This window comes from Panthera tigris, chromosome A2, assembly GCF_018350195.1.
Source record: "Panthera tigris isolate Pti1 chromosome A2, P.tigris_Pti1_mat1.1, whole genome shotgun sequence".
NCBI lineage: Eukaryota > Metazoa > Chordata > Mammalia > Carnivora > Felidae > Panthera > Panthera tigris.
In genome coordinates, this window is record NC_056661.1 from 62,572,339 (window position 1) to 62,843,097 (window position 270,759).

General features: G+C 52.1%; 5 protein-coding genes across 9 annotated transcripts; 2 read left to right on the forward strand and 3 right to left on the reverse strand.

Moving 5' to 3' along the window:
• Positions 1 to 40,117: 40,117 nt before the first annotated feature.
• PKD1L1 (polycystin 1 like 1, transient receptor potential channel interacting) lies at positions 40,118 to 155,971 on the reverse strand. Its single transcript, XM_042963126.1, is given in 56 exon segments — positions 40,118 to 40,167; positions 40,170 to 40,263; positions 43,473 to 43,682; positions 45,752 to 45,886; positions 47,382 to 47,522; positions 47,795 to 47,899; positions 48,619 to 48,704; positions 48,707 to 48,852; positions 49,752 to 49,924; positions 50,841 to 50,924; positions 52,654 to 52,777; positions 56,793 to 56,903; positions 62,326 to 62,444; positions 64,192 to 64,344; positions 64,630 to 64,714; positions 65,670 to 65,808; positions 68,458 to 68,593; positions 69,459 to 69,505; positions 69,899 to 69,968; positions 70,056 to 70,175; positions 71,310 to 71,483; positions 72,713 to 72,935; positions 73,708 to 73,814; positions 75,012 to 75,219; positions 77,328 to 77,411; positions 79,021 to 79,213; positions 82,325 to 82,425; positions 83,823 to 83,980; positions 84,092 to 84,202; positions 85,875 to 86,117; positions 86,956 to 87,168; positions 91,970 to 92,026; positions 92,751 to 92,946; positions 95,001 to 95,112; positions 98,019 to 98,139; positions 99,227 to 99,369; positions 101,473 to 101,550; positions 102,667 to 102,843; positions 104,318 to 104,383; positions 104,596 to 104,931; positions 106,157 to 106,317; positions 108,392 to 108,613; positions 110,923 to 111,104; positions 114,651 to 114,857; positions 116,953 to 117,085; positions 117,644 to 117,883; positions 118,623 to 118,791; positions 119,204 to 119,323; positions 121,218 to 121,391; positions 126,701 to 126,999; positions 127,362 to 127,573; positions 128,120 to 128,240; positions 129,994 to 130,082; positions 137,291 to 137,424; positions 148,849 to 148,972; positions 155,404 to 155,971. Coding segments are annotated over 56 exon segments (8,079 nt in total). The 5' UTR covers positions 155,467 to 155,971.
• A 94-nt stretch (positions 155,972 to 156,065) lies between these two features.
• HUS1 (HUS1 checkpoint clamp component) lies at positions 156,066 to 169,165 on the reverse strand. 2 transcript variants are annotated; one of them, XM_042963117.1, is made up of 8 exons: positions 169,041 to 169,165; positions 167,868 to 167,995; positions 167,607 to 167,783; positions 165,376 to 165,483; positions 164,035 to 164,109; positions 159,500 to 159,599; positions 158,254 to 158,373; positions 156,066 to 156,238 (listed from the first exon to the last, which is right to left on the reverse strand). In XM_042963117.1, exons 1-8 carry the CDS (start codon positions 169,090 to 169,092, stop codon positions 156,156 to 156,158), a joined length of 843 nt encoding a protein of 280 aa, XP_042819051.1. In that variant the 5' UTR covers positions 169,093 to 169,165; the 3' UTR covers positions 156,066 to 156,155. The 2 variants fall into 2 exon arrangements, with proteins under 2 accessions (XP_042819051.1, XP_007073539.1); XM_007073477.3 differs by lacking the exon at positions 169,041 to 169,165 and adding an exon at positions 168,142 to 168,344.
• Positions 169,166 to 178,664: 9,499 nt separating this feature from the next.
• Positions 178,665 to 210,036, reverse strand: SUN3 (Sad1 and UNC84 domain containing 3). 2 transcript variants are annotated; one of them, XM_042963144.1, is made up of 11 exons: positions 209,727 to 209,813; positions 207,397 to 207,458; positions 201,807 to 201,862; positions 200,987 to 201,090; positions 195,699 to 195,739; positions 194,028 to 194,193; positions 192,398 to 192,482; positions 187,753 to 187,868; positions 186,601 to 186,768; positions 180,145 to 180,237; positions 178,665 to 178,981 (listed from the first exon to the last, which is right to left on the reverse strand). In XM_042963144.1, the coding sequence occupies exons 2-11, from the start codon at positions 207,444 to 207,446 to the stop codon at positions 178,862 to 178,864; spliced, it is 999 nt and encodes a 332-aa protein (XP_042819078.1). In that variant the 5' UTR covers positions 207,447 to 207,458; positions 209,727 to 209,813; the 3' UTR covers positions 178,665 to 178,861. The 2 variants fall into 2 exon arrangements, with proteins under 2 accessions (XP_042819078.1, XP_007073540.2); XM_007073478.3 differs by lacking the exon at positions 201,807 to 201,862 and having other exon boundaries at positions 209,727 to 210,036.
• A 4,937-nt stretch (positions 210,037 to 214,973) lies between these two features.
• On the forward strand, positions 214,974 to 231,007 carry CA2H7orf57 (chromosome A2 C7orf57 homolog). Of its 2 annotated transcripts, XM_042963171.1 has the most exons (10): positions 214,974 to 215,072; positions 215,731 to 215,898; positions 216,143 to 216,180; positions 220,197 to 220,382; positions 222,057 to 222,168; positions 222,709 to 222,862; positions 224,257 to 224,354; positions 226,047 to 226,264; positions 228,272 to 228,286; positions 230,290 to 231,007. In XM_042963171.1, exons 4-10 carry the CDS (start codon positions 220,238 to 220,240, stop codon positions 230,334 to 230,336), a joined length of 789 nt encoding a protein of 262 aa, XP_042819105.1. In that variant the 5' UTR covers positions 214,974 to 215,072; positions 215,731 to 215,898; positions 216,143 to 216,180; positions 220,197 to 220,237; the 3' UTR covers positions 230,337 to 231,007. The 2 variants fall into 2 exon arrangements, with proteins under 2 accessions (XP_042819105.1, XP_042819094.1); XM_042963160.1 differs by lacking the exon at positions 216,143 to 216,180.
• A 7,503-nt stretch (positions 231,008 to 238,510) lies between these two features.
• On the forward strand, positions 238,511 to 267,545 carry UPP1 (uridine phosphorylase 1). Of its 2 annotated transcripts, XM_042963185.1 has the most exons (9): positions 238,517 to 238,594; positions 244,576 to 244,649; positions 254,836 to 254,900; positions 259,556 to 259,673; positions 262,636 to 262,794; positions 263,777 to 263,891; positions 266,114 to 266,323; positions 266,609 to 266,755; positions 267,269 to 267,539. In XM_042963185.1, exons 3-9 carry the CDS (start codon positions 254,857 to 254,859, stop codon positions 267,424 to 267,426), a joined length of 951 nt encoding a protein of 316 aa, XP_042819119.1. In that variant the 5' UTR covers positions 238,517 to 238,594; positions 244,576 to 244,649; positions 254,836 to 254,856; the 3' UTR covers positions 267,427 to 267,539. The 2 variants fall into 2 exon arrangements, with proteins under 2 accessions (XP_042819128.1, XP_042819119.1); XM_042963194.1 differs by lacking the exon at positions 259,556 to 259,673 and having other exon boundaries at positions 238,511 to 238,594; positions 267,269 to 267,545.
• The last annotated feature ends 3,214 nt before the right edge of the window (positions 267,546 to 270,759 follow it).

Genomic DNA, 270,759 nt, shown 5'->3' on the forward strand with positions numbered 1-270,759 from the left:
AGGTGGCCTTGTCTGTGTCATCCATGGCTGAGGGGGAGGGGAGCTGCAGAAACCGCCAGACCCTCCTAGGGATGAGTCTCTCTTGTCCTCTGTTGGTGCTTTCCTGGGTCGGCCCCTCGCAGGTTTACCGGTGTCCTTCCAGAAACGAGGCTCCTCGGTCCTGCTCTCAGGGGCTCCGCAGTCCGGGGCTGAGATGATGCTTACTGCCACCCCCCTGAGACAAGATAGGCATGACCTGGCAGGACGCAGGGACACCCTGTGTCAGCCCAGAGCGGCTGCGTTGGGGAAAACTGTGTTCCTGATGGTGCGGCGTGGGGCTTGGGTCTCTGAGGTGTGGTGTGGAATGCCTCGGGGTCAGGAGAGAGGAAGGAGGGGCAGGGGGGTGTCAGGAGAGAGGAAGGGGTGGCGGGGGTGGGGTGCGGGGAGAACCAGCGCAGGTGGAACAGCATGGACTTGTTGCACAAGATCAGGTCTGGTGCGAAATGACCCGCCTTCCTCACAAAGCGCCACAAGCATCCGAATCGCACGCGGGGCCTGGGACCCAGGTGCAGCTGCTGCAGTCTGGTGTCGAATGCCAGCAAGGCCCAACGGTTTAAAACGCCTGCAAGTCCCCGCGGCAGCGTGCCCCACCTCGGTCCTGTGAAAGAATGCTATTCAAGGCATCCAGAGATGAAGTCATCAGGATTCTTTCAAGGCCGCTTAGATTTCATGTAACCTGAAACTCTGACACGAGCAAGTTCCTGCCTATGGATAAACCTCCCCAAACCCTCCCTTTCTACCCTTCCTTTGATCTACTGACAGACAAAAGGGACACGGTTGCCTGGGGAAGAAGCCAGGGCCTTCAGGTCCCGGGTCCACCCCACGATTACTCAGAATTCACACAAGAGGGGTTAAGGGGCAGTGCCTGGCTGCAGGGTGGAAATCCGGACAGGAAGAAATGAGTAAATGCCAGAGTCTGGGGGCCAGTCCTGGGGGGCTCTGGGGGGATCCCTGAACGTGACTCCAGACTCTGACATGGTCCAGATGCTCAGGCTCTAGGATCCCACTGGGAAGAAGGAGGGGAGCAAGGCCGGCCTGGGGCAGGGCGGGTGATCCTGCAGGCAGGTGGGAAGCTCACAGCTTCAGAGGTGCCCCCCCTGCCCCCTCCCACCCCCCAGGGCTCCGGGCTGCCCTCGCTCAGGAACAGGACAAGCCCTGGGAGGCCCATGCTGCTGGCACGCTCTTCTGCCCACCTCTGGGGAATGTCCACAAACTCCCTGAGAGAAGGAACCAAAAATGAGGAACTTCAGGACCAAGGTTGCCCTTGAAGGACTCACCTTGAAGGGATTCAGATCCCTTAGAGCTTGACGCTTGGCCTCACTGCGGGGACACATTCGTATCTGAATGGCGAGTGTGACTGTTAATTACATGGGTCATCGTACCAGGTATTTTGTCAAACATTACCCTAAAAGTTGCCGTGAAAGTATTTTTGGAATAGTAGTAATTCACTGCAGCGGACTTTTGAGTGAAGCAGATTACATTCTATAATGTGGGTGGGTCTCATCCAATCAGTTGAAGGACTTAGACAAAAAGACTGGACGTCCCCTGAGCACAAGGGGATTCTGCTTCCAGGCGCCTTCCCACCTAAACTGCACTGCTGACTCTTCCCTGGGTCTGGGCCTCTGGTCTGCTGGACTGCCCTGCAGATTTTAGACTTGCCAGCCTTACTCGAGCCATTTCCTCCCAATGAATGTCTCTACCCCCACGGTCTCTTTCTCTCTTTCTCCATATATACATAAAGAAACATATAAAAATATATGAAGATGTAGATGATAGATTAGATGATACATAGGTAGACAGACAGATAGATAGATAGACATTCTATTGGTTCTGTTTTTCTGGAAAAACCCGGAGCCATTTTTCTTTGTCCAGCAAATCAGTATTAGAAGCCCCCAGGTGTCAAAGGTTCCGTCTGTGGGCGAAAGGGGAGGACTCTCCATTCTCAGTGCATCCGTTTCTATCAGCGTCGCCTAGACAATGACTCTGCTTGTGAGTCCGCCCTCCATCAGCAAAACGCTGTGCCCAGGAAGAGAGCCCGGAACCTCTTGCCGTCAAGGCTCATCCAGAGTTCTGTGATGAACACGCCAACGTTCGGCCTCATGGAAGATTCTGTGACCGAACGGTCTCCATTCCACACTTGCATTAAGCCAGCTGAGAGACGCCTGTACTGATCTGGGCCCTCGGAGAACATTTACCAGGACGGAATGACTCGCGGGCAGTAGGTCAACAGTCGGCTTTGAGAGGTGGTATAACCAAGTGTCGAATACAAAGAAAGAGTCAGGGGCACCTCAGTGGCTCAGTCGGTTAAGCGTCCGACTTTGGCTCAGGTCATGGCCTCACGGTTCGAGGGTTCGAGCCCTGAGTCAATGAAGGGCCTGCCTGGGATTCTCTCTCTCCCTCTCTCTCTGCCCCTCCCCCACTCACGCGGTCTCTCTCTCAAAATAAATAAACACGGGAAAAAAAAAAAGGAAAAAAGTCAAAGCATAGACAGCATCACCCACGGGTCAAGAGGGGGGTGCTCTGTGCCAGACAAAGCCCGGTGTCCGCTGGTGCGTTCCTTCACATATCTCTGCCTCAGTTTCCTCACCTGCAACCAGGCAGCCCTTCCCACTTTGTAGGCTGCGCTGGCCTGATGAGATGGAGAAGGTGAAATGCCGTGCCCCATAGAGCCGGTGACCGACAGATGTTAGCGGCCTTCTGTGCGGCCGGAGGGACCCGAAAATGGTGGGGGCGCGTGGATGATGATGAAGGAGGCTGGTACTTTCCGGCCAGCCGGGCTGGCACTGGAAGTGCTTCTCAGTCCTGTGTTTTGCCGCAGAAGCCCACTGCTCCCCCGTAAAGCCCGCTCGGGGCCCCCAGCTGGGGTTTTCCTCCTTGTGCACAATTCAACACCCAGTCAGGCGCGTCTGCGGCCCCAGCGGTGCCAGTGGTGGGCACTCTGGCCAGATGGCGGAGGGATAAGCCGATTACGCCACAGAGCTCGTCCTGCTTGCAAGGATGTAATGATCCCCATTAGCGCGTGTCAGTCAGTGGACAGCAGGATTTGAATTAGGAATCTTGATTGAAAGCCTGACCACGTTTGAACTCTCCATAACCTGGTAAATTCTGAAAATGTCTCTATTAGGAGGAAATTCAAGCTGTGCTGCTGCTGGATGGTTTCTAGATTAGCGGTAGGAAATCTCATTACAAAAGTGTAAGGAGACATCACAGTTCCTCAATACTCAGAACAGGCAAGCAACATCACCTTGTTTTTGACATTCAGCATTGAAACCAGATTTTTATTGCCTTTGCCATGAACTTGTTTCCCTGTTCTTACTGCAGTGAATGAAACCCATTTCTGCATGTCCTTGACTCTCTATCGCTTGCTGTGAAGTCTGTGACCTGAGAGAAACATGCAGGGGTCAAGATGCTTCGCATCGATGGCTCTCCGCTTTCCTTGTCTCTCTTCCCCTCTATTTGTCTTTATACCATTTCGTCTTTCCTTTTAAGCATACCCTCAGCTGTAAAAAAAAAAAAAAAAAAAAAAATTAAGTTTATTCATTTTGCTCGTGTGTGCCGGTGGGGGAGGGGCAGAGAGAGAAGGAGAGACAGAATCCCAGGCAGGCTCCACACCGTCAACACCGAGACCGCTGTGGAGCTCCGACTCACGAACTGTGAGATCGTGACCTGAGCCAAAATCAAGGGTCAGATGCTTAACCGACTGAGGCACCCAAGCGCCCACAGGCCCTTCTATTTGCAAGTCACACAGTCAGGCTAAAAAATTGTGTGGAACAGCCTGGAAGTAGTAACTCACATTAACGCAGCACTTCATGGGTAATGATTTCAAAGCACTTGACGTATATTCTGTGGTCACTCCAGTTGTTTCTCTTAATCTCGGACTCTCTCTATTGTGTTCCAAACACCTTCCCCCCACACACCGCTCACACACACGCACTCACACACATGTACTTACACACACGGATTCACACACGCTTACATACACACACAGTCATAGACTTATTCACACACACATGCACTTACACACACGTCACTCCTACGCACACATGGCTCTCCTGCATACGTGCACACACACGCACGTACACACGCGTGCATGTGCACACACACTACAGTTACATGCAGACGTGCAATGCACTCCCCCCACACGTGCACTTACAGTCACACTTGTGCACACGTACACACATGCATACACACAGATGCACGCACAGACTTACAGTGACACACACTCACACACGTACTTGCACACACGCGGACGTGCAATTAACACAAGTGGACCTATCAAAATTAAACGCTAAGGGGAGTCAAAGTCAGCAAAGGGAACTGTAAGGCTATAAAACAAAATCAAAGATAGACACATTAGGAATTTTTAGTTCAACATCTTCCCTCCAAATGTCAGTCAAAAAAGAGATCTGACCCCTTTCCTGAACAAGAAAGGCTCTTTAAAGACGGTTTTCAGAGAGGAGTTGCTTATGATCAGAGGATCCAGATGTGCTCACGTATTTCAAAAAATGCTGACACCAGAAATGCCTCCCCAAACGACAGACTCATAACTTTCTGTTTAATGTCATCGGGTGTGTATAATTCTTGCCAGCAGTGGGCGTGCACATCCTCCATCTCACGTCTGGCACGCCTACATCTGGCACTGTCACAGTCCCCACTGCCCCGCTGAGCACGTCTCCTCCGTCCACGGAGAAGCTCCGTTTCCCCCTCTACAGACGAGAACAGGATTATCCCACGTCGTTAAACTATATGACTTCTGCAGGCTCGTTTCCCCCGACTTGATTTCTTTATTGTACAGAAGGGTAATTCAAACACCGTAAACTTGACCATTTTAATGTGTACTGTTGAGTGGTTCTTAGTGTCTTTGTGTGGTCGTGTGACCATCACCACCACCTAATCCCGGAGCACTTCCATCCCCCCCCGCCAGGGGAAACCGTGCACGTTCACAGCGGTCGCACATTTCTTCTTCCCCCAGACCCTGGCAACCACGCATCTACTTTCTGTCTCTGGCGAGTTGCCTGTTCCCGATTTTTCACATTCACGGAGTCACACGACAGACCTGCAAAGTACCTGCCTTCGTTCACTTAGCGTAATGTTTCCAAGGCTCCTCCAGGTAGGAGCACCTCACTCCTCCCTGTGGGCGACACTGGAGTACACGGAGAAGCCACGTTGCCTGTCCCATTTGGTGGTTGATCTGCATTCGGGCTGAGCCCACCTTTTGGCTGTTAGGTAACACTGAGCGTTGTGCACCAGCGTCCGTGGACACGTGTCCTCAGCTCTGCTCTGAGGCTGCCTTGAGTGGAATGGTTGGGTCATGTGGTAGCTCTGTGGATCCCTTTCTGAGGAGCCACGGGACTAGTTTCCACAGCGACTGTATTGCTTTCCATGTCCACCAGCAGCGTTCGAGTCCCTCTATGTTCCCACCAACAGTGCTCCTTCTTCGTTGTCATCATTATGGCCATCACGGTGGGTGCACGCTTATTTCTGCAACCTCATTTTTCCCGATGGATTGTCAAAAGGTCAGAGTCGAGGCCAGTTGCATTCTTTTATTTGCCAGCAGGGAGAGAGGTGCGATGCATCCCCCCGCTTTGCTTTTTTTTTTTTTTTTTTTTGAGAGAAAGAGCATGAGCAGGGGAGAGGCAGAGAGAAAGAGAGAGAGAGAGAATCCCAAGTAGGCTCTGTGCCATCAGCGCAGAGCCCGACATGGGGCTTGAACCCATGAACTGCGAGATCGTGACCTGAGCTGAAATCAAGAGTCAGATGCTCGGCTGACTGAGCCCCGCAGGCGGCCCTGGACGTGTCCCTTTTTAAACCAGAAATCCTGGTACCCCATGTGAGCGGCATGGCTGTCACAACGGCCGCGGCTCTGGGGCGGATTCCTGCCCCCGATGGAGCCTCGGCGAGAAGGGCTCTTCTGCCGCCTGGAAATCACCTCAATCTCGGAACCAAGAGGCATCCAGGGCTGCGTGTGCCAAGAAGAGTGTCAGCCCAACGGGAAGCAGACACCGGGGAACGATGATCAGGCGTCGGCCTAACATACTCTCAAGTCCTCCTCGCCGTCACTCTCACCCCCCCTGCCCTGTGTGCAAGCGCCACCCCGCGTCTCCTCCCCCGCGGTCAACGACGCGCCCTGGCCCCATGTCACCTGCCGCTTCCTCGTGAGCACCAGCCGTTCGCTCAGGCTTGCGTTCTAACACCTCGTGCGGCGATTCCGTTGGGCTTGTTGTGGGGCCGCCGCTCCCCACGGTTTTTGGGGTGTCCCAGCTCCTGCCAGGGTGGCTGCCCAACCTCTGGGAGCCCATCTCCTCGGCCTCGGCGGCAGGCCGGCCTTCGTCTGCTTTGCCAGTGGCCCTGGTGCCTCTGGACTGGCCTTCCCGTGGCAGCTGATGCCCGCAAGTCTCTAGGGGGCTCTTAGAGGCTCTCGGGGGCTCTCGGGGACTGTCGGAGGCTCCCGAGGACTCTCAGGGACTCTCGGGGACTCTCGTGGACTCTCAGAGGCTCTCAGGGGCTCTCGGGGACTCCCATGGGAGGAGCCGTTGGCTTCCACACCGGGCTGGCTCCCGGGGAAACACCAGTAACAGGCTGACCTTCTCCGGTGACTTCAGATCTCCTCCCAGCTAGGTGAGAACACACCCACGTGTTCACGGGCCCGCCTGACCCCTCAGGGACGCTGTACCCCCGTTGCAGGGGGATGCCGGTGTGGGTTAAAACATGCTCCCCCAAAAGATACCTGGTATTTGCAAACAAACCTATGGGAGATAAGTTAGCCTGAACCCTGCACGCTTAGGGTGTGGTTGGCTCCACGTAATATGTGGCAGAAATGTACCCTCGATACTTTGGGACCGTTCTTAGCATTTCTCCCGCACCGCAAGTGCCCCAGCAGGCAGCTTTGCAGATGGGCGCAGACTGATCATGGAAATCAGTTGGTAATGACTGTGAGCTTCATTACTCGAGGAGGCCATTGGGCCGGGGTACTGTGATGTCAAGGCGGAGGTCACCGGACCGAAGGCTGAGCCTGTCAACGGCTCGAGGGCACAAGAGCAAACCAGTGAGGACAACTCCTGGAGTTTGTGCCCTTGCCCCAGTGGGGCCCTTGGCTGCTCTGAGGCCAAAAGCTCATCCACACAGAGCCACCTCTCCAGTATCCTTCAAAGGCTCTAATGGAGGTGAGGGAAATTCTCTTCCTTCTCAAGCCCGCAGGCCTTCTGTGCTTCCTGCCCTCTGCCTGTCCACTGACCCCAGCTGGTGAACTTCCTCCACTGAGAAAGGAAGCTGTCACCTGGCCCCACCACGATGCCCAACCACAAACCCACCCACAGACCCAGAAAATCTCTCCTCCTCCAACGAGGCCCCCGCGGAATCAAGCAGAAAGGTGTTCTTGTACTTGTCCCTGGCTCACCCTCCGCTGACCCCAGGCTGGGCCTCTGCCACTCCCCAGGGTGCCGCTGTGACTTGTGCCCTGTTCCTCTGTTCACTTCCCTGTGCACAAGCCAACTGTGCAAGCCGGGCCAGGCACCCAGAGACCAGATGCATGGGCTCCGTGGAATATTCCTTGCCGGGGAACCACTGGCTATAGGTGTGGCCATATTCGTCTCCTCTGCATGTGACCAAGTGCCATGAGCAGTGGTTACCCTGACTGACCCTTTACCAGCAGAGCCTGGGATCTCCAGGAGTTTCGAGGGAACCGTGATACGTGATACGGACCCTATGTAAGGGCACACTTGGACTTGTAGAAGGTGGACACGGTGAGGAGGAAGTAGTCCTCTGCATGGCAGTGACATACATAAGGAACTCATTAGCCACAGGTCATGTGGGTTGACAGTATAAACAGGCTCAAAAGGATTAGGATACTTTCGTGAGTGACAGATGAACAGTGAGAGATCTGAGCTCATCTTTGTTCCCCCCTGCCCCATTAAAAATACATTTTCACTTGGGGGAACCTGGGTGGCTCCGTCGGTTGAACGTCCAACTCTTGATTTCAGCTCCAGTCATGATCTCACAGTTCATGGGATTGAGCGCCGTGTCGGGCTCCGTGCTGAGGGTGGAACCTGTTTGGGATTCTCCCCGCCCCCCCCTCCTCTGGTCATGGGCGTGCGCCCTCTCTCTCTCTCTAAGATAAAAACAAAACAAAACAAAACATTTTCACCTATAACAAATTAGAAATGTCAACAAGGTAGAGGTAGAAAATTAAATATGTCCAAGTATCAAAATAGGAGTGCCATCGATGTTGTGTTCCGTTCTTGATGTGAAAGCTTGTTTGCATAATTAAAACTCTGCCATGGCAACACCTTTAGAACTTGCTATGTGCTGAGGCCTTCAATCATGAATACTCCAGCAAGATATGTCAAACTCTTTGCAAAACCGTTTTTTAAATGTACGCCAAATAGTTCATGGATATTTAGTTATTCCCAAACAGACTAGGATAAATAGCTTTGTACACAGAATTTTGAGGGCATGTTTAGACTCATTTCTTTTGGTTATATATATTTCTTACATTGTTTTTTTTTTTTTTCTTTTTTCTTTTGGTTAGATTTATGAAAACAGATTACTGGCTAAATGATACAAGCATCAGGTTGAAAGGAATGCGCAACTTTTATGGCTTTTGAAAATAGTTGTGGCCAACTTACACATCTGCCAACATTGTGCGTGGGAACTTTCTTGATTTTACCAGCACCAGGCCTGACATTATTTTAAAGTTTATTTATTTATTTGGAGAGAGAGAAAGAGAGAGGGAGGGAGAGAGAATCCCAAGCAGGCTGCACACTGTCAGCGCAGAGCCCGACATGGGGCTCGAACTCACAAACCACAAGATCATGACTGAACTGAAATCGGACGCTTACCCGATGGAGACACCCAGGCACCCCAGGCTTGACATGATTTTAAACATTTTTGTTAAATTTGATAGGCGGTGAAGATACCTCCTTGTTGTAATTGTTACTCCCTTATCGCCAGGAAGGGTGAAGATGTCCCCCCCCCACCCCCATGTATGCTCCCGAATTCTTTTTCTTCAGTTGTGAATTACCGGTCTGTCGCTCACTTGCCTGGAGGGAGTTGATTCTCATAATGCGTATGAGTTCTTTGTGTAACAAAAGTATCTGGATGCTGGCATTTCCCCGGCCGGCAAGCGTGGGTAATGCTGCTCGCAGTACCGGCCGAGCCGAGGAGGAGACGTCTTGTTTTCGCTGTCTTCTCTTTCCTGGGGCTTGCTCCCCTTTACGAGCGGGGTCGAGTTTATTTTACTTGCCGCTACAATTTATTAGAATAAACGAGTCTGTGTTTTCACTAACTGTCCGCTTCCTCCGACTTCCCCCAAGGAAAACACTGGCAATTGTCATATCTGGTGCTGGAAAGAAGTGTGCACCAGGGTGGCTGTGGCCCAGAGACTCCCCGCAGCCTCGCTAATCAAACCCAAATGAAGTGCGCCAGCGCCCAGACTCGGCCTTCTTCTACAGACAGGATCGGGTTATGGGGACCCAGGACAGCCTCCTCCGGGCAAGTCCAGTGGAGGAGAGGCCTGTCCACCTCCTGTCGTCTTGTCAGAGGGGCTGCTGGGAGGTTTGAGACAAGGTGTGTGCACACGGGATGCTCAAGGGCCTCCATTTTGTCGTCAAAGAGAACGCCTGGGTCCGTGAGGGGGCACCACGGCGGGGTGCAGAAGAGGATGGCAAGGGGGCCTTGCCTAGTACAGTGCAGCCTGGAGGCATGCTGGGCAAGATGCCCAGTGGGGCCCTTGGGGCCTGGCCAGCCAGGCTCCCTCCTAGCAGCCCGAGGACAGGAAGCTTCCTGTGGGCAATCGTTAGCTTGAGTGTATGAACTAGTTTGTTAGGAATTTCAATCTTGTGTTTACAAGAGTGTTTAAAGGAACAGATTTTCTTAGGGGGACGATGAAGTCCTTAGGCATGGCTTTCTCTAATAATCTTTTCATTTTTAATTAGCGGACTTTTATTTTTTAACCTGCTGATGTGATCGATTGCATTACATGATTTTTGAATGTTGACCTAGTCTTGCACAACTGGTCACTTGGGTCAGTGTGTATAATTCTGTTTGTTTTAAGTTTATTTATGTATATTGAGAGAAACAGAGAGAGAACGAGCAGGGGAGGGCAGAGAGAGGGGGAGAGGGAGAATCCCAAGCAGGCTCTGTGCTGTCAGTGCAGAGCCTGACTCGGGGCACAATCCCATGAACCGTGAGATCATGACCTGAGCTGAAGTCAAGAGTCAGACACTCACCTGACTGAGCCACACAGGTGTCCCTGTAATTCTTTTTATACATTGTTGGATTTGATTTGCTAATATTTGTTGAGAATTTTCACATCGATGTTTATGAGAGGTATTGATCTGTAGTTTCCTTTTCTTGTAATGTCTTTGTCTGACTTCATTATTAGGGTGACGCTGGCCACATAGAATGTATTAGGAAGTGTAGTCACTTCTACTTTCTGGAACAGATTGTAGAGAAATGGTATGATTTCTCCCTTAAATGTCTGGTAGAATTCACCAGTCAACCCATCTGAGCTCACTGCTTTCTGTTTGGGAAGGTTATTAATTATTGATCAAATTCTTTAACAAATATGGGCTTACTTGGATTATCTATTTCTTCTTTTATGAGTTTTATAAGATTGCCTCTTTGAAGAAATTGGTCCATCTAGGGGCTCCTGGGTGGCTCAGTAGGTTACATGTTCACCTCTTGATTTCAGTTCAGGTCATGATCTCACAGTTCATGGAATTGAGCCCTGAATCAGGCTCTGTGCTGAGAGCACAGAACCTGCTTAGGATTCTCTCTCTCTGCCCCTCCCCTCCCACTCCCTCTCAAAATAAATATTTTAAAAAATAAAAAAAAAATTGGTCCAAGTTATCAGGCTTATTGGCATGAACTGTTCATAATATTCTTCTAGCTTTTCAACGGTCGTGATCTGTGACTTTTAAAAATTATTCCATCGGTTTTGTTCTCTATTTGCAGGTGCTGCAACTCATTTGTCTATCTAGATAGTAACTATTTTTGCACACCTGATGAGGTGAGGGCACCTCAGTGTGGCCCCGGGAGTCAGGGGCAAGAGCGGGAAAAGACCCCTGGCAGGTTGACCTAAGTTACACCATGGGGGACCTTCGGGCACATAGGGCGTGTTTCCTGGCTGTGTAGGAAAAGTAGACCACCTGAGAGGCATTAATCAGAGATGATGGCCCAGGAGGTATTCTGTGCCCTGGGTAAGGCAAGTCTGGATGAGCATTTTCATTCTTTGGTGTGGGGTCTGCATAACAGCTAGGAGAAATCAGCCAGAGAGGCATCGGGGAGGTCACTTTGGGACAGCGACACAATGGTGGATTTATGTCAACATGCACAGAAGTGCTTTGGATGAAAGTACTTAGGCAAACTCAGTTGAGTCTATACTGAGAATGGTGGGTCATGAATTGTTGAAAGTGTAAGACGCTTTACCCAATACAACTGAAAAATGGGTTTCTTCATTGTATCTGTAGTGTTTCTTTGCTGTGTGTGAATGGTAGTGAATGGCGGCCTTTAGGGAAACGAGGGAACAGAGCCATCTCACAGGAGGCCACGACCCCGGGGGTGCAGGCTCCAGGCAGAGCCCTCTTTCCTGGAGTGGAATTTCCATCCTCTTTGGTCTCTTTGTCCTGCTGTGCAAGATTCAGACTCTGGGGATAGGGTATCCATTTGGTATGTGCTCCTGTCTCATGGGGTCTGCCTGTTTCTACCCAGTGGCAGAGAAATCATATGGGATCTGCAATTACTTCTTGAGGGTATGTTTCAACAAGTATAATCACTGCATTAAAAGAATTGCCCTTTAAAAATTTCCCCAAGGTTAGGGGTGCCTGGGTGGCTCAGTCGGTTAAGCGGCAGACTCTTGGTTTCAGCTCAGGTCATGGTCTCGCAGTTCATGAGATCGAGCCCCGTGTCAGGCTCCATGCTGACAGTACAGAGCCTGCTTGGGATTCTCTCTCTTCCTGTCTCTCTGCCCCTCCCCCCTCACGCCTGCTGTCTCTCAAAAATAGGTAAACTTTAAAAAGTTTTTTTTCTTTTAATCTTCCCAAGGTTTTGTGGTGGGTGGCTGTCATTTTAAAGTTTCCCAGGAAGTAGTTTCCTCTCTCTTTCTCTCTATAATATATGTACACACACACACACACACACACACGCCATTTAAAACAGACGTAATGGCCCTTCACCAGGAAATGCTTCTCCAAAGATATTCTCCTGTATAGTCACGAACCCATTATCATGCCTATGAAATTTAATATTGATTCAAATATTTTCCTTTGTCCACAAAGTGGCTTTTAAAGTTTCCTAAGCAAGACCCAGTCAAGGATCTCACGTTGCATTTAATTGCCACGTCTCCGTATTCTCCTTTAATCTAACAGTTGGCCCTACACCATTGTGTTTTGTGATTTTGTTTGACAATGGTCAAATCTTAAGAGGTCAGCTCATTTGTGGAAAATCAAGTATGTGCACAGAAGTTCTGTGGTTGATAGCATCTTAATGGTGCCTTTTACAGTTTGCTTTCCGCTTGCCTCCCTCCCTGGAGGAGGCTCATCAGGCAGGGGTGGCATCCGGGAGCAGGCGATGTAGATCCTTGTTCGGAGAATGGCGGTCCCGCTGCACTAGTACCTGACGCCCATGGCAGTTACAAGTCTCGCCTGAATGTCTGAGATATGGCAGGACGGGCCCCCAGCCAGGACCTCTGATTCCACGCCTCAGTCTGTGCAACTTGGAGGTAGCCTGTCCTTTGGCACCTCCATTTCCCCACACGGAGATTAAGGGATTACACGATCTCATCTGGGACTTAGATCCCAGCTCTTGGCGTGCTGAAAGCCCAGGCGTCCAGGAGCTCAGCAGGAGCCGGAGCGTGGCTTCTGGTGGAAGGAACGTGTTGGGACCCCGGGCTCCGGTCCTGGCTCCCTCACCTGCCACCCGCAGCCACGGGCAAGGGCACTGAGCCTCTCACAGACTCCCAGCCGCCTCTCGTGGGACACAAGGTAACATCTGCCTGTGGGGCTGAAGAAGGAGAAAACGAGACGGGGATACAGAACGCAGGGATGATGCCTGGTGCGTGGCCAAAATGCTAGGTTAAACCAGATGGAAATGGAGAAGCCATAAAATACAAGACAGGGCTGAGCAGGCTGGAACTGAACAAAAGGCACATCTGAATAGAGTCATGAAATGGTCAACGTCTTCTACTCCATTTCTTACATACTTGCAGAAAATCAAGGTCAATGTCCTGCCTCCTTTTAGGACCTAAGAACATCAGCCAGGTAGGAAAATGATAGCCATTTGTTCCTTCCTAAGGTGATTGCTAACTTCTAGATGCAGGGTGTCTGAAGAACGCAGACAGCACCATTCAGAGCAAATGGAATGAAAACCAGATGTGACCTGGGAGCCTGACGCCATAATTCACCCACACCATGTTCTGCCGGGGGCTTCAGTCTCTGCTCAGAAAACACGTTACACAAAGATATTTGGCACAGTTTGGGGATGGCCGGCTGGAAAGTCAAAACAGAACTAAAACATACTTAAATCTTGTGAACGAATCACTCACGTGCGTGTCTTTCTAGTTTCGGACAAAATAAAATAAACTCAAAAAGAAGCAAAAGTGTTCTTCATGGCTAAGAATTTATGCCTGGATCCAAACCATCCTGGTTTCATAAACCTTAAATCACCATGCTTCGGTCTGATGGGGAGCAGGTGGGGATTTCAGACTTGTGCCTAACGCTTTACCAGATATTCTAGAGACAAGTCCACCGTGTTTCCTCTGGAGAAAGGAGGTGAACGGGATCTCTCCGAAGGTGAAGTCTATGGCAGGTACTAACTGGGTGGAAAACCAGCGGACGCTGTTGTAACGATCCAGCAGGAAGCCCCGTGGCTGAGGCAAGATGGCGGGAAGTGAAGGGAAGCAGGGCAGGTTCTGGGGGGTCCCGTCCAGGGGGCCCCGCTCGCTGATTGAGAGACTGGACAGAGAAGGTGGGCGGCAGGAAGGGGGAAGTCCAGGGCGAATCCGGGTTTCTGGCTTGAGCTGTTGGCTGATGGTTGCGCCCCTCGCCGTAAGGGGGGATTCAGGACTTGGGAACACTTTGGGGAGAATTACCTACCCGTTCAAAACCTTGGTTTTTTTCTCTCCTAAAATGGAGAAAATGTTGTGTGGTCTGCAGTTGATAACGAAAATTGGGAAGCTGTATAATACATCTAAAAGTGCCCAGGATGGAGAGCGTGTTTCTTACGTGTTTTCCCCACTACACGTGCAAGGGCCCCTCCGGCGGGCCGCCCCCAGCCCCTCGTCAGCACCTCTCGTGTGCAGAGGATGGCCGAGCCCCGAGCCGGCTATCAGGTCGCCTACTGAGATAAGACCCCGTGATGCTGGTCCCCGCACAGGTTGCTGTTGGAACGCGGCCTTTTCATGGCACCAGGGGATTATGTTGTTAAATTTTCTCGCAAACGGACCAGTTTCTTTTTCCTTCCGGCTCTTTCTCCCTCTGGCTTCCCCCTTTCCTGCTCCTTCATTCAAGCAACAGCGGGGCCTGTATTGCCGCCGAGAAAGGATGTGATGTTTGGAAGACAAAGACAGTAAACGAGAGCGGTAGTGACAACACCACTGCGTGGCTCCAGTGCTGCTTCTCGAAGCAAACCACTCAGGGAGTTAAGATGTGAGAGACATAAACCCACACGCACGGCGGTCTATTCTTTCCACAACCCACAGGCACAACCCACAATAACTCCTCTGTCCTTCATAATCCTTCCCAAGGTTGTGTGTGTGTGCGTGCATGCATGTGTGCATGCATGTGCGTGTAAGTGTGTGCATGTGTGGTTTTGGGTGTGTGCACGCACACGCGCACATGTGCATGTATACGTGCACACGTGTGCATGTGTGCACACATGCCGTTTTCATACGTGCAAGTGCATGCACACGCGTGTGCACGTGCACATAGGCATGCATGTGCATACGCGTGTGCACACAAGGGCATATGCGTACACGTGTACTTGCACGTGTGCATGTGTGCATGTATGTGTGTGTGTGTACATATGCATTGCATGTGCATACACATGGGTGGGGGGGGCGGGTGTCTCTCCAAGGACCAGACCCTGAGTCCCACTCTCTGGGCTGTGCTCTGGCAGGTGACAAGACCTCAGAAAGGTGGGTGTGCACACGACTGACCCATAGAGGAGGAGCCCCTTCTTTGTCAGATGCCTGGCAGGGGTCCAAGGGGACACCCAGCCCGGCAGCACGTCCAGGGGCGCAGGCGGCAGGGGTCAGTGGCCGGGGAGGCAGGCAGGCACATCCCTCGGTGCCACTGTGCGTGCGGAGCTCCACCAGAGCTGGAGGGCGGCCTGGGCCCCGCATGCCCGTTCACACAGCCACAGCGACACAGCGAACGTGCAAAGGGGGGAGGCGTGACAGACTCAGACCTCATCTGGAGAGGAACGAGAACCCGTTTCAAAACCGTCAGTGGGGCTGGTTGGCGATGGTCTTCTGCAGGAGGTTAAGGCGATTCCAGATTCCAGGCACGCTGCCCTGTGCACGGTTATTCCTTCATCTCTGAGAGTAGACGCGGAGTGCGTCGTGACTGAACTAAGCTTGTCTTTTCCTTCGGGAAAGTGCCGGGGGGGGGTTGTATGTCGGCATCCTCGGCCCTTGGCCCGCCAGGGCTCCGCGTCAACCGTAACGCACCAGGGGCGCGTGCACGGCTTCGCCTCTTTCCTCCAGGGATCCGGGGAAGCTGGCCCCGACATCACCCTTGGCTTATTGGGAACTTCCCCCCAAGCCCACATGCGTCTGTGCCTCTCCATCACGGGTTCATTACTCTGATTCAAATAAAGCAATGATTTGATTTTCCCAGGGAGCTTCATTAGAATGAGGAAAAATTAAATTTAGCAGGGAAAGGAGGAAATGAGTGAATAAAAGATATGACAAGTAATCGAATTTTAGGTCCATGAACTCTCCTGGGTGATTCAATTCTGCCACACGGAACATGAAGCCTCCTCCTCCACGCAGAAACCCGCCAATCCGTATAAATAATCGTGCTCGCGGGCAGATGCTCCCCCCGGGAAGTGTGACCTGTTTACCCCGTGGACACAGTCTGGTCCTCGCAGAGGGGGCCCGGGCCCGCAGACATTCCTGGGAACCCGCGACACACTGGAGGGTGATGCCGTGAGAGCCCCCTTGATCCTCAGCAACCCGGTGAGGAGGGCGATTTGTCCCCAGCTTGCCTGTGACGACGTGACAAAGGCTGCAAGAGTTTTGGAAGAACAACACAGAAATTGCCGGAGCCAGGACTTGAATCCTGTTCTTTGGCTCTAAGTCGCATGTTAGTTCTACCGCACTGGCGGCGGCTTCTAGAAGAGGGCTCACGTGGAGGCGCCAAAGACCTTGTGGGGACCGGTCCACCTAGCAGTGCCTGCCCTCGGCATCCTATTCGGTTCCGGCCAATGTGAGGGGAGGGATACTCTCATGTTTTAGGGAGGGACCCAAAGAGTCAATTTACGTAAGAATAAATTCCCAGTTTAAGAAAAACCCATCAATAAGAGATTAAGAAAGAAAAGATGGGACTCAGCGCTGGGGAGACTGTAAGGAAGGGATACGCAAACACTGTGGATGAGGGGAGTTCGCCGCCCGTCTTTGTACGATGTGATTCGGCAGTGGTTATGAGTTGAATTGTGTCCCCCTGAAACTCGCATATCGAAACCCTTATTTGGAAGCGGTTTTGTGGATGTAATCGATGAAGTCTGGGCGGCCCTCGGCCAATATGACAGGGTCCTGAAACCGAGGGGGACTTTGCACAGAGAGAACACAGGGCAGAGACGCACAGGGCGTGGGCAGCCGTCTACACTCCAGGGAGCACATTCTCCCTCCTTCCCCCCTTTGGGTCTCTGAGGCAGCACAGCCATGTGTACTGACACCCTTAAACACACGATTCCATTTGGTGCGGGAATGTCTTGCCTGTGGTCGTCTCCTCAGACAATGCGAATCAGCACAGGTTTACACACACCAGTGCGGCTAGCGGCTGCTTCCTCTAACCACCACCCGCAAGAGGCCAATCTGAGAGCCCTCTGGACCCCGGCACATTCCTGTGAGTCCTCTGGGAGTTTGGGGGTGGGGTCTCCCTCCTCCTCCGGGCTCCTGAGGGAATCTACTGCCCGGCCGGGGGCAAGCCGTCTGGTTTGGGGGAGTCCCCTGCGTTCTGCCGGGCGCCACAGTCTCTCTGCCGCAGCCTGTGCTCCGAGTTTGGCACAGCCGGCCCCGGGCGCAGGTGCGGGTGGCATCACCGTGGCCTCAGAGCCACGAAGGGTGCGTCGTCTCCCAGTCCTAGCTAACTCGTATGTGGCTCTAACGCCCTCTCCAGGACCACAGTCGCAGGCCCTTGTGCCTCCTGACCCTGAGTGGTCAGGCCCACCGGGCCGACCACGGCTGTGGGCTCGTCCGCTAGCCAGTGGGTCCGGCTGCCCGCCCGCTCCAGGCTCCTGCACAGCGGGGTGTCTCCCTTCTACTTGGGATCTGAATCGCCGGATGTCCCCTGCAGGACAAGAGGCGGGACCCCCCAGTTCTGGCTGGTTGACCCCTGTGCTTCGGTGAAGGTATTTCTGGTCTTAAACGGCATCTCACCGTGGGGCCCATCTGCCGGACCACAGGGAGCCAATGGAGCCGCTCTGTTGACCTTTGGCCCCTGGCCCGCTAAGTGAAACAAGGTGAGTATTTCTGGGGAGGTTGAGGCCCAGAGAGGACCAGAGAATAAATCTGAGCCTGTTTCCATTCTCTTCTCCTGACGGTGATCAGTGGCTTCCCCCATTCAAGCTCAGCCCCCGTGGCCCTTTTATGCGCTGCTGCGGCTTTAAAGAGCGGAAAATGTACTGTGTGTTTTTCCCCCGTTTACCAGCAGAAGGGCGGAGATCGGATTACCAGCACAGAGCGATTCATCTTTTCTCCCAAGGCAGAGCCTGTGTCCACACGGCCTGTGTCCACATGAGTTCATTTTGCGGATTCAGTTGGTCAGGAGCAGGAGGCCCCAGGCAGGGGTCCGGGGGAAGGGAGGTGGGGGCCCGGGCTGGCAGACAGGGACTTTAATGCAGCTTCTGGGTTCTGGGTTTGGCTTTTTACCAGTGGTGTCTCTGATGTCCTCCCTGTCTGGCTGGTCAGTGATGGTTTTCCCAGCCTATTGGGCTGGGGGGCTGGAGGTGTTTCCTGTCATTTGCAGAATAGGTACCATCCGGAAGCATTAATGAAGTCGCTGTGAGAACGGACGTTCGTATTTGGAGGAAAATGTGAGGCCAGGCCGTGGGTCCGAGACAGACCCCTGTTGTCACCACTGGCCTTGTAACTTAGGGAGCATTTCAAACGTGCAGAAAAGTAGAGAGAACAGCATAACCAACACCTACCTGCCCACTTAAAAATTCTACCATTTTGCCATATTTGCGTCAGTTTCCACTAAGAAATAAAACCCACTGATGGGGTGCCTGAGTGGCTCAGTCGGTTAAATGTATGACTCTTGATTTCGGCTCAGGTCGTGATCTCACAGTTCATGGGTTTGAGCCCCGTGTCTGACTCTGTGCTGACAGCATAGAGCCTGCTTAGAATTCACTCTCTCTCTCCCTCTCTCTGTCCTTCCCTTGCTCTCTCTCTCTCAAATAAGTAAATTAAAAAAGTAGTTAAAACACATGGGAGAAGCCCCTCTGTGTTCCATTCCCTATTCTTCAATTGATGCTTCTCATTCCCAGAACATCATTGTACTATTGTTAAAGATGACCACATTTGTACACAGTATGGAGCAAAGGACCCAGTTTTTATGTGAATGCATCTTCCTGTAATAAGCTTTTCTCACCCAACATTACGTTTATGCAAGTTAATGACATTGACAGATGAAGCATAATTCACTTCATTTAACTGATGCCCAGAGTTTCATTTCACAGGCATTGCACACTTTAATCGTGGTGACGGTGGACGTTTGGGTCGCTTCAGTCAAGACCTAGGAAAGGTCTGAGATCTCACCCACTTACTGGCCAGCAAGGTGGGCTGTCCCAGTTTCAGGCTGCTGGAAGAAGACATGAGGTTCTGGGGTCAGAGACAAAAGACTATCATTCACAGCCAAAGCAGCGGCCAGAGTGCCACATGTGTGCGCTGGCTCCCTAACCCTGGTGCCCACAGGGTGACATGGGGGGCCGGGCGGCAGCTGCACACTCAGCAGATCCAGTTCAAGAGAAAGTCCCTGAGCCTGGGGGACCCTGTGGATGCAGAGCAGATGGTACACGGGCTGCCTCTCAGTTCTGGGATGAGACATCGTCCTTCGAGATCCCTTCCTCTCCTTCCTACAAACACAGCTTTGAAACATGGCAGGTCAAGAGCAGTCAAGGCTTCGCGGTCTGGGCACAGCCAGTGAGGCACAGAGGGACCGGGTAGCCCAAGGAGGACCCCGTCTCCCAAAGCTCCCCTGTGTTAACTCTTGCAGGTGTACAAACAGTACCCCTGTTGGTCTCCTCACAAAGACCACAGAAGAAATTGTTTTTAGCAGTGACTGTAGGAATTCGCAGCTCTCCAGGAGCAGATGGGGGTCTTTTTGCTTCTTTGTTCCCTGGCAAGCGCTCATGTCATCTCACGCTTCAATCTGTGCCCAACTGAGTGATACAGAGTGACAATGCAGTTTATTTTAATGGTTCCTTGATTTCCAACGAGTGTGAACATTTGTTCTTTCGTTGTACTGATCGTTCCGTTTCCACTTCTGTTCTTAGTCTTTTCATTTGTGCCTGTCTTTGTGGATTTGCCTTTTTCACCTGGATTTGTAGATGTTCTTTGGACGTGTTACATACTAATTCATTGTCAGTTTTATGTAATAAGACTATCTCTTCTCATCCCATGGTTGTCTTCCTTTTTTTAAAGTTTATTTATTTTTGAGAGCGAGAGTGAGAGACAGAGAGAGAGCATGTGCATGAGTAGGGGAGGGACAGAGAGGGAGAGAGAGAATCCCAAGCAGGCTCCACACTATCAGTGTAGAGCCTGACATGGGGCTCAAACTCATGAACAGTGAGATCATGACCTGAGCCGAAATCCAGAGTTGGACACTCAACTGAGTCACCCAGGTGCACCCCTCATGGCTGTCTTCTTGCTTTGTTTATAGGTTTTAGTTTCAGAAAAAAACAGTTTTAAAAGTTTTAAATGTGAAAAAAGACATTACAAAAAAATACATTCCGCTTATAACAGTATTAAAAAGAATAAAATACTAGGGGAATAAGTTTAACCAAGTAGGTGAAAGATCAGTAGTCTGAAGACTATAAGGCTCTGATGAAAGAAATCGAAGAAGACACAAATAAATGGAAAGATACCCCATGTTCTTGGAGTGGAAAATTAATATTGTTAATATGTCCACACACAAAATGACCTATAGATTTAATGCAATCCCTATCAAAATTCCAATGGCATTTCATGCAGAAATAGAAACAATCCCAAAATTCACATGGAGCCATAGAAACCCCCAAATAGCAAAGCAACCTTGAGGAAGAAGAAGAAGAAGAAGAAGAAGAAGAAGAAGAAGAAGGAGGAGGAGGAGGAGGAGGAGGAGGAGGAGGAGGAGGAGAAAAAAGCTGGAGGCACCACACTTCCTGATTTCAAGCTATATTAAAAAGTTGTAGTGATCAAAACAGCACAGTACTGACCTGAAAACAGACAGGCAGACCCATGGAACAGAAGAGAAGGCCCAGAAAGAAATCCACACATACACAGTCACTTAATCTTTGACGAGGGTGCCAGGAACACATAATGGGGAAGGGACAGTCTTCAATAGACAATGTTGGAAATAACTGGATGTCCACATGCAGAAGAACGAAACTGGATCCCTACCACTCACAAAAATGTAACTTGAAATGGATTAAAGACTTTGGTGTAAGACCTGAAGCCATAAAACTGTTACAAGCAAACATAGGGAAGAGGCCCCTTAACATTGATCCATGCGAAGATTTTTCTGGATTTGACACCAAAAGAAAAAAAATACACAGGTGGGGCTACTTCTAACAAAAACACTTCTGCACAGCAAAGGAACATCGACAAAATGAAAAGGGGATCTACAGAACGGGAGAAAATATTTACAAAACACGTATCTGATAAGGAGTTAATAGCTAATATATACAGAACACATACAACTTAGTAGTAAGAACCAAACAAGAAAATGACTATAAATGGGCAAAGGAACTGAACATTTTTCCAAGGAAGATATCCAGATGGCCAACAGATGCATGAAACGATGCTCAACATCACTCCTCGTCATGGGAATGCAAATCCAAACCACAGCGAGGTATCACCTCACACCCGTCAGAACGGCTAAAATCAACAACACAAGAAACAACAGGTGTTGGCGAGGATGCGGAGAGAGGGGAGCCCTCGTGCACCGCTGGTGGGAATTGCAGACTGGCGCGGCCATTATAGAAAACGGCATGGAGGTTCCCCCAAGAAGTTAAAATAGGACTTCTGTGATCCAGTAACCCCACTTCTGGGTATTTATCCAAAGGAAACAAAGTCACTGTTTCAGAGAGATATCAGCACCCCATATTCACTGCAGTATTATTCACAGTGACCAAGACATGGAAACAACCTAATGTCTGTCAGCAGATGCCTGGATAAAGAAAAAGGGGTATATGCACAGTGGAATATTACTTGGCCACAAAAGGAAGGAAATGCTGCCATTTGCAACAACGTAGATGGACCTAGAAGACATTATGCTGAGTGTGATAAGTCAGCATAAGTATGGGAGCATATGTCTACCAAATCATTAGCTTGTACATCTTAAGTATTTATGATTTTATTTGTAAATTTTATCTAAACGAAGCTGGGGAAAAGTTGTACATAATACAATTTATTTTTAATTTTTTGAACTTTGCTCTTATGTCTTGTTAAAAAAAAAACCCTTTCTGGCTATAAATAAGGTCATAACAATCTTTCCTATTTTTCTTTTTTTTTTTTTAATTTTTTTTAAACGTTTATTTTTGAGACAGAGAGAGACAGAGCATGAATGGGGGAGGGTCAGAGAGAGAGAGGGAGACACAGAATAGGAAACAGGCTCCAGGCTCCGAGCTGTCAGCATAGAGCCCCACGCGGGGCTTGAACTTACGAACCGCGAGATCATGACCTGAGCCGAAGTCGGACGCTTAACCGACCGAGCCACCCAGGCGCCCCCCTATTTTTCTTTTAAAAATATTCTGGGGCGCCTGGGTGGCTCGGTCGGTTAAGCGTCCGACTTCGGCCCAGGTCATGATCTCGCGGTTCACGAGTTCGAACCCCGCGTCGGGCTCTGTGCTGACAGCTCAGAGCCTGGAGCCTGCTTCGGATTCTGTGTCTCCTCTCTCTCTGCCCCTCCCGCACTCGTGCTCTCTCTCCTCAAAACTAAACATTAAAAAATTTTAGAAATATTAAAATTTTCCTTTTTTCATTTGGGTCTCAAACACACAGGGAGCATACTCTTTTTTGTAGGTGACATAGGAATCTGGTTTATTTCCCCACATGTGACACCAATGGTCTCCTCCCTAGGAATCCCCCATGGACGTGTCAAATATCCATTCCATCACACAGATACCACTTTACCCGTTGCTTGCACTCAAAACCTCGCTCAGGGCTCTCCTGACTCTTGTATCTGAAGTCCAATCTGTTAGCAGAGTCTGACAGCTTAACCTTGACACAGACCCCCGCCAGCCCGACGACACTGCCACTCACACTCAACCACCCCCACCTTTTGCCTGGGTTAGTCTGTGGCCTCCCAGTCAGCCCTCCTCCCTCAACTCTTGCTGCCTACAGCTTCTTGTCCCTGCAGGAGCAGAGTGAGGCTTTTAAAAATATGCCTATCATGCCATTCCCTGCTCACACTCAGAATAAAATTTACAATTGTAACGCGTCCACAAGACTCCCCCGTGACCTGGTCGTTGGCGGTCTCCTCACCTACTTTCCTTCCCTGTCTCTCTTGCTCCTCCCCTCCCTGCCCCTTCTCTCTCTGTCATATGTTGCAGATGCACACGCTATCTCTCACGCACCGACTGGGCTCCCACCTCAGGGCCTTTGCACTTGCCATCTCTCTCCCCCAGGTAGGGGACGGCTTGCTCTAACCTCATTCAGTTTCTGATCAAATGTCACCTTGTCCAACAGGGCCTTGCCTATTCACCCTCTCTAAAATAAAACCCTTCCTGGGGCACCTGAGCGGCTCAGGCAGTTGAGCGTCTGATTCTTGATGTCAGCTCAGATCATGATCTCAGGGTTTGTGAGTGTGAGCCCCATGTCAGGCTCTGTGCCAACAGCTGGGATCCTGCTTAGGATTCTCTCCCTCTCTCTCTGCCCCTTTACCGCTTTCACACACCCTCTCTCTCTCAAACTAAACTAAACTATAAAATAAAATAAAAAATAATACAATAAAATTAAAATAAAATAAACAAAACCCTTCCTATCCCTTACTTGATTTTTCTTCATAACATTTTTTACTACCCATCGATGGATGTAGTATATCTTGTTTATTGCACGCCTCACCTACTGCAAGGCAAGCACCCCGAGGGCAGGCATTTTTGTTGGTTTTGTTCACAGACGGAACAGAGCATGGCACGGAATAGAGCCTTAAAACGTATGACGAATGGAGGACTTGAGAGCCTTGCCTTTTCTCCTGCGGAAAAGCAGGGTGTCTGCGACAGACGTAGTCGCGTGGCTTGGCGAGAGGGTGTCTGTAGCGCCTCAGCACAGCCACGGCCGCCTTCACTCCTCCGTGCCTGGTGGCTAGAAAGAGAAAATGAGAAGAGATCTTACACTGAAACAAATTCCAAATCAACCTCAGTTATGCAGCAGTGGGAGAAATAAATCAGTATGATGAGCCGTCAGGATGGAAAAGCAGGTGGGCAGGTACATCCAGGGTAGGATTTCCGTGAACTCTAAGGCTCAGCCCGAGAGGCAGGATGGCACAGTGGTTAAATGCCGACTCCAGAAGCCCAGTGCCCGGGGCTCGTGTACCGCTCTACTCCCTTACAGCTGTGTGACCTAAGCCTTGACACAAAGGGAAGTACAAACAAAACCTACTCTTCAGGGTTGTATGAAGATTCAACTAGTTAATTTTTATTTATTTTCATGTTTGTTTATTTTTGAGAGAGCAAGAGAGAGAGCACAAGTGGTGGGGAAAGGGGCAGAGAGAGATGGAGACACAGAATCCAAAGCAGGCTCCAGGCTCTGAGCTGTCAGCACAGAGCCCAACACGGGGCTCGAATCCACAAACCGCAAGATCATGACCTGAGCCAAAGTCATATGCTTAACTGACCTCGTCACCCAGGCACCCCAACTAGCTAGTATTTACTTAAAACAACTCAGAACAGTGGCTGGCATGTGGCAAGCAATGCATATGTATAAATATGGTTTGTTACTATTCACTATCAACTAGAATTTCAAAGGCAAAAAACGAACTAGACAATATTTGCTATTCTTACTGTTAGGGGTTGAATTGTGTCCCCTCAAACTTCATATGTTGACGTCCCGCTCCCCGTTAGTACCTCAGAATGTAACCAAATTTGGAGATAGAACCTTTAAAGATGTGATTAAGGCCCTAATCCCATCTGACTGGCGTCCTTATAAGAGAAGGTCACGACACAGAGGGAGAGGATGGTGTCTATTTGCCCAGGAGAGAGGCCACAAGACAACCCGTCCTGACACCCTGACCTTGGACTTCCAGCCTCCAGCACCGCAAGGAAATCAGTTTCCACATAGGCCACATGGAATCTGTGGCACTTTGTTATGACTGCCCTAGCAAATGAACATACTACTAAAGATCTCTTATAATCAGACAAAAAAGTAAATATTTTTTCCAATTGAAAAATGGGCCAAGTGGGGCACCTGGGAGACTCAGTTGGTTAAGTGTCCAACTCTTAGTTTCAGCTCAGGTCATGATCTCACGGTTTGTGAGATCAAGCCCTGAATCGGGTTCTGCGCTGACAGTGTGGAACCTGCTTGGGATCCTCTCTCTCTCTCTTTCTCTGCCTCTCCCCTGCTTTTGTGCAAATGCGCTTTCTCTCAAAATAAATAAACATTAAAAAATTATAAAAAAGAAAGGTGGACCAAGTACGCGAACAACAACAAAATGGACTGCACACATAAAAAAATGTGTTTGATTTCACCAATAATCAAAGAAACGTGAGCTTCGACAGTGACCTAGTAGTTAGCGCATCAGACTGATGGACACGGAAAGAAAGAGAACCCCCAAGCCAGGCCGCCGTCCTGGCTGGCAATCTTCCGGAACAATCTTCTAGGAGCACCACACAGCTAGTTATCAAAGCTTCACCTACAAAATGCATTTTTAGTTGGTGTTTTTTTCCCTAAGAATACAATTGGACACATAAGCACTCGCTGGCTCTGCCGATGTCCCGCCTGGCACAGAGGTCACTGCTCTGCCCTGGGCCGCACAGCATGTGCGGTGCCCAGGCCGCACAGACGTTCTGCTGGTTCTGGCTCACAGCCCTCCCCCGACACAGACGTGACTCTGGGCTAGGGTCAGAGAGGCCCCCGCCGCACTGGCTCAGGACCGCTATGTCCACGTAACTCTACTGGAGTGTGCTCTACCCGCGCCTTTGGAGTGTAAATCACAGGTGCAGGACAGGAACACCTGCAGCGCCCCCTAGTGTCTCCTGGTGCCTCTTCATGACCAGGAGTCACCAGGCAGGTGAAGTGACTCGAAGAAAAGTCAGATCGGGGATGGGGGTGGGGCAGTCATGTGTGGGTGGGGTAATGTGTGGGTGGGACGTGTGGGGGTGGGACAATATATGAGGGTGGGGCAATGTCATGGGGATGGGACAATGTGTGGGTGGGGCAGTGTCATGGGGCTTAGGACAATGTAGTGTGGGGGTGGGACAAAGTCATGGGGTGGGACAATGTCATGTGGGGGTGGGGCAATGTCATGGGGGTGGGACAATGTCATGTGGGGGTGGGATGCCATGGGGGTGGGACAGGTCATGGGGGGTGGGATAGCATCATGGGGGTGGGGCAATGTCATGGCGGTGGGACAGTGTCATGTGGGGGTGGGGCAATGTAGGGGGTGGGACAACGTCATGGGGGTAGGGTAATGTCATGTGGGGGTGGGACAACTTCACGGGGTGGGGGGGTGGAGGAGTCATCAAAAAATACTGTGGTTTACAGTTTGGTTTAATGAAGAAAATCTTTCTCTTACAAATAATAAAGCCCTCCCGTCTTTGATGTGCTGAGGTCTCTGATTCATAGATTCATAGATTTCCGGTGCATCTGAATCCAGAGCAGTGACACGGGCACGGAGGTGCTGCCGTAGGCCGTAATCCGGTGCACACATCAGTGACTTGACGCTCCCCTTTCATCGCATCTGCACAGGCTCCTCAGTCCGTGTGCGCTGGCCTCTCCTCCCTGACTGTCTTCCCCAAGTAGGAGGAGTCCTACTGACCTGGGCGGGGCCTCCCCTCTTGGACCTGCCCTACCTGGGAGGCAAGACCATCACTGACCAGGGGAGGAGTTTTGCCCATACAACAAAATGGTGACCACATCGTTTTAAACACGAGATAAGCTAACAAGCTGTTCTAGCAGTAATTAAATCAGGACACTTGTCCCGCAGAGAATCTCACAGCCTTAACTCAGTTAAATAACTTATCTGGTCTAAAGCAGGCCTCAAGTTCACAGTCGACCCTGCCCAGCACCGCAAAGATTTCCATTTATTTCTTAGGTGAGGGCAGCAAATGTGGGTCCAGAAGTAGGAGATATTGGACACCGCTGACAGATGTCCTGCCGTGAAGCAGCCGGCTGCACATCTGGTCAAGTGGGCAGAGTCGAAGTTACGTAGCAGTGCCTGTGGACAGCGAATTCCGTGGTCCTGGGCAGACTTGCTTTCCTTTGTCTGTTTTGGTCTGGGGTATGATGCCGTTCAGATGCCGGGAGCCTTTTGTGGCTAAAATCTGCGGATACGTGTTGCTTTCTCGGGAGCAGGCTGTCAGCCGGCTGGGCTGTGACATCAGCGAGGGGGGTTCCGGCTTCAGGCAGACCTTCTGAATCCCTCTCGGGTCCAGCCGATTCTCTGATCTCTCTTCCACCCACATTTCCTGCCGGTGTTCTCCCTGGAGGTATCTGGTTACTGACACAAACATATTACTCTGATCCCAAATAATCCTGAATTTTTGAGCTTCCAAGAATGACTGACTCTACAGAATCCACCATGGCGCAGCATCCCCCCACCATCTGCGTCGTGGTACAACAGAAAGCGGCGGAAACAGATGGTGTGGGGCCCAAGATGGGGCTGGATCTCATCAGGCAGAAATCAGAGCACTCAGGATGGTCACCCCCTGGAGGGTGTCAGACACCTTCGTGCTCTGGAACTTTTTCCCTGAAAAGATAATTGAGGCACAGGATAAACCATGGGCCGGGCCAGAGGAAGGAGGTGCTGGAAGCAGCTTGGGATGTAATGCGCATTTCTGATGGGGGTCACTCTCTTGTCTGCTAGAAAAAACACGACATTTTCTATTAGTTTTAAAGCATCATTTGCATTTATGTTAGTTTTGCGTGTTTTGATAACCTTATTTTTAAATTAATTTTTTTTTTACTTTTGAGAGAATTGTAGATACATGTGCAATTGTAAAAACGTGTAGAGACCCCACGTACGTTCTACCCGGCTTTCCTCAATGACAGCATCTTGCACAACCACAGGACGATCTCAACCTGGATGTTACATCTGTACAGTCAAGATACTGAACGTTTCACCCCCTGGGTCCCTCCTGCTGCCCTATTCCTGCTGCACTGTGTGCCCCCTACTCGTCCGGATCTGCTGTGGTCCATCCCTATGATGTTGCCATTTAAAGCATGTTTGAACAGAAGCGCAGAATATGTAACCTTTGAGCATGGCTCTTGCACTGGGTATAATTCCCTGGAGACTCACTCAGGTTGCTGCACGCATGGATAACGGTCCTCTTCATTGCTGCATAGTATTCCACAGCAGGCAATGCCCCTGCAGTTTACCTGGTCAGTCAGTGAATAGATACCGGGAGGTTTCCCGTAGTGGTATTTAAAACAAAGCTGCTGGGAACGTGCATGCACAGGGTTTTGGGTGAATGCCAGTCTCCATTTTTCTGTATCATTTTGGTACCATTTCCAGATTGTAAGTTTTCATATATCATTTTATAAGACATTGCTTGTTTCACAGAGGGGCTGTTCCACTTACATGCCCACCAGCGATGGATGAGAGGCCAGGTCTCTGCATCCACGGCCCCATTAAGTGTCACTACTTGGATCTGAGCCTTTCTTATGGGTGCGGAGTGACACCTCACTGTGGTCTCGCTCTGCATCCCGCTGGTGGCCACTGACATTCACATCTTCTGCTGAGTTCCTGAACATTCTCTTCCGTGAGATGTCTGTTCCTGGTTTGGTCCATTTTCTAATGGGGTTATTTGTAATTTACTGTTGTGTTCTGAGAATTCTTTATATATTCAAATACTAGTTCTTTGTTGAACGTGCAGTTTGCAGGCATTCATCCTCTTCACAGGGTCGCTCATGGAACAAAGCTTTTCATTTTGCTCTTACAGATCAGGCTGATTTGCTTCTTTGCTTTTTCTCTTTTCAAAAATGTTACAGTTTCGTATTTTCCATTTAAGACCCATTTCAAGTTAATTTTTGTCTAAGGTGTGAGTGACTTCAAGCACTATTTCTCTTTTTTTCTTGCTTCTGGATGTCCAATCATACCAGCACCACTGCTGAAAAGGCTGTTCTCCCCCCACTGAATTATTTTGCACTTCTGTCAAAAGTTGGTTGGGTCTGTTTGCGTGGCTCTATTTCTAGGTTCTCTGCTTTATTTCCATGGTCTGTGTGTCTGTCCCTCTGCCCCCCACACCATTCTGACTACCCCCTACTGGCATGGCCATCCCTGTCTGCTGACCCAGCATCCAAGAAATCAGCCACCTGCGAGGATTATGAATTTCATCATCCGCAGCTTTCGGGAAGGAAAAGTGCTCACCGTCTGCAGGGCACTGGGCATGCTGAGGTCGCTCCAAGGTCAGCTCACATTCCTGAAATTTGATGATCACTTTTCCTTGCTCCTGGCCTGACAACAGGGCCAGGAAGACAGTCACAAGGAAATGTAGTAAGTTAGGAAGGAGTCCCTGGCCAGCACAGGTCTCTGGAAAATGATTCAGCTCAGCTTACTGCAGAGAAAGCTTTCCTAAGGCCTCTACCTTTCTGAGGCCAAAGCCTGTGTTTTAGTGCTTTTTAGCCAGTTCTGTTACACAGACAATCCACAGTAGCAGGAGCCATCAGGGTGATGGTGGTCAGCCCTACAACAGGGCTCCCGATCCCAGAGATTTCCATAGCTTCCTTCCACATTTATTTTTTTAAGTTTATTTATTTATTTTGAGAGAGAGGGAGAGAGCGCAAATGGGAGAGGGGCAGAGGGAGAGAGAGAATCCCAAGCAGGCTCCGTGCTCAGCGTGGAGCCTGACACGGGACTCGAACCCACAACCCTGGGATCATGACCTAAGCCCAAATCAAGAGTTAGACACTCAATGGACCGAGCCACCCAGGCGCCCTCTACATTTACCTCAATTCTGAGTGTCCAATAAATTCCCACACGGGGGCAGCGAGTGGTGACGTTCTTGGGTCAGGCACGCTCACGGCGCTTGCTGTAATTAAGACGCTTCCTCTTCCATCCGAGAAAGACCCAGGGGATGCCAGCCAGGGAGGCTCTAGACCCTGCTCTTCCTCTCCCCTTGGTCCCACTGCAAACTACCTGCTTCGCCCCTGGATGTCACAATGCGGGAAGAGCTCCTCAGGACACGTCACGAGTGGGAAGACCCCCTGTGAACTTCCACACTAGAATCTACCACGGTGGACGCTCATTTCCAAGCCGATGGGGAACGGGCTGAGTCCTTACTCATGGTGAGGAGCACAGACACCCATGTGGTGTTTTTTTTTCAATGTTTATTTATTTTTGAGAGAGAGAGACTGAGCATGAGCAGGGGAGGGGCAGAGAGAGAGGGAGACACAGAATTCAAAGCAGCTCTGGGCTCTGAGCTGTCAGCACAGAGCCCGACGTGGGGCTCGAACTCATGGACCGTGAGATCATGACCTGAGCTGAAGTTGGACACTCAACCGACTGAGCCACCCAGGCGCCCCAGTACACCCAAGTGGTGTTAAGGAGAGGCCCACTCGTGCTCCTATTTTAAAGAATTCACTTTTGGTTATTGCCTGATTTTCTTCAGAGCCAAAGAACTCAGATGATTCATTTATTCTATGGTTTTTATGATCATCAACATGTCCCAATATGTAAACACCTGTCCTGTGAGGCCTCCCCACAGGAGAATCTATGCCGAGGAAAAGAGGAAGTTTGTGAAGTTTTTGAGGATTTGGTTTTTCTTTCATCACATCAGCGGGATTAAATTTCGCAAAAAGTTGAAATTAACTAAAATGATATAACCCTTGTCTTTGAATATCTACAGTTGCTTAAAGGTCTTCGCCATGGGTCCCCCACCAAAAGGTGGGGTGCCAATTCCAGTGCCCGCAAATGTGACCTCCCTCTGAAGATGATCGCATTAGATGACGTCATGACAGGGGGAGCCTGGGTGGCTCAGTTGGGTAAGCGTCTGACTCTTGATCTCAGCTCAGGTCATGATCTCGCAGTTTGTGGGTTCGAGCTTGGCATTGGGCTCTGTGCTGACAGCATGGGGCCTGCTTGGCATTCTCCCTCCCTCCCTCCCTCCCTCTCTCTCTCTCAAAAGTAAATAAATAAACCTAAAAAGAAAAAGACGAGGTCACGAGGGTGGGGCCTGACCCAAGGTGACTGTGTCCTTATAAAACAGGGAATTTGGACCCAGTGACACCCCCATCTCAGATTCCAGGACTCCCACGCTATTACATGATACATTTGTGTTTCTGGGACTTTGCTGCAGCCACCCTGGCAAACAGGTGCAGTATTTTACTTATTATTTTGGGAAATAACTGTAGTTTGAAAGACTCCAAGCTAACACAGAAACTTCTCGAGAAGAAAGGCGGCTGATGGTGAAGTTTAGTCTTGAGGAATTCAACCTTCTTGGCTCCCACTATGAGATCGTTTGGTTCAAGTAAATAAATGATGTTTTCATAGCAACACAGAAGTCCTGGTTTATATCCAAGTGTCTCCGGTGCTACTCTAGCACACATCTAAATAAAAAAAAAAGGATTAACAATAATATTTCAGCTTTGCTGGAGCTCTGTCTGCCAGGAAGGAATGAATCAACCCCAACAACAACAGTCCATCCTGTGAAGTTATCGTGGGCAGGCTTCATATAATCCTGAAAGCAGAGGAAATTTATCTCTGAAGTCTGTCTGTCTGAATATTTCTGTCTGGTTCTTTCCACTTCTAATATATTACACATTTGTAAATCACTTCTGAAGAGTTCTCCTAAACTTAATTAGCTTTTCTTGTGATGCCAATGGAAGGGAAAAATTCCAAGACAGGCGTGGAGAAGAGTTTAGAAAAAACAAAGCTAATCGCACCCGTAACTGGGACTCCAGCGTTTGGTCATCTTGCCATTGAGTGATTCAACAGAGCCTTTTTGTTTATTTTTTATTGTTTTAAGTACTCTCTCTGCCCAGCATGGGGCTTGAACACAGGACCCCGAAATCCAGAGTCCCACGCTCCACCAAGTGAGCTGGCCAGGTGCCCCAAAAGCTGTTCATTTGGGAATCATCTCGAACGTCACAAAGAGGAATAAGAACAGTTCACTTGAGCACCCCTACACCTTTACTCAGAATCACGTGTTAACATTCTGCCCTATTTATTTTCCCTGTTTCTAGTAGCTTCCTTTTGCCAATAACTGATTACTCCGTATTTGCCGAGCACTGGGCCCTGTAGGAAGCCCTGAGGTGAGACACCGCTCATGTGCAGACGAGCAGGGATGATGGGTCCCATAAGCCAAATCCAGGAGCCATCTCGTCCTCATGTATCGAGTGAATCTTGGGAATTATGGGGAAGTACGTTCTTCCCGGGAAACCTCATTTTATTGCTTTACTTTAAAGATTTTATTATTTTTTAAAGTCACCTCTGCACCCAGGGCGGGGCCCTAACTCAGGACCCCAAGATCAGCAGCCGTGTGCTCCACCGTGCGAGCCAGCCCGGCGCCTCGACGCCTCACTGTAATCCAGTGTCTGCATCATTGATAGCTGCTCGTGGCTTCCGGTGAAGAGACATGTCGTGTGCCAGATCCAGGTAGGACAAAAGTCGCTCAGAACTTTGCCCCGAATTCTGAGACTTGTATTTTCCAGGTTCCAGGAAGACTGCCTTCTCAGTGGACCCCCGCCCCCAGGCCCTGAACTGCGCCCCGCACAGCACTGCCTGCCAGGTGAATGAAAACCCGGCTGAGTGACTGTGTAGCAAGCCCGGGCACAACACGGCACGTGTGGGCACAGCAGGTCCTTCTCTGAGAGGCCCCTGGAGAGCCTCCTTCACAGGACAGGACACAAGATGTCAGGAGGACAGGTCGCCGTTCAACGCCCACCCAGCCCACGGTTAAAACCCAATCCTACCCCGCAGGTGTGTGACTACCCATACATCCTGTGTGTTCAGGCCGAGCAGTATTTCCTTAAACTTTTCATCACGTGTTTTCTTCTCAAGGATTTGAGTTTCGCATGTTCGGATATCTGGGATCGTGAATCAGGAGGACAGTGTTTATAGAACCCAACTGTCATCACAGAAAGTCCTGGATGTGAGGGGGAAGCTCAGGCCATTTCCTGGACAGGTGTCTGTGACACTTGTAGGCCACCCATGTTAAAGAGAGTCAAGCCTTCTACATACCTTTTAGGATGGCCCACAGACTGGCAAAGTTCGGGGAAGACGTGGGAAGGAGGTCCACCCTTTCCATGGCTCCCTGTGTCCTGACCATCCCTGACTCACGCGGCGCACACACAAACCTCTCTGAAAGCAGAGGCCGTGGGGGATCGGGCACCAGCCCCCATCGTACACCCACATCCACAGTCACCAGTACCCGGATGTGGAAAGTGAGCTCAGATTTTCCATAGCTACACCAACTGCCCAATTCCCCTCCTGGCAGGTGGGTGCTAATGAATTACACTTCTTTCCTTCTTTTAAAAAGGACCAAAACTGCTCAGGCAGACTATAACCTGCGGTCAGGACATTCCTGACTTTCTAGATGCTCCTGCCTTGCTCAGCCATATTCATAAAAGTGAATCAAGAGGAAAATACATAGGAAAAACCGTTCTGGCATCTCTAAATTGCATCGAAGTCTCGGTGGCCCGGCCACTCCTGCAAAGCAGCGTGTCCCAGGGGGGTGGGGTGATGAGGCCTGTGCATCAGGAAGCATTTGGGGCAGAGGCGTCCTGCTCCATAAGAAGCACCTGCTAGTGTGCCGCTGTCCTCAGGGCCCGACGGACACGGCTGGTGAGAGGGAGCGCTGCGACACTGTACGGTCGCCCAGCAGGTGAGGAGGACAGCGGCAGAGGCGGGCAGCCCCACGGCAGTTCACGGCACTGAGTCACTGCGAGAAGACAAGGGACAGTGTGATTTGCAGGTGGCTTTGGTAGTTCCAGGCATCCAATCCTTCCAGTTTATAAAGATACGAATCTTAATTATTAATGGCTGAGATGAAAACCAGCTGGTCCGAGGTTAGGAAATTCAAGCGGGTTGTTTCCTCAGATCACATCATACAAAAGAGGGTCTGTCCCGTGCCGTCCGGCCTGCTCGGCTGGTTTCAGTGCCGAGCACATTCCTGGTTCCGTCCCACTCCAGGCCAGCTGGTCACAGCGCAGAAACGTGAGAGCCACAGGCACCCTGCGCCTCTGATGGCGTTCAAGTGCGATTATCTTGAACCTCAGGAAGTCGGTGTGAGTGACCATGAGCTGTGCCCATATGAGGACTCACAACAGGCTGTGCTGTGTGCACGGAAGACTAGCAACCACGTCCTAAGTGCAGCTGTGAGCTATTAAATATATACACAAGGTAAGCGCCTCCAGGGATGGGAGGAGATAAATCCCTTAAAAGTGATCCTAGGAGACTTCAGAACTGACAACCTCCCCTTGTCCTTGCCTCGGTGGGAATGTTTGGGACGTTGTACCATCATACAAAGAACCGGCTCTTGACTCAACATACAGTCTTACTTCTTTGATTATATCAGTTAGGAGTGTGTTTTAAAAATTAGGAATGGGGAAGCCTAGATGGCTCAGTCGCTTAAGCCTCCAACTCTTGGTTTCAGCTCAGGTCATGGTCTCATGGTTCGTGAAATCGAGCCCTACGTCGGGCTCTGTGCTCGCAGCACAGAGCCTGCTGGGGATTCTCTCTCTTCCCTCTCTGCCCCTCCCACACCTGTTTGCATGCTATCTCTCAGTCAAAAACAAATAAGTAAACTTAAAAATTAAAAATTAGGAATGGATGTTGAATTTCATCAACTGCAGTCATGGAGAAAATCAAATGGTAGTGTCTGCCATTTCTTCGTGAAGTCACTAATCTGGTTTCTAATATTTAGACCTTTCTTCTCCTGGTTTAAAACTCCTATATGATCATGGCATTTTCTTTTCATCCGATGCTGGATTCTGTTTGCCAGTGTTTTCTGTTTCCCGTTTGGTCGTTGATGCCACGTTCTTTGTAAACATCTCTTATGTCGCTCTGATTGGCATATACATGTCAGCTCCAGGTGTGAGGCACGGGGATCAGATATTTGCATGTGTTGCAAGATGGTCGCCACGAAGTCTAGTTAATATCTGTCACCACACATTATTGCAGAATGTGTCTTCCTTGCAGAGAGAAGCTTTCAGGTTTACTCTCCGTAGCAACCAGACATAAACACGGTGTTGTAACCGGGGTCGCCTTCGCATCCTCAGGACTCCTTTCTCTTAAAATGGAACTTCGTACCTTTTGACCCCTGCACCCATTTTGCCCCCACCCCCCTGCCTCTGGCAACCACCGATCTGTTCTCTGTGCCCATGAGGTTGGGTTTTTGTTCTTGTTTTGTTTTCAGATTCCACATGTAAGTGAGATCATACAGGATTTGTCTTTCTCTGTCTGACTTACGTCACTCAGCGTCTTGCCCCAAATGTGGCAAATGGCAAGACTGCATTCCGGTTTTAAGTAATCGCCTCGCATGGGATTTGAACTTACACCCCGAGATCAAGAGTCACATGCTCTACTGACAGAGCCAGCCAGGTGCCTGGCAAGATTGCGTTCTTAACCACGATCATGACCTCCAACCACAACAATCTTCTTCTGAGAGAACACTAATTCCCAAAGCCCTGTTTTATGATTTCTAGATACCTGCTTCCAGGGAATCAGGATCAGCATGCACTGGGCATCATGCTGGAACGCAGCCTCACTGCCCTGTCCACTGGGACACCACCAGCTGCAGGAGGGAGGGGCAGGAGTGTGCTCTCTCCACTGTTTTTTCACACCGCGCAGGATGCTAAGCCCACTCAGTGTAGACGTGAGTTGAATATTTACTTGTCCATCTTACAAAACTGATCTCAAATCAGACTTTAATGTGCTTCATGTATTTTGGAAATAAACTTGATTTATCTGCTTTTTGATTTCCTCAATGATAAAGAAGTTAGATGTAACTCAAAGCAACTTTTTAATAGAATTGTTCTATCCAATTCTCTGGCATTCCAGGGTGTGAAGTGCAAAGGACAGTCCTGGCTGAACCCAGCAGCGGTCACACACAACATCTCAATCTCTCGGCCCCTTTCTCCCCCATGACAAACCGTGAGGGGCTCTGTGGACTCCGGCTTTGCCCCAGCTACTCAGACACCCACATATCCTCAAGGGGAGTCAAAGAAGAGCCCCCACCCCTGAAGGCCCACCTCCCCCGCCTGCCGCCCCTAGAGGCCCCCCCCCCCCCCCGCCAGTGGCACACAGAGCCCGCAAACTTCCGGCCCTCCTTCTGTAGGAGACGGGGTTCCACATTTTGGGCAATACGTGCCTGTGGCTCCCGGAAGCCTTGGTTCCATCAGTAGGGTTCACTGTTACAGGGTTTTATTGGTTTAGATTTTTTGGTATCAACATCAGTAAGACTGGCATGTGGTGGTTTTGTCTTTTTAAGTTAGACACTTGTGCCCAGTTTTGGTATCAGTGCATTACTTTGCTCTATAGAAGCACATCTGGAAGCTTTCTCTGTCTCTGTGATCTGGAACAGTTCAGAGAACATCCTGAGCTTAAGTGTTTTTTAAGTCTGGTGAGATTTCTACCATCTGGGCCAAGGTGCCTTTGGAAGAACTGTTTCCCTCACTGCTTAAGGTTTCTGGGTGACTCGAGTTTGGTGCAGGAGTACCGAGGGCCATTCTCGGGCTCCAAGTGTTTCAGAATTCACTTAATTTCCATAAAGTAACTTTCACTTTCTCAGTTTTATTTTGTACATTTAATGTACTTTCTTCCATCGCACTTTGCTGTATGTTAGCTAATAAGGTATCTACTTGTTTTTTTTAAATTTTTTTTTAACGTTTATTCATTTTTGAGACAGAGAGAGACAGAGCATGAACAGGGGAGGGGCAGAGAGAGAGGGAGACACAGAATCTGAAACGGGCTCCAGGCTCTGAGCTGTCAGCACAGAGCCCGACGCGGGGCTCGAACTCACGGACCGTGAGATCATGACCTGAGCCGAAGTTGGACGCTTAACCGACTGAGCCACCCAGGCACCCCTCTACTTAATTGTTAAGTAGAGATTCATCTTGGGTCATTTTTTGCTGCTGATTTAATTAAATTGCATTTTCATTTTTACAGATTTCTTCCTCTTGTGTGGCTTGGTTTGTGCAGGCACGTGCGTGTGTGTGCGTGGATGCGTGTGTGCCTGTGCACGTGCACGTTTCCCTGACGATTTCACTTGAAGACGTACTTTTATTTGCTGCCGCTCAGTAGCATCAGCCCTATTTTCCCCTGAGCACTGATTTAGCAGTACACGTTGTCCTTCGTTCTCTCTAAAGTCTAGAAATAATAACGTTAACCTTACGGTATGAGTGAATACAAATGCATAAAGTTGTATTTCTTCTGAACTCTGGACTGAACCTCCCATTATTTTATGTGACGAAGACAGTGAGTGGCATCTGTCCTTTCTTAATAGATTGTTTTTCTTCCAAGTTCCCCACACAACTTAATTCCTATTCTGTAAAAATTATGCTTTTCCTACCATTTGCCCAATTTTCTACTGACATGCACATTTAAACAGGTTTTTTCTTTTAGGGGTGCCTGGGGTGGCTCAGTCGGTTAAGCATCTGACCTCGGTTCAGGTCTGTGAGTTCGAGCCCCACGTCGGGCTCTGTGCTGACAGCTCGGAGCCCGGAGCCTGCTTCGGATCCTGTGTCTCCCTCTCTCTCTGCCCCTCCCCCGCTTGTGTGCGCGCTCTCTCTCAAAAACAAACAACAAAACATTAAAAAAATAAAAGAATAAAAAATAAAAGTATCTCATTTTGCTGAGTGTTCTCAAATTTGCCACCTGTATCCTTCAGTCTCTCTTGTGAATTCATTTTTCTTTTACTTGGCCTGTGTTTCCGGCCATCTGCTCCTTTTCTTTCCTCAACTCTGTCAATTTCTCCTTTGTGGTTCTTTTTTTTTTAATGCAGAAATTCACTTTTCTATCTTATTTTTAATGTTTATTTTTGAGAGAGAGAGAGAGCAAGCAACCTTCCATCGTGGCTTTGCACTCTTACTCAGAGAAGTAAAACTTTTCGGTGCATTCAGGCCTGTGCATGGAGTACACTTGCCTACGGCCTGACGGGTCCGTGATGATCCTCTCCTGGCCTGGTCTCTGTCTCCTTCGTTACCATCATCTTTAACGGCTGCTCTCTCAGCAGCCTGTCGCACGGTCCCATGGTTGATCTGCGTTTATCATGAGCACACCCTTCTGCGTGAGGGGGTCCACCTCGCTGTGGCCAGGGAGCACACCCACGCCACTGGGCTGTGTGACCGTGCGTCTGGGCTGCACGACCGTGCGTCTGGGCTCCACAGCCTCTCTCTGGACCTCAGGGAGCCCCCCGAGAACACGCCTCACGCTCCTCTGCCTTTTCACTGCGTCCAACCCCTGTGTGTGAATCTGGGTGGCTCTGGGCCCATGGGCCGCCAACAGCCCCTCCACTGGCCACCACATCAACAGACAGCTTCTGAAACAGGAGGCTGTCGTTCAGCCCATGAGGGCTGAGGTTCCCGGGGATTTCTGTAGCTCTTTTCTTCCAGACCAGGGGCCTTTGGCTGACCCCCACGTGTGCTGTTGAGGTTGGAGAATGTGTGCTCTTGGGAGTGGCTAGGTCCTCTCTCCCTTTGGTCTAATTTTCACTGTATTGGCCGTCATTTTGGGGGATTCTTGGTCACGTTCTGGATCACAGATATTTCCTGGGGTCTGGGAGCATGGAATTTCCATTTCTGTTTCTCACTATCTTTGCTGATTCCGGCTGTAATCAGGGGTGAGGGAGTACAGAGGTATTTCTGCTATCATTTTACGCTGGAAGTCCTTTGCTACACTTTTCATTATTAAGTGGTTCTTCAGTTCTGGCCAGAGCACACCTTCCCGCCAGCTTACCCACCCTTAGGGAATATTTATGCAAATGGAATTCATGATTTGGAACAGCAACCAGTTCGTACCTCCCTTAGAACTTAAAAAAAAAACAAAAAACAAAAAACATTTTTGCTATAAAGGAGAGAGATAAAAATAATTCCTCATTTGCTTACCCCAGTGGCTTGTTAGGCAGAAATGCTCCCCAAGGGACCACCTTCTGCCCTGGACTCTGTCTCATCACAGGATTGCTGCTCTGGAAGAGGAAGTCGCAGGCTGTCGGACAAGCCATTAATCTTCAACAGAAGTTCCTCTAGCAGATCTGAGACTTCATCCAGGTAGTAATGCTGAAGCAAAGAAAATCACATTAGTGAGTGCCTTCGAGAACCAGATTTTTTTCTTTTTCTCTCATTTTCTGAAGCGTTTACTGGTATTGACTTTAGATGGCACTGTGCTTTGTTAGAAAGCTCACTGGAGGGGCACCCGGGTGGCTCAGTCGGTTAAGCATCCCACTCTTGGTTTTGGCTCAGGTCATGATCTCACGGTTTGAGTTTGAGCCCTGCATTGGTCTCTGTGCTGACAGCGTGGAGCCTGCTTGGGATTCTCTTTCTCCCCATCTTTCTCTCTCTCTCTCCAAATAGAAGAGATAACTTAAAAAAAAAAAAACATAGAAAGCTCACTGGACCCTGGAGTCAGAGACCTGGGTGCTGGGCCCAAATCCTCACATCTCAGTCCCTGATTCACCGTGTCATGTACAGGCGTGCCTCGGTCCCTGATTTACTGTGTCACATACAGGCAAGTGTTAGGGTTCAGAATGTCTATGTGAGGACTCTTACATGGACTTAAAGGCAATAAGGAATGGTAAACACGTGATATAGAACGAAGCCCTATAAAAACGCACGCTATCACGACTGCATGAACCGCGCTGAGGGATGACTGTCAGTCATGAAACAGCTGGGCACTCGGCGTGCAAACACTGGCTCTGATGTGCCTGCCTCCGTGTCAGGGTGACTAGGCTCAAACACTGTGCCTGAGTCCCCACGTTCTGGTAGAGGTTTGGGTCTGGTGGCAGAAACCAAAATCAAATGACGACTCTACAGGGACAGGGTGGTGTGTGTTTGTTGGTCGAAGCGGGAGTCATAAACTCCCATCTTTCTTTTATTTATTTATTTATTTATGTTTTAAATCTTTATTTATTTTTGAGAGAGTGAGAGAAAGACAGAGTATGAGCAGGGGAGGGGCAGAGAAAGAGGGAGACACAGAATTGGAAGCGGGCTCCAGGCTCTGAGCTGTCAGCACAGAGCCCGACACAGGGCTGGAACCCACAAACTGTGAGATCATGACCCGAGCCGAAGTCGGACGCTCAACTGACTGAGCCACCCAGGTGCCCACAAACTCCACCCTTCTAACCCAACAGGGTCATCCAAACATAATGAGTTTGTGGAAGAGAACGTGCTTGGTAATCCCCTCAAGGCCTTAGAATTTCAACCAAAAATGTCCTGCCTTTGCAAAGATAGTTGGCACAGAACTGCCACCATGGTTAATAACCAAAAGCCAAGTTCTGCGAGGAAGCCTCCTCTGAATGTGCCGCTGTGCCCCCTAACCCAGGCCCCACAGTCACCTGACTTTCGACCGTCTCAGCCTCTTCCCGCTGTGGCCGCTCCAGTCCCAGCAAGGCCAGGCACTGTCCCCACACGCACACAGTCACGTCTTCTAGACGCACAAGGGATTTGCTTTGGAAAGATTTTCTTTTTCGAACAAGAGTCATGAGGGAACCTCTCAGCTGGGGAGGAGGACAAAAAAGATAGACAAATTGCATGTTACCAAATCCACCATGACTTTGTTAACCTGACAGACTACGAAGTGGAGACCGCATCTCAGGATGCTGTCCTGTGAGCTTTTAGTAAGACACCAATTGCTTAGCACAACAGGAAAACACCTCTCGTGCCTTAAGCTCACTCAGAACACGATGGATTCAGGCTCGAGAACACATCTTACCGTAAAGGATGTTTGCGTACCTAACAGCTGAGGACAAACACTGTTAACGTGACGTGCACTTGCACACGTAAAATTGGTTTGGGGTCCTCAGCAGCCCTGCCGGCCATGTGTGTGCCCCACCGTGGGCTTGTGCCTGTGCCCGGGAGACAGGAAGAGGCGCCCTTGTGGTCTCCGCACACCGACCCCAGGGTGTTTCTTTCTTTACTGCAGGCTGAGACTTGTTAGCTCAAAAAGCCCGTGGGCACCAAACTCAAAGTTTTGCACATTTGACTGTTTTAAAAATAGTCCAAACAAGCAAACTTTTGAGCCATGTAGGGCCTGCTTTGCATACCCTGCAGAAAGTCACCGGACAGTTGTTGCCCCTGGTAAGACAGGGTGCTGCCCCTGGTGAGACCCCATGGTGCTCCTGCCCTCCGGAGCTCTGACTCAGACCTCCCTCGCGCCACTGGGTCACAGCGACACACAGAAGACCACCTCCCACCCTCCCTGCATCCACTGCCCTTCTCCCTTTCTTGAGGTGGCCCCGAGACACAGCCTCTGGATGGTCTTGTGCTGTGCGACCTGTCAAGATGTGGCCCGGTACCGCTTGTGCGTGTTGCTGTCTCTCGTGGTCATATCTTTTTCCTTGCTCGGTCCTAAATCCCTCGAACCCCTGGCAACGTGTCAGAGCCCTGCAGGGAGGCCCAGTGCCCGAGGACAGGACACCATCCGTTCAGAGAGCAGGTGTGGGTCCGAGGCTTCCTCCTCTACCAGCCACACGAGCCTGTCTCTGAAGAGACCCCCCGGGCACCACTGTCTTCCTATTCTTCATGATAAAGTCCAAGCGCCTTATCATCTTAGCATGACACTCAGAGCCCTCCTGGCTCCAAGTATCATTCCCCAAATCACGGCTGCTTGACTCTGAACTCCAGCCTTCAGACCCTGCTCCCAGGTGTCTCCGTGAGCTGGTCCCTCTCATCCAACAAAGCCCAACTCCACTATCCCTTCTGCTGTGTGAGGACTTCCTGGTCCCCTCGGGAAAACAAATGGGTCTCTATTTTGCTTGTTCTTTGAGGAAGCTTCTAGGTAGGCTTTAGAACTGCATAGTTGTGCGAGATCCACGTGCTGAAAACTACAAGATGTCAAAGATGTAAATAAACATACAGACATACAGGATTCTTGGCTTGAAAAACTTCCTATCGTGAAGATGTCAATTCTCTCCAAATCTGATTTATACATCCTTAGAAATCTCAAAATCCCAGCATGCCGTTTGGTGGATACCAACGAGCAGATTCTATAATTTATATGGAAAGGCAAAAGAACGAGAACAGCCTGAACTGAAAAAGAACAAATCTGGAGGACTCATCTGTGCCACGTTAAGACTTACATGGAGTTCTAGTAATCAAGACAGTGTGGGATTGGCAAAAGAAGGGGTCAGCGGAATAGGAAAGATGACCCAAAACCAGAATCACGGAAACAGTGAAGTGATTGATGGCAAAGATACACAGGCAGTTCAATGAGCTTTTTAAAGATGGTGCCAGGGCAACTGGATGTCCCAAACTGAAAGAACAGTAACTCTGATCCATCCCTCGAAACTTGTACTAATATTAATTCAGAACGGACCTAAATCTAAAACCTATTAACTACAAAACTTCTAAAAGAAACATAGGAGAGAATACGTGTGACGGTGGTGTTGCCATTTGGTTTTCGATAGGACACCAGTGGAATCTATAAAAGAAGAAACTGATAAATTGGCCTTTACAAATATTAACAACTTTTCTGCAAACCACCACCATTAAAGGAATTAAAAGAACAAGCCACAGAATGGGAAAAATAGTTACAAATCACACATCCAATGAAGGAAATGTATTAACATTTAAAAATTGCTACAATTCTTTGTTTATACTCGTGTCATCCTCTATGGACTGTGGACAAAGTCCTTTTCACCACTGCCTAAACAGAATGGGTATTCTTTAAGTAATTGTGGAACGAGTGCACGAATGAACAAATGAGTAGATGAATGGATGGATAGATGGAGAGGTGGGTGATGATTCGATGGCTGGCTGGCTGGCTACATGGATAGGCAGATGGATAGGTGGGTGGATAGATAGGTGGATAGGTGGGTGGGTGGGTGGGTGGATGGATGGTTGGCTGGCTACGTGGATAGGTGGATGGATGGAGAGGTGGGGGGATGGCTGGATGAGTAGATGGGTTGTGTGGGTGGATGAATAAGTGGATGGATGGATAGGTGGATGGACAGGTGGACATATGAATAGACAGATGGGTTAACGGATAGACGGATGAATAGGTAGATGGATGGATGGATAGGTGGATAGATGGAGGGAGGAATGGAGGGAAAAGGGAGGGAGGAAATGCAGGAGGGAGGGATCTGTGGATGAATGGGTGGATGCGTGCATGGATGGAGGGCGGGATGGGTTAATGGGTGGACGGGCAGAGGGAAGACTAGATGGATGGATGAGCCGTGACCAGGAAGCTAGAAACACTGAAAGAAAAAAAGGACTCAGGTCTGAGTATTGTCAAGGTGGGGGTTTAAGCTGGTGTGTGCGTGCGTGTGTGTGTGTGTGTGTGTGTGTGTGTGTGTGTGACATGACTAGATTGGCAAGTGGCAGATCAGTAGGAAGGTGGGAAACGGATCCCCATTCCAAACTCAGTCCGAGGTTAGAGAACCTGTCCGGTGAAGGCTGGCTAATGGAGTGAAACCTTTGTAAGATGGGAAGTTTGAAATAACAAGGCAAGAGTTAGCAGCTACCACGAGAGGAGGAAAGAGGGTGCAGCTCAGCGCTTGGAGGGCTGGGGGTCTCCCTGGAGAAGGCAGCACGCTGGAACGCTCGGTCTTGCTGGACCTGTTCAGGCTGCAGGAGTGTCCAGCCCCTGCCCCTCGTAGGGCAGACGGGCCTCAGGGAGCCATGGCCACGTGGAGACGTGTACACAGACAAGGAGAGTTTCACGCCTACGGCAGACCCTGACTTCAAAGTCTGGGGCAGGTGCACGTACCGTTCCCAACCACACGGTGCTCGTTACTATAAAGAAAGCCCCGCAGCACCAAGCCGGGGCCCGCGGGTCAGACTTGGAAAGACCGGGGAACGTGTCTCTTTGGCGTCTTCCTGGAAAACGGAACGGCAGGCCTCGGGAGACGTCCGTGAAGGTGCCAGGCGGTGCTGCGCGCAGATGGGAGTGGGCTGCTAGCATCAGGACGCCCGCCAGCTGCAGGGAGAAAACCCGCCACCACTCACCTGCCTTGGCCCTGGTTCAGAGGAGCCCAAGACCCGCCTGGGGGCTTCTGAGGGCTTCCAAACAACAGCACGCTTGGAGAAGCAGCTTTTCGGGAGTCGATCTTGTCATCCCTAGTGCCCGGTTCTGTCTGCTGCACCTTCTCTGGGGCCCTGCCCCTCCCCTCCTCCTCTCTCACCCCTCCTCCTTTGCTCTCCCCTCCCCTCCTCCTCCCTCCCCCCTTCCCCTCCTCTCTCCCTGCTCCTCCTGCACCTCTCCCCTCCCCTCCCCCTCCTCTTCCCTTCCCCTCCCCTCTCCCCGCCTTGTCTCCCCTCCCTTCCTTCCCCTTTCTCTCCCTCCCTCACTTGCCCCTCTCCTCCTTCCCTCCCTCCCTCCCTCCTTTCCCTTCCCCTCCCCACTTCTTCTCCCCTCCCTTCTCCTTCCCTAACCCCTCCCCCTTCGCTCCCCCTCCCTTCCTCCTCATTCCCCCTCCTTTACCCTTCCCTCCTCCCCTCATATCTCTCCTCTCTTCCTCCTCCCTCCCTACCTAGCCCTTCTCCTCCCTCCCCCTCCCCTCTCCTCTCCCTCCCCTCTCCTCCCTCCCTTCCCCTCTTCCCTCCCTGCCCCTCCCCCTCCCCCAGTGCCCACCAGCTCCACCCCCTCCTCTATCTTAAGTGCCCAGGTACCATCTCTCCTCTCTTCCTCCCTGCACCCCACCCTAGCTGTTGGCAGCCATGCTTCATGTCTCCAGCACCTGGCAAGGAATCAGTAAAATAAACCACTTAAGAAGCAAAGGGAGTTACATTTAACTCAGGTCAAGTTTTGTGGTCTGGTTGTTGTGCCACATGGGAGACTTGATCTAGGAACCTCGGGTGGTACCACTGGTCCAGTGTGCACGTGTGTGCACGTGAGTGTGTGCATGTGTGTGCACATGTGTGCAGGTCTACCCTACCTGCACAACAGACCACCAGCCCCTCGTCACGGGTCCACGTGGGCCCCAGCCCAGCCCCCCCCAACCTGCTGGCCCCATTTCCCATGCTCCTAGCCCCGGCCCTGCACCCGAGGCCTCCCTACGAAGACGCTGGCGCTCCCCTCACTGCTGTTTACTCTGAGTGGAATCACAGCAGCCAGTGGTCTGCCACGTGGGCCGAGCAAGTGTGGTTCCCCCGCACACCTGTCCCCGCGCATCCCATAATTTCTGAACAGTTGGGGCTCTGCCACTTAGTTTGGACAATTTACTCATGATATTCTGTGTTCTTCTGAACAAAAAAGCATTTTTTTGAGTTGCGAAGTGGTATAACAACGACCAGTTTAGTAGTCAGAAGAGTTCCACGTACGCGCAGTCTCCAAGCCCAGGGTAAATGGCCAGGCACACACCTGCCATGCGCTCCTGGAGGCGGAGCTTGGGTACGGGCCCACGGTTGTGACAGCAGGCTCTGGAGAGGTGCAGTTGGGCATGAAGCCGGGTCTCGACTCCGGGGTCAGCTGTTCCCGCCTTGGTTTGCTGGGCCTGTCCTGCCGAGCACGAAGCCAGCAGGGTTTGGGGATCTGTGCTTGGTTCCCCATGTGCAAGTAGAGTCTGGCACCCTGACAGTCAGATCACCTATCAGATCACCTGGCCTGGACCCTCCCTCGGGAGCAAGGGGAGTGGAGGCCTCCCCGTGAAGAAGAGCCAGGCTGCAGGCGGCCTGGCTGTGACAGTTCAGGGAGGGAACCACCAGACAGCCCAGCCGCCGTCCCGGCATTTAGCAAACGCTCCGCGGGGGAGAACAGCTGCTTTGGCAGTAGTGATGGTAACAATGCGGCGGGAAGGCGCGGAACAGAGCAAGCGTGGACTCGGTCGGGGCTCCTGTGCTCACGGCCACAACTCACCACGTAGCGACCGGCACCCGTGACGGAAAACCACGGGGTGATGTTGGAAGCCCGGGGCTCTAGGGGTGTCTCAGCTTGAGAGCTCGTCCCTCCCCGTCACCCCACCCAGAGAAGGTGCTAACAGAAGAGGACGCCGGCCGTGCTCACTTATCGTGGAGGGAACCTGACCCTGGCTCTGGGGGAAGCCTCACCCCTGCGACGAAGACGCCAGCGAAAGAACGGCGTGTCAGGAAGGAGCAGGATGCCACCGGTGTCTGGACACCAATGAGGCAGATGCACTTCAGTGTCAGGACGAATGACAGGGTCCCCTGCAGCCACGACACCCTCTGAGACAAAAGGACAGAGCGGGTCAGCACGTCACCCCAACTACCAGCTGTACCTGCCGGCTGTGCGCGAGGGGAACACCCAGCAGGCAGTCGCTGCATGTGATGACGTCCTGGTCCCAGGTGTCGGAGGGACAGCAAGCAAAGTCTGCAGAATGGACTAGGGCCAAGGACAAATCATAATGCGTGTTCGGAAAGACCAGGCCTAAGTTGGGACCCTGCCAGTTCTAGAAACACCAGGGCAGCTTGTCGGGGCTTCAGTTCACTGGGCTGCACAACAGCAGCCACGGAGGAGGCAAAGGCCCTTCCCAAGGCCGACGGTTGGGGGGCAGCCGTGTGCTGAGTGTGGCCAGGCTGGCAAGCTGGGCCGGCTGACTTTAGCCCCGATGGAGAGTCCCGGGGCCCAGACGCCCCCATCTGTGAGGCTGTGATGAGGCGGGCACAGAGACAGCGGGGGCCGGTGCCTCCCTGAACTCAGCAAGGAAAAGGCCAGCATGGCGGCCACCATTACGGGAGGCGGAGCTCGGGAGACCAGCAAGCGAGTGCAGACACGCAGCGAAAGGCAGACAGGAGCCCGCCAACCATCCCAGAGAAGCAGCCACCCTCTTCCCCGGAGCCTCCAGCATTGAGGACGGACACACGATAAACCAAGTCAGCACAACACAGCTGGTCAGCGCCGTGAGGACAGGGCGACATTCAATGGACACGTGGAAGAGGGGTGAGGGCACTGCCTGCTCTGGGCCAGCATCTGTGTGTGCAGCTTGACCTCGGGGCCCCACCGTGCATGGCCCCGTGCCAGCCTAGAGGCTGGTCAGCATCCGGGGCACAGAAGAGCCCATTCTTCTAGGTCATTCTGGGAGGGCCCACCCTGGGGGTGTGAGGTCACTCGGGGCCCTGGCTGCCACCCATTGGGTGGAAAAGGGAGCTCCCAGAAGACCTGCAGGGTCAGGGGGGTGGCTGTGAGGCCGCAGGACAAGGAAGCCGAACATGAGAGCTCCACCTGCCTATGTCCACATCCACGACAGCTGTCCACACCACAGGCTGTGCTGGGCACCCCCCAGCCCCCGAGGACTCCTGCCTGGGCTCACCCACCCGGATGTGCACTTGGCCCTGCTCCTCTGATGGAGCCCAGGCTGGTGGGGGTCAGTCCCTGTGACAGGACCAGGGCCCTCCTGCACCATGGGAGGGGCTGACTCCACCCACCTCCAGGGCACCGTTAGGAGGAGAGGAAACAGACACGATGTGTCTCAGTCTCTCATGTAGAGTCACTGGAGCAGTCCGTGTTCTAGAGTCATGTTCCAGACACACACATGCACCCCTGCAACATGTCCCCTAAGGACTCCAGGCCCTTCCCTGTCCCATTCACCCTTGTCCTAGGCTCAGAGCATTTTCATTCAATATGGAACAAATCCCTTGTCTAGAACCTTCTAGAACATGGATGACCTCCTCCTTTGGGCAGCCTCACAGAGCACGTGAGGCCCTGGATGCCCTTCCATACCTGATTCCATGAAGTCACAAGACTGAGGTCTAGAAACTCGTGGAAAAATCCCTTTTGGAAGTGGTCGGTCACCTCCCCGGTGAGAGTGACCAGGTGGCTGGAGGCTGCGTGGTAGGCGAGGCCGGCTCCAGCCATGGTGAGCTGCGAGGTTGAAGAGGAAGGTGCCTCAGGGGGCTCCCAGGGAGGCCCCCCCAATGGCACCCGCATGGCTAGGGGTGCAAAGTAACAGCAGGAGCAGCGAACGGATGCTGACCCCGTGCTATTTGTCATCAACACGACAGAGGGGGACACGGCAAGACGCTTGGAATTAGCTAGAGCACAACCCGTTTCTTGCTAAAATTATCTTCCTTTTCAGGTAAGGACACTGGTTTTCTCGTACCATTTTTCTCGAGGACGACGACAGGAGAGCCTACCTCCAGCCAGCGCCCTGGGCTGTGCCAGTAGCTGCGGACGCCCGTCTCAGCCACGCCAGAGAGGTGCAGACACAGGCCGATCAGGTTGAGCGCCAGGAAGACCAGCTAACAGAGGGATACACGAGACAAAGATACGATACACTGTGTTTCCAGGTCTGCACTCCCAGCTGGCTCCCCACCAGGCACCTGGGGCTGTTGGTACCCTTCCCGCAGGACCCCCCCCCCCCCGCTGGCCCCTGCCGGGCATCAGTTAGGGACACAGGTGAGCTTGTGGTGGGCCCCATGTGCAGGCAGACCCTGTGGTGTGAACAGCATGCAGCCACCCGGCAGGGTCCTCCGGCCTGTCCTCATACAGCTCCAGAAAACGACTTTCCACAATTTGTGAGATGTGTGTTATTATTGGCTCCTGGGCCAGGCAGAGCCTTTGAAGCTCCCGATGAACAATTTCTTGAAGTTCCTGCTTGCACGCATTCGTCCATTTGGAGCAGCAGCAGGAACAGGACGTGCAGTAAGGTCCGAACGAGACGTGTCCCAGGGCAGGTCAGCCGTGCTGAGCCCCCGTGAACCCTCCCAGGTAACACTTTTAAGCTGAACAAGCCTCTTTCGGGACGCTCCTCCACCCCTCTGTGGAGCACTGATGCCAACGCACATCTCAAAGCAGAGAGAGGGTGCCGACTGTCCCCTGCCGGGCCCTGCGTCACAGGGGGCAGCACCGTGGGTCTGCGTGGACATGGGGAGCAGGGACGCGGTGGGGAGCATGGCGGGCGGGCCTCCCCAAGTGGAGCCCAGGACCCACAAGCAGGCACGGGTGCAGGCGGACCCACCTCAGGAAGCGTGAGGCGGTACCACCGGGACGAGTCGCTGTGGAAGACGGCCACCGACTCCACCAGCGGGGAGAGGGCCAGGCCCCTGCAGGGAGCAGTTCGGCGCGCAGGGACACGCTGGACAAGAGTCGAGTCGGAGGGTTATAGAGAGTGAAGTGCACGGACACGGCTCTGGTGCTGCGGTCTATCCACCTGCTGGCCCTGAGGCCGCTCAGGGCCGCGTGGGCCGCCGCCCTGCAAAGTGGTGCACGTCAGGGCGAGCCGGGGCCGCCACCCCAGACCTTGCACCCCTGGCCTCCGAGGTCACCCGGGATCCTGGGGCTGGACGGACGGGCTTCTGTGTATCTCCCCTCTCCTTGCCCGGGACCCTGAGGCAGGGCCGCTCCACAGAAGGGAGGCCCTGCATCTGGCACGGGCACAGCTCGGGGAAAGGCGGCCACCTCTCACGCCAAGGCCTCTAAAACCTTCATTCCTCTTTTCCTACTGCAGACTCACTCTGGTGCCGGAAAGACGCTGCCTTTGGCCTGTCTGTGTTTGGTGACAATGCAGTAATTTCCCTCCTGTGCTGCTGGTATCACTCACAGGCACCTGTCACCGTGACTGCCTGAGGCAGGGCCCTTGTCGCTGTCAGACAGCCCACCCCTGTGCAGGCCATGGGCTGTTACAGCTGCCGGGGAGGCCGGGCTGGGCCACCAGCTGTGGACGATGGCCAAGACTCAGGTGCCCACCTGCACAACGCAGGACCAAGGGGAGGCTGTCCTCCTTTGTGGAGCCCCATGAGGCCCAGTGTGGCTGCGTGAGGCCCAGTGAGGCCCAGTGCAGCCCTGTGAAGACCAGTGTGGCCCCGTGAGGCCCAGTGAAGCCCGTGAGGCCCTGTGAAGACCAGTGCGGCCCTGTGAGCATCCTGCTCAGCACAAAGCCATTGAGGACAAATGTTCATTATGTTTCCTGAACTCCAGCCTTCTGGCAAATTCTGGGGGGACGTTTGGCTTTTCCTTCTTGTGCTGAGACTGAAGCCCTACATTTGCAAGAGCTGCCCCTGACCAGGGTGGGTCGCGCCCCTGGCATCTGGCCACCGCACAGAGTGATGGACGGGCAAGCGTGGACGGAGCTGACCTCTGGATCACACTGACCTTGTGCTGCCCAGGCTGAGCACCCAGTGCTCCCTCGCCCCGTAGTCCCCGGGGCCACTTGCAGCCACTCCCTGGACGGCTGGATCTGTCACAGAGCTGGTGTCGGTGGCTCCCACTTGGGGGCTACGTGTAGGAGGAGAGTCTTCAGTAAGCACTGAAGGTGGGCTGGGAAGCTGTAGGAGAAATAATCAGAAATAATCAGCTGTAGGAGGGATAATCAGATGCATGTTTCAAAGTCGGCCCTGTGGCCTGGGCTGTATACACCTGGCCACACATGGGCACATGCTACCCTGACACATGGCCCCCACTTCCTCAAAGCCCTGTCACCCATGGGCTCTGGCGGAGCCCGAAGGATCCACTCCGCCACGTGAAGGCCATGCACCCGTCTGGGCTTGGATGTCAGAAGGGCTCTGTTGGCGCGGGGAACTCGGGCGAGGTGCCCACCTTCAAGCACCCCCTCCCACTAGGAGATATGAGAATACCGTTTTCAGTATTTGGGGGCTGTCCTGCTTTTGCCCAGCGTGCTGGGATGGGCAGAGGGCGCGGGAAAGGTTTGGCAAGAGAAGGAAGGGCAGGTGACGCCGACGGTTGTCCCAGACCCTGGCCGCTGACCGTTTCCAATCACAGCCAGACTCCCAGCGAGGCTTCTCATGGCCTGCGGCCTTCCTGCCCAAACGTCTCCCAGACTTTCTGAACTCGGAGTATTTTACAGAGAACAGACTGGTGGGCGCCAGAGGGGAGGTGGGGCAGGGGGACGGCTGAAGCAGGTGATGGGGGTTAAGGGTGCACTTGTGAGGAGCACCGGGTGACGCACAGAGTTGCTGTATCCAGTGCGTATTGTACACCCGAAACCAGTGTGACATGGCGTGTTAACTCCATGTTAAGTCCACGAATCCACACATAAATCCACACGTGCGCACACACAGATAAATCATACATGCACACACACACAAACACATACATACATCAATCCATCAATCCATCCATACATACATAAATGGCAAATCTCAGGAGAAAACACACACGCACACTCTCATGTGCACTCACACGCGCTCATGCAAAGAGGTGACAAGAAGGAGAGCACCCCACCTCGCACTCGCTGTCAGAGGAAGCTCTCAGCTGTTTAATGACCAAAGCGCCCATGAGGTAGCACTTCCCGCCAAGGGCTCCGGGCTGGAGGAAGAATAAAAATGGAGACGCCTGCTACTCCTGACACCATTATCACCCTGTATGGCGGCTAATTGGAATTTAAATAAAATTTTAAAAGTAAATAAAAAACAAACAAACGACAACCACAAAAAACATGGAGACGCCTGGAAAGACGGCAAGCCTGGAATGCGTGGTGCACCACCCTCTGGAAGCCCCAGCGACAGGATTACCCGGCAGGATGGATTTAACAAACATTCTCTGGAAGACACAGCTGCCTCACGGTCTTTGCACCAAATCTAAATGGTCACTTTTTGTCTTTTTTTTTTTAAGTTTTAAAAAAAATTTATTTATCGAGAGAGAGAGAGGAAGAGAGAGAGGGAGAGAGGAAGAGAGAGAGGGAGAGAGGGAGAAGAGAGAGAGAGAACAGCAGGGAAGGGGCGGAGAGAGGGAGGGAGAAAATCCCAAGCAGGCTCTGCACCATCAGCACAGACCCCGATGTGGGACTTGAAGTCACAAATCCTGAGATCATGACCTGAACCGAGATCAAGAGTCAGATACTCAACCGACTGCGCGCCCCCGCCCCCCAGCAGCTCCTGCTTTTTGCCTTTTTCTAAAGTGTCTCTGGCGTCATCCACGTGACAGCACAGAATACAATAAAAGTGGAATCAGAAACGCAGCCGACCCTTGAACAGCACACTTTACACTGCACGGATCCACTGACACGTGGGTTTCTTTAGATGAATACAAGACAGAACCGTCAATGTATTTTCTCTTCCATAGGATTCTCTTAAGGAGATTTTCTCTTCTCCAGCTTACCATTATTATAAGGACACGATACATAATATATCTAACATGCAGAATATGTGTTCATCAACTGTTTCTGCCGTTGGTAAGGCACAAGGTCAACAGTAAGCTGCCAGTAGTTAAGTTTTGAGGGCATCAAACCTTGCACGTGGAATTTCAACTGCGTGGGGGTCAGCACCTCTGACCTTGTGCTGTTCAAGGGTCACCTCTATGGTGTTTGAGAAATGCAGGACAAAATCATTTTATTTTCTTAAAGAAAGGCAGAACGTAGGGTCACTTGGGTGGCTCAGTCAGTTAAGTGTCTGACTTCGGCTCAGGTCATGACCTTGCAGTTCATGGGTTCGAGCCCCACATCGGGCTCGGTGCTGACAACTCAGAGCCTGGAGCCTGCTTTGGGTTCTGTGTCTCCCTCTCTCTCTGCCCATCCCTCACTCATGCTCTGGTCTGTCTCAAAAATAAACGTTAAAAAAAAGGTAGAACATAAAAGATAAACAAGGGACAGGGTTATTATATGAAATGCATATATTCACTGTAAGTTTTTTTTCAGAATTTGGGGAAAGCCTTGCCTCTCTCTGGAAGCTTCCTGGATGCTCCCCCTCTGTCCTGGGATGCCCTGTGTCCTGTGTCACAGCATTTTGCACACTGATCTAGCCTTCTGTCCCCACTGGCCCACAAGCTCTGGTGGAGCCACCATGCCCAGCCTCCGGCCCAGCCTGGCGACTTCAGGCGTCCAGAGGTGCTGGTGCAGCTAAGGCAGGTGCACGGATCTGGAGCAAATTCGTGCTGGACCGAGAAGCAGCAAGATGCACCCACAGCCAGGAGCTGCTGGCCCACAACCTAGAAGTCATTCACGAGCACGCAGTGTTGCAGGTCAGGTGTTTGACGATCTCGCCCACCGTGACATACTTCCCCACAACAACCCCATATTGAAGGGCGGACAGAAGCCCACCTGAGCACGTGGCACACCGGCTGTGTGGGCGCCTGGCCCGTGCAGGCCATCCAGCAGCGTGGTCAGACTCCAGTCCCACCAGGCCCCCACACTTGTCAGGCCGCCGGAGGAGCTCCTGGCATTCCTGAGCACAAGAGCAGAAACCAAAGGATATTTTTCTGTAATGTACGTTTGCAGTACCTGCAGGAATAAAAGTGGGGCTGTCCGCAGCACGGGGTATGGTGTGATTCTGGATCGTGCTCTGCTCCTCGGCGATAGGTGGGAAGACCGCACAGTGATGAAGCCACCTGTCCCTTCGCTCACCTGTTCACTCGACAAACTTCACCGTGTGCCGGGCACAGGTGGGGAGAGAGAAATCATGCCCTGGCCCTCTTGTGGGGAAACAAACAATAAATCAAATAAATAAGCGAAATGGAGGCTGTGTCAGGGGTCCACATTCAGGAGAGGAAGCTAAATCGTAGGAACCCGAAGGCAACGAGGGAGTGAGCCGCATGGACGTCAGAGGGAGAGTGTTCCAGGCGGGGACGGTGAGGCAGAGGCTTGGACAGGCACGGGCTTGTGAGGTCAAGGAAGGGCGTGGGGGGCGGTGTGGCCAGTGCAGAGTGAGCACCAGGAGGGGACCAGAGGAACAGGGGCCCCGGGACCCACGGGTAGAGACACAGCCCCCTCTCCATACCACTGCCTGATGGACGGCCTCCCTGTTTCTTCCCTAAAGACCCAGAATGGCCGCCAAGCCTCCCAAGACAGCCTGAGTGTTCAGTGAATAGGCACAGACCGGGGGCAGGACGACACATAGTAGGGGATCAACAAATGTGGGTCTGGTTTTCTTCCAATTAATTTTTATGACTCTTGTCAGATATCTGTTTCACTTTTCCAGCAAGGAACCGAAGTAAGGGACCGCCGGAATTCCGAGCTGACAACACGGATGGTTTCTGCTTGCTCAGACAACGCAGTGAAGCCACGCGCACGGGCCCGAGCCGCACATGGCTGCACGAGGAGCAGACATGTGGCTCCGAGCTGCAGTCGAATGGAAAACGAAACGTTAAACTTCTTTAGAGAGAGGACGAAATACTTTGCCCTGCCTTGAAAACACGTCTTTACATGTGGCTTCACAGAAAGGACCCTTAGCCATGGCAAGGATGCTGTGCGCCTAACACCCCCACGGCGATGGCAACCGGTCTCACGTCTTACTACATCCGGGCCTCCCTCCACGAGGAGGGGGGACCGGGACACTTCTCGGCGGAGGTCATGTTGTGGGAAAGCGACGAGAAGTTAGGAAGTGACATGAACTCCAGTCATCCAAGGACACAATTTCTTGTTCTCCACGTGTGCGGAGAGCAGGGGGTGAGCCAAACAATCCAAGAGTGTTCTCGCTCTGTATCAGAGCTACTAAATCAATCAGGCCCACAGAGCTGGCTAAACGTCGCAAAAATAAAGTCAGCGGCTATTTTCCGCTTACGGCCCTTGGATGGCGTGACTATTTCATGTACTGGCGCCTTATTGGGTGGTTTGCTTCTGTTTAACTTGGGACTTTCACGGAGACTTGATAGAGTCCAGAAAAACTTCAGATAAAACTTAAATATGATGGAACCCAATCTCATGATCGTTGTTTTTCTATGACAGAAGAAATCAAGCTGCCCAGCTGCCTCGCTGTGCAGATGGGGATACGCAGGCCCAGGGTCAACGGACTTGCCCGAGTCCCCTACTAAGCAAACAAAGCCCGGTCCCTCAAATAGACGTAGTTGGTTCTTCCTGGATGCTGGCAAACGCTGAACCCTGAAAAGCTGTTGAATTTTTAGGATTAGGTACCAGGGGAGGGTAGGGGGAGAGGGTCCCCCTTGAGGCATCCCAGTACAAGCCAGGACACATCAATACCCCTCCCCTGCCCGGTGGCCGGCACATCCAGAGGTAGTGAGATTTTGCGTCCCAGTGGGAGACACAGGTCTACACAAACCAACAGGACCAGCATCTGAGCCACGAATCCAAGCATATCCATTGCTCTACATGTGAGACTTTGCACAAATATTATCTCAGCTGTGATGTTTCTGATTTGGGGACCGAGAGGAACTTCTCGTATGAGAAGTATGTCAAGTAATGCTGACTTACAAAATAGGAGATCAAAAATAAACGATCCAAGCCAGAAATATCTCCGGTTTTCATCTCCTTTTCCAGAGAGAACCACCCAAATGGTCACTTTGCTTTGCACGCAGCGCCTCCTGCTGGCCTAACATGTGCCTGTGTGCAAGTGGGCGGGAAGCTGAGAAGTTGGTCATTAATGGAACTAACTGCGGTTGCTGCAAAGGTGGGGGGCAGTTGCACTGCTAGAACATTCTCTGGTGAGCAGCTGTGTTCCTGTGTTCAGTACAGAGTCCAGACTCATGAACGTGGACGTCCTGCTCCCAATACTAGTGGGCCCTAAACCTGCATTTGGTAGCCATCATCTGGGTGGGCGTCAATCACCACTCTCTCATAGAAGACCAAAGCAAATATGTCCTTAAGTAATAGGTAAATTAAATGGATTTGCCAGCCACCCACATATGTCCCCCTGACATCAACAAAAATAAAGTCCATCAAGTTGAATTAGTCAAAGGCAACAAATTCATAGAAAAAAAATCCAGGAATGTGTTTCAAAATATTCTCCAGAGAGTGGCACCTGGGTGGCTCACTCGGTTAAGCGCCTGACTTTGCTCAGGTCATGATCTCATGGTTCGTGAGCTCGAGTCTCGCATCAGGCTCTGTGCTAGTATCTCAGAGCCTGGAGCCTGCTTTGGATTCTGTGTCTCCCTTTCTCTGCCCCTCACCCACTCACGCTCTGTCTCTTTCTCTCTCAAAAATAAATAAACATTTAAAATTTATTTTTTAATATTCTCCAGAGAAAGAGAAAGTAGATGTTGGAACACGGTATTTTATTTCCGCCTCCTTGACCACAGTAAAGAATCTATATGAGTTTGTGTCATGCACTTCAGAAATCAAAGCCAAACTTCTTTGAAAAGAACTCTCAGACTGAATATTTTTTGGCAGGAGAAAATAAAGTCACTTAATAACAACTTTCAAAAAAAAAAAAAGGAATGGGCACATTAAGTGTCCACATTGATACAGTTCATGTCCCAATTTTGGAACCACCAAAATGCGGAGAAAATTATGGCATAACAAAATGCTGTCCATGGTTGCCTCTGGATGGTAGTGTTTTTTTTTATTATTATTATTGAGCATTTTCTGCTTTCTATGTTTCCATTCTTCTGTGTTTACCCACAATGAATATGTACTATTAACAGCAGGAAGAAACAAATGAGCATGTGAGAAATGGTAGACAACTCGAGGGTCTTACCACTGCTTGAAACTGCAGCCATTGGTTATGAATCACAGCAACCTTTGGCTGAAAAACTCAGATGTTCTCCGCAAAAAAACAAACAAACAAAAAAAACAAAAAAAACCCCACAAAAACAACCTCAATAACCTGATTTAGCATCTTCGCGCCAGACCTTAAGGTACCTCAAAATATCGTTTCGCTATTAATGAAACTGAGATGCTATAAATGTGCCCAAAGTCTGCCAAAAAGAGGCCTCCTGTCAACAGTGGGGACAGCAGTGCCCAAGCCAATCTGACAGTTTTTTCCAGATTTCACATGCGGGATAAGTGGTGAAACACCCTCTCTGGACCTCAATTTTGTAAAAGGAAAGTGTCCCGAGGGAGAGGGTGGATCCCTTTCTTCTCTGACAGATGGCCTGTAATAGCAGACAGACAGACTTTTGTTCAAAATAACAGAGTAGGGGCAGCTGGGTGGCTCAGGGGGTTGGGCGCCCGACTTCAGTTCAGGTCATGACCTTGTGGTTCGTGAGTTCAAGCCCCGTGTCGGGCTCTGTGCTGACAGCTCAGAGCCTGGAGCCTGCTTCAGATTCTGTGTCTCCCTCTCTCTCTGCCCTGCTCCCACTCATATGCACACACACGCTCTCTCTCTCTCTCAAGAATAAACAAACATTACAAAAAATTCCTACTGAAAAAAAAAAGTAACAGAGTAAAGTAACCCTCACCCTGGAACCCCAGGCTCCAGGACCGCCCCCCGTCGGTGATGCTGTCCATGACAAACCAGTCCTTACGCGGTGGCCCTGGGTTCAGAGAAGTCTGAACAAACATCCTACCTTGTAAACTCATTCCGGATAGCTTGATTGAGGGCATATTCATCCTGGGAGACTTTCCCACACAGTACAAACCAATGCAGGAGCAGCATGAGGGTGTACATGCAAACGTCTCTGTAAGAAACACAGTTTAAAATTGGTGTCCACACAGACCCTGTGTGCACAGACCCAGCAAAATATTTTTCGTGGAATGGACCTTTGAAACCCCTGGGTGAATTTTTGTATAAGTTGAAGTATGTACTGAGGTTCTTTTTTTTTTTTTTTTTTCCCACACATTGAAATCCAATTTTCCTAGCACCATTTTTTTTTTTTAAAGTAGGCTTCATGCCCAGCATGGAACCCAGCACGGAGCTTGAACTCACCACTCTGGGATCAAGATGTGAGCTGAGATCAAAAGTTGGACACTTAACTGACTGGGAGCCACCCAGGCACCCCTCCTTGTACCATTTTTTAAAAATTGTCTTACATTTATTTATTGTTGAGAGACAGAGAGAGACAGTGTGTGAGCTGGGAAGGGGCAGAGAGAGAGAGGGAGACACAGAATCAGAAACAAGCTCCAGGCCCCGAGCTGTCACCACAGAGCCTGCTTGGGATTCTCTCTCCCTGTCTCTCTCTCTCTCTGTTTCAAAATAAATAAGTAAACTTTTTTTTAATGTTCATTTTATTTTTGAGAGAGAGAAACAGAACATGAGCAGGGAGGGGCAGAGAGAGGGAGACCCAGAATCCGAAGCAGGCTCCAGGCTCCGAGCTGTCAGCCCAGAGCCTGACGCGGGGCTCGAACCCACAAACTGTGAGATCATGACCTGAGCCAAAGTCGGTCCCTCAACCAACTGTGCCACCCAGGCGCCCCTACTGGTACCATTTTTAAAAAGGCTACCCTTTCTCCAATGAGACGGGCCTTCGTGTCCCATCAAAAAATCAACTGAGTGTATTTGTGTTGGTCTGTCCATCTGTCCCTGATCTTTGGGTCTGTTCTATCACCAATCCCATGGTGTCTTGGTTGCCGAGGCTTTACGGTAAGTCCTAAAGTCAGTCCTCTGGCTTTGTTTGTTCTTTTCCAGAATTGTTCTGGTACCCTAATTCTTGCGCTTTCTATTGAAGTTTCAGAATCAGCGTGTCAAGATCTATTAAAAAGCTTGCGGGACGCTGGTTGGGAGTACACTGAGTTCCTATGGATCACTTGGGAAGAACTCACACCTTCACACAAGGATCCCAGCCAACGGACAGGTCTCTCCGTGTCTTTACATCTTCTTGGATGTCTTTCATTAGTGTTCTGTGGTTTTCAGCATACAAATTCTGCACGTGTTCTTGGATTTGTATCCAAGAGCTTCACTTCTGTTGTACTACTGTATACGCTATTCCTTTGTGCACTTTAAATACCAGCTGTTCCCTGCTGGTGGTTGGGAACAGAACCGACTGCAGGGTGACGTTTCTCCTGCAGCTTTTCTCAATTCACGTAGGGGTTCTAGGAGCCTTTTTCACGGAATATTTGAGAGTTTTCTGTATGGACTAGTCCCGTCCTCTTGCAAGAGGCTGTGTTATTTCTTCTTTTCAAACTGGTAAACTGTGTATTTCCTCTTCCTGCCTATGGCATGGGCTAGGCCTTATAACAGGAGGTTTAATCAGGGAGAGACGAGGGGACATCCTTGCCTTGTTTCTGATTCCTAAAAGCACGCCCTGGGGCACCTGGGAGGCTCAGCCAGTTAAGTGTCCAACTCTTGATCTCAGCTCAGGTCATGGTCTTGCAGTTTGTGAGTTCGAGCCCCATGTCGGGCTCTGTGCTGACAGCGTGGAGCCTGTTTGGGATTCTGTCTCCCTCTCTCTCTGTCCCTCCCCTGCTTGCTCTCTATCTCTCTCTCAAATAAAAATAAACTTAAAAAAATTAATAAAAATTAAACCAAATTTAAAAATAAAAGCACACACTGTCTCACCACTAAGTGTGAGGTTAGGCGTAGGGTTTTCATGGATCCCCTTTATTGTTTTACGGAAGTTCTTTTCTATTCCTAGTTTGCACAGATGTTTTTTCTCCATGAATGAATGTCTAATCTGGTCAAATGGTTTCTTCTGCATCTATTGAGATGATCAGATAGTTTTTCTTCCTTGCTCTGTGGATACAGTGGATTCCATTCACGGTTTCCTGCTTCGGCCTCTCTTGCCTCCTCAGGCAGCACCCCTACTTGGGTGGAGGGAACTGGCGCTGTTGCTGCTCCCCTCTCTCTCTGTCCTGCTTCCCGGGGACCCCAGCACGTGCTCTCTTGTCAGCTGCAAGTTAGCACAAAAACGTGACCAAACTAGGACCAGGCCCTTTGGGGTAGGTTCCCTCCTGGGTGATGTGTTTCCCACCAGGAGACACATAATGTCTGGTTCTTTCTTATTTTCTTCATGGTGGCCTTTGTGGATGATTGATGCTTAGACTCGTTCATTCATTAAAGGCTGAAAAATGGTCCAATCCTATCATTTTGTTTTCATCTGTTAGCTGGAATACCTCTGTAAAGAGAAATATTCCTTCCCTGTTATGTGATTTCCCAGGGGCAGTTTGGGAAGACGGGACCGATACTTTGTTACCGGCTTTTTGAAAGTTGGTTCCCACATATCTGCCAGCGCCAATCAATTACATTTCTGGTGTCACGGCAAATCTATGGATATTTGATGAGCTTTAATTCATTGTTACCAAGATCTCTATCATGATCTCTGATTTCATGTCTAATTACCCATCTCTGACCCACTCAAGCCTCTTCAAACTGGCTTCCGAGTCTAGTTATTAATTGTTTCCTTGCTTACCAAATGTTCCAGGCTTATCTTACACGTTTTCTATCACAGACTTGAAATCATGAAATCCAACGATACCTGTTTCTTTCGGGTGGAAAACGGTATTTGTACACCAGGATCTAGGCTACAGTTGCTCATTGCCCCTGGGTTTTTTCTAGGCCTTTTCTTGGTAGACAGATGTAGAAAAAATTTTTTTCCTTATTAAAAAAAAACTATTATTTCATACTTATACTTTTTCTTAAAGCATTTCTTTGAAAAATTTTTCAATGTTTACTTACTCTTGAGAGACAGACAGAGAGAGAGAGACAGGGCTTGAGTAGGGAAGGGGCAAAGAGAGAGACACACACACAGAATCCGAAGCAGGCTTCAGGCTCTGAGCTGTCAGCACAGAGCCCAATGCGGGGCTCGAACTCACAAACCATGAGATCATGACCTGGGCGAAGTCGGACAGTCAACTGACTAAGTCACGCAGGCGCCCCTTTGTAAAGCATTTTTAATGTTTATTTATTTTTGAGAGAGAGAGAGAGAGAGAGAGAGAGAGACAGAGACAGAGAGAGACAGAGAGAGAGAATGAGTGGGGAAGGCGCAGAGAGAGGGAGACACAGAATCCAAAGCAGGTTCCAGGCTCTGAGCTGTCAGCACAGAGCCCAACGCTGGGCTTGAACCCAAGAACAGCGAGATCATGACTGAAGTTGAAGTCAGACGCTTAACCCACTGAGCCACCCAGGCACCCCAACATATTTACAGTCACTTTTAATTCAAAGTCAGGACTATAACGTTTTAACTTTTTCAGACTCAAATCTGCACCTCCTTTCTCCCACACTGAGAATTAGGAAGTCACAGAATCCCTCATTTGCCACATCCCACATGAACCAGCGCTCAGAATGAAGACAAGAACGCTGCGCTAATGACAAATACCCTTGTGGAACCCGCTGGATGACTTTCTCTCTAGTTTCTCTGTCGTTAGGGAGCAGGCTTGTAAGGTCAAATGTTTTCATCTTGAGGCAAATTTTTGAAAATCCTATTCCTTTTCTGTCCCCTAAGTAGCAATTTCCTAAAGTGGTAGGAAATCCCTCGTTCTACTGAGGACAAGCAGATGCACAGAAACTTGATTCCTAGCGGTTGGCCGAGTGGCGGGTAGCCCACACGTACATTCTTTCCCACCTGCTTCTCTCCTGTAACAGAGAGGTGTCCCCCGTCTGTGCGGACAGTCCTCGTGCTCCAGGTGCCCTGGCCTCCCGCAAGACAGCGGGGTTATTTTTAGGCTCTTTCTACGGCAGAAGGTCCCGCACGGCCTGTCTCGTGCCTGGGTCGTCTCGAGGTTTTGCTGACGCGCTTCCTGGAGCGGGGCCGCTGGGTCGAGGCAAGTGCATCTGTGACGGTGTGGGGCTTCCCAGGTCCCCACGGGGGCGGTTCCATTCCGCACTCACACGGGCACTATGTGACAGCATCTCTTCCCCGTCAGCTCACCCACCAACCACTGCAGATTTCTGCACTTTTAGTCTGCAATTCACTCGCTTATGAGCCCAAGTGCTATCCTCACCTGTTGGCTTCCTGAGCCCAGTTTTGTTCTACAGAGTTGTTGGTCTTTTTTCCATTTATTTAAACCTCTTTGTATGTTAAGATACTCCTCTTAGTTTGTCACTGTCTTTTTACTTTACGTATGACATCTTATGTCGCACCAGGTGTCTCTTCTTTGAGTCTGACGTCCCCAAATTTGTTTCCTCTTCCGTTTCTGGACTTTAGGTCACAGAGACGTTTTCCTCACCCACAGGTCACAGAGAAATTGACACGCACTTTCTTCTGGGACTTGCATGGTTCTGTTTTCACATTTAAATCTTCATCTGCTTGGAATTTGCACGTCTTATGACAAAAGCATCCAGTTATTCATTTGTTTTTACGCTTCTCTCATGACCGTTCAATTATTGCTGGTTAAAAGCTCCCTCGTTTTTCTGAAGATCTGAGATGGTGCCTTTGTCACACACTCGCATCGGGTGGCATTTGCATTTGGGTCAATTTCCGGACCTCCTCATCCATTCCGTGGGGCCGTCTCTTATTCGTGTGCCCAGAGCCACACTCTTCGGGGGCTGCGGTCTTACCGTCACGGCCAGCAGAGTGAGCCCCACGCGCTGGCTCTGCCTTCTGGGGTTTTCCTGGCCGGTTCTCCATGTTCCTTCTTCCAGAGTGACTCGATCATGGGCCAGAACGAGTGATGAAGGAGGAAGAGGAGAAAGAAAAGAAAACCAGAAAGGTCTGCTGGCCGTTGATTGAGCGCGCGTTACAGTTGTAAGCTAATGTTAGACGGCACTCTAGAAGACAGGTGTTGTCTTCCCAGTCGAGAAGAGGAGAAGAGGGCATGTGTTTCTAAGTCATCCTCACGTTACCCAGCTGCACTCGCTTCTCCTCTACCTGATGCCTGTGTGGGTCTCTTGTGTTTTATTTCCCTGATCCGCTAAACAGTCCTCTCAAATATGTGAAGGGCCCTGCGTTTTGCATTTTCGTTTTATAGCCTGTTACCTGACTCAATTCCCTTCTGCCTGTTTTCTTGTTCATTTTTGTAGGATTTTCTAGACTGTTAGTCATGGCACATGCAAACGGAAAAGACTCAGCCTCCTGCAAACCTGCTCTCTCTGGACCCACCGTCCCCTTGGTGCCCCTCCCCTGCGGCTGAGTCCCCACCCGCATGCCACAACCCCTGCTCCCAGGCTACCAGCGCCCCCTCTGCAGGAGGGTGGGAGCAGAGCCACCCCGTCGGGCCACCACCCACCTCAGGGCCACCCGCGTCCGGGTCTCTCTCCTCATCCTCTCCCTGGTGACGCTGAGCTGGGCCGCGGATGGTGGACGTGCCCAGCGCAGGCGGCGTGCTCGCTGTCGGGCAGCCACCATCTGTAGGGATGACAGCGCTGTGAGCTGGGAACCACGGATAAGGGCAGGAGGTCCCGCAGTCCGGACTGTTCATGCGGCCTGGGGCTGGGGGCAGAGTCACATACAGCAGGCGGGCGGGCAGTGGGCCGGTGGGGGGGCAGGTCTCTGCCAGCTCTGGGGACAATGTCACTGCACAGGGGGAGCTGTCTGGCACCGACTGATTACAGGCATGGGTTAGGTGCTCAGGACGCCTAAGAAGTCAGAGACCCCTGTCCCGGGAGGTCACGTGGGTGGGGCCCTGGGGCAGGGATGCTCCCACCCCCTGCAGCCGTCGCACCGTCCTCAGTCCCAAGGAGGACAGGACGCACCGAGGGACACCTTGGGCGGGGGCACTTGGCCGCCAGCCCTGCATCAGGGCTGCACCTGTGACCGGGCTCGAACTGGAGGCCAAAGACACAGAAGGGCCAGCAGACCTGCCTCACAGGGGCGGCGACTGCCCGTGGGACAGAAGGAGAAAGAAAAGAGACCAGGAAGGTGAGAGAAACCAGAGCCATGTGCTGAGGGCCACCAAGTGCAGCAGGCGTGTGGCCGAGCCTTGCGGCCCAGAGCCTCGTCACCACCCAGGTGGCCTCGGTCTAATTACATCACTGCTCCCAGCTTCACTGTGACTGATCTTACAGCAGGTGCAGTGACGCTTCTGCTGCACGAGGTGGTGGGAGAAACACGCTGAGTATGAACAAGTGGTCAGGGCGGGGCACACGCATGGCACGTGCTCTCCATCACCAGGGGGCCGACGGGTTACTCAGGCAATCATGCCATAGGCCAGTTAGCCTCAGGGCTCACTGGTCACCTGAGGAAGGACGGCAGTTGGGAGAGAAAGGTAGGGGTGAGGCCCATCAGTGAGCTGGGGCGTGTCTCTGGTCATTCCACAGGAGGACACGACACCTGCCGGGGACTAGCCCGTACCCTTCCGCACGGGAGACCTTCCTCTGCCTTCGTGTTGTCCACCCCACCCGAGAGAAGGCTGCACACACAAGGGGGGTACTGATGGGAGGAGGGGGAGGAAGCAGCAAGAATTAGATTTGTTGTGAAACGCACATGACTTCGAAGTTCTCCAAAATCATGGCCAAGAATTCTACTTCTTATCTGCTTCAATAGTTTAAAGTAGGCTCATGGGGCGCCTGGGTGGCTCAGCTGGTTGAGCATCTGACTTCCGCCCAGGTCACGATCTCACGGTTCGTGGGTTTGAGCCCCATGTCGGGCTTTGTGCTGACAGTTCAGAGTCTGGAACCTGCTTCTGATTCTGTGTCTCTGGCTCTCTCTGTCCCTCCCCCGCTCACACTCTGTCTCTCTCTTTTGAGAGAGACATGTTTTAATAAACATTAAAAAAAATAGTTTAAAGTAGGCTCAGGCCATGATCTTGAGGTTCGTGCATTTGAGCCTCATGCTGGGCTCTGTGCTGACAGAGCAGAGCCTGGTTGGGATTCTCTCTCTCTCTCTCTCTCTCTCTCTCAAAATAAATAATAAAGTAAAAACTAAAAAAAATAAATACAATAGGCGACTGTTCTTGATGCTCTGATTTCTCCGGGATTGGGGCAGAGGTAAGGAAACAGGTCTTGAGTGCTCACGCATCGCGTACGGGCACGTGAAGCAGCAGAGAAACTACATCACACCCACGGGTCTCCAAAAACGCAGTCGAGTTTGAATCCAAAGAGGAAGTTCAGACCGGCCTGCGGAGGCTGGACCACGGCACCGAGGGCGGCCTCACCTCCTCCATCTGGCTTGCACGGAGGGCCGTGGGGGACCTTACACGTCCTTCCAGCTCAGAGCCCAGGTCCTTGGTGGCCTCGCGCAGAGACTCGGTGAAGAAATGTGGGTCGTCTCTCTTTCTCCAGGCAAAGCCCAAGGCCACGAGGCCGACCTGGAAGGAGAAATTAGACAAGGCACCGTCCTCGTCCCCCGTCCCTGTGACCCACGGAGCTGTCTCAGTCACAGGCTCAGGCGCACCCTAGTGTCACCTGTCTGGGATTCCTCGCCCACCCACTCTCCGGGAGAGGCGGGTCCAGAGCCTCTGTATCCCAAGGCTCCGTGTCCTCGAGTGAAAAATGGGGTTGGAGAGATGTCATCACGTGTCACCTGAATGGAGCCCTGGCTCCACGTCCAGGCCCCTGCTGACAGGAAGGGACCACAGGAGGGCCCCACTCACCAGAAGTGGCTGGGTGACAAAAACACAGCACAGCACGGACAGGGTCAGCAGGTGCAGCCACTGTGCACATTGTGTCGGGTTAAACCTGTCCCCAGGGAGAGAGCAGCCGTCAGTACACAGGACACCAGGCCTGAGGGTTTGCGTCCTCGTGATGGTGCGACTGCGGGCAGCAGCGGTGGGCCTGTGGCGGAGAAGGGGCAGTGGCGGTGGGCGCCCTGTTGTTCTGCCCAAAGAAGGGAGTTCTATCTGTCCGGAGGGGATGTCAACCCCGCAACAGAGAAAGGAAAGCCCAGCACAGGGACAGAGAGCATGGGCGGGGAGGGGTAATAATAATGACAATAAACTTTGCATCTGCAAAGCACTGAGCCTAGAGGACTTCATTTGCTCCTTCTAAAATCTTACAAACTAGGTACTGTGAATGTTCCCATTTCACAGAGGAGCAAACTGAGGCACAGAGAGTTTTTTTTTTTTTTTTAAGTAACTTGTCCATCATCACCAGGTGAGTCAATATATGCATGAAGAAAGGGAAGAGTCAAGGGCAGAGGGGCAAGTATCTTGGTTTTATGGCTGCTCCTCCTGGGCCCACAGGAGCCATGCTGAATGGCCTGCTGAGGAGCAGGGGACCCAGATGGAGAGGCCACCGTACGGACAGAATCAGAATCCCTGAGATACGTGCATCTTCAACAGACAGGGGTCGAGGGTTCCTCGCTGAGCCAGTAGCCTGGCTCAGAGCCCAGCTTCTTGGGAGCTTGGTCGCTGGACCTCTCCTTCCCGAGGAGGGTCTTGAGGCCTCGGGTGACACCCGGGGCTCCATCTGGGTCGGGCTGCTGTCCCAGAGCTGGCTGGCCAGGCCCTGGGGCTCTTGGGGATTTGTGTCCAGATTCTTCGCCCGCAGGGCCGTGAGAGGGAGACCAGAGGACGAAATTAGCAACGGCCACATCTGGGCTCACACTTTGCGTTCCCAGAAATGCAAGGAATCTTTTTATCAGTGAGAGACTTTCCCAAAGGCCCGAGGATATTTGAAAACCACTACTGCTCACCTGTACCCCAGAAATGCCGTCCCCAAGCCACAGGCCACAGACACCATCCAGCAAGTGGCCCACGCTGCGAAGCCCGACCAAGGCGGTGGTGCCCTCGGCCACTGGAGCACAGCAAGTCGTCCAGACCCACTGGTGGGGACTAAGGGGGAGCAGGGAAGAGGCACACGTGTTAACAGACCTCACCCCTGCCATCTGAGTGTGCCTGCTAATTCTATGTCAGTGGGCCTGGGTCATGGGTGTGCAGACATTTGGTTGAACATTATTCTTGGTGTGTACACAAGGGAATTTCCAGAGAGATGAACATTTAAATGGCTGCACTGAGGAGCACCTGGGTGGCTCAGTCAGTTAAGTGTCCGACTTTGGCTCAGGTCATGATTTTGCAGTTCGTGGGTTCGAGCCCCACATCGAGTCCCTGTGCTGACAGCTCAGGGCCTGGAGCCTCCTTTGGATTCTGTGTCTCCCTCCTCTCTGCCGCTCCCCCACTCGTGAGCTATTTCTCTCTCTCTCTCTCAAAACTAAATAAACATTAAAAAATTAAAAACAATAATAAAATAAATGGCTCCACTGAGTAAAGCCAGGTGCCCACCCAGTGTGGGTGGACCTCATCCAATCAGGTGAAGGCCTGAATACAACAAGAGGCCCACCTTCCAGGGTAAGAGAGAGTTCCTTCTGCCTGACGGCCTCTGAGCAGAACATCTGCTTTTTCCTGTCTTCGGATCTGAGCTGAAACATTGGTGCTCCTGGGTCTCCAGCTTGTGGACTGTGGGTCCATGAGAACTGCCAGCTTCCATGAGCACATGAACTAATTCCTGACAGTAAATCCTTTTACATATACACACACCTCTGCACATATGCACCGTGTTATAGGATTTGCATTTCCGTGTAGAGCAACGAGGTCTACAGAGCGGCCGGCTGCATGCAGTAACCACCGTTTCAGTCTGGGTGAAATGGGGACACATTTCTCATATGGTCATTCTCAGGGCAGAGTGCTCTTTATACTCAGGATTTTCTACCAGAATTATGCCACAGTCTGGGCTACAGTCTGCTGCTGTATCTGCCTCACAATTTATAGTTTTCACTATGTGTATTGAGGAAGAGGAGGGGAAGGAGGGGAGAATCAGAACAAGAACAGAGAGGAGGGGGTGGAAGGAGCAGGGAGGAGGAGGAGGAGATCAGGGCCAGAGGAGGAGGAGGAGGAGGATGCAGGAGCAGGGGGAATAGGCGGAGGAGGAGGGGGGAGGACTATGAGAAGAGCAGAGAGGAGGTGGGAAGAGTGGGGGAGGAGGAGGAGGGAGGAGGAGAAGGAAGGAGCAGAGGGAAGAAGGAGGTAAAGGGAGGGTCAGGAGAAGAGCAGAGAGGAGGTGGGAAGAGAGGGGGAGGGTGGGGGAGGGAGGAGGAGGGAGGAGCAGGGGGAGGACTACCTGAGATGAGGAGGGAGAAGAAGAGGGAGAAGGGGGAGGAGCGGGGGGATGGATGGGGGAAAGAGTGGGAGGAGCAGGAGGGAGAGGGAGGAGGAGGGAGGAGCGGGGGGGGGATGGGGAAAGAGTGGGAGGAGCAGGAGGGAGGAGGAGGAGGGAGGAGGGAAGGAGCAGGGGGAGGGATGGGGGAAAGAGTGGGAGGAGCAGGAGGGAGGAGGGGGAGGAGGAGGACCAAGAGAAGAGCAGAAAGGAGGGGGAGGGAGGAGCAGGGGGAGGAGCGGGGAGGAGGGAGGAGAGCAGGGCCAGGCAGAGGAGGAGGAGGGGGGGGGGGCCACCTGGGAGCAGCGCCTCTCGCGGCTCCGTTGTGTAATCTCTCTGGAGCCAAGCACTTCATCAAAGGGTCCCCACCCCCATCTCATGTCTCCAAGAGGAGGCTGCTGGAGCCCCGCTTTCTCGGGTGATTGCTCGATAGGAGGATCCCAACCTGTTCAGAGGCGGAAGGCGGTGCGGCTCTAGGGCCGCCGCCAGCAGCAGAAGCCGAGAAGCACCTGCTGGGGAGGAGGTGCTAGGCAAGGGGGGGACCCTTGGTGCACGTACAACGGGCTGTCCTTCCTTGATGACCTCCTCGAGTCTGGTCTGCCGGGCTGAACCCCCAGGCTCCCGGCCCCGTGTGCGTGACCAGCTGTCGGCCGCAGGTGGCCGTCCTGGGGTGAATGTGACCTCCAATTCCTGCGGGGTGGGCGCCTGCACTGCACGCCGCTGGCCCAGGGTCTCAACCGGTCACAGAACCCAGGTGCTCGACACCCCATCCCCCACGTGCGGGGTGCCGTGCCCACCACCGGTGCCAGCCCTGCCGACACCGTCCACACGGCAGCGTCCGCGGCCGGCACCTGCAGCTGGGACTTGAGGCCTTGGGTGGCCTGGAGCCAGGAAACACCACTCACACGGCCTACCACCCCGACCCCTGCAGCCACGTGCACCTGCCGGCCCAGGTCCCCGGTGGCCCCTTGGGTGGCCCTGACTGGCTGCTTGGCTGCCCCCACCGGGACCCCGTCCCTGCTGGCTCAGCGCTCAGCTCCTGCTTGGTCTGGAGCTGCAGCTACCCACTGCTGTGCAGCAGAAATAGTTGAAAGCATCAAATCTCAGAACACTCAAAAAAAAAAGTTAGGTCTACTCCTGACTTTTTAAAAGTCGTGACCAGACCCACGTAAGTAAACACTGGAAACGGCCAGGACTTTGGAACAAAACTGATGGCTGTTTCGATGGGCCTGGTTCATGTGTGACCAGAGCGTCCAGGGTCATCGGGCCCGACTCCCCAGGGGCCCAGGACAGGAGGGGGCCTGGCATTGCACACCCAGCCCCGACATCACCTTGTGCCCCCTCCTCCCCCTCGGCCCGCTGGCGGGGGTCAGCTCCGCAGGCCTCCAGCTCCGGGGTCAGACCGCCTGCATCGTCACCGCCTGCCGCCCTTCTGCGGGCCCCGGCGTGCCCAGGGAGAGCGTTACGCTGCAAAATACAAAGTCAGGACGAGGTTAACATCTCCGTGCATTCCGTCCTCTGGGGCCATACTGTGTCCTCTGAGCCACGGCTTGTGAGCGCTCTCAGGGGGTGGCCCCGGACCTCCTCAAGCCTCAGGCTGGGCAGGGGTCTGGGGAGGAGGCATGTGGCCCCGGGACCAGATCTTCTGCCTCTACAGAGACCTGTGGGGTGTCACCTGCCCTCCAGGGGGCTGACCTGGACCTGCCAGAGCAGTGGGGCTTTGAGGCTCACAGCAGGAGGGCAGAGAGGCCGCGTGGGGGTGGGGATCGGGCATCTCCAAGCAGGGGAGCAGAGGGGAGAGCGTCCTGGACTCAGGCCTGGGGACAGAGTCTCAGCAAGGAGGCGGAGATTCAAAAGCGTAAGGAGTCTCCTGTGCCCCAAACACTGGCCCAGACAAGAGTCACATGCCTGTAGCACAGTCACACTGGTCCCCAAAGAAGAGCCATGATGTGGCTGAGCTACTTCGAAGCTGCCTTTTAGCCTGCCCTGGGTCACAGGCCGGGTCTGCTTGTCTGGACTTGTCCCGTGTCCCCTCTCGGGGCCCAGGAGCCAACAAGGGCCTCTGCTTCAAGCGACTTGTCCCCTGGACACACCCCAGGCCCAGCTTCCAAACGTCACTGCTTGTACACACGTGGCTTTCCCAACTCTGACAGCCACAGCCCTTCTCGAGTGGCCTCCACGGGGACTCCTAACAGCTGGCCTCTCTCCCCGCAGGACCTGCCCTGCGCACTGGCCCCAGCTGTCCCCATCCCTCCCTGGGCCTGACCAGCCGTGTCCGGGCCACGGCGGAGGGAGACAGCAGAGAGCCAGCCCTGTTGGCTGTTCCGTTTACCTTGTGTATCTTCCGAGCCTCTGGTGTCCTGCCATGGAAGTTAGGGCCTGATTTAAAAAGAGTCACATTTAGGACATTAAACCAGGGATTCAGGATTCTCAGGGAGAGAGCCTCCTTCAGGACATGCCCCTTCCTGTGACCCCAGCAAGATGGGTCCCTGAGACCCAGGACCCAACTGCCAGAGAGGCCCTTGCACGTGGCACCTTGGCGGGGGCTGCACAACCCCTTGTGAGGGCTCTTAGCGCACGAGATGATGCTTGCTGTCCCCACAACAAACACAGTGCAAAGGACGCAGGAGACACAAGGTCTGTGCAGCGCACTCGCCTCTTGAAAAGGCTCAGCCAGGACGGAGGGGGCCCTCCCGGCACCTCCCTGTTCAGACCTCATCCTTGGCCGCTGCCGTGACTTCACCTTTCAGGCTTTTTTAAACGCACACCTACCCTGTGCTGCCCCCATGGGCGCCCTCCTCGGGGGCAGGCAGGGCTTCACTCGGCGAGGCCCGCTGGGCTCCTGCGGGAGAAGGTGGCTGTTCAGGCAGGGGTCCTGCGGCGAGGGAGGACCCGGGACAGCAGGACCAGGCGGACGGGCTGCAGGTACCTGGCCGAGCCTCAAGAGCAGCGACAAGAGCTGAGCCGCGGGAGACGCCAGCAGGGTGCACAGGAGACCCATCTGGAAGGACCCATAGGCTGCGTCGGGGGAGCCCAGAGCCCACGGGAGCTGCGGGAAGACAGCAGGACGCATGTCCCCCAGACCCATTCTGGGTTTAGCTACAAAGGTGTTTGATGCATGTGTACCCCATGTTTAACCAAAGTCCCTCTCCCTGAATCCTGGACCTTTAATAAAAAAACAGAAAAAGCATAAGGAATCTCCTTGCTTTTCTGCCATACGCATCTCTGCAGACTGAACAGATATTTGCCAGTGCCCCTTCTTGCGAGGCACCTCTCGCCGCACCTGACTGGAAGTGCCGGGCACCTCGCCGCACCTGACCAGAAGGCACCCGTGTCCCCAGTGCGTTGATGAGCTAAGATCACACACCGGGTGACCCCAGAGGGGAGGGCAAGTTCAGGTGTGCTGACCTTGGGCCCATTCCCGTCCCAGGGGGACAGGGCTCTTCCCTTTGCACTGATAATACGTACCGCCGTCCTACCAACTCCACACACCTCTTACTCTTTTTTTAAAAAGCTCTGCCGATCCATTATTGCTATCACATGTACTGGGAACACCGTGCTCCCAGGTGGATACTTCGCCGGACAGGACCCCTCGGCACGTTCCCAGCCACTGCAGGGACCACGGACAGCCTCAGGTTGTCAGAAGCAGCAAAGCTGACTCTCTTCCCGTACCCCGAAGTCACCCTGTGAGCTCCCAACAGGAGAGCAGAGTCTCCGATCTAACTGCCCACCCTCAGGTACAAGTAACCTCTCCATCACATGAGGGACGGCCAGGCCAGCGCTGCTAAGGGCACGCTAGCATTCCAAGGGCAAACGTGGCCGTCAGAACTGTTCTGTTGTTTGTGGTCAGAGGATTTTTAAAATTTGAATTAACTGCCAACCTTAAAAGAATCCAGGAGCATTTTCTAGGACGGTCCGAGCTGCTGACCCCGCTGGGAAAGTCCTGCTCTGTGGCAGCAGGAGGCCACGAGATCCATGTGGCAGAGGTAATGCAGCAGGCCACGGCCCCGCAGGCCCCCCCAGCTCTTGGTGTCACCTCGGGGGCACTCGAGGCACATGGTCTCCCTCCCCTGCTTGAAACCTCTCCTAGGACTCTGAGTTTTGCTAATCCCTAAGTCCGGAAGGTGTCACACTGTGGGTCTGGGAATCGGAAGCCACTTTACAGAAAAGCCAGCGCTCTCACCCGCTCTTGCCTCGAGGCGGTGACCAGGGCAGCGAGACACGCATACACGCACAGCAAGGTGAAGGCGACGGTGAGGCGCGGGGTGCGCAGGAAGCTGCTGGGCGAGGGCTGGCTGTACACGGAGGTCCAGACGTGGAAGTCTTCCAGATACTCCGTGAACTTCGAATACAAGAGCTGGAACATACCAGCGCGGACACAGCGGCGGACCTGGGGCATCTGCACCAACCGCGGGAGCTTCCGCTTGGCGAGCAGTGACCTCCTGAGCGGGGATGCCCCTGGCTCACCAGCCAGATGCCGAGCTGTGTGGGCGCTGCAGGCCCCTGCCGACCCTCGTCCACTCGGCGCCCTGGACGTTTGCAACCCTACCTGCGCTGGGACTCGGGGGCTTTGGGACAGGCTGTCCCTCTGCCTCTCCTCTGTCGCCCTCAAGTGTCTTCACACCCTCCTCCCCAGAGCCTCTGTTCACAAACCCCTCCCCCAGTGGAACCCTCCCCCCTCCTGCTCAGTGGAAGTGTCACCCCTCCCCTGGTGATCCTAATCAACTTTCCCAGCATGCTCCCCACAGCACAGTTAATTTTTTCTGGGCTTTGAGCACACTGAGGACCAGGAACGAGCATCCCCCTGGGTGTCCGCAGTAGCCCGGCAGCGTCTGCTACATAGTGGGCAGAACGCCACGTATAGATTTGCACTGGGTTCACAATGTTCAGTTCAACTCAAGGAATGCTTGGTGCTCAATGCTATTCCAGAAAAATTCATGAATTTGCTTTAAAATCATCACTGAAGGGGGTGTGCCTGGGTGGCTCAGTCGGTTGAGTGCCTGACTCTTGGTTTTGGTTCAGGTCATGATTTCAGGGTTCCTGGGATTGAGCCCCACGCTGGGCTCTGAGCTGATAGCACACAGCCTGCTTGGGATTCTCTCTCTCTCCCTCCCTCTGCCCGTCCCTGCTCATTCTCTCTCTAAAACAAAAATCCTGAAGATAACTAGAAAGTGCGAAATGCATAAGCGTTATTACAACTGCATAAAACACACTCACAAATGGGGAAAGATCAGGACAGATGCAGAGCGAGTTTCATAGCTGGTTTGTGAGGTTTTAGGGGATTCTGTCTTTTGTCATGACCCCCTGACCATGCCTGGACCGTTTCCTGGTCATTTTGGTGACCAGGAATCCAGGGCACTCACGTCTCTAATTAGCAGCCCGTTGGTCACCACAGACCACAGGCCACCGTAATTCTGTAAACGTTATTGTGGAAGAAAACCAACAACCCAAGGGCAATTCCTTCAGGCTTGCAGGCTCGCTCAGTGGCCGCGTCATTTACGATGTGGCCACCTTGACTCTAACTTAGTGCTGTTCGGAGAAGCAGGGCCCTCGCTGCGTCTTGCCGGCAGGTCAGTTGGCACCTACCTTCCAGAAGCCGGGTCCCCGGCAAAGGCAGCCCAGTTCCCGCTGCACGCGGCCGTCCCCCCGGCCCGCCGCCAGCCAGCACTCGGCGGGGAAGAGCCAGCGCCGCGCGGGCCCGGAGCCCAGCTCCTGTACCATGAGGTGGCTCACGTACCAGGCGGGACAGGGCCCGCGGCTGTCGTGCCAGAGGCGGATCCTGCAGAGCGGGCCCAGCAGAGCCGGGGCGCTGGGGACACACACGGCAGCGCCTGGTCAGGCCTGGGCGGTGGGGGCCCCGGAGGGCGGCACCGGCCCCCATTCTCCCTTTGGGGGCACATCGGACATGTCAACAAACATGGGTTATACAGACTGACCTATGAAGCCCCTCTGGGATGTAGGGGGTGGACATGGCTCTGGGACGTAGCGGGTGGACAGGGCCCTCAGGCCCCCACAGCCACTAAGAGCGACGCCCCTGGCCGTGCTGGGTGCTGAGCACACACACAGCTTGTCCACGCGGGCCCCTGAACCCAATCCACTCAAACTCCTTAATGCATGCATGTCTGGCGTGGACTAGTCTGGAATTAACCTCTTCTTGATGAACACAGGACACTCGGAGCCCATACGGATCATACATGAAATTCTCCAGGAGAACGAACCTTGCAGTTCTCCTACGCTTTCCGGAAACATCAGGAGCCTGTACTCCTGATAAATTACCCCTCTCCGTCCAACCACAGGGTCTTACATAGCGTTGCTCTCCCAAGCAGGGTGAACCGAATTCACTGAGTGCTGTCAGTACCATAGGAAGGGCTGGGCGTCTGACCCTCACCAGCGGATAAACCCAATACCCCTCCTCCCTCCCTCCTGTGCTTAACCAGACTCTAGTCTACTTCACACAGCCCTGGGAGCAGTGTTACAAATCCGTCTGTGTGCATGTGCTCCTTATTGGGAAGTGATGCTCGGTATTTCTACTTCCGCGGATGCGTGCTAAGGCCACACGGGGTCTGATGGGCTGCGCTCACCTCAGGACAAAGGTGTGTCTGGAGTTCCTTTCAAACAAGGGCTTTTCTGGACAGTAGAGTTCTCTGGGTTCTGAAACTCCATTTTCTCCACATAAAACAATGTAAACCTCCAAAGATAAGAGAGTGAGAGTCTGAGATCATGAACACAGGATACTACCCTGTGTGTGCACCTTCTCCCAGCCCCCAACCTTCCCAGAACCTTCCAGAAGGCCAAAGACAACAACGCGGTCCTGAGGGGCCAAGAAGATGCCCCGCCCCGTCCCTGGATGGTGCCTCCCCAACTTCCCTGGGAGAGACGGCGAAGGAGCACCTGCCACGGCGGCTGATTTCTACATGTTTGATCTAGAAAACCAGATGGCAACTTGGGTTCACTAGGGCACATGTCTGTCTCAGGAGGGAGAGGACAGGACAGTGGGCATGTTGTCCTCCCTCAGCTCAGAGGGGAGACTGGGAGAGGCTGGGGGGCAGTGACGGTGACTGAGGTGGACCAGGGGAGGCCAGATGGCAGTGACAGTGACTGAGATGGACCAGGAGCCCCGCAGGTGCACACTCCGGCCAGGAGGGCTTGCTGCCCCTCACTGGGGTGGCTTCTGTCCTACATAAGCGCCTGATTCTGGGGCCGTGCAACCTGTCACTCTTCCATTTAAGAAAGTTCCTTATGTATTTCCAGTTTTTAAAATCCTTCCCCGTTGCAAAGTACATATTTCCTTCGAGAAGTTTCTAAATATTGTTTTGTTGTTGTTTTAAGTACGCTTCATGCCCTGCGTGGAGCCCAACGTGGGGCTTGAACTCACAACTCTGAGATCAAGACCTGAGCTAGGAACAAGAGTCAGACACTTAACCGACTGAACCACCCAGGTGCCCCCGTATTTTGTTTTAATCTTTAAATTTTGTGGAAGTGCTTTCGGGTATAACGTGAAGTGGACATTTCATATTGCTTTTTTCTACAAGAAAAGCCACTGTCCCCAAACGTCTTGCTGAACTGTCCCCACTCCTCCCACGGGGCCTCCCCCATCACACCCATTCCGTCCTTAGCCTCACATGGGGCTGGATGCCTGCAGTGCTCCCCACAGACGAGGTGGAGCGGGGGGTGGGGTCGACGGGGCGGCCCTGAGGGCAGGGGAGGGGGGCTCGCGCAGACAGGCAGGTAAGGGAGAGCAGGATGGCAGGAGAGGAGCCTCCCCCCCACCCCCCCACCGTCGGATGGAGTCGAAGGGGCAGCTGGGATGGCCAGTGTCCACGCCGTCGCTCACGCCATCCACAGCCTTGCACACGAGAGCGCTAGCCCCGCGATGAGCCCTTACCTTGGCGCTACAGTGGGCTGGAGCCCGGAAGCCTGTGTCTACGACAACCGCGTATAGCTGGTGGTCGGCTGGAGTGTCTTCTTGCAGGAAAATGTACCTCACCTTCTCTCTCTCATGACGGTCCACACGCCTGGTTTTGGTAACCAAAAGTGCATAGAGAACCATAGAAACCACAATCAAAATACTGGGAAGCAGGTTTTCCGGGTGTCTGTAAACAAAAGGAGAGGAATGAACAGTAAATTATGAAGATAAAGCTCCCCAGGCTGGCTCACACTCACTCACACTCACTCACACTCACATTCACACACGGGGCCCCCGCTGGTCTTCACTGATGTGTGTAGATGTCTGTCGGCCCCATAACTGGGAGAAGCAGGCAGACTCTTGCTGGGACGGGGTCAACAGGGGAAGGCAGAGGGAGCGACCTCTGCCGTCCGGTGTTGGGACGGGTCAGAGCCCCTCTGGGGGAAGCCGCTGGCGGCTGGATCAGGAGCCGGGACTCAGACAAAGCATCCTGGGGACCGGCCAGCTTTGGGGTCGGAAGGGTGCTGCCGTGTGGGGCAGTCGCTCATGTCCCGTCTCTGAGAAGCTTTCTTTATGAAATGGGATGAGAACAGGGCGCCTGGGTGGCTCAGTCTGTTAAGGGTCTGACTCTTGATTTTGGCTCAGGTCGTGATCTCCTGGGTGCGTGGGTTCGAGCCCCACATCAGGTTCTGCGCTGACAGCGTGGAGCCTGCTTGGGATTCTCTCTCTCCCTTTGTCTGCCCCTCCCCACTCACGTTGTCTCTGTCTCTCTCAAAATAAATAAAACTTTAAAAATTAAAAAAGAGAGGGAAAAAGGAATGTGATGAGAACAGCCGTCTCGCTGAGCAGTACGTGCGACATCCGTAGTGGGCTTGCACACGTGCATGCAGTGGGTGTTCCCTCCCTCCCTCCCGGCAGACCCTGTCCTGCGTGCTCTGGCTGCCTGCGCCCCTACACCTGTCACTCGCCACCTGCTCCAGGCACCAGTGCTGGCCGGGGGCAGGGGGCACCGAACACTCCAGACCCACGGAGCGGGGTCCCCTTCGAGTCACTCGTGCCAGCACCCTAACCTGGAATGGAGTCTTACGGGCCTCTGACGGGGTTTCGAAGGGTGGGCGTGGGGCCTGGCTTCGTGGGGTTGCTGTCCTCCCAGAACATTCCTGTCCCTGCAGGACTCCAGGGGCTGCCCCTCCCCTGACAGCTCAGCCCCCTGAAGTTCTGTCTGAAACCACAGTTGGACAGCTGTCCTGAGTCCCAGTCACTGGGCTCCTGGTGACCCCAGTGTCCCCAGGATTAATAAAGTACAGCCAGATTCCCCATCACAATGAGATTTGGCACAGAAACCTAACACCCAACGCTCACCAGAAAATTCAGATACTCATTCAGCAAACACCCACTCAGCACCTGCTGTGTGCCAAGCCCGGTCCTCCTCTGTGTGCGTGACACTGAAGAGTCAAAAGAGGGCGCCGCTCCATGGCTCACACTCTCCTTACCCGTAGTTCAGAATCCAACACATGTATTCTTTCTTTTATGTTTATTTATTTATTTATTTTGAGAGAGAGAGAGAGAGAGAGAGAGAGAGAGAGAGAAGGCAAGTGGGGGAGGGACAGAGAGAGAGTGAGAAAGAGAGAGTCCCAAGCAGGCTCTGCACTGTCAGCACAGAGCCCTATGCAGGGCTTGAACCCATGAACTGTGAGATCATGACCTGAGCCAAAATCCAGAGTCAGATGCTTAACTGACTGATCCACCCAGGCGCCCCCAAATACACTGTTTCTATACCAAAAAATGGCTATAGAATAGGGTTGAGTCCAAATCTGTTCTCTAAAATGGGACACTTTTGGAGGGTACCTGGCTGGCTCAGTCACTAGAACATGCGACTCTTGGTCTTAGGGTCGTGAGTTCGAGCCCCATGTTGGGTGGACAGATCACTCAAACAAAAAACCAAACTAACTTCAAAAATAATATTAATAAAACAAAATGGGACACTTTTGAAGAGAAAGAGGGAGCCACGAACACACATAAACCAGGACGGGCAAACCACCGCATCCTCCCTGGCAAGAATGACCAGCCAAGGCTCAGCCTGACGGGAAGCGCGCTGACTTTCCTGTTTATACATCTCGTCAGCGGATGTAAGTACAGAGAAATGTACGTGACGTTCTGGACGATTGTCTGGTAACACGGGTATTCCAAAAGGCGAGTTGACCATAAGGGACGTGGGTTTCAGGCATACCCGGGTGTCCCGCTTGGTCAGCGGGGCAAACAAAACTTTATTCTCATTTGGAAAACGGAGCTCACCTCTGCAGCTTGGAAACACCCTCCACTGAAAAGCCGGCGCTCAGGTTTCTTCTTGCGACAGAGACCGGTGCGAGGCGATCGTAGCTAGGAGGGAGACACGGCTTAGGACGGCACGTGTGTGTCGAGCGCTGTGTCGATCATGTCATGTACGCGGATTAAGGGAGGGCCGGGAAGGGTGATGGGTTACAGCACTTACAACAGACACCTGTTATGCAGACACCTCAGTGTCCACACCGTGCACAGTCCAGCTCAGGCCCGGACACAGCAAGTTCAAGTCCCAGCCCTGCTGTGGGCAGATGAGTGGCCCCTAAGCAGACTCGGGGTATAGGGACCCTGTCACCGTCACTCCTACCAAAAGACTGACTTTGTTTGACTAAAACCCACCTCTCCCTCGTTGTCTCGTGAGCAGACCCCGTGTGGCGTTCATTCTCGTGCCCCTGGCTCGTGGAAAAGTGCCCGCGGACGGCGGGATGTGATGGAGAATGAACAGCTGTGTTAATGCGTTTGTGGTCAGTTTGACATCAGAGGTAAATACTGATCCATTACAGTAGGGCCGGTGATTTACTAGCCTGGGCACCATATAAATTGAACAGCACAACCGAAGAAGAGGAGGGAGACACGCAGACATGGGCGTGAGCTGGGCATCTCGGTCTCCTAACAGACGCCACAAAACACGGCTCCTCGTGACTTGATTTTTCTCTCCCCTTCCCTCCCCTTCCCCCCCCCTTCCCTTCCCTTTCTTTCCCTTCCTCCTTTCCTTCCCTTCTTCCCTTCCTTCCCTTCCTTCCTTCCACCCTTCCTTCCTCCCTCCCTTCCTCCCTCCATTCTCCCTTCCCTCCCACTCTCTCTTTCTCTTCCTCACTCCCTCCTTCCCTCCCTCCTTATTTTGAGAGAGAGAGAGAGAGAGAACATACACATGGGCAGGGGAGGGGAAGAGGGAGAAAGAGAATCCCAAGCAGGCTCCACACTGTCAGCACAGAGCCGGATATGGGGCTTGATCCCACGACCTGTGAGATCACGACCTGAGCTGAAACCAAGAGTCAGACACTCAACTAACTGCGCCACCTGGGCGCCCCGAGACTCGATTCTAAGAAGGAAATGACCATTTCTACTTCTGAACGTGCCCGATCACTGTACCCTCCCCTCTAGTGGAAAGGTCCCGGCAGAGCCTCTCACAGGACTGCCCGTTCTGCCTAGATGATAAAGAATTTCTGATCGAGCAGCGTGACCAATACACCCAAATCTTCCAGAGGGCCGATGTGGTCCGTGTGGGGACTTTCCTGCACAGGAAATCTGCCTTCACAACCATGCGGTGGGGGGCTTCCTGCAGGTGGGGCGCCAGGGCACAGGGGGTGGGGGGGAGCGGCGAGAGCAGACGCCCCACGGCCCGAGTGCAGACGCGCCCCCAAGAATGCGCAGAGGCGGCCGACACCAGGCGCCACCCCCCACCCACCAGCACATTTCTTCAGAGGATGTGGGGGAACAGCTACCATGTGCCGTCACCCTGGGGAGGGGAGGGTACAGAGAACCCAAGAGCCAGATTCTGCAGCATGGAGGGGACCAGACCTGCCGACGGGAGGGATGCACAGTTTTCCCAGGGCCACGGCCAGGGAGGCCCCACGCTGGGCCCCACGCAGAGGAAAATGCAGCCGTGGTGTAAAAGTCGGGTTTGTCCTCACCAGTACGTCCCTACCTGCAGCTCACTTTCCCTGGAGAAGCTCCTGGCTGCGGAGAGGAGTTTGTAGACCTCCATTCCCTCATTTCCCAGAAGATGCATTGGAGCCACTGGAAACGCACAGTATAGTTGACGGCCTTGGCGAAATACTTGTTCCGAGGGCTTCTGTCATAGTCAGCATCCAGTAAGGATAAGTATCCCAAGCTCGTGTCTAAGGAGAGAAAAAAACCCAACTCAATACAACCTGAAGTTTGCAAAAAGGCATAATGAACCCCAAAGGTGGCCGGGGCAGGGGGGCAGTGGGTGGGGGAGGGTAGTGGGCAGTGGGGGTAGTGGGCAGGGGGGGCAGTGGGACAGCAGGTAGGGGGGTAGTGGGCAGGGGGGCAGGGGGACAGCAGGTAGGGGGATAGAGGGCAGGGGGGCAGTGGGGGCAGTGGGACAGCAGGTAGGGGTGTAGTGGGCAGGGGGGCAGGGGGCAGTAGGGGTAGTGGGCAGTGGGGGCAGTGGGACAGCGAGTAGGGGGTAGGGGGCAGGGGGCAGGGGGCAGTGGGGGCAGTGGGACAGCAGGCAGGGGGGTAGGGAGTAGTGGGCAGGGGGGCAGTGGGACAACAGGTAGGGAGATAGTGGGCAGGGGGGCAGGGGGCAGTGGGGGCAATGGGACAGCAGGTAGGGGGGTAGGGGCTGGGGGCAGGAGGCAGTGGGACAGCGGTAGGGGGACAGTGGGCAGGGGGGCAGGGGGACAGCAGGTAGGGAGATAGTGGGCAGGGGGGCAGGGGGCAGTGGGGGCAATGGGACAGCAGGTAGGGGAGTAGTAGGCATGGGGGCAGGGGGCAGTGGGGGCAGTGGGACAGCAGGTAGGGGTGTAGTGGGCAGGGGGCAGTAGGGGTAGTGGGCAGTGGGAGCAGTGGGACAGCGGGTAGGGGGGTAGGGGGCAGGGGGACAGGGGGCAGTGGGGGTAGTGGGACAGCAGGCAGGGGGGTAGGGGCTGGGGGCAGGGGGCAGTGGGGGCAGTGGGACAGAAGGTGGGGGGGTAGGGGGTAGTGGGCAGGGGGGCAGTGGGACAGTGGGTAGGGGGGTAGTGGGCAGTGGGGCAGGGGGCAGGAGTCATACTCTCCAACTCCACACCACCCCACCCCTGCTCTCTTTGGCCCCTCAGCCTCCTGCCAAATACCAGCACGTCCCAAGTCTGCTGTCGTCATGGTAAGAACAGTGCGGTAACCATGAGAAGGCAGCCGGTCACTTTTGGATGACTTTTATGCTTAGAAACAAAAATATTTGGGGTGCCTGTCTGGCTCAGTTAGTAAAGTGTGTCAACTCTTGATCTCAGGGCTGTGAGTTCAAGCCCCACATTGGGTATAGAGATTACTTAAAAATAAAATCTTTAAAAAAATTTAACAGTCCATTTATTTAAAATTTGCCCTTAAGATTTTTAAACACGAATTTTTTTTTTTTTTTTTATTAGAGAAAGAGAGAGAGCTCATATGAGCGAGGTACAGAGGGAGAGAGAGTGTGGAGCCCGATGTGGGGCTTGAACTCTTGAACCGTGAGATTGTGACCTGAGCCGTAGAGGGACACTTAACCGACTGAGCCACCCTGGAGACCTGTCCCTAATAAATGATTTTGAGACAACCAACTACTTGTAAAAACGTGAAATTAGGGTGCCTGGGTGACTCAGTCGGTTCTTCGGCTCAGGTCATGATCTCACAGTTCATGAGATCGAGCCCCGCATCGGGCTCTGTGCTGACAGCTTGGAGTCCAGAGCTTGCTTTGGATTCTGTGTCTCCCTTGCTCTCTGCCCCTCCCCTGCTTGTGCTCTGTTTCTGTCTCTTTCAAAAATAAACATTAAAAATTTTTTCAAAAAAATATGAACATCAACCTGTATCTCACACCACCTACAGTGAGAAGCATCGATCAGAGATCTAAACACAAACGAATTAAGCAATATAGACACCAAAAGAAAACCTAAATGTGAATGATTTCTTTCAGAACCTGGGTATAAGGAACGAATTTCTAACTAGGACTCAAAATCTAAGAGTAACTTAAAACAAGTTGATAAATTTTACTCTTAAAAAAAGTTTGCAATGCAAAAAAAAACCCAATGAAAACAAAGTAAAAAATATAGAAAAATATAGAAAAAATGTGGAAAAAATAAACTTGAGAGAGAAATGGGCATATATGAATAGGTCACCAGAAAAGGAGGTAGTGATCTTTAAACGTGTGAAATAATGCTGAAATGACATATAAATTGCAACCTTTTTTCTTTTTTTCCCTAGGTTTCTGTCGGTTTGAAATTTCTTACAATAAAAAACTATGGAGGGGCGCCTCGGTGGCTCAGTCGGTGAAGCATCTGACTCTTGATTTCGGCTCGGGTCACGATCTCACGATCCGTGGGTTTGAGCCCTGCGTCAGGCTCTGTGCTGACAGCACGGAACCTGCTTGGGATTCTCTCTCTCTCTCTCTCTCTCTCTCTCTCTCTGCCCCTCCCCCACTGGCTCTCTCCCTCTCAAAATAAATAAACTAAACAAACAAACAAACAAAAACTATTAAAAAGAAACATCAAAGGCAAAGTGTTTTAAACTACCAGTGAGAATCTGAAGATGGTTAACCATGTTGTCCATGCTGAAAAGAAACAAGGAGCTCACAGTGCCCGGTTCTCAGAGGAAAAGAGATCCGACAGAAACGTGAAAACAGAGGCAACAGGTGCGCCAGCCGGAAGCCAATGCTTGTGCAAGGTCCACAGCCCACGGAATTGGTTGGGCCCATGTGCTTATGGAGTGTGGACGCCCCGAAGCAGCCAGCCTGTTTCTTGCCTTCCGGGAACAACAGAGACTCAGGAGCCTAAGCAAACAGGGTCGGCCCAGACCAACCCTGCCCTGCCCTGCCCGCTGATGGCCGGGAGAGATCCTGGGGCGGCAGGGAGGCCGTCAAGTCATGGCCTTGATGCTGGGAGGCAGAGCAGCAAACAGGAGAGGCAAACACAAGGTGTCAGGGGAGCAGCCAGCAGAGAGATCCCAGGGGTCGGGGAAGGTCCACCAAAGAGGAGTTTGGAGGGTCCACAGAGGGTAGCGGAGGCCAGGAAGGGAGGCGCTGCAGAAACCGGAAGCCGCGGGAAGGTGCTGTGGAGGGGGAGATGGGCAGGGTCGGTGACCACAGCCCAGGGCACTGCTGCATACTGGGGTCAGGCTGGATGCACACGGGCCGCCTCTGCACGCGGCATGACACTTCCACCAGGAGTAGGAAAGTCCCCGCTGTCTGTGCATGTCTTGCGACAGCTGCTGTCATGACACGGACAACTAAGGTTTGTGAGATCCTGTGCACTGACCTCTCAGAGAAGCGGCAGGGACATACATGTGTACCATTGGCTCATCCCAGACGTAGACCTTTTTCACAAGAAAATCGGAAGGAGTAGGTTTCTCAGAGAACCTAGGAAGGAAAAGCAAAGCAATAGTGTCGAGTTTTGTTTTGCTTTTTTCCTGTTGAGGACCTCTGTCATGCGACGTTGTGCAAGGACAAGGACGTGGGCTGGGACTCCAAGGGGCCACTGTGCATGTCCCCCGGCAGCACCAGCTCTCAGTAAGAACTACACGCCCTCCCTCCCTTCACTGCATTAAAAATAAAAACTTCTGGGGCGCCTGGGTGGCTCAGTCGGTTAAGCGTCTGACTTCGGCTCAGGTCATGATCTCATGGTTCGTGAGTTCAAGCCCCGCGTCGGACAGCTCGGAGCCTGGAGCCTGCTTCAGACTCTGTGTCTCCCTCTCTCTCTGCCCCTCTCGGACTCACACTCTGTCTCTCTCTCAAAAATAAATAAGCGTGTTTTTTTTTTTTTTAAAAAGCAAAGAGCCATGCTTCCCACTCAGTGGGTCAGCTCATGTGACCAGATGAGGGTCAGCCGACATACACTGAGTCCGTGCTGTATGCGGTGTGGATGTTACCCTGTGGAAGACACACCTAGCTGAGGTGCCCACCTAGGCAGGGCAGCAGGACAGACGGAGGAAAGCTTTGTCCGACAGCTGAAGGACGCGGCCCTCAGGGAGGAGAAATGATCCAGCAGATCCCCGGGCCCACCCAGACAGACGTGAGCTCTCAGTGCCGGCGGCATCCGCTGGCTCTGTTCATGCAGGATTCATTCCTAAAAACCTTCCCGGTGGTCATTCACCTGTGTTCCTTTGTGATGTATCCATAGGGCGGGCCTCCCGAGGCCTCACTGACTCAACATTGCTGAGAGACAGGATTCGTTTACCAAGTCTCCTCAGATACATCTCTTTGAACGCATTTTTTCTTCTAATAAAAATAAACAGAAAGTAAGAGGATTCTGACCCAGGTCTACACGGTGAGAGAGAAGTGGATTCCTAATGAGGCCACCGGTATTTGGGCGTTTCTTATGCTAATAAGCTGAGCAGGTAGGAATCCAAAATCAGGAAAAACTCGGCAGGAAGCTTATTCTGTGAGCAGGTGACCATGTCACATATGGCACATAATTCTGTTAGACAATGAGCTCAGGACTGCATTAAAAGTGAATTTCACTCCCTGGGGGCGCCTGGGTGGCTCAATCTGTTGAGCATCAGACTCTAGATCTTGGCTCAGGTCATGATCTCCAGGTTCATGAGTTCGAGCCCCAAGCCAGGCTCTTTGCTGACAGTGCAGAGCCTGCCTGGGATTCTCTCTCTCCCCCTCTCTCTGCCCCTTCCCCACTCTCTCTCTCTCTCTCAAGATAAATAAACTTCATAAAAAAAGAATTAAAAGTAAATTTACTCCGTAGCTTTTTGCAAGGACTTTGTCGCTGGCTGGAAAGAAACCCTGGTGGCCTCCCCACAACACACCTTACCAGCACCATGACCGGGAATGCTCTTGAAACGGGCCTAGAGAATTCTATCCTTATCTGCAGAGACTCCTGGGGGCTTTCGGAACGCCCGGTGAACCGATGAAAATTCACTGTCTCCCGAAGCAACGCAAAGGTCGTCCTGTTTCTCCTCTCACCCTGTCACCACACGGAAAGTGAGGTCAGCAAAATTTGCCTTGGGAAAAGTCAAGGCACATGAGGCCGCGCGGCCTACGTGAAGTCGAGGTGGCTTGGGCAAGACCCCCTCACCAGGCCGTCTTCCTCCCCGAACTCCACAACCACAGGCTCCCTCAGCCGCTGCCTGCTGATGGGCCTTCTGCCGGAGCAGGTGAACAGGGACAGGGCGACAAGCGGGCCAATCTGCAGAGACAGGAGCACCTAGGAGCCGAGCGGCAGTACTGGGAACCCGACAGCAGGGGGCGGGGTGGAGAAACACGGCTCCCTTTACTGGTTAGGAAGGCAGGACTGTGATTACTCTTATTATTAATAATTTCTAAAGTCTCTAAAGTAGTTTCGTCTTTCACTTTAACAGCTCACACCAGAAGAACAGCGGCAGAGCGTAGACAATCAGGAAGGTACAGAAAGGCATACAGAAGAGACACGGATAGCTGGCCTGTGGCACTGTGGCTCAGAGAACCTGTCTGGGGTGCTGTGTCCCGACCCGTCTCTGTGCCCCAGACACACACTGGGCACGCAAAGCATTCTCCTCACTGTTTGCACAGAATCTTCCAAAGTCACTAAAAGCCCCCGACTCATGTAATTTCAACTGGCGATGCATGGATAATAATTCATTTAAATCACCAGTGAGCTGGATCCCTCTGTCGAACATTTAGATACATTTCTATTTAGGTGATCACACATAATGTTGTTTTGAATAAATAAGTAAAACAGCACATCTTGCTTTGAATAGCTCTTTTTCCCCTTCCTCTGTAGGCTCAGTGTAGCAGCAGGTCCAGCACGTGAAGCTGCTCGGAGAACATGCAGCGTGGACGCCTGCTCGCCGTGCCTCCCCAGAAGCGAGTCTCTCTAAAGAACTGTGCTGCTGCGTGTTAAAAAAATCATTTTGATTTCTGTTTCCTGTTTGTTAATTTGAATGATTTTCGGGGCGCCTGGGTGGCTCAGTCGGTTAAGTGACCGACTTCGGCTCAGGTCATGATCTCACAGTTCATGGGTTCAAGCCCCGCGTCGGGCTCTCTGCTGACAGCTCGGAGCCCAGAGCCTGCTTCAGGCTCTGTGTCTCCCTCTCTCTCTCTGCCCCTCCCCAGCTTGCACTCTGTCTCTCTCAAAAATAAATAAATGTGAAAAAAAAAAAAGAATGATTTTCACATGCTGACTAGCCATTTCTATTTCCCTAAGAAAATAACAACAGGTCGATGTTTTCTCAGATGAGCATTTTTCACCAAGATAAGCTGTACGTCATTCAGTCGTCAGACATTTACTGGGTACCTGAGCCAAGTGGGGGGTGTGGAACACACAGAGGACGCCGACTCTGCCCTCCCAGCTCCTGTGACAATGGGGTTCTGTAGGTGGTTTCCGGGCGCAGGAGGTGAAGCAGGGGCTCCCAGAATCGCCAAGAGTTGGCCCCACCTTCCCCGACCTCCCCATTCTCACACCCTGCTCTGACTCTGGTCCCCTCTTCTGCCGAATCCCCCAAGAACCCAGCGGCCACGCTTGCTGGTTCAGCCTCGAGGGGCCAGTGAGGTAAGTGTGGAAGACAAGAGGTACAGGCTAGTGGGCCCAAGGCAGCCCCGTCTCAAGTCTCACGGAGTTACATTCTTCCTCTGATTTGCAGAAACAGGTAAAACGGCCCCTTAGGCAATACTGAGTGGGCCCAGGTCCCAGGATCCCAGGGAGACCTAGTTTTGCTAAAAGCTTCTTCCGAGAAAACTAGAGCCAACCGCACATTGTAAGCGGCCCCGCTCTTGGACCTGAGCGAAACGTGCCACGCTGACCCCTCTCTTCATCATCAAAGCATAACCACTGCACGGCGGAGGTGCTCACTGGAAGGGATGGGTCACCCGCCGTATGGTACCTGGCCGGGAGCTCGTCGCCCCGGATATGGGTTCTTCTTGAAGAGCATGAGCTGGCTAATGTAACACGGGCTTTGCATCCCCGCCGCCGCAGGCCTCTGTCCGGCCAGGCCGCCGGGTAAATGCATGCGCACGGGGCCCAGGCTCTGCATGGCGCCCTGACGGTCGTGATGAAGAAGCGTGCAGAACTCCATCTGCCCAGTGCTGATGCAGAGCTGACGCTCCTTGGCTGCAGAGAGACTGTCCTGGAACAGCAGAGAGTCAAACGCTCACAGCACAAATGAGTACGCGGTCTCGAATCCAGAAGCAGGGGGGAGACAAAGTCATGAAAAGGTAGCTCATCTCAAGGTAGTTTGGACTAGCTGGTGATACGGGGATGTAAACACCAAATACCAGTAGCACACAACCTGTTTTCTTTGGTTTTGGGCCCTGTGCCTGGAACATTTTATTCACTTTGCGACAACCGCTATCCTTCTATTTGTTTTGCAACAACCGCTATCCTTCCGGTTTCTCAGCCCATCCAGAAGGAACCTCAATACTGCGTGGTCTTGCTGTGTAGATGGGAGTGCGTGCCTTGGGGTTTAGTGCAGGGTGGGTGTGAGGTGAGCAGCTCGTGTTTCTAAATGCGTAATTGCTAATCAGTTGCTATGAGGGGAGCATCTGTGTATTTCTGATTTCCCAAGTATCGGTTAAACCAGTAGGTCTGGACAGGAGGGAGGTAGTTATGTATCAGAGGGCTGCTTTTCACATTAACGCACATTAGAAATCATTTGTATTACTTCACTTTGCTCCTCAAGAAGCAGAAAGTGTGCTCAGAAATGCCGTCTCTAAGTCAGGCACCGCTCCAGACACCCCAAAAGGGACTCTACCAAAACACGGAAGGATGGAACGGAAGCAAAGTTTCATCGTGAACGTTACAGCGTTCACACGAAACACTCGAAATTCAAACCAAAAATCTCCAAAGGCGCCCACGACCACCCAGAACAAGCCACACAGAACTTCAGGAACCAGTTATGGTCTCGGTGTCTAGAAGCAGCCACGAGAGGGGATGGCTGTTACCAATGAAGATGAAGTCTGACTTACCAACAAGAGGGCCGAGATGACCTTAATGCCCTCTTCTTGGAGGAAGCCCACGTTCCTCGGGGTCTCCTGGTCGGACACTTCCCAAATGGCAGACACCAGCAGTATGAGCTCCAGCATCGTGCCCTTGGCCACCGCGGGCCTCCCCGAGAGCAGGCTCTGAGCCAGGAGCGCCTGGGTGGACTTCAGGACGAGAGCTGCACTCGTAAAGCTTACCTGCGGGAGAAGCAAAGGCGTAACCAGTCTCCCTGCACCTGTCTCCTCCATCACTCCTGGAAACAGCAAATGCAGCACCACAGCTCCAGATGGTGGGGTTCGAGCCCGGGTTCTGCCTAGTGGAAGACTGGCCAAATTCAGAGGTGCCAATTTCCTCTCTGGTCTTCGGTTTCCTGACCCATGAAACGACCAGAGAAAATAAGGGTCTCTAATAACCGTTATGCAAAGACGCTGCTGGGTCTGAACCCAGCGACCCTCTTATGGTTCCCCAAGCATCAACGTCTTGCCCTGCAGTGTCCTTTCCCTGCGTCTGCTGGCAAAATCCTACTTTACTCTCTTTTTTCCTAAACTCCTAATAGGGACCATTTTCAAACATACACGAAAACAGAATAACCCAGCTGTGATTATTACTCATCGACAAGAGATTTTCTCCCTCTCCTTTGGTTTCTAAGAAGATATTTAAAAACAAATTGCATGGTTTCTACTGTTTCCATGCACGAACACGTCAGTGTGTACGGCTGACATGAGAACTCTTTCTGAAGACGTGCCCACGACACCATTACTGCACCGGACAGGATTAATCATGATTCTTTCCCATGTATCTTTTAAAACCAACGTCAAGTGTCCACCAGGCAAAGTACTCTGCATCACTGCCCGTGTTTCTGGAGCTCCCTGTGCCCCTCCTCCTTACAGGACCTGGCATATTTACCAAAGCGTGTCTGTTTCCGCATTTAGCGCCTGTCATGGGTGCCCCAAAGACAGCACTGAATGTGTCCCTCCTTTGTGCCCTGGCAGCTCCCGGCAATTGCCAAGTAAATGGGTATCGATGAAACGAAAATAAGATTCTACTTTCCGACAGCCATGCTTGTTTAGCCAGAACGTGGCTTGGAAACACTTCCTGACATCAAACTCTTTCACCAGCAATGAGATGAAACTCGCCTGGAAACACCCTGAAACTGCTATTACAGGCACCACACACAAAGTAACTTCTCAGAATTGAAATAATAAGTTCTTATTTCAAGTAAAACAAATGCCTTCAAAGAACACATTATGCCCACTTTTCACACTGGCCATTTTTTTAGTTTATTTTATTTATTTATTTATTTATTTATTTATTTATTTATTTATTATTTTTTAAAAATTTTTTTTAATGTTTTTTATTTATTTTTGAGACAGAGAGAGACAGAGCATGAACCGGGGAGGGGCAGAGAGAGAGGGAGACACAGAATCGGAAGCAGGCTCCAGGCTCTGAGCCATCAGCCCAGAGCCCGACGTGGGGCTCGAGCTCATGGAGTGCGAGATCGTGACCTGAGCCGAAGTCGGACGCTCAACCGACTGAGCCACCCAGGCACCCCTAGTTTATTTTATTTTGAGAGAGAGAGGGAGAGAGAGAAAGAGCTGGGGAGGGACAGACAGAGAGGGAGGGAGAGAATGAGCAGGGGAGGGGCAGAGAGAGAGAGAATCCCAAGCTGGCTCTGCACTGTCACCACAGGGCCCGACGCGGGGCTCAAACTCATGAACTGTGAGATCATGACCTGAGATGCAACCAAGAGTCAGACGCTTAACCGACTGAGCCCCCAGGTGCCCCAACACTGGCTACTTTTTAATCAAAACTATTGGAAATGGTTTCTGCAAATGACAACCCTGCTAAGGTCTGCCCACACTGAGGCCAGGACCGTGACAGACCCCGGGGTGCGCAGACAGGGGAGCGGGACCTATGCAGATGTCTTCGGCTTCCACCAAGTCATCCCCCTGGCCCAGGGGAGTAATTCCATTCCCAGGTGCCCAGAGCCCAGGAGCAGCCCTGTGACGGGTCCTCTCAGGGGGATGTGATGGGGTGCGGGATGGCACTTATGGGCAACATCCTTGATGAGTGGTGCCCCTTCTCTCTGCCTCTCTCCAGCCTGGGAAGCCTCAGGGGCACAGGCTGACAGGACCCAGGGTGCCCGCGTCACCCTGGGAAGCCCACCCGCTGACACCTGTGCATGCGCGCATGACGGGGACAGGCTGCTGACATGCCGGGGATGGTCTGCTACTTGTCCCAAGCCAGTGTGAGATCCTAGCAGGCTAAGTTGCCTGGAGGTCAAAGACAGGCGTGCAGAAAGTGATCACCAGTCAGAAGTGCTAAAGTGCCCTAACGCGGTCACTTACAGACTTGTCCAGAACGAGTGAGCTCTGCCTGCAGGGGCCCTGGAGAGCCCACCGAGAACGCACCACCTGAACCTAGCTTTGGGGGAGAAAACGGTATCTTCCCCGGGAAGAGGGGCAGAAACGTTCCAGGCTGAGGGAGAACATACAGGTTCAGGAGTGCAAGGAATATTTGGTGACAGGAACGTGGCGGGTGGCCATGGAAGGTGCGAGAGGAAGTGCAGAGGACACAGAGCAAGTGAAGCCCAGGTGTGAGATGCGGGAGAACGGACTCTGTCCTCAAGGTGCCAGGAAGCCACCAATGCCTTAAAGGCAGAGAGAGTCACTGACTAAAGTGTCTTCTCTGAGGTCTGCTCTGGGCAGTTGTGGGGATGTGTCCCTGCTGGGGGCCAGCTTTCCTCCCCAGGTCACTGACAGGGAGCAATTCAAGGTGATGCGGACAAGGATTGGGCAGGAGGGAGGGAACAAGGTGACAGTCATCCACGTCCTCACTCAGTCCCTCGTTCCTGCCACACCTGTGTCATGGGCTGGGCTGGTGTCACAGCCCTGGTTATATGGGTGCAGAGGAGTGAAAGGAGCTTATGTTCATGAGGGAATGTTCTGGAGGCAGTGGGCACAGTTGGAGAAGCAGGGAGCACAGTAGGGGAGATAGGGAGCATATCGGCAGAGGTAGGGAGCACAAATCGAGGGGCAGGAGCACAGCTAGAGGGGCAGGGAGCACATTTGGAGGGGCAGGAGCACAACTGGAGGCACAGGGAGCACAGCTGGAGGGGCAGGAGCACACCCGGAGGGGCAGGGAGCACATCTGGAGGGGCAGGGAGCACAACACAAGCAAGGAGAACAGTTGGAAAGGCAGGAGCACAACTGGAGGTGCAGGGAGCACAGCTGGAGGGGCAGGGAGCACGGCTGGAGGGGCAGGGAGAACAGTTGGAGGAGCAGGGAGCAGTCGGAGGGGCAGGGAGCAGTTGGAGGGGCAGGGAGCGTTGGACGGGCAGGAGCACAGCGGGAGAGGCAGAGAGCACAGCTGGGAGCACAGCTGGAGGGGCAGAAGCACAGCTGGAGGGACAGGGAGGATAGCTGGAGGGGCAGAGAGCATAACTGGAGGGGCAGGGAGCAGTTGGAGGGGCAGGAGAACAGCGGGAGAGGCAGGGAGCACAGCTGGGAGCACAACTAGAGGGGCAGGAGCACAGCTGGAGGGGCAGGGAGGATAGCTGGAGGGGCAGGGAGCAGTTGGAGGGGCAGGGAGCAGTTGGAGGGCAGGAGCAAAGTGGGAGAGGCAGGGAGCACAGTGGGAGAGGCAGGGAGCACAGTGGGAGAGGCAGGGACCACAGCTGGAGAGTCAGGAAGCAAAACTGGAGGGGCAAGAGTACAGCTGGAGGGGCAGGAGCACAGCTGGAGGGGCAGGAGCACAGTTGGAGGGGCAGGAAGCAGTTGCAAGGGCAGGAGCACACCTGGAGGCACAGGGAGCACAGCTGGAGGGGCAGAGAGCAGTTGGAGGGGCAGGGAGCACAGCTGGAGGCGTGGGAGCACAGCTGGAGATGCAGGGAGCATAGATGGAGAGGCAGGGAGCACAGCTGGTGGTGAAGGGAGCACAGCTGGAGGTGCAGGGAGCACAGTTGGAGGGGCAGGGAGCACAGCTGGAGGGGCAGGGAGCAGTTGGAGGGGCAAGGAGCAGTTGGAGATGCAGGGAGCACAGACGGAGGGGCAGGGAGCAGAGTCAGGGGTTACATAGAGGAGTTTCTGGGCAGGACAGGGGTGGAGACCATCAGTTCAGCAACATCACTTGCCTTTAATCGAAAAGGCCGTGATGAGATCCTTGTGCACCCGCCAGGCAACGGAGAAGGGAGGCGCCCACAGTGGTCACAGGCAAAGAGGCTATGCCCAGAGGGGTCCCTTGCGGGGCAGACCAGGCAGCACAGGAGTCTGCAGGTACTGGGTCAGGAGCAGGCTCTGTGGTGAGGTGGGGCAGGCAGCCAGATCCCGACAGCTTACCTGTGTGTGAGTCATGGCGGGCTGAGCCCCCCTTCTGCAGGTTCTGCTCTGAAGAGGGGCCACCACCTGTAACCACACAGGGGCCCGCACGATGCCGGGGGCAGCAGTCACACTGCTACAAGGGAGCGATGAGGCGGCCCGGATGGGACTGAGCACAAGTAGGGGGTGAGCCCTCCTGGCTGTGGGGCATCCCTGCCAGGGCAAGGGGGGGCCCTGGAAGACAGGCTGGGCTGCAGCTCTCTCTGAGGGCTGGTGAAGACGACCTCGGTGGGGTCTCCTCTCCCCTCCCAGCAAGCAGGCAGTGAGAACATTGGGGAATGGGGGCAGTGGGGCCAGAGATGCGAGGAGAAAGAAGGCGTGGACTGGAGAACCCAGCACCCAGATCACTAGCAGAGAGCGACCCCCTTAACCAGAAGTATGTGTAGTACGGACGACACCGTCGTAATGCGTCTCTACTTTGGGTCGTCAAACTTCTGTATTAGGGAGACCTTCCTGCCCCGTGCTCTGGGATGCGCCGTGCTATTCAGGTGAATTTGCGAGAGAAGTCCCGTTTCTAATTCAAGGGTCAAACCCTATACTGTATGTTCTTCGAGAACGGACGGAGATCCTCCCAGTTAGGCACAAAAGCAGGAAAATATACTTGGCAAGAAACAGCACTCACCTTGTGAGGGAAGCGCAGGAGGTCCCTGAACAGGAGAACAGAATCAAGCATTTCCTCCTGACCCGGAGAAACAAGCAAGCACAAGAAGGAGGCAAAAGGGAAGGTTACTTATGCAATTTAAAGTCAAACGGTTCACCGTGTGCTCCTTCCTGCAGCCGGAGCGGATTCCGGGGCTCTGAGGCGAGGGACCGCGGAGGGACCCAGGGTCCCCTTGACCTGAGTTTCCCAGGGGGAGCAGGGTGTCTGCCTCCCCCAGCCCACCTGGAGTGTGACCGGAGGGGAAGGAGAGGGAGGGCAGAGCTCAGGGAAACTTGGGACAAGGGGGAGAGAGTCCTGGAGGAAGGAACAGCACCAGTTCAGGAAGGATCAACACTACAATGACACATGTTCTAAGATGCCAGCATTCTCTAGTGGCAATCAGGGACAGCAGGTGCAGACGGGCAGTGACCAAGGGCAGTGACATTTGAACACATGCCCATTTCCTTAGAAGCTGCACATAATCATACACGTAACTCCGGCATGTCACTGACAAGACAGAGTCAGATGGGTCACATCACAGTGACCTGCAGTGGTAACCACCTTGCACGGCCTCTCTTGTGAACCGACAGCATTTGTTTGTGGAAGAATGAGCACACGTGACAGAGGCCACAGCCTCGTGGCCAAGCCACACCCTCCTGGTCCTCTTTCTTGACTGCTTTAGTAAGGCCGCTTGCTGGTGAGTCAGGCCCTGCTACCCGATGCCCACGCACAGGTACCGAGCGTGCCCTGCCCCTGATGGTACCTGATCTGTGGAAGGCAGTCTGCATGCGGAAGAAATCAGCGCATCCTGTATTCGTGACCACTGGCCGCACGGGGGACTTCTGTCCTCCGCAGCCCAGCGACTCAGGATCCTGGCGATCATGGTGATGTAGTTTCTGATTTCTACATAACTGCCCATCAGCTGGAGGGTGGACAGGTGTTTCAGGCTGGAATTATATCTGAAGGAAATTGGGGAGTTATCAGGATTGCTCCGACATGCTGGGAACCTCTTTGGCCTGCCTACCGAGACAGGGGTACTTGTGATAGAAATCTTCTTGGGCAGGTGAGGAGGTCGGGGCAGACAGAGAATGGCTCAGAGGAGAGATGGTCTGTGCAAGAGAAACTAAAGAGACCCAGTGAGGCAGCACATCAGAATTGCACAAAACCCTTGATCTCTGGCAAACAGAATGACAGAGATGCATCATGGCAAACAAGGGGGTACGGTGCGGGGCTGGACGCAGACGGCAGTGTGGCTACAGCAGGCTGAAGGTCTGCACACATCCTCACAGTGGAGCTGGAAGACAGCACCCACAATCACAGCGCTGTGCACACTCTGACCAGACGGTATGTCCTTATGCCGGACTTCGCACCATGGCTAAGAGGGGTCTGTGCCCGGGGCGCAAGAGTAACTTGAGTATGGGAATCAGTCAAGGTAATATACCATGGTAACAGATGGATGGACAAAACCCACTTAATCCTCTCGATGGATCTAGCAAAACACAGACAAAATCCAACACCCTGTCATGAAAAAAAAATACCCCAAATCTAGGAATACAAAGGAACTTCTTGGACCTGAAAAAAACACAACTCCAGGGACCTATAGCTAAGGTCACGCTAAATGTTCGGGAATGTTTCCTCGCCACGGTCGGAAGCAAGACCGGGATTTCCACACTTGCCACTTCTACTCATCACTGAACTGGAAGAGTCTAGCCAATGCAGTTAAGCCAGAAGTAAGAAATTATCCAGATTGGAAAGCAGGAAAACTCTATTTGCAGATAGCATGCTCTTTTATGTGGAAAAACCCAAAGAATGCGTTCAAAAACTGTTAGAACAGACACACGAGTTTAGCAAGGCTGTGGGACACAATTGTATCTCTATACACTAGCAATTAAAATCCAAAATAAGAGAACAAGAAAACAACTTGATTTACAATAGCATGAAAAAGAATGAAATTCTTGTAACTAAATTTGACAAAAACATTCAATACTTATACACCGGAAACTATACAATGTTGTTGAAAGAAATGAAAATCTAAGTAAAGGGAAAACTCTGCTCATACATCAGAAGACTTCATATTCTCAAAACGATGATATTCAAAATGACTCAATGCAATCCCTATAAAAATTCCAGGTGGCTTTTTGCAGAGATTAACAATAACCAGGAGATCCAGGATAACCAAAAAAATGTGGAAAAAGAACAAAGTTAGTTGATTCATGCTTCCCGATTTCAAAATTCACTGCAAAGCTACAGTGGTTAAGACAGTGTGGCAGTGCCATGAAATCAGACATAGAGATGAACAGAGCATTAATTGAGACTCCATAGCATTTACAGTCAATTGATTTTTGACAAAAGGACTAAGACAATTTAATGAGTAAGACTGACCTTTTCAACACACAGCACTAGAAGGACTAGACATCCCTGTGTGCAAAAGTGAACCTGGAGCCTTACCTCACACCACATACACAAGTTAGCTCAAAGAGGATCAGAATGCTCAGGGTAAGAGAGAAAACTAGAAATCTCCTGGAAGAAAAACACTGGAGTAAATCCTACAGATATACCAAAGGCACAAGCGATAAAAGAGAAAAATTAGGATGTTGAACTTCATCAAAATTAAACACTTTTATGTTTTTTTTAAAGGGTTGTTTATATAGTTTAAGGGGGGAGGGGCAGAGAGAGAGAGAGAGAGAGAGAGAGGGAATCCTAAGCAGGCTCCGTGCTGTCAGTGCAGAGCCCGATGCTGGGATCGATCTCACAAACTGTAAGATCATGACCTGAGTTGGAATCAAGAGTCCGATGCTAAACCCACTGAGCCCCCCAGGCACCCCGGGACTGTGTTCTGTATATGGGTGAATGAGTGGCACACAGATGATGTCTCAGTACAATGATTTCTTTTGCTCATCCTGACAAGATGGGACCCCAGGAGCCACCGTTTACTCCAACCGTGACCGACCAGGGGAGACCCGGCCCCGAGGAAACACAGGCACATGCCGGGGTCTCTGTGCCGCTTACTCACATGTCCTCATCCAGGCAGAGACCCCCGTGGAGACGCGGCAGCACAGTCACCGCCACGGCACACGGCTGTACTCGGGAGCCCGAGCCATCTGTGATCTCGGTGGACAGCATGACTGGAAGGGAACGTAACAGAGGAAACCAACACCTCAGGACCCATACTGTCTACTGCCAGCCATCACCAGAACGGTGATGACACCGTGCATCACAACAGAGCGAGGCGTGAACGCTGAGTGTGGCTGCCCCATCCTAGGGGGGAGGTCTGGCATTCCAAGGTAAAATGCCCCACAGCAGTATGGGACACTAAGCACCAGAGAGCTGGGGACATGGGTGCAGTCACAGAAGCGACAGCCACGGGCCACAGGAGCCAGGAGGCGGTTTGCTCACTCTCACGCCCTCGGCACTCACTCGTCTGACCTGCAGGCCCTGGGAGCCGGCAGCTCAAGGCCACCGGCAAACGGGACCGGTCCCACCTGGGAGCACTGGGCCAGGTGGAAGCTGGAGCTGTGGGAAGCCCAGAGGATGAAAGCCACAGTCCGCAATGGAGGATCAGGTGTTGGGGTAACATTTTAAGCCACTCCTAAGTCATGTACAGAGACACGGAAAGTCTGGAGAAAGGCAAAGGAAGTCTGTGTGAAGTCACGGGAGCGTGGTCAGAAATGCCTTTTCTGGGGCGTCAGAAACTCCGTCCTGTGGTGCAGGCCTAGGGTCTGGAGTGTGGATGACACTCAACATGAAAGCCACGGGGCCGGCCACAGGAGTCACGCAAAAGAGCAGAACAGAGGCATGCCATGGGCTTTCATAAAAGCATCTCAACCCAAAACACGGGGCCCAGGATTTGGGACTTAATTTTGAGGGTTGTGGTCCCTGGACCCTTGGCCGCCCCATCACCCCTACAAGCGAATTCTGGGCTCCCCCTGTCCTAGGACTCTGAGCCCGTGGATACAGGGAGGCCCCATGTCAGCTGCAAGAGAGCCAGTTTAACAAGAACTACAGGGACCCCACTGCAGGTGACATGGCCCTCCTGCTGAAGCAGGGGACGCAGGCAAGGCAGCAGGAGCCGGCAGAGTTCAGGTGGACCCCACCCCGACCCCTGCAGCTGTGGAACCTTCAGTTCAGAGATGGAATGGGCTGGGATTAAGGGTCTGCTGCACTGTATTCAGTCTGCCTGCGTTCCCCCTCGTAGGAATCTTCAAGTCAGGTCCTCGAAGGAACAGATCATCCCCGTGTCGACAACTGTAACTCCTGTGGGGTCTTTGGAATGACCTGGGTGATGTCACTCACCCTGACATTGCTCAGTGACTGTGGCCTGAAATATGGGTCTACAAATTCATCCCACATGGGGGCACCTGGGGGGCTCAGTCGGTTGAGCGTCAGACTTCGGCTCAGGTCATGATCTCGCAGTTCATGGGTTTGAGTCCTGTGTCAGGCTGTGTGCTGACAGCTCAGAGCCTGGAGCCTGCTTCGGATCCTGTGTGTCTGTCTCTCTCTGCCTCTCCCCTCTACTGCTCATGCTCTGTCTTTCAAAAATAAATAAACATTAAAAAAGCAAAACAAAAATCCATCCAACACGGAGCTGAGGCCCTGCCCTGATGTCCTAGGTGGGCATGTGCACAGCCCTGTGGTCTGCACACCCCTGCAGACGGGGTCCCAGGGTCCTGTGGGCAGGAGTCTGGAGTGAGGCACTGCCCGGTCTGAATCAAAGCACAGGGCTTCGTGCCCAACACCAGGAAGCAGGGGAGCCTGCCGGGCGAGCATCCGTTTGGAGGAAACTTTCCAGGAGACAGAAGGTGCATGTGGTTTCATTCTAGAAGAAGTGAGGCAGACCCTGAAACCACCTGCAGCCATCACCGTGCTCATCAGGACACATGGCAGACGTGCCCATCCGAGTGGATCGGTGTCCAGCTCAGAAGGCCTTTGCTCAGTGTCACCCACCTACAGCCAGGAGAAGGTGCACGTGTGTCTAACTGGGGGTCAGGGAGGCTTTCCCGAACTAGAAAGCTTTCTGGCTGGGGTTCGGGGAGAGAGGAGGTTTAAGCAAACCAGGTGGATAAACCAGTTGCAGACGTCAGGCTGAAATACTCTCAGGTGGCCAGGTCAAAGAAACTTCTAGATGGGTGACTCTCAAACTTGCCTGCACGTCAGAATCATCCAGAAGGCTAAAAAACACCCTGTCAGCCTGCGAGATTGACGTAACGGGCACAGTCCCGCAGATGGGGCCGCTTTCCTCAGTGGTGGGGTATCTAACACGCGCAGTGGAGGGAGGCCACTGGGGCGGGCTGAGAATGGGGCAGCCTGCCAGCACGGGGGTCGGGGAAGCTGCCAGCACCGTGGAGCTCTTTTTGCTCTGGGAACAACACATACTCAACTCTACATTCCCTTACCCCCGTGTTTTCTTTGCGGCGGGAGCCCCTCGATTGGGTTCTGTCTACAACCAACGCAGGATTCACCAGAGACCGCATGTTTCGCCAGTAAACAAGGGGCAGCTTGGTCTGAAAGGTTTAATCCATACTCACAAGATGTTCCCTGGCACCTTAGCATTTACACTATATCTCAGCTGTAATTTTAAAAGAGATTTATTTATAGTATCGCTAATGTCTCTGCACTAGAAAGTAGGTAATCCACCTCATCTAAAAAGCATGACACTTTTCCAGATGAATAAATAAGAACTTATTTTCTAAATTAAAAAAAAAATTTTAACATTTATATATTTTTGAGACAGAGACAGAGACATAGCACGAGCAGGGGTGAGCAGAGAGAGAGGAAGACACAGAATCCGAAGCAGGCTCCAGGCTCCGAGCTGTCAGCACAGAGCCCGACACGGGGCTCAAACCCATGAAACTTGAGATCATGACCTGAGCCGAAGTTGGGCGCTCAACCGACTGAGCCACCCAGGTGCCCCGAGAACTTATTTTCTAGATGCATAGTTTTAACATTTTGTAGTTTGGGGAAACCAGGGGGAAGGTTTAGGACCGTAAGCAAACACAGCCAGCAACCCACATCCACGGCCTGACTGACTTACCTTTATAGTCATCCAAGGGCTCGCCCGCGGGCAGAGCAAAGTAGTACTGGGTGTCTGTCCCGCGGTACAAAGTGTGTCTGGACCCGTTTCCTATCCGGTAACTGAATTTGTAATGGAAGTCCTAGGATCCATTCCACGGAGAACAAAAAACAGTGTGTAGGTGAACAAACTGAATCACGTCCCCAGGAAGTACATACCCCTGCCTCCTTCACTCCACCCGAGGGCACTGTTTATACACAGGCTGGGGGCAGATACTAACTTTGTGTCCCCCTGAATGCACACATGTGCGTGGGGTGACCTCCCACCTGCGGGGTCCCTCTCCCAGAGCTGAGAGGACCCCACACACTGGCTGTGCCTGTCACTCAGGGTCGTGTGCTCTCTTGGCCTGGGGTCTCCCAAAAGTCACAGAGGCACATGTGGTCTGGGCCTCCTCGGGCTGAAGGGGACACAGCAGACAGGAGATGGGGGGGCTCGGGCAATTTGTTCTTGGTGTCAGAACAGGGCATTTGGACAAACAGAGAGAGAGAGAGAGAGAGAGAGAGAGAGAGAGAGAGAGAGGCAAAGCAAGAAACAGACTCTTAACTACAGAGAACACACTGATGGTCACCAGAGGAGAGTGGGGGAAGGATGAGGGTTAAGGATGCATTTGTGATGAGCATTGAGTGTTGTAGAGAGATGTTGAATCAGGGGCACCTGGGTGGTTCAGTCGGTTAAGCGTCTAACTCTTGATTTCGGCTCAGGTCGTGATCTCACGGTTCATGGGTTGGAGCCCCGCATCGGGCTCTGTGTTGACACTGCAGAGCCTGCTTGGGATTCTCTCTCCCTCTCTCTCTGCCCCTCCTCCGCTTATTCTCTCTCTCTCCCAAAATAAATAAACTTAAAAAAAAATGTTGAATCAATATATGGTACACCTGAAACTAACTTTGCATGTTGACCATACTGGAACTGATATAAAAACTTAACTAAAAAAACAACCCAGGGCATTTGCCTGGGCCCCAAGGGAGGCCAGGATCCGACCCTCCAGGGACACAGGCGGTGGGTTCTGAAGGAAGGGGCAGGGTGGGGGAAGGAACGGGTGGTGTCTCCCTGAGCGGGTGGAGGGCACAGCCACGGCACTCCCGCCCCCAGACCCCAGGGTTAACGTCCCGCAGCATCTCCCCGGAGAGCCACCTCTGCCTCTGGGACACACTTGGGGCAGCCGCGCGTACCGGTCTCCCTGACATGCAGAAGATGCTGAAGACGGTGTGTGCCTCGAGGCCACGATGTGGCTGCACTTGACAGGTCACGGCCCACGGAGCTGGCCTGAGCGTCACATAAAGCTGAGCTCGCCCCAGGAAGCCGTGCTTGGAGGCTGTGGAGGAGAGCGTGACAGAGAACTACAGTTGCACGAATGCCCGGTCCCAGTGGGACACTGTGTGGCTGCCACCGTGTGATCCCCAGACAGCGGCATCGGCGTCGCCTGGGAACTTGCTAGAGATTCGGATTGGGTCAGAGCCCGAGTGGGGGGACCCGGTGGCAGGGGACTGCGACATGCGCGGGAGGGGGGGACCCTGCACGCGGCACCTGTCATGTGACACGTCCACAGGCACTCAAAGTGCAGGCAGCCACACCCAGGCCCGGGGTCGGGAGGCACACGCAGATCATGCAGATGGAAATCAAAGTCTTGAGCACAGACACTAAAGGACTCGGGGCTCCCCCTCACCGCAGCCTCGCCTCCCCCCACCCGGGTCCTCTCGAAGTCTCATCCACAAACAGTTACGTGTGGCTCACTTGAATTTAGCACCAATGCCATTTTTTATGGCTTCTGTCAACTGCATTCATATCTAAATACAGAGTTCAAACTCCCCAGGGAAACACACATAGTCCGATATGCACAACCATGGTTCCCCAAGCATCAAACATTTTATTTCCCATTTGCTACCATGACTGATGATTAATCATTAATCGTTCCATGTTTGTTCCCATGACGCGATTTTGTTTTGTTTTTCCACTTCTGATGTCTTTTTCTTGAGGTACAACATCTAAGAATGAGATGTATAAACCATCATCCTAACAGCAGGTGCCGCACTGGAGATAACCTCGTTTACCATCCTGCTCCAGGGTCACATGGACCGTGGAAGTCAGCTGGGGGCCACGGCCCGGCCTGGTGTGGGCGGGAGCCCAGGGGCCAGCGTGGCTGCCGGGGCGGCACAGCGAGGTGAGCCGGGACGAGCCGGGCCTCTTGCACAGAGGCCGAGTCTCTTCCCCCCAGAAGGAGTGTGACCCACCTGTGAAAATGGCCCTAAGGCTCATCATTTGGACAAATGTCAGCAGCAAAGGGAGGGAGAGCTAGCCAATGGTTGGCTCTGTGGTATTTGGGAAAACACAGGGAAATGCCTCTCTCGTACCAAACACAGGCACCTGGGGTTTAGTCTCTGAACGCCCATGGAAGGGGCGGGACGACCTTTGCAACGATGTCAACAGAAACAGGGGGAACGAGAATGAAGCCCAGGGACCCTGCCGGCCCTACCAAGGGGTCTCACAGGGAAGTCAGCCTCGTGCTGCACGCCCGGGAGAAAGGAAGCCAATGCAGAATACAACACTGGAAACGCACCAGGGTGTCCACAAGCCCAAAAGTGTGGGCACCGACCCAAACCCATCCATATGTGTAAACCATCAGAACCTCTGTGCTTCTTCTATGGAACTAAAGACCTCTAGGTGGCGCCTGGGAGGCTCAGTCGGTTGAGCCTCGGACTCTTGATCTCTGCTCAGGTTGGGATCTCACAGGTCGTGAACTTCCAGCTTGTGAGTTCGAGCCCCACATTGGGCTCTATGCTGACAGTGCTGGGCCTGCTTGGGATCCTCTCTCCCCCTCTCCCTCTGCTCCTCTCCCATTTGCGTGTGCTCTCTCTCTCTCTCAAAATAAATAAATTTCAAAAAAATACCCACAACAACTCTCTAGAAATGGGGCAGAATGTCCAAAAATGACCCCAAAGTCAGATGTCAGATTGAGTCACGGGAAGGCCAGAAGGGACACGGAACAGGACACGGGGTAAACATGTCATGTATTCAACAAACGGTGTCCACAGAACAACAGAAATGCTACCTCGTTGGGTTTTAAATATGTGGAGGAGTTATCGACCAATTTGCAGGGAAAGAACCAGCTAATGCACTTGTCTTGGACAAAATAAAATAAATACATATGTAGTTTTCTGTATGTGTGTGTGTGTGTTTTTAAGGCAAACACCTCAGCCTTTACTGTGACCTAAACACCCACCTGATCCCTTAAGGATCAGAAACACACACAAGGAGGCAACAATGAGCAGTGAGTGACTGTGGGGATGGAGGGAGGGTCAGGACACCCGGGACAAGAGCTCGGGAGACTCTGAAGTGGCTGAAATTTCCAGAAAAAACATGAATGTAATGAAACCCCTCATCATCCCCCCGACCGGGTCCAGCTGACAGCGTAACATACCCACAGAGGCTTGCAGGACGTAGGTTTTCCCAGGGCTCAGTGCGAATGGCTTGATTGTCACAGTCTGTCCCGTGATACCTGCAGAGAAGGGGCACATGGAAGCCATCACGGGAAAGCTCTGAAGACAGGGGAGCGGGCAGACGCCCTGCACCTCCATAGGCAGGGGTACAGCAGGCTCCTCCCTGCAATGCCCCCAGATGCTCGTCACCCGCCCTCTTTACGGAGCTGAAATCTCTCCTCCAGCATCCCCTGCCCGACAGCAGTGACCCTGAATGGGGGTGCTGGGGGTGGGCCCAGGGTCACACTAGGCTCCGAGGGAGAGACGACGCTGGTGAGAGCTCGCTCTGCACCGGTAGCATTAGGTCCAGTCTCCAAGCTGGCTAGTTTGCACATTCAGTCTGTCCACGAGGGGTGATGAAGAAATTTCAAAGCAGGGGAGCCTGGGGGGCTCCGTTGGTTAAGTGTCCGACTCCTGATTTCCACTCAGGTCATTCGTTCTCAGTTTGTGAGATGGAGTCCCATGTCTCTGCTGCCCTCCTCTCTCTCTCTGTCCCTCCCCTGTCCTCTCTGTCTCTCCAAAATAAATAAATAAATAAATAAATATTTAAAAAAGAAGATATTTCAAAGTGATTTTTGTATCTTGCAGGAACCCTGTGAACCATTTCTGAAACCTGGGTGTGACAGCTGTCCCCTGGGGACCGGGTCCCTTCCCTGGGGGGCAGGGGCTGACTCTGAAGGTGGGAGGGTCCCAAAATACAGGCTGGCGGTCTCCACAGGGAACCATGGCGGGGGGCAGGGGAGAGGGGAGGAGGCAGCCGTGTGACAACAGTGGGGTAGACGTGGCCCCAGGCTTCCCCACAAGAGGCCTCAAGCCAGCACCGAGTGGAGCCAGTGCGTCACGGAGCGGGGCCACCATGCCCACTCCGTGGGGTGATCATCCTCCCTGTGGAGGTCGTGGCCTCGGCCTGGCACAGGTTGTTCCATGTGCAGACAGGGCTCCTGGGGCTACAGAGGCCAAGTCTGCCCGTAAATGGGGCCCCGTCTGCCGTCCCCAGAGGGACACATACAAGGAGAAAAGGCTCAATGACCCCAAGTACTTCTGTGTGGAAAGGAAATGTGGCAGAAGAAACAGGCTGGCGAGCAAACCCTTCTGGACCAGCTGCCAATTCCCATTTGTGTAGACATGCGCCGTACCGGAGGCGGTGTAGCTGTGGAAGAGTGTGCGGCCCACCAGGGACTTGGGCCAGTCAACCATGAGAGGGGGCCCGGCAGCAGCTGTCGGGGGCAAGGGGCCCAGCAGGTTGTCCCCGTCACCACGGCCCCTGTCGGCACTGGAACTCGGATCTGATCCTGGGAGGCTGGGGTTGGGCCCTGGGAAGACAAGCCGACACGGTAAGGGACAGGCCATAATGACAGTCTGACGGCCTTCATCAGTACCCATTCTGCTGTGCGTCCTCCTGAATGACGTGGGTTCGTGCTGCAATGGCACTTTCTGTCCCTTCCACCCGCCTCTCGCGTTCAGCAGACCCTCTGCGCACCAGGCCGGGTGCTGGACTGGGGCAGAGCCGCTAACCAGAGCGACAGGGGCCCTGCTTCCTGGAGCTTCCCTGGCAGGTCAGGGCGCAGGAGGACCCTGCCCCCCTGCTCCCCTGCCCCCCTCAGTACTGTAAGGCCCTGAGGCAACGAGACAATGCAGGGCCTGGGAGGGAGGAATGGGAGGGAGGAGTCAGAGGAATGAGAGGGGCCCCTCCGAGAAGGGGCTGTCTTAGAGCTGCCGGGCCATGGTCCGAGAGGGCCCGGGTGGGCAAGGCACAGACAGGGACCGAGTAAACGTTGGAGATGTGGCTGGAGGGGGTGACAAAGGGGAAGGCAGGGAAATGAGGCAGAAAGTGCCAGGGCGCTCTGGTGGGAGGCCCAGCATGTGGCGGGAAGACATTGAGGACTGGTGGGGGGAGGAGGGGCTATGCTGTGGCCCTGAGAGGTCTCCAGCTGTGTCACACAGTGAATGAGGGCAGGCGGCAGGGATGGAGGAAAAGAAAGAGCAAGGGCTTCCGCGTGTCCAGGTGCCTGGGGTGGTGGGACACAGACACATCGTCCCCTGATCGTCCGGCCATCCTGCCCACAGTCACGTTGTCCCCTGACCGTCCGGACGTCCTGCCCACAGACACGTCCTCCAATGACCGTCCGGCCATCCTGCCCACAGACGACCAATCCTCCAGTGACTGTGCATCTCTCCACCTGAGAACATACTCACTGTGTGCCGGTGTGCCAGGCACTGTGATCATCTGGCACACGGGTTTGCACTTGCCAGGGAAGCTTCCCTGAAGAGCTAGACTAGAGCAGGACACACAAGGAGACAGCCGCGAGCACCTTGCGCACCTGCTTCAGGCGCAGTGAGGACTCTGCTGGGCTGTCACAGGAGCGGGGGTGATACAAGGTAAGAAGGTGGGACTGTCCCGGAGGAAGGGAACGGAGGCTGACCGGAAAGGAGGAAGCGCTCCAAGATGACAAGTGGGTAAGGCGCAAAGGGAGGTGTTTTTGGCAGATGACACTCTGGGGACTGAGGTGTGGGACAGGGGCGGTACCCCCCATGGGCCTAGGGCTTTTGGAAGCGCAGGGAGCCCGAAGAGAAGTAGGTGAGCTGGAAATAAGGATTTGGGGGAGACGGTGCCATGCAGAGGAATCTGGGCTTTTTCCTTCGTCTCTGGGAGCTCTTGGTGGTCGTGATGCCATGGGGCGGGGGCAATTCTCGATTTCAGAGGTTAGACCCGAGGGGACACAGGGACCCGAGGCGGGGGCACAGGGACCCAAGGAGCCCCAGAAAGAGGGAGAAGCACGGACTCACAGTCAGCGGGCTGTCTCCCTCTGGACAGCTCTGCTTCTTGGATATTGCCGTAATAGGCTTCAAAATCTACACGAGAGGAGAAAACCGTAACGTGTCATTTAAAGCCGTAAGACTCTCCTGAAATTAATACCCACCCTCCTGACGCAGCACGTGGGCCGCCCCAGTGTGTTTCTAGAGTCCACATCCTGTCCTTGCGGGTGTCACTGTGTCACCACCACAATGGAGGAGACAGTGGAGTCTGGGCCCGGCCCCGAATATGAGGGGACTGTGGCACTTACCAGAGGGGGAAGGGGACAGGCCCTGGGAGGGTGAACTTCCTCCAGGGGAGCTGGGTCCTGGAGAGCCCTGGTCCTGGGGAGTCACTCCCGGGGCTGCAGTGTCACCCGTGGTGGGAACCCAGTGTCGGCTGACCGTGGGCCCTGAGGAGGGTTTCCCCACGGCTGAAAGGCCGGGCTGGCCCCGGGTCTGTGGCAACGGCTCCTGTGAGAACGGCGCTCCCGTGGTGTGGCACTCCGGCCAGCTCGGCTCCGTGGACGGTGGACTGGACTCTGGTGGCCTGGAAACGGCCCCCAGTCCAGCAGAGCCTAGCAGCCCCACCGTCCTACAAAAGGGAACTTGAACAAACACGGGACAGTGTCAGAAATCTGGGGCAGAAAAGCTATGCGGTTCAAGGTTTACGTGCTGTTGTAACAGACCCAATGCAAATCTGAAAAGGACACGTATGAGAAAATTAGCGGAGCCTGGTTTTCACCGGAGGCAGGCAGTCCGGCTCCTGAGAAGCAGACGCATGGAAGCAGGCCACCAATTTGTCCACGTGTCCCCCTCGGGACCCCGCCTGGCACAGGTCGTCCACGCATGTTTGAGACAATGCGGCCACGTGGACTCTCTCCCGACCCTCGCTCACCTGTCAGCGTCTCGGGTCACAGTTCTAACAAGTGCTAGGATAATTTACGAGAAAGGACGAACGCCAAATAAAGAAACATTTCTGAAGACGTAAAAGACGACGTGTCACGGTGGCCAGCTTTTAAGTGCTGCCGTGACACAGCAAGATTCTGTGACAACAAAGACAAGGGATAATCCCCGGCTCTGCTGCAAGATCAACTACCGGGGTCTGTGACCCAGGTTCCTCTAGTGCGTTCCCCACGGGCTTTGCCTCAGAAACGGTCAACTATCTCGGGGTGTGGGAACGGCTCCGCTGTGAAGAAGTGCACATTGCCCGAGTCTCCATGTCCCTCCAGCTGTGAGGGCAGCCGGGCTCCGAGCTCCGTGTAGGGAAGCTGCGTGCGGCCCCACCAAACGGATCCAAAAGAAGTTAAGTGTGGGTCTCTGAGGGCTTGGCACAAGCTTCTGTCATAGGAACAGCCGCGCGCAGCTCAGAAATAAAAGCCCTTCTGTTTGCCATTCACCACCATCTCTCTGATCACGGACACCACTGGTGGGAACCCATGTCCCTCGTGGTTCAAACCCAGCGGCCACGGCACCCGCAGGCCACCTCCCACCCCAGAGTGGGCGTGTTCTCCCGGGATCCCACGTACCCTCACCACCATCCTGGCAGCGCCCGGACCCACCTTCCCCACCCAAGAGAGCCAGGTCTTGGAGAAGCCCCTCTGGGCACAGGGAGCAGAGCTGGGGCGAGACCTGGCCCCAAGGATGGCAGGACCTGGGAGGGACGGGGGCAAGGCATCCCCAAGGGCATAAAGGAGAGGGGCTGGGGGACACGGTCAGCGACAGGCAGGACCAGGGACGCCAGCCCAGACGAGGCAGAGTCTGCACGCCGTTAGAGATCTGTGAATCCCCACGTCCTGCCCCGCTTAACACACGAAGGGGCAGTGATCTCACCTTCCACACTAGTCCCTTCTGTTGCGTTGACCAGGAAGAGGTCCCAGGAGTAGGACAGCCGGGACACTTGGCCACAGACTTCGCACTCAGCCTGAAGACAAAGTTCCTCATTCCAGTTAACAAAGACGTCTCTAAAGTTGACCCAGGAGATGTGGACGAATCTGTGACGTGCAGACCAGGTTGGAGGTTTTAGGGAAAGGACTGGGTGCTTCTGTGGTCTTGTTCAGCCACGTTAAGAGGGTGTCTGTGTCACGGCCAACGGGACTGAGCACCTCCAGGGTGGCTGAGCCCTCACCCAGCTCCACCCACATGGGCCAGATCCCAGGAGGCAAACACACTGAGCTCAGAGAGGGTGTGCAATTCCTCCAGGTCACACAGCTCAGGACAGAGCCAGGACGGCACTCTGGCCACTCTCTCCGCAGGAGGGACGCCCCCTGAGTGTTCTCTTCACCTTGGGGCTCCGCCCCCAGTGGCTGAGGACATTCTGCATTCTCACACGGCCTCGGGTGCTCCAGGGGACACTGCATCCATGCCCTTAGCCTTGCTCCCTGCAGTCTGCTGGGCCCCACACGTGAAACCCCACCCAATCTCTCAGGCCTGCAGCCCCGTGGCCCCCCGAATTCCTTCCCCAGGCTCCTTTGCTGACCAGCACTCGCCAACACATGCCCTGAGGAACGCAGTTCCTTAGGCGGTATGGGTGGTCAGGGTTTGCCGCCGCGGGCCTGATTCGATGGGTTTCTGTCCTGTGGGACTCAGGGGCCTCGGCAGGCCAAGGTAGAGAGACCCCCCCACCAACCTCCTGGAGCATGTGTGCGGTGCAGGTGTTCCCCCCGTGTCAGACCGCGGCCCCCCCCAGCACAGGAGGTCCGGGTGGAGGGAGCACAGCACACAGGGCCACGCAGGCTCCTCGAGGGGCCTCAGGCCGGGCTGTCCCTATGTGTGCACGTACGTGTGTCTGCGTGTAAGTGGTCACGCCTCTCTCCACGCACCACGTGCGCGTGCCTGTTGGGTAGGGACGGGCCAGACGCGGGAGGCCTGTCTGGCCCCAGACCTCGCAGAGACAGGGTCCACAGGGGCCCAGATAATGCCTGACAGGACTGATAGACATCCACCTTCAGAACATGGTGAGTATCTTCAAATAAATTCTTTATCTTATGAGTAACAGAATTATATGGTACATTGTATTTTTTTAAAAAGGGCCTAATTTATTAGTATAATTATTTAAATGATGGCCCAAGGCTTGTAGCCCTGTACTGGCATTCCTTCACTTAAAAAAAATTTTTTTTAAGTAGGCTCCACACCCAGTGTGGGGCTTGAACTCACGACCCGGAGATCAAGAGTCACATGCTCCACTGACTGAGCCAGCAGGGCACCTCCATTCCTTCACCTTTAACACACATCACGACTCAAAACCGATGCAGGCAGTCTGGGTCTGTATGGACCTTGGAGAAGTGTCCACTCTGTCTGCTGAGACTTGTTTCTCATGGCTTCAAACCTGAACCCCTGGGGGGTGGGGGGGGCTCCATCACGGTGGTCTGCCCGACCTTGGTACCACAGCTCACGTCCTCTCCTTTGCATTGGTCCTGCCAGGCACGGCCAATTTGCTTCCTCCTCCAGGAAGCCTTCCAGAACCAGCTACCCACATTTCTAACTACACGTGTTTTCAACATGACGACGGCAACTGCCTAGACCCGTTGCAGGGTCCATGTACGGAAGCGGTCCTGCTCGCCTGAGTCCTTGCGGACGTCCCCCTTGCCCCCAGCCCGCTCCTTGGGACCTAGCTCCCCAGGGGAAGTCTGAAGCAGCAGCAGGGCACGCCAGCCTGCATGGTGCTGGCGCTGAGTGGGGCCCTCACTCAGGTGCTAGTCTGGCCTCTGTGGTCACAGTATTTCTCTGCTCCTTCCACCTGCACCGCCTCCACGCTGCCATCTGGCCCAGCTCGGCGACGCCTGGAAGGCCCTGGGCAGAGGCCCTGAGATGCCTTAGCCCTTTCCAGGCTTGGCCTCAGGCCCCGGACACAGGAGCCCTCCCACTTGGAGCCCCCAGGTGCCAGCATGAGCCCAGCAGGCTCTGCCCTGGGGCCAGAGGACCGCGGATTCCCCCAGCCCTCCCTGGTCAGCCCCTTTCTCCTGTGGGCCCGGCTCCTGCATGCAGTGGCTCCCACACCCATAGGGCAGAGCACGGAAGGGTGCACCCCTTGAATCCGCAGTGCAGGGAGCACAGGACAGGACGCACCTGAGTGCCGAGTCGGGGCGAGGGGACAGGAACACCTGTGCCTCTGAAGAGTTCCGGCCACCGCTGGACACCATCAGTGTCACGAGAAACTGGTCATAGCTGTTGCTCAGAGAGTCCGCAGGAAAGGAAAGGGTGGGAGCCCCGGCATCCAGGCTGTGTGGAGAGGAGGCGGAGAAGCAGGGGTGCCCAGGGGCGCTGGCTGCGGTGCACTTCCAGTGATACCTGCGGGACGCCACCATGGGGCTGAATGCACCTGCTCTGGCCTGTCAGGTGACCACCCTGGGGTCACTCAGTGGGCTTTCCCGGGGCCCCAGGGGAGCAGCTGGGCAGGGAGCTGTGAGGTTGCGCTTATGCTCTGAGGCAGGGAGGGTGGGGGTGTCCAAAGCGGGAGCAGTACTGCCAGGTAACCACCTGGCTTCCTGGGCCAGGACATGAGCACCAGGCACGCTCAGTCCTCTGTACTTGCGACAGTCAGGAAGACAGCCCCACCCCTGCCTGGGGCAGGTCCTGCCCGGGGGTGGGGGGAGGGGCAGGGACACATGGAGACAAGCAGCGCCCCCCAGGGAGGTGCCGGCCCTGCAGCCGCAGGCTCCCCCCCCCCGCCGCAGCACCCCCAAATCTGCACTCCTGCTCATACCTTCAAGGTCACTTCCCTCTCTTGGCTGCAGGTAAGCTGGACCCGGACACCCATCCTAACCCTCCCTGTATCCAGAGCCTGTCCAGCTCAGGCCCTTGTGGGAGCGACCCTCCCCGGGGCTCGGCGGGAACAATCCCCGTTCCCAGGGGGAGACTCAGCCCGTCTCAGCAAACACACACACTGAGCCCTTGCTTCTGGGTGCCACGTGGGGCTGTCGGGAGGGCACAGCGTGACCAAGACCCCGCTGTGTCCTGAGGCCACGGTGCAGGAGGTACACAGCCAGCTGCGTGCTTTGTCCAGAGTGCGTACACATCACCGGCAAGTGAAGGGGCCACCTCTGGCCTCCGCCAAAGCCCATACTTGGACGCAGCAAATGTCTACGCTGGTTATTCACGAACACTCACTGAGGCCCTGCTGGGCGCCAGGCACAGGGGATATGCCAAACCGCAGCCCTGCCCTTCTGGAGGGACTGTTCCAGAGGGAACAGACTGCTGACAGTGACAGCCGGTGAGCGGATATCCGATGTCACGGGGACAAGGCACAGAGTCGGGATGGGACCGTCGTTGCTTCAGATGGGGCCCTCAGAAGCCCCCCGGGTATGTGGTATCTGAGCGCAGACGGAAGGAAGTGGGGTGGGGACAGTCCAGGAGTCAGCTGAGGGAAGATGCGGGAGGCACCCCCACCGCCCCAGTGCTGAGGGCAGGGGGGGAGCATGGAGCAGGAAGAGGACTCGGGGGACAGGTGGCCATAGGCCTGGGGCACGGGGAGTGCTCGGGCAGCGCTGCAGACTTTGGGGCAGGGCTTTGCGAGCTGCGTCCAGCTGCTCCAAGAAGCAGGGCCTGACGGTGGGCAGGGGACAGCCGGGCACCGGTGAGGACGCCCTGTGGGAGGAAGCCGGATGCAGCCCTCACGGCGGACAGGGCCAGTGAGTCTTCCTGACAGACCGGCCACAAAGAGGGAGAAGAGCAGCCGCGGCCACTGAAGGCTTTGGCCTCGGTAACAGGAAGGACCTTCCATCAGCAGACGGGAAGGCCGCAGAGGGCCCGACGGGCGAGGACACAGCCAGCCAGGAGTCCAACGGTGGTCTGGGTGGGGGCTGCACGGACGGTGTCTGTGGAGGGTGCAGCTCGGGGGGAGTGGGGTGCGGACGGTGTCCACATCAGGAAACTGGGTGAGGCCACCAGGGAAGGTGTGTGGACGGTCAAGGGCACCAGGCTTGAGCCGGGGCCTCTAACATTAAGGGATGCGCGAGACTCTGAGATCAAGCTCCCCGAACACCAAAGCAAGAACTTTAGTAATGTAATAACTTATTTGTTAAGGACGGACTGTTTGTGTGAGGTGTGAGCGGGGCCTCGGGAGAGGATTAGATCATGAAGGGGGGGGCCACGAAAAGACTGGCGCGCCTATAACGTGGTCCCCAGGGAGCCCTGGACCCCTTCAACCCTGTGAGGACACAGTGAGGGCGCCAGCTCCGAAAGAGGAAGCAGGTCCCCCCTGGACACGGAGCCAGCTGGCACCCTGGTCCTGGCCTTCCAGCGCCCAGAGGGGACAGAAGGAAACGTGTGGTTTATGGACGACGCAGGCCGGGGTGGTTTGTTACAGCAGCCGGAACGGATTGAGGCAGTATTTCAACTTCCATTTTCTAAAACACCAACTCACAAAGCTGCTCATGTGTTTAGTTCCACACCTTCCCCAAATCCCTTACGTTACGATCCCGAGTGAAACGTCAGTTCAGCTAACAAGAGTGGAGGCACTTAAGTTGTTTGAATGACGAGGCAGGATTTACGGCCACCTCTCCCAACGTTTCTGGGCCTGGGTTTGGAGAAGGCGATGGGTGGGGGGAGGGGAGGGAGGCTGTGCCCAGCCCAGATGGTCACACAGCCCCCGGGCTCACCTGACAACGGCTCCAGGACTGTCTGGGTCATAGGACTGGGATCCCCTGAGGACGATGATGGACGAGGGGGCTCTGGAGATGAACAGGTGCGTGCCCTCGGAGATGACGCTCACGGGGGCCCGGGCTCGCACCTCCACCCCCACACGGTAGCTGCTGTGCACGACGCTGCCTTCCACCTGAACCTGGAACACCGCCGACAAGGGGGCATCACCCGGGGGACTGGGCAGGACGACCTCCGGGGTGGACGCTCCTCTGACTCTGGAAGGAAACTAGGGCATCTAAATGCGCCGCTGGCTCCAACAGCGGCTCCGAGCGCTGCACCGAGAAGGTCTGTTATTTCCAACCCCAGCCAGTCACCTTCGCCAGGCAAACAGCCTACTGTGTGCCCGGTGGAAGCAGAGTGGCTGAAGCCGGTGAGGATGGGGGCATTCGCTCACCGCATCTGGAGGGCACACGGAGCTGGGGACAGAGCAACACCGTCAGTAACATGGCCCTGTCTGCTCACAGTCCAGATGCCAAACCTACTCCACAGACAGGGAGTCTGTCCATCTGTCCATGGTCTTGGACGGCACTGGAGACTTCCTTCAAACTACATTTCTACCCCCATGTGATCGATGCTCTTGAAGCAAATAAATGAACTTTGAGACAAATACTCTTCAACTCAAGAATATGGAACAGTTTATGAGGAAGGCATTTGCAAGGGTTCTTTTAGAAGTTTGATGCAACTTTAAAAACAAATAGAGCCTAACACCCGCTGTTCTTTTCACGGGTCCTGGCTGGGTCCTCCGTGACTTTCTCCAAAAACGTACCCATGATCGCTGCTGGCGGTTCTCCCGAGAGCGGGCCTGAGGGCGATGCACCGTCTCTGATTACACTCCAATCTGCCTGCCCAGCTCCTCCCGCCCAAGAAGCCAACAGGAACGTCCAGAGACGGGGACCCCGTCCCCCAGGGTGGGGGAACCCGTCAGGACAGTGACGGCAGGAGGTCTGGACATCTGAGGGAGTGGCCCCCGAAGGCGAAGTGATGACACGAGCTCGGATCTCAGCAAAAGCATCTTCTCAAGTCGGGTCGCCACGACTCGGACAAAGATACATCCGTAGCCCACTCAACGCCAATGACACAGCTGATGAGTGAGTGTGTCAACCAGCGGAGCCATTGAGCGCCGAGGCGTGGACCGCAACCATGACCCTTCCCACATGGGCAGGCGAGGGCACCTGTGACCCCACTGTCCGGATCTCGGGGAAAAGGGACTCTCAAGTGCTGGATGCATGAAGTTACCAGCATTGGGCCTCATCAAGCATTTCGCTGCCCATCTTTGTGCACCTTATCCAATGGCACACACTAGCTCAGAGCTGCAGGATGGAAAGGGAACCCATGGCCACACGGCCCTGTCCGCTTCTCTTTTTGCCAGGTCACAGAGCACTGACTCGTGACCTTACACAGTATGAACCAGCCTCTGCATGAATGGCTGTTTCTAACCACACTGACAATGGTACTTGTAATCTGCAGGGTTCGGAGCCACACCACAGGGAGATGGGCATCCGTGCCAGGCCTCTCGGGCAGGGGGCCAGACCGCCTGTCTTGGGAATTCTCCTCCACCCCATTCGTGCCCAGCTGGAACACGGGGTGGTTAGGCTGGTCACACAGTCCACACCATGACCGCACTGGGTCTGCTCTGGGCCACGTCTGTCCAGCTGAAATCTGCCCTTCTGGCAGTCACTTCCCCAAGAACCTCAGTGACAAGGAGACCCCCAAGACTGGTCACAGAACAGGAATGCCTGCTTGGTCTTGTCAATGTGATGACGGACAGTAAAGATTTTAAGCCACGTTAAACCAAGAAAAAATATAGACCGTTTCAGGAACAAGTGATTTCGAGAATATAATGGGGGTGCCTTGGGTGGCTCAGTCGGTTGAGTTGACTTTGGCTCAGGTCGTGATCTCATGGTTCAGTTCAGGAGTTCGAGCCCCGTGTCAGGCTCTGTGCTGACAGCTCAGAGCCTGCAGCCTGTTTCAGATTCTGTGTCTCCCTCTCTCTCTCTGCCCCCTCCCCTGCTTGTGCTCTGTCTCTCAAAAATAAACAAACATTAAAAAAATAAAATAATAACTGGGGCACCTGGATGGCTCAGTCAGTTAAGCATCCCACTTTGGCTCAGGTCATGATCTCACGCCTCATGGGATTAATCCCCGTATCAGGCTCTGTGCTGACAGCTCAGAGCCTGGAGCCCGCTTTGGATTTTGTGTCTCCCTCTCTCTCTGCCCTCCCCTACTTGTGCTCTGCCTCTCTCTCTCTCTCTCAAAAATAAACATTTAAAAACAGGGAGTATTACTAATAAAACATTTCTACTATTTAAAAATTAACAGATCCTTATGATGTTTATTATAGACATACCAAACCTTGTCTCGTTTTCAGGCTCCTTCACCTGTTCCATTCCCAAAACAAAAGGGCTGCCTGCTGGGGCTCCTCCCTCCTGCTCCTGTCCTCGCTGCTCAGAAAGTGTCCCAAATGGACACTCTGCTCTCCTGAGGGAAATGGGGAGCAGTCTCACTGTCCTCCATGCACTCGGTCTTAACCTTTGCGTTTTCCATTTCACTTGTGCGAGTAATCACGAGGGTAGGTGAACCCTCGTGGGTTTTACTGGCCGTAAACCCACCTGCAGTCACCTGTTCTGCCTTTCTGCCCACGGCCACTGTGCCATTTCAGCCTCCCCTTGCCTCTGAGTTCATCATTAGAGCACTCCAGAGTGATGGAATGTTCCAGAGAGTATTCAGTAGTGAAGTCCCATCCTTCAGTCTACTCCCAACTCTTCCCTAATTAATACTTCTGAAGTAAAGTGTGGTTCCCACTCCACTGCCTCTGACCCTTCCTGTGGCCTTCGTCTGCAACGGTGCTACTGTGGCCGTCACCCGGCCCTTGGGGAGGGGTCCAGGGCACGGTGGGACGAGCACAGATGTGGCAAGGAAGCAACTGGAAATCCTGATCGCGGTGTAATGCTGCTGAGACACGCAAGCACATGTCACTGCTCCCAGTGTGTGTGCTGGTGTCCCCAGGGACCTGAGGGACCCACGCTGGTCACCACGCATAGGGCAGACCCTCATGTCCCAGATGAAGGAACAAAGCCCCCTCCCTATGGAGCTGGGGCGGCACCGGTGGTCTCCAGTCCAGCCTTTACACCTGCCAGGCAGACCCCAGACCCCTCACCAGGTCTGTTCCCCACTTGCCCTGCCAGCCTGTGCCCCCTCGCGAGCCCTAGTCTCCTTCAGGGTCTTGGCCCCGGCTGCTGCCTCCCACGTCCTGTGCCCCATGAAGCCAACTCTCCTAGAAGAGACCACGACCTACTGTCACCATTTTTCCAGCCAAACGCAGCAAATGTCAGCACCAGCCTGGTCACCAGGGTCCCCTGGTGGCCCTGCTCTCTGACTAACATGCCCTCCCTTCCCAGGCAGCGGGCCCCTTGATGACACAAATACACCTTTAACATCCCGGGACTACCTTGGTGACATGGTCAAAGCAGGTGAACAGGAAGCTTTTGCTAAACAAATAAGGAGATTTTCACGATTACTCTGTCCGCATTTGGACATAAAATGTGTTAAAGGAATCAAGCACTTCTCGAGATCCCAGCCACACCTGTTGTGACAGCCCTCTTTTTCTTGGACAGAGCAGGCTGGGGTAACAGAGGCTGGGGTCCTGTTCGGAGGCTGGTGGAAAGCACGCTGGCCAGTCACCCACCTTGGCAAGAGCGGTGTAGTTCCCAGGCTGTAGGAAGTAGCCGGGGACAGTGAGGGTCTGCCCGTGAGTGCTGACAGCAGGGGGCAGGGGCACCCGTGCCCCCTCAGAGTTCCAGAAGGTCCAGGTGTAGGAGAGGCCTTGGGAGATGTCACAGAGGATCGCAGACTCAAACGTCACACCCAGGTTCACGGGCTGAGATCTCCACACCTGCGGGTTAAAGAGAAAAGAGCTCGAAAGGTCCATTATGCCTGACGCCACAGAGAAGCGTCAAAACTTACTCTCAACATCGGGCACCAGTGACCCTCTTGCATAATCACAGGATGGGCCCCTTATAGCTGGAATACAAAACACTGAAACAAATACACATTCCTCCTGCAGACAAAATCATGAGTCAATATACAAAAACAAGAAAGAATATGTGAATATTTATACTTATATACCCATGAGAGGAAAAATCCTTCTAAGATTAATGGGAAAATATGAAAGGGAAAAGGTGAATAGATCTGATTCCATAGAAATTTAAACTTCTGAACAGTCAAGTATAGTTTCAAAAAGATATCCACATAGAAAAGAAACACACGGGTAAAATACATGAAAGTTAGTATTATTTAAAACTTTTTTATGTTTATTTATTTTTGAGAGAGACACAGTGACAGAGTGTGAGTGGGGGAGGGACAGAGAGAGAGGGAGGTACAGAATCTGAAGCAGGCTCCAGGCTCCGAGCTCCAAGCTGTCAGCACAGAGCCGGGGACGGGGCTCGAACCCACGAACTGCGAGATCAAGGCCTGAGCTGAAGTTGGACACTTAACCACTGAGCCCCCCAGGCGCCCCAGTATTGTTAAAAATCAAGAAATATTAGGGGTGCCTGGTGGCTCAGTGGGTTAAGCGTCTGTTTTCTCATCTTAGCCCAGGTCATGATCTCACAGCTCGTGAGTTCGAGCCCTGCGTCAGGCTCTGAGCTGACAGTGAGGGGCCTGCTTGGGATTTTCTTTCTCCCTCTCTCCCTCTTTGCCCCTCCCCCACGTGTGTACACTCTGTCTCTCTCTAAAACAAATTTAAAAAGAAAGAAACTGGTATTTATTAAAATTGGAATGTGACTTTTGACGTTAAGTGTGTCCAGTGACAGTGGCATTCTCCTGATGCATTTCAGATGATTTCCCGTTTTTCTTTACACTCTTAGAAAATGTGTATGAGACAAAAAAACTATGAAGAAAAAACGGACTCGTCAATGTTGTTTTATTTTAAAAATGAAAAAAACTTGAGTACTCTTTTTTGTGGAAAACAACCCCAGGAGGTGCCTGGCTGGCTCAGTCAGTAGAATGTGCCACTCTTGATCTCAGGGTTGTGAGTTCGAGCCCTCGCTGGGTGTAGAGCTTACTTAGAAAACAAAAAAAGAAGAGAACCCCAGATCACACAGCCAATACACAGTTTGAGCCACATGGCATGGAGTCAACTCGACCATGTTTAACCAGGGAAAAACCCCATTTGGTGGCTCAACCCAAGAGCAGAGTCAGGATTTAAGCGCAGACCCCTCTCCCCTGATTCCAGGGGGACCCATGCTCCTCATGGCCATGTTAAGGGTCCCCCCTGACCTTCTGTCCGTCTCCCCGACCCAGAGAGCCCACTGCCCGTGCAGACTGATGACCTTGTAGGCACATGCTGGCCTCATGGGGGCATGGGTCTCACTTGTAAGGGACCGTCACTGTCCCACAGGGCCCACATGGCCAGGAACCACCCGGGCCTTGCCCGAGGGACTGTGTGCCCCCCGATCCCCACTGCCTCATCTGGGGTAGGAGGTCCCCAACCCAAGACCCCGGTCAGCAGCCCATCAACGGCCTCTGATGCCGGAAAACCACGGGACAAATTCGGGCAAATGCAGCCGAGTCCCAGGCTTTCACTCCATGTGTCACTGGACACTTCTGCCCTGAAAGGGAAAATCCGCTCCACACGAGAGGCCTCAAAGGAAAAAAAGGAATAAAAAGTGGCCCTACTTTTCCTAACCCATAGTAGGCGCTCAGGAAAGGGCTGGCTGACACCGTGTGTACCCAAACGTCCCCTTCTCCTGACAACACTTCTGTGCTTTGCACCAGCAATTTCTGGAAAGCTTCTCAGAGCCGGTGGCTCTGAGCACCAGAGGAAGGGGGGAGAACGAAGGCCCAATCAGCCCAGAAGGAGGACCCCTGGGCCTGGCTCTCAGCGCTCAGAGGCCCTCAGAAGTGCCCCCTTGCGTCCAGCACGGAGGGCCGGTGGCACAGAGCCTCCCTTTACTGCCCCAAGTGCCGTCGTTCCAGTCCAGCCCTACCTGCACCTTCCCCGGCCCCATGTTCTTCACTGGGGGCGGCTGGCAGGGCTCACGCACGATGAAAAGTTGCTTTCTCAGGGAGGCAGTGCTGACGTCGTTGAAGGCGAGGACCTGGACGGTAAACTCCCCTTCCCTGGAAGGGCCACAACGCACAGGAATGAAGAGACTGAGCCCGTCTGTCTGTCCCTCCTCCTCTGGGACACCCTCCATCGGAGTGAGTGTAGGACTCTGAGCCGGGAGGCTCAGACCTGGACCCGGGTGGCCCACGCCTCGTCCACTCCTAACCTTGAACGTGGCTTCCCGTGGGCACGTCCACCTCCCCAGGCAGGCCTAACTGTGCATGGATCTCCAGAATGCCTCACGCCAGGTAAACAGTGGGTGCTCAATAAATACCGAATGAAAGGACACAGCCCAAGCACCTCAGGATGACAGAGAGGCCCTTCGCAGTCTTCTGAGCCCCTTCTACCCGCGTCGGGCCCCCACCACTTGTCCCACTGCCCTCTCCGTGCCTCCTGGGGCTCAGAACATCCGTCTTCCTCCTGCCGTCCCCAGACCGGGAGCTCCCGGGGAGCAGCTGGGTTTACATGTCACTCTTCAGTATCTGCCAATGGCATGCGCTGTGGGGTCGGTTAGGAGACCCTTATGTGCCGGCCGCCGTGTGCAGGGCCCTGCCTGCACCTGAGCCCCTCACCTGCTGTAGCTGTGGCTGGCAGAGCTGCCCCCCAGGCCCACGGCGCCGTCCCCAAAGTCCCATAGGAAAGCGACATCGCTGCCGAAGTTGAGTCTGCACTCAAAGGTCACGCTGGTGTTGAGCAGAGCCGAGGACGGGGACGCAAGCCGATTGGCGACGATTCTCCTCTGCGCCCTGATGCGGTGGGGCTCCGAGGCCACCCTGCCCAGCCTGCTGGAAGCCTGCACCGTCACGCTGTACCTGGGGCGGGGGGGGGGGGGTGGGTGGGGTGGGGACCGAGGAGGGGGCAGGTAGGGCAGGGGGAGACAGGAACAGGTCAGGAACAGAGAACCCCGCCTCACTGCCCGAGAAAGGTGGGGGTGGGCACGGTCCTCCACAGGGCTTTCCCACTTACTGGGGGGCCACCCCTCGGTCATTAGGTCAGTCACCTCCAGAGTCAGGGGGGGAGGGTCAAGCACTGGGACCCCTCCTTGGAGGGGGAATTTACCCAGGTGGGGGAGATGGGATCTGAACCCAGGAAAGTTTGGTTCCAAAGCCCCACACATGCCCCTGGTGCAAGCGGGAAGGAAGGAGCCTCTTCTTTAAATTCACATTTGAGGGGCGCCTGGGGGCCCAGTCAGTTCAGCGTCCAAGCCTCTGACTTCGGCTCAGGTCATGATCTCACAGCTCATGGGATTGAGCCCTGAATTGGGCTCTGTGCTGATAGCTCAGAGCCTGCTTAGAATTCTCTCTCTCTCTCTCTCTCTCTCTCTTTCAGTCTCTGCCCCTCTCCCGCTCACACTCTCTCTCAAAATAAATACACTTAAAGAAATCAAAGTTAAAAAATGAAAAAATAAACAAATGTACATTTGAAGTCCCATTCGCGGATGCACCAGCGGCACTAAGTGTGAATGTAGCTCGAGGTCGTGGCGGGGAGATCTGTACACTGAGCTACGGCCACACTGCCAGCAGCCACCCCTCGTGATGCCCATTTACTGACCACTGGGGGATGCGGAGTCTTTTCCTAATGCTCCTGGAAGTTGTCCTCACGGGTGGGCCTTCTCCGAAATACCACAGGAACTCCAGGGGGACCGTCTCCTTGGTCACAGCCAGAAAGGTGATGTCGGTGTCGGTGGCAAACACGGTTCCGTTAGTGTAGACAGAGACGGCTGTGTACGTGAGGGAGGTACAGATGCTTCGGGCCATCCAGGGACCCCAGCCTCCTCACCTCCCACACAGTCGGGCGGGAAGGCAGGATCCTGAGCCCGCTGACACACAGGCGGCCCCAGGGCAAAGGCCAGCAAAGTCCTAAAGTGATGGGGCGATTCCCTGTGAAATCTCCTGGAAAGCGTCTGGTACAGGGTCAGGGGCTCCCAGAGGATTCTGCACCATAACCCACCCCGTACCTTCAGGCTGAAGCCTCGAGGTGGGTGGTTTCTAGAAAGCCCTACAACAAACTACAGGGCTAGTTCAAGGGCAAAAGAAAATCTCAGCAGAGCTAATCGTGGAAACTGGCATTGCCCGGGGCCCTCGGTGATCCCGACTGACTCTGACAAGTCTCGAATCAGAAAGGGAACATACGCTGCATCTGGAACCGAACAGTCACGGGTTTCCACGCCTGGCCGCCGCCCGCTCGTGTACGAGAAGTGAAGGACACGTTCCACGAGGGCCCAGTTGGAAAACGATGTGTGACGACAGTGCCTACGCGGGAAAACACAAAACAGAAAACGTGGCGACGATCTTAAAAATCCACTCCTCTGTCTCAAGCAACAGATGGTCCCCAGTTTCCATTTTTTACTCTCTCTCTCTGAATCCCAGTGGATTTCAAAATTCTGAAGCCCGAGGTTTGGAATCAGACAAGCCTGCGGAACGTGAACCCTGTCACAAAATGTTTTTCGCGGGAATCCTGTTTTCTCTTCTCCCCCAGGAACTGCCTGGCGTAGCAGTAACTGTTAATTCCTTTGCTGGATGGCCTCGTCTTTAAAGGGCCTCCCCGGTGCGCACCAAGGAGTGTCTTACTTCACAAGGGCTCCTAACAGGGTCAGGTGGGGACAAGCTTTTAACCCCTCGGACACGCAATGCAAAGGGCTGCACACACATGATACGTGCACACGCATGTGTGTGCGTGTACCGGGAGGGCAGGCACCGTACATGGTGTCAGGGTCCAGAGCAGGACCGTCACGTCTGGGCACACTGGTCTGCTGGGACAGGAGGAGAGGAGATGGGTCTTTGTTCTCAGGGACTGGTGTTCTGTGCAGCTCTTTTCTTTACGGAGACAAAATCCTCTTTTATAACAACGGTAATGTGCAGTGGGTATTTTGTTCTTCATCAATGCTCTAGAATATTTTTTTAACATTTATTTATTTTTGAGAGGCAGAGCGTGAGCAGGGTGGGGGCAGAGAGAGAGGAGACACAGAATCTGAAACGGGCTCCAGGCTCTGCACGGACAGCAGCGAGCCCGACATGAGGCTCAAATTCGTGAACCGTGAGGTCATGACCTGAGCCGAAGTTGGATGTTCAACTGACTGAGCCACCCAGGTGCCCCAGTGTTTTAGAATTTCTGAAAAATAAATATCTCATGTCTAAGAGTGACAGCATCTCACTGACCACACCTACAACTCAGTTCTGACCAGGACACAGTCACCAGCCGGGAAGAGGAACCACGACATACGAATCCGCACGAGACTACTCAGGTGGTCCATCTGTGCCGGGTCTCCCGATCCCAACTCCCAGTGCAGACCCCAAGGGCACAGACTAAAAATCCCTCCTCCCTGTGTTTTGTGACATCCTGGACAGAGAGGCACTCACGGGGCTAAGTGTATAGAGAGTGTGCGGTCGGTGTGTAAGACCCCATGAGTATCATCCGGACATGTCCTCGCTGGCCTCTCCTTTTCCCTGCTTCCGGGAAACATAACCCATAATTCCATCCCCTGAGGCTGAGTATCTCCGACGGGTGCCCACACTCGCCCACGACTCTTCTTCCCATGTGTTGCTGATATTTGGCTGGGATCCTCCACTCCCACTCCACCGGCCTCCAAGCCGGGTCCCTTACAACACAGAGCGCCAAGGGAGCCCCCGCCGGCGGCCGTGGGCCCGATGTGAGCGAAGCAGGAGGAGAGCGCCTGGCACCCTGTGAACATTCAGCCGTCTGCAGCACCCGTCGGGCCTCCTCTCTGTGCGCGGACTCACTGCCACGCTGTCAGCCCCAAATGCTCTCCCCGCACCCGTTACCTCGCGGCAGACCCACTCCTCAAGGCCCATCATGGACTGCTTAACCTGCAGGTGCACACGATCCCTCCCGAAACCTCCCAGGCCCTGGCCGTGCCCTTGGGGATGCAGCTCCGTGTCCTGGCTCCTGTTTTTCAGACGCAGACCTCCATGCGTTTACTAGACTGTGAATCCCGAGACAAGAACTCTGGACACGCCCCTCAGAGCACAGTACTGTGCAATCAGTGCTTGCTGAGCGAGGCGCAGTGAGGCAGGAGCGCGTGTCTGGATGGGAATGGCTATGCCCTGCACCGTACAACGCCAGCACAGAGGCTCGCCGCATCCAGAGTGGAGGGCGGGAGGTTCAGACCCCGGGTGCAGCTCTTACCTTTCTGATCCGTGAGGGAGTCCGTGAGGACAAGAAGCCCGTCCTTGTGGATGCTGCTGGAGTTCATGGACACAGACATGGTCGCAGGGCCGATGTCCACATAATAGGGGCCGAGCTCCTTTTCAGTTCCACGGAACTCACTGTGAATAACTGCCTTGAGCACATAGACTCCTTCTGGAAAAAGGAAGAAGAATGACCACTAAATGAACCATTAAAAATATGTGCAACATCAAACCTGCGTGGAAGGGCAGTGACGGTGATGACACTGGGAACCGACACAGCAGAGGCGACTTTCTCTTTCAGGAGGGCCACGTCATGGGCACGGGACATCATGCAGGCGGGCCACGTCGTGGGCATGGGACACTCCACAGGGCCCTGTGTGGGTTTTAGTGCTCCGCTGTGGTGAAAGTCTTAATAATTTTCATTAACAAAGGGCTCTGCATTTGCATTTTGCCCTGGGCCCCGGGAGTTCTGCTGTGGTACACATTCACAAGGATGGAGACAGACCCTGGTCACCCCACCACTAGGCAAAACAATACAGTGGTTGTGAATATCACAAGCACAGACAAGCACACGCAGCACACAACTGCCCTCTAATGAAGTGGGGCAGGGGGGTGGCGCTGAGCTGGCTGGCAGGCGGGAGACCACTGAGCACATAAAACACTCTACAAAAGTTAAGACGGGGAGCCCCTGGGTGGCTCGGTCAGTTGAGTATCCGACTCTTGCTGTCAGCTCAGGTCATGATCTCACCGTTCATGAGTTCGAGCCCCGCATAGGGCTCTGTGCTGACGGCTTGGAGCCTGCTTGGGATTCTCCCTCTCTCTCTCTCTGCCCCTCCCCCACTCCCACTGTCTCTCCAAATAAATAAATATGTATTTGTTTAATCTTTCCGGGGGCACTTGCGTGACTCAGTCAGCAGAGCGTCTGACTTCAAATCAGATCATGATCTTCCCATTTGTGGGTTCGAGCCCCACTTTGGGCTCCCTGCTGTCAGCACAGAGCCTGCTTCAGATCCTCTGTCCCACTCTCTCTCTCTGTCCCTCCCCAACCTGTGCTCTCTTTTTCAAAATTAAACAATAATAAAAAAAATTTATTAAAAAAAGCAGAAATTAATAAACTTAGGGGAGGAATGTAATTAATGAAATTCAAAGACTGGGCCTTTAAATAAACCAATGAAACTGTGCCTGACCCAGTCAAGGACAAGGAGAAAGCATAACCCAGAAATAAGACGCGGCAGAAGGAGACACCCATGAACACTGATGAAACGTAAGGAGCCGTTACCGCCCACTTGGCTCACTTTGTGCAAATACACGCGACAACCGGGGTTCAGTGGATGCTTTCCCAAGAAAATGTAACTTAAAAAAACTAACTGCAACAGAAATAGAAAACTTCAACAGTAAAAATAAACTCTTTCATTTATTTTTTTAAGTTGATTTATATATCCTGAGGGGGAGGGAGGGGCAGAGACGGAGAGACAGAGAGAGAGTCCCAAGCAGGCTCCATGCTGTCAGCGCAGAGCCCAACATGGGGCTGGATCCCATGAATGGTGAGATCATAACCTGAGCTGAAATCAAGAGTTGGATGCTCAACTGACTGAGCCACCCAGGAGCCCAAAAATAAAATCTTAAAAAAAAAAAGAAAGGTTGCGGGGGATCGGGGGGTGCACCTGCTTGTCTCAGTCAGTGGAGCATGCAACCCTTGATCGCAGGATCATGAGTCTGGTCACCATGTTGGGTGTAGAGATTACGTAAAAATAAATTTTAATTAAAAAAAAATTTTTTTTTTACATTTATTTATTTTTGAAAGACAGAGTGAGGCAGAGCGTAAGTGGAGGAGGGGCAGAGAGAGAAGGAGACACAGAATCTGAAACAGGCTCCAGGCTCTGAGCTGTCAGCACAGGGCCTGACACGGGGCTCGAACTCACGAACTGTGAGATCATGACCTGAGCTGAAGTCGGACACTCAACTGACTGAGCCACCCAGGTGCCCCTGTAAAAATAAAATTTAAAAAAAATAGAAGAAGGAGAAAACATCTCAACAGATGAATTCCCACAGATAAAATAGAAGAAGGTGGCATAGAAGAAATGGAGGCAATTAACATCGATATGCGTGTGTATGTATCAGTCTCAGAGAGTTATCAGCAAATTCTCCAAAACAGAATAATGATTTCCAAAGCTATTTAAACCATTTCAAGACCAACAAAATAAAGAAAACCTCCACACAACATCGATACCCCAAATTCAAAACAACCACACAAAACTTAGTGACTACAGACGAGTCCCATGTCATTACCAGAGGAAGAAACATAACTAAAATGTTGGGAAACTGAATTCAGCAGCATGAAGAACAGTACCCCCAAATCCAGTGGGTTTTCCCTCCTAGGAATTCCAGGGCGATTCAGTATTAAGATGCTGGTTAGCAGCACCTGGGAGGCCCAGTCGGTTGAGCGTCTGACTTCGGCTCAGGTCATGATCTCACAGCTTGTGTGTCAGGCTCTGTGCTGACAGCTCGGAGCCATGAACCTGCTTCAGGTTCTGTGTCTCCCTCTCTCTCTCTCTCTCTGCCCCTCCCCTGCTCATGCTCTGTCTCTCTCTCTCTGTCAAAAATAAATAAACGTTAAAAAAAATAAAAAATAGAAAGATGTTGGTTAATATTTACAGCTCTAAAGAGGCAGGAAAGAAATCATAAGATCAGCTCCACAGATTTTGAAAAGGGTTTCACAAGTTGGATGACTCTTGATTTTATTTCATTTTTTTTTAGTAGGCTCTAAGCCCAAAATGAGGCTTGAACTCACGACCCCATGATCAAGAGTCACATCCTCCACCAAATGAGCCAGCCAGGTGCCCCATGGCTCTTGACATTAAAAAAAAGTCCTTGATTGGAACCCTCTTTCACTGTTGGTGGGAACGCAAACTGGTGCAGCCACTGTGGAAAACGGTATGGAGCTTCCTCAAAAAATTATAAATAGAACTACACTATGATGGAGCATTTGCACTACTAGGTGTTTACCCAAAGAATACAAGAATACTAATCCAAAGGGATACACACACTCCTATGTTTCCTGCAGCATTTTCACAACAGCCAAACTACAGAAACAGCCCAAGCGTCCATCGGCAGGTGAATGAACAGATGTGGTACATATATACAATGAGATATTATTCAGCCATAAAACAAAATGAAATCTTGCCATTTGCAATGATGTGGCTGGAACTAGACAGTATTATGCTAAGCCAAATAAGCCAGTCAGAGAAAGGCAAATATGGTTTCACTTATATGTAGAATTCAGGAAACAAAACGAATGAACAAAGGAAAAAAGAGAGAGGCAAATCAAGAAACAGACTCTTAACCACAGAGAACACACTGATGGTCACCAGAAGGGAGGAGGGCGGGGGAAACAGGTTTTGGGGATGAAGGAGGGCACTTGGGCGATGCATGGATGTGCTGAATCACTATATTGTACACCTGAAACTAACATAACACGGATATTCAACTCCTAGCTGGAATTTGAAATTAAAAAAATTTTAAAGTCCTTGATAAAAGAGCAAAGATGAAAATTTCCTTAACATTTGATAAGTTACATCGGTCCCAAGTCTGGCACCCAGTTTAACAAACGACACTAAAAGCATCTCGCGACAAAGATGCCGCCATCCTCTCCCCTCAGGCCCCCTGTTCAGGAAGTCCCAGCCAAGGTGATTAAGTAGGACAGGGAAGGACAGGTGTCAGGCCAGGGGTACGGGGTTGGCATATCACTACTTGTAAATAATGTTTACGTGACTGACAAACACTGAAGAATACGCTTCACGGTTAAGGATTTGTGGCCACTCAGAGCGACAGAACGGTGCAACGTTAATAGCGAATACCAGCAACTTCTCCACACCCGACAACAACCAACCTGAAGATAACACCTGATGGGTGTCCTCTCTATGAGCTAAAACTCAGAGACCATAAAAGAAAAGATAGAGTATACTTGATAGAAATTAAAATTTCTGCATGAAAAGCAAAAACAACGCTAAGCAAAGCCTGAACACAAACGACACACTGAGAAAAAGAACTATTGCAGCTTATATCACCTACAAAGGGCTAATCTTCGGAATTACTGAAAGTGCTCATACGAACACCACGGGGAGCTGAGCCACAAAAAGTGCTATTCTGGGTACAATACGGCAGACGCTGGCCCTTTCTCACGGTCGGACCTAATAACTAGTGAGAGCTGCTCTGGGGACTAGAAACCAGCCAACCCTTGTTGCGAGCAGTTTAGTAGCAACCGTCAAGTTACAGACGCACCCGGGGCGCCTGGGCGGCTCAGTCAGTTGAGCATCTGACTCTGGCTCAGGTCACGGTCTCACCGTTCGTGAGTTCGAGCCTCACATCGGGCTCGCTGCTCTCAGCCTGTCAGCTCAGCCTGCTTTGGATCCTCTGTCCCCCCTCTCTCTGCCCCTCCCCTTGCTTACTCTCTCTCAAAAAATAAGTAAAAAAAAAAAAAATTACAAACGCACTTAGCATTTGAGGCAATTTCTCTTTTCTTTGAAGTGGCAAAATGGCACACACGTGTGATTAGTCACCGCGGTGTTGTCTGTGATATTGAAAGATTAGAAGAACTCTCGATGTGTACGGATAAAAAGCATGGTTAAATAGACTCGGGCACATTAATGTGCACCCTGCACATGGCAGGGCAGGGAAGCCCGTCCTGTGAGGATGCGGGAGGAGCTCCAAGACGTGGCCGGGTGTGTGTGCCAGCGGGGAGCAGGGCTCTGAGTGCCGCGTTCACCTGTGTTCAGGAGGAGAGAGGATCATGTACGGGTACCAGGGGCCTAAGGGATAGAGAGCAGGGGTCCCTGAGGGGGGACACCCATCACCACACATGCCTCTGTAAGGTGGGGGCTTGAACTATGAGGATGTCCCAAGTTCAAAAGATAATTTTAAAAGATAAACAGAAAGCGGGAAGCTGCACACTGCTGGCGAGCGGGAAAAGGTCAGAATTCCCACCCACCCCGCCCCCCACACCAGCGCTGGGGACTCGGTCCTTCTCCGGGCAGCACGGTCCCAGCACCACGGTGTCCGGAGAAAGAGGTTTTTTGTCACTTTGCCTACATGCAAGGTGTTCGACACTTTAGTACAAACGATGAAGTGTGCAGCATCATGCGCGTGTGCACCCACCTGAAGGACAGTGTCAGTTCACACGGTGGCTCAGAGCTTTCCCTGGGGAGGGTCACGTGGCTCCCCAGGTGTGCGAGGAAGACAGACCCCTGTCCCGCCTCCCCTACGTGGGGAAGGGTAGCAGCGGGGCCGGCAGGACGCAGCGAGGGAAAGTGCTCGGGGGCGGGCTCGGTGCAGCCCCCGAGCCTGTGTTACCAGGACACAGAGGGTGCGGGAGCCCCGGGAGGAGCGGGGTCTCCTCTGGCCCAGTGTGGCCGGGGCTACCCGTGGGGTGTCACCAAGTCTGCACCCGCTGCCTGTGCTCTAAACGGACGCCGGACCACCCACCTTTCCCAAACTGGTGGAAGGCGGTGACTGCCGTTCCCTCAGACACGTCGCGGATCCTCACTTGAACCCCACAGCCGTCCCCGAAATCCAGGAGCAGACACAGACTCTCATCGGAAGCCACCTGGACCCGGAACCCCAGACTCAGAAGGGCCTGAGTGTCAGCTTCTGGGAAGCAATGAACGGTGGGATCGACTGCGTCGGCAGGACCTTGCACGGAGATGGCCCCGGGGAGACACTGAGCGAGGAGACAGAGCTGCTTGGGATGAGGCCAGGACACTGAGCCATCGTGGCCGAGGGAGCTGTGGGGGGACAGGAAGGACGGCTTCAGAGAACATGATGGTCGACCGGGAGGGACGGAGACAGGAGGGGAGCAGCCCGCCCAGAAGCAAGCGCTACGGGACCCGAGGGCAGGGCTGACTTTCACTGCTTCCTTAAGTGGCGTCCCAGGGCCAGCAGCACCGCATCACCGACCTGGTGAGAAGTGCTGGTGGGGGGGGGGGGGCGGTGGGAACAACGGTGGCCACCTGCGTGGTCCAGGGCGCTGAGGCTCAAGGCGCTGGCCACAACTACAATCATCACTAGGTGGACAGGAAGACAGTGAGTCGCCGGCTTGCTGGGTGTGGCTCCCGAATTGGTGGCTTCCGCGCCACCCTTCCCCTACCTTCTGGGTAAGGTGGGAGAATGTGAAATCGGGGCGCTGGTTTGAGCGGATGCACGCGCCCCGACCAGGGCCCCCATCGTGACAGCGGCCGACATGACGTCAGTCCCTGGAAGCAGGTCCGGGGCCACATCCTCCGCAGAGCGCTGCCGTCCCGTGGTGCAGGAGGGGATCCCCACCGTCACGCTGCAGGAGCCCACCACGGGGCGGGTGCACTGGGATTTAAGAGGTTAAGGAGTGAGGGGTGATGACGTGGCCTAGTCTGGAGTCAGGACCGGTTTCCAGGTTTCCGCCGTGTCAGAAAGCCGGCGAATAGAGCACCCCGGTGAGGCCGAGGGCTCCCTGACTCGGCTGGGCTGGCGCAGGCCGGCCCCATGCGCCGCACATGTGGAGGGGGACAGGATTCACACTTGCCAGCACCCCGGCCAAGAGAGCGCCCGGGACACCCTCCAGCACGTTCCACCAGGAGCTTGGGGAACCTGTATCACCCCGAGTCCACGCTGCTCCCCGGCTGAGCTACTACCAATTTGCGGGGTCAGAGATGATCAAAGCGGACAGCTGAGCGATGGCGCTCTGGCCGACAGCAAAAACGCGCTGTACATTTTCCTTATTGAGGATCCAGTCAGGTTGTGCTTTCCAACCGCCTGAGCGGGGTCTGAAGGCCCAGAAGTTGAACACATGGCTCGCCCACAGGCCCCAGGGCCGCCTGACCCCACCAACAGGTTTCTGGAGACAGTCGGCCGTGTCGGGCACACACCCACCTTGGGAAGACCACAGAAGGCACTGCTCACTTTCCCAACCACACACATCCGTCGGCGACAGGGGCGTGGGCCACGGCTGCTCCAGGAGCTGGAGATTGTAACGGAAGGTTCCCGGTTGTTTCTGGACACAAAGGGAAAAGGGACAGTGAGGACGGCCACGCTTCCTCGCTCATGGGGCCCATCTGAACACGACTTTCTCCCCGGCTCTCCTGGGGGGCCCCTCTGTGACCCGCACCTGCTGCTTGGTGGTCCGGGTGACACCAGGGTGCCCTGCAGGTAGAGGCCGAACCAGTGTTCCGGGGATGAGTTTCGCTGACGAGGAGCATATTTAAGGCCACGGACTAAAATCTGTCCCCAGATGGGACCCCGCTTCAGATGGCTCACCCGGAAGGCAGGTCACTGTCTACAGGTGCTCTGCCGTCCAGGGGAAGTGGGCTGCCCTAAGGCAGAACAAGGCCTCCGCGGCATTCACTGTGAGGTCACAGTGGCTACTCCCGTGTAGGACGACTGCCCACTGCGTTTGGCCCATTCACAGGTTCCAGGAAAGGGATGCGAGGGCCATGACCCACAGCCAGCAAGGATGAGGCCCTCTTAGAGGGACCCCATCACGTTCCCTGTCACAACCCCATATACCTGGCCCAGTGGGCCGCACAGGGGAACTGTGCCCAGGCCTCTCAGGTACAGGGCACTCAGGGCTGTCTTCCCTCAGGCCCAGGGCACTCAGAGCTGCCTCACCTCAGGTACAGGACACCCAGAGCTGACCCTGCCTCAGGCCCAGGGCACTCAGCACTCTACCCCCCCTTCAAGCCCAGGGCATTCAGATGTGGTCCCCCCTCAGGTACAGGGAACACAGATGCCATCCCCCACTCAGGTACAAAGAACTCAGACTCTGTCCTCCCTCAGGTACAGGGCACTCAGAACTGTGCCCCCCTCAGGTACAGAGGACACAGACGCCATTCCCCCCAAAGGCACAGGGCACTCAGAGCCACCCCCCCTCAAGTATAGGGAACTGAGATGCTATTCCCCCCTCAGGTACAGGGAATTCAGACGCCATCCCCTGCTCAGGCCCAGGGCACTCAGAGCCATCCCCCGTCAGGTACAGGGCTGGGCACCTTCTCTTCGGGCAGGGGAAGGTTGCTTCTGGCTCTTGTGCTCTCAACCCTGGGCAGGAAACAGCGGCTCCCGGCTCACCTGGCCTTCCAGCCAAGGTCCTGGCCCACGTGATATTCCACTGCCTCCTGTCTGGACTTCAGCCCAACCCACGTAACCCACGTTTACTGTCCGTGTGTGAAACCTCTAAGGACCGCACCCGTGCCCTCATGGGAAGGGAGAAATACTCATTGCGGGAATGCCCAGGGAGTTTCAGGTCCTGTGGGCCTCACTGCCACCCTGACGGCTGCCGGGTCCAACCCTGGCCTGGGTCTCCCCCACCTCCCCTATATTCCTTCTCTATGAACCTGACTGCCCTAGGGACCTCGTGCAAGTGGACGCCCACAACATCTGTCCCTCTGTTACTGGCTCATTCCACTTCGCATCACGTGCTCAAGGCCCATCTAATGCTACTGCTTTAAAGTGTGCGTGTTTTGCACCCACTACAGGGTCTAGTGCCCTTGACCCTGGCAAGGCCCGAGGTGTTCCCAGTCTTCACGGTGCCCCCGTGGATGGCTCCCAACGTGCTGGGGAAGGTTGGTCATATTTCTCTCAACCGGCAACAAAAGACCCTCTTTCCTCCATCATGGTTGGTGTTCTGCATGCTGTCCGCGGTCTCCCGCACCCCGGGCGGCACCCCCTACGTCACCCCGGCCCGGGCGGGTTCTCAGAAGGCCCCGTGCGTGTACAGAAGAACAGAGCTTAGCCGGGGCTCCCTGACATACCTGTTGGCACTGTTGCCTGGATCCGAAGCAGCCCCTGTTCTCCCGCTGAACACACTTAATGGCGCTTCACCAGTTGTTTCCAGAATGTTCTGCGAGGGGGAAGATAACAATTATTTGAGAGCTGCTTACAAAAACTCAGTAAATTAGGGAAAGTAACACTATTCCATTCACAGACTAGCGGTTGGCCCCTGCCATGCTGGGCTGTAGAGAACCGGCGGAGAACAAAGCAGGCTAGTCCCCTGTTCCTGCGGAGCCTACGTTCCTGGGGACCTGGGGGGCCAGCTGGCCACGGCTGTGTGGCGGATGCCAGGAGAGCAGGGGGTGACGTGGGAGGCAGGGAGTTTGGATGGGAATTTGCATGTCATTCTGAATGAGATGCAGGTTTGGGCACCAGTGTAGCATAATCTGACCAATGGTGTGGAAGTGTTAGCCTGGCTACCATATTGAAAAAGGCCATGGGAGGCAAGAATCCCAAGGGACATCTTCTGACTTGACTCTAGATCCAGACATTGGATGGACTCTAGAGACACGAGTGGGTAGGGTGTTGCCACTGTCTGCCCCTGTGGAATCCCTACAAGAGGTGGGCACCATAGGACATTTTTGTCAAATTGACCAGCACAGATCTCCCTTGACGTACGAGGGGGTTGCATCCAGATGAAGCCATCGTAAGTTAAAAAGACCATTAAGTGGAAAATGCATTCAACACACCCACCGTCCCGGACATGACGGCTGAGACTGGCCTGCCTTAAACGTGCTCGGAACACCTACACGGGCCTACAGGCAGGTAAAACGCTCTTCTCACAAAGCCTATTTTATAATAAGCTGTGGAATGTCTCATGTAACTGGTTGAATGCGGACCTGAAGGTGAGAAGCCGAGCGGCTGTGTGGGAGCAGAAGGGTGGTCAGGGCCTCAGTTGCTGACCCTTGTGACCACGTGGCTGCCTGGGAGACGCTCAGGTCCTAGAGAGTGTCACCAGCGTGGGAAAATTCCAAGTACAGTTTTTATGGAACATGTATTGTTTCTATACCACGGTAAAGTGGAAAATCCCAAGATGAGCCATCGTAAGTCGCAGACCGTCTATAATGAGACTGGCTGACAGCTTCTAACTGCGCTGGATGATGCGATGGGGAGGAAAGGAGAGGCTCAGAGATTCGAACTCCCAGCTGGAGCTGCTTACAGATCTTTGTCACCTGGAAGGAATCCCGACCCTCCTGCAGCCACAGGACTGAGACTGCCGAAAATCAAGCCAGAGGCTCCTCCCTGGGGTGTGCGGCCACACCAGCGAGAATGCTGGCCAGCACCAGGAAAAGGCACAGCCCTGCCCCCAGCCCCCGGGGGTGTGGCCCTGCCAGCAGGTGGATTTCGGCCCTGGAAAACCGATTAGACAGAACAAGCTTCTGTTGCATTAGGCCACCAGGTTTGTGATTTGTGTCAGTGGCCCCGGGAAGCCCATGCAGGAGCTTGGCTCCGACGTGGCGGCCTTGCTAGGGTGGTGGTCAGGGAGGCGGGGAGGGGGGCTTGGTTAGGGACACCGGTAGGAGCCAGGAGCTAGGATGGGGCAGGAGGGGCTATGGGAGCCAAAGCAGGACCAAGCAGGAGAAAGAAGGAAAGGCAAGGCCAAGGGCTTGGCAAACTCAGGGCCTAGGTGGGCACGACCAGGCACCTGGGGCCAACTGTGCCAAGATGCGTCGCTGGCCTCCACTCTGCCGGGGCCGCGGCCTCCTGTGACAAAACCCACGATTCCTGCGCCAAACGTCAGGGAGGAGCCGGACAGGGGGATGGCCGTCAGACCTTTCCAGGGCTTGCCACCTCACCGGCCCACACTCAGAGCCCCGGCCCTGACAGTGCGCCACTCGGCGTATGTATATAGGGCAGCCACCATCCTCACACTGAGTGCCCAAGCTTCAATTATTCTTGACATCACGTTTAGCACAAGTGGTTTCAGCCAATTAATAACCCAGCTCCTCCCCTCTCAGGAGGCCCTCACCGAACCATCCACGCACACTCTCCACCTGCTCTGAGTACCAGACCTCAGCTCCCCAGAGGAAATCACAGCAAGGTGTCGAGGGCCAAGGCCAAGGCTGACAGACGCCCAGCACCCAGCCTCTCTGCACCCCCACTGCCACCTGCCAGTCCTGCTGACCGGGGGCGGGCCCTGCCCTTTCCTGGGGATGCGACCCCTCGGGCTAAGGCAGCCCCCCTCCCTGAGTCTGGAAGGTGCCATGAGCTGGGAGCAGCCAGAGGGAACAGGACAGGGGCAGGGACGGCCACCAGCTCCTGGGCCTCCATTAGCCTCCTGCCTGCAGGTCCCACAAATTCTACCTTCAGCTGAGCTAGTTTGTAACAACACAAGCTTACTGCCAAGGGTTTCTTTTCCAACTTTCCCTATTTATGCAAAATTTCCAGAATAAACTAGTCTATGGAGGCTGAGAGAGGATTAGTTGTTGCTGGGGGAGGGGTTGGGGAGAGATGTTCACGGGGCATTTCCTTTGGGGGACGATGAAAATGTCCCGGAACAAGAGAGCAGTGACAGTGCACAACCTTGTGAATGTTCTAAGTGCCACTTAACTGCACACCTTAAAATGGTGTTGATGGTAAAAAAATAATAATAATAAGGGGGGAAGGGGGGAAGAGCTTAGGCCTTACGTGAACACAGTGGAAATCACGATCCATTCTGGGGATTATACAGTTCCTGTTAAATCTAAGTTGGACCATAACCTAAATTCAGCCCGTGACGACTTCCTCCCGTTTCCCTTCCTGCCTCCACCTCTGCCCCTCGCTCACCACACGTACACTCCAATCGTTGGTCAGCTACCCGCAGGGCCTCTGAAACATCACACTGCTTCTTGCACATAAAGCCTTTTCCAACTTCTCCCGTGACCTGACCCTATTCAGCATCGCAGCCCCTGAGAAGGCGCCCAGCCCTCCCCGCCAGGCCCCTGGGCCCCAGGGATGCGGCCAAGGCTTCCGTAGCCCAGCAGCCCAGCATTTACATCGTGCTCTGTGCTTTTCTAGGCGGGAGTTCCTGGAGTGCAGGGCCCTGTCGTTTTCATTCTCGGAACCGATGGGCACACAGTAGATGCGGGATATGTGCCTGTTTCCGAGTCAGTACCCAGGCAGAACCTGTGTTTGTTACCTTCTGGGATACAGTAAGGATGCTCACGTTTGCTACAGAGACAGAGCTCAGAATGAGTGGGACCGTAGGGTACCCTGCATCCCACAGGTCCGGGTGGGGAAAGGCCAAGCCCCACAGACGCCACAAGCATCGGTGGCAGTGTTAGGGCCATAAGGGAAGCGAGTGCCGAGGCTTCCCTAGCTCCTGACCTGGGGAGTGCCAGCTTCCCAGCACACCCACAGAGACAGAATTCAGGAGAATCCCACTTTTTCTTTTCCTGTGGGTCTTCCGTAAGCAGCTGACGCTTCTGCAGAAAGAATAATAGAGTGGACGCAGGAAAATGCAGCTCCATTTAATGAAGTTTGGGAAGTGGTATTCTAGAAACTTCATCAAAAACTTAGACAAACTTGCTAAAGGTATGTAATGAGTAACTGGATAAAGGCTGGAATTTGGGGGGGAAGCTTACGGTGAAAATGCAGCGCTTTGTTCTGGGGCAAAGTCACCACAGGGCACCTCTCCAGGGAAGGGTGTCAGGCTGTGAAAGACTTCCCAAGGAGCACCTCAGAAAAGTGAGCGTAGTAGCTGCAAAGGTGTGAAAGAACATTTACAAGGTTCGACCTACATTTGTGCGCATTCTACATTTACAGCACCCATCAAATTATGCCCATGGACCACAAAATAATTCAGCAAGTGCAGCTTTAAACATTGTTTGCCTCTGAACAGCTTGAAATGTCTAGAAACCTTCTCTCTCCAAAGCGTGCGGCCTGAGTAGTAACTTACAGGCTGTGCTCTCCCCCGGACAGGAAGAGTTTTCTGACTAGGAATACAGTGTGGGCAGTGGGGCAGAATCTGTTGGAACAGTTGTGCTAACGGCAAACTCGAGAAAGCCAAGGAATGGCAGGCAGATAACCAGGCTGATGGGGCCGGCCAGCAGGACGGTACCAGCACCTACCAGCACCACACTGGGAGGGCCGGCGGCCACGCTCCTGCTGTGACCCCCCAGGACCCAGCCACACCTGAGTCACAGGGCCTGCGGCTGTGGGACACAGTACTAACCATGCGCAAGCATTACTAAGGGCCCCGAATGTCTTATTCTGCAATAGCGAAAACGTAATTCTGATCAGGGGTACCCACATTTTATTCCAGACAACAAGACGCTCTGAAAACAGAAAGCGCTAAGCCAGCCCTCAGGGTTCTGTCCTGAAGACATGAAGGCTGGAGGGAATATGCCTTCCCCCACTCGGTAAAGACCCCCGGGTCTCCCAGGAGTCAGGTCGCAGTAAGGACCCGGCTCACCCACCCAGTGTGTCCTGTCTCGTCACTCTCAACTCAACATCTATTCACCGAAATCACCCCCCATCTGCCATCTGAACTACAGGAGTGGGTTTTACAACCTTAACATTCACTTGGGGTAAGAAACAGTATTACTCATTTGTGTTTGTTCTAGAATACTACATTTGCTTATTAACATTTCATGTAACATTTAACCTATGAACTATGATCTTTCACGGGTCCCAGACCCAATTCCAAAGTCACCCCCAACACCAAGCAATTCTCAGATACCAGCAAGAATTCAGCTCTCTTCTGATGCCTTCTACCAGAGACGGCGTCAGACCCCACACACGGGTGATGGGCTCAGTCCGCCAGGCCCCCCACCCCTGCAACTTCAGGTGCCAGCCACAGCCCCAGGCTATCACCCGGAGGTTCCAATGGGCCTCCTCCTTCGGTTCGTGGTTCTTTTAATTGGTTAGAGAGGCTCACAGAACTCAGGGAGACCCGTATAGTCCCGTTCACCAGTAAAGGACATGGTGAAAAGTGGAAAAGCTGCAGGAGGTGAGGTGTAGGAGGGGGCATGGGGCTTGACCGCCTCCCCAGGGCCCGTTGCCCCCCATCTCCACGTGCTCACCAACCCGGAAGCTCTCTGGACCCCGTCCCCTTGGGTTTTTATGGAGCCAGAGGTTGGGGGTGGGGTGGGGGGACTGGAGTTTCAACCCTGGAATCACAGGGTTGGTTGCCCCAGCAATCAACCCGCCGCCCCCCCCCCCAGCCCTGGGGAGGGGTCTAAAGTCTCCATTAACGTAACAAAAGACACTCTCCTGCCCTCTATCACTACAAAGTCCAGGGGTTTGGGGACGAAGACCACATACACATGAGAGATCTATTCAGGTCATCCGGATGCCCAGATGTGCATTTCCTACAAGTCACAGTATGGCACACAACTTTTAATGTGGTGTGACCAGCTCCACCAACTGGAAACACTCTCTGTAATGACTTGAAGTGAGCAAGACCTATCCGTTCTCCCCCGGCTCCCCCTGCACCAGAACATTTTACAAACTCAGTCCAGAGTCTCAACTTCGCACAACACCACACCACAGAACCGCCTAATCATCAAACCGTCCAGGACCCCAGTCTGCAGCCCTGCTTGGCCATTGCTCGAGGCTGGGTTGCCCGGGGATCCAGGGAGCAGGGCCATGGGGGCTGGGGGGAGGAGGGGTGGGTGGGCTCAAGATCAAGGAGAGCCTGGAAACGGGCAGGAGGTCCAAGGCCTTGGGGACACCCCCCAGGGCCGGCTGAGCGTGTGGGTCACCAGAGCAGGTGTGGGTGGGGCACCCACACCAGGTCCACGACAAACCCACGGTACCAGGGTCCACTTGTGTCTGGGAACGCACCCCAACGAACTTCTCCCGAACCCTGCTCTCAGATCATTACAAGTTCCCCGTTGCAGACATCCTTCCGGATTAACCTGAAACGATCCCTGTGAACTTTCACAAAGTGGCAGCTGAGCCTGAAAGAGCTCCCAATGGGAACAGAATGGGCTGACAGAGGTTAATTTTCAGATACAAATGCCCTTAGAGGTACTGTGTACAGGACAGGGGACCTCCTGGGGAATACTGGAAACCCCATGACAAGTACGAGGGACCACGTGGGGAGTACTGGGGATCCCGTAGAGAATACTGCGTGCAGACCTCTATGAGGAGTACTGGGGACCCCTGTAAAGAGTACTGGAGACCCCCATGAGGACTACTGGGACCCTCATGAGGAGTACTGGGACTTCCATGGGGAGTACTGGGGAGCCACATGAAGAGTACTCGGGACCCCCAAAGGGAGTACTGGAAACTACATGAGGAGCACTGGGGAACCACATTAATAGAACTGGGGACCCCTATGGGGAGTAATGGGAACCCTCATGGGGAATACGGGGGACACATATGAGAAGTACTGGGGACCCCCCATGAGGAGTACTGAGACCCACATGAGGAGTACTGGGGACCCACACAGGGAGTACTGGGGACCTACATAAGGAGTTCTGGGACACGCATGGGAGTACTGGGAATCCAGTGAGGAGTACTGGTGGGGGCATGCATGCAGAGTACTGGGGACCCCTGTGAGGAGTACTGGGGACCCACATGAGTACTGGGAACCCCATGGGAAGTACTGGGGACCCACATAAGTACTAGAGGCCACGATAGGCAGTACTGGGGGAACCTCTGTGAGGAGTACTGGGGACCCCATGGGGGTTACTAGGAACCCCAAAGAGGAGTTCTGGGGACCCACATGGGGAGTACCAGAAACAGCTGCAGGATAATCTCTGCAAAGGGGCGGGGAGGTTCTGGGAGCTTCTGCAGAAGGGGCTCCTTCCCATCAGGACAAAGGCAGAGCTCTGGGCTGGCAGCAGTCAGAGCTCACTCTTAGCCGGACTGCATCGGGCACAGGTAGCCTCGTTCTCGGGGCCTGCCGCACCCCACGCTGCTCGCTGCGCCCCAGCTTCTCCTAGGACACTCCCCACCTCCTCACGCCACTGAGACCATCTGTCCTGCCCTCTCCACCCAACTGCTGTGGGCCGTTCTGATAGCCAGACACAGACACACCTGCTCAGACGTCCAGGTAGTCTAGTCTTACCAGTAGAGGCCTTCAAAGAGCTCCCCCGGGGCCCCCAAATAGGGTTTCTGCTCCCTGGGAGCCCCCTGGGGTGCAGCCCGTCCCCACTTCTGTCTCAGGAACGCATCCCGGCTTCTCATGACAGGATTCCAGATCCGCAAGTGAACCCCGCTCCCTGGACGTGGCACACGGGGCTGAAACCACATCTGGCCGGCTCCTACCGCACCTGGGAGGCTTTCCAGGGCTGCACCGGACACGCGTGCTGCTCAGGGAGCAAACCCGAGCTCCCCAGACGCCAATACCTTGTCCCACGACACCAGCGACACCAGCGAGGGTGGTTTCTCCAGTCCCGGGTCTCCTTCCACCCGTGTCCGCGAAACCAGAGGACGGCTGGACTCGTCGGTGTTCATAAAAGGCGCGGGATTAGCGCGGACCTCTGGGGAAAAGAACAAATGAGGTGTGGGGACTGCAGTGTTCAATGAAGAGACCCGACCTCACACACCGGTTAATGCCCCCTGCTCTCCAGGTGGGTCAGGAGTCCTGTGCCCGTGGGCTCTGCCTGTGAGGGTGGCTGTGTGTATTCGGTGTTTCTTCCTTTTCATCCTCACCTGGCACAGCGTCTCAGAGGCAAACACAGGCTACGTCAGGCAAGTCCAAGGCCAGAGCTCCTGCTCACGACCCAACCCTGAGGGCCCTCCCTCTCTCCTCCAGGGCTCAGGGCAGAGAGGATGAGGTCAAGGGCTCCCGAATCAGGGAGATGGGCACAAAATGGGAGGAACCACAGTCATGGGACTGGGCAGGGATTTGCTGGGTAAACATGAAGACCAAGAAGATGCCCCCAAATTTACAAGCCAGCATGCTCCCACCTGAGGGCTCTTGGCGTGCCCAGCCCTGCCCAGCTCTCTGCTCCCAGCTCCCTGCTCCCTGATCCCAGCTGTCAGTTCCCCACTCCCAGCCCCGCCCAGCTGCCAGCTCCCAGCCAGGCCTGTGTCCACCCTCCACCTGCCTCCATATGCCAAGAGCAGACAGAACACATGTTAGAAAGAGAGCCAGGGTTCCAAATGGACCCCCTTAGGCCAAGTCACCAAACCAGGGCTTCACCCCTAACGTAACTGCTGTTCCAGCTTCCTCCAGAAATAGTCTTGGGGCTCTTGGCAGGGGGCCTCAGTCAGTTAAGCGTCCCACTCTGGATTTCAGCTCAGGTCATGATCTAACAGTCATGAGTTCGAGCCCCACATCAAGCTCTGCACTGACAGCACGGAGCCTACTTGGGATTCTCTCTCTCTCCCTCTCTCTGTGCCCCTCCCCTGCTCACATGCTCTCTCAAAAATAAAAACGCAGACATTAAAAAAAAAAAAAAAGAGCCAGACGCTTAACTGACTGAGCCACTCAGGCGCCCCCGGTGGCATTTCTTTTTAAGTGCTTAATCTCTGCCATGTGCGCACACTTTTTTCCTCTTGCTGATTCCCTTCTACTGTATTGAATTCCCTGCCCATGAACCTGTAGTATGCAAAACCCGGATGTAGGGCAGGTCCCTGCCCCTGGACGTTCTGACCCAGGCTGCAGTCTGTCTATGATGTGAAGCAGGTAGGAGAGGAGGGTGGCCACGGCTTTCTAAATGGTGCATTTAAATCCTCCTGCAAGGCTGAAGCCCGGCTCTCACAGGGCTACCAAAAATTCCAGTAGCAACTGGTGACCGGGAGGAGAGGCAGGGAGCCGAATAAACATCTGCCTGCTTGATGGAAAAGAGAGTGAGAGGGACATGGCGTCTGCTCCTCTGTCCTGGCCGACAAGGTTCAAGAATCTGGAACGCTCTTTCTCTACCTGCTTGGTGGCATCTCGCCTCTTCTGCCTTTCCCTCCTGCTCCTGCTCCGGCACGACCTGGGGTGCGGATGGTTCCAGTACCATCCTCAGTGCCTCAGCCACTGCCGGCTCCTCCCACCCTCAAGGTCAAGGAGCAAAGAGCACCCTCTTGGACCACCCACTTCAGATTCCCCCACTGGCGTCCCAGTAAAAACTGACAGTTGGGGAAAACCTGACTGACTTTTAAGTGGACACAGGTGAAACACATTTGTGTGAACTAATTTAAGTTTGCCGGTTTAATTAAGATAGACCTGTGTTTAGAGTTATCAGCATTAAATATGAAACCTCGATTCTACCCAGGTTTACTAAAGTCAAATAAGCTCGTGTTATCTCTGTTGCAATTTCTTAGCAAAAAGATGACTTAAGGTGATGGTTAATTTTGTCTGTCTCAAAGTTTTCATGGGTAACTGTTAAGATGGCTTTCGGAGTCTTTGGTAACCTGAAACTTTAAGGTTTTGCATGATAAATGGGACTGAACTCATTGGACACCTGGGTCTTTTCCACATGGGATGGAGCTGCTGAAGCTCTGATAACCGAACATACGTTTGCGCTTTTAACCTCTTATTGCAGAGAAACTACGGTTATTTGGGTGTACTGGACCATAAACTGAAGCGGTTTAACTTTTCTCTCTACCTAAACCCTCTAAAATTCAAACTGTCTCAGGGAGTGTTCTTTCTTTCACGGCAATTACAATTGTTTGCATAAGTTCAGTAAAAATCTGTTTTCCTCGTAACAGGACGCCACTGGAAATACTGGCTATTTTACCAAGACTCTGACTGGAATGTTCTATTTGAGACTGACCTGCATGGACTCAGATATGACCATCCGGCTTTAAGGAGCTAAGGTTGACTTTATGAAACACGGAGCCATAAAGCCCCTGGGAAATGTGGGCCTGATACCTTGCTTACGGAGTTCCCAGCAGCCTCACCAGGTGAGCAAAGAAAGTCACTTCCTGGCAGGTGCAGGAAACGCAGGCTATCTTGGGGACCTCGTGGAGAGGAATTTGCCCAATTCCACAGGAATTGCAGGCCTGTCTGACGGAAGTACTTGGCTTGGCTTCTGGCCTGGAGAATCTACTAAGAGTGCAATCTGGAGAATTCTGTATAAAAGATTCCAGCAAAACAAACTTTAAGACAACCATATGATCAACCACTGTTCTTGCTGAACTTAGGTAAATAATTAGGTCAAGTTTGTTAAAACTGGACTTGTTCTACAGACGAATCGGTCTTGATTTGGCCGTCTCTGGAAATGACGGTTTTTAGGGAGAAAAACCATGTTTCCGTAATGTACCCTTATGGCTGTCAAATTCTAGTTCCGATTGTCTTTAAGTGTTTGTTTGCCTAAACTAGACGACTTGAGGTAAACATCAGAAAAACTGTCGCAATAGCACAGGTATGGACAATCTTCTCGTTATCCTGTGGGGATGGTAACAGGACCCCATGGGCATATCGTTTAAACAACTGGGAAATGGGATGGATTCGCCTAACAGTTGTACGTAAAAAGACATTTCTCACTGTAGACCTATCAGCCGATAAAGACTACAGTGCTTTAATAAATTATTCACTTCAGGCTGGGTTAATTCATAAATCTCTGAACATGCCAACCATATTCTCCCTAAACCTGATCTGACAGTTCCTAGAAACACGCCCCATACAACCCCAAATACCTTGTTTTCTCAAAGGACGCAAAGTCTAATACAATGGGGGATTTAACTCCAAAATAAAAGGGCCCCTACTGGGTCATATTATGCAGTGAAGTTAGAGGGGCACTCTTCATGGGCTCCTGTACCTAAAATAAAACCTGTACCCCCTTCACAGGAAATCAATGAGCAAACTAATATGCCTTCTTTTCAAAAAAAATTTTTTTTTTGACATTTATTCATTTTTGAAAGGCAGAGAGAGAGACAGAGCGCAGACAGGGGAGGGCCAGAAAGAGAGGGAGACACAGAATCCGAAGCAGGCTCCAGGCTCCGAGCTGTCAGCACAGAGCCCGACGCGGGGCTCGAACTCACGGACTGCGAGATCATGACCTGAGCCGAAGTCGGCCGCTTAACCGACTGAGCCTCCCGGTCGCCCCTAATGTGCCTTCTTATTTCTGTGAGCCTGTGGAAGACCTCAAACTTCTCTTAGGATGGTTGTACCTTTCTTCTTTGTTCTCCATTCCCCAATCTACTAACAATTCCTTCTTGCAATGGGCCACTCAAAAGGACCACCACAGACCTGTGAGTTACAAGCCAGAAAGACAAATCCGATTGCTGCTGTGTGCTCCCACTCCCATCTGAGGAGGCTTCAAGCCTGACATCTCAAAATCTCACTGGCAGCACCAGGAGACACTGGGTTTGAAATGCGCTCTAACCATTCACCTCTGTTTTTCTTGTTTCTGTAAAGATACCTCTTACTAATTAGCTGAGTGTTTACTAAACAAAGCAGAGTCTATAGGACGGCCACGCACTGCCTGTTACACTGTGGAGGCTTTAAATGGCTCTCAAGATAACATTACGGTATTAAATACGAAAATAACTCCAATGCATAAAACCGTTCTACAAACCAGAATGGCACGAGATGTGCTGACCGCTGCACGACGTGGAGCTTACATTCTCGTGCAAACAAAATGCTGTGTGTACGCTCCAGATGACCAGAGAAACGTTTCTGGATTTCTGCCTGACTCAGACGCTCCACTTGCTCTGAAACAATCCCTCTTTCCTTCAGTGATTGGTCAAACTCCTGGACTGGAAGATGTTCGTCAGCTACCAAAGGGCTTATTTGGGCTGATCTTTCTAGTTGTTCTAATTACGTTTTGTCGTTTTCTCCTCATCACTGCAATGACTTCGGGCCAGCAGATGATCCTCTCTACTCAAGAAGGTTCACACACGTTGCCCACGTTGGATTCAGCTGCCTCTGCCTTTTGTAACTCCCCTATATGTTTCCCAGCTGACCCATATTCACCCGTATGGCTGGGGACATCTCTACACCCCCGCTCAGCAGGAAGAAGCCACAGAAGACGAGACCTTCCACCTGCAGTGACCCTGAAGATCTCAGGGTCAAAATTGTTCAGGGGGGATATGATGAGGGAGCGTGGGGCGGGCTGAGGGCAGAGCACAGGCTGACAGCCCCCCACCCCCACCCCCACCGTGGATCTGTGTGATGTTCCTCAGACACTCCTGGCCGCCCAAGAACACAGGAAGGGTGTTCAAGTGCTTGCCGTGGTGACGTGGGAAACTGAGGCAAACGAAACATCAAATCCCCTTACTGCCTACAGCTCACTGGCCAGTCCTTGAAACTGGCACAGTGACCTCCCTCGAGGGGCTCAGCTGCCTCCATGATGACACTTTGCGGGGGACAAAAGGGAATCTCAGCTTCACATCACCCCACCTCGAGGACCCTGTAAGTCTCCTTCCTTTATCTCAACTGCCCCAGGACACACGCTGGCATCATGCTGCAGGCTTAGGGCCCCCGATATACACCCGAGGGGTCTCAGGACTGAGGTTTTACTAAACGGTAATAAATGGCGTTTCCCTGGCCACAGTGACCCCCTGAAGGTCCTGGAAATCTTGCTTCCAAAATTCCTAAGAGATTTACTCTATCCCTGCCCCCTCTCAAGCTGAGGGTATGTGATGCGTTACCCGTCACAACCCCAGTGCAGCTCCTCCTGCCCACGGGTCCTGTCCCCATGCTTTAATAAACCACCTTTATGCACCAAAGACGTCTTCAAGAATTCTTTCTTGGCGGTCAGTTCCGGACTACCACCCACCATCATCACCCCAAAACTTCATCATACCCATTGTGGCGCTCGAACTCATGACCCCATTATCAAGGGTGCAGGCTCCACTGACTGAGCCAGCTGGCGCCCCGGAATTTGGTTGTTTCACCCAAGCACTGCACACGGTTGAAAACCACTGAAGCTGATGCCAGGTTCAAGGGCGTGCATGATGCCATCTTCTCTAGCCGTGTAGATATTTTGAAAACATTCCACTGAGCCCTGGCCTTGCACAGAGCCTGGAGGGCACTATGCTCAGCAGCCCCCAGAGCGGGGCCGGGAATGTGTGTGGAAAGGAGGCAGTGCTCTGGGCTGGTTTCCGTCCTGGCTCCTTCACCACCAGCCTCCAGCCCCTATCAGCCACACTCACAGCTGGGGGCAGGACGCCAAACTGTGGGTTCTGGAGCCTGGCCACCAGGGCTGGCCCATCCGCAGCACCGCCAAGCAGTAACACCGGCTTCAACCTTCCCCAACTTTGGGATTCGATATCGAATCCAATTTAAATTTCTGAGTCAACGCCCCTATTTACTGTCAAGAGTCCAGTGGATTCATATCTCAGGCTCATAAAAGCTGAACAAGATTAACCTGCAGCCACATTGCTGAGGCTTCTTCAAAACTACGCACAGACCAATATGCCAACCCAGGGATGACACAGTCCCCTGCCTGAACGTCCACGAGCACGTCTGTGAACGACCACGGAGAATAAAGTGACTTCCGTTTCTCTGAAACCCATCGATTCCTGGAAGTACTGTGGTCAGGTTAGCAGAAGAAAAATCTGACCTCCTAAACGACTGAAAACGTCCCTGAACTGGAAAAATCACACGGAAACATCCTGAAGATACACGGTCATAAAATTACATAAACAGAAATCACCAAAGGAGGAAGGAGTTAGATGACCAAAATCCATTCCCCACCATCGTCACGTAAGAATCAGGAGAATGGGTTTCTCGTTGTTTTCAACACCAACGCCCGAGCCCCAGCCACCAACACACACCATTAAATCCAGCTCATGTGCTAGACTGTGAAGTTCCTCACGTGTAACCGAGTGCATGGCCCAGAGCCGAGAACTCAAACATTCCCTTCCACCTACAGTAACACCGGAAATTAAGTTTCAGGCAACCATTTAAGATTTTTATTTTAAATGTTTATTTACCTATTTTGAGAGAGAGAGAGAGCAGGGGAATGGCAGACAGAGGGAGAGAGAGAATCCCAAGCAGGCTCCACGCACAGCCCGATTTGGGGCTTGAACTCACGAACCGGAAGATCACGATCTGAGCCAAAATCAGGAGTCAGATGCTTACTGAGTCACCCAGGGGTCCCTAAAATTTTTATTTTAAAAGATAATGGACATACTGTCCTGCGCTGTGGCCGTGAAGCATCCCCCAGTAACCTGGACGCCCCCATCACGTGGCTCCAGGTCGGGGGAGCCTCACAGACTCAGTGGTTCTCAAGTGTGCAGCCCCTGGACCAGCCATGGCACCCCCCACCCAGACCTGCCTGAAGCAGAAACCCCATAATCTGGTTTCAGCAAGCCCCACGCCCCGGTGATGCCCTCTTGAGTTTGGGGATCCCAGGAGAGGTGGGTAAGGAAGGCTCTGGGTCCAGTGTCCCGAAGCCCAGACCTGTCACCTGCCGGCAAGCTGGGGGCAAGCCAGCGGCCTCTTACTCTCTACTTCCTCACCCGGAAAACCCAGCTAGGACGGTCCCTCCACAAGGCACAGGCAGGGATGAACTCAGGGCGGTGAACTTGGCTCCCCTTCCCAGGCCCTTACCGACTGGTGCTCCATGGAGGCAGGGGGGATGAGGACCCCCGTGCTCCTCGGCTCTCGCTCTCGGGGGCTGGGCGCCACGGGAGGACCAGCCGCAGGCAGTCTGGACGCACCTGACGGGGTGGGACAAACGGGGGTGGGCACCAAGTATGGCCATCCAGCGCCCGCTCTGCCATCTGCACCTGGATTTCTTGCATAAATTAATGAAGCACACAGTTGGCTTCACGTGGATGGAAAGTTGCTTCTGTGGTTTTTTGACCATTTTCCAAGTTTGGGGCCTGTTTTCACACTGTGAGTCGAAACAGATTTTTCACTTCATTTTACTATTAAAACAGGGTCCCTCCCTCCCTCCCCACCACCTCCAGGTGGTCAGCAGGGGGGAGCAGAGAGCAGAGCAGGTCAGGCCCCTGCCCCCCTCCTGCCACACCTCCCCTAGCCAGCCCACACTCCTCTCTGTGGACCTGACCACTGTGGAAAGGAAGGGCCCAGACTGGCGGTTATGAGACTGTGCACTGTGTGACAGTCACAAAGCATGGTGCCAGCACGTCCCTCCCCTGTAATCCCCACAGAGGACCAGGGAGGGAGAGCGCAGGCACTTTTTTTTTTAGTTTATTTAGTTATTTTGTGAGAGGGAGAGTACAAGAAGAGGAGGGGCAGAGAAAGAAGGGGAGAGAGAGCATCCCAAGCAGGCTCCGCGCTGTCAGTGCAGGGCCCAATGTGGGGCTCAAACTCACGAACCATGAGATCATGATCTGAGCTGAAACCAGGTGTCATAGGCTTAACTGACTGAGCCCCCCAGCACCCCAGTGCAGGTGCTTTTTGCAGTGAGACCAGGGAGACCCTGGAAGACAGGCAACTTGGCTCAACGTGGTGCAAACAGAGCCAACAATTCACGTTGCCCTCCCGTGTTCCCAGAGGGGATGCCCGTAGAGCCCGGGACGCAGCTCAGAGGCCCAGGGTCCTGGGTACAGTGGTGTCCAGGACCAGTATGGGGCACTGGTCGCTCCGCTACATGCTGTGGCTCCTCGGGGCCAGGGGCACCTGTGCCTGGGTCCATGGGGCCGCCGGCCATCCAGGAAGATCCACATGCGGTGAGTCAAATAGCCCTGAACCGAGGTGTGGGGACCGGGGTCCTGACCAGACAGGGGGTGCCATTCGGGGATGTCACCCAAGGGCTGCCCGGGCCCTGTGTCTGCTCCGCAGGCATGAACCCCACTCCCTGGGGCTGGGTCTCGCCTCCCCGTGAAAACACATGCAGACTTCGTGGTCGTCCCTCACTTCTCTGCGCGTCTGTGGAGTTGGGACAGTGTATCCTTTAATTTAAACCAGGCTTCTACAAAGACAAAACCCCACTTTTACAAAACCTCGAAACCTGCCTCTTGATGCAGTGCCAGAGAAGCTGACGCTAGAGGGCAGACAGGGACACTTTATAGAGCAGACAGGGACCTCGGGGACCCGGGTGAGGCTGGGTTCTGACGACGGTGGTCCTCTGGTCCTCGGCTGAGGGCCCCTGCTCAGCTTCTGCGTAATCCCAAGGACACCTTTCCGCCCCTAACCACACCTGTCTTCCTCGGGCCAGGCGAGCGAGAGAATGAAAACAGGAAACGGACCATTTGGCATCGTGCGCACCATATCTCATGGTATCGCAAGACTGGAGGGGTCTCTGCCAAGGGCAGGGGCAGATCAAACAGGAAGCCCCAGGGGGCCTCCTCCCACACCAGGGGCCTGCGGCGAGGCCTGCCCACCACGTGGGGGGCCGCTGCCAAGAGCCCACAGACCACACCTGATGCGGTCCACCCTCTGCAGGGGAGCCTCATGGGGGTGTGCAGGGCAATTGCGCCCGGAGAGGTCAAAATCTTCTCCGCTACAAAACAGGGAGGGGGGTTGAGAGGAAAGTTTAAATACGAGACTCTCCCTGGCCAGGGTGGGCCCTGCTCTGGCCCTTTCCCAGAGGACGTGTGTTCATGAGAGTGCCCCTGGGCGAGACGGCATGGCTCACACGTCTGAGCTGTGCGGACAAGACGGCGTGAGCCAAACAGTTCCCAGCAGCGGGAATGAAGCTCTTCCCTCTCCAGAGCGGGGCGGGGCGGGGCGGGCCGGGCCGGGCCAGGGCGGGCCGGGCCAGGGCGGAGCTGGGGTCCCAGCGCTGGCTCTGGCTGTGACTGGACCACTACCCCCATCTGCCTGGCCTCTCTCCTTTTCCTGAGGGTGAACGGGGCACAGGGCACTGGGGTGACCCAGCCCCCAGGACGTCCCCCTCCGCAGCCACAGCCTCACAGAAGTTGGTATGGGAGACACCTCTGCTGATGGGTGCTAGCCAGTGAAACGTGGACACCCAAAGCCGCGGAGACCCTCATGCGAACAGAGGCACCGGGCAGGAGAGCGGGGGCCCCCTCGCACACAGAGGCACCGGGCAGGAGAGCAAAAGAATCTGCATCTGGCTGGGCCCTTGCGGGGAAATTGCCAGAACAGCTATTTACACACCTTGCCTTGTTCTTTTCTCGTATTTGTTCTTTCGGTTGCCCCAACTACCCGTCTAAGCTCTGGGAATGCTCCTTGCCAAGGTCCTTCAAGAGGATTTCCACCCCACCCCCAGCTCCTCAGTAAAACTGACACATCACAAAATCCCCAGAAGGTTCCAGTGTGTCTGGTTAGGTGCAGAGCCGGGGCCGTGCCCGTAACCGTTCTGCCTGGAAGTGGACCGTGGGTCCTAAGTGCAAGATCTCAGGGCTAGGAGGCATCAGAAGTCACGCACACACGCCACTCTCACTCACTCACTCACACACACACACACACGCACACACATACACCCCCCACATGCACACAACAGACACACGAACATATACACACAGGCACACAGCAAGCACACACAAGCACACACTCACACGCACACTCACACAAACACGCCAGCACACCCCCCACGCTTGCACACGCACTCACACGGACACACACACGTGCAGGCACACAGACATGTTAAGTTGAACTCCGTGGTGTGGTGGGCACAGGGCACAATACAATCCCTTCCCTCTCTGCAAACAGACCAGCCGCTGTCTGCTTTCAGTGACTCCGGAGACCCCAAGGGGCGAGGTCAACCACCCCCTCCTCAATATGTTTCCCGTCCTTCTAAGGACAAAGAGATCACCCCACAGAGGGACACAGGGACACACATGACAAGAGTGACTGCAGCAAGGCCTTGGGAGCTGGCTGGAGGGATTTAGAATCGAAGAAAAACAAGGCGATAAAAACATCAGGGGGAACAAAGTCACAGCCAAAATCAGCCAGTTTGGGGGCAGCACTGATGTGACACAAGACAGAAGTTTTCAGCCAGGACCACGGCCACCTGGTTGGCGGCGGGGTCTCTGTTCACACGGGTTTCTTCGATACAAGGGTTGTGCCTGCCCAGACAGACTCAGCGCTAAGCGGGCACAGGGCTCGTGCAAACTCCACCAAAGGACAGATTCCTTTCACCTTCAAAGGGCCCTGGGGGGTGGACAGTGATGAAAGTGGAAGCATTTTTGGGAGAGGGGCTGGGCGTGAGGAGTGAAGGGACACGAGGGCACATGCAGGTGCGGGCTGCCTGACTCTGCTCTCAGCGGCCGGGCACCCGAGGGGGCCACCTCACTGACCCTGTGTTGGGGGCAGGGGCGTGGACGCCACATGGCCAGCAGGCGGTCGACGGCAGAGTCGATGACCCAGCTGTGCTGGTGCATATGGAGCGTGCGGAGGGAAGATGGAGTACGGTCTGTGGCCCTGGTGACGCCCGGCTTGCCCCGGGCTCTGCCCCGCACTCTGCACAAGGGACGTGAGAAAAGAGCTCCACTCCATCCACGCGGGCAGCAGGTGGTTCTGGGACTCCCGCGGGCATTCCGGGTTTGCAGGAAGAGCGAAGGGCACTTTGCGGGGGTAAAGACAGCCCCCGCAGCCCGAATCCTCCTGCTCCCTTGGGCTTTACCGCAGAGACACCCCGAGACCCCGGTGCTGCCCCACCCCACCTGAGCTAGCCCGGGCCCCCAGTGCAGATACACGTTCTTCAGGCAATGACCGGTCCAGCAGTGACCTTCAGAGCTCACACGCTTTTGTGGTACAAAGACGGAGAAGTGGCAGGTTCGGCACTGGCAGTGCCACAGGCCAGGCACGCAGGCTGAAGTCACGGGAGTCCTCCCCGCCACGGGCTGGGTTCAAGTCGGGCTAATGCTCATTCTGTGCACAGTTCTCTGAGCAACTCCCTTAAAAGTTCCCACTTTCCCAACGCTCAAGTAAGAGTAGAATATTCCTAAGAAATTTCCCGAATGCATGCTTTAAATACAGACTGTGGGGGCACCGGCCTGGCTGTCGGTGGAGTGTGCAACTCTTGATCTCAGGGTTGAGTTTGAGCCCCATGCTGGGTGTAGGTATTACTTAGAAATAAAATGTTTAAAAATAGTAACATAAAATACAGCTTATCAAATTCCCTAAGACCAGGGCTGCTCACCTCTCTGAGTCATCAGAAACGCCTTTAGAGGCCTCCTGGGCCCTCGGGACCCAGGTCCTTCCTGGTGTCCCCGGGTCATGGCCCTGGCCACAGCAGCCAGCCGGCCGGCTTCCTCCTGAGCCCCCTGGAAAACAGGGAAGTAGGGGAGATTATGCTCGTTCCTGGACACACGGCCAACACAGGAGAGCAGAAAACCCGCTGGCAATATGCTCCCCATCAGAAAGGCTTGCTTCCCTAACTCACAAAGCTGCTCTCATCCAGTCACCTGGAGTAGGTGGGGGTCCTTGTGTGTCCGCCTGCCCCCGGCCAGCACCCGAGGGGGAGAGGGCATCTGGCAGCAGATAAGTCTGGGAAAACACTGCAACCACGGATACCACATTTGGGAGGAGAGAAGGACTGACTGGGAGTCCACACAGGACCCTTAGGGCCACCCAGCCGTTCCCCCGACTCCTCTGCAGCCGCCAGGGCTGCCTGAGTCCTCCCACAATAAGCGTCTCTCTTTTTTCACTATCGGTCAGTTCCCTTAATTCTTTATGTTGACATTTTAGTTTAATATAAAGGATTTTACAAAAGGTTGTCTTATTTTGTGTTTTACCTAGAAAACTAGACCGCCCTTCTGTGTGGCCTGGGGTTGTTTATGGGTGTGCACGTCACTGGAGAAGACAGTGGTGTCAGCTGGGGGCACCAGAAGCTCCTTCCCAGGCTGGGGGAGGGGGGTCCTGGGAGAAAGACTGAGGAGGCTGCAGGAGCATGGGAAGCTCCTTGGGGGGGGGGGGGGGGGGGGGGGGGGGTAGGGAGGGAGAGAGGGTCCCTGGAGAAAGACTGAGGAGGCTGCGCATTCGACTTAGGCAAATTCCTCTGAATCCCGTGATTTCTAGAACATTGCTGGGGCCCTGCAGCCCAGCAGGGCAGGTGAGTAAACAGGGCGTGGCGCCCCTGGTGGGCTCAGCACACAGGCCCTGCACATGGCCCTCCCCAGTGCCTCTGGCCCCCTTCGTCCTTTCCCCACGGGGAAATGCGTACCTTCCGGCTTTACTGGTGACAGGCTTTAAAGTGAACTGTGTGCAAATACCCACCGAGTTGGCAAACAGTCCCTCTCCAGAGCCCTGGGGCTAGCACCTTCCTGTCAAATATGAGGACCCCTGTGAGCCAACATCCGCTCCTGCGGGCAGGGGACCGGGCCGGGCGTTTTCTTCCCAGGGGTCGGGGATGGAGCTCCAGGCGTCAGAGCCAACCCAAGATGCTGGACGTGATAAGGAACAGAGAGGACTAAGGTCCCTGCGCTGTCCCCTGGGCCAGCCGCAGCCGCCTGGGCTACTTGAGTTTAATTAAATACGTAAAATTTAGCGTCTCCATCATATCAGCCACGTTTCAAGGTACAGTGTCAGACATGGGATTTGTGGGCGCTCGGAGCCCTGCGGCCGGTGAACAGGGGCCACCACCGTGTCACTTGTGAGGGCGGAAGGACGCCTGGAGGTGAGGGTGGCGCTCTCTGCAGGGCCTTCTCAGCTGTGCTGGGTACAGACACTCCAGAGGGAATCAGTTAGCAGCTTTCTCTAAGAAACGGCCCTGGAAGCCCCTCGGCAGGAGCCACTGAGGCTCTGCCAGGACGTCCGCCACCAGTCCTGGAGGCTTCTCCGCACAACTTCCCTGCACCAGGACCAAACCCCTGGGAGAACCTTCCGGAAGGCAAAGCACCCTATGCAGCCTCCACCCCTCCTTTGTGTTCGCTAAGTTCTGATGAACAAAAGCCACCTACTCAGAACTGTTCGGAGCCACAAATTCTATTTGGGATTTAGTGCTCAGTTTTGGTGCTACCTCTGAGCTAACAGTCGACTTAACTGAGGCCTGCCGGTTCCAGGGAAGGCTCAGGGCAGCTAAGACACACACGGTGGCTTGACGGTGGCACTGCGTGAGGTCCCCACCGCCAGCGCTCAGGCAGCCCCGCACCGCATACCCTGCATACCACACCGAGCGCCCAACACCTCGGGAATGCTGTTCCTCACGGCTGGTGGCCTTTCCCTGCTCTCAGTTCGGATCCGGGCCCTGCTGTTACCGTAGGACTCAGTTTCCCCGCTCTGAACGGAGCTTAGCCGGGCACCCACCTGGCAGGCCAGCACCAACGGCAACGCCCGGCACCCCACCTCTTATGGAGCAAACCGCGCCTTCGTGGGCTCCACTCCTGGAGGCCCGCACGGACGGGCACGCACTGCCCATCTCGGGATGCTCCGACCTCAGGCCTCCGCGGCACCCGCCCCACCCCAACCACGTTCTCGTCTCGACTCAGCACCAAAGTGTGCGTGGGGGGAATTTGGTAATTAAGTTCCAGCCGTGAGGGGAGGGCAAAGATCCTGGTAAAGGGGACCCTACCTTCCTCTGGGCTGCTCCCAGGAATGGGCTGCGGCAAGGACAGCAGGGGCAGGAGCAGGGGCAGGGCTCGGACGAGCGCCCTCCAGCCAGGTCCCATGCAGACCGCTTCCAGGGGGCCTCCGCTCGCAGCCCTAACCTCTGCACGCAGGACAGCCGTCCCCTGTCCTGAGAGGGGCAGTGAGCCTGGCCCTTAACACCCTGACAGCTGACCAATCACGAGCGAGCTGGGGGGTGGGTGGAGCTGGGGGTCTCACCCACTCACTCCCAGCCCCCCCAGATGGGCGGCCCACCCGGTGCTACCGTGCGCAGGGCAGAGGGTGAGTCCTGCGTGAGGCTCCACCGTGAGGCTCCACCGTAGCTCCAGCAAGGCGATGCCCTGAATAGAGTGTGCGACGGGGACGGGGACACAGAGCTGGCACCTCGCGTTGCCAGCAGAGGGCGCTCACGGGACACTTTCCGAGCAGGTTTCCAGGTAGGAAAACCACATTCCCTATGCCTGCGACTAAAACAGCAACTGTCTTACACATTCAGATACTTGTTGAATGAGCACACAGCACCTGTCCCTCTAAAATCTTCCCAATTCCCCCACGGCCTTCAAAAGTAAACTAAACATCCACAGATCACTCTTCACACACCTCAACAAGTTGATCTCGAATGCCTCGGTACCCTGGCCACTTGGCAGGGCGGACATCCTGATAGCCTGACTGTTTTCTAATTGTTCTCTCCTCCCCGCCCCCTCCTGCCGCCGGCCCCCTTCTCCTCCTCCCTCTTCCCTTCTCTGCTTCCTTCTCCTTCCTTCTCCCACTCCTTCCTTCTCTCCCTCCCTCCCCTCTCCTTCCCCCTCCCTCCCTCTCCCCTCCACCCCTCTTTCCCTCTCCGTCTGCAAAGTCGCACAGAACAATTCCACGGACAGGACACAGAAGTCACAGAAGTCACAGAAGTCATTATCCGGCACTAAAGATTTAGGGATCACTTTGATTTTTCTCTTAAAAAATACGTTATGAACGGTAAATTAACACAACCACTTTAGCACGTATCTTGTTCCAAGGCAGCAATTTAAAAAGCGCAACACATGGGATGGGGGAATTTATTAGGGTCCAAAATACATGTTGTTATGTGTGAGCAGGGTACGGTCACTGGTGTCAGCGCCGCCCACTCCTCTGTCCCTTTATCTGGAGTAGCGGCCCCCTCCATCCTCACCAAACACAGCTACCGTGTACAGATAACTGAGACATCAAAAAGCAGAGAGCAAATCAGCATGGGAAACTCGTTTGTGGCCATGCAAGTCTGGGGCGGGAATCCTCAGGCGGGTGGGGCCCCTGCACAGCCGAGCAGTGCCACCACCCACCCACTCCAGGTCATCCCAGACGTGTCCAACAGGAAGGGAGGTCCCCTGTGTCACTAGGAACAGATGAGCCAGCCAGCACCCCGAAATCACACTGAGTGTTACCCTCCGATGTGACAAGACTGCAGGCCCCGGACTCTGGCGGAGCCCCTGCACGGAAGGTGAGCAGCGTGCCCCCAGTAAGAGGAGGAGCAGAGGGGAGGACAGAGCAGGAGGGGAGGCTCAGCCCGAGTGGCCGCGGCCAGCAGGGGAGGACCCCGCCCAGGAAACCAGACTTGGGGATCCCCCCCATGGTGTTCCGCTGGGCTGGTCACCCTCCGCCAGGAGCTGTGGTCACAGTGTGCGGTAACTGCTGACCAGCAGCAGACCCCCCAGGACCAGTCTCGTGTGAGGTTTTCACCCAATGGCTGCACTTCAGCTCTAGAGGCCTTGCCCAGGACTGGGGTCAGCATCTCCCCAAATCTCCCCGGGTCTCCAGGGGAACAGGGGCTCTCCCCATGCAGGTCACGGTCAGTGGGGCTCAGGGAGGCGGCCCCCTACCCCATGCTACCAGGGGTCTCCGCTCATCACAGACCTGAGAAGCCCCACCAGCCTGGACCCCGGCAACTGTCCGCACCCCTCACCACAGAGGCGGCAATCACGCTGCCATGCAGAGCACCTTGTGGACGCGGACGCCGTGCTGTGACCTTCCTGCAACACGACTAGTGAGACTTCAGCTTTCTGCTTAGGAAAGGATGTGTGGAAATGCAGAATCTAAAGTCCGATGTTCCGGAAACTCTAGTTGCCAGGTGATTATGGACTGCATTCAAGTAACAAATATTATTGCTAGTCCTTTAAAACATAATTTTTTTTTGTGACAAAACTCATCATAAGAGTTCTAGAAAATACCCTGGTTTACAAAGATCGAAGTAAAACATTCAGCAATGATCAGGTGTAGGTGCTGGTGTAGGTTTTCCAGCCCTTCTCTCCCCTATAGACACTTGTGTCCTCAGAACCAGAGTCACACAGTACACACGAGTGTCTGGGCTTCTTTCCGTGACAAACGGTGCACCGTAAACACCATGCCAGCCAGGGCGCTCCTTCTGCAACGTTGCTGTTAGAGTAGGAAATACTGTCAAACCACAGATGATTCAACAAATCCCCCATAAACTCGTATTTAGGATATTTCATGTTGTTTCAGTACAAGAATGTTAGAACACCTCTGATTATAATCCGTGTGTCAATTCCTATAAGCACAAGTAGTGGATGAAAGGGCACATGGCTGTTTTGAAGGCTCCTTGAAGGCTCCACACGTAATAAATATCCAACCCAACCCCAGCAGGCACTGTCTGCTGGCTAAGGTATCTCCTTGTCCCCCACAGAGAGCTCCTACCTGCTGGCTCAAGGACACCCCAGGGGCTCAGGATTCCTCCTGGACCCCCCACTGGAATCCACATAAAAGGACACAGCCTTATCTCTTCAAAGTGAAGCCCCACCCATCTGGCCACACCTATGACAACCTGAATGCCATTCAACACCTTCCCCGTCTGGGCACAGCCATGGTTCCAGCCCAGGAAAATGTGGAGGTCATGTTCCAGGGTCGCTGGAGTGGGTCCTGTGCCAGGCCCGGAGGGACCCGCAAGGACGTTAGTCATGAGCTGCCAGGTCGGGTATTCCTGCACACCTCTGAGCCAGCACAGCGGACGGGGGCATGAAGGAGGGGGCCTGAGCACAGAACAGCCATGCAGGGGGTATCTCCAGGGTGCTGGACACGACTGAGACACCTCAGCACTCCCAGGTGCCAGTCCCGAAAGAAGTTAACCTTTCAAATTACGTGCGTGTTTCTAAGCGGACTAAACCGCTATTCCCGACCTACCAGATTTTCACCCTGGTATACTGCCCAATAAAGCGGCACCCTGGGCTCCCCTAAGTCTGCGGTTTCCACCAGCTTCCCTGGCGGTGGAGGGACAGCCATCCTCATTCAAGGCTCTGAGGGGCCGGTCCTGAGGCCGGGCCCTGGGGAACACCAAGCCGCAAGTCCTCCAGAGAATCAGAAACAGACCCCACCGTCCTGACCCCCAGGGAAGGCTGTGTGGCCAGTCCGCACAGACTCGGGCCACCCATAAAACCATCAAAATCCAGCATTACTTAAACTAACACTGTACAAACCAGAGAGAAATTACATGTGGTTTAGGACATTTAAAAACTGCATGTAAACGTGCTATCCTACAGCAGATTTAAGACTATGACACTCTCCCAGACTCAGGAAATGACTGGTAAACACGGATTCTGAAAGGTGGGACTCATCATTCCGGCCGCACGGCAGAGCCTGGAGGAGAGGGCTTCCTATCAGACGCCGGCCTGGGTGCCACTCCCATCCCCGCCACCAGCCGTGTGGCCCCGGGCAGGTCACGAAACCCACTCGGCAAAATCTCAGGTGTCTGAGCAGCTGTGCCCACGTCACCTGACGCTGGACAACAGAATGCCAAACACGGGCTACGCACTGGGGCAGAGAACGGGCCCTGCTATGTCGGACAGATGAAGGATGTGCTACTTTACTGCTAACTTACACTCACAAACAGCATTCTATCTTCGTTATGTGTTAAAAATCGTTTAAATAAGCAAAAGTAAACAATTTTCCAGGTTGGTGACTAATACATTTTCTGTAACCAAAACAAAACAAACAGAAAAAAACAAAACAGAGCCAAACCGCTTTTGTAAACTATTTTCAGGCACTGCCCCATTGAACATCACGATTTCTAAGTTTGACGCTGCAGCTAGAATTAACTTTGCTACAAGCCGAAGAGAGATGTGCTCACTTAGGGCGACATGAACAAACGTTCCGCCCCATCTGAACTCACCTGACGAGCAGCGGAAGAGGCGCTCAAATACCCAGCTGGCACCGAGTACTCAGAAGAGGCCATGAAGGAAACTTTCCACGTTGCAGATTTCCCACTTGTTCCTCTTCCTCGGAGCAACTGCCTTACTTCTCGGCTTTGTCGCGTGAGTTAAGACACTGTTCACGACGTCCCCATCCACAGGGCAGAGGAGAGGCTGCCACGGTGGGACGTGACGGGGCGGGCCCCGGGGGATGAGACGTGGTCTCGGCCCTGAACACAGGCTACTGGAGGTCTCTGTCCCTCCCCTACACACGCGGCTGTGCTTTCCAGAACATCAGAAGGCCGAGCATGGCAGCCCGCGGACCACGAGGGACACAAGATCCGAACGTCAGGGGGAGGCGGAACAGGGAGGATCGTGACCCAGGACGGACAATGGCCCCAGGAACCTGGGAGGACCGGCAGCTAAGGCTCCACACACTGCAGCCAGACAGCCCCCCACAGACCCCGTGACGCTCTGTGCAACCAAGGCCGTGGGAGGGCCGCCCTCGCCCGTCATCCGGCTCCGGGGAGCAGAGCCAGGGTCGTCGGGCAGCTCCTAGAAGCCTCGGCTACCTGAAGCCTGCATAAAGAAACTCTTCCTTTTCTTTGCCGCGTCTTAACAAAACAGACATGAGAACAAGAAGCAACACGAAGTAGTGTGTTTATCCAACTGTGCTCCGCAAGCTCCAGTTCCCACCAGCACGGAACCGAGGGAAGAGGGGGCCAGACGCGGCCTACGAGAAGGCGGGGATGAAGTACTGCAGGGAGACGTCCTCGTGGAGCAAATCAAAATGGACGATCTTGTTGCTCACGATGTCTGGGGAGAGAAGAAGACCTGTCACCACAAGGCCGCAGCCAGCGCTCGCACGCAGGGGCCCCTCTCCTGGAGCCCGGCCTCCCTGCGGCTCCACTCCCCGCGACGTGACCACCCACAGCCAGGGAGACGAGGCCAAGGACTCTGGTGAGAGGCCCTCATTTGCCAAATCAGTGTCCTTCTAAGAAAACGTGTCTGCCACCCACGAGCAAGCTAAGTGAGGTGAGAAGGCCGAGCACGGTGGCCCGCAGACCACGGGGGACAGGCTGCAGCGCAGGCCGGAGCGCAGGAGGGGCCTGGGTCAGGCGCCGCGCTGCGCGATGGCAGGTGCACAAGCCCAGAGGGTGGAGCTCATCACTCTGCTCGATTCCACAGCAGTGAGCACAGGAGTGAGGGCAGCGGCCAGGCCCACAGCCACTGAGGGGGCGGGGGCAGGACTGTGCCCGGGAGCCAAGGGCAGGCCGCACTGCGGGCCTCAGAGGCAAGCAGGGCTGGGGCTGGATGAAGTCTGTCAGGGTGGGCCGGCCGCAAGTGCCAAGCCAAGGAGGGAGCAGTCCCAGGGGATGGAGGCCGGGAAGGGGCACGGCACCAGCAGGAACACCCTCCAGGAGCCGCGGCGGCTGGAGACTGAGGGCAAAGGGCAGCCAGCATGCCCTGGAGGCGGGACGGTGGAGAAGCGGACCTGGGGGACGCCACCACGGAGGCGGAAACTACAGGCACAGACGCAGGGCTGAGGGACTAAGGAAAGGGTAGGAGCAATCCAATTTTGCTTTGTCACAATCTGCTACTTCTGGGGACTCCAAGTCACCTTCCCCAAGGCACAGGCAGTTCAGATGGCTGCCTCACCTAGAACAGACAAGCTCTCTGTCCTGGGCGGGCCATGAGGGCGAGGGCGAGGGCATGCGCAGGGCCAATGCCGCCGCGCTGCATGGGGTCGGGCTGCGGGACCCAGGTACCACCTGGACCGCTAGCCAGGACCACGGTCGCGCCACCCGGCAGCGGTCAGGAGCCTGGCAGCAGGTGGGAGAGCTGTCTGGAGTCTGTGAGGACCCTGCGCTGAGACACAGCCACCGCCCTCAGCATCATGAACGTGCGCCAGGCCAGGCCAAGGGTTCTCAGCATTCGGTGCAGGCGGACACCAGCACCCGCCCTAAGGCCCAGCTGCACCAGCTCCCTCCCTCGCCCCGGCCCTCTGTCCTCCACACACCCCCTCACACCCCCTCACCCCTTCCAGTGCCTTCCTGACGCGCTAACTGCCCACCCATGATCTGCTTCGCTTCCTGTCTCTCTTGGAGGGCTGGCATTCCTTGGCACAGCCACCTAGCATCTTCTATTCCTTGTCCTGGGTGCGGGCGATCTGGTGGCCGTCCCCGGCTCCGCCCACTGGTGCTGCGCATGCAGCCTGACGGTTCTTCCACAAAAGGTGTAGCTCCCTTCCACTTGCTGTGGTCAGAGTGACAAGGAGACAGAAAGAGCCTCGAAAAGTTCAGGGCGAGTAAGCCCTCCCTCACGTGTGGCCAATAAATGGCAAGAGCCGAGAAGCAGGTGTATGGCCGAGGAAGACAGACAGGACCCACCACAGTCACAGGGCCAGCAGGAAAAGTCAGCAGTCGAGGAGAAACGGGAGAAACGGGAGAAACGGGAGAAACGGGAGAAACGGGAGTGGAGGAGGAACCGCTCAGGTTTAGACACAGAGGGGAAATAAAGGCATACGAGGGGACCTTAAGTCTAAGTCCAGTGGGGTCAGGCTGTCGGGCCAGATTAACACAGCAGCCTGGACGACCAGCAGCCGTCCTCCGGAAGCTTCTCCTTAGGCGCAGACCCACGCGTGGTGGCCGGGCGAGGCAGCCGAGCCAGAGTGGCTGCAGGGCCCCGGATCAGAATCTCCAGGTGCTGCTGAATCCGGGAAAACTGCCCTGGGAAACGCCCACGTGACCGAGCTGTTCTGCACTTAGGAGAGCGCACAGATGCGAGACCCACCCCCCCACCCCCTGCAGGCGACCTGAACGTGCACTCACTGCACACGGCCTTTGTCGGGTTCACTTGCTGTCCGGCGAGGAACTGCAGGAGCCTCCGGATATCGATGCGCACCTCGGCCATCTGCTCCGGGTTTCTATCCTGAGACGCGTCTTCAGAGGCTGAAACGACACACACAGCTCGGGGGTCGGGGGAGCCCGGAGGCGGCAAGCTGCCTGTTTAGATCAATGATCCACGTGACTGCTGGCTCTTGGAGCCTGGAGACGCTGCCAGACGCTAAGCGAGCATTTATCAAGTCCTTCTCTTTAAACTACATGGCAGATTTCCAGAGAATCTTCACTTACAGTGACATGAAATCTGACCTGCTGTCCCCACTGCAGTGGAAGAAAACGCATGTGTCAGTCCCCTGACATACACGGAGGAGCGGGACTGTCAGGCGCTAATACAAGACTGCCTGTTCTAAAGTGGAATGAAACGAGAGAAAAGGTCCTTGCAACTCCGGCAAACACCAGAAACCAGACCCTCTGTGCAATTTATCAAACTAAAGAAAGCCAGTGTCACCAAGCTCAGTCCCCCCGCACAACGATTAGCAAAGCCTGCATCACGCGGATTTCCCTTGGCAGGAACGTACGCCCTTCGCCACCAAGTGAAAACCCCTCGCTACGCTATGCCACGACGGGTCATCGACAAGCCAACTTGTGGTGGTAGATCCGGACTGTAAAAGTGGTGGCCCATCCTGTGTTCGGGAGGGAGGCTGCGCAGAGCTGAGCCGGTTTCACACGACTGGCGCACGTCCCCGGGACCCTGCCTCGCGACCGCGGCACCACCCGCCGAGTGTGTCATCCAGGCCTCGAGCCCTGCAGGCACAGACCACCCAGTCAGGGACCCCATTGTCCCCTGCTATTGAACTGGTCCCACGGTCTCTGTCGCCGTGTAGGGAGGAAAAATCTGTCAGGTGAGGAAGGCATCTATCTGTTAATCTGATTTCATAAACACTTGGGACGTACGCAGGAGGGAGGAGACCTTCTCCACCTTGTGATGCCGCCCCAGGTGAGAAGCGGGCAGACGGGCACTGAAGAGCCGCCAGGGCTCCGGGGGACCAAGGGGCAGGCACCGCCCTCAGGCCTGGGAGGCCGACCTTCCCTGCTCTGGCCTCGGCTGTCTATTCTCTCCCCGAGCGTGAAACTCGGGCAGCCAAATTCCACCCGTTTTCCAGGCAGAGATCTCAGCAACTGTGCACCTGAAACAACGTATTAAAGGCAAAACACAACCCGCCAGAAAACTCACCTGATGGAGGGTTCCCGAGATCCTTAAAGTGGGTTGTAACGCACACTAGCTCCGTTTCTATTTTCAAGTTCAATTCTCCATTTAGGTTTGCTTCAATGATCTGCAAATTGAGTATTTTACAGTCTTAAAAAAGCAAAGCAAAACAAAAGGGGTAAAGGGGGAAAGAAGACATCAGCTTCCACGAAACCAGGTGACAAGGCCACCCCATGACGGCACCAAGACCCACCCAGCACCAGCGACACAGGGAGCTCAGAAATGCCCAGAGGGGGCCCCTGAGTGGAGGCCCGGAAGCCGTGGGGGGGGGGGGGGCTGCCAGGGCACATGGGGCAAGGGGCGGGGGAGGCCGCAGGAAGAGCCTGTGCTGAGAAGAAACCCCGGGAGCAAATGTTCAAGGTGAGCGAAACAGGGGTGTGGGGCTTACAGGAGAGAAGGAGAAAGAGGGAGAGGTGATGCGGGGAGGGCTGCTATGGCACGCAGGGGGGCGGCAGCGTGCTGTGACAAGCTGTGGCCACAACAGGACTGAGAACGCGGAGTTCTGGAGCGAGAAATCATCTGGTCCGCTCCCACAGCTACAATGAAAATCCACGCTCTAAGAGAACTCCTGAAAGGTCTGTGGTCAGGGTCCAAATGGAGATCTTGTGGCAGGGGGATAAGGGGGAGAGAGAGAGAGAAACCCCTGGCCAGAGGGCATCTGGAGCCCGCAGGTGCTACAGAGTGGACGCGAAGTGTAAGGGATTAGGTCTGGCTCATCAAGGGGACAGATGAGAAAAAAGAGCCTGAGTCAAGAGTCGGGGGAGCTGGGAGGTGACCAGACCTCATGCAGGCACAGAGTGGGAGCGGATGAGATGAGAGGATCGAGGATCGCAGAGGGAAGGAGACCAGGAAGGCACAGGTGGGCCCAGAGAGTGCAGTAAGAGGAAATGAGATGGACGGACAGACGAAAAACAGGAATTATGGAGCAACAGAGAGACCACACGCCCTGAAGAGAGCCACAGGTAAAACACGAGGAAGTCCACGTCGTCCAAAAGGAGAGCCAGAAGAGGGGCCACCTCCGGGGACGCTGCCCGCGCCTTGAGGGAAACTGGCCCCAAACAGCCCATGGTGGCTTCTGAGGGGATGGAAAAGCCCCCAGTCCCTCCCCAGGCCTCTCCCCCCTCATTAGAGCCCCCCGCTCACAGGGAGACACTGGAGGGGCCGCACTGGACCCCGTGCACCTAGAGACTAACCGGTGCTGCCCCCACTAGTCCTTCCCAAGTGACCAGATAGACTGCCGCTCTACAGGACTGTGAGCCCTTCACCGTCCCTGTGCAGTACAACCTGCATCCCCACCGCCTACGGGCAGAGACCGTAGAACCACGCTCTGCTCTGACAACTACTACACACGGGAAGGGACCAAGGAAATTAGAAGCTGGCCAACTGCCCTGTTTTCAGCTGGCCGCACCCTGGGTCATAGCTACAAATGCAGCATAACCACAAAACCTTGAGAATTCGTGGGAATGTGACCCTCTATTTAAAAACCAGGCGCGGAGGTTGGCAGGGGAGATTTCCAAGTTCAGAAAGGTCTGGAGACGTTGCAGCGTCCAGTCGCTGGTGCCCCTCCGCACCCCCAGCACACAGGGTGCCGGCCACCCCACCCCCACCCCCCTGCCTCCTACCCCCCCATCCCGGCCTCTCCCCTGCCTGTGAGGGGCAGCACACCACCCCAGGACCCACCTCCCACCCTCCCATCCCGGGGCCTCTCTCCGGCCTGTGAGGCTTCTGAGGGTCAGACAACATTCCTTCCAAGCTCCACCCTCCACACCAACCCTGGGGTTTTTTTAACGGGACAGGATCTACCAGTGATGTTCATAGTAAGATCTGTGCCACCGAACAGCTTCCAGTTTCACTGATCTGATCTGATTTCTCTTCCCAAGTCCGCATCTGCCCACTTCTAACGCCCAGCAGGTCTTGGGGAGCCCATGTGGCAGTTTGCAGGTCAACATCTTGTTCACCCACCAGTACAGGACGGCGTGTGAGGCAGTGGAAAGACAAAGGGGCAGCGGGGGACCTAGGATGGTGGAGGTGCCCTGCCTGCACGCTGGAGGCAGCTACGTCTACCTACACTGAGTGAGCAGCTTAGTACCCCTCATTCATATTCCTTGACACCGGTGAACTCCGAGCATTTCTCATTCTAGAAACAAAACCAAAACCTTTCTGAACTTGACTGAGCTAGTATTTCTGAGGGTTTTTTTATTATTACTTAAAATATGTTTTTTAATGTTTATTTATTTTTGAGAGAGAGAGAGACAGAGTACGAGTGGGGAGGGGCAGAGAGGGGAAGACCCAGAATCCGAGGTAGGCTCCAGGCTCTGAGCTGTCAGCACAGAGCCCGATGGGGGGCTTGAACTCACGAGCCACGAGATCATGACCTGAGCTGAAGTCAGATGCTTAACCGACTGAGCCACCCAGGCACCCTGGCATTTTTTTTTTTTTTTTTAAGGTTATAGTTTTAAGTAATCTCTACACCCAACGTGGGGCTGGAACTCATGACCATGAGATCGAGAGTCACATGCTCCATGACAGAGCCAGCCAGGCACCCCTGAGGCTTTTAATATTAAGTAGAAAACAGTCCTCCAACTTCACGGTTGCATAATATCGGAATCATGCCTTCAAACGTTAAGCGTTTCTTGTCAACTTTATTGGTGAACCCAGAAATACACCGTTGTATTTCTAAGCGCACTCCCATAGAATCTGGAAACACTATGGGATTAAAACAACACACAATAATCTGTAAACTCTCGCTGCTCTTGAAAAACAGTGGTTTTATATAGACTTAATTCAGGAAAGCAGCTCACAGTGGTTCCGGATTCACTTCAGCCTTTAACGCTCTCTTCCACTTTCTTCTGAATCCAGAAATCTGAGACATCACATGATTAGCTCTACGTCCCCTGAGCACAGCCAGTGTCTGGTGCACGGCCACCGTTCTGCCACTACCCAGGGAGGGAACTGACAAACGACGGGTCTCTGACACCTGGCCGCTTATGTCTACTCTGGAACTCACCAGAACGCTGCCCTCACCAACATCCTCTGTCTCTTAAGGGTCTAGATGGGATCTTGCTTCTTCCAGTGATCTTCTCAATGGTAATTACCTACCACTCTGCAGCGCTGACTCAATGTACTGAGCACTGAACATAAGGTACCTACCTCTCCATCTGTGGAAAGTCGCAAAGCCCCCGTGAAGGTGCGCGATCCTGCCCACTTCGGGTGACACCCAGGACAGGGCCCATAGGCTGGGTAGAGTGGCCAGGAGGGGGCCCAGATCTGTGTGGCCCCGAGGACTCCCCTTTGCCACCAGGTCACGACACTGTTCCACCTGCTGTCACCATTAAGCTGATGTACATAGCTCTAAGTGGCTCGTAAGCTAACAGGTGACACATAGCAGGACACAGCTCCCACCATGGGCGCAGGCAGAACCATGTCAGACCCCAGCACACACACACCTCCCATCCTGAACCGGAAGCTCAGGTGGGCTGACAAGCCCTCAGGGGCTGGAGTCTGAGGTGGCACCTGCAGGCGGCAGGGACTCCTGGCCCCCGCACATGTCTTCCCTGCTCCTACATGGGTCCCACACGCACCACCCCACGGCTGCATCCCCCACTGAAGGAGGTGGGGACAAGGCTGTGAGTCTCAGCAAGGGCCTCCTAGCGCCTCCAGGACGGGGATGCGAGAGTGCTAGCGCCCTCTCTTCCCTCATTCTCTTGCCACGACCTTCAGATGCAGAATTCTGGTCATCTAGTCATGCTCACTATGCACTTGGCCACTCTGACTTTCCACCGAGTATTCCAGACTGCAGTGGCCGTGCCACAAACTTTTTGTTTTTAAACATTCCAGAGAAGAGAAAAACACCTCCGATGACTCGGTCTGTCTCAGCGACTTTGCTGACTCATTTCCATGGGACCGAAAGAACAAACAACCAGATCCTTGGATTAATTGCCCTGCTTTTCCCTGTGGGCCTCCCTGAGCCTCTCTGCAGGTGCCTGGACTTGCCGCAGAGGCGGCCCCCCAGCCTGACGACTGGCTCGACGTGAAAGCCATCACAGGACACCAGCGTTCTGGGACAGCTCGGACCTGCGCTCACCGAGACACGTGGTACGTGGACAGGACGCTCGGCTGTGCTGATACCAATGATTTGTTAAAGAAACACACATCAAACGAAACGTGACGCTCTGTCCGGGGCACAAGAATCTGCTGAAAGCATCCCTGACGCACTATAAACACGACTATGAGGGGTCAGGGCAAACACAAAGGCTCCCACTACGAAGGGGGCTGAAAAGCACTAGAACAGCTTCTCAGGACATCTGAGACTGCAGGCTCTCCACCACAGGCCGGGTCCTCGAGCCCGCCTCGGCAGGGGGACCTGCGCCCTGGGACGCCACCAGGTGAGCGAGGATGCACCCACACCTCTGCCGGGCGAGGCTTCCTCCCAGGACACTCAGCCCGAGCCTGACACCTCCAAGATGCTGGGAAAGCTCTTCGCTAAACAAGTGACCACTTACAAGGTGATTGCTGATGTTTTTCATTTTTTCCACGATGCTCTTCATGGTCTTCAAGACTGGCAAATAGATGCTAACCTGCAGAATGGAGGAGAAAAACCATTAACGCAACCAAGGACGGACGGTGCTCACCACCTATGTCGGAAACGTGCAGTTGCTTAGAAGCTCTGAAATCCTGTTTCCAAGTTGTGGGAACAGAGCTCCTTTAAAACTAGGAAAAGAGGGGCGCCTGGTGGGCTCAGTCGGTTGAGTGTCTGACTTCGGCTCAGGTCATGATCTTGGGATTCGTGGGTTCGAGCCCCGTGTCGGGCTCTGTGCCGACAGCTCGGAGCCTGGAGCCTGCTTCGGATTCTGTGTCTCCCTCTCTCTCTGACCCTCCCCCGTTTGTGCTCGGTCTCTCTCTGTCTCAAAAATAAATAAACATTAAAAAATTAAAATTAAAAAAAAAAACAAAATTAGGAAAAGAAAACAACCCTACAACCTTACTGACGCCCGCCTGCCTCCAGGACACCTTGGCGCCCTTGTCCCCGTGGCGTCCACCTGGTTCCAACGGGGTGGCCCTCCCGCTGACGTGCACCGGTACGCGCCCAGGCGCCCACGTCCCCATGGTGTCCTCCCGGTTCCCGGGGGGCAGCCCTCCCGCTGAAGTGCACCTGCGCACGCCCAGGGGACGGGACTCAGCACAGCCCGCAGGACCACCTGCCACCTCACAGACACTGCGGGTGGGTCGGGCCCCAGCGCTCAGACCCTCAGACCCGGCCCCTGACGTTGCCTGAGACAGCGCGGTCTTCCTCCCGGTCGGTGTGGATGGCCTCCCAGAGTCCAGTAAATAGCCTACGCGGTATATTTTCACAATTCCTTCTTGCTCTGATTGTGAGCAAAATGTAAGGGACCCTCTGGCACCACGCTCACTGTCAGGGGCTCTGGGACTCCTGGCAGCACGCCCGGAACAGCCCCTCCTCCTCGCTTTTACACGAATCCTGGACACCAGTCCTTATGGGACAAGGAAAACTCGAGTTCTGGGAAACGGACAGAAGTGACCTTGCCCCCAAGGACTACTCTAGGTTAGTCTTATGGAAGCACTACGACTGAGCAGGACATTCTCTGTCCTGAGTGTGAAGCGTGTGGCGTTTCTACCATGAGCAGCACGGTCTAAAGGTATTTTATATAAACAACGGAAGGCAAACATTCCAATTTTTTCCCTGGAGAATCCTTTAAAAATGACTCTCGTTTCCTCCCAGGTACATACAATCTTCAAATGAAACATATGGCAAGACCGTAACTAAAATCAGGGACTTCAAACCACACCATTTAGTTTGCAAGCAGAGGACGGGCATCACTCACGTCGGCGTCTGGGACTGTAGGCTCTCGCAGATCCTTCCACAATTTTCTAGGAATGACCCTAACGGGGATGTCATGTGTCACAATGCGGCTACTGTTCGACACTGATAACTGCCGAGAGAGAACATGTTTTCATAACGTCAATGTAGAAAAACCAGAGTAACTGAAGAATAAGTAGAAGCCGACCCCGCATCTACGTGGAATGTTCTCGACTCTTTCACCCGAGTCCATAAAACAAGTACTTCCGGTGTGGTGCCTGTCCTGCTGAGCCCTGTTGAAGTCGGGAGTGTGAGGAGTAAGGCACGGTCCCCATGTTCCAGGGACACAGATGGGTCAGGAAGCAAGAAAACAAACACGACCTTGTCTGAGCTGCATGTGACACACTGGTCACAGCCTGGAGGAAAATGAAGCAGTGACCAGATGAATGTTTGGGGAAGTTCCCAGACGGAGGGCAAGAAAGGCCTCTCCGAGAGACAACATTTCAGATCGTGCCACAACATGGTGGGAAGATGGGGACAAGGGGAACCCTGTCCCTCACTACATGTGAAGCCGTGAGGCAGAAGCCAACCCGTCTGCTGAAGGAACCGTGACTGTTCTTTGTGAGCTCAGCATGCAGCAGCGTCTACACTGCTGGACAGAACCATGTTTATCCGTGTCCAGGGGCTTCCGTGAAACAACAGATTGACGTATCCTGCCCTTTTATTTATTTATTTTTAATTATTTACAATATTTATTCATTTATTTTGCGAGAGAAGGAGAGAGAGTGTGAGCGGGCAAGGGGCAGAGACAGAGGGAGAGAGAATCCCAAGCAGGCCCCACGCTGTCAGTGCAGAGCCTGAGGTGGGGCTTCAACTCATGAACCGTGAGATCAGGACCTGAGCCAAAATCAAGACTCGGACGCTTAACCTACTGAGCCACCCCGGCACCCCTAGCCTGCGCTTTAAGACAGAAAGCATCACACGTCGCTATCCTGTTTCTCCTTAAACAAGTGAGGAAACACACAAGCTTGTCCTGAGGTGGGGAATACTCTGATTGGCTCTAACATAGTGAACAGGTGAGGAATCCGTTATCAGGAAGAACTTCAAACTGCGCACAGCGCTCGCACCAGAGTGGGGCACAGCACACACAGCACGAGGGGGGGGAGGCTGCCGATGGGAGGAGCGGCACTGGACTGGCACTAATGGGAGAGGGGGTTTCAGAGAGTGAGAAGGGGACATTCCAAGCAGGAGCCCCAGGGTCCCCAAAGCCTGGGAGCTGGACTAGAATGGGACAATCCGAGGAACCACTTAGACAGTGGGAGTAGGCGATGTGGCTCCAAGATGGCATAGGTGGGGCCATGCACACATGGCTTTGAACAACACATTAAGACGTGAGAACGTCGTCCTGTGAGCTGTGAGTCTGGGGGAAGGGGGACACGTCCTGAGGCAGCAGGTGTCAGATTCTTCTGGGAGCAGCACTGAACACACAGCAATTCTGGGAGACCAAGAGATCACCTAAAGGGGTTACAGATGAGGTAGGGAAAACCCTTCAAAGGGGAAAATGTATAAGAACCATGATTTCTAGATGAAGGGACCACACCTCTAAGAGGAACAGAGATGCAGGGACACGCAGACTGGAGCAGAGGCAGAAGTGTTCCCACAAGGGCAGAGGCAGCGTCCCAGCTGAGTATTGTGTGATTGCAGCACTATTTATACACAAGGGAATCTGACTCCAATAGAAAACAAGTATTTGTGGCACATCTTTGCTTTTAATAAAACCAACTAGGGGCACCTGGGTGGCTCAGCCGGTTAAGCATCTGACTCCTGGTTTCAGCTCAGGTCATGAAATTCTTGGGGTTCTTTCACTCTCCCCCCCCCGCCCCACCACTCTCTGACCCTCGCTCAGTCTCTCTCAAAATAAATAAATAGGGGCGCCTGGGTGGCTCAGTCCGTTGGATGTCTGACTTTGGCTCAGGTCATGATCTCACAGTTCATGAGTTCGAGCCCTGTATAGGGGCTCTGTGCTGACAGCTCAAAGCCTGAAGCCTGCTTCGGACTCTGTGTCTCCCTCTCTCTCTGCCCCTCCCCCACTCATGCTCTGTCTTTCTCAAAAATAAATAAACATAAAATAAAAATAATAAACTTAAAAAAAAATAAAAATAAAACCAACTAGTTTTCCACGTGCTATTAGAAAGCCTGGACTTGTAGCCACTTCTAGCCCTGCTGGGAAGTCCTGGAGCACTCCCTCCTACTCACCAGCTCTATGGAGACTGTGAGGCAGGGGAAGTGTTTATTAGTCAGCTTGATCTTCAAGGCTCTGGCATTCTGGGCAGTTTTCAAAGCTCGAGATAAATTTTCCGACGTCAGCTCTAAATAAATCTCGTTGTTTTCAGCGGAGACACCTTCCATCTGAAATTCACTGAAGAAGTTCTCCTAAGGGCAGGAAAAGAGGGGGCCTCTGTCCCTTTGCAGTGGCCTTTGGGTGCGGTCCACAGGCTTCCAGAACCTTCTGCTCACCTGTTCCAGCTCACACCACATGCTCACGCCTCCGTTGGCCACTTTGTCGGAGAGGATGAAGTTCAGCTTATCCGGGCTGATGCGGAGGGTACAGGTTTTGGCGAGCTTGGCGATCATGTTGCTGACGCCTGCAGCAGGGGGTTAAAGCAAGGAATTACCAGGACAACTGAGCTTAGACAACCCCCTGAACATGGTGAAACTGCTGGTGGAAAAATAACCCACTGAAAGGGGTTTTAACACGGTCGGTCACACTGGCCCCCAATAACCCTCATACCAGGAGTGACGGAATGAAGAAGGAAGGCTGCGGGGAGGTTAACTGGAGCCCAGTGAGGCATTCACTGGCTCAGCCTGCAATGGGGCCCCCCAGGCCTGCAGCGCAGGGCCAAGGGCCAGTGCAGCCCGACCAGAAGGGATGTCTGTGCTGGACACACTGTCCATCCGGGACAGCAGCAGGTTTAAGATAAAAAACTCCGGGATGGAAATCAAGTTCTGTAAACAATCCTTGGCACCTGCTCTCATGCCTGCCTGTCCCCACCCCGGTCCGTTCACCCAATCCTTCCCGAAGAGAAGCCCCATCCACTCCCATGGCCCCATCCTGCGGGGGGGGGGGGGGGGGGGAGGGGAGGAGGGGTGTCCCGCCCCTTTGGCTCCAAGCCCCCTAATCCCCATCCCTTAATCCTCCCGCGAGCCCACATCCTCGTCCCCCCCCCTTCCCGCGGGTTCCCATCCCCACGCCCCCCATCCCCGCGCCCCTCGACCCCCATCCCTTTCCCTCCACCTCTGTCCCCCCATCCTCCCGTGGCCCACATCCCTGTCTTCGTACCTCCACCCCTCCCGCGCGGGCCCACGCCCTCCACCCGCGTCACCCTACCTCTGTCCCCCCACCCCCGCGCCACCACCCCTTCCGTGGTCCCCGCCCCCATCCCCGCTCCCCCTCTCCCGTACCCCCTGCCGCGGCCTCCCGCCCACCATCCCCGCTCGCGCACCCCTGTCCCCCCACCCCCGCGCCGCCGCCCCTCCCACGGGCCCACGGCCTCCATTACAGCCCCGCACCACCCCCACCCGGTCGTCCTGCGGCCCGCGCCCCTCCCCATTCGCCCCCCGGCGCGCGCACTGCCTCCTTCCGGCCCGCGCTCTTCTCTACGACCCGCGGCAGGCCCGGCCCCCGCTCACGTGTGAAGTGGTTCAGACAGGCCGTGTCCACGATCTTGGCCCGAAACTTCATGGCGGGACGCGGGCCCGCGCGGGGCGTCCGTCGGCCGCGGACTCGAGTCTCCTCCTAAGCGTCCCGCCGGAAACGCCGCCGCGCGCTCATTGGTTCCGCCGTCCGGCCCGCCCCGGGGGAGGCGGGGATCCCGGGTGACGTGCCCTGGGAGGCGGGGTCTCGCGTCACGCTCGGGGTCGCACCCACGTGGGAGGCGGGGTCTGGGTCAAGTCTGCGGGAGAGGGAGGTCCCGGGTGTCACTCGGGGTCACATCCCCGAGGAGGCGGGGTCCGGGTCAAGTCTACGGGAGAGGCGGGGATCCAGGATCCCCGGGTCAAGTCTACGGGAGAGGCGGGGTCGGGGTCACACCCCCAGGATAGGCAGGGTTTGGGGTCAGGTCTGAGGGAGAGGAGGGTTAGGGGTCACACTCCGGCTCGCACCCTGGGAGAGGCGGGGTCTGGGTCAGGTCTCTGGGAGAGATAGATCCCGGTGTCACTCCAAGTCACATCCCCGGGTTAGGCAGGGTTTGGGGTCAGGGTCTGGGAGAGCTGGGTCTCGGGTCTCACTTCAGGTCACAAACACTGGGGAGGCGGGGTCCGAATCAGGTCTGCGGGGGAGGCGGAGATACAGAGTCATGTCCCGGAGGGAGGCCGGTTCTCGCGTCACTCTCGGGATCACACCCCCGGGGAGGCGGGGTCTGGGTCAGGTCTCCTTGAGAGACAGGTCCTGGGGTCTCTCTCGGGGTCACGCCCCCGGCGGAGGCGGGGTCCCGGATGTCAGATGAGGTCACACCGGGGAGGAGGGATCCGGTCAGGTCCGCCAGAGAGGCGGCTCCCAGTCTCACTCAGGGTTACACCCTAGGGGAAGGCGGGGGAGGGAGGGGTTGGTGGGGAGGGCGGTAAGGCGGAGGTCAACGTCCCGAGGGGGCGGGGTCCAGGGCCATGACTGCAGGTGGGGGCGGTGGGGGGGGGGGGGGAAGGGGTGTACCCGGATCTGGTTCTGGTCACCCCCATGGAGAGGTGGGATCTTTTGTCAGTCCCTGGATGGGTGGTCTAGGGTCAAGCCCCAGGGTGATCTTTTTGTGACTCTGGAGTCCTCAATCCTCAAGAATGAGAAGTGTTTCTGAGGATTCACATTTTGAAAGAATTTTGTGACACCTATTTCCAATTGTTTTAAAACATTAAAAAGATCCTCTCCTGTCTCTGCCCCTCCCCTGCTTGTGCTTTCTCTCTGTCTCTCCCTCAAAAATAAACCTTAAATAATTTAAAACATTAAAAAGAAAACCCTTGGTTTATTTATAAAAAACTTGTTAGGGTGGCCAGTGACCTTTCAACATTAAATAATATTATCACTTAAATTTATACCTCTCTGGAGTAGGGCAGTTTATAACCCCCCTCCTGGCTCAGATGGCAGTGAGGAGGGAAACACAGGCAAGAGAAATGCAGCTTCAATGAAGCCTCACGGCTCACCGCCCACTGCCGGACGTGACACATGCGGAGGGTCACCTTCCTAGACACCTGATGCGTGCGGAAGGTCACCTTCCTGGAGGAATGCACGGCGCCCCCAGTGCCTTAATGTTTTTGTATCGTTAAAGACCGGAAGTAACCTTATCTTCACGGCACCAGCCCCTCGAGGTCCTGGAAGCCTTGCTTCCGATTCCTCAGAGACAGACTTTAAGTCTTAACCTCCTCCCTCCACTAACTTAAAAGTCTGTAATCCGCCTCCCCTCACAACCCCAGCGCAGCTCTCTCTGCCCGTGGGTCCTGCGTCTGTGCTGTAATAAAGTCACCTTTTTGCATCAAAAATGTCTCAAGAATTCTTGCTTAGCCGTTGGCTCACGAATCCCACTTCATAATCTCATCAGTAGCACCGGTTGTGAATCCTTAGAAGTGAGGGTTTTTTTTTTTTTTTTTACCAACAACAACCAAAAAATGGGTTTATTCACAGGAATAGCAGAAAGGAGAAGAATGCTCTTTTGTGGAGAAAAAGGAGGAAATTGGGAGAGTTTGTTTTCAAAGATGGACTATTAGAGAAAAGCAGGGCTTCTGGGCTGTAAGTTTTCTCCAGGAAGATTTGCAAGGGCGGTACATTTCTTGTAGGAGTTGGGATCTAGACCTTTCCCTGTTGGAGCCTGTAACTGATGTCTTGCTGTGGGCTCTTGAGGGGGGCGCTATAATTGACACTCCTTCCTGTAATGGTGCTGAGGGGCCCCTTCCCCCTTCTAGCTCCTGGCTCCACTCCCCAGGCTTGGGCTTTCCCTTCATTCTCATATGGTAAAGACGGGGTATGTCAACACTGACCTTAAGCAATAATCCTGCAAGTTTGTCTCAAGATGAATTTTACCAGATCCTAGTTAAAATTCTTTAAAAAAAATTTTTTTAATGTTTATTTATCCTTAGAGAGAGAGAGAGGGAGAGAGAACAGCATGAGTAAGGGAAGGGCAGAGCAAGGAAGGGACACAAAATTCAAAGCAAGCTCCAGGCTCCGAGCTGTCAGCACAGAGCCCGAACCCACAAGCCGTGAGATCATGACCTGAGCCAAACTTGGATGCTTAACCAACTGAGCCATCCAGGAACCACCCCCCCCCCCGCCCCAGTTAAATTCTTATAATGTACATGATAGAAATGATGGCAGAGAATTAAAAAAAACAAACAAAATAGGAAATATACCTTCAACTGTATCCAGCCTGGTTTTCCAAATACTATATTACCCATGTTAAGAACGTATTATTTTGGGGGGTGCCTGGATGGCTCAGTCAGTTAAGCATCTGACATCAGCTCAGGTCATGATCTCACGGTCCATGAGTTTGAGCCCCGCATCGGGCTCTGTGCTAACAGCTCAGAGCCTGGAGCCTGTTTCAGATTCTGTGTCTCCCTCTCCCCTGCTCTGTCTCTCTCTCTCTCTCTCTCTCAAAAATAAATATTAAAAAAATGTTTCAAAAAAGAATGTATCTTTGTAAACAATGTTTCATGCAATATTGATCTTTATTATTTTTTAAATTTAATTTTAAATTATCTGTACACCCAACACAGGGCTCAAACTCACAACCCCAAGATCAAGAGTCACCCCGTTCCACCAATGGAGCCAGCCAGAAGCCCCTGCTCTTTACTTTAAATGACTTAATTTCATGCCATAAAAAATAAAACAGATTTTTAAAAAATTTTTTTTTCAACGTTTTTTATTTATTTTTGGGACAGAGAGAGACAGAGCATGAACGGGGGAGGGGCAGAGAGAGAGGGAGACACAGAATCGGAAACAGGCTCCAGGCTCCGAGCCATCAGCCCAGAGCCTGACGCGGGGCTCGAACTCACGGACCGCGAGATCGTGACCTGGCTGAAGTCGGACGCTTAACCGACTGCGCCACCCAGGCGCCCCAAAACAGATTTTTTTAAACTCGCCAGGAAGACTTCTGTGATTTTACATTCTGCATAGACAAAGTCCCAAATAATAGAGGGAATTTTGCCCCAGCAATCATAAAATTAAGCTGGAATGATGTTTACTTGAATGGGAAAAGGAATCTTCTGTATGAAGCCTCACAGTTTTCTTAAACTAAATGGATTCAGTAAACCAATAATTCCAGTTCTGATCATTAAATATACAGACACTGCTACCCCAAGTTTTTTCCAAATGAGTGTGGGGTGAGGCGCAAGATCAGCAGTGATCTCTAGAAACCTGTGTGCTCTTGAGTTTTCTAGCACAGAGCACTCTCCCTTTGCTGTCAGTCCAGCCAGTAAACAGCCTTCTGATTTAAAAACCAGCCACACCTCAGCGGTTGGTAAATCAGTCCCAGGAGGATCTAGGGAACAGTGCTGGTGCTGTTTGTTATGTTTGTGTATTGTGCAAGGAAATGCCCTAATTTAGTCCTAAAATGAAAATACAGCTACAGTGTGGCAAATAAAAGCGTTTACTGCCTGTCTGTCCTGGAAGCTGCACATGCCCCATGGGGGGCAGGTGACTGCTCACCTCCAGTCCCTTCGGGGAGGCCCATCTGTGGTCCCCCTGTCACAAGGCAGTGCTGGAAATCCTATGCAAGGGGAAAGAGACTGGCACAGCTCAGAGCTTTTGGATCGGATCTGACAGGCGATATTTCTCTCTTTTTTTCTTTTATGTGAAAAAACTGTAAAATGAGGGTGTGCTTACTGTAGAGGTGGTGTGAGAGCACGCCTTCTGACAACTGTACTGTTTACGGGATGGTTTTGCTTAAATAGCTTTTCAGCGACTTCATCTTTTAGACGTGGAAGGAAAAATACTTCAATAAATTGCATAAATCTTTTCTTAATGTTTATCATTTTTGACAGAGAGAGAGACCGAGCATGAGCAGGGGAGGGGCAGAGAGAGAGAGGGAGACACAGAATGTGAAGCAGGCTCCAGGCTCTAAGCTGTCAGCACAGAGTCTGATGCGGGGCTCGAACCCATGAACCATGAGATCATGATCTGAACCGAAGTCATTCGCTCAACTGACTGAGCCACCCAGGAGCCCCGTACATTTCATAAATATTTTTTAAATTAACATTTGTGGAGCCCACGAGAGCTATGAGGCACAGTGCTCAGGGTTGGGGTTCTGAGGAAGGGGACACCCAGCACCGAGGACAAGGGACATGGGCATCTGTTGGCTACTGTGTCCCACATACAAGGTGCCATTGAAATAGTATCTGTCAGCAGGGTGAGTTAGATGACCATTGCTTCTACATCACCTTCTCCTGATATTATCACTTTGATAACAAACACCCATACGGCAAGCGCTATTACTGCCATCTTATTTTTTTAGATGTTTATTTATTTATTTTTGAGAGAGGGAGAGCAGGGGAGGGGCAGAGGGAGAGGGAGAGGGAGAATCCCAAGAGAATCTGCGCTGTTAGTGCAGAAGCCTGATGTGGGGCTCGAACCCACGAACCGCGAGATCATGACCTGAGCCGAAACCAAGAGTCAGATGCTTAAATGAGTAAACTGGGCACCCCTATGACCCCCATTTCAAAGATGGGGGACTACAGAGAATTGGGGATGTGAGCCGTGGTCACAGCGTAGGCTGTTTGGCTAACGGGCTGGTTACCTTAGGTGCATTGGTTTGGCAGAAACGGCGACAGCTGGGAGCAGGTGGGAGCATCCCGTGGCCCTGAGGCTCGGTTCGCGGACCCTGCGCTCAAGAGAGGGACCAGATAGGACTGCGCTGAAGCTTCCCTTTCCTGTGCCGACATGGTGCCGACATCCCGCCACCAGCACGACCCGTCTGCGTCCTCATGCTCAGGAAGGCACAGACCAGCTCTCCAGCATCTGTCTTCTCTCCTTGTGTCCTCGCAGGGCCGTGGCTTTCAGATGGGCCACGGGCTTCCCTCATGTGCCCAGCCAGCACTGAGCCAGGTCACACTGGGGACCCCTGTCCCAGGTCTCTTGTGCCAGAAGCGTCCCGACTTCCCATTTCTGCATTTTGTCCTTTTAAAAATGTTCTTCCTTCTGTTTCTGTTTCTCATTCTCCCTTTACTTATTTAATATCCACTTTTCCCCCTGGGCCACGGGGAAATGATAAGACAGGACATATGTCCGCCCCGGGGCTCCCGGCACACAGCTCAGAAGACACTTGTCATTTCCTAAGTGACAAGAACACTAGCAGCATCTTACTGCTCTAACATGTGGTCTTTGGCCCCATTTCCCGACTCAGAGCTTGTCAGTCCCTGGGAATTTCCTGGGTGATAAGAGCGCCTTTGATTTAATCAGGGGACTCTTGGTGCACCCCATGTAGGGGCTGCTCACCAGGAGACCAAACCGTGATCCTAAGCTTGGAACTTTCAGTCCCACCCCTATTCCCCAGACTGGGGAGGGGGGCTGGGCATGGAGTTAATGATTGATCACGCCTGAGTGATGAAGCCTCCTGAGAGTCCCAACAGGGGGCGCTTGGGTGGCTCAGTCTGCTAGGTGTCCGACTCTCAATTTTGGCTCAGGTCATGATCTCACGGTTTTTGTGATTTCGAGCCCTGTGTCGGGCTCTGCACTAACAGTGTGGAGCCTGCTTGGGATTCTCTCTCTCTCTCTCTCTCTCTCTCTCTCTCTCTGCCCCTCTGCTGCTCACACTGCCTCTGTCTTTCCCAAAATAAATAAGTAAACTTAAAAAAAAATTAAAAAAAAATCCCAACAGTACAGGGTTCAGAGAGCTTCTGCGTTGGTGGACACATCCATGTGCCGGGAGGGTGGCACACCCCAACTCCACAGGGACAGAAGCCTGCGTATGTGGGACCCTTCCAGACCTCACCTTATGTATCTTTGTCTGGCTGTTCATCCTTGTCCTTTATTATATAATAAACTGGTAAATATACTTATTTCCCCCAGTTCTGTGTTCTGGCAAATAACTGAATCCAAGGCGGGACAGGTGGTCATGAGAACCTCTGATTCATAGCCAAGTTGGACAGATATTGTGGGGAACCTGGGGACCTGCCACTTGGCATCGCAGGTGAAGAGAGTCTGGTGGGACTGAGCCCTTAACCTGTGGTATCTGCACAGGCTCTGGTTAGTGTCTGAACGGAGCTAAACCACAGGACGCCCAGCTGGTGTCACAGACTTGCTTGGTGTTGGGGGAACAAAAGCCCACATCCAGCATCAGAAAGTGGTCAGATCGTCGTGTGAGAGTAGAGGAGAAACATGGCAGAAATGAGTTTTTCCTTTACAACTATTATGTAAGAAAGCAAAAGATCATGTCATAAAAAAGGTTTGATGTCTAAGTAGGTAATGTTTTCCCATGATCTGAAAACAAAATATTATGCAGTGGGACATTTTGCTCCCACCCACGTGGGAATCCTCCTGCTAAACACTGCTGATGAATAACTTTCTAGGTACAAACATGTATATACACGTATTTTTTTTTTTTTTGCACATGACATCTTGTTGAGTCAGAGGGTATATGCATCTGTAATGTCGCTAGATATCGCCACGTTCCCTACGTCATGGTTGTGCCTGTTCACGTTTTCACCAGCAATGTGTGGGAGCCTGTTTTTCCGAAGCCTTTCCGTTAAAGTGTGATTGAACTTTTGAATTGTTCTAATTTCACTGCTGAAACAAGGTTCCGTGTCACTTTTTCCATTTTTCATAAAACAAATACATTTGAATACCTTTTTACGTGTTTCTGTGAGCCCTCAGTTCATACTTTTGGGCTGTATTTCTGTACCTATTGATATTATTGTTGCCTTCTTGAGACTCTTGACATATGGGAAAGTAAGTCCTTCTGATATCAATGGCAAGTCTTTTTTTTTCCTATTTTGTTTAAGGTTTTGTTGGCCATACAGAGGTTTTTTGTTGTTGTTGTTTGGGATGTAGTGGAATTTATGTTTTTTTCTTTTGTGGCTTCTGAAGCTTGAACCATACTTGGAAAGGTCTTCCTCTAGCCAGTGCCATGCAGGAATTACCACAGGGTTTGTTTTATTTTTATGGTTTAATTACACCTGTTAATCTTTTACCGGTTGGAAGTTCCTCATGTTGTCAAGTGAGAGATATGGTTGCAACTTTATTTTTCTAATGAGCGGATAACTGCCCCAAGCCCAGCCTTGTTTTTCTTTTTCCCTCTTGAGAGGTAGAGCGAGAGGGGGAGGAGCAGAGAGAGAGGAGAGGGAGAATCCCAAGCAGGCTCCACACCGTCAGTGCAGAGCCAGACACGGGTCTCGATCCCATGGACCGTGAGATCACGGCCTGAGCCGAAACCAAGAGTCGGACGCTTAACCTACTGAGCCACCCGGCTGCCCCAGCAGTCTTGTTTCTTCCATCCCCTTTTGAGATGCCGCCTGCATCACATACACTGTTCCCACACAGATAGGGATCCATTTCTGACATACTGGAAAGACTTTCTTGTCTGTTCCATGGGTCTGTCAATGTTCTGGTACCACACCATCATTTAGCATCTCTCTCTCTCTCCTAAACGATTCCGGAATGCCAATCCCAGTGTGTGGGGTTTTCTTCTTCCACACCAAGCAATTCTCCCACACCAGGGGAGTGTCCTACAGTTCAACTCAAGTCTGACACCGTCTGCCTGGAGACGGCGTCCGAACCGCAGGCTGAGGGCTGGGTCCCACAAGGCTGCCTCTCCCCGCCCCCCCCCCCCCCACCCCACCGCTCCCGCTTCAGATTCCCGGGTGTCACCTGTGCTCCTGACTCATGCCCCCCTCTTCTTGAGTTCAGTTAACTTGCGGGAGTGGGTCAGAGGAGTGAGAAACACTTTACTTACTGGATCACCGGTCTATTATAAAAGGACAGAACTCAGAAACAGCCAGACAGGAGAGTTGCCCAGGGCGACCACTGGGGAGAGGGCGTGGAGCTTCCATACCTCCCCAGGGCACGACTAACCCCCAAATCTCTGCGCTCGCCAACCCGGAAGCACTTCGAACCCCATCCTTTTGGGTTCTTGCACAAGCTTTAGTATGTGAGCGCACGTGATTTAATCATTGGCCACAAGTGATCGAGTTCCATCTCTAGTCCCTCTCCCTTTACTGGAAGGTTGGGGGCGGGGCCGGTTTCCAAACCACAAATCCTGGTTGGTTCCCCTGGCAACCAGGGTGTTTTATGGTCCTTAGGTGCCTCCCCCGCCCCAGCCCAGGTCACCTCATTGGCCAAATAAGAGACACCCTGATGCTCTCATAAATTGCCAGCGTTTTAGGAGCTCAGAGCCAGAAATGCAGACAAAGGCCAAATGTATCTTTCTTATTATAAATCACAGTATCATAGAGTTATTTCCCTCTGTTGATTCTTTCAGAGGCTTCCTGGCTTCCTAATGTGTTTATATTTCCATTTGAACCTCAGAATCAATTTGGTTCAAAGCACAACTCTTTTGGTTTCTTAGGTATATATGTCTTGTAATTTTTTTTTAACTTTTTAAAATTGAAAATATCCAATACAGGTGCTAAATGTAGGCAGAATAGTGTGAGTGGACCCTCGTAGGCCAGCACTCAACTTCAACTATCGTTTACGGCCAATCTTCTTCATTGACCCCCCGAACGCATATCCTCCTTGTATATAAGTTTAAAACATACCCCAAATATATCATTTCATCTGTAAATATTTGTTTGTTTGTTTATTTAATTTAAATTTTAGAGGAGGGGGAAGGGCAGAGAGAGAGAGAGAATCCCCGGCAGGCTCCACACTGTCAGCGCAGAGCCTAATGTGGGGCCTCGAACTCTCCAACCGCGAGATCATGACCTGACCTGAGCTGAGATCAAGAGATGGACGCTTAACAGACTGAGCCACCCAGGGGCCCTGATGTCGATTTATATAATTTGTATCTACTAACTTCCTGCAGCTTCTTCCTCATTTGTAATGTATTCCTTAATTGACTTCACTTCATTTCAAGGAATTCATCAAGCCGTCTGCAAATAGTCAGGGACAGACTTTTTCTCTCATTTTTGCCTCTAATTTCTTCTGCTTACCTGGTTGCATTGAGCCGGTGCCTGCAGTCACTGTCCGATCACTGTTATATATACATATACTTCATAGCGGTGATGGTGCGTACCCATGGCTCATATGCTTATGCTTGTATGAATAATGGAGACTGTTGACTAATACCAGCTTCTTCCAAATACATACTTATTTTCAGTGCTTCCACATGATGCATCCTCAAAAGCTACACTACCACAAGAAGATTGAATTTATTTTTGTATTTTTTACGAGTAAAACTCATTCACATTTTCTGGGCAGGTATGAACCACTATGAGGTTCCCCTCCCACCCCCATTTTGATGCCTATGGGTGCGATGAATCTAAGGAAGTAAAACGAGTCACATATTCTGGACCTGTGGTCACGGCCGTCTGCCTGGCTTCCTCTAGGGGTACTCTCCTGGGGTGCCGTGGACCCTGAACCTATACAAACACGTGTACTTCGGGTGACCCCAGTTGCTGAGGATTTTAAGTTTCACACATAATAAAGGTTCGGAAACTTCGTGCTGAAAATAAAGAGAAGATACAAATCAATGCCTTATAAAGAAAACCATCTCAAAGAATCCCAAGGTATGCAGATCTAATGGAGAATTTGTGGACGCTTTCTTTCCTTCCTAAACAGTATTTTATGAGACACCAGTCTAATGGATGGGAAAACAAGTTCCTTTAAGTACAGGGCTCATAAGAAGGGTGAGAGAGAAGGAGATAATGTGGTGGTCTGGACATCAAATGCCTCTGCCCGTCCCACGGGGTCCCCGTGTGGGAACGGGAGACACGGCTGAACAATCAAATAGGAAACCCCACTGGGTCATTCGTTTCTGACACATATAGTGTTTTCAACTTAGATTATCTCAGCGTTGGCCGAGAGGTATCGTACGCAGCACACTTATTTTGACACGGTAGACGATGCCGTCTTAAGTCTTCCTGTGGCTAATGAGAAATAATGAAAATATATTTCATATACCTTAATGGCTTTCAGGGGGTTTATATCTTAACAGGTGGCATTTTCTCCCCCTTGAGTTAGGAAGAGAGGTATCACTCACACTTTGTGATAGAAGTATTTATTCTCTCTTCCTGAGTTCCTGTCTCCCTACAACCATCTCTATCCCCTGTACCCAATGGGAGATAACATACTATCAAGGGAGCCCAAGAGGTAAGAGAAGGAGTGAGAAAATAATTATAGTAAAAAAAAGGGGGGGGGAGTAGCAAATAAGGAAGAATCTGGCTTAGAACACGTTCTGGTACTTGCCTGGTGTTTTGCATTAAAATCCACGTAGCATGGGGCGCCTGGGGGGCTCAGTCGGTTAAGTGTCCGACTCTTGGTTTCAGCTCAGGTCATGATCTCACAGTTTGTGAGTTCAAGCCCCACATCGGGCTCTGTGCTGACAGTGCAGAGCCTGCTTGGGACTCTCTCTCTCCCTCCCTCTCTCTCTCTCTGTGCCCCACCCTGCTCACTCTCTCTGTCTGTTTCTCAAAAATACATAAACTTAAAAAAATAATTAAAAAAAATCCATGTAGCACTTGGAGCTACAAATTAAAGTTCAGCTAAGCCTTCCTTAGCTCACACTTTGGTCATAATTATCCTCTCACAGCACTTTGCATCAACCCCACAAACCCATTCTGGGGATGGAGCTCCTCACACCCCATCTTTTCCCGGGGCTCTCATTACCTGGAGCTTGAATGTTTGAATGGTGGTTCCTGTTTTGTTATACACAAACCGACCCAGGAGAACTTCTTCTCCCTCACAGTGTTTCAAGATGCCCTATGAAAGGAAACAACAGACATGGGGGCGTGTCACGAATGGATGCTCAGTTGAATAAACGGAGCCTGTTGTCTGTTCAAGTAGCCACAATTCACGAGACACCTTGGGTGTCTACCAGGGCGCGGTGCTGTGCTAGGTGCCAGTGCTTCCCTTTATTATAAACCCAAAAGGCATTTAACTGGGGGGCTTGTGAGGCAAGAAACGGGTTGACCACAGGGCTGACTGGACATATAGATGATAGGTAGATCAATCGATAAAACGATCGATTGATCAATAGATAGATGATAGTTGGATAGATGACAGATCAACCAACAGGTAGATGATAGATAGATAGATAGATAGATAGATAAGTAGATGATAGATGATAAATAGACGATAAATAAATAGTATCTATCTATAGACAGATTGACCAATACGTAGATGATAGATAAGTAAATGATAGATGGTGGATAAATAGATGATAGATGATAGAGACAGAGAACCAGAGCAATCCCAGGATTAACTCTGGTCTAATAACTGAATTTGCTGTTGGCATACTTTGAATGAAGGAAACACAAAATAAGTTCCCATGCTGACCCAATGTTTTCCAAAATGAGCGAAATTTAACCCAATTGCCAGACTCAGACAACCCAAGTAACTCCAAAAAGTAAGCTTTTGTTGACTGAAAGAAAATAGTGTTATTTGTATGCTATTTCCCTTGGGCTTTTTCGTTCCTTCTCTACCCTTCAAAATGGAAGTTTTTTGAGAGGAGACAGCCTGGTGGAAATTAATTTTGTGAATCTAAACTTTGTCATTAGTTTCCCCAAATCATGGAAACACAATGCACGAAGGGTCCATTAGTTCAACCGTTTTATAATGAAAATTATACGATATGTAACTTTGATATGTAAACTTTATCACAATTTTTTAAACATGTCAGCTCTATACCTAACATGGGATTTGAACCCATGACCTCGGGATCAAGAGTCATACACTCCACTGACTGAGCCAGCCAGGTGCCCCATTATAATTTTATTAAAAGAATTGCCTACACCATGATTAAACAATGCAGCCACAATTATATGTACATACAATTCAAACCTCATTCATAGCTGACCCCAGAACATGGGTTCAACCATGTGGATCCACATACACATGGATTTATTTTGGTAAACATAGTACAGAACTGTATTTTCTCTTCCTTTTGACTTTCTCCTTTTTTAATGTTCATTTATTTTTGAAATTGAAAGAGAGCAAGTGGGGGAGGGACAGAGAGAGGAGGACAGAGGATCTGAAGTGGCTCTGTGCTGACAGCAGTGAGCCTGACATGGGGTTCGAACTCACGAACCTCGAGATCATCACCTGAGCCGAAGTCAGATGCTTAACCGACTGAGCCATCCAAGTGCCCCTTTTTGTGAGTTTCTTCATAACATTTTCTCCTCTCCAGCTTCCTTCCTTGGAGGAATACAGCATATAATGTACGTAACATACAAACTATGTGTTCATCGACTGTTTATGTTACTATAAAACTTCTGGTCACCGTAGGCTGTTAGTAGTTAAGTTTTTGGGTGGTCAAACATCACCACTGCTGGGGGCGGGGGGCCAGCTGTAGTTTATCCTGTTAAGGGAGGTGTGCGAGTTTTATTGCCGCCTTCTTTATCACTGCTTTAATTTCACTGCTTCATAAATTTGCTAAGAGAAGAGAAAAAGGATGAGAAGTGGTTTTTATTGCCTGACGGGCTACCCATAATTCATCTGTAATGAGCAACCGAGTGCGCCTCTCTGAGGTGGGGTTCGACCCGCTCAGATCCAACCTAAGTCAGCTGTAGGTGTCAGCAGACTCTGCGTCAAAGGGGAGCAGCTTCTGTTCTGTCCTGTGACCCCAGAATCATGGCATTTATAGGTGTTCCAATGGTGCACAGAGCAGGCCGGGCGCCCATGTTTTAACTGTGAGACCCCCTCCAGATGGGGTCACCGGGGAGCTGAAGAAAGGCACAAGTTGGGCGCCTGGGTGGCTCAGTCGTTTAAGTGTCTGCCTTTGGCTCAGGTTGTGATCTCATGGTTTGTGGGTTCGAGCCCCGCGTCGGGCTCTGCCTGCTTCAGATCCTCTGTCCCCCCTTCTCTCTGCCCCTTCCCCACTCACACTCTCTTAAAATAAATCAACTTAAAAAAATTTTTTTAAAGGCTTAAAAAAAAGAAAGGCATAAACCAACAGGGAACACCTGGGAACAGACACTAAGACAAGAAGTCTGCAGATAGCCAGCTGGTGACTGGTGGAGTGGCCTGGAGAAAGCACGGATTACCCTGTGTGTAGGGGGACCAGCAGCATGTTGATACTGTCATTGCAAGTATCCAGAAAGGGCAGAGACGGGGTCATGGGGTGGGGGATGGGAGGGGGCTGCAGTGCGGGGGGGGGGGGGGGGGGGGGGAGGGTACCATGCACCTGTTCTCACAGCGTGTGGCTGGCCACGCTGAAATCTCCATGCAACAAGGTTGCGGGATTCCTTGAGGGTCAACCTAACCCTGTATCACACTGGGGGCTCTGGAAGAAACAGCCCAAGCAGACCACCCACCCAAGAAGCTCACACACGAAGTGTGCAGAGCTTTGAGCTAGCTTTTCACCCTTTGTCTCTGAAATGCGACAGAAAAACATCACCAGACACGAGAGAAGAGCCACTTTCAACAAATAGGAAAAGTGGTATTTGGGGATAAAGACAGGGGAGGGAACAGAAGAAAACACCACAGAACTGAAACGAATTCTGTTAATATCTTCCAAAACTGAACATACTGTATCCATGAAGGAAGACATTTAGACATTAAAGATGGGAGTTATTTTTTTTTTTTCAACGTTTTTTATTTATTTTTGGGACAGAGAGAGACAGAGCATGAACGGGGGAGGGGCAGAGAGAGAGGGAGACACAGAATCGGAAACAGGCTCCAGGCTCCGAGCCATCAGCCCAGAGCCCGACGCGGGGCTCGAACTCACAGACCGCGAGATCGTGACCTGGCTGAAGTCGGACGCTTAACCGACTGCGCCACCCAGGCGCCCCAAAGATGGGAGTTATTTACAGAAAAAAGAAAAAGTCTTGGAATAATCATGACAGCAGAAATGAAGAATTCAGCAAATGGGTTAAGATATAAGTTGGCAAAATCTTTCAGAAGGTGGAGCAAAGAAACAAAAGAGAATCAGAGAGAAAAGATTTTTTTTAAATAATAGAAGAGGTGATTATGTTGAATCCCCAGGATGCAGAGATGAAGTTTATGCAGATCAGATAAGAGGGGGCAATGCGGACAAGAAGGACATCTTTAAAAAGTAAAATAAAGAAGAAACTTAGAAACTGTCTGACATGAAGGAACATAATGGCAGGATTTTGACACTCCTGAAAAAGAGATAATGAATGTTTTTGTGATAGGAATATAGAAAAGTAAGCAAATTATTTTTTAAGTTTATTTATTTATTGTGAGAGAGAGAGAGCAGGGGAGGGGCAGAGAGAGAGGGAGAGAGAGTCCCTAACAGGCTCTGCACTATCAGCACAGAGCCCGATGTGGGGCTCGATCCCATGAACCTCGAGATCATGACCTGAGCTGAAACCAAGAGTCAGATGCTTAACCGACTGAGCCAGCCAGGTGCCTCAAGCAAAGTGAATTAAAAAGAGACATTTGTTGTCCTCAGGAACATCAAAACTCTTACACAAAGAAACTCGTATACGATATGGCTCAAATGACACAGTTACAGCGAAAACACTGCATACCGATTGAAAGTAAGAGATACTATCTGGCAGCATCTCGAACATGAAATGTAGGTTTACCATGTGATCTAGTAATTTCACTTCCAGGTACAGTTCCGAGTGAAAAGAAAACCAATGTCCACACAAAGACTCATACACAAACGTTCCCAGCAGCATTAATCATCACAGTCAAAAAAGTGGAAGCAAACCCAACACCCATCATCTGATGAATGGATACGTAAAACGTGGTCTATCCACCCAGAGAAGTAGTTATTATTCAACAATTGAAAAAATAAAGTGCTGACACGTTATGACACAGGTGAACCTTGAAAACATGATCCCAAGTGGGAGGAGCCATTCGCGAAGGACCACATGTTCTATGATTTCATTTATAGGAAATATCCAGAATGAGTGACTCTACAGAGACTAAGTAGGTCAGTGGTGGTGGGGAGTGACAGACAGAAGATGAGAGGTGACAGCTAACGAGTGCACGTTTTCTGTCGGGAGCAACAAAAATGTTCCAGGGGCACCTGGGTGGCTCAGTTGTTGAGCGTCTGACTCTAGATTTTGGCTCAGGTCATGATCTCACAATTCGTGAGATCAAGCCCCACACCAGACTCTGTGCTAATAGTGCTTAGGATTCTCTCTCTCTCTCTCTTTCTCTTTCTGCCCTTCCCCTGACTCGAGCTCTCAAAAGAAATAAACATTTTTTAAACATGTTCTAAAATTGATGATAGGGATGCATCCTCAACTCTGTGAATATACCACAAGCCACTGAAGTGTACCTTTTATGTATTTGAATTGCTCGCGTGTGAATTACATCTCAATACACTTGTTGTTTTTTTTTTTTTTTTTTTTTTTATAAAAAAGTAAGACATAAAACTTTGGGGAGGTTGGGAGAGCCACGGAAGAGGCTACTCTTCATTTTTCATCAAAGGATACCAATGGATTACAAGCAAAACTGAAAGATCAAGAAGTAGAAGTAGGGGCACCTGGCAGGCTCAGTGGGAGGAGAGTGTGACTCTGGATTTTGGGGGTGGTGATTTCAAGCCCCCACATTAGGTATAGAGAGTACCATTTTTTTTTTAAATTTCTGTGTAATACTCCATTGTGTGTGTGTGTGTGTGTATGTATGTATGTATGTGTGTATATATATATATATATATATATATATATACATGCATATCTTTTATTTTATTTTTTATTTTTTAAAATTTACATCCAAATTAGTTAGCATCTAGTGCAACAATGATTCCAGGAGTAGATTCCTTAGTGCCCCTTCCCCATTTAGCCCATCCCCTCTCCCACAACCCCTCCAGTAACCCCCTGTTTGTTCTCCATATTTAAGTCTCTTACGTTTTGTCCCCCTCCCTGTTTTTATGTTATTTTTGTTTCCCTTCCCTCATGTTCATCTGTTTTGTCTCTTAACGTCCTCATATGAGTGAAGTCATATGATTTTTGTCTTTCTCTGACTGACTATTTCACTTAGCATAATACCGTCCTGTTCCATCCACGTAGTTGCAAATGGCAAGATTTCATTCTTTTTGATTGCCGAGTAATACTCCATTGTATATATATACCACATTTTCTTTATCCACTCATCCATCGAGGGACATTTGGACTCTTTCCGTACTTTGGCTATTGTTGATAGTGCTGCTATAAACATGGGGGTGCATGTGTCCCTTCGAAACAGCACACCTATATCCCGTGGATAAATGCCTAGTGGTGCAATTGCTGGGTCGTAGGGTAGTTCTATTTTTAGTTTTTTGAGGAACCTCCATACTGTTTTCCAGAGTGGCTGCACCAGCTTGCATTCCTAAGAGATTATTTTTCAAAAAGGGAATGTAGGGGTGCCTGGGTGGCTCAGTCTATTAAAGTGTCTGATTTCAGCTCAGGTCGTCATCTCGCAGTTCATGAGATCCAGCCCTGCGTCGGGCTCTGTGCTGACAGTGTGGAGCCTGCTTCGGATTCTCTCTCTCTCCCCTCTCCCTCTGCCTCTCCCCCACTTGTGCTTTATCTCTCTCTCAAAATAAATAAATAAACTTAAAAATAAAGAAGTAACAGGGGCGCCTGGGTGGCTCAGTCGGTTAAGCATGCGACTTCAGCTCAGGTCATGGTCTCACTGTTCCTGAGTTCGAGCCCCGAATCGGGCTCTGTGCTGACAGCTCAGAGCCTGCAGCCTGTTTCGGATTCTGTGTCTTTCTCTCTGTCTCTGCCCCTCCCCCGCCCATGCTCTGTCTCTGTCTCTCTCAAAAATAAACATACGTTAAAGAAAAATTTCTTAAAAAGAAGTAACAATAAAAACAGATATGAAGGCAAGTACCCAAAGGAGTGGCTAAAACTGTTGCAGGCAGAAGCTTCCAGAGAGTAGAAACCTGGGGTGAGAGCCCTGGCACAAGAGAGTGCTGAATTATAAGCATATAAGAATGCTCATTTTTAAATTGTGCACAGATAGCTTTGAGAAAAGCAAAAAAAAATTAAGTAATAGAACATATCTGGTCCAACCCTTGCCTTGTCGATGGCAGAGCAGAGGTCCAGGGAACAAGTAACTCTCTCACAGTGATAAAAACGGTTAGCTGCTCATCCCAGCGTCTGATTCCCAGCCACCCCCTCCTATCATAACCCACTCTGAACACCGATTTTGATTGCCTCTCACATAGACGGAAAATTCCTTGGGTGCGCTGGAGATGTTTCCTGAGGGAGACACCTTCTGGGAGATGTGCTCCATGGTAACAGCAGTGGGTGTGATCTTCCTGGCGAGCTGGATCAGGGCGTGACCCTGAGAACCTGGAAAGGCCCAGCACTTTCCAGGATGGACATCTGGCTGAAAGAAAACATGGAGTTAATCTCTTATGTGGCTGTATAAATCCACCGCTGCAATATTGGTCAGCAAACCACTATTGACCACAGATCTCACTTATGCCCATAACATGAAGGCGTTTTATGGGTACATATCACGCAGGAAAACTGCCAAGATACCTATGGGTTCGGTTGTTCTTCCAGAGCACATTATGTGTATGGCAAACAAAGCCCTTTATTGCAGGATTATGTATTATATGATTAGATAATTGATTTACGGTGTTTTCTTTTGTTGCTCTAATTAGACTGTGGGCAGCTAGAAGGCGGCGAGCTGGCATGGGTGGTAAAGATATGATGGTGGTGGAGATGGAGAGGGCAGTGGTTGTAAGAAAGAAAAATGACTTCTACCATTTTCTAGATCTAGAGTCTGGAATGAGATCCATACGATTGCTCCTGAAGGGCTTCCTACCTTGAAAACTGACTTTAGGTTTGTAGGTTATAGTTAAGAAGAGCCCCACCATCTGTTGATGTCTGTCCAGAGTCTTTTGAATTGAACTTGAATGTTAGCGGAAATCTTATTTGGAAATTTCTCCTGTTGTAACTGGACTTTGTAAGAATGCATTGGCCTGAGCAGCATGTAGCACAGTGTGGGAGCTGAGGGGACATGCACCTTGAGCAGGTATTTGTTCAAAGACTGAAGCTTTCAAAGAAAAGGGGGGTGGGGCACAGAATCAACGTAAGGAAAAGACATGGAATGTCTATGTCCTATTTAAGAAGTCAAATCATCTAGTCTACTGATCTTAAAATAAAAACAATTAATAATTAATCATAATTTATTGCTCATACAATAAGAAATAATTTATATAGTTTGATGACTATTGAAATGCAAGAGGATGGGTTCAGATTCTGTGACAAGTTCAGAGTGGCCTCCGTTTCGGTGTTAATATTTTCATGATACATAATAAGAACAAAACCCAAAATAATAGATTCCTCTTAGTCTAGCTTTTACCTGAAGAATAACATCTGGGGGCATTTCATAGGTTAAGAACCCGATCCCATGCCAGTAAAGTTTTGCTTTATTATTTTTGTAACTTTCAGAGGTCCCAGCTTCAATGACAGAGGCCCCTAAAAAGATAAAATAATTAAAAAAAAAAACATTACGCAACCCCAAACACTTCACTTGTATTTTATTTATTTTATTTTTAAGAGATATTTATTTATTTTTAGAAAGAGAGGGGGGCACAGAGGGACAGAGAATCCCAAGCAGGCCCCAAGTCGCCATCACAGAAGCCAACATGAGAATCGATACCATGAATCACAAAACATGAGATTATGACCTGAAGTGAAATTAAGAGTCAGACTTCCAACCAACTGAGCCACCAAGGCACCCCAGTCATTTATATATATATATAAATGTGTATATATATTGTATGTATATATATATATATACACACACATATACAAATATATAACTGTATATATATGTATATAGAAATAACATTTTTTAAATGTTTATTTATTTTTGATAGAGAGAGAGCTAGCAGGAGAGGGGCAGAGACAGAGGGAGACAGAATCCCCATCAGGCACCACACTGTTAGCACAGAGCCCTATGTGGGGCTCGAACCCACAAACCGTGAGATCATAACCTGAGCTGAAACCACGAGTTGGAAGCTTAATCGACTGAGCCACCCCCCACCCCGGTCATTTGTATTTTAATAATGTTGTTAGCAAAGTATTCCCAGGCAGATTACAAGTAAGTTAAGGTTCACACTCAGGAACTGGCTGGGAAAGTATGACTTCTGGCTCTCATTACTGCTGAGATGTTGTCACTTTGAGAAAATCATGTTTGTTCCGTGTAATTTCACAAAACTTCTGAAACTGGTATTAACTGAATTCCAGAGCAGTTGCATCAGAGGTGGAAATATCATGTGCATAGTGTTTATTACTTAAACAGACATATGGACCCCCATATTTTCACAGCTCGTGTGATGAGACTTTATGTCAGCCCAATCTACTTGAAAAAAAGCATAAAACCCGACAATGTTATAAATGTATCCACAAGTTATATTCGTAAGAGCAATTCTGTAGATTCACTGAGCTTTAATTTTAACCGAAGAAATACAAAAGTATACTCATCAAATGTTATCCCTTCAGGTTATTTCATTTTAGAAGCAAAATGTAGTTTAGACACAAGAAATTAAGAAAATGCAAATCGTTTCCTCAAGCTGTATCTGGATATCACAATACAAAGCTAAAAATGCATGTACCTGACTGAGTATCCAATTGCCAGTATTTTTTCTGAGATGGCAGAATCTGAAATAGTTACTGTGCACCTAAGGTTGCCAGATTTAGCAAGTAAAAATACAAGACTCCCAGTTAAATTTGAATTTCAGATAAAAAAAAATAAGCAATTTGGGGCACCTGGGTGGCTCAGTCGGTTAAGCGTCCGACTTCAGCTCAGGTCATGATCTCACAGTCTGTGAGTTCGAGCCCCACATCAGGCTCTGTGCTGACAGCTCAGAGCCTGGAGCCTGTTTCGGATTCTGTGTCTCCCTCTCTCTCTGACCCTCCCCCGTTCATGCTCTGTCTCTCTCTGTCTCAAAAATAAATAAATGTTAAAAAAAAAATTTAAAAAAAAAAGCAATTTTTTAGTATAAGCGTGTCCCATACAATATATGGGAGATACTTATACTTAAAAGTTAGTTGCTGTTTGCCTGAAATTCACATGTAACTGGGCATCCTTTTTTTTTTTTTTTTAATACTAAGCAGGTTTTCTTTTCTTTTAAGATTTTTTAAATTTTATTTATTTTGTGAGAGAGACAGAGAGAGAGAGAGAGAGAGAGAGAGAGAGAGGGAGAATCCCAAGTAGGCTCCAGGATATCAGCACAGAGCCCTACATGGGGTTTGATCCCATGAACCATGAGATCATGGCCTGGCCAAAATCAAGAGTCAGATGCTTAACCTACCAAGCCACACAGGTGCTCCTAAGCAGGTTTTCTTGATCAATTTTTTTTTAAGATCTTATTTTTAAGTAATCTCTACACCGAACAAGGGGCTTGAACTCACAACCCCGAGATCTCACAACCCCGAGATCAAATGTCAAACACTCTACTGACTGAGCCAGCCAGGCGCCCCAGGTATATAGGTTTTTTTTTTTTTTTTAAGAATGTATATGTATTTACTTTTTCATTCATTTATTTTTAAATTTCTAATCAGCTTTCTTGAGATAAAATCCACATACTACATTATTCACCCATTTCAAGAGTACAAGTGGGTGGTTTTTCGAATATTCACAGAGTTGTACAACCATGACCACAATCAATATTAGAACATTTCAATCAGGGGCACCTGGGTGGCTCAGTCGGTTGAGAGCCCAACTCTTAATTTTGGCTCAGGTCAAGATCTCACGGTTCGTGAGATCAAGCCCCATGTCAGGCTTTTTGCTGACAGCACAGAGCCTGCTTGGGATTTTCTTCCTCTCTCTCTGCTCCTCCCCTTCCCCCAAAAAATAAATAAACATTTTATTTTTTTAAATTTTTTTTAATGTTTATTAATTTTTGAGAGAGAGACAGACAGACAGACAGACAGACAGAGACAGAGCATGGGCAGGGGAGGGGTAGAGAGAGAGGGAGACACAGAATCCCAGGCAGGCTCCAGGCTCCGAGCTGTCAGCGCACAGCCGGACGTGGGGCTCAAACCCACGAACCGTGAGATCATGACCTGAGCCGAAGTCGGACACTTAACCCACTGAGCCACCCAGGCACCCCACAAATAAATAAACATTTTTAAAAAGAAATCCTTTCTGAACTTAGTCACAAGGATCTTTCTTTTAGAAGTTTTATAGCTTTAAACTTTACATTAAGGTCAGTCTCCCATTTTGAGTTAATTTTTGTAAGGTGTAAGTGATGAGTCGAGATTTATTTGCTGAAAATGTCTCACTTCTCCAGCACCATTAACTTGCCTTTTCTCCTTTGTCAAAAATCAACTTGCCCTCTATGTGTGGGACTATTTCTGGACTCACTATTCTGTTCCACTGATTTCAGCAAGACCACACTCTGTTAATTACTGTAGCTCTGTAATAAGCCTTAACATCAGAGAATGTCAATCCTCATACTTTGTTCTTCCTTTTCTTTTTTTTTTTATATTTGAGAGAGAGAGAGAGAGCACGAGTGGGGAAGTGCAGAGAGAGAGTCAGAGGATCTGAAGCAGGCTCCAAGCTGACAGCAGAGAGCCCCATGCGGGGCTTGAACTCACAAACCACGAGATCCTGACCCGAGCCAAAGTCAGACGCTTAACTGAATGAACCTCCCAGGCTCCCCTGTTCTTCGTTTTCAAAACTGTTTTGGCTATTCTGGTTCCTCTGTGATTCCACATACATTTTAGAAACAACTTATAGATTTGTATAGACCATTCTGCTGGGATTAAGTCAATAGACCAGTTAGCAAGAATTGCCATCTTAAATGAATTGACCCTTCTAATCCATAAAAGTGTAACTCACCCCCACGTGGGTCACTTCTGGGTTTTTCATTGCCCTCCACAATCTGCCTGCTTTTGTTTACTTTTCATCAGACTTGGGTAGTTGCTTTTTATATTTTGTCCAAAACTTTTAGTCGTATGTATTCAGTTGGTGGAGGAGGTGGGGGAATGGGAAGCTGGCATGGGCTCCCTCCGTCTTGGCTCAAGAAGCTGGTATCTTGTCTCACATTTATTGAGAAACCATAACCATTTTCTGCTTTCCCTTACTCTAGTGGGTTATCCCTGGACTTACACTTGTCATCATGAATTCTTCAAAATGGAAGCCGTAAATACATTCAATAGGGAAGAGGAAAGAAAGCATAAAAATGGTGTATCCAAATGCCAATACTGAAAAAAAAAAAAAAAAGGATTCTGCAGTTCACCTTCCTATGCTTTATCTCAATGCTGATTCTCCCCAAACTTCAGGGAATTCAGGTTCAGCAACTCTCTTCTCTTGCTCTCTTTCAACACACACACACACACACACACACACACACACACACACACACACCCCGTATAATCATTCTAGTCCAAATGCTGTCAACTTGATACAGGATACAGATTTATGGCCCCACTATAAATCTGGCTTTGTCAGTTGGTAAATACCAGTGTGACTGCGTGTGGTTTACACTTTCTCCCTCTTTCTCTCTTTCTACATGGTTCACTGAACACATTGTTTATAGGCTATCACAGGCAGGTAGAGAATATTAAGGTTCATGGTCTAAACTCTAAGCACTTAAGCATTAATTTTATTAATGGCAAGACATTTAGAACACATCCTGTCTTTCACCACGATTATTCAATCACGAATAATGCATTTAGATTAGTCATTAGCCGTCATTGTAGGTTGTAATGATTGTGTCACCTGTTCTATTTTCTGCATCCCCAACCTCACTGTGACACATCAGCTTCCTTCATGGTCCTGGACTCATGCTAATGAAGACGCACACCTTTGCTGCCTCCGAGATGTGCACCCAGAAAACATCAACTACAACCATGTCTATCATCTGCCTCACTGTCTAGATTTGCTCATTTTTCCTCCTTCTCAATTACTGGACAGATAACTATGTTTTCTTAATAAACATATATGGAGAATCGAGACCCTTGGGAAGCATGAACTTTTTCCAGTTTTTACTCACCTGCTGACTTAAGGGCATAGTCAGCCATCTGGACTTGGTCTTCTCTCAACTTTTTAAGGATGGAATTCACCAAGTTTGACATTTCCTGTACAAATATTAAAAAGGGGTTTCTGTTAATCGCAGCCAAGTGTTTGAGTTTTGACAATTCACTTTGTCGATTTGGACCTACGGGCCATCGTCTGCCAAATAACAATAACAGTGAACATCTACTGAGCTGCACACATCCAAGCACTGTGCACAGATTTCTAATGACCTTTATGGCTCTGTGGGATCGCCACTCCCTGGGGCAGCTGACATGCGTCCAGACACCCTCCAAGTCCCAGCAAGGTTGGACCGAAGGCCCCTTTGGAAGCCCCAACAACTGCCTGTCGTACTGTGATCCCCACCACCCCCCATCATTCGGGTCTCATTTAGTAATAAAGACTTGAACATTCTGTAAGTATTCAGGAATCAAGGCAGTTGACAGAGAGCATGTGACTGCTTGTTAGCAGGTATCCATCCTTTGAGTTAATACTGGACTCTTGGTTACGCAAGAAGACCACTGATTTCACCTCAGGTCATGATCTCACAGGTCATGGGATCGAGCCCCATGTCAGCCTCTGCAATCACAGCACAGAGCCTGCTTGGATTTCTCTGCACCACGCCCCCTTTCCCTCCCTGCTCTCTCTCTCTCAAAATAAATAAATAAACTTAAAAAAATATATTGGCTTCTTAATGGCATTCTGATTCTCAAAAAGCAGAAGCCCCACCCTTCAAGCTGTGACTGATGGAAGCCCTGTCCCAGGGCCATGACAAAATAGGGTCTGGAAGACAGCAGGTGTCAGGGTGAGGTTTCTGGGTGCTTCAGAAAGTAGACATCATTCCCTCTCTCCCTGCCTCTCTGCCCATGCTGTCTCTCTCAAAATAAATAGATAAATAAACTTAAAAATATACTTTTAAAAATAGGGCCACCTGGGTAGCTCAGTCAGTTGAGTGTCCGACTCTTGATTTCAGCTCAGGTCATGATCTCACAGTTTGTGAGTTTGAGCCCCATGTCAGGCTCTGTACTGACAGTGTGGAGCCTACTTAGGATTTTCTCTCTCTCTCTCTCTCTCTCTCTCTCTCTCTCTCTCCACCCTTTTTGCTCGTGCTCTTTTCCTTTCTCTCAAAATAAATAAACAAAAAAAATGTATAATATTTTTATTTATGGACCTGAATCAGGCGCACTTGACCTTATCAGTACCCAGCATGGGGCTCAACCCCACCAACCATGAGATCATGACCTGAGCCGAAATTAAGAGTCAAGACACTTAACTGACTGAGCCACCCAGGCGCCCCCAAAATGCTTTGTTCTTTAAGTACATGTGTATAGACATCAGAGGCTGCCACTTCTGAATGATCTTCTGTTTGTTTTACTGGAAAATAAAACAGAATCAGTCATTTATTTTGGCGGGAAGTCAGTCATATTGCCACAGTCTTCTCTGCGATTCAGCAGTGATGAAAAATTGGGTGTGTGCGGCAAGCTTTCCTGAGGTAAGCTGCTGTTAGGGAGAAGGTTAAAGAGGAGGACACAAGCCACATAACAGCCTGCACTCGATCTTTCTGCGCCGAGAAGCCGTGGAGTGTGACCCCCCCCCCAAGCCTCCCTCACCTCGTCGATGGCCCCCATGGGGTTCCGGTCCTCGCCTCCGTCCGTGTCCCCGCTGTAGTTGTGCAGACCATCTCGCGTATCTCTAAGCAAAGCCTTCAGAACATCTATTTGTTCAATCAAAAATAGAATTTCTCGGAAGTTGTTCTCCAGAGTCTGGCTTTCCTTCCTGTGAATGGAGACCCCCAGTGTGAAGGGTGGGAGTGGGGGCTTCCCATCACTAGCCGGGCTTCAGGAGCAGCCGAGGAAGAAGTGATGAGGCTTTATGTTGTAGCGGAGACCAAGTCTCGAGAGAGAGCTCAGGGCCACCCCTTTGTCTAAAGAACCGCCTCTAACTACCGATGAAAGGCAAGGACACTCAGGGGAAGCTTCTGGAAGGCGGCCCAATGCTTAGGACGCACTCTTCCCAGGCAACTGAGGCTCATCCAACCTTGCATGTCCCTCCCTCAGGGCTCTGGCCACCCTGACTGAGGCTGGGTGATTTCATGGTGTGAATCCTCAAGCCTAACCCCCACCTTATTCGAATGGGAAACCCTCTGCATCGCCAGTGGGGCATGGAGCTGTGGTCTTCAACCTGAGCCCTGAGGAGGGCTGGAGGCTGCAGTCTGGGGCAGCTCCCTGTCACTGTCACTGGCGAGGAGGGTGCCAGACTTTACTCTTGAAAATGGGTTCTGCCATTTTGACAGTTTGAAAATGACTGGTGGGCCTGAATAAGAACATGTCAAGCCAGTAGGTATTTCTCTCTCTCTCTCTTTTTTAATGTTTATTTATTTTTGGGAGAGAAAGAGAGAGAGTGTGAGTAGGGGAGGGACAGAGAGAGAGGAGGACAGAGGATCTCAAGCAGGCTCTGCACTGACAGCAGACAGCCGGATGCAGGGCTCGAACTGTGAGCTCATGACCTGAGCTGAAGTCGGACGCTCAACTGAGTGAGCCACCCAGGCGCCCCAACAACAGGTATTCTCTTATGTTGAAAAATGTAAGCACTACTTATCTAGTATTTTCTCCCCAATTTGTAAAACAATACATGTTCACGGTTTAGAAAATATAAAACGCTTCCAGAAATAAACACCGTTATAGTTTGGTGTGTTTCTAACACTTTTTATTCCATGCAAAAAAGTTAGTAACAAAGTAGAGATCCTGTTGACAATTTTGTGTCCTGCTGCACATTAAATACATTAAATATATTTTGGAGTTATTTTGATGACTTCATAATTCTCCACTGTACGGATATTCTCGAACGTATTTAACCATCAGCCTGATTTTCTTATCTAGGCTGGTTTTCCATTTTTTTCATCGTAATCCATCTTGAAAGCACTTCTCAGCGTACAGCTCCCTAAGGAATGACCCACAGGGAGGGCGCCTGGAGTGGCTCAGTCGGTTAAGCCTCCGACTACTGGTTTCAGCTCAGGTCCTGATCTCACAGTCCATGAGTTTGACCCCCATGTCAGGCTCCACGCTGACAGTGCGGAGCCTGCTTGGGATTCTTTCTCTCTCCCTCTCTTGTTCCTCCCCCACTTGTGCTCACTCTCTCTCTCTCTCTCTCAAAATAAATAAACCTAAAAAAAAAGAATGACCCACAGAAGCAGGAATGATTTCATTTTTATAGTTTTACGAAAACATCCCGCTGCTGCAGTTCCGCCAGAAAGCCCTGCGTGGCAGAAAAATCTCACTCACTTTAAAAGCTCCAGGTGCTCCTTTGGCATACGAAGTCTGGCCTGGAAAACAAACAAACAAACAAACCAAATCAGTCCCAGTCCTGCCTGTCTGAATAGTTAGTCTTCTTATTCGTAAAGGGGAGAGAAATCACATTTCCACCCTGATACACATGCATGGCAGGTAGGACGCTGAGTGTCCTCTGAGACACCTGCGTCCTTTCCAGCCTTTCCTTGGAAAAGTCACGTTCAGGGGAGATGATCTGAAAGTGGGGAGCGTGTTGTACTGGAGTCCGAGAGGCTGGCTGTCTCACAGAACGGGCCGGGTGGGGGGGGGGGGGGGGGGGGGGAGGGCAGAAGGAGTGGGGAGGTGAGAAAGAGGGAGGGAGGGGGGCAGAGGGCCATGCTGCGGCCTTAGGCTGTCCTTGTAAACAGTGAGGGGCATCCCCTTTCTACAGGAGGGACCTGATCATCGATCATCGGAAGAAGCGTGGACATTGATCTAGGCTGACAGGTGTCTGAACAGGACCATCTCCTGTTTGCACGGGTGATGCGGCCCTGTGGCTTCCAGGCCCGCCTACAAATGACTGCAAACCCAGCAGCCTCCAACAGTAGACAGGTGCTCTCTTGGTCTTGGAGGCAAGAAGTCAAATCAAGGTGCCGGCAGGGCCGTGCTTCCCTCTGAAGCTGGGCGGGAGGGACCCCCTCTGCCTCCTGGTCCTTCTGGGGTCTGGTGGCTCCCGGCTCCCCGGCGTGGAGCTGCCTCACCCAGTCTCTGCCCGGTGCCCAGGCCTTTCCGCCAGGCGCCTCTTCAGGGACACCTGTCCCTGGGTCAAGGGCCCGGCTGGGAAATTCAGGATCCCTAAGTGTGTCTGAGGAGACTCTTTCCAAATCGAGGTCACGCTCACAGATTCTCAGGCCACGGGACTGGCCTTCGGGGGTCACCTTTCAACCTGCCGATGCGCTGTCTGGGCAACAGTTCCCCATCCTTCTCTGCTGTTACCGCTTCTCTGTCTCAAAGACCTGACCTCCTCCAAGCTGGCTCTGCGGAAAAACAGCGCAGGCACAGAGGGCATCCCATTGGAGGGTCCCCTCTGAGGACCGCGGGGCCAAAAGCAGCACGTTGTGGCACCCGGAAAAGATGACCTCCCCCCTGCCGTTTGTATGTTTTTAACCTGCTGAGCAATTTAATTCCCTGTAGGCTCCCCTCAACATGTTTCCTTTGCCAGGGACGTGGATTTGGGGGCTGATTTTGGGCAGGGAGAGACATTTATTTCTAGTTTTCTGGTTTCTGTCAGTACGGGAAATGTTTTCAACTTTTATCTCTTGTTTTCACCTTTGGCCTTAAAAGTCCATACAGGAGTGCCCAGGTGGCTCAGTCGGTTAAGCGTCTGACTCTTGGTTTTGGCTCAGGTCATGATCTCACGGTTCGTGAGTTCAAGCCCCATGACAGCGTGGAGCCTGCCTGGGATTTTCTGTCTCTGCCTCTCTCCCCCGCGAAAAATAAATAAATTAATTAAAAAAAATATCCATACAGAAAATACTCCCTCATTTATTTGCTGCTAAATGCGTTTGGGGGTTCCTTGAAAACTAAACGTCTCAGGATTAAAAAAATACATATTTTATTTTGGCTTCTCCCCCAAAGGGTTTCAGCTATTTCCTACTATAGGCACACACACAGCGTGACGCATACAATTAATTCCCTCAACTGTTCCAATCCAGTTTCCTGGAGGCATATCCAGTGTTTGAAAAGCACTATCAAGTTATTAAGATTCAAAATAAAAAGGTCACTAAAAAAACTGTGAATCGTTTATCTGTCTTTCAGGAGTTTATCCTAAGTAAGAAATTAAGCACGGTTGGAAAGATTTGGCAATGGGGATGTTTATAATATAGAAAAACTGCAAACAATTCAATTGTCTGGAAATATGTATTATTGAATATGAGATTGTTTTTCACATATTTATTCAGATATAGTCACTGGAAATTAGGCAGACATAAAATGCCATTATAACATGGTATCTAGAGAGAAGGGAAAGTTGTATAAAGTCTATCATTAATTGAATAAAAGCAGATTCTATGGTCCACAGCTTAGGATCTAAAAAGAAGTCACCCGGGGTGCCTGGGTGGCTCAGTCAGTTAAGCGTCTGACTCTTGATCTCGGTTCAAGTCATGATCTCATGGTTGGTGAGTTTGAGCCCCGTATCGGGCTCCACGCTGCCAGCATGGAGCCTGCTTAGGATTCTGTGTCCCCCTCCCCCTCTGCCCCTCCCCTGCTGGTTATCTCTCTCTCTCAAAAATAAAACATAGAAAGAAGTCACCCAGAAATAAGCCCCAGTCAGTGTCATGTGATTTCTAACAGGGCTTTCTCCTGTGTGTAAGACAAGGTAACACTGGTCAACAGTGTGACCGAAGCGAAACCCTGTCCTCATGAAACACACGCTCTAGGTGCTCAGCCGGAGGCACTTTTAGGGGGAAGGCGCTGCTGGGTGTGCTGTCTGCCCCCAAACTGAGACACGGAGGGGAAGAATGTCTTTTGAAAAGAGACCTTCATTTTTTGTGTTGGTATCTAGTGAGCCCCCCGTGTGTCTGGGGACTACGTTAGGCTCTGGACAAGCTTCTTGCTTGTTACCTTCCAGTAGGAGGATCAGAGGGGCAGGAAGAGGCTCTGCAAGTCAACCAATCGTCCACAGCAAAGTGCAGGCTGGGATGTGCAGGGCAAGGTCATGGGCAGTCTAGCTGGCCGCAGAAGGCTCTCTGAGGAGAGGACACTTGGGCTGGTCTGGAAAGTCAGAGAGGAGACCCCCTCTGCAAGACCTGGGCAGAACACCGCAGGCAAAGCCCTGGCAGAAACCGCCAGGGGAATTTGAGTGTATGAGGCCAGGTTCTCCAGAGAAACAGAACCAGTGTCAGGAGAGAGAGGGAAAGACACACAATTGGGGAGCTTGGCAAGTCTAACACCTGCAGGGGAGGCTGGCATCCTGGAGGCCCAGAGAAGGGCTCATATTGTAGCTCAAGTCTGAAGGCTGTTTGGAGACAGAATTTCTTCCTTTTTCTCTTAAGACCTTCAACTGGTTGGGTGCGGCCCACCCACATGATGGAGGATAATTTGCTTTACTTACAGCCTGTCAGCTTAATGTTAATCACATCAAAAAATATCTTCACGGCAACATCTAGACTAGTGTTTGGCCAAACATCCGGGCACATAACCTAGCGAAGTTGACCCACAGAATTAGCCATTGAAATAGGAGTTAATCCCAAATTGGCAGTAACAGCTGAATTCTCTGTTGTCCACGCCAAATTCTCATCTCTGTTCCCTGGTGATAACCTGACTATCTGGCCCCAGTTCCAGTTTTTAATTTTTTAATGTTTACTATTTATTGTTGAGAGACAGAGAGAAACAGAGTGTGAGCAGGGGAGAGGCAGAGAGAGAGAGGGAGACACAGAATCTGAAGCAGGCTCCAGGCTCCAAGCTGTCAGCACGGAGCCCGACGCGGGGCTCGAACTCATGGACCGAGAGATCATGACCTGAGCCGAAGTCAGATGCCCAACTGACTGAGCCACCCAGGAACCCCTGGGATCCTGGTCTTTGATGTGAGGACCACGTGGTAGAGGGGATTCCTCAGGCTGGCCTTCCTTGTGAGGTTTCCTTGTGTTCTTCTTTCATCCGGACCCAGGCACCCAGGATACACAGATCCTCAGTGTTTGCAGAAAGGTAGCTTCTTTGCGACTGGGAGCGATTCCAGGTTTCAACCTATGAACTTCCCAGGGAACAGCCCTCACTGGGTTGGAATGCGGAGGGGACCCAACCAGCACCCTCTCCCCATGTAGGGACCCCACACGACCAGACACACTGGACTCCAGCGGCTGCTGGCTGAGCCGGGAAACGGGGTCTCCAAGGGAAGTGGCCATGAAATCAAGTGCAAGGTCACTGACGGGGTGGAGTCCATCTGTCTGGCCTTCTTTCCGAGGAGCAGTGGCTCACCCGGCTCCTGTCATTCTTCTCAGCTCTGGTCTTTGGAGGCCAGCGCGTGGGGTGGGCGAGACCCGGGCTGGAATGCAGGAGAGGCAGAGGCGGGTGGGCCAGAGAGGGGACACCCGTGTCTGGCCTCAGTCTAAGCCCACTGAGATCAAACTGGCTTCGGGACAAAGGGGAGGCTGGCCCATCCAGAGCATCAGGCAGTGGCTAACACTATTTGCCATTTTCTACGTGCTGGGGCTTCCCCTGAGGAGCTGCCTTAGCTCAGGTGTTGTGACAGAACACCCTGGACACCGGGGGCTGATGAACAACGGAGACCGATTTCTCACAGTCCTGGAGGCTGGACGTCTGAGTTCAAGGCCAGCAGACTGAGCGTCTGGTGAGAACTACTTCCTGGTTCTTAGCGTCTCCTTGCTGTGTCCTCACATGGTGGAGCGATGGTTGGGGAGCAGTCTGGGGTCTCCCCATGACCTCACCCAAAGGCCAAAGGCCCCTCCTCCACATACCTGGGGCTTGGGTTTCAACCGGGAGGGAACACAGTCTGTGGCATTCTGACCCGGCACCCCAAATGAATGTCCTTTGTGGGTGCAAAATACGTCCGTTCTGTCCCAATAGCCTCCAAAGTCTTAGTTCATTCCAGCCTGACTGAAAAGTCTAAAGTTCACAGCCTCGGGCGGTTGGGTGGCTCAGGGGCGCCTGCGTGGCTCAGTCGGTTAAGCGTCCAACTTCGGCTCAGGTCATGATCTCACAGTTCGTGAGTTAGAGCCCTGCGTCGGGCTCTTTGCTGACAGCTCAGAGCCTGGAGCCTGCTTCACATGCTGTGTCTCCCTCTCTTTCTGCCCCTTCCCTGCTCATGCTGTGTCTCTCTGTCTCAAAAACAAAAAACAAAAAACAAAAAAAAACATTAAAAAAAATTTTTTTAAAATAAATAAAAAAGTTCACAGCCTCATCAAAATAGCATCTAAGTCAGATACGGGTGAGATCCTAGAAGCAAATTTCCTTCCAGCTGTGAAACTGTGGAATCAAACGTGTTCTGTGTGAAATCAGCGATGGGACAGGCACAGGATAGACACCTCATTGACAACGGGAAGAAACAGGGCGGACCAGAGTTTGCAAACATCCAGTCTATGGCAAGAGCCCGCGGGGATCAGAGGCTGGGCGAATTTGCAGGGTCTCTCAGCCAGAAAGCCACTTATTAGAACGCTGATCCCTATGTTATTTCCATTAGATATTCACATGCAAAACAAATGTTACCTTTGTTTGCATGTGAATATCTAATCTGGCGTACTAAATTTTAAATGAGTGACATACAAAATGACTTAACAAAAGATCACCTGGTAATTATAAAGTCTGGAACCGCATTCTGCAATTAGAGCATAAAAGTGACTGGATTTCTGAGGAAACTCCGTTTCTTTCAGCCACATGTGATTCCCAAGCCCTGTTAAAGAAAATACCAACTCTGATTAAAGAGTTTGCAAACATTTATGATGTTTTGCACATATTTATAGGAATTTCTCTAAGTGTGAAGGATACATACAATGTTAAAAAGAATATCGGGGGCCCCTGGGTGGCTCAGTTGGTTAAGCGTCCAACTCTTAGTTTTGGCTCAGGTTATGATTTCATAGTTCGTGGGTTCAAGCCCCACATCAGGCTCTGTGCTGACAGTGTGGAGCCTGCTTGGGATTCTCTTTCCCTCTCTCTTTGCCCGCCCCCTGCCCCGTGCTTGTGTGTGTGAGCTCGCGCTCTCTCTCTCTCTCTCCCACGTGCAAAAATAAATAAATAGATAAATAAATAAATCAACATTTAAAAAAATAAAAAGAATATCAGATACTTGGATGACAGTATGGAAAATGGCAATATTGGGTGCTTCACAAAATCAGTTCTCCCTTGAAGTGTTCAGATACTGGCAAAGGCAAACAGGACCAACAATTTTTGGACTCCGAAATCTAATCCCAAACTTAAAGCAACTAGAGGACTGAAGAAAAAAGCAGATTATTTTTGTTAAAGGGCAGTGTGGAACTTCCATTCCCCTGCCTGCCACCCTCCATTCCCCAGCGTGGGGGCAGGGCTGCGGGATGGCAGGGAACATTCTTGGGGGGTGGGGGGGGGACAACTAATACCGATTTGTTCTTAAAACAGACGGTGAGTTCTGACCTGCCTGGCGTTCCTGCTTCCTCGGGTTAGAAGGGGTTTCTGGTAGGCTGTGATGTCTGTTAAAAGATTTAAGGACATAAACTGGCCTTGCCCACCTGGGAAAGGGACGGTGAATGGGACAAGTGACAGACAGACAGACCCAAGAGCGTGGGAGGGAGAAGTGAGAGGAGGCAGTCTCTTGTGGGAATAAGAGCTTGGAAGGGAAAAGGTGCAGCACTGTGCACGTCCAGCATGGGACACATGTTTAGGACAGACTGTAGACACGATCCCACACTTGCACCTCTGGTGGCCCTGCGGGGTCTGTGTGAGCAGGAGGTGACGGCTAAGCCGGCAGTGTGGGGGATCGGTGTACTGAGAGAGCGCCCCAGCTTAGAGCCACAGGATCGAGGCATGGTGGGCACTCCTCGCCCTGTCTCTCAGTGACTCCAGGAACCGTATCACGTCACTCATTGTCCCCTGAGATACCAAACAGCGACCACCACTAAGCCAATGGCCATGACCCTCAACAAGGAATAACAATCCCTGGGGAATGAGGGGACATCTGACTCCTGAGTCACCACATTAAAATTTTGAGGGGTGCCTGGGGAGCTCAGTCGGTTGAGTGTCCAACTCGATTTCAGCTCAGGTCATGATCTCACAGTTTGAGAGTTTGAGCCACATCAGGGTCTGTACTGATGGCGTGGACCCTGCTTGGGATTCTCTCTCTCTCTCCTATCTCTCTCTCTCTCTCTCTCTCTCTCTCTGTCCCTCCCCTGATATTGGGTGTGTACGCACTCTCTCTCTGTCTCTCTCTGTCCTCTCTCTCTCAAAATAAATAAATAGGGGTGCCTGGGTGGCTCAGTCGGTTGAGTGTGCGACTTCGGCTCAGGTCATGATCTCACGGTCTGTGAATTCGAGCCCTGTGTCGGGCTCTGTGCTGACAACTCAGAGCCTGGAGCCTGTTTCAGATTCTGTGTCTCCCTCTCTCTCTGCCCCTCCCCCGCTCATGCTCCGTCTCACACTCTCTCTGTCAAAAATAAATAAACATTAAAAAAAATTTAAAAATAAATAAATAAATAAACTTAATAAAAATAATAAAATACTGAAATGTCCAGTTTCCAACACAAGACTAAAAGGCACATGAAGAAACACTCAAGTCCAGCCAATGGGAAAAAAAATGACCGAAGCCATCCCTAAGAAAGTCCAAATGTTGGACTTTTTGGAGTTACTAAATAAAAACTTCAAATCAACTGTCTTAAATATGCTAAAAAAACTAAAGGAAATCAAGGACAAAGAATGAAAGAAATCCGAAGAAATGATACATGAATGAAATGAGAATAACGATAGAAAAATTATAAAGGGAACCAAATATAAGTTCTGGAGCTAAAAAGCACAATAACTGAAACGAACAATTCACCGGAGGACTTGACAGACTTGAGCAGGTGGAAGAGAGAATCAACGGGCTCAAGGATCAGGATCAGATGATCGGAGTCACAGAGCCTGAGGAGGAGCAGCAGCAGGGAAACAAGAATACAGAAACCAGAGCCTAGGAGCCCCGTAGGACACCCTCATACATATGCATATAGACTTCCAGAGTTCCAGAACAGCCACGAGACACAGGGACAGAAAGAAGACGGGAAGATATAACAGCTGAAAACTCCCCAGTTCGATGAAAGGCATAAATCTACACATTCAAGAAACTCAACAAACTCTAACTAGGATAAACTCAAAGATGCACCGCACCAAGACACGCTATGAGTCAGTCCAAAGTCAAAGGCAGAGAATCTTGAAAGCACACTACTTGCGATGTACAAGGAACCCTCAATAAGACGACCATCACATTTCTCAGCAGAAACCACGGCAACCAGGCAGGGGCATATTTAATGTGCAGAAAGGAAAAAGAAAACCGCCAACTGAGATCTCCTCCATCCAGCAAAACTACCCTTCAAGATGGAGAGAAAGCCTGTGGAGGCTCAGTCATTTAAGCATCTGACCTAGGCTCAGGTCATGATCTCACAATTTATGAGTCCCAGCCCCATGTCAGGCTCTGAGCTGTCAGATCCTGCTTCAGATTCCATGTCTCCCTCTCTCTCTGCCCCTCCCCAACTTGTTCTCTCTCAAAAATAATAAATAACTTTTTAAAAAACATAAACAAACAACAAATTAGAGAGGAAGTTAAGGCGTTCCCAGGTAAATAAAAGCTGCAGGAGTTCTTGCCAGAATATCTGCCCTACAAGAAATGCTGGAGGGAGTCTCTTGGGCCAAAGTGAAAACAGACACGACAGAGGAAATGTCCTATGAAGAAATCAGTGTTTCCGGGAAAGCCAACTACATGAGTAAACATAAAAGCCAGGGTTACGATAGTCTTGCTCTGTAACTCGGTTTTAATTTTGACACAGTTAAAAAGATAAATGGGTACAAAGTGTGTACCCATAACATATGGAGGGAGGGAGATGAAGGAGGGAGGGAGAAAGTTGACAATAACATGAAGGAGGGAGGGAGAAAGTTGAACAAGCAGAGTACTTATATGCTGTTGAAGCCAAGTGGCTATCAATTGAAGCTATATTGCCACGGATTGAGAACATTCGCTGTGATCTCCAGGGTGACCACTAAGAAAATATCTAAAAAAATGTACACAAAACGAAATGAGGATCAAAACAGCACGCTACAGGGGTGCCCAGCTGGCTCAGTCTGTTAAGCGTCCAACTCCTGATCCCACAGCTCAGGTCTTGATCTCAGTGTCATGAGTTCAAACTCCATGTTGGGCTCTGCACTGGGCATGAAGCCTACTTAAAACACACACACACACACACACACACACACACACACACACACACACACACAGAGTCAACTACAAAAAAATCAATTAAACACAGAAGGCAATAATGGATGGAATGAGGAACAGAGAAGGTATAAGACAGAGAAAAAACTGGCAAAATGGTAGAAATCCTTCCTTATCAGTAATTACTTTACAAGTATGTGGGGAATAAGCTTAGGAGTTCCCTGAGCCTGCACTGATGAGTCAACAAGCACCTTTCTTTTGTTAATTAGCTCCGCTCAGGGTGGCATCACGCGCAGCGCATTGGTCTATAGCCCGGTTTACCTGTTTACCTAATTTGGTCCTTCCTTCCTGTGAAAGCAGCTTTCTGCTCTAGTACTAAGTGGGGGGGGGGGGGCACTTCTGCCCTTGGTTACCTTGTATACCTTTGTTCTGTATTGGGGTGTTTGCCCCGCCCTCTTTATACCTATTTACCTAATCTCGTTTACCCAAACTTGGGTGTGAGCACCCTATAGCTTTGTAATTCTTTATGCCTTGTTAACCCATCAGTGCAGGCTCAGGGAATTCCGAAACTTATCCCCCATACATGTAAATGGATTAAACTCTCCAGTCAAAAGTCAGAGACTGGCAAAGTAGATTTGAAAACACGGTCCAACTATATACTGCTTACAAGAGATTCATTCTCCAACCCACACTGAAAACTATAAAACATTGCTAGAAGAAATGAACAAAGATATAAATAAATTGAAAGACAACCCATGTTCATGGGTCAGAACACTTCCTATTGTTAAGGGGTGCCTGGGTGGCTCAGCAGGTTGAGCATCTGACTCTTGGTTTCGGCTCAGGTCATGATCCCACAGTCGTGGCAACAAGTCTTTTGTTGAGCTTTGCGCTGAACATGGAGCCTGCTTGGGATTCTCTCTCTCTCTGTCTGCCCCTCCCCTGCTCAAGTTCTCTCTCTCTCAAAATAAGCGCACATTTTTTTAAAGGGGACAGTATGTAAAAAGCAAAAGGACAATCTAGAGAATGAAGGGAAATATTTGCAAATCACATATCTGAGAAGGGTCTAGTAGCCAGAATATATAAGGAACACTTACAACTCATCATCCAAGGGACAAAGGACCCAATCACAAAATGGGCCAAGGACTTGAGTAGATATCTCTCCAAAGAAGATGTATGGACGACAAAGAAGCACATGAAAAGGCATCATTAGTCATTCAGGAAATATAAACCAAAACCACAAAAGCACTTCACATTCACCAAGATGGCTTTGCTCCAGAAACCGGAGAACAACAAGTGTTGATGAGGATGTGGGGGGAGCAGGACAGTCATGCGCGGCTGGTGGGATTGTGAAATGGTGCACCTGCTGTGGAAGACAGTTAGGCAGCTCCTCCCCAGCAAGTTACCAGAAGGCAAGCACCCCCAAAAAATTGAAACCAGGGATTCAGACAAGTACACGTGCACATATGTTCAGAGCCGCACTGCCCACAACAGCCAAAAGGGGGACACAATCCTGGCCCATTAATAGTCGACTAGACTGCGGTCTATCCACACGGTGGAATATGATTCAGCCACAAAAAGGAATGAAATACTGACATGTCTACAATGTGGATGAACCTGAAAAACATCAGGTTTAATGACAGAAGCCAGACAAGAAGGTCACATGTTGTGTAATTCTGTTTATATTCAGAACACGAAATCCACAGACAGAGAGAAGAGTGGTGTTGCCAGGGCTGGGAGAGGGAAAATGGGGGGGCAAGCGGTTAGTGGGCACGGGCTTCCTTTTGGGGTGGTGAAAATGTCCACAAATTAGGAGTGGTGGCTGCACAGCCCCAAGACTGCCACTGAACTGCTTGCATTATGATAGTTAATTTCACATCCGGAGGATTTCAGCTCCACAAAAATAAAGAGAACCCGACTCCGGTTAAGTCCACCAAAACCACTTACATCCGTGGCGTCTAAGATGGGTCTGCAACATTGGTGGGCAAGGTGCAAGGTTGCAGTGGGGACATACAAAGAAGCAGCTGGCATCCGCTGTGAAGATGCATGGATTTCCATCTCAAAGGATGTCACAAGATTGTGGGGTACAATTTCCCAGATGCGGAAAACCCTGAGTGCAGACATCTCTGCTGCCCGCGCCAAACATTCGTGACACTTCCCTGCGTGTGGTCTGGGGTCGTGCCTGGGGAAATGTCGCCTACATCCCACTGCAGCAAGGTGGGGATGTCCAGCTGAGGGGAATGGCCCCAGGGCAGCAGCGATGGGGACAAGCAGCAAAGCTTCCAGGGAGCGGTTCCCAGAAGAACCAGAATATTCAGGGTTCGGTCTAGATAGAGGTGTGCGGAGCTGGGTGGGGCACAGCAGGTGCGTGGAGATGCAACCAAGAGAAGGAGCTTGGACCTCAGGCAGGCACAGCATCAGGACAGCCCAGCCATCCAGGAAGCCACATGCAGTGATGACAAAATGGCACCCAGCATCCTGCCATGTCATAAGATAGCAATCCCGGCAATAACTGGGTTGGAACCTTGATTTCCCTGTGGTTCAAGTTGTCTTGAAATACCCAAGAAAGTTGTCAAAGAGCAATTTTCCAGCGCACTAGGGATCGTGATGCATGATACCCTCGGTCTGAAAGCTGCAAACCGCACGTTCAGCCATTTTTCACCCCTGGGATGAGGGGGAGTCTTTGTTGCCCGTTTATCTGTAGCATTTACTTACTTCCAGGACTTTCTTTGGCATTTCTTTACAAACATGAGTCATTCCACCGAGGTCACCCTCCCCACACAGAAACATCCCATGACCTGGCTTTCAGGATGATTACTTAGTAAAGCTTACCTATAAGAAGAAGGGTCACCATGGACACTGTGCTTATGACAATCTTCCATGACTGGGTTAACCTAGAAAGGAGAAAAACAAACAGAACTTAATGGTAAAGACCCACTAACCTGTAACTTGAACTCGAAACTAACCACCACAACCAAGTCCACAAATGTGCTTATTCTAGGTCGAGTTTTGCGAACTAATTCAGTTCCTAATCCAATCTCAGGAATTGAGGGATAAAAAAATTTCCAGGATGGTATATCAACATACTTGAACAGATATCCACATCCCTCACTTTCACACACGTTATGGTTACGCTGGTTTTTACATCTTGTGTATGTCTGGACCTTTCCACGTGTGCCTAGATGCTAACACAGAAGAAAGTAGAAAGGATTATCTGTGTTGTCTGGATGTAGAAGGAGAGGAGGAGGGGCAGAGAGAGAGGGAGACACAGAATCCGAAGGAGGCTCCAGGCTCCAAGCTGACTGTCAGCATAGAGCCCAACGTGGGGCTCAAACTCAGGAACCTCGAGATCATGACCTGAGCCGAAGCCGGCTGCTTAACCAACTGAGCCACCCAGGTGCCCTTGCTCTTTCTTTAACTTTATGCATAAATGACAGTAAACCTGTGCTAATTTGGGGAGAGTCTGGTGACCCTTTAAGCGATGTACCGACTCACCCTGTCCGCAATCTGGGCCTGAGCTGTGCCATCAGGAGCAGCTCAGATCCGCTCGAACACCGCAGTAGAGACTAGAACAAGCCAGCCAACTCCCCCCAGGGGAGGGTCTTTGATACCTTATTTCTCTGCAAATACCAGCCCTGCTTATTGGCTATCCAGGGCGGTTAGACGGTGCCCCCCCAACCCAGAAGGTTTTCTCAACTCCTTTCCCTCCTGGAGAGTGTATCTTTTTTGTAAATTTTTTTAAAATGTTTATTTATTTATTTTGACAGATTGAGAGAGAGAGAGAGAGAGAGAGAGAGAGAGAGAGAATCCCAAGCAGGCTCTGCACTGTCAACGCAGAGCCCGACACGAGGCTCAAACCCAGGAACCGTGAGATCACGACCTGAGCCGAGATCCAGAGTCAGATGCTTAATGGACAGAACCACCCAGGCGCCCCCAGGGAAGTGTATTTTGAAACCACCTCCTCTTTCAATATCACTCGTCGGTCATGTGGGGGGTCCACTGCCCAAAGAATCATTCAAAGATGGATTTACAGCCCAGGTGAGCCCGCCTGATGGGCCGAATTGAATGAAAAGGACCACGTTACCACATTCGCCAAAGGTTAATTATGTGTTTCGTTACCATCCTGGCTGTCAGACTCTGCTTTCCAAAGCCCCTTGGCTGCCTTTCCTGGCCTGCGGAGCCCTGCCATCTGCGGGGCGCGGGAGCGAGGGTGCTTTGCTACCTTTCGGTGTAACTGTCATGTGCTGGCTTCTTGTATCGTGACTTTGTGGCCCTGCCTCATTTTCACTGACAGGTTTGTTCCTCTGCAAGGGCTCTGCTGTTACCGCTGGCACGGCCACTTTGTTCCTTTTCATTTCTGTTCCCCCTGCCCCACCCCCGCAGGCAGTGCACAGGGGGCAGGTAAGGGGGCTTGGGTCTTGGCTCACCCAAGTGGGCACAGCTTCCCTGTTGCCTCCTCCTGTGAGGACACAGTTATTGGGCTTAAAATGCTTGCCCCCTAGCCGTGCGGTCACGTCTCACCTAAGGATGGAATAAACGCGCTCTGTGTCTGGGGTCCTAAACCGCGGTGCTAAGCGCCAGAATCCAGAGAATGGACCGGCTAGGCAAAAACAGGAATCATCTCTAAGTTCATAAACTAAAATACTAATCTTGCTGCTCCTATGGCTCATTCTTTTGTTTTTTTTTTTAAAGTGTATTTATTTTGAGAGAGAGAGAGAGAGAGAGCACGCACAGGGGAGGGACAGAAAGAGAGGGAGAGAGAGGATCCTAAGCAGGCTCCACATGGTCAGCGCAGAGCCCGATGCGGGGTTCAAACCCACAAACCGTGAGATCATGACCCGAGATGAAATCAAGAGTCAGATGCTCAACCAAGTGAACCACCCAGGAGCCCCTGGTTCATTCTTCTAAAACGATGGCTTCTCGTTCACACCCTTGTCCCCAGTCGGCTGTACGGAATCAAAGTAACCCCTGCGTAGCGCGGAGCCAGCATCCCACGGGAAGTCCTGTGATCGAGAGAAACCTACAGAGGAGACCTTTGGAAAGGCCTCTCTCTAAAAAGGACACGAGTTTTGCTGGGTTATTTTCCAAGTAAACAGAGCATGCCTGGCACGTGGGATGTGGAACATAAGACCTCGTGGAAATCATTCTGCAAAGGTACATACCCACTGAAGTCAGGGCGTCCGTGCCCCCGGAGCACGTCACTGAGTCCACCGCTGACGCTGGCTTCTTCAGAATGACCTCTAAAAAACCTGGCCCCCCTTCTTGGCTTCGGTCTTCCGCTCATTTCCCCCCACGAGGTGGCAGGGAGCCGGGGGAAGGAAGGACGGCGTTCGCTGGCTCTTTCCTACTTTACGGACAGCATGACGCTCTATGGAGAGGGTTTTGCTCCGTTTCTTGTCTTACATCCCGGGTAAGACGCCTTGGAGGGAGACACCGTGAGTGAGCAAATGTAGAAATGCTGAACACTCTCCTGTTACATCACCTTCTGTGACACATCATAATGGCCTAATGGCCGGGTCAGCTGGTGCACCTGCAGCCACACCCCACCCGCCACTGGGTCCTCCTGAGTGATGCATACGTGCTTTACTGCGATGCCTTCCGAGCAGCCCGTGTCGTGCTAAAGTCCCCCTGCACCCTCCTCTCTGCCGCCACAAATCAGGAATCTGCTGTGTTTGCTTCCAGAGTTTTTCCCAAGTGAAATACCGCAAACACAATGGGAGACCCCAAAACATCACTCCCCAATCGCACGCCTCTCCGTTCCTTCCCACGGGTGACCACCATCTGGACCCTGCTATGCACAATTCCCATTTGGTTCTAAAAATGTTATCACACAAATATGTATCCTTGAATAACATAACGGTGTGTGTATGATTTCAACTTAAATGACCTTTCTCAGCTTTTTTTTTTCCTGATGTTTATTTGTTATTGAGAGAATGAGAGAGCTCAAGCAGGGGAGGGGCAGACAGAGAAGGAGAGAGAGGGGACCCCAAGCAGGCTCTCTGCTGACAGTGCAGAGCCCGATGTAGGGCTCAGACTCAAGAAACATGAAACCACGGCATGATATTCACCCCATTCCTGACCTGGTCACCCCCCCAGGCCCTACCCCCCCCCCCCCAAACAACATCACACTGGGGGTAAGGTTTCAACATATGAACTTGGGTGCAGGGTCAGGATGGGACATGACACACACTTGGTCTTTGCCGTCACGCTAAATGATGCCAATGTCTTCATCACCCTCAGTGATGCCCCTTCCCGACTGGGATCTAAACACCAGGCACATGCCTTGGAAACCTTGCAAGTGAAGCCGGGACACTGATGTATTTCTTAAAATGACTAGGACCCATTCTACTCCCTGGAATGAGGCAAGGAAGCAAAATACTACATTATTATAAAAAAAAAATTTGTCTCTTGGGCACCTGGGTGGCTCCGCTCATGATCTCACGGTTCATGGGTTCGAGCCCTACGTCGGGCTCTGTGCTGACAGTCAGCTCGGAGCCTGGAGTCTGCTTCGGATTCTGTGTCTCCCTCTCTCTCAGCCCCTCTCCCCTGCTTTCACTCTCTCTCTCTCTGTCTCTCAAAAACTAATAAATGCTAAAAAAAGAAATAAAAAAAAATCATCTCATTTTGAGATACAAAAGAAAACCCTACAACTCTTATTCTAAACATTGGTTTCTGATAGACTATATAATAATACAACTTGGGATGCCTGGGTGGCTTAGTCACTTGGGCGTCGAACTTCGGTTCAGGTCATGATCTCACTGTTTGTGAGTTCGAGCCCCGCATTGGCTCTGTGCTGACAGCTCAGAGCCTGGAGCCTGCTTCAGATTCTGTGTCTCCCTCTCTCTAACCCTCCCCCGCTCACAGTGTCTTTCTCTCTCAAGAAATGAATAAAACATTAAAAAAATAATTCAACTTAAAATAATAAACCATGTGTTTATTATTTCTCAAATACAACTTATTGACTTTGCATTTCTTCCAAACAATACAATTACCTTGGCCTTGTTTTTTTTTCTTTTAATGTTTATTTACTTATTTTGAGAGAGAGAGAGAGCAAGGCAGGGAGACAGAGAGACAGAGAGAGAGAGCATTCACACTTGCACACACACAAGCCAGGGAGGGACAGAGAGAGGGGGAGACAGAAGTCCCAAGCAGGCTCTGCACTGAGCTCATAAACCGTGAGTTTGTGACCCGAGCATAAATCAAGAGTCAGATGCTTAACTGACTGAGCCACTCAGGGGCCTGACCTTGGCCTTGTACACAAATTGTATTACAGGGATTTAATTTAAAACAATCTAAACTCTTCTGTCACTTAAGTATATTTTGTGTTCATTCTTTATCAACTTTTCCAAAAATTTTCCTATTATGCCTCAATCTTAAGCAAGGCATCTTAAATCCATTTTAAAATGTGAAATTTCTGTACCAAAAAAAAAAAAAAAAGAAAAGGAAAGGCCATTATCACTTTAACACATAATACAGGGCCCTGTAGAAGGTGCTGATGGGGACACGAACAAATCCTGTCTCCCTCTGTGCCCACAGAGAGGACAGTTGGGTTCTCTAAGGTAGGCTGAAACCCCAAATTGCTATGTAATACCGAAATACTGAAATCTTTGTCAAAAAGAAGAGTTTGTCTTTAAATCACTTTAGATTATTGTTTTTAAAAATACAACCCAGGGCACCTGGGCCATTCAGTCAGTTAAGCCTCTGACTTCGGCTCAGGTCATGATCTCATGGTTTGTGGGTTCGAGCCCTGTGTCAGGCTCTGTGCTGACAGCTGGGAGCCTGGAGCCTGCTTCGGATCCTGTGTCTCCCTCTCCCTCTGCTCCTCCCCTGCTCATGCTCCGTCTCTCTAAAATAAATAAATAAACTTAAAAAAAAAACAAAACCTACAACACACAACCCACAATTTAGAAATCCCTCCTGTAAGGTGAAACCCCAGTATAAAGATCATGCCACCGAGTTGAGGGGGTGGGTGGAGCCTCTGGGGGGAGGGGAGGGGCTGTCTAGGGAATGGAATTTAAACCAGGTCTTTTAGCTGCTGGAGACTGGAATCTATAACAAGGATGGGCAAAAGCAGAAATGGAGATGTGTCCTGGGAGCTGAAATAAATCGGCTTCAGTGAACCACAGGGGGGTAGACCACAACAGACTAGGCAGGCAGGACGCGATCAAGGGCTTTGAGAAATCAGAATTTGTACCCAAATGTTTTTTCTCCTTCTCAAAATATTCATACGCAGGAGCTATCTATAGGAGATATATTGAGAATAAGATACCTATATACATGATACATAATATAGATCTATAATTTCGTATATGTATATTGATATAGTAAGATGCGTGTGACATAGATATCTACATACAGATAGGCATATAAGATATATATGATATACATTTTATCTAAACACCTACCAATAAAACTGCATAAAATGTGCATAAGTTGGGATTGTGTGGGAGGACATTTACAAGGGTAAACACTCAGAGCTGTTAAGTGACAGAAAGCCCGCTTGTGATAAAATGTAGGCAATGAAGGCTTTGAGATACTGTCGGTCTAAGCAGATCCTCCTGGGGCACGTTTTCAGCCGAGTTGCACCCTACCTAGATTCTTGTTTGATCTGTTATCTGCAAACACTGGTTTCCAGCACACTCCAGAAGTGGAGACTTTCTGCTAAGGGAATAATGACTCTTCATTGTTATTCAAATTACGATTTCCATTCACAAGGAATTCCAGTAAGTTCTCCCACTTCTATTAACCCACTGCTAAAACAAAGAGGGGCGCCTGGGTGGCTCAGTTGTTTAAGCGTCCAACTTCAGCTCAGGTCATGATCTCACAGTCCATGAGTTCGAGCCCCACGTCAGGCTCTGTGCTGACAGCTCAGAGCTCAGAGCCTGGAGCCTGCCTCGGATTCTGTGTCTCCCTCTCTCTCTGCCCCTCCCCCACTCATGCTCTGTCTCTCTCTCTCTCTCTCAAAAATAAATAAACATTAAAAAAAAATTTAAACAGACAAAGATACTGGCTAGTCAGGACCCCTGCAGTTACTAGGATCAACTATTATTTACTTACTTATCTATTGGTTATTTTTAAATTTTTTATTTATATATATATATATATATTTTTATTTTTTTGCTCTTTAATGTTTATTTTTGAGAGAGAGACAGAGCACAAGCAGGGGAGGGGCAGAGAGAGAGACACACACACACACACACACACACACACACACACACAGAATCTGCATCGGGCTCCGGGCTCTGAGCTGTCCAGGCTCTGAGACGCTTGAACCCACAAACTGCAAGATCATGACCTCAGCAGAAGTCAGGTGCTTAACACCCTGAGACCCCCGGCACGCCTATTTCTAAAACTTTAAAATTTTTAGTTCCAGGGTAGTTAACAGTGTTGAATTCGTTTCAGGCGTACTACGATCAACTACTCTCAAAAACAACCTTCTCTTGACCCTACAATCCCCTCAGCACACGATGCTGTGACAAGTAAAAGGAAGCCCCTGTCACTCTTGGTCTCTGCGCACAGTGGAGCAAACATTTGACAACGCAACGCCAAGTCTGGATTACCCGCATGACCGGGCGGGCTGCACACCCTGAAAATTCATCACAACATTACCTGAGAGCTGGTGAACCGCACTCAGGGTTCGTTCCGGTCACAAGAATTACCTTGTCGCCACCGAGTCAGTCCCAGCCCGCGCACCTGTGCAGACCCCAAATCCAGGCGGGGCGTTCGCACTGGGGTCACGTGTTCCACAGAAACCTGAACGCTCTGCGGCGGAAACGTGGCCAAGGGCTTTTTAAAGTGTCTTTCAATTTGCAAAACAGGAATTCTCTCAAACACAGAAGGTATGGGGAAGGACTTTTACATGATCATTTCACTACCCATAGGCGGTTAGCAGAAATGGCTCTTTGCCGTTTTCCCAGGCACTTATTCGTCCTCCTATTTTTATTTTTTTAAGTTTATTTTTTTAGTAATCTCTACACCCAACGTGGGGCTCAAGCTCACAACCAGGAGATCAAGAGTCGCATGCTCTTCCCACTGAGCCAGCCAGGCGCCCCTATTCCTCCTGGTTTTACAAATGCATTAAATAAACGGGAGATTGACAAGCAAATCTCGGTCTAGTTTTTTGTGGAAACTCCCTCGGGTGGAGCACCTGGGCGACCAGGTGGCAGGCCTCGCCCTCCAGCAGCGCGGCCCCACCCCCAACAGCAGCCCCCGCCCCCGCCCCTTCCCTGTCCTGGCTCCGCCCCTGCCGGGCCCCGGCGGTTGACAGGGGCCCGCGCTCCGCCCCTGGTCTTGATTGGCCGGCCGCTTCCCCCCTGGCTTCTCCGATTGGCTGCGGGAGCTCCCGCCGCGCCCACCGGTTGGCCACCGGGGCGTTGCCGGGACGACGCATGTTGTTGTGGTTTCGCGCCCGCTGGGAGTGTGGGCTGGGCTGCGCTGGCCCCAGCCGCCCGTGAGCACAGTAGTCTCCGGCGGTGCGCACAGCATTCAGGGAGACCCTCAGCCGGCGGGTGAGCGGGGCGGGAGGCAGGGGGCGGGGCGGGGCGGGGGCCACCTGTCACCCCGTGCCCGGAGAGCACCCGGCCACCTGCATGAGTCCCGCCGCCACGCGATCACACGCTGCCCAGCTGTGTACCCGCATGGACGTGCCCCTGCTGTATACCCGGCGGCTTGGATGTGCTCCTGCTGTATATCAGTGTGGTCGGGCCCCTGCTGTATACCCGTGCGGATGGCCTCCTGCTGTATACCCGTGTCGTCGTGCCCCTGCTGTATACCCGTGTGGATAAACTCCTGCTGTGTACCCGTGTCGTGTGCCCCTGCTGAGTACCGGACACAGACTTCCCTCTGCTGTATACCTGGCATGGATATATATGCTCCTGTGTATACGAGAGTGTGTATGCCCCTGCTGTATACCTGTGTGGATGGCCTCCTGATGCGTACCGGCTGTCACCTGCTGTCCCCTGTTGTGTGCCTGCGTGAACGTGCCCCTGCTGTGTACCCGCGTGCACGTGCCCCTGATGAGGTGCTCCTGCTGTATACCAGCATGCATGTGCCCCTGATGTATACAAGGCATGGACGTGCTCCTGCTGTATACCAGCATGCACATGCCCCTGCTGCATGGGGTCGTGTATGCCCTTCCTTAATGACGAGAGCCTGCATACCTGTCAGGTGGAGGTGGACGGAGAGGGCAGTCCCTCGGAAGTGGCCTCTACAGTCAGCACCAGGGGCGGTTCCCTCCTCACCCGTGGTCACCTGGTCCAGCCTGTCGCCTGTAGGCCCGCATGAGGAACACAAACAAGGAGCTGCAGGGCGCCGCCAGCCGCTATGCTCCCTGCGGTGAGTGTCCAGCTAACAGAGCCCGCGGTTGTGTTCGCTCTGCGGAGGGAGGGCTGGCCCCCAGCCCAGCGTCCTGAGCCTGTGGGCACGTGGGGCTGGGGTGAAACTAACGGGATACCCTCAAAGACAGCTGCTTCTGTGCCCCAGGGTCAAAGCAGCTTAAAGGGAGACATTAAAAGAAAAGGGGGGGGGGAGGGGAAGCAAAAACACAGCTAGTCTTCTTTTTCTTTATTTTCGACAAAAGAAAACCAGGTTTCCCAGTGTTGTCTCAGCTGCTGGGAGGTAAGATCTCTGCAATTTTCCTGTAAATGGTTTGACCGTTGGTAAGCTGCTTCCTCCAGTGTTGATCCAGGGACTTCCTATCTCACCACCCATCTCCCGCTAGTACTTTAATCGTCTCCACATTTACGTGCTGGACGCAGAAAATAAGAATTCGGTGGAGGCTGGTGGGGCAGTGGGGCTTCTCACTCAGCAGGGTTTGAAGCTGGGCGGAACGGAAGGAAAAAGAGGTGCATGCTGTGGTCTGTCTGGGCCTCTTGTTTTGATCCCCCCCTTTTTAAAAATTTTGTTTAATGTTTATTTTTGAGAGAGAGAGAGAGAGAGAGAGAGCGAGCAGGGGAGGGGCAGAGAGAGAGGGAGACACAGGATCCGAAGCAGGCTCCAGGCTCCGAGCTGTCAGCACAGAGCCCGACTCGGGGCTCGAACACAAGCACCTCAAGATCATGACCTGGGCCGAGGTTGGCCCTTAACTGACTGAGCCACCTAGGGCCCCGATTTCTCCCCCTTTTGTGAGGGTTCTCCCCCTTTTGTGAGGGCGGGATGAAAGGCTGGACAAGAGGATTTGATGCTCCGCTGGGAGCCACAGGGTGGGAGCTGGCAGTCACCTGCCTCACTCACATCTGCTCAGAGGTGTTAGGAAGCCTGGCCGTGGCATTTCTAAATGAGCTTGTGAGATCTGACTGCTTTTGGTGACACCGTGGCTGTGCTGGGCACCTGGGTGTGTGTTTCGGGGGGAGGGCTGACAGGTTCCTCTTCGCCTCCGTGGGCTCTCAGCCTATATGTGACTTCTCCAAGCCTTAGTTAGTGGCTTCCCCTGTATGCACAACACCAGTGGACACTGACAAATGGCATTCTCAGCACTTTTATACACTGACCCTTAACCTCAAAATGACTTGATGAGGTGTCATTAACCCTTATTGATAGACCTCACACTAGCCCAGGATGGCACCTCCCACGGGGGCTCCTCTGCCCAGGCTTTAACCCCTGCTCTGCAAGGCGGCCGCAGCCCAAAGGCAGGAATATGGCCGTCTGTGGGGCTAAGTGGGCACGTAATCCTGCCCTGTGTGTGACTAGAAGTCTGACAGCCCCTGGTCTTGAGTGTCAGAGCCCCTGTCTGCCTTCTCCTTATTGATAACATGAGGTGCTCCTGTCCTGCAGGTGGGAAGTCAGGGAGGGGCGCCTGGGTGGCTCAGTCAGTTGAGCTCAGGATCCCCAGGATCGTGGAACCGAGCCGTGTGTTGGGCTCTGTGCTGAGCGCGGAGCCTGCTTAAGATTCGCTCTCTCTCTCTCTCTCTCTCTGCTCCTCTCCTCTGCTTGTGCTGTCTCTAAAAAATAAAAATGAATAAAAAGAGCTGCTTAAAAAAAAAAAAAAAGACCTGCATGATACCCAACCTGGTGGTTAAAAAAGAAAAAAAGAAACAAAGAAATCCAAATGATACTAATTGATCACCTTAATAATGATAGTAATTGCTATACAAGTACTAATAATTTCTAAGTGATGGAAGTTACAAGACAGCTCTCATTGTTTTCACTGTGTGTGTGTGTGTATGTGTGGTGTGTGTGCTCCTTTGCTCAGTTATAAATGCCCTACTGGAGTAGATTCAGTGCCTGCCCGAAGCTTCCAGTAATGAGAACCGGAAGGTACACTGTTTCCTGTGGATTAATTAGTAATCAAAACACAGAGAGGAAAAATAAAGCAAAGAGTGCGTGCCTTCCTTCTAAAAGAGAAATTTTTTGAGCAGAATATGATGAGTGCAGGAAGCTTCTTTGTGCTTCCTCCTAAAGCTCCAATGATCTGTGAGCTTCTGCTCCATTCTTTAGACCTTTCCCAGTGCTTTCTTCCATTCTCAAAAGCATAATGTTGATTCAGCTCATTACTGTCCTTTAGACATTAATTTTTGTTATGTTTAAACATCATTCGTTTTGATGCAGTGAACCCAGCTTTAGTTACAGGTGGAAATCGGATGTGTAAGCTCTTACCTTTAGAAGACAATCATTCGTGAGCTCCTTGTGTGTTACATGAATCAACTTCTTCAACACGGTTTTCCTGTGCTCCTACTGTATTAGAGTTCTCCAGAGCAACAGAACCAATAGGACGTCTGTCTATCTGTCTATCTATCTATCTATCTATCTATCTATCTATCATCTATCTATCTATCATCTATCTTGAAAGAGGAACCAGCTCACATAGAATCTTCAGGGAAGAGCTGTAAAATTCCTCCCTCCCCCTGGAAGACCTTAGTCTTTTTCTCTTAAAGCCTTCCACTGGTTAGATGTGGCCCACCCACATTATGGAGGGCGATCTGCTTTAATCAGTGTCCACTAACGTAAATGTGAATCTCATCTGAAAAATATCTTCACAGAAGCATCTAGAAAACATTTGACCAAAAATCTGGGCACCATGGCCCAGCCTAGGTGACACATACTATTATTCATCACACCTGTTGGGAGCCTGGCACTGTGTTAGACCCTGAAGGTCATGAATCTGTGACAGCGCATTCCAATAAGTGCTCGTAAATGTACGAGTCGCGTGTGTCACATTAATGGCATCTGTTGTATTTTACATTCTTCCTTCACTTTGTTTCCCAAGTTTTCAATCAGCAGGGATATTTTTTCTTACATTTGGACTAATCCGTTTCTGCTGCAGAGTCACCTGAAGCACCCGTAGTCCGGGTGTCCCCAATGTGTTCTCGCTGCGGGATCATAGGTGGACCCTGGTCACTGAAGGTCTCTGGGGTTCCGCCCCCACCTCTCGTGCCTGGCAGGGCCGTCCTGGACGCCCTCAGCTCCTGTGCCCACTTAGGGGCCCCGTGGCTTGTGGGGTTCAGACCAAGGAAGGGAGGAAGGGCAGACAGCGGGCTGCCTTCCTTCTCCTCTGGTTCATCCGTGCAGTGCCGCACCTCCTGTCCCCTTGGTCCTTGCTCACCACGCTCCAACTCTGTGGGACCCACTTAAGATTTCCCGGGAGCTAGGCTCAGCCACCTCATGTGCCCGCGGTCCGAGGAGGTCTTCTCCTCGTGGCTAACACGTGGCTGCCTGGCCGAGGTCCTGGCTTCTGCTTGTCCCCTCGCACTTGTGACTTCTCTCTCGTGGGGCCCCACTGTGGCCTCAACGCAGATGAAGGGAGCAGAGAGGTTTATGTGCTGGGGTTGGGTTCCCACGTCTGAGAGGTGGCCCACCTGGGCTCCGGCCCCAGGGTGTGGGACGTGGGAGGTGGGGGCGGGGGCTCCCCACGGGGCCCGGTCCTGCCTCTTCCTGCTCCTGTCAGGCTGCTGGCCTTGCTCTCTGAGGCTGCTGCTGCTGTGATGGGTTTGTATCTCAGCGTCTTTAGTATACTGAGTTCAACAGATCTTGGCCAGCACTGGCCACATGTCCCGGACACTGGCCTGCAGTGTTTTAAGTGAGTGTGAACTTTGCGGGAATGTGTATTCCCCAGTATATCCAGAAATGCAGTTTACTGCCAGTTCCACAGAGGAGAGAGAGCAGGGGACACACAGGAGGGGATCTGGTACCTTGGAGGACACCCTGTTTCTACCTCTTTGGAGCAGATGTGCAGCCTGTAGCAGAGGAACAGCAGGGCCTCATAGAGGGAGATCTTCCTTTGGGTGGGATCAGCGGCTTAACCCACACAACCTCAGCGCAGGCATTCGAAAGAGAGCATTTTCTCCCCACTGGTCTCCTGTGATGGTGTCTCCTGTGCAAATGTCCTGTGGCGGTGTCTCCTGTGCTGATTCCTGTGGCGGTTTCTCCTTGCAAATGTCCCATGGTGGTATCTCCTGTACTGATGTCCCGTGGAAGTTTCTCCCATAGTGATGTCCCGTGGTGGTTTCTCCTATACAAATGTCCCATGGTGAATTCTCCCATGCTGGTGTCCTGTACAAATGTCCTATGGTGGATTCTCCCATGCTGGTGTCCTGTGGAGGGTGAGATGCTCTCCCTGGCATGGCTATGTTGTGGGCAGTGGGGCACACCAACTTGAACTCTGGGTAACAAGCGGGCTTCCGGCCCCTCTCCTCCAGACTGGTATTACCACCTTCCCGTGAAGCGGTCTGAGAAGCCCATGGATGCCCCCCCGGCTTCCCAGATCCCCGGCCTCAGTGACTTGAGTGAGCCTCCCAACGGGCACCTGCCGGGGCCGCGCAGGTACTGGATCAAGGAAACCGACTCAGAGTATGTGAAGCTCGCGAAGCGAGGCGGCCGGCCCGGTAAGAACCCCACGCGTGCCCAGGGTCCCTGCTGTGTGGACAAGGGGATTGGGTCGCGCTGGTCACCCTTTCCTCCATGTAAATATGTTGCTGAAGAACCTAGAAGTTCTGCCCAAAGCCTTGGGACGCCAGGGGTGGCGGACGCAGCGCGGGGCTTGTGTAACCCGCAGGATGTGCCCACTGTTGACAACAGCATTGACGAGACTGAATGTGCAGAACTGGCTTGTGAGAGGCACCTTTGCAGGGGTTACCTGCCCCATGTCATTGTCACTTGCAGAAGGTGTGTCCCTGCGACTTCGATGGCCTTGTGGGGACAGCCGGCTCTCCAGTGTGCCCAGAGCCCATTCCCACGGCCCATTCCCGTGGCCCATTCCCGGAGCCCATTCCCGTGGCTTGTTCCCGTGGCCCGTTCCCGTGGCCCATTCCCGTGGGCCCCTTCCCGTGGCCCATTCCCGTGGCCCATACCTGTGGCCCATTCCCGAGGCCCATTCCCATGGCTTATCCTCATTGCCTTCGTCCCGGGTTCTAATGTGTTTTCAATAACAAAGACCCTGCACAGGAGTCTGCGGCGATGGTGGGGAACGTCTGCCTCGACCTGTGATTTGTCTGAGAAATACTGCCTGGTCATGCTCAGAGACTGTCGAGCAGGGGCAGGGGTCAGCCCCGAAAGGCTTTAGAAAAGTCCAGAACAATCCATTCCACTCGCTCCATGCAAGGCCGGGACAGGACTGTGATGTCCTTCCACCCCCCTCTCCACTCCCCTGCCACTGGTTTAGGGAAAGTCAGTAGGATCGCCAGCACAATCTGGATGGGTATGCAGGTTAGACAAGACAGTCGCGTGTGCACTGACTTCCTGGTGCGGATCGTGGGCTGGGATCATGTGACAACTGTCCTCTAGAGCCTGCCGCCCCCAGGTCTGCGAGGGGGTCCCTAACTGCCCCCAAACAGCAGGGACAGTGACAATACCAATGTGGGGGGGAGGAAGAGGGAGGGAGAGAGGGAGGCAGCAAAGGTGAAATGAGACACGAGCATCTGGAGGAGGCCAAGAGGAATCCATGCTGTTCCTGCCACTTTCCCCTAATCTGAAATATCTGAAAACCAAAAGCGACATAAAGTGCTAAACATTCCCTACGGATCCTAAGCAATCAGTGACAGCTGGCTCAGGAGCAAGCAGGGTCAGACCCCACCCCCCCCGCCGTCCCCGCCTTCCTGTTGACCCCTTTGGGCCCCCAGCGAGGCAGGGGGTTCGGGAGCAGGGTGGGTCTCAGGCTCTGTCCCTGTCCCGGGACTCCAAGGGGAGGCCCTGATTACCAGCTCCCCTCACCCACGTTCCCTGGGAAGTCTGCGAGGACAGCTGCACAGCCACAGAGAGCAGTCAGACTATGCAGGGGTAGGTGAGGGGGGCAGCCAGCCCACAGTCCCCGTGTCCCCACGGATGTCACCTGGGATGGTGGATGTCGGCACACACGGGTGCCAGTTCAGTAGCTGGGCAGGATTTGGGGGGAGGGGTGCACATCTGGGCACGTGCACGGGCAGGGGGGGACCAGGCACAGTCCTGCCCACCTGAGAGCGCAGAGGTGACTCTGGAAGTCACAGGGCACCCCCCCCCCCCCACACACACACCGCTGTCAATGGTGACCTGTGTGCTCACAGCTGCGTCTTTTTGGCTCTGAGATCTGCTGAAGCACCTGGTGGTGGCCGGGACCAGGAAAGCCTCCCCGGTTGCGTACTCCCTGCCAGACTGGTACATTCACCACAGCAAGCTGCCCACGGCCGAGCAGAGGCAGTGAGTATCCCAAGGCCTCCTGGGCCATCTCTGTAGCGAGAGGTAGCTCACTGTGCATTTCATTCATTCATTTATTTATTTATTTTTAAGGTTTGTGTATGTATTTTGAGAGAAAGAGAGATTAAGCAGGGGCGGGGGGAGAGAAAGAGAGAATCTCAAGCAGACTCCAGGCTCAGAGCTGTCAGCACAGAGTCCGATGTGGGGCTCAAACCCATGGACCATAAGATCATGACCTAAGCCAAAGTCTGACGCTTAACCAACTAAGCCTGCCAGGTGCTGAGGCAGTACACAGTTGGGCAGGGGTGTGGCATAAGTGATCACAGAGTCCCCCAAGCCTGCCTGAAGGAGAGGGGAGGGAGGGGGAGGGAGGGAGATGGACAGGAAGAGGAGGGGGAGGGGAGGAAGAAAGGAGGAGGGAGAGGAGGGAAAGAGGGAGAGGGGAGGGAGGGAGAGGGACAGGAAGAGGAGGGGGGAGGGGAGGAAGAAAGGAGGGGGGCAAGGAAGTGGCACCAGGCTGGGTGCTCCCACCTGTTTCTGCAGGATCCCTGCCATCTCCATGCCGGATTACATGGTGTATGAAGAGTTTAACCCGGATCAGAACAACGGTAACTATGAGTCCAGAAGAGGGCCTTTCGACTTTGACGTGAAAACCGTCTGGCAGAGGGAGGCAGAGGAACGTGAGGAGAAAAAAAAGGTGACTGGGGTCTGACAGCAGCGTCCCCCTGCTTGCGGCTCCCTGAATAAGCCATGTAGCCAATGGCTGTGTGTCTCGTTCATGGATCTGTGTGTTAAATGTTTATTATTTTGAGAGAGGGGAGGGGCAGAGAGAGAGGGAGACACAGAATCCGAAGCAGGCTGTCAGCACAGAGCCCGACACGGGGCCAGAACCCACGAACCGTGAGATCCTGACCTGAACCGAAGTAGGACGTTTAACTGACTGAGCCACCCAGGTGTCCCTGGATTTTTTAAAAAATTATTTATTTATTTATTTTGGCGGGGGGGGGGGCAGTGGGCAGAGAGAGAGGGAGAGAATCCCAAGCAGCCTCCGCACTGTCAGCACAGAGCCCAATGCGGGGCTGGAACTCACAAACGGTGAAATCAAGACCCGAGCTGAAATCAAGAGTGGGACGCTTAACCGACTGAGCCCCCAAGGCGCCCCGATGTGGACTGTTTTCAGGATCTCTGGGTGCCACAGCACAGGTTTAGGGGACCTTTGAAATGCTAAAGGCCGCACAGCCCCCCATCAGGCGGGGTCATCTCTGGAGCCATTGACGGAAGCTGTGTGCGAGGTGCGGGTGACAGCCAGGGGGACGAGCGCCCGTCAGGGACCACCCGGACATCAGCCCTGTATCTTCACTTTGCTTCCGTGCACAGCTTGCCGGAACCGCCCACAGCCCGCAGGCCTTTGGCACGGCTAGAGTAAGACCTTGAACGTGGACGGGCATGAGCCACCGAGTGAACCTAGTAGGTTGTGCTGGATTTGACGAGTGTCCAACCCCAGCCTCTGGTGAGGGCCTGGCTGTTCCCCCGCTCTTCCCCTCTGGGCCTCCGGGCATGGATCTGGGTGGGACGTGGAGTCGACATGTGGCAGACAGGAGACAATATTTCGGCCAAAATGTCACCCGTGGACGGCCAGCATTATGGGGTCTCACACACCTGCAGGATCGTGTCTCGTCTTTCCCAAAGGCCCCCCCTTGTCTTCCTATGAATGTTTGCAATACGTCCCTGGGTTTGTGGGCGTCCTTGTTTCTCTGTTCATTTTTTTGTGTTTTCCCGTAGCATTTTCCCCTATTTCGTTACAATCTAATCTACACCTTTTTGCCGAGCACCGTTCCAGGAGTTTTGACAAATGCACCCATTGTATTACCTCCACCACCATCAGGGCGCAGAGACGGTCCGTGGCTCCCACACTCCCAAGGCCCTTTGCAGCCAGGCCCGGCAACCGCTGTCGAATCACGGAGAGTCTCCACGACGTAACCGTTTTATGGGACTTTTGTCGAGTTGTGTGGCCGGTGACATAATGACCACGCTCATAGGCGGTCCTTCTCCACCGTCTGTGAGTCTCCTTCTCCTGTTTTCCCTCAACAGGTGCGGCTACCAGCCATCAACTCCAAGTACCCGAGCAAAGTGGGGACCCCGCTTGGCCCCAAAGAGCCTGCAGGAAGCAGACTGTCCTTCCCTCCCATGTAAGTGCACAGACAGAGCGAGTGCTGTCTGGGTCGGGTTCAGGTTTGGTCTCTTCGGTGCTCCGTCTGGGGGACAAAGTGACAATGATGGCAACAAGGCACTGGGCTGGTGGCGGCCTAATGATGTTGCCTTCCTGGCAATGCGTGTCGGAGACACGACGTTGATGTCACGCCCCATAGCCCGGCCTCACCCGCTGGGCTCCTCGTTCGCTGGTCCCCCCCTGACATCCGTCGTGGCCCCGTGGAGCACAGCCGTCCCCATCCACGTCTTCGCCGTGTGGGTGCCGAACTTCTCCAACCAGTGGTTCTGTCTCCGTGAGCCTGTGTCCTGCCTGAGACGCCCCTGGGGACCCTGTCCTCAGCAAGGCTCACCTTTTAAATTTGGGGCCATCAGCCTTACATGAGTCTGTTGTCCCACCCTGACTTTATCTGTCACCAAGGCCTGGACCCCGTGTCCGCAGCTGGCGGTGGGTGCTCTGACTGTGCACGGCCGGCAGAACCCCAGTTAGTGCCAGAAGTCACGTCACCAGTTATCCGACTGGTTCCTCCTGCAGCCTCCGGTCCCGTGGGAGATAAACAGCAGGACAGACCTGAGAGCACCACGCTGACACTGGGGGTGGAGAAAATATATACTTAGAGGGTGGGGGACACTGGGAATACCCTTCACCACAGAGCGATTTGCAGGTTAGGAGCCCGAGGCTCAGAGAGAGCAGGTGACCTGTGTCACCTGTCCGACTCCATCCACGTCCAAGGCCCCCGTCACTCTTCAGCGTAGGTGAGACCTGCGAACGTGCAGTCGCTGGCTTAATGGCAGATAGAAGGCAAAGCCGTGCAGAGAGTGGTAGATCATCTTTTGTTTTTGGAGTTTATTTATTTAAGCAATCTCTACACCCAACGTGGGGCTCGAACTCTCGACCCCGAGGCCAGGAGCCATAGTCTCCACTGTGTCAACCAGCCAGGGGCTCGACCGGCAGATGACCATTAACGTCAAGGAAGACCTCATTAAGAAAGCGATCATTTGTGAAAGAAATGGTAGAGTCCGGGCAACCCATCACGACCAGGGGAGGGGGGTGTGAAGTTTTCGTCCCTGTGAAAAGCAGCATCATTAGTTTTCTACTTGGATGTCCTGAAGACAGGTGGTGGAAGGTGGATTCTGCAGGCTCTCGGCACATACAGGGATGATAGCAAGTGCGTTTGCTTTAAAAAAAATTCTTTTTAACATCTGTTCATTTTTGAGAGCAAGGGAGACAGAATACTAGTGGGGGAGGGGCAGAGAGAGAGGGAGACGCAGAATCCCAAGCAGGCTCCAGGCTCCGAGCCGTCAGCGCAGAGCCCGACACGTCAGCTTGAACTCACGAACCGTGAGATCATGACCTGAGCTGAAGTTGGATGATTAACTGCGCTCTGAGCCACCCAAGTGCCCACCAAGTATATTTTCTTATGCTGAACACGGGGAGAGAGACATTGAGACTGAGAAAGGAGAGAGAGAGAGAGAGAGAGAGAGAGAGAGAGAGAAAGAGAGGGAGGGAGGGAGAGAGAGACAGAGGCAGAGAGAGGGACAGAGAATTATCCCTGTTGGGTTTTAAGGGGCGATAACATATCCAAGTTATTAGCAGTATGCTCACTGCGGACTGTTCTGGATTGTCATTAACCTTTGTACTAAAGTTTGGCACTAATTTCTCTCTTTTTGAGGCCCGGGCAAAAAACCAGTTCACCCACCAATTTTTCCAAACTTATCAGCAATGGGTACAAGGATGAGTGGTTGCAGCAACGAGCTGACTCAGACGGGAGGGCCCTGCGGACACCGGGAGCAGCCCCACCGTCCACGTCTGCGCAAGACCCCGGAGGGCTCCAGGGTGGAGGCCCGAACCCAGACCCGGAGCTGCCCGAGGGCTCCGAGGACGCTCAAGGTGAAGTGCACCCCGCAGTCACTGTCTGCTGTGGTTTCTGTTCCTTGGGACGGCCCCTCGGGCTTTTTCTTGTCTCATTTTGGATCTCGAGCTGAGTAATCTAAACACCACGTAAAATCCTACAGAAGCGTGGAGGTCACATACTCAGGAGAATTGTACAGGTTTTGCTTTTCTCCTCTTTATTCACGCGAATCGCATGAGTCATGATCGCTGTGGCTTTGAGAGAGACGGAGAGAGAGAGCGAGGGAGGGGCAGAGAGAGAGGGAGTGAGAGAATCCCAGGCAGGGCTCCCCGTGCGCTGTCAGCGTAGAGCCCGACGGGGGCCTCAAACCCACAAACCTTGAGATCATGACCTGAGCTGAAATCAAGAGTCAGAGACTTAACCCACTGAGCCATCCAGGTGTCCCTTTACATTTTCTTTTAATTTCAAATCTTTCGATACGTCACATACACACAGACAAATAAGATACCAAACGATATCACATTTAGTGTCCTTGGATCTAAGATCCTGGCCCCTATGATGCGTGAACTTCTGTGTAGGCAGCCGGTCCCCTTTGGGGCAGGTTCATAAAAAGCCCTCAGGTCTGTACACAGAACTCATGGTTCATACTTGAAATTATTCTGTTATCCACATTACTTTTTTTTTTTAATTCTTTTTATTTAAAAAAAATTTTTTTAGTGTTTATTTTTGAGCAAGAAAGAGAGACAGAGTATACGTGGGGAAGGGGCAAAGAGAGGGGGAGACACAGAATCCAAAGCAGGCTCCAGGCTCTAAGCTGTCAGTACAAAGCCCAATGTGGGGCTTCAACTCACAGACTGTGAGATCATGACCTGAGCCAAAGTCGGACGCTTAACCGACTGAGCCACCCAGGTATAACCCCCCCCCCCCATTATCCACATTTCTTAAACTTTGTTATTAAATTCTGAATAGTTTGGAAGTGTCCCTGTAATTAGATGTTCCAAATACTATATTAGTTTTGATTTTTACCAGTCATAGCGACGGGTGGAATTAGTCTTAGTTTTGGCTACATCCATCGTAAAGCCCATCGAGTATTGTTTACTTTCTTTGGCTCGGTGATTATTGGCCATTTGCCTGTAGGCAGCTTGTTTTTTTCTCTTGAGGCTTCATTTCTTTGGTTAAGAAGGAAGGAGATGTGTTATGTCTCTGCGAGCATCTGAAGTGCTTTATGTGTATGTTTGTCAGCAAGGTCTCTGCCTGCCTTTGCCGGCCAGTCCCTTACTCTGAGGGTAGCCACTCCCGACAGACCCCACGTGAGGGGATGCTGTCCGTGCACCTGCTTCGTGCCCCCACCACAGGGGCCCGGCCACTTCTATTGATGATGTGTCTTCTCTCCGTCGTAAAATGGATGTGTGACAGGTTCACATTTGATGCCAATAAAAAGTGCACTTTCGAACTTTTCCATGCTGGTTGTGTTCTGTGGCTTAGTGTTTTCAGTGATACAGCCTTTTATGAAGTCTTCTAAGTGATTATTTAAAGTATTAATTCTTGGGGCACCTGGGTGGCTCAGTTAGTTAAGCGTCCGATTTCAGCTCAGGTCATGATCTCACGGTTCGTGAGTTCAAGCCCCATGTGGGCTCTGTGCCGACATCTCAGAGCCTGGAGCCTGCTTCGCATTCTGTGTCTCCCTCTCTCTCTGCCCATGCTCTGTCTGTCTCTCTCTCAAAAATAAATAAACATTAAAAAAATTTAAAGTACTAATGCTTTTAAAATTTATTATTGAGAGGGAGAAAGAGTGCGAGTGGGGGGAGGTGCAGAGAGAGAGAGAGAGAGAGAGAGAGAGAGAGAATCCCAAGCAGGCTCCATACTGTCACCACAGAGCTGGATGTGGGACTTGAAATCACAAACCATGAGATCACGACCTGAGCCAAAATCAAGAGTCAGACGCTTAACCCACTGAGCCACCCAGGTGCCCCCCAAAGTGCTAATTCATTTAGTACCAACTCTCTTTGACTAAATTGAACTCCTGTACTTGTTCTTTGTTACAGATTCTCCTTCTCCAAGTGAGTACTTCTAGAGAAACCGAGTGCGCCCAAATATGAAAAGTGTCCCCCACGCAAAAATATCGATGGACGGAGGTAGTTAGCTCTGAAGCTGAAGCTTCTGGGCAGCCGGGCCGTCCTTCTCCGAACTGGATGTGTTCTTACCGCAAGGGGGCGCCAGCGACACTTAAAAATCAGCGTCCTGGGAACACAGTTTGGGGGCACAAAGAGAAGGAGCAAGTCCGTCAAGATTCTTTTGTTGTCTTATGCGCATTCTCCAAGACGAGAGAGAGAGAGAGAGAGAGAGAGAGAGAGAGAGAGAGAGAGAGAGAGATATTGACGCCCTGGTTTAGTCCAGAGACCCGTTTGGTTACACACGGTGACAGAGGTCTCGATAATGGGACAGGAATGACCTGGCCCTGGGGGGTGGGGGCGCAGGGGGGCTCCCGCATGGGCGGTAGGTTCACAGGTACCCCCCCCCCCCACCAGCGATATAGCAGGATGATTGTCATGGTCTTTCTGCACTGCCTTCAGTAGGTGGAACTTACTTTACTGCCAGTGAAATAGATGATCCAGTCAAGGAATTCTCGCCTGATATTAGCACGAGTTTATAAACTTTTCTATCAGGAAACAAATCATGGCACGTGCTACATCATCCCTGTGCTTAAAGTAGAGAAAGGGGAAACCAACCCCTTCCCTGCCCCCCCCCCCCCCCCGCCCCATCATCATCTGATCTCAGACGAACAGAAAGGCTGGGGAAGCCACACAGCCCTTGTCACCTGTGACTGGGTGCCCCTGCCTCCCTGCCCCTGGGTCACTGAGGCTCCTGTCCCCACCAGAATCTCCCGTGCCCTGGGCCCTTCTCTTCTGGTTCCTGTTTCTTCTCCTGTCGGTCTTGGTTTTTAACTTGATCAACCGCAACAGCCAACCCAGAACTTGCCTTTTCCCTCTGACCGGAAAGCCCTCCACTGAGAGCCTGGCTCTTTCTGGATCTCAGCCAGGCTTCTTACTGATGCTTTTTTTTTTTTTTTCCTTACTGCAATTTTTGCAGCCGTTCTAGGTGTGTCTTTGGTGTGCTGGAAAGCTGGCCCATCGCTGCTGGCCCAGATTTCTAGTTTGAAAGAGCCAGCATTGCTGAAGGCACTTGGTGCAAAGGAAGGAGCCAGGCCGTGTCCTCTGGGGCCGGGGAAGCACAGGGACCCTTCGTCCTGCCCGCTCCTTCCCTTCAAGTTCAGCTCAACACATTTCTGTCAGTGTCCGCAGGGCCTTTTCAGCACACGGGGACACAGACCAGAAGGTGGACGGGGCCCCTGCCCTTGTCCAGCGGTGCACGGGCTGCAGATGGGAGGTTTCTCGTATGACTTGTGCTTGGCTTGTGGGTGGGACCATGCGTTACATTTTTATGTAGATGTCAGGAGTAGTTTTCAAAAGTAGGTACAGAAGCATGTGCTTTCTTTATTTTTTTAAGTTTGTTTTTATTTATTTTGAGAGAGATAGAGAGCAAGTGGGGGAGGTAGAGAGAGAGAGAGGGAGAGAGAATCCCAAGCAGGCTCCACACTGTCAGTACAGAGCCTGACATGAGGCTTGATCCCATGAACCAGGAGATTATGACCAGAGCCCAAACCAAGAGTTGGACACTTAAACCGACTGAGCCACCCAGGAGCCCCAACATGTGCTTTCGTTTAGTTAAAATTAATAGGTTAAATTTCTTAATATACAGGGGCGCCCAGGTGGCTCAGTTGGCAAAGCGTCCGACTTCTGTTCAGGTCATGATCTCGTGGTTCATGAGTTCAAGTCCCACGTCGGGCTCTGTGCCGACAGCTCGGAGCCTGGAGCCAGCTTTGGATTCTGTGTCTCCCTCTCTCTCTACCCCTCCCCCCACCCCAAAATAAATAAACTTAAAAAAAAATTCTCTCAAAAAAAATTTAAAAAATTTTTCCTTAAAAAACTTCTTAATTTACAAAAAATGTGATCTTTATTGCTCTTTTCCCCGTCAACTCATCTCTTCCCTTTTTGCATTGCAGGGGCGACCACATCTCCATTGGCATCCGTACCAGGAGAGCTCAAATAAGCCCCTGCGATCATTTTCTGATGGCTGAAAAAGATGTGACTGCATCACAACTATACTTCTGAGGCTCTTGCTATATTTGACGAGCATAGATTCTTATGAACTAAGTTACCTTCTAGCCAATTGGGTGTCACTGTTGCATAGATGGTACCAATGTTGGGTGTCGCTTCCTGTATTTCTCTGGGATGTGAATCACGGGGCTTGGGGACGCTGCGTCTCACTGGCCTGGGGTGTCCCAGTGTCTTGGAACCAACCCCTTCCCCCCCCACCCTCAACCCATCAGCATCTGACCTCACCTGCTCCTGTGTGAGTCTCCATTGGTGACATTTCTATTGAAGTCAGCCTATTTAGACCCTTAACTAGAAGAAACTCACAGTCTTTTCCATTATTTGGTCCTGTAATACCTATAGAGATGATATTCTCTGTTTCAAAAAAAACTTGAGAATATTGTGACATAGTTTACACTAAGAAAAAATTACTACTATCATTATGCCTTAAAGTTGTAAACACCTGATGTGAAAGCATCATATAATATGCCAGTTTAAAATGTTTGCTAATCTTTTTTGCATAGGCTGAAATTCATATTACACATTTATTATTTTGTATCATTTAAGTAAAACTATGTCTCATTTTAATATTTAACTTAGTAGTTTTAACAATGGTTTTTTAACTAATCAGACTGAATTTTATTATTTTATAAATTTTGCGACTGCTACATGTAAGTAATTAGCATTGCAATGTGGTTTTATAAAGTTTTATTTATTTATTTTGAGAGAGAAAGAGGGAGAGAGAAAGTGTGAGCAGGGGAGGGGCAGAGAGAGAATCCCAAGCAGGCTCTGCTCTGTCAGCACAGAGCCCGATGCGGGGCTCGAACTCACAAACCGTGAGATCATGACCTGAGCGGAAATCAAGAGTCAGATGCTCAACTGACTGAGCCTCCCAGATGCACCTAGAACTGTAGTTCTTCAAACGAGATACTTAGCTGGGCATCTGTGCTGTGTGAGCAAACTGAGGAAACATTTCCATAGGGAAATGTGTGAGCATGAGACAGTGTGGATGGCTGGTCATGTGGAGTAAAAATGGGACAGTCAACCCTGAAACAACCTGGACTTGAACTGTGCGGGTCCACTGACAGGTGGACATTCTACAGGACAGCATTACAGATGTGTTCTCTCTTCCTTATGATTTTCTTCATTTAGTTTTCTCTTCTCTAGCTTACTGTCCTGTAAGAACACAGTATGTGATCCATAGAACGTACAAAACGTGTTCGTCGACTATTGATGTTATGGGTCAGACTTTTGGTTAACAGTAGGCTGTTAGTAGTTAAGCCTTTTGGGAGAAACTTATATGTAGATTTTCAACTGTGTGGGAGGTCAGGCAAATTATGTTCTATAACCACATTGGAATCAATAATAGAAAGGAATAATGGAAATCAATAACAGAAGGAAAACTGGGTATTTCACAATTATGCAGAAATTAACACATTGGGAAGTGACTGACAGGTCAAAGAGGACATCACAGGGAAATTAGAAAATACTTAGAAATGGATGAAATAAAACCACAACATACAAAAACATATGGGATGGGGGCGCCTGGGTGGCTCAGTCGGTTAAGCGTCCGACTTCGGCTCGGGTCATGATCTCGCAGTCCGTGAGTTCGAGCCCCGCATCGGGCTCTGTGCTGACAGCTCAGAGCCTGGAGCCAGTTTCAGATTCTGTGTCTCCCTCTCTCTGACCCTCCCCCGTTCATGCTTTGTCTCTCTCTGTCTCAAAAATAAATAAACGTAAAAAAAAAAAAAAAAGTATGGGATGCCGTGAAGGCAGGGCTCAGAGGGATATTTATAGCTGCAATGCCTGCATTAAATAGTAATAAAGATCTAAAATCAAAGAGACAGAGAAAAGAAAAGAAAGATCTCAAATCAACAACCTGACTTTACTATCTCAGGGAACGAGGAGATGAGCAAACTAAACCCAAAGCTGGCAGAGGGAATGAAACAAAAGAGATTAGGGCAGATATAAAGGAACCAGAGAACAACAAAACAATAGAATCAACAAAACTGAAGCTCATTCTTTGAAAAGTTGCCAGCCCTTTAGTAGACTGGCTAAGACAAAGAGAAGACGCTCATCACTAAAATGAAAAATAAAAGTGAGACATCGTTAACACTATAGAAATAAAAGGACTATAAGAGAATACTAAGGCAATTCTGTGCTCCGACAGAATGAGATAATCAGGATGAAGTGTGCATATTACCAAACTGACTCAAGAAGAAATGAGAATCTGGACAGATCTATAACAAGAGACTGAATCAGTAACAAAAACAAAACAAAACAAAACAACAACAAACCCCCAAAACCAAAACTGTCCAATCAAAGAAAAGCCCAAAGCAGGATGTCTTTACTTATAAATGCTAAAAGTCATTTAGAGAATTAAAACCAATCCTTCTCAATTTCTGTCAAAAATGGAAGAGAAAACACTCCCTAACTCATCCTATGAGGCCAGGAATATCCTGATACTAAAGGCGGATAAAGACATCACAAGAAAGTAATGAACAAATTACTGAAAAATCCTCAAAAAGAAAAAAAAAAAGCCCAAAAAATAAGTTTCAAAGCAAATCTGCCAGCATATTGAAAGAATTCTATGACATGACCAAGTGGGACTGACTCCAGGAATGCAAAGTTGATGCAACATACGAAAATCGATCAATGTAATAAAGTACCTTAATAGAATGAAGGGGAAAAAAACATGATCATCATTATTATGATCATCATAATTCACCCAGAAAAATCATCTGAAAAGAAAATACAATACTCTTTCATGATAAAACCATCCGCAAACTAGGAGCTGAAGGGACTCAGGAGGAGCTGAGTCCTGGCTTTGCCAGGACCCAGCTGGCCTATATATAGGTTTAGGACAATCCCTATCCAACTCCCAGGGTGTATTTTTGCAGATATAGACAAGCTTATTCTAAAAGCTATATGGAAATGCAGAGGCCTTAGAATGGCTGAAACAACCTCTTGAAAAAATGTTTATTTTTGAGGGGGGGCAGAGTGAGAGAGGGGGGACAGAGTATCCGAAGCAGGCTCCAGGCTCTGCGATGACAGCACAGAGCCTGATGAGGGGCTCGAACCCATGAACCATGAGATCATGACCTGAGCCAAAACTGGACACTCAACCGACTGAGCCTCCCAGGCGTCCCATGGCTGAAACAATCTTGAAAAAGAAGAATCAAGTAGGAAAATCACTCTACCCAATATTAACGTCTACTATGTAGTTACAGTAATCCAAATACTGCAGCATTGACAGAAAGGGAGAGACACACAGATGATTGATTAGAAGAGAACAGAAAATCCAGAAGTAGGCCCACACACAAATACGCTGCACTAACTTCTGTCAAAAGAACAAAGGAAATTCAGTGCCATAGGACAGTCTTTTTGACAACAGGTTCTGGAGCCACTGCCCATCCATAGACAAAACCCACAAAAACCCAAAAGCCAGAGTCACCAAATCATGATGTTTAAAAATGGGTCATGAGGGGTGCCTGGGCGGCTCAGTCGGTTAAGCATCTGACTTTGGTTCAGGTCAGCTTGGGATTCTGTGACTCTCTCTCTCTCTCTCTCTCTGTGTCTCTCTCTCCCCCTCCCCCACTTGTGCTCTGTCTCTCTCTCTCTCTTGAAAATAAACATCTTAGGGGCGCCTGGGTGGCTCAGTCGGTTGAGCGTCCGACTTCGGCTCAGGTCATGATCTCATGGTCCACGAGTTCGAGCCCCGCGTTGGGCTCTGTGCTGACAGCTCAGAGCCTGGAGCCCGTTTCAGATTCTGTGTCTCCCTCTCTCTCTGCCCCTCCCCCGTTCATGCTCTGTCTCTCTCTGTCTCAAAAATAAATAAACGTTAAAAAAAAAATTAAAAAAAAAAAAAGAAAGAAAATAAACATCTTAAAAAATTAAAAATAAGTAAATAATAAAAATAGATCATGAACTAAGATGTAGAACATAAAGCAATAAAACTTTAAAGAAAAACACAGGCAAAGTCCTCAGGATCTAGGGCAAGGCAAATCACTTTTAGACTTGACAGCAAAAGAATGAAAAGAGAAAACTGATAAACTGATCTCATCAAAATTAAAAAGAATTCTTCGCTGTGAAAGCTCATATGAAGAGGACAAAATATGAAACAAAATAAAAACAAAAACAAAAAACAAGCTACAGACTGGGAGAAGATATTCGCAATGTTTGCAGATGATCTATCCAACAGAGAACTTGCATCTAGAATGTACAAAGAGCACTGAAATCTCGACAAGAATAACCAAACAACAAACCCTCCAAACAATCCATTAAAAAATGAGGGAAAGACACGAACGAATACTTCCCCAAAGAGGGTATACAGATGTCGTAAGCACATCAAAAGGTGCTCAACACTATTAGCCACCAGGAGAGTGCAAAGTAAAAACCATGAGAGATCAATGTACAATGATCAGAATGGCTAAGGTAAAAAATAATTACAACAGCAAATACTGGTGAGGATGTGGAGAAAGTGGATTTCACATCCATTGCTGGCAAAGTGCAAAATATTACAGCCACCGCAGGAAACAATTTGGCAGTTTCTTGTACAACTAAATGTGTAATTACCATACAACCTAGCAATTGCACTCTTGGTATTTATCCCAGGGAAATGAAAATGTATGTTCATGCGCACACACACACAAAATACCTGTACGTGAAATTTCACAGCAGCTTTATTCTTCGTAGCCTACACTGGAAACAGCCTGGCTGTCTTTCAGGGTGCGATTGGTTAAACAGGATAGTCTGCATCAGGGCACAATGCTCGGTAAAAAACAACTGTTGCCTTTAAACATAAAACTGCCATTTTTTTGTTTGTTTTTTGAGTAGTAAAATGGGTTTATTGAGGAATAGCAGAGAAATGCACTCTGTGACAACCAAGCTTCATGCAGAACCAGAGGTGAATCTGTAAAACGAAGGAGAGGACCACTCTCACAGAGGCAAGCGAATTTGGGAAGGCTGTGATAACAAGAAGTGCATTAGAATAAACTGCGAGCTCAAAATTTAGTGGCTTCTCATTGGCTGAGCTGAGACTTTCACGCATTGGCTGGGCTATGCCTGCTTCTCATTGGCTGGGCTGTTGGGGGGATGGCGGGGGCCGGGGGTGTTCCTTCCTCCCACTGAGACAGTAAAGGTAGTAGCTAAAGTAGTACCCGGATGCAAGGTGCCACTCTTCCTGTTGGGTCTGGAACTGGTAACTAGCGGTAGGGTGTGAGAGCGCCCCCTGCTGTCCATCAGACTCTGTTCTGAATGCAGTTTCCTTTTATTAATTTTCCCAGAACCAACTACTAATACATACACTGTGGACAAATCTTTAGCGAATTCTGAGTAGAAAAAGCCAGTTCAGGGGCACCTGGGTGACTCAGTCTGTTGAGCGTCCAACTTCGGCTCAGGTCACAATCTTGAAGTTCACAGGTTCGAGCCCCATGTCAGGCTCTGGGCTGACAGCTCAGATCCTGAAGCCTGCTTTGGATTCTGTGTCTCCCTCTCTCTCTGCCCTCCCCCACCCATACTCTGTCTGCCTGTCTCTCTCAAAAATAAATAAACATTAAGAAATTTTAAAAAAGGGGCGCCTGGGTGGCTCAGTCAGTTAAGCATCCGACTTCAGCTCAGGTGTGTCTCACGGTTTGTGGGTTCGAGCCCTGCATCGGGCTCTGTGCTGACAGCTCAGAGCCTGGAGCCTGCTTCAGATTCTGTCTCTCTCTCTGCCCCTCCCCACTTACAGTCTGTCTTTCGAAAATGAATAAACGTTAAAAAATTTTTTTTTAATTAAAAAAAATGAGATCTTAGAAATTGAGGGCAGATTAGCAGGTACTAGGGCTTAACGGTTTTGGGGATTGGGGTAGGGGTGGGGATAGGGCACCATGGGGGTTCTTTCGGTAACTGACAGTTCATCATCTCAACTGTGGCGATGTCACACATGTGACAAAGCTGTATAGAAGCACAACACGAATACGAGTGTGAGAAAACGTGCGGCAATGTGAAGGGGGCACTTGTGGGTTGTGTTAATGTCAAACCCTGGGTGGATCCTCACAATGTCCCCACGGGGGCAATGGGGCAAAGGCTACAAGACACCCTTCTGTAATTATTCCTGACAACTTTAACTTACCCTATCGAGCTGCCCTTGCAAAAATGCCACAGATGAGGTGGCTTATACACAACAGAGATCTATCTGGGGCATGTTTCCCATCTGATAGACTGAGACGAGGGGACGGTCACTGTGGGCTGTAAGGTGTGCTGAGCACCAGTTAAGAAATTAACTCCTACGATTCCTGGATGGAATGGGAAGAAGGGTGTGCGGAAAACTGAGTGCGGACAGAGCTGTGTAGCAGCAAGCGGGCGGGCTGACGTTGGGGGCACATGTTTGCCCCTCGTGTTTGGGGTCCAGGTTGGACAGTTCCCGGAGGCCCTGGCTTTTCTGCTCAGAATACCCCCTTAGGAGACAAGTGGCCCTTATACAGGTAAAGACAAAGAGGCCAAGACCATATCAGCTGGTAGCATCCAGCTGGTGTCCGGGGCCACCTACAAATGTTCTGGGGGCCACACTGTGCGACACAGAGGTACCTGCCTCCTCCACGCGGGAGTGGAGATGCTTTTCTTCTCCATTCTTCCCCATCGACAATCAGAACGCTGGCTGTGACCCACAACATTGTTCCACGGCCTGCCGTGGGGCCTGCCGGCTGTCTGAAGAACACCGTTCTCCCTTCTCTGAGGTTTCTACCCTCTGAGCCCTCTAGGATGCTGGAGAGCTGCTGAGATGGGAGGAAGGGTGGCTGGCACTTGCACTTGGGAAGTGGTACCCAACAGCAAAAGCCAGCCTCCGCAAATGGTTCTGCAACATACTCAGCTCCTTGTGGGGGACTTTGAATGGTGTGGAATGACTCCTTGGCCAGTCTGCCAGGAGTGGGTGTCATTCATCCTCAGTGGCCTTTGCGGCATGACTGCTTCAGGGAGAGGCCGCTCAGAGCACTTCTGTGCACAAGTCCAAGGCCCTCGGGGCTGGCCTGTGTGTCCGTGGCATCTTGGCCTGTAGCAGCGCCGCCCGGAGGCGCCCGGGGGTGGCCTCGCGGTGGGCGGGGCTTTCAGGTGTGGTTTAGAGACGGTCACAATCTCATTTCTGGTCTGTCGCAATCACCGGGTGTTCCCTTGACACATATGTCCTGGGTATTTGATTTTCCAGGTCAGGTGCAGCGTGGTCATCCGGCCACGGCTGTGCGCTGCGCCAGAGATCCTCAGGCATCGAGCTCTCGGGCGCTGGATGCCTGTGCAGGCCACCTGCAGGGCAGCTCGGGTCAGCCCGCAGTCTTGGCTGCTGCCAGGCCCTGCAGTCTAGGCTGCCGACCGAATGAGTCATTTCCTTTCTTGCGCCAGCATCTCCTGGCTTTGCCCAGTTACTAGCGAGCTCCCACAACCCAGAGTCTCAGAAGAAAATCCAGATCAGGGACTGGAGAGATTAACGGACCACAGCGGACATGGCCTGGGCACCCCCCCGCCCCCGTTTCCTGACACCACCCCACCCAGGGCTGGTTCCGCGTGTTATTTCTCCCCGGTGGCTTTGGAGCTGGGGGTGGGGCAACCCCTACAGACCTGGGCTCCTCCACGGAGGTCAGGACCACTGGCCTCATCCTGCAGAGTCCACACGGAAGGAAGAATGAAGATTTCCTCTCTACCTGGCAACAGCCGCCAGTCAATGAGAGCCCACCTCCACCATCACCTGCAGCCAATGAGAGCCCACCTCCACCATCACCTGCAGCCAATGAGAGCCCACCTCCACCTCCATCACCTGCAGCCGAGGAGAGGCCACCTGCCTCTCATTTCCCTCCAGTGAACATTCCTTCAAAGCAGCCCCTCCCACCCCGCGTCCTCTGGGAGCGGGCTCTGAGTTCGGGTTTGCTCGGTGGGCATAGTTTGCTTGCCGCATTGGTAATTGGTCTGCCCCGTCTCGCACAAGCCCATTTGCCGCTGGATAACCTCTGCTGTTTGCTCTTCAAGATTGACAAGGGGTTATCTTCACGGCAGAGCGGCTTAATGAGTAACCGGGATGTCTCCGGTGACTCACCAGCTCACCCGCCATAGGAGGAAACAACTTTGGGCGGAGTTGGGGGCAGCCTTCCCGGAACGGGGCGGGGAGGGGGCAGCGGCGGGGCGATGACCCAGGCTCGGCGCTCAAACTTAGATCCGAAACTGACGCTGCGGGTCCCCGTTTCGGTGAGTGGTCCCCGCCGGGGTTCGGGGATCTGCTTTCCGGAGCCAGGCTTCCCTGTCACCTGCCGTGGGCTGGGAAGGATGTGCGGGGAGCGGGGTGCGCGCAACGGGAGTACTCGGAGAGGAGAGGGCGCACGGGGAGGGTGAGCAGAGGTGGGGAGCAGGGGCGGGGAGAGGAGTGTACAGTGAGGGGGTGCGGGGAGGGGGCCCGGGGAGCAGCGCCCGCGCGGGGCGGATGGGCAGGGCGTGCGGGGAACAGAGCACCGGGTCGGGGGGAGAACAGGTTTCGGGGAGCGGAGTACGGGGAGGGTGCACTGCTAACGGGGCGCGCGGGGCGGATGAGCAGAGGTGGAAAGCAGGTGCAGGGAGAGGAGTGTGCGGGGCGGGGGACCGGGGAACAGCGCGCGCGTGGGGCGGATGAGCAGGGCGCGCCGGGAGCAGGGCACGGGGTCCAAGGAGAACAGGTTTCAGGGGGAGCGGAGTATACGGTGAGGGCGCGCAGGGCGGATGAGCAGGGGTGGGGAGCAGGTGCAGGGAGAGGAGGGTGCGGGGCGGGGGACCGGGGAGCAGCGCGCGCGGGGGGCGGATGAGCAGGCGTGCGGGGAGGAGGTACCGTCCCGGAGGATGCTGAGAGCGCTTAGTGGGTGCGTGGGGAGAATGTTCTGGGAGAGGGGATGGGGGTGCACTTGGGAGCAGGGTGCACAGGGAGAGCGCTCAGAGCGTGCGGGGGTGGGGTGGGAGAGGGGTGTGTTTCCTAACCCCGCCACCGCCGCCTTCTTCCCAAGACCCTAGACGCAGCGGGTGTGACCTCTAGGTGGAGGCAGGCGGGGCGGGGACCGGCTTCTCCACAGCTCAAACCAGAGAACACCCAGAATCCCCCCTCCCCCCCCCCAACACTTTTTCTTTAGTGGTTAAGTAAAGTTACCTTTTGGAGAATGATTTTTACAGTTAAAAACCACAATTCCACTGAGTGGGTTTGAAGATCTCATTGGCTCTATTTGGTTACCGATGCTGCAGCGTCCCATCCAGCAAGCGGAAAGGAGCTCCCAGGAATTGCACAAGAGGAAGACTTTTATAGGCAGAAATGGGGGGTGAGGGGGCATAAGGGTGAGGGAAGAGGGAGGGGACTGGACAAGACAAACGGTATTATAAAAGGAAAGGATCCTTCCCCCAAGGTCACCTTGCTTTGGGGGTAGGGCCGGAGTCTCTCACTATGGAGACCAGGTAATTGCAGGTGGGCTGGTTAAAGGTCAGATTCCTGAGAGGCTGATAGGTTAGAACTGTCAAAAGTTCAGAAATAACAGAATAAAGCCAATGATTCACCAGAGTAGCAATTAGTAAAAGTTTTTGGGCACACGCCAAGAGACAGTTTGCAAGCAGGGAGCACTGGAACCAGAGCATAGGATAGGACTCACAGGTCTACGGTCATCACAACGCCAGAGTTCGAGTGGGAAGGTAGTGGCTCTTCTTCGCAGCGCTTGGCTGCAATATTAGAAAGTTCTTAAAGGGTGGGGAATTGGTCCGTGGTTACCTCATACTGACATTGGGAAAGAGTGGGAATCTTGCTCTGCATTTCCAGAGGCTAGGCAGGAAGTGGCGGGGCGGGGGGGGGGGGGGGGGGGGGGGGGGGGGGGAGTCGTCTTGCAAACTCAAACTTCCTATGACTAACCTTTTTCTCTGCTCAGAATTTTTTCTCTGCTTGGAATTTTTAAGGCTGCTCTCCATTTGGTTTTGATTTAACAGATATCTGAGTCTTGGTTTGCCGTCCTGGGGCAAGTGAATCTGTTTTGGGACTGTTCCCCCCCCCCCTCCCTTTTTTTTTCTTTCTTTCTTACTAAACTTTGAGAGTTTCAATGGCCAGAAGCATGCCTGAAACCTATGTTGAACAAGTGTTGCAGCATGAAATACTGACCTCTAGTTGTCCTGCAGATCTAAAGAGAAATTACGGTAAAAAATTAGAGGACGTAGAATTGGTCCCTGCGTGCGGGTCCTTTCACAATTCGTGTCTATGGTAAACTGTCCTGGGACCTAGAAACGCCCACAGCGGGGACCACAGGTCTGTCTCTCTTCTTGGTCAGGGGTTGGCCAGGTGACCCAATTGGCCAGCTGACCCAAGGTCACAGGTGGCAGCCTCCTGGCCACCCATGCCAGAAGTCAACCCCACATCAGGCTGCTCCCCTCCATGAGGGGTGACCCAGAAATTCTGAAATTTGGAGAACAGGAAATATCCTGGAAGGCCCCTGAGGCACTCTTCAGGCTGTGGTGTCCTTCCCGGCCCCCCTTCCCCTCTGCTACTTCCCTGTCCCTTTGCCCTTTTCTACTCTGCCCTGCCCTGCCCAGTGAGGCCTGGCCCCTCTAGCTCATTCCACACTCCTGGTGTCTTCAGGACACCTTTGGTTGCTTTCCTTGGCTGTAAACTCGGCCTTTAAAGGATTAGTGATTTCCCTGAACCGGAATGAAAGTCTAAATCTTAAACCCCTAAAAGGATTTTCACACCCTGCCCCACCCTTTAAGGCTGCTATCCTGCCCTGTCACCTCTTACTGAACCAGGCCTAAGTCCCCTAATGTTCCATCCTTCTGCCCTTTTTCTCCCTTCTTTGGAGGCCAGATTGACCTACTAGTTCTCTCTCTGCATAAGCCTCATGATCCAACAAATCACATTCGCAGTCCCAGGACTTTCTACGATGGTGGGCACCCCAGTAACATTTTAGTTAAAAAAAAAAAAAAAATGAGTTTTTCCCATGGGCTTTTGTCCAAGTGGACTTCTTTTGTTATCTTTACTGATCATAAGATTAATACAAACTCAGTGTTTAAAAAAAAAAAACAAACACAAATAGGGGCACCTGGCTGGCTCAGTCAGCCGACGGAGCAGCTCTTGACCTTGGAGTTTGTGAGTGAGTTCGAGCCCCAGGTTGGGTGTAGAGATTACTTAAATAAAAATAATAATATGAAAAACCTCACAAATATAAAACAAAATGAAACTTTCAGCTTTTCCTACTCCCTGAAGATAAACACTGTTCATTTTCCTCCCTCTCTCTCTCCCATACACACACACACACACACACACATACACACACACACACACACACACTCACACTCACACACATTTGCTCTCTATGTTCATTCAAAAGAGTTTTATAAACATTTATACACACCAAGCTATTTACACAGAGTAACCCACCTATCTGATTTTTAGTTTAATGGTTAAAACTGAAAAAGAACAGAAAAGAAAACCAAACACAACTACAGGGTTTTTTGTGGGTTTTTCTTTTTACGGGTTGGATCTGGAGACGGGTGGGTGGGGAGACCCCAGGCGCTCACAGCAAAGGATCCTGAGAGCCTGAACCAGGTTCCAGTTTCTCTGGGAGGCTGAACCTCGGGGCCAGGAATCCAGGGAAAAGCTCCCCCGGCGTAGAGAAGACCGTGGGGTCCTGGGGAGGTAAGGGGAGTCTTCTCTTCAGGAAGCAGGATGTATCCTGGCCTTGGTGTGAAGTTTGAGTATCCTGGTACGATGCCAGAAGTTACAGTGCCTCAAGTAGCCTCTGGCCTGACCTCACCTGCTGAGTTGTTGGCTGGGCTTTGGAATGGACGTCTGCTGTCTGCTCTCCACAGAAGCTCCATTCCTCAGGACGAAGGGACATGAAGTGTCACAACCATCATCCAGTGCCGATAATGTTGGAAGATTACACTTTTTTTTTAATGCTTATTTATTTTGAGACAGAGAGCATGAGTAGGAGAGGGGCAGAGAGAGAGAGAGAATCCCAAGCAGCCTCCGCACTGTCAGCGCAGAGCCCAATGCAGGGCTCAAACCCACGAACTATGAAATCATGACCTGAGCCGGATGCTTAACCGCCTGAGCTACCCAGGCGCCCAGGGAAGATTAGACTTTTGAAAGACTATTTTTAATCAGTGCTTCCTTCCACAGGGATAGGACGTGGCCATGGTCATTCCCTCCCTACCCTGATGTCCCTCTCGTGTCTGGGACTTCCCTCAGTTGTTGGTTCCGGGGATGTGACTTGGGCCCCGAATTCCCACCTGCCCTGTTTCCCCCCAGCTAGCCTCATCTGTCACTTTTCAAACCTGCTTTTGAAAACAACTCAAGCTTTATTTCCCACATGGGGTGATGCCCACAGCCACCTTGTGTAGAACCAAAGGGTGTCATGGGAAACAGCCAGCCTTAGCCCCATGCCTAGTAAGTGACACTGGGTCCTTCCCTGTCATCTTAGCTCGACACAGGCACCCCTTGAAGCCTCATCCTTCCAGTCAGCCCTTACGATTTCATCTTCTGGATCCAGAACGTACCCTGCCTTTCTGTTCTTAACATGTCTCTGCTCATGTTCTGTGTCCCTCCATCCAACTCTGCTGGAATCATGTGTTGGGGAGGAAAAACTTCTATCCTCTTAGGTAGTGTTTTGGGGGACTGCAAATCAAAATGACAAGACAGACTAGTGGGAGAAAAGATGGATTTTTAGTTATGTATGCACATGGGAGTTAACAGAAAAATGTGGCTCCAAGAGGTGGTTAGAATTTGGGGGTGCCTGGTGGCTCAGTCATTGAAGCGTCTGACTCCTGACCTCAGTTCAGGTCTTGATCTCAGGGTTGTGAGTTTGAGCCCCTCATCGTGCTGGGCATGAAGCCTACTTAAAAAAATTGGGGGGTTTATTTACCATCTTCATAGGGCATAGAGGGGGCAGAAGGACACTTCTGGGAGAACAGAGGACTTCTGGGGAGGTGCAGAAGGGGCACTTAGGGAAACAAAGGACTTTGGAAAGATAAGTGGATAAGTGGATAGATGGGAGATAAGATAGTGAGAGTGTCTTTTTGTGTTTTTGTTTTTGTTTTTGTTTTTCAAAGAAGAGTTGGCATTGCTCCCTAGGACCTAATTCATGACAATTGAGTTCTTCTAGGAGGCTCCACTTTTAGGCAGACAAGGGATTTCAGAAACTCCTATGTCTTCAGGTGGGAATAATTGTTATGTGATAGTGGCTTCCTCTGGACCCTTTCACAAAGACACATCTCCGTCATTGCCCCCTCCAAACCTTTCGGGAGTCCCCGGCCACCTCCAGGTGCTGCTCAAGTTTTTTATGAACTCACCACCTGAGCACTTGGCCTCTGACCTTGCCCCAAGTCAAGTGACCCCTGCCTGCCATGCTTAGCCCTTTCTGGTACCTCACAGATAGTTCGTGCCTTTCTTAACTCTGTGACTAAACACGTGAAGTGACCTGAAAGCACCAGGCGAGCACCTACCTAAATTCACCCTGCTCTGCAGTGGCCACTGAGGAGGGGGGCGGAGCCCTTTCATGGCGAGGGGGGGTACAGTGCAGCCAACAGTGGGCTACATCAGTCACTGGGTTTTGCAAGCTGACTTTTCTCAGCCCCGCGGGAAACAGGAAGTGTCGTGTTCATTCTGAGTTGCCCAGACTGGACAGGTCCCATCGTATACCATCTGTGTGTGTTGCTGGGAATGTGCCATACCTATTCTCGGTGGGAGGGAAAATGTCCAGGGTGCACGACGATTTTAAATCAGCAAAATGATGTAAAAAGTGGTCATCGGAAATCTTCGCTGAGTTGACGAGTGACCTCTCCTTGTGAAACTGCACTGGGGGTGGGGGTGGGTGGGCGGTGCTTGAAAATCAGTGCATCTGACACTTCCCCTGGTGCTCCCTCTTGCGCCCGAGACAGGGTCCTGGGGAGCCCTTCTGTCTGGGTTTTATGTCGTGAGCTGCAGTTGAATGCACGTGGTGGATGCTGGTGGTAGGGGCCCTGACGCAGGGGTGCCTCCTTTTCTAGAATACCCTGAACCCCGCTGGGCTGAGCCTGGCCTCAACGACACTCACGGACTAGCCCTGTTTCCTGATTCCTTTGAAGGTCGGAAAACATAATGTAGCTTTGTGTGTTTTTTTCCAACTTGAAAACTTCCTTCAAAATGCAAACGTAGTGCTGGGTCCCTGAATAGTGATTCCCTCTTTCTTACTCTTCGCCAGGGTTTTCTTTTACACCTGCTCCCCACACTGCCTGTTCACCTGTCCGTTCACCTGCTGCGGCTGGAAGAATCCAGGTGAGTGGGGAGCTGCCCCCAGGGGTGGATTGGCTCCTGGTTTCCACCCTCTGCTCTGCCTGGTCTAGGGAGAAAGATCTTGGGAAGTGAGACACCTCCTTTATCTCCTCCTGGCTTTGACCTTTCTGTGGGCAGGTGGGGGTGATGCGGTTTTGGAGTGCTGGGGATTCAGAGCTGGCGGCCTAGAAAGAATTCTTGAAGACGTCTTTGGTGCAAAAAGGTGGTTTTATTAAAGCACGGGGACAGGACCCGAGGGCGGAGAGAGCTGTGCTGGGCTTGGGAGGAGAGACTGGTTCTATACTGTGGAGTTGGGGGAGGGAAAGGCAAAGGGAGGCCTCCAGAAGGACTTTGATGTGCTAAAGAGGACCCATGGGATCCTGGAGGCCCTGCTACTGTCTGGCTATGGCTGTTTTCCCTCTAGGAAGGCAACGTGACATGGGCAGGCGTTTCTGGAGAAACGTGCTGCTCTGTACTTGCCTCGAGTATCTGTCAATGGGCTGCAGGTTAGGAGGACATTTCATGTTACCTGCCATTTCCTTCTGCCTGTGTTCCCCACATCACTACAGAGGGGAGGGTGATGCTGGGGCTCCAGGAATGAGTTTGTAGGTTTCTGGAGATGAGGCTATGGGTAACATTGCCTTTTTCTTGTAATTTCCTAAGATATTTGTAAACTCTTGGAGACCCACGTCCTGTAGGACTGTGGTCTCTATCGGTTAACTGTTTGTTTTCTTTCCTTTCCTGTGTCCTTCTGCAGCCAGGGTGCCTGAGGAATGTCACACACATCCCACCTGGTGGGGGAGGGTGTGTGTTAGCTTGACTTAATGCTCCCTTATCAGGGGTGACGGGGTTTTGGGGTGATGGTGGGGATTTGGAGCCAAGAAAGAATTATTGAAGATGTCTTTGGTGCAAAAAGGTGATTTTAGGGGCGCCTGGGGGGCTCAGTCGGTTAAGCGGCCGACTTCGGCTCAGGTCAGGATCTCACGGTCCGTGAGTTCGAGCCCTGTGTCGGGCTCTGTGCTGACAGCTCAGAGCCTGGAGCCTATTTCGGATTCTGTGTCTCCCTCTCTCTCTGACCCTCCCCGTTCATGCTCTGTCTCTCTCGGTCTCAAAAATAAATAAATGTTAAAAAAAAATTTTTTTTAAAAAGGTGACTTTATTAAAGCGCACAGACAGGACCCCTGTATAATAGGGAAAGATAGGATAATAGAGAAAGGACCTGAGGTCCCTGGGTGGCAAAAGCATGCATTTTGGAACAATGCTGGGAGCTGGGAGCGGTTAACCACAGCAACCCCCTTGGGGCGTAGAGTTCCACTTAAGAATGTAACAGACATCACCTACTCCCCCTCAGGTTCCTCTCAGGAATCTGACAACGGAAAATACCTAACTAAACCCTAAAACTTGTGTATACGGGCAACAGTAAGACCAGTCTGACCCCTCGCGCAATGGAGTCGAGCCCATCGGGAAGGGACCACCCAGCACCTGGAGTTGTCCAGCCAGTAAGGGTGGGACCTGAGGAGGATCCAGGGGGAAGGGTAGGGGATGCTGACCAGAACCTCCTAAAACAAGGAGCCTTGCATCTAGTCGCGGGCATTCCCTCTGAGCGCCCCCTCTCTGTAAAGAGAGCTTCCCCAGTATTCTTCCTTCCGGATCTGATGTTCTAATAACCTTGTACCTGCTCACTCTGTGTCCACCCCTTCCTTCTTCCAAGTGGGGAGACCACAAATCCTGGTGTTGCATCCACACGACTCCTAAAACAGAATGCTATGGACACCAGTGACAGTCACAACAAAGTTTATTGCAATGAGAGGCAAGGCCGACCGATCAGGACCAACACTTTTGATCAGAGTGCGGCCTTGAACAGCCGTAGTATATGGTTTTTATAGCCGACCACCTCATTTTGTCATCACCTGGGAACAGAACAAAGAAATAGCTCCCAGATGAGGTGGAAACAGTTCCCGGATGGGGTGATGATTTTAGACTTTCTGCCATTAAGTCGCAACCAGTGGATCTCCTTGACCCTGCCTCTGATGCTCTTTTCTTTGAACTTTTGTTTCCTTAATTGGTGAAGCCTAATTTAGGAGAGTACGGAAGCTCATAATTTACAAGAGTAGGAAGCTCGTAATTTACAAGAGTAAAGCAAGGCTGTTATCTCTTAACCTTCAGTGTCAAAACAAAGCTGTTATTTCTCAAGCTATAGTGTCAACACAAAGCTGTTATCTCTCAAGCTATAGGTTAGCCCTACACTACAATTTAACCCTTACACTAGGTGTTGAGGTAAAAAAAAAAAAAAAAAAAAATCCTGTAACCCATTGGCAGCAGGAGCTGCCCTGGGGTCGTGACGGGTAACTCATCACATACCCTCAGGTTGGGAGGGGGCAGGGATAGAGTAAGTCTCTTAGGAATTTTGGAAGCAAGGTTTCCAGGACCTTCAGGGGGTCGCTGTGGCCAGGGAAACGCCATTTATTACCGTTTAGTAAAACCTCAGTCCTGAGACCCCTCGGGTGTATATCGGGGGCCCTAAGCCTGGAGCATGATGCCAGCGTGTGTCTTGGGGCAGTTGAGATAAAGGAAGGAGACTTACAGGGTCCTCGAGGTGGGGTAATGTGAAGCTGAGATTCCCTTCTGTCCCCCACAAAGTGTCATCATGGAGGCAGCTGAGCCCCTCGAGGGAGGTCACTGTGCCGGTTTCAAGGACTGGTCAGTGAGCCGTAGGCAGTAAGGGGATTTGATGTTTTGTTTGCCTCTGTTTCCCACATCACCATGGCAGGCACTTAAACACCTTTCCCTCTTGAGGGTGTTTTTGGGCTCCGGGAAACGGAGTCTCTAGGCTTCTGGAGATCAGCCTCTGGATGAGATTGCCTCTTTCTTGCAGTTTACTAAGTTCTCCATACACCAAAGGAGACCCTTGTCCTGCATGACCGTGATCTCCATCAGTCAACCATCTGCTTTCTTTCCTCTCTCCTGTTCTTGGGCAGCCAGGAGAGTCCAAGGAATATCACATATCCCACCTGGGCGGGTGGGGGGGGGTGGGGTGCTGTTAACTTGTGTTTGGCCCCCAGCCTGCCCCACGCTCTCTCATCAGGGGCACTGTATAATGTATGCTTTGGAGAGTGAAACACGTCTCTGGTCGGAACACCAAGACCCTCCCCTCAACCCTGCACACACAGCCATGCTGCCTGCCAGCAGCCTCAGTTAGCAGGGGGTTTTCCAGCCAGAGGGTCACTGAAGTCTGCGGTTTTCTTGGCACCAAGTTGCTTAAATCTTTTGCTGTGTGCCGTGTGGGAGCACGGAGAGGGGTCAGTCTTGGGGAGGCTCGTGGCCTACAAGGGGGCCTGCCGGCACTAAGGGTGCAAGGGGAAGAGGCCCCGGGGCGGACTCAGGAGGGCGTGAGGTCTGGGGCGGGGACTGGGCAGGGAGATGATCTCTCTGTTTCCGAAGCGAGAAAAGCAAGCGGGTGTGGGAGTGGCGCTTTCTCTGCAAGACCGGACAGGATGCTTTCTCTGCGGCTTGGTTTCCATTTCTGGATTCTGTCTGCCGCCTCCCGGGAAAGCACTTCTAACTCTTCCTCTTTCGATTCTCTGCATGCTGCCCAGCTTCCCACCCGCAGAGGAAAAATTAGCATCTTGGAAAGTGCAGGTTGTTGGGGGGTGCGGGGAGGCGCGTTGCTGGGACCACGTACTGCTCTGGCAGGGAACACTGCCTGACCGACTGACACCGGCCCTGGGGACACAGATGTAAGACCCCAGGCTCCACTTCTCTCAGTGGAGTGAGGGCCCTAAGGGGAGGGGAGCGGGGCCATCTGGGGCCAGTCTCTGCATGGTCCTGCTGATGGTTGCATTTCCTGGAAACCAGACTTCTGCGGAAGCCCAGCCGTCTGTATAAATCTGTTTGATGAATACTGTGCATGCCTGGAATTAGGAGCTAAAATGCTGATCAGCGATTACAATTCTGACGCGTGCGTGGGTTTCCTGCCACTAATTCTCTGATACCAGCAGGGCGTCAGAGAATTCAACTCACTTCTGACACCACCTACCCAGAGATGGCAGTCAGACCCTCCAGGCTGAAGGCCCGGTCCCCCAGCACGGCCCCTCCTCCCTCCAGATGCCAGTCCACGTGTCACCTGGGTTCTGACCCACCAGCTACAGACCAAAGGCTCCCACGACCCCTCCCTGGGTTTGGCGAACTGGCCGGAGCCGCTCACAGGACTCGGGGGACAGATCTCTCACTAGATCACTGGTCTGTTGTAAAAGGATTAAGTCAGGAACAGAGGGAAGGGAGAGCTGCCCAGGGTGCGGTTGGGGAGGGGGTGCTGAGCTCCCTGCCGCCCCAGGGCCCGCTGTCCCCCCATCTCCACGTGCTCACAGACCCTGGCCTGTTGGGATTTTATGGGGGTTTCAATGCATAGACACGACTGATGAAATCATTGGCCATTGGTGATTGATTAAACCTCCAGACCCTTGAGGTGGGAGGTGGGGCTGACCGAGCCAATCTCTAATCGTGTGATTGGTTTCCCTGGCAACCAGCCTCCACCTTCTGGCGCTTTCCAAGCCACCTCATTAACATAACAATAGACCCCTTAGTGCGTTCACTACTCTGGGAAACTGCATAGAGACCACATACAGCCGACCCTTGAATAGCAGGGGTTTGAACTGTGCAGATCCACGTACGTGTGGATTTTTTTGGATAAATACAGACGGTACTGTAATTGTGCTTTCTCTTCTTTATGATGTTTTAAATGACATTTTCCTTTCTCCAACTTTAAGAGTATAGTATATACTACATAAAACATACAAAATGTGTGTTCATCAACCATTTATGTTTTCAGGAAGGCTTCTAGTCAATAGTAGGCTATTAGTAGCAGTTAAGTCTTTGAGGAATCAAAAGGCAGAAGCACCAGGCGGATTTTCCAGTGCACACCCCTTCCCCCCCCACCACGTTGTTCTGAGCTCAACTGTATGTATATATCTGTTTCCCTTAAAACCACCAGTTACCCGCAACAGTTGGGCTTAATTGGATATAAAGTGTAAAACTAGCCAAGAAGCACAGACTTGCTGAAGCACGTGGCCAGTAACATGGTTCCCTGGTCACTGCGTGGTTCAAGAGGGGATCCCCAGGTAGGGGATAATCTTTTCTAATAGGATTTTAGTCACAGAAGAGGTGTGGGTCTGTCTACAAGGCAAGGCTTCATTCCAATAAGAGAGAAAGCATATGATCCACGACTAAAACATATTTATATCCATGAGATGGAGGGATTTGCACAGAACCCATTTGCCAAACCTCAAACGGTCCATTGGGCAGTATGGGTGTTTCCCAGGATTGTATTTTGGCCAGTGGGACAAGCAGAGTTCCTGCCATATTGGTTCATGAACACTATCCTTTCACGGTAGACCAATGGTTTAATGTGCGTACAGTTGTGAGTACTGGGAATTTAAAACTTTCTGGTACGGCCACATTGTTCTTTGGTCCACACCTGAGTTCTCTCTTTTTATCAGACCAACAACTGTCAGATTTCCAATATTGATTCTCCTTTTATGGGGCCAATTTTTGGGCATCTCTGGTCAATTTTTCCAGGCCGTCATTTGGAAAAACGTATCTTTGGACCATGACTGGGGTCCTGCTGTTGGTCTCCTTTAGCACAGCATTTTTGGTGGAAATATAAGCAAAGTGGTTTCCTTTGGCCTCCAGGGGGATGAGGCTAAATGCCTGGAACCGTTAGTAATAACTAGAGCCACCAGCAAAAAGTATGGCATCTAGTAAATGTTGGACATAGGAGCCATTTAAAAAAAATATTTTTTATTTATTTTAGAGAGAGAGAGTGCGGGGAGAGGAGGGGTAGAGGAGGGAGACACAGAATCCAAAGCAGGCTCCAGGCTCTGAGCTGTTCAGCACGGAGCCTGACTTGGTGGTGCTCGAACTCGTGAACCGCGAGATCATGGCCTGAGCTGAAGTCAGTCACTCAACCAACTGAGCCACCCCGGCGCCCATTGGAGCCATTCTGAATCTTATCCTCATGGGAGGTAAGAAAACTGTTGTTTCCCTTCTGAAATCATGAGCTTCCCCAAAAGCACACTGAGTGTCCGCATAAATGTTTGTGGTTCTGCCCTTGGCTAAAACAGAAGCTCAATTTAGGGCACATAAGTCAGCCTGTCGGGCCAAACAGAGGAGCCTGAGGTGAAGGTCCTGTCTCGGTGACTTCAGGGGAGTTGTATAGCACATCCAGTGTGACATTTGATGCTTCGAATAAGGACCATCAGTAAACCATGAAAGGCTGCATTGACTAGAGCAGTTTCCTGTGAATTGTCACGGGAGTCAACAGGTGATCTGTCAATGTGAGGCCACTGTGAGCGATTTTATCCTTGATGGAGAGGAGAGGGGTGAGAGGGTTCAGGATCCTGGAACCAGAAAGAGTCATTGTAAGAGGAACAGTGACCAGGATGATGTCACGGGAGGTGAGGCGACAGGCTGAAAAGTCTTGAGCATCAGGAGAACTTAGGAGGGCTCCTGCATGGGGCACTGGGATGGTTAGAGGAACCCCTGTGACTATTTCTTCAGTGGCCTTAACTGAGAGGGCAGTGGCAGGAATGGCTGTGAGGCCAGGGGGATATCCCTGAGTCACAGGGTCTAATTGTTGGGTACAACACCCCATGGGGTGATGGTGGTCTCCGTGTTTTTGGGTGAGCGGCTCTCAGGGCATCCCCCTCCCTCTCACATGCAGAGAGGAAAAAGGGAGGGGCGCCTGGGGGGCTGTGTCGGTTGAGTGTCTGACTCTTGATTTCAGCCCAGGTCCATGATCTCATGGTTCGTGGGGTCAAGTCCCATGTCGGGCTCTGCACTGAGAATGTGGAGCCTGCTTGGAATTCTCTCTGTCTCTGTCTGTCTGTCTCTCTCAAAATAAATAAACTTAAAGAAAAAAAAGATACTGATTGTCCTTAGCAACTGGAACACTAAAAATGCACCACATAGGTCAGTTACCTATGAAAACGTGAAAACGTTGCTTTCAGTGGGCACGGATGTTGGGAGTGTATGGGGGTTAGGAATAAAAGGGTTTTGAGGGATAACAGTCTTATCGATTGCCTCGAGGTCCCAAACAAACCTCCATCCTTGGCCATCGGGATTTCTCACAGATAAAGTAAGGGTGTTACAGGGACTAGTACCGGAGATAATGAGGCCCTGAGACCTGTAATTCTCTATTATGGGCTTGACACCCTGAAGGGCTTCTTCATTTATAGGCTACTGACTTATTCTAAGGACAGGTTTTGAGGGATCTATTTGAGCCGTATTGACAGGTCCTCTGTGGACTGTGCCAATATCAGTTAAGGATTTTGCCCCTAAAGAGGATGGTAGCTGATCCATTTGTGACAAATTACCAGTGTCCCCAGACTCAGCTGTGGTCCTGTCAGAGACAGAGCAAATCAAAGATGTCAAAGGGTCATTTAAATCCCCTGGTTGGCTATGTTGATGACTACTGTCAAGTTCTAGAATTATCTTCCCCTTTGGGGAAAAAGAAATTCTGGCATGATGCTTTTCTAAGAAGTCTCAACCCAATAAATGAGTAGGGGCAGAAGGCAGAGTCAGTATGTCTCAAAGAGAGTAGGTTCAGAGATGGGAAACTGTTGAGTTGTAAGAGACCCCTCCTCACTAACTGAACTAACTGTTCAGGTGCTCTGGGCGGGTGGCAGTGGGGCTGGGCACTGAGGGTGTAGGTCCTGTGTCAGTAAGGACGGAGTTTCATTCCCAGTCTGGAGAGTGGATTCTCCGAGCTGATTACCAGCGACGGGCCGACAGGACGTTGAAAAGTTTGGCTAGCGGTCTAGAAGCACCTACAACGCCTAAATTTGTTAACAGTCTTTTTTTCCAATATCCTGGTTGCTTGTAATAACAGCAGAAATGAGACTTGGCTAGGGTGCAACCAAGCTGGTTTGCCAGGATAACTAAATTTGGAGGGGACGTAGTTTCCCATTCCGGCCTGGCCCTTTTAACTGGAAGGGAAAGATCCTGGATCTTTGATAAACAGAGATATAACTGGGGCGCCTGGGTGGCTCAGTCGGTTAAGCGTCCGACTTCAGCTCAGGTCACGATCTCGCGGTCCGTGAGTTCGAGCCCCGCGTCGGGCTCTGGGCTGATGGCTCAGAGCCTGGAGCCTGCTTCCCATTCTGTGTCTCCCTCTCTTTCTGCCCCTCCCCCGTTCATGCTCTGTCTCTCTCTGTCTCAAAAATAAATAAACGTTAAAAAAAAAAATTAAAAAAAAAAATTAAAAAAAGGTAAACAGAGATATAACTGTTGATAAGCAGAGAATTAAATCCTGCCTGGGTGGACTCAATAGCTAAAGGGAAGACCAGAATGTCTTTAAAGTCAGTTTGGAGTCCATCGTCATAACCATGAGCAGATTCATCAGGCTTTTGTGTACACGCCTCAACCTTGTTCCCGTCACCAGGCTTAGGACAAGCCATTATAATTGCTCCAGTGAGTGAGTGTTCTAGCATCTTGCCAAAATTCGGGGGTGTGTTGGTCTAACTCCTGCTCGGGATGTTTCCACCAGACTGGCTTCATCCAGTGTTTGGGCTGGCCCCAGCAATCAGCGTGTGGATCTGCTGATACAAATCCGAGAAGCCAGGTTGGAAAGTTTGAATAACTATGTGCAGTTCTTCAGCAAACCTATGGGGGTCCCCGGCCACGTTGGAGAGCTCGTTAACTCTGGCCCCCAGTTCAGCCTCAGTCTGGGGACCATAGGAAACCGGGAGTCCATTTATATCCTCAGAAGGCTTAACTTTGAAGGAGCTGGTTTTAATAGGTTCAGGATGCAGAATGCAGGGGAGCATCAGGAGAAAAGGAAGGTAAAACAGATAAGAAGGAGGGGCTGGAGACAGGGCAGGTGTAGAGAGAGCAGAGGAAAGTAGCCCCGGGGCCTCGCGTCTGTGGACAGAGAGATGGGGGAGGGGAACAAGAGGCCGAGCCCCAAGAACTTAACGCGGCCGCATCTGTGGTTTCTTCTTCCTCCGGCTTTAGGATGGTAGTAAAGACAGGGTTGACTCGTGCCTGCTTCGGATCTTCTCTCCTTCCTTGGCAGGTGCTGGAAATCCCACAGTTCAGACCTCTCCCCCGACCCGCACCCCTCTTCCTGGGCTGTCCCTGACACCTGAGATCCCACAGGGGTGGGCAGCCGGGAGTGGTCTGTGGGGCCAGGCTGGGAAACCAGGGGTGACGCCCGCCCACCTTGGCTTCTGGTGTATTTCTGCTAGCTCCTTGGAAATTAGCAACCCTGCAGGTCACATAGCGCACATGGGGCCTGATGTGAGTGTGCACAGAGTTTCAGCACTGGGCTTCCACAGGCCAGTGAGCCAGAGTGCCCTGGGTTCCTCCAGTGGGGGTGAGTGGGGTCGGCGGGGGGACTCGCTGTTGTTAAGTTAATTACACAAGGAGGCCTTGGACGGAGGTGTCAGATCTGATGCCCAGGTCCCAAGTCAACACCTTGGTGTTGAGCCTGTCAACACCTCGAGGGTGTCAAGTCAAATCCCTGAGGACAAGCTATACTCGATCTGCCTACCAACCATGTCCTGGCTCCCCTTCTGTACCTGCTCCCTTTAATTCTCTCCTGGGGCCTTCCTGACAGCTTCTAGTCTGACGCTGCCTTGTTCCAATAGATTTTTGCCAAATAAGCTCTTAAGAGTCTCTTACATGCCTGAGTCTATTTTTAAATAATATTCTGGGGGCACTTGGGTGGCTCAGTCGGTTGAGCATCTGACTTCGGCTCAGGTCATGATCTCAGAGCTCGTGAGTTCGAGCCCCATGTCGGGCTCTGTGCTGACAGCTCAGAACCTGGAGCCTGCTTGGGATTCTGTCTCTGTCTCTCTCTCTGCCCGCCCCCTCCCCCCGCCCCCCGCTTGCACTCTGTCTCTCAAAATTAAATAGACATTAAAAAAACCTTTTATTCTTATTTTTTTAATGTTTATTTATTATTGAGAGACAGAGACAGAGCATGAGTGGGGGAGGGACAGAGAGAGATGGGGAAACACAGAATCCGAAGCAGGCTCCAGGCTCCAAGCTGTCAGCACAGAGCCCAATGGGGGGCTCAAACCCACAAACCACGAGATCATGACCTGAGCTGAAGTCGGATGTTTAACCCACTGAGCCACCCAGGCGCCCCCTCCAAAACTTTTAAATAACATTCTATGTTATTTTCTCCTAGGCTCCTGCCCCAGCTGAGAGAATGGCTTCCTCGGGACTCCAAACAAAGAAACGTGACAATCACAAGTAAGGCTCCTGCCAACCGCAGGCTGGTTAGATCCTTAGGTTTATGGCGATTACTGTGTGACACATGTTTTTCCGAGAGCCGCCGTACAGTAACACGTTTGATTCTGGTGACAGAGACCGGGGACGAGATGACAAGAGCTCTGGCGTCTGGTGCCAGGGACACGCGGTGTTGGCTACGCGGGCAGCTCTGGGCTCAGAACGGCTCTGGTGGGGCCCCTTCCAAAACACGGCCCCTGCTTGTCTCCCGGCCCTGTCGGGGTTCGGAATCGTAAATACTTTCTTTATGGTTTTCCGTGATTCCAGCTGGTGATCCTTACAGCCCGTCTTCTATGTCTATTTGTGCACTGCTGGCCAAGGGAGAGTTTCTTGCCTTCATCCTGATTCCTGCCTGGGCTTGAATCCAACAGTATTTTGGTTTCCTCTCTCCCCTTGGTGTCCCCCACCTCTGCTGGGGTTACCTGGGGGAGCCCTGGAGCTGGGCTCAAGGTCATGGACAGGACCCAGCCGGAGTGGCCCCTGGCCTGCCCTCCGCTTGCGCTCCCTCACTGGTGTGTCCTTGCCCACCACCGCGAGGCGGCTGTGGTGTTAGGAGCTCGAGGCCAGCTCATGAGTGCCTCTTATGAAAAACATTCACGTTAAAGTGAGCCCGTACGGTGAGGGGTACTGATAGAACCCAGCTTCCACAGCAGTCGTGAGTGTGAAGTAGGTTTTTATGTGCGAGCTATTCGATTTTCAAAATTTATGTTTATTGTTGAGAGAGAGAGCGTGAGCAGGGGAGGAGCAGAGAGAGAGGGAGATACACAGAATCCCAAGCGGGCTCCATGTTGACAGCAGACAGCCTGATGTGGGACCAGATCCCATAAACCGTGAGATCATGACCTGAGCTGAAATCAAGAGTCGGATGCTTAACCGACTGAGCCACCCAGGCTCCCCATGTGTGAACTATTAGTTACATCATTTCTACCGCAAAGCCGAGTGCCTCCCAGGTACTAATGTTTGTATCTGTGTCCAGAACGGGGCCTGATGCGTGGCTGGGGTCAGATCCGGCTGGCTGCTCTGAGCTCTCCCTATCCCCCGCCCCAGACTCCCTTCCTCGCCTCTTCTAGTCCCTGAGCACCTGTCCCGAGGCACCTGGACAGCTTGTAGAATCAGCCAGTTTGCATCCATTTTGCATTTCCTTTCCGGAGCAGGTGTTTCACGAATAGTTGTTAAATGAGTCAAGTGACAAAGCCAGATAAAGTGACTGGAAATTGTATGTAGAGGAGAGAACGAGCTTTCCAAGTAATGTCTTTGATTTGTTTTAACATCTTTTAAAAAGTAAGTTCTGACATGGTCTGGTTCATTATGGTCCTTGTCCAATTTATCTATTTTAAAAGCATTGCAGGGGGTCCCCGGGCGGCTCAGGTTGAGCCCCGGTTGAGCATCCAACTTCGGCTCAGGTCATGATCTCACAGTTCGTGGGTTCGAGCCCCACATCGGGCTCTGTGCTGACAGCTTGGAGCCTGGAGCCTGCTTCGGATTCTGTGTCCCCTCCCTCTCTGCCCCTTCCCTGCTCACGCTCTGTCTCTTTCTTTCTCTCAAAAATAAATTAAAGCATAAAGAATTGAAAAATATATAAAAGCATTGGTGTTCTTCATAGTAATGCTCTGTTTCCTTCTCCTTCTCTTCCTGGAATCAGGGAGGGGGAAAAAAAAAGTTTCCCATTTTGAAATAATGTGGCAAACTTGTCTTAATCACATCCTGTTTTGTCAGTTCTGACGCTTGCCGCTCAGCCCTTCTACTTGGTCCTCCGTGACCATAACATCCCGAAGGCGTGTAGCAACCATCCTGTCATCAGTGACGGTTGTCGTGAGAAGACCTTAGGACGCCATGACCGTGTGAAGGTGTCAGAATTTTCATAGCAGCCGTGGGTACAATGTAAACGGATGAGCGAGGCCGTGTGCCTACAAAACCCCAATCAGACTCTGGCTGGATCTGCCCCGCAGGCCGCAGACACTGTCGTGGCCTGGATGCTGTGCCCTTCTCTGTCTTACCGCAGTTACTACCATACTGTAGCTGTGTTTGCTCCCATCCGTTTTCCTTACTCGATTTTGGGCATGTTAGGGCACAAAGTGCCTTACAGTGGCTTTTCAGGTCCGGCGGAGTGATTGGTGCAGACAGGAACTCATGACTTAGTCATATGGATAGCTTGCTCTCCCAGGAGATCACCCGTGTTGTTGCACCCTAAGCCAAAATCAATACAGTCAAACATTGGTTTGCCAGATGGTTCATTCCAAAATCCAAAAATATCCATGTAAAAATGATTACAATACTGAACATAATACACAATAATAAGGAAAATACAGAATAGAAAAATAAATTAACCTGCACTTATGTTTGAAAGCCTTTGTGGCTTGTGTGAGGGAGACGGGAGAGGACGGTTACTGTGTAGGACGACTTTCACGATCACTAATGGAATCACTGCTGTCTATTGGTCCCCTGGGATCTTTTTCTGCATGGGGGCCCTTGTATATGCTCGCACGGATGTTGACTACAGTGCAGTATCAATAAACTCTCGTCATAGACTGTATTTACTGTAACTGGTAATAAGGCAGCGGAGGAAAGGGTCTCTGTCCGCAGGCAGCCTGAGCTAGAATGAAGCAAAGCGTTCCTAAGCTCACTCTTGTACGGAAAAGCAAAGGACTGTCCACAGGTGCTTTGAAGTGACAGAAAAGACACCAGTGCCAGTTGTGGGCACCTTCCAACGTGCTGAAAAATCACTGATTTCTGCCAAACACCACAGCCTGAGACCGAGCATCCGAGCCTGGGAGACGATCGCCCACAATCCTACAGAGAGAGAGAGAGAAGGACCATTGGCTCAGTTGTCATCATGTGTCATTCGGTGTCACGTACGACTCACGTTGCAAGACATCCATCACTTGCTTATCGAGTTAAAATTCTTAGAAATGTTTGCTTGTTGGGTGCCTGGTGGCTCAGACAGTGACGGGCCAACTTCGGCTTAGGTCACGATCTGGCAGTCTGTGGGTTTGAGCCCCGTGTCGGGCTCTGTGCTGACAGCTCGGAGCCTGGAGCCTGCTTCGCATTATTGGCATTATGGCTATCCAGCGCATCTCTTTGGTAGGGAAATGTGTGTTTTCAGTTAGATTTTGAAACATTGGGCACATGTCCTGAACTCTCACACCCCCAAGGAAACAGCCGCTGAGCTGGGGGCCTGAGTCCCATAAAGCATCTCCCCGGAGGAGTTCTGCAGCATACTTTTTCTGATGGGCTTGGTTTACAGGGTGTGAGAGACTCAAGCCAGCCCGTGCAGTCATGTGGTGGAATTTCCAAGTCACAGGCAGCTGAGAGCCTCTTCTCTTACATCTCTTTCTGGTTTTTTTTTTTTTTTCTTACAGAGTTAAATTGAGGAGGAAACAGATCAGTGGGTTCTGGGCAGAAGGTCAGGCGTGGAAGGAAGAATGAGAAACTTCTGAATGCCCTCACTCAGGGATCCATGTCTGTCTGTGCACCCCTGGTGCCCGACAGGCCAGGCTTTGGTGGGGAGCACCGTGGCCTCTGGGAGTCAGGCAGACACAGATGTCAAAGGAGGCGTGTTTAAGCTTGTCAAGTTGGAGATGTGGTCTAGACCTACACATCTGGTTGTGTAAATAAAGTTTTATTGGAACACAACCACACGCACTTGCATTTGCCTCTGGTCCCTTTCACGTGACAACATCAGGATTGAGTTGTGACAGAGCCCACGTGGCCTGTGAAACCCAAAATATTTACTATCTGGCCTTTTATGAAAAAAGGTTTGCTGACCCCTATTCTAGGCTGGCAGTGTGCTGTCTGATAGAAATAATAATGTGAGAGGCTCCTGGGTGGCTCAGTCGGTTGAGCGGCCGGCTTCACCTCAGGTCATTATCTCACAGTTTGTGAGTTCAAGCCCCACATCAGGCTCTGCGCTGACAGCTCAGAGCTCAGAGCCTGGAGCCGGCTTTGGATTCTGTGTCTCCCTCTCTCTGCCCCTCCCCCACTCACACACTCTCTTTCTCTCTCTCTCACTCTCAAAAAATGAATAAAATGTCAAAAAGAAAGAAAGAAAGAAAGAATAATGTGAGCCACACACACTTTCATGTGGCCACACTGGAAAGAAAACCAAAATGGAAAGATGTCTTCTCTCATCCCTCCCGTTGGACATTGTACAGGAGTGGTACTGGATAATGCAATAAGACAAGAAAAATTAAACCCAAGGTGTACAGATTGGAAAGGTTACCTCTGGAAGGGAGAACAAGAAGCTTTTTTTTTTCTTTTTTCTTTTATTCCCATCCATATTTCCTATGTGAATGTATTATTTTGAAAATAAAGCCAAGTTCAGGTGTCGAATGAACTTGGGTTGGGTAGCAACTGGCTATACTTTCTATAGGGTGATTTAGCACTTTGATCTTTGTATTTTCTTGGCTCTTCTGAGTTCTTTGTGATTCTCCTCCAAACAGGGGCCCAGGGTGTGGGGAGGAGATGTGGGGAAGGAGAAGGGGGCAGAATGGACACAGGCAGGTGGGAACATTTGTGGTGCTAGGGTGTCCCATCTCAACTGACACAGGATGCTTCTGTTCTCACTTTGGCCACTGGGTGCTGGTGCTCTATAAACCTTTCGCCTTTCTATTTTGTGACAGTGGCCACTTTGTACAACCCACCAACCCAAATGTAGCAACAATGCAAGAAGATGTCCTGTACCACTTCCATCTCAGCACCAGCACGCACGATCTCCCTGCTATGTTTGGAGATGTGAAGGTAAAAGGCAGGGCTGTTGATTCTGGGGATTTGTCTTAACATCAGTCTCGTCATAGGTGATACTGGTAGACATGGGCACAGAGGACAAGTTCATCAAGTTATATCTTCAGATTTTTGCTAACCGTTGCTTTTAAAATATGTAAACTAATGAGTTTGATGAAGGAAAACTTGTAAGTTCTGCCATATTGGTGCCTAAATAATCTCTTATAAATTCAGTGTGTAATGGAAACCATATAAAATAAATTTCCTAATGTTCCACTTGGAGAAAAGGAGTTACAAAACATTCTGTAGAGGAACAAGGGAGAATAAGTGAGTAATTACACGTGTCTCCTTGTAATTTAAAGTGCATGTTTGTTCTTTTAATGGCTTACTTGGCTGAATGCAACTTCTAGCCCATTTCCCCCACAGAGTCCTGAGTTCCTCAGTGTTGGTTTATCCTGGCACAGGACTTTTGAAATGTCTGATCCCTGTGGGTAAAGATGGACTAATGTTTAGATTCAAAATCAAAACAATGAATGACTCAAAATTTCCTTGCTTCTCCGCGGGTCTGTCTTAGCAGCCACCGTATTCCTTTCCAGCTGTGAGACGACTCCCCATGTATTCTTTTTTTTATGAGAGGGATTTTCTCTGGTTACTTAGAACTAATAGTATTTTCTTAATTGGGGTATAATTAACATATGGTGTTAAATTAGTTTCAGGTGCACAATATCATGACTCGACAATTCTGTACATCGCTCAGTGCTCACCATGATAATGTGATCATCATCTGTCATCAATGTTATTACCATCCTGTTGAGTATATTCCCTATGCCATACTTTTCATCTCCATGACTCATTTATTTTGTAACCGAAAGTCTGTGCCTCTCAATCCTCCTTACCTCTTCCCCCATCCCCCCTACACTCTCCCCTCTGGCAACCACCAGTTTGTTCTCTGTACTTAAAGTCTGGTTTTTTTGTTGATCTCTTTTTTCTTAATCAGTTAGCTTTGTTTCCTAAATTCCACATGTGAGTGAAATCATATGGTATATATCTTTTTCGGACGGACTTATTTCACTTAGTGTTATACTCTCTAGCTCCATCCATGTTGTTGCAAATGGCAAATCTCATTCTTTTTTATGGCTGAGTAATATCCCATTGTATGTATGTGGACACACACACACACGCATGCGCACACACACACACACATTTATTTATTTGTATCTTCTTTATCCATTCATCTATCCATGTGTTGCTTCGATGTATAGCTATTATACATAAATCTGCCATAAACATAAGGATGTATATAACTTCTTGAATTAGTGTTTTTGTTTTCTTTGGGTAAATACTCCATAGTAGAATTATTGGATCATATGATTTTTCTACTTTTATTTTTTATGTTTCTTAAAGTTTATTTATTTATTTATTTTGAGAGAGAGAGAGAGACAGAGTAAGCGAGTTTGAGCAGGGATGGGTAGAGGGAGAGACAGAATCCCAAGCAGGCTCCATGCTGTCAGCGCAGAGCCCAAAGTGGGGCTCAATTTCATGAACTGTGAGATCATGACCAGAGCTGAAACCAAGAGCCGGAACCTTCACCCACTGAGTCACCCAGGTGCCCCCTATTTTTAACTTTTTCAGGACCCTCCATACTGTTTTCCAGAGTGGCTGTACCAGTTTGCATTCTCATCAACAGTGCGCGAGGGCTCCCCTTTCTCCACATCTTCACCAACACTTGTTGTTTCTTGTGTTGTTGATTTTAGCTACTCTGACAGGTGGGAGGTGGTATCTCATTGTGGTTTTGATTCGCATCTCCCTGATGATGAGTGATGTGGAGCCTCTTTTCATGTGTCTGTTGGCCATGTGGAAGTCTTCTTTGGAAAAATGTCTATTAAGGTCATTTTTTGAAATGGGATTATTTTGTTGTTTTTTTTTTTGTTGTTGTTGCTTTAAAGTTTATTTATTTTGAGAGAGAGAGAAAACACAAGTTGGGGAGGGGCAGAAAGAGAGAGGGAGAGAGAGAATCCCAAGCAGGCTCTGTCTACACTGGCAGCACAGAGCCTGGTGCAGGGCTTGAACTCACAAACTATGGGATCATGACCGAGATCAAGAGCCAGATGCTTAACCAACTGCACTACCCAGGCACCCCTAAAATGGGGTTATTTGGTTTCTTTGCTGTTGAGTTGTATAAATTCCTTATATGTTTTGGAGACTAACTCCTATGGGATGTGGCATTTGCAGATATCAGTGGGTTGCTTTGTCCTTCTGTTGTCGGTTTTCTTTGCTGTGCATTGTGTTCTTAATGTATTTACTTTCCATGCGTTTGAATTTAACCTTTCTAGGCGGTGGGGATTTCTTTTGTCATGTTTAGAAACTAATAACTCTTTCATCATCAAACTCCTTAAAACCAGCTCATTTACTTTTTCTTCTTGTGTAAAACAAAATGAAAAATAAGACTGTATATATAATACTTTGCAGATTTTAAGTTTTACTTCTCTGAGCGCCACCCACGCACCTGATTTCTACCAGTTCCCGACTCCCACTGGGCCCTTGGCTCTTTCTATACTTTGGCCGTTTGGCTCTTGGACGTCTGGGTGGGAGACGTTGGTTAGAAGCCCATCGTACAGATGGGCTGGGGGGCCCCGGTCGCACGGTGAGGCTCCCTCCAGGACATCGGCCGAGCTGTGCACGTGATGGACAGAGGCCGGGCAGGCATGGAACCTCGAATTACCTCCCCAGAGATAACAAGGGTCTGGTTTCCCTGTGTCGTGCAGAACTGTGACCCGGTACTTCTCACACTGAGCGAGTGTGCATCACTCACAAGCCTCTGCATCACTCACAATAGCACACGTAACTGGGCTCCCCGGACACAGGAGCTGTGAGGCCTTTTTTCCCAGCAACGTCTAGGTGATGCTGATGTCTGCATCTAGGTAGCACCCTTTATGGTGCTCTGTGCCTGTGCTGACGGGGCTCTGTTCTCTGGCTGCAGTTCGTGTGTGTCGGGGGAAGCCCCACCCGGATGGAAGCGTTCACCAAATACATGGCCAAGGAGCTGGGCCTTGACCACCCAGGTGCAGAATATCCCAACATCTGTGTGGGGACCGACCGCTACGTCATGTTCAAAGTGGGCCCCGTGCTGTCTGTCAGCGTGAGTACCTGCCCTGACAGTGGGCTCGGGCCTGGGGCTCCGCAAGCCCCCTGTCACCCCCGCCTCCTGCTCTCTGCACACACACAGGCCTGGTCCCCTCGACACCTGTTTACACTGTCAGGCTGGGGGCAGGGTGAGACGTCTCTAGGAGCGTGAACCGTCCAGAGCACTCCAGTGTGTGGAGACAGTGTTCAGTTCCAGATAGTTCGTGGAGGCAGGAGTTATGCAAGGTCACACGTGGCCAACATAGGTGCGAGAGCTCACCCCAGCTTTGGGAGCAGCGCCTGCACGTGTGTGGGCACTGGGGAGGGGCTTCGTGGGAGATGTGCCCCAGGAGGTCCTCTGAAATAGACTAGGAGGTGGCGGGCACCCAGTAGCGGAGGCACGGGCCAGTTACTTTTTGTGGCAGAAGCAGAGAGCGCAGGGAGAGAAGCAGGACAGGTAAAACTGTGACAGTTGTGCGTGGCGTGGGCATCTGTGCAGCGTCTCCGGCCTGTGGGGACGCTCGTTACCTGGCGCCTGAGTAGCAGGCTGTTGCTTCCCCACCAAGCCTCCATTTCCTGGGCTGCTACCTGCTTCGCAGATGTGGGGACCAGCTGTGCGACCCCTTCATGCAAACGTTTGCATTTCCCAAAGTGTCAATAGTTTTTATTAATTAGCTTATTTATTTTGAGAGAGAGAGTACAGGGGAGGGGCAGAGAGAGAGGGGGATCCCAAGCAGGGTCAGTGCTGGCAGCACAGAGCCCAATGTAGGGCTGGAACTCATGAACCATGAGATCATGACCTGAGCTGAAGTCAAGAGTCGGATGCTCACCACACTGAGCCCCCCCAGGCGCCCCAGTAGGTTTTAGGTTTATACTTGGAAGGTCATGTCGTCTCCCTGCCCGCGCCCGATGCACAGAGAGCGCACCGGCCGCCCCCTCGCCCCGCCTCCTGCCCCCCCCCCTCCCCCCACGTAACGCGACGTCCCTCCCGGTTCTAGCACGGCATCGGCATCCCTTCTACCTCAGTCATGCTGCACGAGCTCATCAAGCTTCTGTACCACGCCCGCTGCTCCGACGTCACTGTCATCCGCATCGGCACCTCGGGTGGGATCGGTGAGTGTGCCGAGGGCCTCCGCCCAGGGCCAGTGTCCCCGCTGCAGACCCAGTGTGGGGCGGGCTTGGGTACGAAGAGCCCTCTACCCGGCTTTGTTCAAGGAAGCTCCTGGCAGGAGGCACGAAGAGAAGCTCTCGTTGTTTCCGGTTCGGCTGGGACCACTAGGCCCAAGTAGGTAGCGGAAGGGCCCTAAGCCCAGCGTGTGTAGAGCCTCGTCCTTTTGGGGGCAACCATGGAGTCTCCTTGTCTGCCTGCCTCTCTCCGTGCCTTCTAACCGCTTCTTCTCTGCCTCTCTCCTGTCCCCTGCGCTCCCCAATCCCTGCAAGGATTCAAGCACCTTAGGAGAAAACCAACAGGAAACTCAAAGACAGAGATGGAACCCAAAGTTAAGATAAGTGTCCTTAAGTTGCCTAAAGGGTCCCCAGGCCAACCTGAACGGGTTTTGTTTTGTCCCTGAAAGCCACAAAGAGAACAAAGAGAACAGGATGTTGTAAGAAAGCCAAGGCTGAGTTCAGAGCCAAGGCCCCTGGGCACATTTGCTTTATAGAAGCTGATCATTCTCTGACTCAGACATTCCCGCCATGTGCCCCTGTGCCTGGTGGGCGTCTCCCTGTGGGGAACTGCCTGGGGGGCTTGGAGCCCGGAGGACCCTATACCGGCTGTTACTGGTTCTGCCCTGCACATGTGGGGTTGTGACCTCTCCTGGACTGAGGGCACTTCTGGAATTTAGGTTTTCTGACCAGGGGCGGAGACTACAGTAGACCCCAAATCTTCTGGATGCATTATCCCATTTTCTCATGTATACAGACAGATTGCTGTGTAAATATTGGTGCTTGAAGGATTATAAGTCAATGTTTAAGCTGTTCTCAGGGAAATGTACCGGGGCCTGAGTGGTTTTGGTCTCGGCCCCGGTGCCGTCCGCCAGATGGATACTCACAGCGTGTGCACATCACACCAGCGTCTGCCAAAGACCCTAAAGATCTGAGTTTCTGAGTTCTTGCTCTAGAGGGATTTTTACAGTTGATGATCAGAGAGCGTGGTGGAACACGTGGTGTCGATTTTGAGTCCCCTAAAATAGCCCCATAAAAACAGCCACTAGAGAGCCGACCCAGACCCTAGATGATGCTGGTGACAACGCATGGTGTGACATCTCCACGAATTCCAGCATAAGGGTGGTGGGCGGGTGCCGGGACACCACTCGGGAAGAAGCACAGTCGTGAGAACAGACAGCCCCCCTCCCCCGCGCCCCACATAGCCAGCAGGGACTCTGAGGAAGGGGAGGGGCTCACACACCCCAGCTTGAGGATGACCGGACATCAGGAAGGGCATGAACTCCCCAGGCTCATGAAGGAAGGAGAGCGCTGAGCACCATTCAGTTTCAACCCCAGCATGGGACCAGCTGCAGAGAGGAGGGTCTCGATGACCAGGAGGGACCAAAACAGCATGGGAGAGAAAGTCCAGATAAACATGCAGGGGCGGAGGACATACTTTGTAATGTTTCATGAAAACAGCCACTCTGGGGGCTCTAGAACCATCCACTGGTTTCCTCCTCCTCCATTCCTAATGTTTAGGAAACCCAATTTCCCATTCGGATAAGTATCAGGAAAGGCTCGTGGTCAAATCCCACACGAAGCTATTGTAAGATCAAGGAATGAGAGCCGAGGAATGACCCTACAAATAGGAAAAATACCCCAGGAAGGTGTACCCGGAAAGCATTTGACGTGGAACCTAGTAACACGCGGATGAAAGGAGAGCAGGATCCGTTGGGAATCGGTCGTTGCTGGAGCTGGGTTTGGGACGCACAAGATTTCTTGCCTATGTTTGTAGTTCCTTGAAATATTAAATAATGAGAAAGCACGAAACTGGGACCAGTTCGGCACATTGTGGTCACCTGAGCGGTAGGGTGCCAGTTACAGAGTAGCGGCTGGAAGGCGCGGCACATCAGGCAGGGACAGGGCCTCCTGGCAATTTCTTTTTCTTTGCTCTTTGCTCTCCCATATTCTCTGCCTCTATCATCAGAAAAAGAAAAGAAAAATGCTAATGTCGTACCTCAGTCATCAGAAAAAGAATTCGATGCAGAAAATCGATCCTTAGCGATTTCCTCTTCGAACATTACAGGGCATCCTGGTATTTTCTGGTGCAGATGGGTCATTTTCCTTTCTGCTCTGCGGTGCCCTCCCTGTCTGCCCCGTGTGGCCACGACGCCTGCTTCTCCCTCCAGGTTTGGAGCCTGGCTCTGTGGTCGTCACCCGCCAGGCGGTGGATGCCTCCTTCAAGCCCGTGTTCGAGCAGATGGTCCTGGGGAAGCGGGTGGTTCATAGGACACACCTGGATGAGCGGCTCGCGCAGGAGCTGATGCAGTGCGGTGCAGACCTGCGGGAGTTCCCCACGGTCCTGGGGAACACCATGTGCACCTCTGACTTCTATGAAGGTGATGGGGATGGGCCTGGCCTCCCGGGGGTGGGGGCGGGGGGCTCCTGCACGGCGGAGGGTCTCCGTCACTCCTGGGCTCCTGTCTCTTCAATGTTTCCATGGCGCTCATAGCGCTCTGCTTATGAGTGGGCGGTTTGGGCTCCAGGGCGGGCAGGGCCTGGGGGGATCCAAAGTGTCCCTATGTCCCGGCGGGAAGCACATCGCAGGCACGCAGTAGGCGCTTACTGCGTGCAAGTGGTGAGCACACCCAAGTCAACGCTGGCACGTCTCCATGTGTCTTCAGGGCAAGGGCGTCTGGACGGTGCCCTCTGCTCCTACTCAGAGAAGGACAAGCAGGAGTACTTGGAGGCGGCCCACGCGGCCGGCATCCGCAACATTGAGATGGAGTCTTCGGTCCTGGCTGCCATGTGCGGCGCGTGCGGCCTCCAAGGTGGGTGAGCATTTGGTCACGGGGGTCCTTCCTCCAGGGCTCAGCCTCCAGGCCCCTGTCCGGGCCCTCCTCCTGCCCCCACCACCCACCAGCCCCGAGGCACGTGTGGACGGGTTGGCATCGTCCAGCCCTGTGCTCAGACACCCTTGACCATCACACAGTCCGCTGCAGGGCCCTCAGGAGCCTCCGGGCCTCTAAGTAGGATGAGAAAGACCCACCTCGGCTCAGGTCAGGAAGCTGCCAGCGCAGCTGGGGGTTCCACCCCCGAGTTCCTCGTGTCCCCGGCAGGGTCCAGCTCTGCCTTCCAGAATCCCCGGAAGCCTGGCCTTGGAAGGCAGGATAGGGCTCCTCCCACCCCGAGCCAGTCCTGGGATTTGCTCGAGAGCTTCCTTTGGAAGTGAAGGCTGAGGGGGTTGATCCTGCGGGGACAGCAGAGGGGACGCCTCGGCCGGGGTCAGCAAGGCAAGCTGGAAACCCAGCACTTTGTGTGGATGTGGCGTTTGCTCTCTGCAGTGGCCGTGGTCTGTGTCACTCTGCTGAACCGCCTGGAAGGGGACCAGGTCAACAGTCCTCACGAGGTGCTGGTCGAGTACCAGGAGCGGCCACAGCGCCTGGTGGGTCACTTCATCAAGAAGCGCCTCGCGGCTGCCGGAAACCCCCGGGATCTCTGAAGACGCCAAGTTGCAGTTGCTATAAATAAAATCAGCACCCGGGTGCCAGCCGGGTGCCAGGCTGGTCCTGAGTTTGAGCCCCACGTTGGGGATGCAGATTACTGAAATAAATAATCTTTTAAAAAAATCACCTTCAAAATCTCCTTTTGTACGTCTTTGTGCTCATTTAAAATTTTGGAATTTAGGGAATTGGATTGTATTTCAGAGGCAAAGAATCCTGCATTAACGACACAAGTGGCCTTTTTTAATGTTTGTTTGTTGTGAGAGAAAGAAAAAACATGAGTGGGGGAGGGACAGAGAGAGGGAGAGAGAGAATCCCAAGCAGACTCTATGTTCAGCGCAGAGCTGGAGTGGGGCTCAAACTCCTGAACCGTGAGATCATGACCTGAGCTGAAATCAAGAGTCGGAGTGAGGCAGCCCCCGCCCGGGTCTGGTGTAGGATCAGGCAGTGCGGAAGGTCTGTGTAGATGCTGATTTTCTGAGGCAGGTGCCAGCTGTGCATCGGGGCCAAGGGCTTTCCAGCCCCCCAAGACTCAGAGGGGACGTGAGTCTCCTAAAGCTGTGGTTAAAAATGTCCCCGTATACGGGCGCCTGGGAGGCTCAATCGGTTAAGCATCCAACTTTGGCTCAGGTTATGATCTTACAGTTCATGGGTTCGAGCCCCACGTGAGGCTCTGTGCTGACAGCTGGGAGCCTGGAGCCTGCTTCGGATTCTGTGTGTCTCTCTCTCTGTCTCAAAAATAAACATTTAAAAAAATAAATAAAAAAGAAAGCCACACAGCTGAGGTTGGACCTGAGGCCCTCATGGTCCCAGGCCTTTCCCGTAACCCCACACCACACTGTCTGCGAGAATTCACTCTCAGGGCCGTCGTTTCCAGTGACCTCTGATCCCTGACTGGCCTGCTCGTTCATTCTGTGGGTGTCGGGGTCCTGGTTGGCAGCTGAAGGGCCTGACCTCACACTTGCACTTGGCCGAGCTAGAGAACAAGAACAAATCTCCCACCTGTCAGCCCATCAGCTTCTTCCCCATGACCGCAGTCCGTGGTCCAGCTGAGGAACGTCCATGATCCCCCCGCTTGTACAGAAGGAGAAAGGGGCAAGGTGAAAATATTTAGCACACAAAGCACTGGGAAAACATTGGGTCTCGAATCCGCTCATAATACCATTAGTTAACATAACACACTACTGTTTGCCGCCACGTTCTAAGGCAGGCCCCACAGCCGGGTCTTGGGGCAGCAAGTTTCTATGTTAGGTCAAGCATCTGCTTCCTTGTCTTTGGAGCCAGGACAGTGGACAGACCCTTTCTCCCAAAGTGGCTGTGGTTCCTTGTGATGGTTAATGTCATGTGTTGACCTGGCTAGACCGTGCTGCCCTGTGTGGTGCGACAGCGTGGCTGTCGTGGTGGAGGTGTTTTGTACATGTGGTTGACATCTACAGTCGCTTGAGTCTAAGAGGAGCAGAGTGCCCTGGATAAAATGGGTGGGCCTCATCTAATCAGTGGACGGTCTTAAGAGAAAACACTGAGGGTTCCCGGAGAAGGCATTCTGCCTCAAGTCTGCAGCAGGGAACTCCTGCCTGAGCTTCCAGCCTGGGAGTCTGGCCTACAGATTTCTGGCATGCCAGTCCCCCCAGTTCTGAGAGTCCGTGTGGCCTATGCAGTGGCCAGTAGGGTGACAGCACCACGTGGGCTTGGCCGTGCCTGGGGGGCCTCCTGGCTCTGCTGAGACGCACCCACATGGCCACCTGAGGCCGGAGGGCGAGGCCCAGCCAAAGGCTGGCTGCTTTTCCTGCAGAGAATTACTAGCCTCTAGAAAGTGGATGGGATTCCGAGGGAGCACAGGCCTCCACATTTTTGTCAGTGTTAGCAGAAAAGATCTCAGCACAGCAATTCGGCAGTGAACCTGTGGCCTGTGTGGAAGATGGCTGGCCCGCTGCTCTCTGCCGACCTGGCCACCCAGCCCTCTCTCCCCTGCCTGGCTCAGGCCGCGGCCCAGGATGTCCCGTGTCACCAGGGTGAGCTCCTTCAGTCTAGTGGTGCGACGGGCAGACTGGGCAGTTTATCTGGCAGCTATGCTTTCCAACAAGGCTGGGCCTGGGCCCCGTCCCCACAGCCAGCAGCCTGTCCTGGGACCAGGTGCCTCACAGCCCTGGGGTCTCAGAAGGGCGCCCACCTCTGCCATCGGCGGGCACTGTCACTGCAAGCCCCCGATGAACCCGCACCGCAGCCCTGAGGCGCCTTTGCGCTCCCAGGCCTCTGGGGCGGGGCAGCCGGGATCAAAGGGGAAAAGCCTGGCTTAATCTTCTCTCACCGACTGGAAATCCCACACACTCTTCCAAGGAGGGCCCCACCAGGGGGAAGTCTCCTGTCCCCTCCCTCCTGTCCCTTCTCTTCTCTGTCACAGAGGAGAGAAAGGTGGCCGGTTCATGTTTTCATTTTCCCCTCTGTTTGGGGTGCGGAGAGTCTCAGAAACTACAGTGCACAGCCTGGCGCAGAGCCTGGCATGGTAAACACCGAAGTTTTAGGCCTGGGAGGCACCTGGGTGGCTCAGTACGTTAGACATCCGATTGCAGCTCAGGTCATGATCTCGAGGGTCATGAGTTCGAGCCCCGAGTTCGGTGAGCTGGGGCTCGGGGCTGACAGTACGAGCCTGCTCTCTCTCTCTCTCTCTCTCTCTCTCTCTCTCTCTCTCTCTCTGTCTCTCTCACTGCCTCTCGCTCACTAGTGCTCTCTCTCCCTCAAAAATAATAAACTTACGAGGAAAAACAAAAGAAGTTTTAGGACTGGGCTGGGGAAAGGAGTGCTATTAAATATTAATCAGCCTATCAAACATCAGATACTATCGTCGGATTTTCAATGACACGGTAGCTCTCTTGTCTCTGCCCACTGAGAAGCAGGTGTTCCGTTTTCCATCTCGCAGAGGAGGGAAACTGAGGCCCGGGATGGGGGTCGCCCAGGGTCACCAGGCTGTGCGGGGACACACGGCTGGTGTATTGAATTCTGTGTGGGGACGGTGGCCTGCTGGACGGGGGTCGGGGAGGGGGGTACAAGCCACCCACCAAGGGTGCCGTTTCCACACTGAGGAGGTAAAGTCACAGGTCCTGCCACTTAGGGTCCCAGAAATGGGGTGGGGGCTCACGTCCCCTGTCCCAGGACATGGCCCCTGGGGAGCACAGGGCACCAGCACCTGGTACTTGCCAAGGGGGTGGGACAGAGGATATAGGTGGTTGTTTGGAAAGTGCCTGGGGGGAGGGGGGAGGGGAATAAATAGAACAGAAGGTGGGAACGTGACCGTCCAGGCCTGAGGGGAAGTTGTCCTGCTGTCAGATGCCTGG

Excerpts from the sequence above, each read along its gene's own strand:
- HUS1 (XM_007073477.3), bottom strand. The coding sequence starts at position 168,202 with ATGCCTCACTGGGCTCCAGTTAACCTCCCCGCAGCCTTCCTTCTTCAT. Across the intron at positions 167,784-167,867 it reads TGTGGTGTGAGCTGGAACAG|GAGAACTTCTTCAGTGAATT; the intron begins GTGAGCAGAAGG and ends TCCTGCCCTTAG. Across the intron at positions 159,600-164,034 it reads AAAACATCAGCAATCACCTT|ATCATTGAAGCAAACCTAAA; the intron begins GTAAGTGGTCAC and ends CTCAATTTGCAG.
- SUN3 (XM_007073478.3), bottom strand. The coding sequence starts at position 209,848 with ATGAGCGGAAGACCGAAGCCAAGAAGGGGGGCCAGGTTTTTTAGAGGT. Across the intron at positions 201,091-207,396 it reads GGTGACCCTTCTTCTTATAG|GGCTTGGGAATCACATGTGG; the intron begins GTAAGCTTTACT and ends TTTCTTTAACAG. Across the intron at positions 195,740-200,986 it reads CCAGACTTTATAATTACCAG|GCCAGACTTCGTATGCCAAA; the intron begins GTGATCTTTTGT and ends TTTGTTTTCCAG.
- CA2H7orf57 (XM_042963160.1), top strand. The coding sequence starts at position 215,844 with ATGAGGAACACAAACAAGGAGCTGCAGGGCGCCGCCAGCCGCTATGCT. Across the intron at positions 220,383-222,056 it reads GAAGCGAGGCGGCCGGCCCG|ATCTGCTGAAGCACCTGGTG; the intron begins GTAAGAACCCCA and ends TTTGGCTCTGAG. Across the intron at positions 222,169-222,708 it reads CCCACGGCCGAGCAGAGGCA|GATCCCTGCCATCTCCATGC; the intron begins GTGAGTATCCCA and ends CTGTTTCTGCAG.
- UPP1 (XM_042963185.1), top strand. The coding sequence starts at position 254,857 with ATGGCTTCCTCGGGACTCCAAACAAAGAAACGTGACAATCACAA. Across the intron at positions 262,795-263,776 it reads GCCCCGTGCTGTCTGTCAGC|CACGGCATCGGCATCCCTTC; the intron begins GTGAGTACCTGC and ends TCCCGGTTCTAG. Across the intron at positions 266,324-266,608 it reads CACCTCTGACTTCTATGAAG|GGCAAGGGCGTCTGGACGGT; the intron begins GTGATGGGGATG and ends ATGTGTCTTCAG.